The 288,358-nt window shown below is 35.8% G+C and overlaps 1 protein-coding gene across 1 annotated transcript; it reads right to left on the reverse strand.

Annotated features, from left to right (window-relative positions):
• Positions 1-33,121: 33,121 nt before the first annotated feature.
• Positions 33,122-185,886, reverse strand: LOC150104603 (BCL11 transcription factor A-like). The gene is made up of 3 exons (XM_090395218.1): positions 184,688-185,886; positions 53,773-54,234; positions 33,122-42,622 (listed from the first exon to the last, which is right to left on the reverse strand). Exons 1-3 carry the CDS (start codon positions 184,737-184,739, stop codon positions 40,560-40,562), a joined length of 2,577 nt encoding a protein of 858 aa, XP_090251344.1. The 5' UTR covers positions 184,740-185,886; the 3' UTR covers positions 33,122-40,559.
• Between the last annotated feature and the right edge of the window lie 102,472 nt (positions 185,887-288,358).

Consider the following 288,358-nt stretch of genomic DNA (forward strand, 5'->3'; position numbering starts at 1 on the left):
TGACAGTGATCCAAATTGTTCTTCCCAACTAAGACAAACATAGCATTACTCAATTCTATTGTATTGTTGCATAGCCAACGATCCTAACACGCATCAAAATATTTTAAATATTTTAACAATTGCCTTCTGCCAGAGATGGTGTAACAGCATAGCCGCTGTTTCCTTAACAGGAAGACTGCTTTGTGTAACTGAAACGGAAAACATAAAAATGAAACAATCTTATTAAAATAAACCGAAACACTTCTTGCACCACACTCCTGATTAAAGTTATCTGTGCTTATAAGATATCACTGCCGAGGAACAACTTTTTCTTAAGATCGCCAGTGAAGGAGAGGAATCTCCAGTACCATTCCATCCACATGTAAAACGAACGTCTATTTTAAGAATGTAGACGAATGCACAAACGACCGATGAGAAACAAATTTTGCTCCTGGAGGGTTCAAAGCACCTTGCATTGGCGTGCGCGCGTTTGCAGTGTCTGTTGAGATGCCATGAGGTTACAAGCAGTGCATCCACAAATTGTTTTGTTAGCCGCATTGTTCGGAGCATTTGTGTCTACAAGAGCGTTAATTTTTATGAGTGAAACTACCAGGAAGTCGTTATTTTATTTGGGTTTTTAAAAACTAATCCTGCAAGTAGTTAACAGAATCGGTTTTTCGGTTTAAATTGCCTATAATAAATTCTGACCCTATGAGCTAATTATTCCTGCTTAAGTTATTACCAGACACATTTATTGCTAAAACAAAATAATCCCCCTCTTGAATATTTTCCGAGTTAATCCCACCTCGTTTCCGCTCACATACGCGACGATGTTAGCTAGAGTGTATGCACCGGTGTTAATACCGAAAGGATAAATCCTCGGTTGGGCAGAAAATAAAAGCTTTCGTACAACTATCCTTTACTCTAAGATTAAAGTCAGGCTGAACTCCTTTCCGGCGGGGTTGCCACCCGGCTCGAGCAGCGTTCTAGGTTAATGAATTTTTCCGACTGCGATGTAACTTCATTTTCTTGAAACACTTGTAAACGGCTTTAAGCCTCCCTTCTCCTGACTATTTATTCATTACAGAAGAGAGTCCATGTTAATCTTCTTAATTTAATTACTTGGCAGTTCTTGTCTTTAATAGCAACCTAAGGGTTCATTTGGAAAGGCATCGCTGGCTTTGACAGAGGCTTCTGTTCCCGAACAAAAAGTGACAAAAGTTTTTCCACTTAATCAAAGAATCCATCTGAATGTGCTGTACTCAAAGGAGAACTCCATTTCCGCTGCCTGACAAGTCGGGCATTCAATACGCCCCGCTGGCTAACTGCTGCGCTCATCTTTCGTCTTCCTGTTTTCCCCTACGAGCTCTCATGTGTATTACTGCTGTAGCATCAGACTCTCTTTCTCTTAATAATAGTTACAGAAAATAATTGCGCCATTACTCTCCGCTGAAAAACATCAGCGTTGCTTTAAGGCGAAATTTAGCGGAAAACTGAATTTTGGGCGACAGATCTTCAGCTGATATAAGATCGTGGATGTGTCTAAGCTCTATCGCCTCTGGTTCACATCTTAATGCAGCTGTCCACTATAACAGAGCACAAATAAAAATAAAATCTTCTAGATATTCGAGTTGTTATTTAAGAGCTCGGAGTTAAAAGCGAAAATGAACCTGGGTAAGAAGTAATTACAGAATTCTTAATCTAAGAGAGAGAAAAGCCACACACACACACAAGCAAGCATATCTTGTAATACTTCGTGGAAGGGGGGGGGCTGATATCCATCTATCTCATTTCTTACTCTGCTGGTTAAAAGTGATCCTGCTTAAGATGATGCAGAGTTGGCCTTCCATAATTCTGTCAGGTGAGGTTTCAAGTTCATTTAATTCTTGCCAAAATCCCCTTCAACTTTTGATTTGCTGGCGGTTGAGCAATGGACTGATCACATTACAGTTATTACCATGTTCGTTAGAATTTCATTTCCTTAGATAAAGAACCTTCAGCAAGTGTTCGATATCATATATTTTTTTAAACATTTTTGGCAACCATTCCTTAATGAATCCTTAAAACCTCAGTAAGTCATATCATTTTCATTTTACTCACTGTTTTGTAGTATTTAAATCTCATAATCACAGGTAAAATAATAAGTGTAGCCCTGTTAGCATATGGAAGAAGGTGGTAATACTCCCCCCCCCTTCAGCTTCTTGTCATATGCAAAATGACGCCCTCAGAATGCATCCTTCAGAGGGTAGCAGATCTGTGGGACGGAATAAATTACCGAAATGTTAAAATTGCATTCTTTTGCGCAAACTCGTTTGAGGTCCGGAGATGTTATGGAGAAGGAGATCTCATTCATGTCTGGTGAGCCGAACTCTGCAGATGCGTTTTCTCAATTTTCGCATTGTCTCTATGTACCGCTCTGAATTAACTGTGGTACCACCCTCTGCAAAAAAAAAAAAAAAGTCCACAAGCAAGTCCCGTCTTTGTTCCAAAACGTAGTTACCACATGACGTTGCCCATGGAAGGCTGTCTTCTGAATTTCTTGAATAGTGAATTGAGATGATTCCATTCTGTCAACTGTCTCTTCGTTTCCGAGTCGTAATAGCGAACGTTTCACTAGTATGACTATGCGTGACAGGAGTATGCATCTCTCTCATATCGTCACCGTTGTAGAAGTTTAATACAGATGACTTTCCTGGCTTGTCTGTGTTCATGTCACATTGTCAGTAATTCTTGTTGTAGCTGAGGTCGTTAACGATGATCATCACTGCTGGTCTTCTGATACCGACTGCGTTGCATAATTCGTGAGTTGTAATGTGACGATCTTCTTTGATTAGTGCAACAAGGAATGGTAGTTGGCAAAACGTATTATACACCTGTATCTATATCCATATCTATATTAACTGTTCATATCTATAGCAATTGTATTTATATCCATAATAACTTATGGGTGTCTTTTGCACTTTTTGAAGGGAACACTTCTTAAAGTTACTTTACTTAAATTTCTAAATTAAAAATTGAGCGAAAAATGAATCAGTGCAAATATTTTCACTGAAGACACTACTTACTAAATGTACAAATTTAATCTATTGGTGGTAGTAATTGTTATGAAATGAAATGAAACAACATTTTTTATTAGTTCAATCAATAAACAATGTACAGAATTCTGGTATCGTGACGTCATTCACATCAGCAAATTAAATTAAGTGATATTATTATGCGGGTTTTGAACAATGCCTAAAAGCACATCAGTTCGTTTGGTGTATGAATTCATATCAGAAAGACTAATTAAACCAAACACATAGTATTATTAATCATTTTAATAGAGATATGAAATTATCCAGAGTTAGCTAATTATTCTTTAAATCAAATATTTAATCATACAATTAAACTTAATTGCGAGACGATGCAAGACCTCTCCTATCACCATTTATTGGAATATATTTCTTCGTGTTTGCCATTCCTTTCAAGGAGGCATTACTCCAAATAAACAGGAATCTGTCGCTCTGTTTTCCAATGATTACCCAATCATGTATGGAATTCAGGAGGAAATTGGCGTTAGATTAACTATCCACCAGACAAATAAGCATGCATAAAGTGGCGCCTAGATTCCTCATGAATATCTAATTAAGTACGAGGGAGATAAATGTCCACTTAATACTCTCCATCGCTATCCACATAGCACGTTCGGATCGACACCATACAACAAGCCTATTTTCCTGGATAATCTCAGCCCACGCCGTTCGCCTTAGGCAAATCTCACGCGGAAGAGGAGCGTCTGTGAGTTATTACGTTTAGTTCAATTTTAATCTGGTCTTTCGCTCGTAAAGGTCAAATATATTGTACGGAGACAACCAAGTTAACGGTTTGTTTTTTTATTATTATTATTCGGTTCAAGATATTTATTTAGCAAATTACAAGAACGCAAATAAGTTTTCACGAGGTTGACCTCTCGAAAGTTCCGTCATTTTACCGAACAATCTCAAAGAATCAAGTTAAACTGCAGACAGGCAACGGCCACACCTCCGTACGTAACGCGAACTGTAGGAAGTGGGATATCGAGCCAACCTGATGCCCTTTGCAAGTCGTCCCAAAATCTCATTAAGCCCGGGGAATTGCTTGTTATCCATCGTTAAAAGTAGGTTGCTGGCAGTCAGTCCACCCACCGTTCATCGAATATACCGACGCCAGCACTTGAGGCGATCACACCATTGCACGTGAAATATCCGTCACTATATATATTCAAGGATCAATGGATCACCGTTTTTTTTTATTTTTATTTCAAATGTTTTAAAACAATGTAATATTCAGAGCCTCGGTATGATAACATATAGATAAAGATGTAGCAGAATCATCAAGAGGGTCGGAATGAAATCTATAATTTTCTTTTTAAAGCAGAATCAATACTCGGATTGTTATCGGAACGTCTCTAAAATATAAAACAACTATACAAGCTTGAAAAGCTAAATGACACTACTAGATAGTGTAACAACTTAATTTGTCCATATGGAAAGCTACCTTGAAGAATTAGCCGATCTCTGCTCTTGACGAAAATCAATCAAGAGATCAGAATAGGTTATATCGTCTTTCCCCATTACGTGATAGGTCTGTCAGGAGAAATAAATTTGCGTTATAGAAACTTAATGCTTCCTTAAGTGGCTAATCCTACCTTCAAAGTCTATATGTCTGTTAACTGCTTATATTCTCTGGCTAGTTTTATTTTTTATTTTATTTATTTATTTGCCTGTTGCAAGATGAAACCAAATAACTGATAGGCAATACGACTGAAAATGAATATATACCACCAAGTCGTCAGTCATGGTATTTTAAATCATAGTATTTACAGGCGGAAAAGCTATCGTCTATGTAATGTTTACTTAACAATTCCATAAGTAACCCTTTTCGTTAACTAAGGTTAACTTAATTTGAACATTTTGTAATTCCTTTTTAGAAAAATTCTTCATTTCAAAAAATATAAATTCTTATACGGAAAATCTAAGTTAGTTCCGAAGACTACAAAGTTGCTGTGTGATCATCCTCTTTTGGTGATAATGGATTAAAAAAAAAAAGAAAAAAGGAAGGAAATGCTACAGAGGGGTTATTCAAACGCTGAAAAGACCGAAATTTAAGTAATGCACAAGCAGTACCGAATTAACAAAACAGAAGAGAAAAATTATGAAAGACCAGCTAAAAAAAAAATATATATATATATATATTCCACTCACTACGGAAATCACTAAAAGAAGTCTATGCTGATTGACATCATCAATGTCAATAAAAGACCGCAGGTAAAAAAAAAAATGATAGTCAGATGTTGGAAACAGACACGAATCCGATTTGGAAAAACAAAACAAAAAACATCGAACTGAAATCAGTGTAAACAAATTTTCTGCGCGGTTAATAAATCAATGATGTATATATAATCCGCTGTGCCTTAGATATTTAGTTCAAAGACAAAGCAGGTCACTTGCTGGATATTTAAGCCGACAATAGCGATTCATCCCTTGAAGGAAAGTATCACCTTATTTCTTTGATCCCCGAGTATTCCACAAAACGGGGACGTAAAACATAAAGATGGATGGACAGGAAGAGGACACATTATATCCCCACACAACCCCAGTGTGTAGGTCACAGAATCCACCTCCTTAACAGCTCTGTAGGTAAATTTTGATTGGTTAAGATATTGTGACTTATTCCCCCCCCCCCCAAAAAAAAAACATACACACACACACACTTCGCACATAATTCTGGATGTCGCTTGCTGAAATTTTTACAAAATAAAATCTGTTACCCATCATTTTAATTTGATAATCTTCACGTATCAGATTACTTCCGCAATACATCAAAACAACGAAGTGCAATCAACTTAACTATTACAGAAATCAGCAGATTCTTCATTATTGCAATAAGAAGTGTAGTCCACACTGGCGACATCATTTTCTCCCAATAAGCTCAAATCAAGCGGTGTGCTTCAACCTGATGAATGGTGTCGTATTACTGGGCAGTATTTCGATAGAAACCAGACGAGCGAAAGCGATCACCTTGCCACGCGGTAATTGAATGAGTACGTGCTCAATACGAAGATTATTAAAGTGCGAAGTGGGTAAAGAGATACCTTATGCCGAGGATTACTTTGATCATTGACTCTGTGGCCTCTGGTGAACTCAAGTTGAACGAGTTTCTCTTAGAGTGATTCTGGAAAAGAATCGCTGTTCTCATGTGGCCAAATGCCCGTTGTATTCTCAAGGGGGGGGGGGTCATAATTTGAATGAATATATGATACGAGGCCACAGTTCTTGAAACCCAAGCAAAGTATAAACATAATAAAAAGAGAATAAGCAGGTGGTGTGTATTTGGATATGAAATAAGATTTCCCTCTCTGTCTATTTTGTAAATAGACAGAGAGAGAGAGACAGCCAAGTTTTGACCTTAGATTCTGAATCGTATTAGCTAAATATAGAATTCATAGTTTGTCGACCTAGTTGGGAAAGTGGATAGCGTTTCTGCCCTCTGACCAATAACACCAGGGGTTGGTCGAAAATACCACTTTGGATATGAATGTTTGTCAGTGTCTTTAGGTGGTAGCAGAAGTTAATCATTTCACCACGTGGTCTGGGAATACAACCTACTTATTGGAGGCCCGACGTGGTTTAATCCTTTGCCCACTATTTACAGTTATTTATGGGTGTGATTCGCGTAAAATAAAATTTTAAAAAATTATGCGTTTCCGTCTTCTTTTTTTTTTTTTTATCTGAAAAACGAATTCCGTTTGAATACTTGCAGAGCACATAAGAATATATTGGTGGGCAAGTTTTTAGTTTGCTAATATGTTCTTATCCATTATTTTTAATATTTGAATGTTATTATAAGCGCAGTTTAGCAGCGAGGTCGGCAGCGCTGACGCCATGCATGATCCTAATAGTAGGATCATGCATGGCGACAGCCAAGGGACTCTTCTTGCTAACTGATAACATTGCAGACTGTTAATGTAGTCATCTTGGTGCTGTTCCTCTGATACCTGTGGAAGAACATCTTAATGCCATAGCTTTAAGTTACTGGAAATAACCTGAGAGCTCAGGTTATTACTGGGTTATTTCCTGCTCTCAGGTTATTTCCAGTAACTGTTACTTCCACCAGGATAATACTTCATTTTGCAGGGATAAAAATCGTTCAGAAAATATCCGCAAAGATGAGACTGATCAAAATATTCCAGAATGTGTTCCATCACAAGGTTGCTAGCCCATCCAGACTCGATTAGGTCTTGCAGGTCCATAAAATTGGACTGTGGCGGAATCCACTCGTAAGTATCTCGTTCAACTTCATCTTTCTGAAACCATTTCCGAAAAATTTGTACCCTGAAAAATGGGGAATTAATCCTGGTCGAATCAACATTTACTAGAAATAAGCTGAGAGCATGATGGGAAATGCACCAGGTCAGCAAAAATGTTCAAGTATGCTATGACTTTAGGAAGTCTCCTATACCAATAGCAAATTGCTGAAATTATTCGTATTCAACTAAATAAGTCTGGGGAGGGTTTAACACTTAGTCAAAATTATGTAATGAAACTGTTAAATCGGTTAAAAACATCTTTAACTCTGCATTTATAAAATACTAGTTCTTCCACGGTGGGCAAGTATTCCTTGTACCACGAACAAACCTCACTAAATTACAATTTAATTAATTTCCTGTTTAACACAGGAAAATCGAACAAGTACTTCTATTAGTTATTGTGTTATTATAGCGTAAAAATCACGTGCTGCTGCATAAACGTGGACTATTTGTAATACACACAGCGTGATATGCGAAAGCAAATCGCGTGCAAGAGGCTTTTAATTGTTTTAATAAATTAGTATTCGAATTGTTGCACAACAGTATTACGATTTGACCAAATATACAATAATTGGCAGGACATGCTATGATTAAGTTCATGTATTTGACATCTTGTATTATGTTTGCAGAGAATGATAATTAAATAGTTGCGCGACAATATTATGTATTCAATATTTGAAGAATTTGTGTAAATGCTGTTAGTTTGTCATTAAGTGCCTTATCGAGGTAAACGTAACTAATCCATTTATACATATTTGCATTATCATACAGTTAATTCTGATAAACTAACACAAAGGAATTCCGGCTATTAATTTGGTCTGTTTTGTACTAAATTACGCTGCTATTCCACAGTACAAATGGCACAGAAATGTCGAAGATAAACAAACATAATTAATTTAGAAAAATTAAACAAGAAAATGTCTATCGTAAATTGAATCCACTACAATGAATAGCTTATTTAATGCGTGAAACCTGCTGCAAAGAATAGGCCATTTTATAGGATAATTGCTGATCAGAAAGAGAGTAACCCGGCTGGCTGTCTCCCATCCGGTCAGTGGTTCTAAATTAAATGTATATATTTCGTACGATCCTTTGAAAGTTTGTACATGTGTTCCCAGAGATCCACCGGTCAGATTTTGTTAATTTTTGTGATAATTTGAAGCAGCAATAGATATGTTGAAAACCTTAAAGAGCCTCCGTAGCTTGGAAAGACCTGGTTTCGATTCCCGTTCATGACATGAGGAACCTTTATCTCCGTATGCGACCGGCTAACTCACCTTTAGTCAAAAGGTCTCTTTTGACTAAAGGTGAGTTAGCCGGTCGCATACGGAGGTAGAGGGAACTCGGGTTTTTCGTGCCTCAGAACAGGCAAACCGGTCCCATGAAAACACACACACACACACACACACACACACACACACACACACACACACACACACACACACACACACACACACACACACACACAGACTTACAGCCATGAATACTTACAGCAATGTAAAAAAGACAGGGTCCTCACCCCGTTATCCTTACCCCCGTAGTCAACCACGAGTTACATCATGGTACTAAACCTCCTGAATGGAGATGAAAACTGTAAAATTTCGCTTTTTTACCCCTATTTACAGGAAGTTCGTTCACACAACTCCGTATATAATCTTTCCCGTAAGATTACGAAAACTTACCCAAAGTTTGTGTTGTATGATATTGGAAAATGGGGGGAGGGGGAAGCATAGTAACAAGCCTAGTTTGCTTTCTTCCGTGCTGATCCATTCAATCAGGAGTCATCTGATTGAATGGAGTGACACCTGTCGATCTTATAAACGGATATCATTTCGAAAAAAATCTTAAAGATTTCCTTTACTCCTTACCTTACAAGGAATATTTTCTTAGAAGTTATCAGAGACTTTCTTAATTCACCAATAGTTGTACAGATTAATTACAAGTTCCCTTCTAATTATAACAACTTAAGAAAATCGCTTATTTATTTGAGAATTTATCGGAACACCAAGGGGTCATAAAGGCAGCATACCGTATCGCAGTCGGCAATCTCCCAGTGTAGCCGAAGAGGAGTAAATGAATTACGGGCGAGGGAACAACATCTTACACTTTTCTCTGTCACGTGGGAATGCTTAACCCAGTCATTAGAAGCATTAGCACTTGAAGTAACATATATCAGACGGGCATCTCCATAGAGTCCACCTAACGGAAGTGGTCGGGAGCGCGAAGCGCAGGAATTAACCTAATTATGTTAGCAAGTTGCAAATACATTGTTCTACCCCTTATCTGCAAATGACACCTCCCGCTAGGCGATGTCCATTTCCCTAAACAACTTATCAATCCTCCCGTGGTCCGCATGGCCGTGTCTTTATCATAAACTTTTGTGCTCAGGGACAGGATGGAGTCCCAGCTAGCCGCATTAAATGATCTGATAGGACGGCTCACCTTCTCTCCGAAACTAGTGGCTCCTCCTGCCTGCCCTCTGTAATCGACGCTGTAATCTCGTATGTTCTGATTATACCAAGGTCATTAACGGTAAACGGTGTCCTGGAAGACAAATCACTTGTGGGCTGTGCTTCTCTGGCTGTCGGAATTTGAAAGTGATTGATCCTACAGTGACATCTGTATATAATGGTCTTTATCCCTCAGTCTTTGATCGTTGCCCGTCACCTTCTGTGAACGATTAATTGCACCCGCAATGTCACATGACTCCGTATGTGCGAACTTAATGGGTTTATCTAGAAGCTGCAATCTCTTCTCTTGACGAGCCAAGTCAAGAAAATACAATACCCACGAACATCATCATTAATTGACATGGGTTTATACTCTTCGGAGATAGCGAGTTTGAAGGGCAAGAAGGCCGGTGGGGTTGATGTTGCCAGACAAAAAAAAAAAAAAAAAAAAAGGGAAAGAATGGAACTCACCCTTTCGGCAGCTGACTTTGGGTCGTACTCAAAATGCCTCTGGCTACAAAAATCGACTCCATCACTCCCAGCTATAAGATAAGTAGAAATGCAATGGACAATCGTAAAATGTCATATACGAAAAATTTGTAATCGATAAGGGTTAGAACGCATCTTGCAGATCCACAACTTAGTGAAGACTTGATCTTCAAAACAGTAAGGCTCCAGTCCAGCAGAATTAATTAAAACACATTTGCAAATACCTACAGATAACAAAGAAATACTGACGCTTTGAAAAAAAAAATTTTGTTTTTAAATAAATTCTGTCATAAGCTTGGTAATATCAATATTCTCAATTTTATATATCACAAATACAATGGTGGCTCTTTTTAACGTATTACTCAATAAAAAATAAATGCAACTTCTTCCACACCTAATTAAGGAAGTTCAGTGACAACCATTGAACCTATCACCACCTTATTTATACATCTGCAGTAAAACAATACAAACGAATTTTATCTCTTTATAAACACTTCCTCCCTGATAATGATCCAAATGTTATAATCATCCTGAAATGGAAACAACAATCATCACCTGTATAACTTTATTAGAACAGTGATATGGTGATGAGCATCACAGGAAACTCTCTGCAAATATCAAAATGCAACACAAAACAGATAATATATATACCGAAACAGGAATTCTAAGAACTCTCCGCTATGTAACTATTAATTAAAAAATAAAAATAAAAAACCCGACCATACTGTTTTCCAAAAGGTGGCACCAGTGTTATCAATGTCACGTTCTTGTTGGGTGTCTCAAGTCTCTCTTATTTTGTTGTATCCGATTGCCAGCAGCACCATAACTAATGGCTGTGTGAATTGCATCCGCAGGCCTTATCATTATCCATGACAATGACCCCTTTTAAATCAGGAGTTATAGAAACTGGATAATGTTCAGTTGCTTAGCTATTACAAAACATTGTGTTCTTTCAATATACGAGTACAATCTTCCAAATTGTACTCGTATATTGAAATTATCTACGAAGTACAATAATGTGTTACTATAAATTCTAAACTTAATAATACTACTTTTATTAATCCGAAGTTGTACAATAATGTTTTATCGATAAAAGATATTTGTGAAAAACTTATTTCGATCGTATTGTACAGTTAAGACCGAAATAACTTTCCACAATCGGGTGATATGTTTTTATTTAAACTGTAATATCACTTCTGACAAATGACACCGTCCACACGCCTAGAAATAAGCGTCGTGTTCTCTGCTAATACCAGTAAACTTCGTCAGCTATAGGATTGAGTTTGCCGCTATTTATCCACATCGAAGGCTACCTACGCACAGCGTAACACAGTTAATATTCTCTTTGTGGATGGCGTTGATTCTGATAACACACAGTTTGTTAAACAGGACAAGCTGATCGATTGTCCTTTACTTCTGGATTACGGGATCCCAACAGACGCATCCGTCTGCTCCTTCTATCCTTTCAATCACATGCATCATTCAAAAGTGAAGCGCTCTGGTGTCAGTTTCTTAGAAAACAGGCACGTGCACTTCACACTACCGTTCCATGCAGTGAGCTCATCCTTCCCCTCCATCCCATTTCCCCTGTTCGGTCCCTTCGGGTCTGAAGCAGCGTTATAAAGGGATGCGGTCTTTCTAAAGCCCCTTTACGGTCCTGCAGTCCCACCGACTCCCACGGGGCATCTGCAAACCTTATCATCGCAGTGCAGACCCCATAATTAGCATGCACGGCACGAGTCTGTCAGGTGTGTTATGGGGAGCGTAAACGGGGGAAGGGGAGGTAAAAGAAGTGCCGGAAGGGCTTACGGGGAAGCGGCAGAAGGGTCGTCTAAAATGATGGCATTCGTCAAAAGCGCAGAAAAAAAAAAAGAAATGCCAACATTCTTTCCGTGTTTATCGCAAGTTTTAAAGCCGACTACTGTCAAATAGTTTAGCAGACATGAATGACTGTGAGGTTGGCGCATTCCTGGTAGCAAGAGACCAGCGTTGTTTATGGAATATTTTAAATCGAATTATATTTTGAAATAGTTTATTTACATTTTTTTAGTCTCGTACGTTTGCTGAATGGGATGGTCACTAATAATAACTGACAGGTTATTATTACAGCTAAAGCAGGACGGCAAACAGGGTAGAATTAACTGTAATTTTCCAAGAAGCCCGGACAATGACTTTGTGTATGAAATAAGACTGTTTTATAGTGCAGTTTGAAATCTGATTGATACCTTGTACTCAACTGTACAGAGGAAGCCTTTTTTTTTCCCCTTTCGATGTATGAGTGTGTGTGTGGGGGGGGATAAATTTCGCAACCACAGATTTTGGGCCCTACAAACAAAAATATTATTTAAAGCATATATAAAAGGAAGGGAGGGGTGTTCCAATGGATCGCACGGCCTTAGCATTTCGGTCATAAAAGTGACACGTGTTACAAAATATTATTTGTCATTTGAATTTCTCATGTTAGTCATCTGTAAGCAATGTAATCTTATTTGATTTAATACAAATTCTTGCATGCGAATTAGCATTAAAAAAATTAACAAATGTAACTTTTAAAAATTCGTGATGAATTGCCGTAGACATTTACTGGATGATTTAGCTCACTTCATCGAAATGAATAATCTTAATAATTCTTTAATCTGCGTTATTAAATGAACAAGAAATGAAAATGAAAAGCTTAAAGAAATAAAATATACAGTAATTATGAGATAAGGTATAATAAAAATCGAAACAAAAATATACGTCACCGTTTATATATGTATTTCTCATCTGGCTGGCTGGATTCATTATACTTCAGTTTTGATGATCTAATTTTGGATTTTTTTTTATTTTTTTTTACGAGAAATTCTAAACATACCACGTAGCTTTAATACAAAAGCCATTTTTAAACACCTTTAATATACTATCATATAATTTCATATCTTAAGAAGGCAGTTTTGCTTTAAATCACGATCACAAATATAAAATTTGGAACTAAGCTTCACATGTTTCGTCGCTAGCAAGCAAATCCAAAGCTACATTGGCATGTGGATGACAAAGCCGTGTCGATGCACTCTTGGATAGCAAACTTACCAACAAAGAGAGGAAGGGGGAAGAAAGATAAAATGAGAGCAACGAATTAAAGATATTCGTATTTAGGTTCCATTTCTCTCGGTACTATAGAAATGTTTGCTTCATAGGAAAGTCAATATGTTGGCAAATTGTTTATTATTGTTAATTATGCAAATCTAAAATTGCACGCTAAAGTTGAACTTTATTTTCCAGTGCCTCAATGACGTTCCCAGTAAAGATTTAATTCTATGATTCACAGAAGGAGGAAGAGGGGGGATATGGGGGCAAAAGAAATACATGCTTTCTTTTGCATGTCTCTATTAAATTCAATATTGAAGTAACTCATACCACTTATTCCATCTTCAAAAATTAGCCTTTTCTACAATATTGTTTATAGGCCATCTGATATTTTACTATTATTATTATATATTTTAAAATAATTTTAAAAAATAAAAAATTCTTTAAGTTATTTTTATTTTTTTATTAACTTTTTATAATTTTTTGAAAAATATAACACACCAATTGCTAAAATGCTAGAGATATTATTTATAATCAGAATTAGATTCCTACCAAACAATCTTTTTAGATGCTGCAAAGGCTTTTGATAACCCTGTGGCATCAGGGTCTTCTCTACAAGCTTATTACATTCAATATGCCTACTAATCTAGTTAAAATAATCCACTCTTACCTTAGAGACAGATACATGCAAGTCAAAATAAATGAAATTGTATCAACCAAACGCAAGGTTCTGGCTGGAGTGCCGCAGGGCTCACTCTTGGCCCCCTTGCTGTTTTCTATCTATATAGCTGATATCCCTCAAAACCCAAGCTCAACAATCACTGCATCATATGCTGATGATACTGCATTATTAGCAAGATCTCTCAGCCCCAAACTAGCTATCAAAAACTCCAAAACAATATTCACACACTAGAGAAATGGTTGATGAACTGGAGAATCCAAGCCAACCCACAGAAGAGTTCAGTCATATTGCTCACTAGAAAAAAGCCTCAAATCAAGGAAGATATACATTTACTAGGTGTTAAAATCCCATGGCAGAATACAGTCAAATATCTCGGCGTAATTCTCGATAAAAAACTACAATTCACCAATCATATAGAACGCATAAGTTCAAAGACATCCAAAGTAATAGCGCAGCTCTTACTTTGGATGTCTCCCATGATCAACAGAAAAAGTAAATTCGATACTCAGAAGAAACTACTCATATACAAGATGGTAATACGCCCAGTCATCACTTACGCATCTCCTGCATGGAGTCATACTTCGAACACAAATATTCAAAAGCTGTAGAGAATATAGAACAAATGTCTGAGAATGAGTTTGGATGACCCGTGGTTTATCAGAAACTCCCAAATTCACAGAGAAGTCATTCCCTACATCACATCTCTCCTTCACGACCTAACTGAAAAGTTCTTCATCAAGACAATTAATCATCCGAACCCACTGATCAAGCAAGCTTCAGACTATAATGAAGCAGATTTCTGCAAATGCAAGAGACCTAAGTCAATTCTATGCTCAGCTGAACACGGTTAATCTCGCTGCCCTTTCAGGGCGAGCTTAAAGCTCAATAATTCTTCACCCAAAGAACTTTTCAGATGGAGGGGAATATGAAAAGCATTTATGCTTCACCCATCAAGTCAGTATCGTTCTGCGTTCTGCTATCAAACAAACACGAAAAGTGTTCTTTTAACTTTTTTGTTGTTGTCATAATTATGAAAATATGTACTTATTACGATGCTTTTAGCACTGAGCTAAAGATATGAAGATTAGTTGGGCTTTTTTTGTTTGTTTGTTTTTTCGATCTATGCCAAAATGGTATCCTAAACGATGGGTAGGCCACGGGTTAAATAAATGGAAATTCTACTCTAGATCAGATATGGAACATTTTGAAAACAATTTTAAGCCTCCAGTTGACTATATATATATATATTATATCCTACACGGATTTCGAAACCAGGTATTCCCAACCGAAAGGCAAGTTTTCAGGCTTGGGTTGAGAGAAGAGTACCCGTTCGTTAACCAAACAGGCTGTGGGTTCGAATTCCATCGTGAGCATGAATGTTTGTAATTGTCTTAAGTGAGAGATGACTTTAGTTAGATCTCTGCATATTGGACCTAACTTAACTTGAAAATTTCCGGATTATATAAAATATATTAAAAATAACATTAAAAATTCTTAGCCTGCCAAAGTATTAATGTACTACTATATAGATCTACAACCTTTTGTGGGTGAAAATCAAATAAAAAATGTTGTGACATCTCACTATCGTGCTAGCAAGATGCTTTTGTTTGAGAAGGAGTAAACTCCTACAGCAGTCGAGATCAACTGCCTGACATGTGAGGATCAAGCACCATAGAATTATTTTAGCAGGCGAAAGCAAGAGAAGGAATAAGCAAACAGCTGGGGATTAGCGAGCAGTGGGCGGAGCGCCAAGTTATTATAAGAGTTCTCGTGATACACGAACGACATTCGGGTCTACGAGCAGCGCCTCCTATTATGAATAAGGAAAACAGAGGTAGCAAAACTATTGAAGCCAAATAAGTATATTTAGATATTTATATGAATGAAAACTGTCACATTAGATAACAGGAAAAAGAAGATACGAGAGAGACTGTCTTGTGATACATTTCGTGACGCTTCAGGAAGTAAACGCCATAAAACACACGAAAATAAAATGCAGGGAAGGGGTTATAACACGACATGTGACAAAGGGATTTCAGTAATTCACAGTCGTGTCTGCATACTTATGGATCGGTATGTTCATATCACAACGCATTCCTCTGCGCCCCGAAATGAAATACAAAAAAATGCGGAACCGACAACGCTCTGAAATATAAACAATTCAAAAATTGGCGATTTGTAGTCAAGTCTACGCATGCGAGTATGTGGAAGTCAATTCCATCATCTAATGTTACCCAGCTACAAAATCTTGCATTCCTTTAAGCACGAAATGGAGTCACAACATCTGGATTATCTGATAGTGTGTTCGGAATACCCTGCGGTCAAGTAACTGACATAGCTGAGGACACCTTCTGACACATGAAGTTCCGTCAAGACTTCTCTTTTTTCCTGGGCCCCACTGGTCTTCTGTCCATAACCTTGGCTTCTTCTTCGTTTACATATAGAAACATCAATAGTGATAACTCGTGCAGTTCACTTCCCACGCAGAGATTCACTGAGCATGCGTGGAATCTACGACCTTCAAAAAAGGTCAACAAATATACACTAGTTTCAGTACTCGTGGGGTATTTTTTTCACCATTCAGGTAGACTGGTTTTTTATTGAGTTTTTTCTTTTCTTTTAATAAAAAAATAAAGTGACGAATAGAAGTAACAAGATTATAAAATCAGTGCTTAATAGTAGAATAAATTAATATTTCATTTTTTTTTCCCTTTCGCAATTCATATCTCCTAATTACGACCCAGATGTTTAATACATTTTCTGAAATAATTCGGATTTTACTGTTTGAAATATTTTAAAAATTTTTTTTAAATTATTGGAAATATTTTATTTTGGATGTGGATTAATTCCAATTAAAAATATTTCTTTCACTAGGTACTTCGACAAGAATTTGTGGATAGAATGTTTCACTAATTTATATCAAGTGCAATGGTATTAATTAGGGAATGCATTTTTTTCCCCTGAATAATAACACAGCGCCCTCTCACTATATCGTGTATAAAGAAATTCTGATAAAAATACTAACAAGTTACTTAGTTGTTAATAACATTATAATATTTTTAGAATTTTATATATAATTAGAGATTACGTTTTAATTAATGTAAGTATGATCATCATTTAGACTGTTTAATTAAGGGTAAATGAATTTTAAGATGAATAATATAAAGAACAGCATTTATTTTTAAGATTAAGTAAAAAATAAATAAAATAAGAAGTGAAAAATAATAAATTTGCCCTTGTGGTGGCCTGGATAAGAATAGCGTTACTGTAACCAATGCATGTCGTAAGAGGCGACTAAAATGGGACTCTGGGTTTCGCTCTCTTAGGTTTCTTCCGAAATTTTGCACCCAGTGAGGAGGACTTAGATTTCGGGAGGTTTGTCCTAAGAGAGCATTTTGAGTCTCTGGGGAGGGTGTTCTCCGGCGTGGCCCGTGGGGGGGGCCTTGTCGGTGAATGCTTTTCCTTGGAATATGAGCGGTTCTGCTCAGTAGTGGGGGTGCCGGTCACTGAGAAGAACCAACGCTGAGTTGGACGGTCTTTCGGCTACTCGTAGGGAGTGGTCCGGGATCGTCTTAATTTTTAGAGGTAGCTTTACTTAAAAATCGCAACTAGTCCATGTATGTCGTACGAGGCGACTAAAATGGGTGCCCAGTGAGGGTAATGGATGGCAATGCTGTATTCAATGAAGTTCTAACTGAGGCTCGGCTATAGCTGTTACCTTCCTGCCATGATCAGAGCTCATAGCTCAATAACACCCTATCCTTAAAACATAGTCCTCTACAGATAACGGGGAATATGAAAAGCATTTTTGCTTCGCCCATCTAGCCAAAAAAAAAAAAAAAAGAGAGAGAGAAAAAAAAGGGTGATAAGTCCTAAATTAATAAAAATAATAATTCCATTTTGGAGTGAAATTTAAAAAGTACTTTTAATTCAAGATTATTAATCTATTTAGATTACATCTTTGAGTATCGGAAACTAATTTCTAGCAATGAAATCAGGAGATAGCACACACACACACACACACACACCGTGTACACTTTCCAGTGCTGTCTGATTCTTCTGGTAGAAAGTTGCAAATATACAACTTGTGACACACAGATGACTCGTGATGATAAGCAGAAGTGTGAGACACCTGGAAAAAATCAGTACTAAGCAGAATGTTCATGACTTGGTGTATGGTTCAATAGCACAGAAGCTTCTGGTATTTCAACTGCGCAGACATGTTGATTAGACAAATACTATATCCTGGGGGAAATATGACCTTTATGGACATGATTTTGTGACATCAGCATGGAAGGTTACCCCACCAACTGAATCTTTATGCTCCAAAAAAAGACCGAAACAGAATGCTTTTCAAAGCAACAATTAAAAAATACCTACGGATAAGAGTATTTTCTGCTAAGCTTTTTATTGGCAGATGGTTCTTCAATGTTTACATAGGGAAACAGATTTCCAACTTTAGAGCGCCTAGCTCGCCGTCAGAAATGGACATGTAACCTTTGGTTAGAAAGACCTGGATTTGCTCACCGGCTGGAACATCTAGACTCATGCTAGCAGTATGTAACCATTGACCCAAGGAGCCACTTAAGGGACATGAGTAAGATTTTACATAATCATTCCCCCCCCCCCAATTGTATGTGCAGGATTTCCTAAAAATAAAGAAATAAAAGATTTTTATATATGCACGCGAGGATTCATTGTTTAAGTACCGGCTAACATAGTTCCGTAGTAATAATGAGATCAAATGTCATTGCACTTAGTATGCAGGCAAGCCCATTCCTTTATGACCACGTGATAAGGAATTACATTTTTGAAATGTTTCTGTGATACTCCTAAATGGCCTTGTTTTCTTTCATAGGGTGAGTTATTTGAATATTCATTCAGCTCTGGTGAAATGGAACATGTGTATGTGAGGGGTGGAACCTGATCCGATATACAAATGAAAAGAGGAGGTGACCTGACACTTTCTATATTTGCGGCATTGTCGCTTCGGGTTGAAAGTTTGGAAACGTCATTAAAATGGTTAGCATAACTATTTTTACAAACTATAAGTTAGAGGAATGGGAGGGAGTTGTTCTTAGTTTTTGTTGTTAAAATTGAACATTCCACCTTTAATTTAGATATTTTCTAATTCGATTTTAACTCTTATTCTCAAAAACAAACTTTTTCTGTAGAAGGACAGAGAAACTCAACTAGAAGCAGTTGGCAGACAACATCATACGTATTCAAGCATCTTTGTTGTTAATTTGTCCTACTATGGGCATCTCAGATCACAGTAGGATAAATTCCCTTATGCTTTCGAGAAAGGGATTTCTCAAAACAACCTGATAATTATATCCATCCCAACCCATCTCATCTTCCTTTTTACCTTCTTAAGACGAAGTAGCTTGGTTTCTTGTAAACTGAAGTATTTTCAATGATAGGATGGTTAATCTTGTTTCCACAGTATGCTCTTTGTTTTGATGAATATGTTCTTTGGCTGGTTTATCTGTTTGCGACGCTTAAAATTTTGAACTTGAGCTGACTTCTGAGAAGCAAATCCTGCCAACTAAACACGAAAAGAGCTAATTTGCCTTCATTTGAAAATATCTTATAAACGTTCCTCTAGATATCCTGGTCACAAATTTCAAGATGTCATTGTTTGAAAGCAGCGCGTGTCACACTACGATTACTTCGCATATTGCACCGACTACTTTGTCGGTTTAAACAAATCTGTTGTTGGCATGGTAACATGACGTCGCATCTGTCTCCAACACAACATATAAATCTATAATTCTGTTTTTTAGCTGTTACGACATCCTTTACGTAATACCATAAACAACAACAACAGAATCAGGACGTAGGACTACAATTTACGAATGCCTTAATAGTTTCTCGAGATATTTTCGGATGTCTTATATACTTAGGCTCTAATATTGTTAATGACGTCATACTGATTACCCCTTCACCTGATATCATTTATCATCTGATAGAAGTCACAAAGAGTTGCTGAAGTATGAACATATTCGGATATTGGGAATTAGCTCTAAACAGTTTTTTTTTTTTTAATAGGTGTGCCGTTACTCATTCTCTTTTAATTTCTTAACTGTGGAATGGGAAAAGAAACTAGTACTTATTTTCATTTTTATATTTTACATTTTACAGTTCAAGACAATTTTATATTACTTCGTAGATGAACAGAACATATGCGAAAGTCGGATAAAAACCAGTCGTCGTCGTCCGGTAGCATCCTCTAGCAAGAGGATTGCAGCAGATGAGCAGCTCTTCTCCATTTCTCTCTGTCTGTCGCCTCCGTCATTCTTAAACCAGTCCATTCCACGATGTCATTGAACCACTCTCTTGCACGTCTTCTCTTCCCCTCAACTTTCCCTTGTAATATAGTTCTTGTCATGTGTCCCGAAGAACCTCTCAGAAGATGTCCTGCAAATCTGGTCTTTCTTTGCATAATATTCTTTAACAATGTTCTTTCCATCCCAACTCGTCTTAAAACTTCTTGATTTGATATTCTTTCTGTATAGCTAATCTTTTCCATCTTTCTATAACACAACATTTCCAATGCATTAATTCTTTCCATATCTCTCTTTCTGAGTGTCCATGACTCGCTTCCATAACTTGCAATACTCCAAACTGTTCCAATTCTAACACCTATTTTAGTGTTCTTGTTTATTGAAATTCTCTTCATTTCCATAAATGCCGATTTAGCTTTGCCTATTCTATTTCTAATGTCAAACTCTGAAGTTCCTTTCTCTGAGATCCAGCTACCTAAATATTGAAATCTTTCCACTTCTTCTAAAATCTTTCCTCCACATCTTATTTTTACATTATCTCCTATTTTTCTACCCATTATCATTATCGTGGTCTTTTTTGCGTTAATTCAATAGTTTTCAATTCTTTGAACAATTTGTTGTAACCCATTTTCACTTTCTGCCATCACCACTACATCATCCGCATATCTTAAGTTATTAATGATTCTTCCGTTTATTTTTATTCCTTCTTCTTCTACATCCTCAAGTGCCTCTCTAAGCATTTGTTCACTATAAAGGTTCAACAAAAACTTGTATCCTTGTCTAACTCCTCTCTCTCCACCAGGAATTCTCCTATTTCCTCTCCATTTACACATACTGACGCTATTTGTGACCAATATAATGTCTTTAAAATTTCCAAGTCATAAGAGTCAATATCAATATTTTCTAGAATGTCAAAAAACCTTTCATGTTTCACTGTATCAAATGCCTTTTCAAAATCTAGAAATCCCAAAAACAACTTTCTACCATGGTTTGGAGTTTTCTCCCCAATAATTCTTAGACAAGTTATAGCCTCTCTAGTTCCTCTGTTGGTTCTGAATCCAAACTGTTCCTCATTCATTTCTTTTTCTATTTTATTCCTAATACTCTCTAAAATTATTTGCACTAGAATTTTTGCTATGTGAGTTATAAGACTTATCGTTCTAAAATTGTTACAGTCTAAAACTCCCGTCTTTTTTTGGAATGGGGATAAAAATTGATCTTCTAAACTCCTCTGGTAATTCTTGTCCTTCATAAATTCCGTTAATAATTTGCCATAACACTTCCATACATTTTTCACCTATATTCGTTATAAGTTCTATCTGTATACCATCTACTGTATTTCAGGCGATTTTCCTTCTTTCATCTTTTGAATTGCTAGATTCAATTCCTCCCTCATGATGCACAGTCTCTGCCCACTATATTCTTTCCTTTGATTTTCTCCTCTTTCCCTGTCTAGTAAAAACCAGTAAAAGGATTTATTTTAACATTCACGAGTCGCAGAAACAAATGTTTCGAGCTGTACTTATTTTATATATATATATATATAAAATAAGTACAGCTCGAAACATTTGTTTCTGCGACTCGTGAATGTTAAAATAAATCCTTATATATATATATATATATATATATATATATAAAATAAGGATTTATTTTAACATTCACGAGTCGCAGAAACAAATTGTTTCGAGCTGTACTTATGTATGGATATATATTAGAAAGAAGTGGAATGAAAATGACCATATATGATGAAAAAACATCATTTCCCAACAGACACCATAATGCATAGTCGCAAAGTTTTATTCTTGTTCTAAATATAGTCCCGAGGCGCACGCGCAAGATAAAGCCTGGCGTGAGCTTGTTAATATATATATTTTGATCAGTTCTGAGAGGCCGATGCCAGAAAACTATTTCATTCAGATTTCTGCTTAATTGGTTTTTTTTTTAATTAAGCCAATTTTCTATTACTTTCCTAATTCGTGAAATTCCACGTCGCTGGAGAAAACTCCTTGTAATTCACCGGTTTCAAAATAATTTATTTTTGTAGAGAGAAATAACTTTCTCTCGGATGACTAAAAACCATTTTTAGCAAGCAGCAAGCAGTTTTCAAATTAACCCAATTTATAATATTCTTATAAAAATAATAGAAGGTAGATTTTAATCACATGCAATAATTTATTAATATTTCTAACTATTTGAAATATTATCTCAAATTCTAGCGGAATATTAAGGTTTAAAATTAATACTTATAAATTAATTCGTATATACTCTAAGAAAAATTACAAGTATTTATTTAAGTTATTTTTTAATTTATGGGTGTCTTAAAAATGCTGTATAAATTACGACCAAAACAGCCGATCAGGGTTATAATAATGGTATATTAATAATTAATATCAAAATATGAAACGAATATAATAATTATTAGTCCAAATGAAAACAAACTACTGTATCATTATTAAGAGAGCGCATGCTAAACATGTTATTAAATCTAATTGTCAATTATTTTTGCAAACATATATTGTTATAAAAACTCCAAATCAACAAATCCACTGCAAAACCAAGCAGAATAAACCTGCAGTCTAAGAGACTGCAGGTTTATTCTGCAGTCTCTTAGACTGTCTCATAAACTTCATTAACCAACTAAGTATTGTTTTGGGAAAAATCCGAGGTTGAAACTTTTCTCAGAAAGTTCTTTGAAAGGGATCCTCAACTAAATGAATACCTTTAGGACCATCTTAATTCCGAGTAATAACCTTGGTCTACCTTGAAAGGTCAAATGTGTCCATCCACCAGGGAGCGCTCATATGCATTCATGACTTCATATTAAAAGCACGTACCTAATAACACGAATAGAAAAAAGACGCACCTTTCACAAGATTCACGTCACATCCGCCGGTGCTAGTCTGTGGAAGTGTGATAGGCATATGAAAGTAAGTTTGTTGCCTTGGACTTCCTTACACTTCATGTGAGAACTGCTTAATCTGTTCTTTAACCGCATTGCCCTCTCGAGACCTCTCCTTATTATAAGCACCCGTGGCTTCCCTCTTCCTTGTGGTATCGCTGTAAATTGGACTGGATGTTGATAGGAATAATATTCATAGCATGACATGATCACTACTTTCCTTTATCCTCAGGGTTGTTTATTCAGTTTCGCCATCTTCTGGACGTCTTTTAAAATATCTGATTTTTAACCTTTCAGAACTAGATTTCTTTTAATGGAATGAATAGATGACAAGGAAGATCACTTTCGTGCTATTTAATGGGTCATCTAGGAGTCAATGGGTTAACAAGTAAATAACATAAGGAGACTTTCAAATATCTTGACATATTACGGGAAAATGTTGTGTATTGGTATATCTAGGAAGTCAGAGAGAGAGAGAGAGAGAGAGAGAGAGTCCGGAGCATATATTCTTTATGCAAATGGTTACAAACGTCTTCAAACCAGTTGCGGTCAGCGACCTTAGAAATAAGTTGGCAGTAATATAAAACATAAAATGGAAACTATGATATGGATAATGCAATGTACGTGTATAGTATAATAATACAGAAACCGGAAATTCAATCATTTAAATAATTAGCTAATGATGAAAAGGATTTCAGAAATAGATTTTGCCATTTCCTTTACAATACATTAGATTTTTTTTTATCTTTCTGGTTTAATCAAAGGTTAAACTCAGGGACAGACAGACAGCCATTTTGACAGAATGATTCGCCATTTTGACAACATGTGCCTTTGGTGAGAACTACATTCAAGTCTTAACGCATGTTTAATATTAAATAGAAATTAGGTTTCCATCTGTAAATAAAAGCTGTAAAGTAATTTGCCCTTCAACCATAACGATTATCTAATTCATGAACCCTCTTTTTCTAAATATTTCCTATGACTCTGATGAGGTCACCATAAGAAAGTCTATGCTAATAATCCTATTAACTAACTTGGTGAATTCGGCCTTTTCTCCTTGTTTTAATTTTCATTGCTGTGTCTGCACAGTGGGAAAGATTCGATGCGGGTGTCTTCAATTAACCACGTGGAGACAAACCGATGTCCACTCCTTGCTGCTAGCAAGTGGCAAAAGGTGGAAGACGAAAGGATAAGAGGAACCTTTATAAGGAATTTTCAATCGAAATGAAGATGTCTCCAAGATTTTGTTACAAAACAAGCCAACTAGAGAATTCACGCATTTAACAGATATAATACGCTGACCTCGTAAGTCTTAGTTGCTTTGACTGTAATTCCGACCAATCCTGATGTGCTGTGCCTATAGATTGCTCGTTATTTCTGACTAATTTGCATGTTCTGCGGAATGAAAAACTCAATTTCCTGGGGGAAACTTCATTTCCTTATAAGTCCTAAGAAAATTCTTCACTCCATTGAGAGGATTCGAACCAGATCTTTCCAACTAAAATGGGTAAAAGGCATTTCCTCAACGCACAACTTAGTGAATCATCTCTGAATTTCTTCGGAGACTTACGAATCGAGACTTAGATGAAGGTGTCTTAAGGTCAAGCTTTTTTTTTTTTTGTTGTTGTTAAATTATGTAGTTTCTCACTCTTTATTAGTTGTCTTATAATCCTGAACTTGAATTATCTATCACACAAAATAATATCCAATTCTTTATATTCATTAATTTCTTCCAAAGTATATTTTTTAAATACCACAATCTTACCAAACTGCCACGAATTACGTTTCCCCTCATTACATTTTAATACTCTTCTTCTTATCCGTTCTTCAAATCTTTTATGATCATTCTACACAGAACTGAGCTCATCTGAACGATTAATTACTTCTAGCTTAACATCACCGCCCCCCCCCCCAAATCTTCCAATCTTCCTCTTTGAATGATATTATTCCTGTCTGGATAACCTTTGGAACCCTTAAAGTTTACAAACACAACGCACAAGAAACAGGTTTTAAATATATCCCAATATAGCCTTTGCGCATCTTAAGTTTGTTTTACTTTAAATCAGGGGTCGGAAACTGGCGACCCGCGGCCCAAACGTGCATTTTTGGCGACCCATAAACGGTTGACCATACTTACATGGCATGTGGCGCGTATGTTGAATTATGTAAATAATACATTTTATAATATGAATAATAAATTAAAAAAATTTATACCTATACTTCGTGATATCGCCTGTGGAACTTGGAAATACCAATAAAAGGAAACTTTTGTTAGTTTCATAAAATTTTAATTTTCATAAAAATAGCATCGAAATGCGATTCTGTTTGAACCCTTACGATTACATCAATGTCGACATTGATGTAATCGTACCAAACCCAACTAAAGATGGAAATTTTGGAATTACAACACAATGAAACATTAAAGAACGCATTTAAATTTGAAGTATTAATCAGTTTCGCAAAGAAGATGATCGTCGCATTTGGAAGCACATACATTTGCGAACAAGCATCTTCTACCATGAGTTTTAGAAAAAATAAATTTCTTCTCGACTGATTGATGAATATTTGCATGCTTCGATTCGAATTTGCACCCCGGGTTATAAAGTGGATGTATATAATTTGGCTAAGGGAAAACAATCACAAATGATACATTATGCAGGGAGACACACATATTGTCATGCATAAACTATATTATTTTGTTTTTATGTGATCATTTTCCATTGAGTTTCATTTTCATGCTTGTTTCATACTCGTACTATAAATATTTTGAGTTTTTTAAAATCGATATAATAAAAATTGATAACTTAGTATTTTTTTTTTCACTCACTATTTTCTCTTAATTAAACGCTTGAGGTCCGATTATTAAAAATAAAAGTTGAATGTGGCCCGCGAGTCTGAACAGGGTACCGATCCCTGCTTTAAATCACTGATCATTCAAGTCCGGTTTACACAAAAATCTCAGGTCAGCAGATTTCAAAAAGTTGAAATCTGAAATCTGTTATTACTATTACTGCAGTTATTGTTAATTGCCTGCAGCTATATTTTTTCTCCATTTTAATCATTGCTCCAATATCCTGTTTTCTGATCGTTCTTTATATTTCTTCCTTTTGCACTTTTTTTTTTTTTGTGCATTTTTGATAATTATTTCGCTAACATAGTTACCAACTAAACCAGCCGCAGTTCCGAGATCATGGCCAAGCCCTTGATAACACAACTGATCTTACTTACACATCTGCTTCCCCTCCTTACTTTCTTTCCCGGTAGACATTCCAAGGACTTACTTCTTTTCCTAGATCTGAAGATTCCCTTCCTCCATCCTCTTTCTCTCGCTGCCTTTGATACGAGGGTTGCGGTTTCCTTTCATTGTGCTATCAAAGCTACTTCCTGATAAAGTCTGTACACGAAGGAAGATTGCCAACTAGACACACTTGGGTTATTTTTGATCGCTATCAAACAAATAATATTTGATGACAAAAAAGAACTACAAAATCCTCTTTCTCATCTGCATTTTCGCGCACATTGCAGAAATAGCAAAGATGGCTTTTTAAATGCTGATATAATACGAATTCTGATTTGTTTATTTATTTTTAATCTTGAGTATTTGATATTAAAACTGAAAGAAAACTATTTGTAATATTTCTGCTAAGAAATATCATTGGCATGTTTCTCCTATGTACTAGACAATTACAAACATTAGACTCTGGCATTGTAATACTTTTAAACATTATACTGGACGCACAATAACAGACTTCAACTGAATGTATACGGTGTACCAGTCCAAAGTGGAAGATTTCTAGTCACTGAACATGATTGTAGTTTATTGTTTTCAACGATCTTCCAAAAGTTTCAACTGTTTCATTAATGCAGTTTTGCATCTGAGTGAGACAACGCTTTTGAGCCAAGGATTTGAATAAGACTCGCTGCACATCTAAAACAATGGGGATCCTTACAAAAGCCACTGGTCTCAACTTAAAGTGTTATGTTGGAACTCACTGCTTTGCTCTCCGAATTATTCCAGAACTTTGTCTTGGCTCAATAGAGACAGTTACATTGACAACTTAGTAGATTCGGTCACCGGTGGAATATTCAGATAACAATGTTAAGTATATACTTGCAAAGTGATGCCAAGAGAATAGCAAATGCATTATCTCTCCAAAAAAATCGCAACTAACTTGAACCCTTATGGGTCGGCGTAGATTAGCTGTTCACATATCTTTTTGCCATATGTCAGAACTTCGAAATCAGTGCTCCTGACACAATAATGCGCAACCTTTCCCGTTACTACAAACCTTGGAATTTCTGAACAGGCACACACTTTAAGAATAAATTTGCATAAGACAACAATAATCCTTTTTTTAAAAATTATTTCTTTGCTTTTAAAATCATTTTTGTTGCTGCAGGCGTTTTGCTGTTGTCCACAAATACCTTCACCGATGATGTGGCTGAGGATGCTGATCTGCGAGGGCTCCACGCTCATAGTCAATAAAATGCATCGCCTATTTCCTTCATGGTGTTCAAGGGACATTTAAATAGATCGTTTCTGATCAGAGGCTTTTAAATCCAGAGTAAACTATCCATATTGCCACTTTTTTTTTTCCTTTGTCGTAGGCTCTTCAGAAGACAGCCTCCTTTCGACAGGAAAGGAACGCAACACTACAGGACGTTGATGGCGATTCTTGACGGTAATATAGACTGTGGTCCCAACATTTCTTTCAATGACTCGCCACACCCCAGAAGAATTTACTGCAAACAGACAAATGGATGTTAGAACTTGTTCGGTTATTACTGCGGTTCCATTAGCTGATTTATTTATTTATTTATTTTATTTAAAATTTTCGATGAATTATTTTTTATATGAATTGCATTTTCGATGAATTGTCTAGTCGATAAATTTTCTTTCGATTAATTGCCTTTTCGATGAATTGTCTTTGGATTAACTGCTTTTCGATGAACTCTCCGGATACCTATTACTCCACATGCAATTCTTGGAAAACGTGGTGTCGAAGAACCAAAATGATATTCCTCCACTGTGTGCCGTCTTTTCCCAATACACTACATTACTGCACCCACAGAATGAAGTTTAAGAAGAGCGACGAGATGCAGAAGTGCATGAACATCGACTTTGAAGGTCTCTTTTTTAGGTAACACAAATGTTCACGGCCTGCCTTGATTTGCTCTGAGTTCGTCTTATTGCCATCTTGATTTCACAATCAGCGTGAATAAGCATTTAAAGGAACAGGGTCAGTGATTGTTGATAGTACTTTTCAGATTCCCAGGCTAAATTGCTCTTCGAAACATTGGCGGGCTTTTCCAGGATGAGTGTGTTCAACTACGCTCCAATAATTACACCTCGTTTATTATCAAACTTTCTCGCACGCCATATTTGCTTGGTCTACATACTTGACATATACTTCATAGGAATATTGTGCTGAGGAGTTTCTACTTTTAGTCAAGTACACGAATACGATATTTAAATTTAGTATCTGTGGACTTTTATACTCTATATACATATATTAATATCACATTATATCCTATTTGCTGATTTTTATTAACCAGGCCTTCCCGGATGAATAATCAGGATCCCCCTCCTCTATTTTTTTTCTGCAGCTTTAATGTTAAAATTAATACCCCGTCATTAAATTAGTACAATTTGTAAATTACGTGTGAAGTACACATGTTTGATATTTGAACTGTCGGTCGAACGTTTTGATCAAGAGCTTATTACATCACGCCCCCATTACAATGCACTTGTATTTTATTATTACTATTGTTGTTTTGCAGACAAAGTCGTATTTGGTTAAAAAAAGTTTTAAAATGTACAGTAAGTCACATTGCAATAAACTATTTTAAATTAATGGTTAAACCTAATACATATATCTTTGTCAAACAATACGACAGTATTGAATGTTTATGATGCTACACACGCGCTTCCAACAATTATATTTATGATATTATACTTATTATATTTACAGAACTTAATGCAAGTTACCAGTTTTATGATCTCATATCTATAAACATATTTAAGATACACTGCTTGGAAAGAAGCCAACGAACATCATAGTGTGAGGAACAAACAGCAATGGCGCTCACATTAATAAAATGTAGACCTCCTTTTCGCTGCGATTATTGCAGCAATATCCTAGGGAGCATACTTTACACAAGCGTATGATAGCGATCAGTGGGAATTTTGGATCATTGATCTCACGAGACGCTCCAGTTCATCCTTCAGATGTTCAATAACGTTGAGATCACGGCTCTTCAGAAGCCAGTCAAGTGTGCTAACGATCATGTCCATCCACAAACCACGCAGTTACAGTAGCAGCCTTATGACAAGGTGCATTGTCTTGAGAATGGTTGAAAGAGAGAGAGAACGGTGTCAGGTCCGTAGAAACCCCAAACAGTAGGAAATATGAATTGTCCAGAATGTTCAGATACCTCTCGGAGTTCAATGTTCGTGGCACCATAAACAGAAGCCAAAACAGGACCATATCATCACTCAGCCACCTCCGAATTTCATGTTTGGAATTATTCACTCTGATAACAGATGTTCCCTGGGCATCCGCCACACCCATCCAATGCTCGGTGGAGAGCGTAGCGCGATTCATCTCTCCATAAAACAGCTTTCCAAGCTTCCACGTCCTACTGTACACTCTCTTTGCACCCCTGAAGAGACGCTGCATCTTGGTTCAGGTAATCTGGAACTTGCATATTGCGGTCCTACCATGGAAACCCGTGTTATCAGCATTGGTTCTGAATGTTTTTGTGCAGATTCATGTTCCACTCGATGCCCAGAACTCTGCATTTAACGTGTCAGCCGACATACGGCGGTTTTCACAAAATTTCCTTTGTAGCATCCTACGGTCACGTTCGGCGAGTCGTCCACTGCGGGTAGCACTTGCAAGCTTCCATCTCAGTATAGTTCACTGATTGTTGTTGACCTGGGATGGCCGAATTTGTCAACAATTTGCCGAACAGATAGGCCTGCAACATGGTATCCTATCACAACGCTTCTTTTAAAGTCCATCAGTTCCCTTCTCGCAGCCATATATCCAGGACAAAGTTGCACTGACTTCATACATCATACTACTCCAATTTATACCGAGTACAAACACTTAATTCGTTACATGGCACGATGCACCTTGCCGTCAAAATGTGGAGTATTCTCTGTATTGAAGAAGTAAATTTGTTACTAGTTTATAACTCAGACCTTTTAGTACTGAAACTCTTAATTCTTACACAACCCCAACAACAATTTTTAGATAAATCATTCTTGATAATTATTTGGAATAAAAAATTTTTTCGTGGGAGAGGCAGAAAATACAGAAAACTGCAAACCAAAGTATTCTAAAGCGCTTCAGTAGCCAGCACTTTAGTTTATGTCAATGATTTCTACTTGTTTTAAGTTTTTTTTTTTTTTTTTAATCATTTTGAGAACTCACATTCCCCCTTTCTATCAAATAGATATAGATAACCGGATCGCTACTCCTCGCGTCAACTGTGGTTTGTAGGTGTGGGACAATTCACGATTAGATAGACGCATGATCTTGTAGGAAGGAATAGCAAGATTGAAAATGTCTTACTATTGTTGATTAGCATTGCTGTAAGTCATAAACAATGAAAACTGAAACGTGCGTAGTTAATCTTTGTCACTTAAATCGTTCAAAAAAAAAAAAAAAAAAAAAAAATCACTGTATTTCCTAAAAGGGATTAGTGGCACTCTTACACCATCTCAGCAGTTGAGAGTTTCCACCAAACATGCTAGACAGAAGCTAATGAGAACACGGCAGACAACTGACACAATCTTGTGTTTGTAGTCCTAAACAGTATTATTTATATATGTATTCCACGTCAAGTTTTCTAGAGTTATAAAATGTTTCTTTCAGAACACAGACACACACACAAAAAAAAAACTCTACATACCCTTGCGAAAGATTGGCTAACTCGGGAATCAGCTGTAAAAAGCCCCAGAAGAAACGACTTCAATATCACGAACAGAATTAGAGCATCGCTGGCAGCGATATGGAGAGCACATGCGCAGGTTATATGCTTTGATGAATTCCTACTGTTGCATAATCCTCTTAACTGAATTCTGAATGTGTTACAGAAAGTTTAGGTATATTATGACAAAATAAATACATTGCATACCTCTTATTGAGAATAACAATGTAACGTGCTGAGTTGAGTTATTTAAAATTATCGTCGAGGAAATAAAACGCGCGAGTCTGAATTTAATATCTCTGTCTTCTAGGAATTAACATGTTTATTACCTTCTCCAGTAAAAATTTTCCAGCAGCTGCTTATGAACTTTTTATTTTCTTATTTTGGTCCATTTAGTTTATTTCCTGTCCTGTGCAATATTTTCCATCAGCCTGTATTCTATGGTATCCTTTTCTATCACTCTTCACTTTTGAATATACATGTATGGCAAAGAAGCATGTAAGGATATATTTCCGCACCCCTGGACGTACTTCACACGATCCTTTTGATTTTTAAAATCAGAGAAATGTTCATTACAATACATTAGTTCCAAGTTTCCCTTTCATCTATCCTTTCACTTTCAATTAGACTTCCACGTGAATCTACAACCGATCTGAACTACTTTCTCATCACGACTATAACTTGTTCATAAAGGTCACTGGTCCTTATGATCCCGCGTTATTCTTTCTGAGTTGTAATATGACTTCAACTTCTGCCTACCAACCCTCCCCCCACACACAATGAGCCAGTATATTATTTTATAAAATAAAAAACAAGACTGGTATTGCCAACGTAATCAACAAAATGCAACGTGAAAAGGAAAGACAAATCCTTAATGAACCTAAATGACTATTTTAATATCTCGTGGATTAAAACCATAGGTCACCTATAGAAATGGCACATTCGCCAATTACTGACGCAGAGAACATATTCTGCTATTCTTCCTTAAAATCATTTATTCAACCACCACAAGAGATTTCTCACTCTTCTGAAACTTATCGTATGGCCGCTCAGAGAAAGATCAGTGGGAGGTCTGAGCTGGTCACTCCATCCTGACACTATCGCCTTTTAACTACGTGTAAATAGTACATCAGCTTCTTCCTACTGCAGTCATCTTGAACACTGCACGATATCCTCTGCAAATATAATTTTTGTACTCCTGGTTACGATATCCTAACGGTATTCATATTCTTCCACCGGTGGACTTCCTTAATTTGATCAAGCGATTATAGCAGATTATTACTATGAATACTTTAATGGGAGATGTTTCGTATCAGATGGTTTTGTCCTGGACTGACAATCTTTCTGCGTATGCAGAAACAAACATTACTATATTATTCTATGAAGTAGGGGTGGGGTGGAATTCAGTGGGTGTTCAATGTGTAAGCTCGAATTTCTGAAGTTTTTCATCCTCCCAATGAAAAACCCCCATAAATGATTGTTAGAAATGGTACTCGTGAGATATTTACTGTTTCTAACAGTAAATATCTCACGAGAAAGCAACACTTGGTTTTTGTCTGTATTAGAGTTCTAAAAGAAAGCAAATATGCTTGGATAAGGCTGATGTCATCTGACTTGGCAAGTGCTCATGAGCTTGGTGTTCTATATTCAAAATAGCTGAATTTATTTCTGATATAACACATTTTCATTTACAATGTGATGAACAACTGACTCTTAGAAACGTGACATACCTGGTAAAAGTTGATTTGTAGATCTAAATTCTGTTATTCGTTCTGATTAATGAATATGCTACAAATCTCTTTGATTCTATATGTGGTAATAAAAAAAAATATATTCAAATTAGATTTTGACATTAACAGAAACTTTTCAGTTTGTGTGAGAGAAAAAAAAAAGTGATTTGTACAGCAGTCGCGATATATCTGATAAATTATTTTAGTGTACTTATAATTGATATTTATGTAGATATGATCGGGAATTAAAACTGAATAAGAAACACAACAAATATTTTCTTTGATAAGCCTTTAATTTATAAATTTCCATCCATAAATAAAATCTTCTTCACAACTCTTGAATGTACAAGCTGACAGGATACACAGGGAGAACGGTAGCACAGAGGTTAACAGTCCTCAGTACGGGAGGGGAGCCCCAGTAGATTGGCAGTTACGGGAAATAAGATAAAGTAGTTCACAAAACAATAGTAATGATAATCATAATAATCATGGCTTTCTATACCTTGTCCCAACTGAGTCTCTCAGTGTTTGACGGGTCCAACTAATTGTACGGGGGAAGGAAGGAAGGGTGAACCCGTGTTAACTGCTCAGTATAAACCCAAAAACCTACAGGACAAGGTTATAATAATACAGAGAGCATTTTAATTAAAGAAAAGGTTAAGAAAACTAAATGATACAATCAATTTTTGTTAATTCACCCGATTATTTTTTTTCTGATTAATGATAACACTAAAGATAATCCAGTTTCTAATATCTGGACATATCCAGACTAACATATTCAACTATAAGCCAACTGAATAGCAAAGAAGTACAGCCTTCACCGGTATCTGCTACAATATTTTACACTGATTACTGAAAATTATATGAACAGCACAGACTAACAATAATTAAAAAAAATTAATGTGCTCAATGTTACTTATTCTAAGACATACACATAAAAAAAAAAGAAATAAATTACATATGAAAAGTAGAGATGACTGTGAAGAGACCTGAGTGGCTTTGAGCAAACCTCTGGCACTGATACTTAAAGAACTTTGGTAACTAGCATATCCCATACTTAGTGGTCAAGAACTTAGTTTTGATGTACAATTAGGAAAACGTAACGGTTATCACCTTTCCTTCTGATATTAATAACATATTTCTTACACCAGAAGTGGTTCTTTGTATTTTTTTTTTCCTCTTTTAATGTTCAGATTTGGTAAGTAAAAGTTAAGATGATGAAAGAACAGAGCTGGGTTTATAGTGTGGTTTTACGAGTTGCCGATAAGTTAACTGGTTCTTTCTAAACTCGTAAGTTATCGGCATTCATATGAACATGATACACACACACACAAAAAAAAAAAAAAAAAAAAAAAAAACTTACACATTGAAGAGAGATGTTAAAACATTCTAATCTGGCAACCATCTCCTAGATGCGCTCATTTTTACCTAACATTCACCGGATAAACTTCGATCCTTCTGGCAAATTTTACAATCCTACTCACTGAAAAGCTGATCTGTCGACACTCTTTATAGCAATAGCTACATATCACGCACACACTAAGGCTTTACATAATACACACAAACACATACGATGAAGGCTCACGCACTCTCTCTCTCTTACACGGTGATATTCTTTCAACCAGATTTACATAAAGAGGTCGCGTATGAGGCAAAGATTATCATGCATATGACTCTGAGCTTTGCAAAGAGTATAAGAATTCGTATACTGTAAGGAATGTCACATTCTGGTTTCCCAAACCGGAAGTGAAAACATTGTGATATGCTATGTGGTGCATTTGAAAGAAGTGTTAGTAAGGAGGGAAAAAAGTACTAGGGATCAGAATAAACTTCCAATCATCCTGTTCTACCCGTATACTAATGGTTGGCGAGGGGGAAAACACAACTATTGCGCATATAAAACGGATGCTAAAGTTGATGAGGGGGGAAGTTTTACACAACATAACAGCAATGTTCAAAAAACAAGCTAATCAGATAGGAAAGAGCCGCAGCAGCTACTGAATAAATTCAAGTGGTTTCCTTTACAGGTTTAAAATTGCTATGGGAGAAATTATTGCCAGGATTCTTTCTTTCTCCAAGTGTACCATTATAGGGTACACTTGGAGAAAGTGTACGGCTTCAAACTACAACGGCTTCAAAATAAACGTGAAGTAATGTCAACATGCATTGGTACTGAATGAAACCAGAGTTACAAACTCTATCATACGATAAATGAACTCATGATTTTCATAGTATGGGAGAAAACGCTTTTAATTTTTTTTTTTCTTTCCCATTAAAAGTTCACTAATAGTTCGTAGATTTACATGTAAACCTACAGACCATTTTCACTTTTAAAATCTTCCACAATGGGAAGCATAAAATTTTTTGTGTAGTAAAAAATAAAAGTTTTATATACCACGAGGACTTAGCGACCAGACTTTATGATTATTACATCAACAGTTTTTGTTGCTTGAATGGTATGCATACAGCTTTGCTACTAATAGATATCTAGAAAACATTTCAAGTTTCTTGATGCAACGAAATCACGTGCAATATATCCGTGCATTTAACAGCCACTCCTCCCTGGTGGTGGCATGAAATTTATGCTGCATTAAGAACATGATGAGCCTTAATTATTATTAAGTTCATTAAGTTTTTAATAATCATTTGTGCCCTTTCGGAAACTTTTAATTGGAAGAACAAAATTATACCTCGAAGAGGTATCGAAACGATTTCCAATCTTTTCAACCAGATGGCGTGCAATAATTTTACCGTCAGGAAAGACTCTTCTGGAAGATGACTAAATGGAAGTTTCTGTAGTATAATTCTTCGATCCAAATTCTCCTTTAGGAAAATAAGCAAGATTAGCAAAATAACCTTACCATTTTAGACCACAACAATAGTTACGGAAGACATCTTGGGAAAGGAATGAGTTCATTTCAGACATCTGCACATTATTTCAAGTTGACAATGGATGTATTACAATGCAAAACCTTTTTCTATTACGCAGTATAAAATTCACAGTGTTAAAATTTGTATCCGATTCAAGACAGTGTGGTCGTTTTCCTTTTATGTTTCTAACAGAAAAATCAACTTCGTGGGATGCCAACGATACATAATTAAAATCCACTTGATATGTGCAACTACATACAGACTCCATAACTTGAAGGTCTTGAGATTTGTATCACTTACGGTAAAAAGCTGGACACTTGACAGAAAATCAAGACTCACTTAAAAGATTTCTGAACAAGGGCAAACAGAAGTTCGGGAACAGAGCCTGAGTAGGAATGGATTAGTTGGAATTATGAAGGCCAAAACAAACAAACAAAAATAGACATAGTAACTAGTCTTTTTCTTGAAAACATTTAACAAATTTAAGGGAATTAAAAAACTTATTTTTTTTTTTAAACTTTCTAAATTGGGTCTTGAACCGATTTTTTTTTTTTAACAGAATTCAAGATCCAGTTGCAACACCTTTATTTCCCCGAGTTTAATCCTGATTGACTTATTGCTCTTATTTTATTCAACATATTCTTTATTAGCTAAAATGATCTTTTCCGATTTATCAGTCACTCTTCTGCCTGTTATAAACCGAATAATGAAAATCAATGACATTAGGAGCAGAATGTTTTGGAGTAATGCATATCCTTGATATTAACTGCAAAAGAAACTTTTCATTTATAATTAAAAAGAGACATTTGAAAGCTCACAAAAATTGAGATGAAATAACTGTAGTATGCCAAGAACAATTTTTAAGTCTAATAATTTCTCTAGACTTTAACAACGAAATAAAATCTTGAATGAGGAAAGAGTGACTGGGAACTTGATTGAAACTGAGCTGCCTCTAAAATTTCTTAACATATTTTAAAAACTGGAATCGGAGTTCTATATACACTTAGTTCCATAAATGATATTAGACAAGCAAGCTTTTAAAGAGATAGTTTACTACCAATAAAAAATAGCTTTATTAATATGCTGACAGTTTTCTGCAATCAATTCGTAACGTATAACACTTTTTGAATAGCATTAAGACTGAGGTAGATATCGAATGGAACAGATGGGGATGTACTAGTGAATATAGGTTCAATTGGAACAGAGTGTTAAAAGTCTTGGCGAAGTTAGAGTTTAAGAAAGGACCTCATAACGTGCCTCTTCATATTCTGAGGGGTAGGAGAGGAAGGAAGGAAGGGAAGGAGACAGAAACAAAACAAGGGATAGTTACTGGCATTTCCGGTGACCTTTACATGCTAATCTGTTTACTCCGTGGGTTTGTTGCAATGTAATGAAATTCAAGAAGACGCAACTGGAGAAATACAACACAGGAAGGAGTGCATTTGTGTGTGATGAGGGGGGGGCGACTTTTTTAATCACTTGAAAGAAAATACCCTATAAATCAAGTATCTGAGACAAGCTTTACATATTTTCTATTAAATTTTCGCATTTTAAGGCTAGAAAAGTTGCTCATTATGGATTGTATTGATATTTGAAATTAGGAGCATACGTTGCTTTAATTTTCTTTTTTTTTAACGTATAAAAAGTGCTAATATCAAAAAGACTTTCGGTTCCTAATTGCAAATATCAATAATATTTGGCAATAATATAAGAATCAGGTTTTCTATAATTTAAACTGAATTTTAAGGAAATTTAGTCGGGTATCACTGTAAAATTACAAATTTCTATTTCCTGAAATAGAATTTGTATTATTACAAATTCTATTTCAGGAAATGAGAAATAGTCGGCAACACAAACGTGAAAAATCTAGTTAATACATGGATGGAAGAAATCTAAATTTGATAAAAATACATCTGTTTCAGTTGAACCATTGTCTGTATAATTATTCCGGATATGAGTGGGGATTTCCAATAATACTTGCCACTTTCTTTTTAACCCTTATATATTTAGGAAACAGGGGAAAATTAAATTTACAAAAGATCTGGTTTTCTTTTATTAAAATTATGTCCTGGCATAAATTTTAACAGTATTATGTTATTAATAATAACAGCATGAGGTGATAGAGGATCACCTCATGCTTCTAATGTATTAACTAAACAACCAAAATTAACCTAAAGGAAAATTTTTTGTACGACTACAAAAAAGAATTGAATTATTTCCGATAAGCAAAAATAGGAATCTCTGACTCTCTCTTTTTTTTTTTTTAAGAAAGAAAAAATGGTAATAGTTTTATGAATTTATAATACTAATCCTTTTCCTAGAGGTTTTTATTTGTTCCACCAGTAAAAATAACTACAACAAATTCTAGTGTATTTGCCAATTTTGAGCTCAGACTATTACGTTGCGAGAATGTTATAAGTAGAGAAAATAACCAATTCCTGACAAAAAAAGAAAAAAAAAACGCCGCTTAAATATGGAAGTCTGATTAAAGAAAGAGGACGTTCTTCATACAATACCAGCAAAGTATAACACAGATTAAGAAAAAAATAATAATAATAAAAGTTCGCTGACAGCTTGTCGACAGCTTAAATTTCACGCCAGTTCGACTAGTATTAAGTTCCGTACATCACAATGAGACATTTACACAAACAATGCGAGAAGACCATTGTTACTTTGGAGAGAGAGAGATAGAGAGAGAGAGAGAGAAGGGGGTGGGGGGCGGAGAACTAGGAAACAAGAAGACATGGTTACAGTGATGGAGGTTTATAGTACTATAAAATTCTCACTCAGATTCATTCTTTTTTTTTTTTCGACTTCAGTATATTTTCATATCCACGTGCATCCCAATCTCCCTGCAGTGTATTGTGCAACATTAGTTTTGAAATAAAAGGGAAAAAAAAAGAAGCTAACTTTTAGTGTTGAAGTTGTCAAATTATTATATTGTACAAAACATCCCCCTCATCGCATCTTGCGACGAATAAGGAACATCAATAACAGGTAAGAACCTCAACAAACATACTGAAATCAAAAAATTACTCTTATCTTCTGAGAGAAAATACATGACGTGGAATAATATTAAGACTGATATATTAACTTGGCAGTTGCATAAAACTGAGCTTCTTTCAACTCTTTGTTGCAGTAATTTACTTCGATGTTTTGCAGTCTTCGATATAAGAGTATATCGACTTGTGCATTTATAATTTTTATAAACGTACGGGCAATTTTGTTAAATATTTTGCATACGAAAAAGTCAGACTTCATAATTGCCTTTTATAATTTACTTTTCGGTCATATTTCTTAATGTTAGTCGACATCATGTATTTCAAACTAAATCACTTGAATCCAAGTTTTATCCTACGAGAAATAGTTAATCTTCAACTATTTTTCGTACATATTTTAATCCTTACCGGTGCGTACAAGGTAAAGAAAAAAAAAAGTAAAACAGAACAAAAGTTTTGACCATATCTTAACTAACGTCACCAATATGGCGGACGAATAAATTAACTTGTACTGAATGTTTCTTCAGTTTAATATATATCTCTATATATATCTCCCGCGCAAGGTGCAAATATATTTAATTGGACTTAGTCACAGCAAAACCAACAGAGAACAATGATCATAACACAATAAAAATCTATAAACAACTCTAGACATACCTACAGAAGTGTTTTTCTCTCCGAATGTAGTCACTATTTAATACAATATTAATTCTAGGGATTCATTTCAACTCCCTTCTGCAAAATAATTTAACAAATATATATACTCTTATCTTTAGAGTTATGGAAACTACTTAACTAAAATAAAATAAAATAAAAAAGGCGCAGAAAAAGCCCAGACTACCGTAAGGTGTCTGTAGAAGTCACCCTCGACTCCTGCTAACATAAGTGGCCATCTTTGTAGAGATCAAACCCTAATATGGCCAAACTCAAGGCTACCTAGAGAAATTAAACACTGCGAACTTGAATAAGAACAATTCTTATGAATAATGACACGTACGCTACGGCGCAGCGGCAGGCACTTGGAGAATAACCGGAGCGGTTATAGTGTGTGTGTGTTTCTGATGTGTTGAATCTAAGCGATTGGTGTTTCAGTTTCAATGACTAAGAATACTGGACGACAAACAGGGTCGCTATTTTGGGTGACAGAAACGTCAGACACACTGGAAGCTGATTTTTAATACATCTACAAAGTTCGGAGACGTCTATACGGTGGAAGAAAATAAACAGAACAAAAAACTGTCCTCTGTTGTCAAGATGGTTACTGGCTTGGCCAAACCCGAGGACAATTTCCAACTAACACTCTCCAAATTGCTGATTTGTCAGCTGGAGTAAAAAAGGCAAGTAGCTGTATAGCCTTCGGTGAGAATGGGGAAGAATGCGTCGATTTGACGACGATTTCCACCCAGGCAATTATCTCATGCTTTAGCACGAAGATCTGTTTCTGTGGCCCAAAATATACTAGGAATTTTTGTTTCAACAAAAATTTCTCATCTGTCGCTCTACCTCTTTCTTTCTCTCTCGCGCTTTCTTTCTCTCTATTTATGGTTTGACCACATTAGTTTTACATCGTGCTGACGATGACCTCGGTAAAACAGTAACTAATGACCAATACGGCGCGTGCGTAGTTTACATCTCTCGTATTATCTCGATGCTGTTTGTTCTCTGACGAGAAGAAAGATTCACTTTGTGTTCGCCTAAACACACCTCGCAAAAAACAATTCAGTCTCCTACAGGTACAAGAAGAGAAAGGCATTGGAAAACTAAGCACTTATGTCTAAGTCTAACTACCAGCTATTCTCCTGGACCCAATGCATACGATGTCTCCTTTAGGAGTCATCACGTTTACACCGTTTCTTTTGAGTCTGAGTCTCTTTCCGACATCACAAAAGAAGCATTCTGGTTAACTACACATTTCCTCATGTGCTTTTCTAGTGTGCTGGGCACTGAAAACGGCATGTCGCAGAACCGACAGCGGTAGACGTCCTTGCCAATCCTTCCATGGGTCTTCATGTGACGTGTGAGCTTGGAACTCTGAGCGCATGCGTAACTGCATAGCTCACATTTGTAAGGTTTCTCTCCTGTGTGGGACCTTCGGTGAACTGTCAGATTGCTACAGTTTTTAAAAATCTTACCACAGTACTCACAGGTATCGTTTCGCTTCTGTTCTTTCGGTTTGGGAAGGATATTGGAAGCAGAATTGGGTCCACCCGAACTGCTGGTCCCTGGTCGTGGACTCGGAGAGTTTATCAGTCCACTTGGGGTTGCCAAACACAAGGCACTTTCTGTCGATGATTTTTGACGGGACGCCTCAGCGTCACTGCTTGGCAGCCCCATGTATAAATCGCGATATGTTGAAGATGGTAGCCAGAGCCCTGCATAAAGACTTTCCCTATCGCGCCACTGCTCGCCCAATTCCAATTTTATCCGTTTCGTGGCGTTCAGGGACTGATCGAAGGCACCTAGTAGACTTTGTCCAAAATTAACAAGAGACTGTTCGGAACCCTTATTATTACCGTCCGCGTTTGGACGCTCCTGTCCATCTTCAGCATTTCCGTCATTGGAAGCACTACCGTCCGTTCCGGATGATAACCGTTCTTGTTTTAGAGAAGCCTTCCCAGCAGTGCTTTCCTGCAGCGCCTGCTTGAAGGCTTCGTTGTATTGCTGAATGTGCGCTAGCCCTATTTTCTCCATCACTTCGCTGAGAAGCGAATGCCTCGTAGATGGCTTTTCGGAATCATCAGCTTTCTCCTTCTTTTCCACTACGTCCTCCGTGTTGGAAGTAGGCACGGGTGTTGAGCTATTGGGTCCTCGCGTAGTCAAGTCCTCGGCCACCATTTCATTAACGGTTTCTTCTGGTTCCTCTTCCTCCAACTCGTCTTCTTCCTCTTCTTCTTCCATTTCGTCTTCCTCCTCATCCTCCTCGTCCTCAGCAGCATGACCCCCGTCTGAATTGTCATCTCCATTTGTCCGCTTCACCTGTTTGCTGTCGGTTGAGTCCGGGGTTGAACGTGCAGACTCGATACTGTTGTTTTCCGACACTGCCGACCTTCCTCCGGGAGACTTGTTGCGATGGGTCTTCATGTGTCTCTTCAGTTTACTGGCCTGGGAGCAAGCATGGTTACACACATGGCACTTGTAAGGCTTCTCTCCCGTGTGAGAACGGCGGTGTACAATCAAATTGCTTTGAAATCTGAACGATTTCCCACAGAATTCACACGATTTCAATTTTGGCGACGTCGGTTGTTCACTGGTCTTGCTGCTGTTGGAGGAGGACGATGACTGTTGTTGCTGTTGCTGCTGTGCTTGAGGAGGCTGCGATGGTTGAGGAGTGGAAGAAGGAGTGTTAGGCTGAGATGGAGGTCGACTGAGAAGGGCTGCGAAAGAGGGGGTTAGCAACTTCCTCGGACAGGCAGCAGAGTTTGGGCTAGTTGCTCCAGCCAACTGTCTTAGTCGCTGGGAATAGAAATCCATTTGTGGCTCGAAACCGAGACTCAGTGATGAACCACGAGGCTTGTCGAGAGAAGTCCTTTCAAATGTTTGCGCAGTATCAAAAGAATTGAGGCTTAGACCAGAATGATTGTTTAGCCGTGGGATGTGCTCTCCAAGTGGATCCACACGAAGTTCTTGACTAGAAGGACGGGAAAAAAGACTGTGAGCGTTGAGCGAAGAACCGAATTGTTTCTCTATGAGCGGAACTCGAATAGCCTGAAGTACCGTGTGGTCCTCCAATCTCAGATGTGGGGATGAATTATGGTCCAGCCCTCCTACAGATGATGGAGATGTGTTGTTTGCGATGTTGTTCTCCACGTAGATCTTCAGACCGTGCATGCTTTGCACGTGCTGTACCAGCACCCAAGCAGTCATAAAGGTCTGCTTACATGTAGAACACACGTATGCCTTTGGCTCTGGAAAATAGAAAAAAAAATAAATAAATATATAAAATCATAAATATATAAAATAAATAAATATATAAAATAAAATGCGCTTCATTGTTTTTCAAAGTGATAGATACTTAGATTGTAAGAATGGAGCACTTCTCTTGGATCTCCATTTATTTGTAAGAATTGTTAGCAAATACTTTTTAATTCGCTCTCAACAATGCGTAGAAAAAGGCCTAACATAGTTCATATATCCGTAGTTGAAACAGCTGTAAAATTGAGATATACAACCAGTATACTGTTATTTAAAAAAAAAAAACAAGAAGAAGAAAGCCGACTTCTCCTACTGGCAAGCATTTGTGAAAACTGATACCAATTAAATCTTGCTCTCTGAAAAACCATATTCAACTTTATCTTAGATAACCTCATAGGATTGGCAAATATCGTCTAATAGAGTAGTTTCCTATTTCCAGTCAAAATTGAAATGAAGAAAATTAAACTAATGAAATGTTATCACTCGGAAATTCTAAGTTCCACTTAGAATTTCCGAGCGATAAGGAAAATCTAGAGTCTGTTTATGGAAGATTTACATTCAATAATCGAAAGAGAAAAAAAAAAAGAAAAAAACCTGAAGGACTGGTTTAAAATGTCCAACAACAAGATATCACCCATGTGACACGGTAGCTTCCATACTTCGGAGTCCCCCCCCCTTTCTGTAAGTAGTAGCATATGACTATGTTCATTGTAGAAACAAACCATATTTACCCAGTTCAGAGAATTAATTCTACAAATGTGGCATCGTTTTAGGATAATTGTTGGTATACGTGTAACATGATAAATGATCAGCAACAGAAAATTATGCTTAAGTGTGTGTTCTCTAGTATTGCGGTGGCGTGCTAAAAGGATTTTGATTATATACCTTCACTTAGGTGTATCCATTTATGATAGCATGTGTTAAGGATAATTTCAATGCTAAAATGATTAACTTCTACACTCAATGCAAAATAAGGTCGAAGGAATGTAGAACCAACTAATTCAACAAACAGCATTAAAAAAAATAATAATAATAAAAAAAGATGCTTAGTCGGGTTTTTTTTTTTTTTTTTGGTCAACAAAAAATCAGCTAGTAAGAATTTGCTCTTAATGACAAGAGGAAGTGGAAGGGGATATTTCTGTTATAAGTACAACTTGAGAATATCCTTGAATAATAAGTATGTCCGTGTACATTATAATGAACTTACAGACGGATTTTGAATGAGGGATATTAGCCGGTCTGGCTGGCCGGCTGGTAGTTAGTGTATCCGCTCTCCAGCCAAAAGGCTGCGGGTTCGAATTCTGCTGAGGGCATGGATGTTTGTGATTGTCTGTGGAAAAACTAGTGGTGGTGGGCGGAAGATGGCGTTGGTGTAGTTGTGCCCTCCCTCGATGAGTCTTTGGACTCCCTGGAGGTGTCAAATAATAATAATATTCTCTTTGATCAAGTAACGATCAAGATCAGCTATTTTGTCGAATTCAATGACGTCCCTTTACAAAAAATAATGCGTGCATTCTCACAGTTAAATTTTATTAAAAAATCGCAGAAGAAACGATTTTATTCAACCCGTAAGATAACTTTTACAAGCAGATTTACATAATAGCCAGAAGATGCGACGAGTTGCCCGTATGTCATTGATATTTAATCACTTCAAAGCAGCAGTTATTAAATTAAAAGAACGACGCATGGAGAGGGAGTGTTTGCGAAGTGTTTTCATAATTTTCCATAAAACAGCTACAGTAATGCTAAATACGTTAATTATGCGGTAACAGATACCCCCCCCCCTTCGTAAGGTTGTTCCCCCCCGCCGCTAGTCCCCTCCGTCTTATCGCTGACCCCGTCAAGTTTATTCAGATCAACATTTGGTAGCGAAATTGAACATTACTGGTCCTTCCAGTGGACGGGAAATGAAAGAATTTCTGGTTTGGTCATCAAGTTACCATCAATCAATGTCAGTGCCGCCTGGTGAGCCGTGCTAGAAACCCCGGCTCAGTTCTTCAAATCTGCAAACTGATCTTAATGAAGAAAAAACGATTTCTATTTTCATTTTGTGCCCGTCAGACGCCAGGAGGGAGGATCAGGCACGAGCGCAACTGTTAAATTACAACAGCACCTTCAGTCTTTGGGGCTAAGTCTTAGAACGATATTGAATTGTTGAATAGGAGGTAGCTCAGCTGGTGACACTGCGCAAATAATAGGTCATCAATCACAGTACGAGCCGCTTTCTCACTCTCTGTGGCATTCAGTATATTCAAGAGTAGCCTTCCGGAGAAGATAAATACAACTGACTCATAATCGTCATCTTTTCCAAGTCAGCATAAGATACTGATGGTCATCCCTGTCACAACATTTTGTCAGAATTTCGGATGGTACAGGATACAAAAAACAAACAAAAAAAAAAAATCACCAGTTCTATCACCTAGTTCAGATTTGAAGCGGGAGGCTCTTCCTAGCAGGGACGTGTAAGAGTGGTAAGAATTATTTATTAAGGGAGGGAGAGAAAACGCAAATCATTTCGCAGAGATTCATAAAACAGCAGCAAGAGAAACGAAGATAAATTATTTATAAAAAATAGAACGGCGCGAACAGAATATATAGGAGTAAGAAAAGTACATAAAAACGTGAAACAGGTAGTTAGATGCAACGGGTGCGATGAAAGAAGTGTTGGGAAGGCAACCAAACCGAGAATGGGAAAATTTAGTCAAAATACATGTGGACTGCAGCAGTCATTTTTGAATTTCCAACCAAAATTGCCTAGTTTCTGCAGCTATCTACAATTTTCAAGAGTTATTCTTGGATCAATCGCATCGCAATGCTTAATAAATTTCTTTCAATCTGTAAAAAACAAAAAAAAAAAAAAAAAGAAAAGTTTTACATGATAAGTGAGATATGTGAAATTGTGACATGAGATGGAAGTATGCACATCAATGCATACTATTTTTTATTTTGCAGATATCATTTAATTTATATATATTGAAAACAATAATGTAATATATTTATTTTACTTGTAATTTATTATTCAATATTTTAAATAATTTAAAATATTTCTGAAATATATGAAAACATAGTAAATACACCTTAAAATGTTTCATATCATTTACATATAAAAAAGTTACAATTAAGCAAACGAAGGATTTATATGTTATTAATCATTCTGCTAACTAATAATTTAGTGAAAACTGGTCGATTTTTTAGCAAATTTAGACGTAAAAGCTAAATCCCCCAGGGAGCGTTTTTTTTTTCTTATTTCTTATATGATTCTCAAAATCCCACCCCAAAGTTTATCATTTCATTCTGCGCTTCCTTGTTAGAATGGATGATAAGTTGATCTCAATTTCTTCAGTCGTTAAAGGCTATTCTACTAAATCGCTTCGGTGAATCTGTTTATGGTTGTTTATAAAATTTTTAATGTAAAATCGAATGCGAAATTCGAACGGTTGAGATAACACAAGGCGGTTTTTTTTTTGCGAAACAGTCAAAAATCCTGTAGTAAATGATGCTGGATAAGCATTGCAGCCTTAACACGTGACACTGTAATGATATTAAATAAAATGACATCAGAAAACTCAACTATTTACAATGTGATTGTTGAAAATGGTAATTATACTTTTGTATATGCCTTCAAAAGGGAAAGGATTGGAAGGAAGAATACAGAAAGCAGTAAATAATTTTATGAGTATCGAAGACAGGAACTTTTACGATTTATAACATCCTTCCATAGAATTAGGAGTTTTCTCAATGCATTTTTAGAAGTGCTGCAATATCTTTGAGTACATAATTATATAGAAATTAAATCTATCATTTATGTAACTTGTGAAGAGAAATTTTGGCTGCTGAACAAGAAGACTTTTCTTCTTCTTCGCTTCTAGGTTCGAGCTGCTCTTCATGGAAATATTTTGAGATCTTTCTGTAAATTATGCGAACATATAAGGCAAATTAAGGTTTCAATCTTTTTGACACCATGAAGAGAACCTGGCCATACATGGGGATGATTGGAACTCAGTTCCGATGAGACTATGAGAAAATAAAATAATAATAATAATAAAGATTTCTAATGCAGAAATAGATGAAAGTAGTTGAAATATGATACCACAGAAATTCAGTTGGATGGAACTATTCACAACAGACATCCAAAACGTAAAACTCGTGTATTTAATTCAGTAACAGCGCAGATTTTTTTTTTGGGGGGGGGGGGGGATTGAATTCTACATATTAAAAGAACTGACCTGTCCAAGCCTGGAAAATACTGCCCTTCTTCCTGTTCGTCCCTTTAGATGACCTTCAACCCTGATTAATTTTATTAATGATATAACATTCGTGACTAAAATAAAGCTGTCACATTACGTTGCTTTTCCTTGTGAAAGCATTTCCATAAAGTAATAAAATACTTTTTAAATAGTAACTGAAATTCATATATAACTAGCTATATGATATACCGAGTTAGTTTATATGAACACCAGTCGAAAGGTCAGCTTGATGCGATGATTATTTATGCTCAGAATTTTTCCTACGGCTGTAGTTGTTTTTGCAACCCAGTTAGGACAACTTAAGGCTACAAGGTCGACCGTTACTTAACTTTTGCCTATATTTAATTTTGTCGCCGTTTGAAATATTAGACAGGTGTCATTAGTTTTTGCATATTGTGACAATGCAAAGGAAGCTGGCGAAAAGGGGTATAAGTAGTTAAATATCAGGGATGTTCTTCGAAGCTATTGTAACATCGAGTGCACATAGGCACGAAATGGACGGGAGCAGAAACATGGTCGTCCCATCAGTAATATTCCGTATGAGAACCGGTACAAACACATATCCCCAAGATCAAAGGCGGACGGAACTATTTCCGAGGGGCAATTTTGTTTCCTAATCAAGAAAGGGTTGACCGTGATATAAGGAATAATTACTGCCCTGTGTCTAAATATTCTTAAAGCAGACACTAGGTCACATCTGTTGTCATTTATGCTGTATCGTTTGTTTGGGTCAAGAGATACAGAAAACAATGTTAGTTGCTTTTTTGCACCTCACCTGCTTAACAGAGCAGTCTAAGATCAACAGGCTGTCCTAGAAATATGTTACCATGTTTAGAAACACACTTATAAAAAAACGATTGGACTTGCATCTGAAAACTCGTGGATGATGCAAAGTTGTGAGGGATAGTCAATTAGCGAACAGACGGTGGTGGAACGGAAAATAATGTTTCATATATTTACATCAGCTCAAGTTGATGGAAACTTCCTGTCCTATAATCCTTTTTCTAAAAAACAAAAACTCATTCTTTATATTGGGAAATCGAAACGGAATGAATAAAGTTAAATCTTGCCCATAGAATACATTATGCCAAGCAGTATACTGTATATTATTTCAAAACAAGTAGGTGATATTTCGTGCATAAATTGTCAAATAATACTTTACAAATCTGCATGAAAGTTGATTTACAAAGTGAAATCTTTTTCATGCTTCATCTCTCTCTCCCGCTATCACTGCAGTTATCATTTAAATTTAGAATGCAATGTTGCCAAATGTATTTTAGACAGTTTAAGCCATTTGCAATAGCTGCTAACAAAAAATCATAAGTTTTTTTTTCCCTTTGTCTGTTAGCTGATTATTGATGTATATATTAATCCATTAGGATCAGTTAATTTATATGATCCTATCATTACTAATTTTTCTGATGAATGTGTAATGATGATATAAGGCGAACAAACACTGCACCATTCGTCTTTTTTTTTTTCCTTTTTTTTTTTTTAATTACATCCATGGTTCAAGTTAATTAAACCAGCTCAATTTTGGTTCAGTACAATCTGGACACCGGTTAACACTGCATTTATTTCTAGGGAAGGTAAATGCGGATCTTTTATTTTATTTTATTTTTTTTATTCCCTTCGGTTAGACTCCAAACTTTATGACCTTTCATCGAATGGATTCAGTTAAGTAAATAAATAGTTCAACGATTATATATGAATGGGCCAGAGCTGCTTAGCTCGGTACAGTCACCAGGGTGTAGATTCTTGTTTGCACTCCTCCCTTCATATGTATGTATATATATACGGGGTGTTAACCTACGTTAATGTACTGAATTCTATCTTAGGTATTGGCCGCGTTTCACCCATTGCACACTAGCACCAAACAGCACTGAGTGGAGCCTACTATTACGACCTAAAACCGCACAAATATTAATAAGAACAATTAAAGGAAGTTTAAACAGGAATTGTTTAGATAACGCAAGAAAAAAAATTTTGAATACAACCAACTAATAATGCAATTGTGGAACACGAGATAATTCATCATTAGGGATTCACCCTACGTACAAAAAAATAAAATAAAATAAAATAAAATGCTTTATTCTTTTAAAATATATTCACCCTTTTAAGATAGGAGAACAGCAAAGAAATTTCAGTTACTAGTATAGCATTAACAAGTCTTAGAAAATTCAATGCAAATCATAAGAGGAGGAATGACAAAAAAAAAAAAAAAAAAAAAAAAAAAAAAAAAAAAAAAAAAAAAAATGAGCACATCAAAGAAATCCAAAGCTGATAAAGCCAGATAAATCACTAGAGCATATCATTTGGCTTTACAGAACTCCAACCATTGTTCAAGTGTTTCGTGGGTCATGAGACAAAAGGTTAATATACCGTAACTCATGAAGAGCGTATCGACGACAGATGAGGTGTAAAACAAAGTTGCTATAAATGAGGCGGATAAAATTTGTTTACCAGCGAGACGCTTATTACGAAATGATAATAGATGCTTTCGAAGCATTCATGCATGTAGAAAAACGTGAAAAAAAAATGGTGGAGATTCGATATGTAATAAGTACACTCTCCAGATCAAGGTAGGAGAAAGTGGCCGACAAACATCGCGATGTTAGCCTGCCAAATAACTACATGCATATATTGGGGCGAGAGTCCAAACCCTCCCTCAATGAAGGTAATCAAATATTCACTTCCCGAATCCTCCGATTCAGAGAGGCAGTTGTGCCGTAGCCCACGTAATCCTCTTCCGTTTTAATTATTTGAATTCCCGTGGATTCAGGGTGGAAGGGCGGGAGAGAGTGATTCCAAGGATTTAATAAAGTTTGGTTCACGCCATCCCAGCAGGAGACTTCTCATATCGTTGGCCGTCTTCAGCCGATAATGTCCGAAAAGTCTGCGTTAATAAGAGCTAGCGACGGAATAGTGTCAGTGAGGAGGAAAATCCCGAAGAGGACCACCCCTACTTCCGGATGAAGAGGATGAAGCGAAATCGGAGAAATAGAAGCATGCTAATTCTATTTTCGTTGGCGTGCAGAAAATGCCTATTAAATAACTCCTTTAGAAAAAAACTTTTTTGTTGTTAATTTCGACGTATTCGATATTTTAGGAATTTGCTTTTACACAAGGAGGCAATTAATAGGATCGAAAATGGTTTAAATCGTGGATATAAAGGGCATATTTACAATGCATAATCCACACACATTGGGGCTTCATTTACAGGAGGATATGAATATGATTCCCCACCCATGATTTACAGAGAACTTTAACTGAAAAATGGAATGTGGCTTAGTGAAGAGGAAATACTATTAGTCACTTACTTATCACGGTTTAGCCACTGCGCCGTCGCCAAAAACACTGAAGATTTCCGGGTGTGACTAACCTCTAAGTTCCACTTCCGTGTTTAGTTAAGTAGAAAACTGTAAGATGGATTAGTTACCTTACAAACCTGTCCAACAATTAGAAATTAACAATTCCAACTGACATCCCAATTATAACATGTGAGCAGCTAAGTAATGCTCTGATGAGGCGCACTTGTTAATTTGGATATCGGTTCTAGAGCTGATCTGTCATTTTCTTCAAACACATACAAGAAGCAGTAGCTGTTCAACCACAGGATACTTAAACAAGAACCTAAACCAATTTCAGACAGACACAAGACAAGAGAGCAAGATGACGTTGCCTTCTCTTGTTACCTAAACAGCCTGTTGCCTGGGAGGATAACGACAAAATAACGATGTAGCTGTCACCACAGATAATGCACTAGATATGACTTTTTTTTTTTTCTTTTCCAATTTCATTTTGAAACCTCGGTAAAGAAAGATCATACGAACAGAGTTCTGTTTTTGGTGCTACTTAGTCGACTCCTCGGGAATTTCTAGTTGTGAACTGAAGCCATATAACACTATTGTATCGAAGAATTTTTCTTCAGGAGGAGGGTAGAGACTTCATATCTAACATGCGTGTGCATACAGACATTCAAACTGTTCGCATTTGGAGCGGATGTGAGGTAAATTGGAATCCAACTATCATTCAGTGCACCCATGCTTTGACGCCCTATCGCTAATAGTGTTTGGGAAAATGAGTAATTTTTCATGTGAAATTGACAAACCTCTTTCGCGCAATCATATCTTTATGCCGTGATCAAATCTCTCCATTGTATATAATACATAATAGCGGAAACATAGGCATATAACAGATTTAATCTGCGGATCATTCTGTATAATTAAATGGTGTATTATCCAATAGATTGTCGATATTCTTAGAAAATATGGTGAAGTGCTATAATAATAATAATACTAGTACAGTTAACCTTATTACAATTTGAACAAGATAAGCAGCTAGTTTATTCCTTACAACATTGTGGACACTTTCTGCCTGAGAGCTCGTTGTGCTCCGATTGGTAGATTAAGAATAGTGTTGACAGGTCAGAGTACTCCCGAAATATTTTATAGGGAAAGATTTGAATAAGCCTCTTATGAAGACAAAATATGTAAATGGATTAAAATAGCAACATGACCACCAACAGAGTAGATGATTAGCAGTAATTATATGGAAACAAAACAGCGCGACTTTTCTCTTTACTTTGCTGATAAATAAGATTTTGGTCCTATAAAGGTGTCAGTATTTCACTTGGATTCAATTTCAACGAATCCTGCATGCAATTTTAATTCCACCTATTGCAATTAATTTCGTGAATTCCAGCTACAGGAACACTATTCCAACAAACAATGAATTCCACTAAAAGCACAGAAGTAGGGAGTGCAAATGCTACTTAGCACCCAGCTTCCAGCTATTTGTTCCCCCGTCATTCATATTTTTGAAATATTTAAATATTTCCAAATATGCTTTACAACATTTTATTATTTTACGAACTAAATTATTTAAGTTAATATAATAATCCAGGAATGCTTGTTACCATCCAGGATTCGCAACTCGTTCGTTAAATTGTGCTAAAAAAATTTTTTTTTTTTAAAATAACTAATTTATAATTATATGATTACACTTAAGTAATCATAATTAAGAGAAAGTTCTCGGCTAGATTCTGACAAACGACAGTAATATAAGAAAAAAATCGGGTTTTCTTTCAATTAGTATGTCTAAGCCCCTACAACACATAGAGTTGAAGACAGAAGACTTTTTTTTTTATTTATATTTGGAAAATATAAATAAAACCCATTCAAAACACAAGCAGGGCTCAAAGCAATTTCATGTTTTTGAAATTTGAAAATATGGTCATTAAAATTAAATATTTTTTGCTGTCATGCATTATGTCATGCACGTGAAAGCCTTATGTCACATCCGTCTTAAAATGAATTATTTTAATACACAGAAAACATAACTTAACAACACATTACTTACCGCTAAACTGGTTATATAATTTTTTTTAGACAGTAGCAAAAAAAAAAAAAAAAGTGTCGATACTTTCAAAAGACATGTTTATAAAGTTTTTTTGGAGATTGATTCCAAATCTATCTATAAAAGAAATAGAGATGTACGGTGTAAGATCTGTCACACACACACACACACACACACATCAGAATCTGTATTTGTCGCAAAACCTTCACCTATTGATTTCTACTTAATATTTCCGAAGCATTGATCCAACATGACTTCTCTTCAATAGCGAGAAACTAGCACTATTGACGGTTCCATTTTCTCCCTGTTGAAGAACTATTACATCCATTGCTTGAATAATAGTAACAATCACTATTGATCAAATCTGTGTGGGAGCATATCAGCCCTGTTCACACAGGCTCGAATATTTAGCGTACACTTTATAGCTATTAATAGATTAAGACTAGATAAACCAGGTTCCAAAATGACATAGTGAGGTATCATATGAAATTATCTAATACTCTATTTGTATGTTTGTGTGTGAGATGTGATCGGTTATTCAGGAAAACAATTTGTATGGACGCAGCAATGTACTTCTAGAAAATAATAGATTTCTACATCGGATGTTAAAACACTGTTTTCATGCTTCGTGCGTAGTTATATATTATTAATTCAGAATTTGGAAAATTATCCTGATATAATGTATCCTGCTAAGTTATGATTCCTTGAGTGATTTTAAGCAAAAATGTTCTGATTTATAAAACCACACGCGAGAGATACAAAAGTCCGTCAGTGAAAGCAAGGACAAATGGTTAAGGAGAAGAAGAAGATACCTTTAGATATGTTTTTTTTTTTTTTAACGCCTTTAGGTTGTAGTTTAGTCCTGGGGGAAAGCAGTGTGTGAAAGGCTGTTCGATAAGATGTTAGTTTCGCTAAGTATGAAGCGGACTGTGTATGGATGTTGCCAAGATTTTGATAGGATTAAGGAAAAGTAGAGGAATGATGTTGGCCAGCTTGGAGAAAGTGTCCATGAAAATACTTATAGAAAATGCATACGGATGGAACAGAATAAATACTCTACGAGAGAGGTCATGTATTTACAGGCGCTAACCTCTTCGTGTCAAACGGTTCCAATTCCAAACCTGTATGGCGTTATGACAATTGTAAGAAACTCTAGAATACCATTTTAAATATTTATTTTGGACTTGGAAATAGCAAAATGTTTTAATATCATATTTGAACATACGCTTGAATGGTAAAAAGAATTAAAAAAATTGAACATCAATCAAGAGCTTATAATAGTTGCTTAAAATGTATACTTTTACTTGGATGTACATTTCTGAATGTCGTAATTATCCCCTGAAGTTTAGCATACTCATTGCGGGACATTCTGTTACACACACTGTGAAATCAGAATAAAGAAATGTTAAGATTCAAGCTTGAATCTTAACAATGCTTCATTCGTTTTCTTTTTCTGTTCATCTTTCTGATGAACAGAAAAAGAAAAAAAAGTTAATGAACAGCAATAAATATGAAACATGCAATAAACCATAGCTTACCCGAGTTATTTGTGTTAGTGTCCGCATCGACCACTTCTTTAGTCTTGGGAGATTTTATGTAAGTGCGTTCCTGAATTTCATCTTTTTCTCCATTATCTTCGGAGTTGGGCGGCGTCAGGTCACGTCGACTGTGACATCTACCATTTTCATCGTCCACGAAATTCGACTCCACCTCCATAGAGGACGCTGGCCGAGATATTGCAGTGTTGTTCTTCCTAATGTCCTTCCGCGACAAAATGGCCCTGGATATTGGGGCGGATATGCTAGGCCTTTTGGCTCCCACCACTTGTTTATTGTCCTCATTGTCCAAGTCACTATCGACGTCTCCATCGTCATACAAAAGACAGTTCTCCTTGTTGCATGTTTGCACTTTGTGCTCAATAAACTTCACAATGTCGGACAGGGCAAAGTCCTTCTGGCACGCGCCACAAGTTAACGTATCGTGAAGAATATCAGTTTCAGCTGTCGAAGAAAGAAAGAAGGAAAGAAAAAGAAAGAAAGGATATTACTATCGTGAAATGCAATATTTACAAACATTATAAAGAAATGCAATGACCTAGGACTAGTCTATAAATTACGTAATGCTGTTTTTTCTGGCTTTTATACCTCATCATATTCACTCTTCCACACGTAGTACTATATAAGTACAATGGAATCAGCCTAACTATTACAAAAGCGTTTATCCCATCCACAACAGCGTTACGTAATCTGGACAAATCTATACATTCAAAAACGCAAAAAATATTATTATTAATGTATTCCTCTTGTACATCCTTATTAATGATGATAGGTTACTCACGAATGCAGAAGTATATGTGGTAAGTATTTTTGGAGGAAGATAATTTATGAGAAAAATGCGAAAAAAAAAAAACAAACTCGCATTTTGCTCACAATGAAAAAATAAAAATAAATAAATAATAATAAGTGACAACAGAACTACAGTTAAAATCATTAGAGGAATGTGCACAGTAAATCAATATAATCCATACTTTTAAAAACTCGATAATTATTGGATTTAAAAGTATGAACGACAAGAAACTAATAGTCCAATATTCTGACTTCAGCAACATATATTATGATAGTTTCATGTTCTACTTGGTATTTTCCGAATCAATAAGGAAGATGTGTCAGGCTGTCCAATACCTCCTCCCAATTTCCTGTATGTGGTTTTCCTAACTTGATCTGTTATTGTGATTTCCCCCTTTTTTTTTTTTCTTTTTTGTTCCAGTCATCACACTATGCTTTGCTCATAAATCATTTCTGCTATTCTAATTCATATCTAACGTAGCACTGGTACTATTAAACCGCTAATTTAATTGTTTAAATTAACATGTCCTGGCTATTTGATTTGCTAATCTGCAAAGATGAAGATTCATTTTAAGTAATCCGGCTTTCAAAAAATGTATCTAACATCTTACTTCTTCAATTCTAACCTTGGTTAGTTATCTGAAAAATATGCCAGCAACCAACTGCTACTACCAAGTATTTCGTTTATTTCTCTTTTTTCTTTCATTTCTATCTTAAATTAGTATATGCGCAATTCTGGATGCAAGCGATTGTACTTTATATTATATATGATAAACAAAAACGTATATAGCTCCGGAAAACACAACGCCTTCTACGGATCAAGTTGCGAAGTAACCAGCAGCATTTTCTAATGCTGAATCGCCTAGGTAACCGCTATTCAACAATGACAAGTATTTGCTTCAATTTTTCTTTTAATTTGTGAGTTGTGAAACTGATAATTTATAAAACTTATGTAAATTATTTAAATTTGTTTTGAAAATTTTGAATTGCAAAAGACATTGACAAAAGTGTCCTTGGGCTAGGCATACCTCATATAGCGCGATCGAAAATGAAATATGCATAATAGAAGTGACCAAAAGAATTGGAAATTTTGCGTCTCAGAAAGGAATACTAATTCCACTGGGCAAATCTCGGATGCGTCTGCACTTGGAATAATACAGAAAGAACATTCAAATGCCACAGTATTCATTGGGGCTCATAAACAAGTTATGACCATGGGCCAAATGCTTGTAAGCTGTAATTATTAGCAAACACGTTTTTGGGGACTATGATACACATGTACACGTTTAAAAATGAATTAAATGTACTGAAACCGAAAAGATTCCTTCAAGAAGAATGTAAACATGTTTTTAAAAATCAAGAAGAGAATAACAGATCGGTGTTAAAAGAAATGCAATTAAGAGAGAAATGTAGATAAGGAACTACTTATCTTGTTACATGTTTCGTCATGAATTATTATAGATTAGTTATCAGCAAATAACATTGCAAAAATGTCACAAAATGGTGGGAGAAAACGGATATATCTCTAACTGGGAATAATAGGAGTACTTGGTGGATCTTCAGAAACGTATTCTGAGGTTGAGCATTTTTGTTTGTTCCATGATGTCGACAGGGCCAGTCCGATAGGCGAGAGACAGCCTCAGGGCGTGACTTGTAAAAGGCGTCGCTCTTTCTAAAGATCGGCGCCTCTTACTAGACATTTTGCTGCTTGAGGTGATATCCTGCCTCAGGCGGTTAAAATGTCCAGGTACGGTACTGGACGTAAGTATTACATAAACTCTGCTTCCTGCATAAATCTATGAAAACAGCAAATCGTCTTATCAATACGTTTACTTTATTACATTATAATTAATGATTTCATTATAAAGAATTTAAACAGCGAACATCTCTATTTTAAAGTGAATATTGGATCTACACAAAACACTTTCCTTTTCCTAGAAGCGATCTCCACCCTAAAAATCCTTGACCACGCTGATGTATACTCTTGCTCCATGATTCTAAGAATACTTCGAAAAGCCTACCCATTTTGCCCTTGGGTTTTCTGTTTGTCAATGCAACATACTACACGTATTGAAAGCGCATTTTAATTATTTTAAATATGACCTTGGGCAATATCAGAGATGTGAGCAATAATCTTAGCCTTAGGGCAAAGTCAAAAAATGACACTCCAGACTATAGCGCGAAAACGCGAGTAACATTTCATAGTGTTATACTTGGATTTAGTTAAACCACCCAAATCCCTCATTCAGTTCAGCACCCAAGGCAGTCTTTACCTCTGTCCCTATTCAATAGAAAAAAAGCCTAAGTTGGCACAACTTCAAATATGGCAGACAGCCATAAGAGTATAAGCGGCGTTTGGAGTATTTATAGATGATAACCATTCGAAATATTTATTGTTTTCATGATTAGAATTTTCGAAATTGAAGGCACTAACCAGAAATAAACGTAACGTTGATGTTAGACATTTCTAAAATCAACACATCTCAGCGTAAGCAAACTAAGTAGTAAGCAAATAAGTAATAAAAAAATATACTTAGTTTCCAGTCCTATGGAATCTTAATAAAATAATAAGATGAAGAATTTCACTAATTTATTAAAAAAAATTTGAACCGCTTTTATACTTGACATGTCGTATAGATAAGTGTCTCTCTCTCTCTCTCTCTCTCTCTCTCTCTCTCTCTCCCTCTCTCTCTCTCCTAGGAGAGAAAGTGAAACAGTATACTTTCGTTGTTACGATTATAGTTCTCATGCAACAACGTTATTAAGACTACAGAACTTTTCCCGGTCTCTCCTTGTGACACTGAAACCTCTTCTATACCATAAGCTCTTCAAAGGGGAGGGGAAAGGCTGAGACATGCGAAGAGCATCACTGCATATCCGCGTTCACTTAACATTCGATAAAGAAGAGAGAGCGAGACTACCATTCAGTGCTTTAGGATTACAGCATTAGACGGACCAAATGCAGTCTCCGGGAGACCGGTCATCTTCCAGTATAATTACAACGAAGACGAGGGAAAGGGGACTATGCAGAGTACCTCCTAATCAATAATGTTCTAGCAGAGGGTCGTTCCTTTCTCATTTGGCTGCAGATAAGGCATAAAAAATCCACTGATCAAGAAAGCACTGGCTGGGAAATGGCCTGCTCGTGCGAAACCCCTCGCGTTCATTAAAGTCGGTGAGAGAGAGAGAAGGGAGGAAGGGGAGAGAGGGAGAGAAAGAACCAGCTGCCTTGCAAATAATGAGGCCTGCAGTCATTTCGTAAGGCCTCCCAGAGCTCTGACCCTGCAGCTTGATTGACATTATACAAATGAGTAGTGAAGTCTTCCTTACGCTTATCGCAATGATGAGCTTAGTGCCAGCTAGAGAGGGATGAATTACATGCAAAATCTAACAGTGGTAATGTTGTCACGTAATCGATAACAAAACAGAAAGTCTAATCAAAAGACTACCTTTTAATAGGTCTAAGTGCAACGAAAATTCCTTTCTTTACTGCTCAGCATCTCCCAGTAAAGTTGAACTACCACAGTGAGAAACACCTTGGGGTGCCCATTTCATTAGAAATGGTAATAAAGAACAGGGGAAAATGTTAATTAAAAAAAGAAAACTCACACAGTCTCTCGAGCAAATGGCGTCGGCTTAAAAACTGCAATTGGATAAACGAGTTAGTTTTGAATATTTGCCACATCTGTTGAATTTTCGTTTGCGCTTCTTTTAATCCAATTTATTTATTTAAAATGTTATGCTGCATAAAAGAGCATAGTATTTACATTTGATAGGTTGGAGTAAAAATAACTATTTGCATATTATTCGATGAACTAAACAAACTTGGGTGTGGCAAAAAAAAAAAGCATTACTCTTTTGACATTGATTGATCAATACGTAAATTTGTCACAAACGGAAGGGTATTTCAAATTGTGGTAAATTACTTTCTTTAGTTGCTTTTAGATTTCATCCAATACGAAAACTCTTGCTTGAAACTTTTCTTTTAGAGGATGCACACATTTGGATTGTGAAGAATGCACCATTCAATTATTGAGAATAAACGACAGAATGTTTCCCTTGGACAAACAAGCATCCTAAAGCCACTCGTCCGTGTTGGAGATTAAAAAAGAAAAAAGAAGAGTACACAGAGAGACAATTTTCACGTGCAATTAGAAACTGCTCGCCTTTCTACACATTTCTCCTGAATGCGTGGTGACGCGTAGTTCAGGCACATTTCCTGGTTAATAAGTACGTCATCTGGGACAGAGGATCGCTTTCCCCTGAAGGCTCGGTGTATTCGATAGGTCCGCATACCACGTGGGTGGTGAAACAAGTGGCACAGCTGTCGCAGGGACTGCGGGGATTTTCAGAACGTGTAGTAGCCGTTTTGTTTGTCCTAAAAATCGAGTAGCTCTTAAGGGGATTAGCCTCTAACAAACAGTAGGGTTAACGAGAACGCGAATAGCTGAACAAGACTCGACCAAGCACCTAATGATAGAAGTGCCTTCACCACTGAGTGCACTTCTAAACCAATAAAGGTTTCACATCCCATAAAGCACTTGAATTTTCTTTAAGATATTTTAATTTGGAATTTGTTATTAAGAAACTACGTTCGAATCTTTCTTTCTTCTCTACCTTTAACTAATCCAGTTATACGATGACACTAACATTTCCAAACCAGCAACTCGAAGTTTACTGATAGCAGAGCATTAGACATGCCGCAGACAGAAGGCCATTATTTTTTTTTAAATTGTAATGATTTTGTTGATTTTATTAAGGGACAATGAGGGAAATTTGCAAAAATAAATAAATAAAAATTAAATTAACTAATTACTGTTTCCAAGGATTATTCTAGCTTTCACGTTTGTTTTTGAGGGGGGGGGATTCTTTCCTATAATATCTTACAGTAGTTGTTAAAACATAAAAACAAATCTGTTGTCATTTTTCCGACTAATTTGTTTGCATCTTGGAGAGGAAGAGATTACTCTAATTACGTCATGCAGTAGCCTAATAATTACAAACATATTGTGGTCAGATGAAGAACACTTCGATAAAACGGTAATAATTGTTACTTAGCACTAACGAGCACCAACCGTGGTCAACTACGGATTATTAGGCCCCGTGAAATGATACTGTGATGTGAAGCAACTTACGTGTTTATAGCAAGCGTGCATTTATCAATGTCTTTTTAAGACTGCTTACCTGTGCGGAAGTGAAAACATTGAATATATGTAACACGCTCGCAGAAATATGTTGCAAGATAAATACTATCACTGATATCTCCAGAATTATGATTTAGTAAATTATAACTTTCTTCCCATTCTTGTGCACAGGTATATATTTCTTATCACTGCAGTTGTAACGCTTTACTATATATACTATACACTACAGTCTTCGAATAATAAACGTATGAGTTGAGTAGCAGGAAGTCCGCATTTAAGATCAAATGGCTCGACACATAAGGCGAAATAATCGTAGAGTCAGAATTAATTGAAACTAGATTAAATCTCTCTTTAAATCTAAATATAAAAACGGAATGAGAATGCGTTATAATACCCTACCTCTCATGGCTGACTCCCATGGGGACGCTAACTGAACACCTCGCTGGAAAGACAGAACGCAGACCGCGGAGTTGTGCGGTTCTCCGTCTTCATCAGTCAGGACCTAACACTGAAATGCAGAAGACAACGAAGGGACTGTTGACCTTCTTGGACACCCAAACCGTGTCTTATTCGTCCCCTGATGGCCTCATGCGACCTCGCTGGCTTTGACCTCACCCCAAAGGTCAGTTTCTGCCGAAAGCAAGATAACACAACGCCTAGGGCCCGTGTGACCGGTTCCACTGTCTGCTGTAGATCGTCGCAAGTACCGACGGCTAGGCATAAACGCTCGGTCAGAAGGGAAAAAAAAAGTTGTATGGGGGGGGGGATTATTTACAGCTGGCAGCCGCCAATTGCTACAGGTAGCCGGCAGTGACGACACAGGCCAGCGGACGTTACGAAGACCGCAAACAATCTGGATTGGCGGTAATGCCGCCCAACTAGTTGGCGAACCGAGGGAGAACGCATCCAGGCGGCAACAATTAGTTGAGCCAGCAGATCTTGCTATAAGGTCTTGCTCGACGTGGATTCCCTTGGCCTTGCGGAAACCTGTTTCCTGTGTTCCGGCCTCTGACTGCGAAGAGGGCAGGTAGTCCATGTGCCACCTCGCGTGAAAGGTATTTGTCCCCAGTAATTGGACACGTGGGTCTAATACGGCGTGGGGGTCTTAGTGCCCAGTCCACGTTGTTTTCGCTGCTTGGCGCAAAGACGACAACAATTGGAGCAAGAAACGATATACATGACTTAGAGCACGAGCAGGAACACCTTCCTATATGGACGATCGAGGTGGTGGTCGTACAAATGCCTTCCGCCTGGCGAAAGTTGAAAGGAAAGGGGGAGATGGGGGGGGGTAAGACTGTACAGCTCTCTGCATATTTAAGATGGTGCATTTCTTTTGAAAGGCTGGAGGAATGTGTGCTTGTCTGAGAAACTTCGAGTTGCAATTAATAAATTACTTCAGACTAAATACACCCACCCACAAACATAGAATGACATTTTTCAAATGTAGTCGTTGAAATAACACTTTCTCTCTCTCAAGTGGACTAAACTACAACTAATTAGTGTGCCAATTGCTTACACGCGCAGTTCTGAAATACTGATACTCTCTACCAACAATTATTTGATTTCTGTTCTCTTTCTATTTGCATTTGTCCTTATCTAAGAAGCAAATACAACTGGTAGTCTGACACTATCATATGCAATACTGTATTCCGAAAGATTAAAATGGTACAGTAATTAAAAGAACAAGTGACTACGCAAAATTTTTTCCCCATTTTTTGTTTGATTATACAAATTAGAGATGCTTCGAAGTCTATATATTCGAAGTTAAAGCTTTCTTTATGTGAAAACATTTTTCCAAGCAATACGTAAAAAGTATATTCAACATGATGCAAAAACTGGTTTTTTAAACATTTCAGAAGTTCACCATTCAAATCCAGCGTTATTTTTTATTCTTTTGTAATGCTAACACAGGAATGTTGAGTCCATTATGCTGTAATTTCTGTCTACCTTTATTGTTCTATGGAAGCGAATGAAGATGTTGAAAGCTTCACGACTGAATACCTGCACTCATAACATGCTAGCATTTCTCAAGAAAATATTACTGGATTAATCAGCAGCATACGGTATGAGGCACATAAGAAAATAACATGGAAAAGTTCTTTATAATGATAGATGTAAGGCAGTGAATGTACAATAAAGTAGCAAACTAAATACGAATGTAGACGTTTTCAATTTGCTAATAGTTTGCAAGGTATTGCTGGTATAAGACGTTAACTCCCATGCAAAAACAATCAGCTGAAAAAAAGAAGCAAAGATGAATAAAAAGAAAACTGAATGTGGAACCATAACACACAGTGAGTGGGAAAAAAACCAATAACAATAAAATGACGAAATAAAATCAAACTCTAAGCCTGAAAATAAAAATAAATAAATAAAACTTTAGCCCACTTACAGTACTAATGGTTTACAACCTTTCGTAGATGGAATTCACATAAAGAAAAAAAAAATCCGCTCTTTAAGAGGTCATTCAACGGATGCCTTCTATTAAACTAATCACCTGACCACTCAAGACACCGCTGTGCTAGCGATTTCGCGAAGAAAGAAGAAACTGAAAACAATATACGAAAACCAAAAATTTAATAAAATATGAAAAAGTTTGTATTTTACCACGAACGTGGTGCTATGAGTCACTTGGATATATTTATTTATTTATCTAATGATTTTAGTTACAAAAACAGTAAAATACACATTAGTCAATACCCACATTCCTAATGCACACTAACCAATGGCATCAGTTAACTCATAATTCAATTAAACGATGGTCACAGCCACGAATGTTTGGGAACCTATAGTGACATTAATATTACGTGTGAGACAAGGTTTAGATCAGGGATGCACAATCTTGTTAAGGTCGAGGCCGCATAGTTCCACTGTTACTTATGGGAGGGCCGCCAAAAAAAAAAACTTGAAAGTTATCATATACCATATATTGTTTATTTTATTTATACCTATCATAGTTGTTACAAAAAAGTAATAAAAAGTAAGTGAATTTAATTTGATGCGTGACATCGCATTGATTTGACAATTGTTTTGATATTTGGTTCGAGTTTTGTAGTAGCCAACCGCAAAATTGATTCTAAATTTTCACCAGTCAAGCTATTTTTCGATTTGTTAATATTCATGACTAATAAAGTTTGTTCACAAATATATGTTGAGCCAAAGAGGCTTGCACATTTTAACGCATCATCTAGCAACCATTTATATTTGTTTTTATCGACACGACGATAGAAGTTTAATAAATTACCTTCGTTAAATTTATTTCGCAGGCTCTCATCGTTTTGAATGTCGATGAGTTCAAGCTGTGCTGATTCGGGCAAAATGGCAAAAGGATTGCTAAATAAAGCTAGCAACGGTTTCACTTTTTTAAAATCAGAAAACCGATCCTTGAAGGCTGATATCAAGTTATCAATCTTTCCAACATACACAGTTTTGAAGTTGACATTGAACTTTTCAGAAACTTTCTTATAATTAGGAAAATGGATGTAATTCCCTGACTTCAGTTGGATTTGAAATAGATTTAACTTGCACTGAAAAGACAAAATATGGCCGTAAAGTGAGTAACCAATTGATCTTTGCCCTGAAGTCGCGTATTTAACGTATTTAAATGATTAGTAATGTCAACCAGAAAGGCTAAGTCACATAACCAATTCGGATTTTTTATGTCAGCGACGTTTTTGTTTTTTTCAGTCATGAAGATTTCAATTTCATCAATTAAATTTAGGAACCGCTCCAATGTTTGTCCACGACTTAGCCACCTCACTTCTGTGTAAAAAATTAAGTCATCATATTCACTTTCAATGTGTCTTCAAGAAACTTTTAAATTGCCGGTGATTAAGGCCACGGGATTTTATAAAATTAATCGTTGAAACCACAACTTTCATGACATGTTCAAATCCCAGTTTCTTAGGGCACAAGCTCTCTTGGTGGATTATACAGTATACAGTGGAATTGTATCAACTCATCGTCGTGCCGTCCCAAATGCTGTTTCAATAATGTTACCAATCCAGAATTAGCTCCTATCATGGATGGAGCTCCGTCAGTCGTGATACCTGATAATTTTGTCAGATCTAAATCAATTTTGGAACACTATTCGAAAAGCCCAGTGAATATGTCATTACCTTTCGTTTGATCTGACAGTGAACTCATTCGAATCAGCTCCTCACTTACCTCAAACTCTTGCGTTATTCCACCTGCAAATATTAACAAGTGGGCTGTGGAAGTAATGTCAGTTGGTTCATCAATAGCTAATGAAAAATAGGCAAATTTCTTTGAATAAGATGTTAATCGTCCCTTTACATTTTCCGACATTGCAGTAATTCTTCTTTGCGCAGTCATCCTGTTTAACTGAATTTTCTCAACATTTTTTGGCTGATTCAGGTCAAATTTTTTTAGCAGCTATCTCAAGGCAATCTTTAACGAAATCTCCGTCAGTAAATGGTCGACACCTTTTTTGCTATAAGACGCGATATTTCAAAACTTATTTCTGTTGCGATTTCCGAATCTTGAATAGGTTTCGTAAACATCACTTGCTGACCTGTCAATTCTCGTTTCAAAAATGAAATCTTTTCTTTACGTAGTTCTTCGGGTAGATTTAAAAATGTAGAATGCAGACGTAGTGTCTCCTTATATTGTATTCTTTTGATATGGCTACAGCACTTTTGCAAATGAAGCACACGATATTATTAAACGACTGCACAAAACCATATTTTTCGGTCCAGCTATTCTGAAACTGCCGTTTTTCATCTTGTAGTTTGCGTTTCCTACTTGGTCCTGCTTTATCCATTGTAGAATTTATTTTTTACCGTTTCCTAGGGGTGATAATTAATTGTAGCAACCGCACCTACGAAAACAGAATACTCATATGACAAATAGACGAATTATAAAATTTGTTAACATTATTACTAACCGATTATCGTAAGTAGACAGGCAATCGTGACGTCACGGTTACTTTGCTTTGCGCATGTACCATTTTTAAAAATTACCTATCGTGTAACATGTTCAAGTTAAAATAATACACGGTGAGGCGGGCCGCATGCGGCCCACGGTCTGTGCATCGCCAGTTTAGATGATCCAGGGAATCCTGCTTCGAATTTCCCTCCAAAATTCGAAGGGAAATTCCCTTCGAATTTCCCTCCAAAACTGCTCAAGTAATATTTCGAAATTGAAAGATCCGATTCTGCATACAAAATAAAGCAACAAAGAGGGGCCAAACTAGAAATAAAACATTGCGTGAATGGGAAAATCGGTTTTAAGCAGTAAGCATAAATATAGTTGTAGGATGCATATTTACTTTTAATAAAAAATAATTAAATATTTAAAAAATAGAAATACTATTGATAATAACTGTTAATATCACCATTTAAAGTCATCGTTTGTTCTTCCCCTTTTTTTTTTCTTTTTTTCTTTCTTCTCGGTAAGGCAGGACTGCTATCTGCTTGTAGAGTAAGCAGCACTGTCTGGTAGGCGTGTAAGGGTAATTACATGGAAATGATTTCGGTTAAAAGGGTCCAACCCGTCCTTGACTGGTCAACGAGTAAGACGACCACCCTGATAGTCATCGACTATAATGCAGATGACAAACTGAGTGGGGGTAAAGGTAACGCCAACCCACCCATTTGATTCACCGCCCCCGCTAAAGCAGGTGTTCAACGGGGTACCGATTAGCACTCATACAAGCGTCCGTGGCTTCTTTTATTTCTCGACGGAAAACAAATGGGAAGTCCAAAGTAGCAATTTTGGAACGTGTTTTGGTAGCCATAAACTTTACGACAGGCTTTAAGTGGAGGTCCAATTTCCCTTCCGCTTACACCTTTGGTGTTTTGACAGCCAACTCTCTACTACAATACACGACAAAGGCTGATTCACTTGGGGTAAAGCACTAACAATCACCACTGTGCTACTGCTAGAACTCCATGAGCGAAACCTTTTACCAATAGCGACCTTCGAATACTTGCGACCTTTGACTGTTTACCTTAAACGATCATGAGACCACTTATGACCTCACTTGAGTACCAGGTTAACCGGACATAGCGCATAGGAAAGGTCAGCTATTCCATTTTCACAGAATATGTACAAATAATGAATGAAAATATGTACAAAGCGGCAAAATAATATTTATGACACCACAATAATTTCGTCCCATACTATGCGATATGTAAACTTTATACAAGACAAGACAGTGGAAAGCACATACCAAGAATACGCCGAATATATCCAACTAAGCACTAATCAGTGTTAAAAACGTTTTAGCATCTGTGATTACTTAGGCAAAGCAGGCGTCTACTGGTCAGCGTATATAAAGGTCTTCATTTTCTGTTGTGCGTGTTGTAGAAAGTTTTTTCCCTCTGGGATTCCGAAATAAATTATAGCAGACAAGAAATTATATTCTTATTTCAATCCTATACTGGAGTGCCAGCCAAGTTTGTGTGTGATGTAGCTTTACGATTCCATAACTTGTACATGGCGGCAGATGACGTCACACAACATAGTCGTAGTACTCCATAGCTATGCGACTTCTTTCTACAACTATATCTAACCCAGAATATTTTAATAATACGATGACCATTTTTCCTTGCATATGAAAAATATGGCTTCTGTATTGATTTAGCTTCAGTATCGCTACGGTTGTAGCTTCCATTGATGAGACTACAATAAAGGTCAAATCAAAACCGATCTGGATAGTTACCCTTATGGGATATTAGAGCAGTTAGATGTGAAGTCGTCTGCCTACATATACAAATAGCCGAGTTGTTAAGATATTTCAAACAAACACAAACTTTGCTCCTGTTAGGGTAAAAGATTAAAACAAAGATATAATTTTTTTAATTGTTTTAATCCTTGTTTTAGAAGATTAAAACAATGATTTCTTTGTGTTTCCATTGAAAATTACACCATTAAATTTTCAAATCGCATCAATACTTTATTTCAAAGCAAAGAAAAGTAGAATTAAAACGGAATTCATTTTTGTTCCATATTTAACAGATTACCTAAAAGATTTTGAGAGACTGAAAAGTAAACTACTTAGAAATTTTGGTGCAATATTTTGACATTATATTATAACATTGTTCTAAGATTTCAAGTGTACTTCTTGAGTCTTTAAAGGATTACAGGAAAGATGTGTAAAGTGATTCTTGTAAACTGTTACAAGAACCACTTGTAACAGTTTACATGTTTAAAAGGAAGAAAAGCCATTTTCAGGAAAAAGAAAGAAAAGAAAAAAAGCACATCCGCCTCCAATCTGTGATCAGCTAATTTAATTCACTATTGTTTGAAGCTGGCTTAGAAAAAGTCGACTTTGGCAATATCATGCTTTGGACATGTGGGATATCTACTACATCAACAAAACATCGGTAAAAGTATCACTGTTATAACACTTGAATACTTCGATGTTTTTGAATATGATGAAATTCCTCTCAGTAATGAATAATTTTATGTTTAAGTATATTTCAAATTAAACATGGCAATTCGCAAAAAAAACAGCACAAAGCACATTTTTTAGCAAACAAGTTCCCCTCTAAAATAATACAGGTATGTAACGTTGGTTAAACTAGCATTCTCTTACTGCATTTCTTTCCAGTGAGATATTTAATCTCATAGCTTGAAATCCCCGCTTCTGCACATCAATAGACCCATTAAAACTTTTACAATTCTCAGTTGTTTACGTACAACGAAAATGGAAAGAAGATAAATCAAAAGAGAATTTTTTTTCCTATCATATTAGAGAAGAAAGCATGCTACAAAATACATTATGGAAAATTATGGAGACAACTACCGTGTTAGAGCAAAACTTTAGTTTAATATAAACCAAAATGAACACTCGACGTTTCGACCTTCATATCAAGGTCATCATCTGGAGCATACATATATATACAGAGAAAATATATATATATATATAAATATATATATAAAGCTGCACTACTACATGATTTGCTAAAGTTATTGACCAACCGTTACAACAATTATTGGCCTGACCTCTGGTGGGAAAAAAAAAACCATTACTACATCAAAGCTAGAGAGTCCTATTATAATTATTATTGTCTATTAGGTTACAAAATTAAATTGGGCTGGAAAGCAACATGTTTATATATATATATATATATATATATATATATATATATATATATATATATATATATATATATATATATATATATATATATATATATATATATATAGAAAGTTTTTTAACTTGGGTATATTATGTATTCAAGATACCAAGTAATTTTATATAAATTTGGTTTTTAATCCTATTTCTCAAGTGAGCAAACAGACAAGTAAGTCAAGTTTGCGCCTGCACGTAGTGCAAGTCTGAGGCAACTCACGGTAGTGCCACTCTATTCAACTCGTGGTAAAGGTGGATTAAGATCTGATCACTTTCCTTAGTATTTTACAGTTAATGTAAGGCACATCCCCTTGCGGAGATGTATGACGCTATGCATTAAAGGCAATGGTCACTACCCATACTGGTTTAGAACTTTATTGAGGTCTCGTCAGTGGGAGCCAGACCTGAAAATGCCAAGGTTGAAGTAATGCAGAGTTTGAATTTTATCTAGAGTGGCACTACCATGAGTTGCTTCTGTTGAGAACACCCATTCCGCTGTTGTAAAGATGCATTACAGCTATGCCATTCTCAATGGAATTTATTTTTAAGAAAACACAAATAATATGTTTATTATTTGTGCAAGTATTGCAGATGGCACAATTGCACTACGTGCAGGCGCAAACTTGACTTGTCTGTTTGCTCACTTGGGAAATAGGATTAAATTTCAACCAATTGGTATGGAATATTTTCCAATAAAAGCTGAAAATTGCTTCAAGTCCTAACGTATGCTAGATACTAAGTAGGCTGAATATGTGCCATCCATATTCTTGGAATTTTATGCCACTATTATTGTTGAGATTAGGGTGGTTACATGCTATAAAATATTATGCTGCTTTTAATGCATAATTCATTAATTAACAGTATTGTGTGTTAATTATTTTAACTTTAATATTCTATGACTTATAACCGATAATAATAGAACAAAAAATCTAATTTAACGACTGAATTATGAGCATGCGCAGTGAAAGAGCAGATGAGCAGAACTATCTGTTCTGCATCATCATCATCCTCTCTCTCTCTTGTGTTGAATAACATAGCATAATTAGAGGAAGCATCAATGTTACTATCATTTTTGTACCCCTTTCGTTCTGTCCATCTTATGATGCATGTATAAATAAAGCCGTGCCACAACACATTAAAACCACTTTCGAAGTGAGTAAAACGATCTAGAACTGTGGTATCGACACTGGATGGTAGGCAGAGTATTCGCGGTCTACATATCCTAAAACTTTTATCCAAACCGATGATGGGATGGCTAATACATTAGCCTGAAACTGGGTGCCTGTGAAAAATGCTTTAACGAAGAGAAGGAAGGACACTATTCTTCTTCATTAATTTCGTCCAAACACGACATTCCCGCCACTATAAATCACCATTCACACCAGATTTATGACATCGAAAATGATCTCAGTGAGATTTTTAAGATACGGCTGACATAGGGCTTTATGTCATTAGAGACAGCTCCCCCATCTTTACGGCGTCAAAACCAGCTGACAAATGGGTTGCATCAATGTCCATTAGAGGGCGCTGCTCGACTAGCTAGTCTATCTCATTCATGCACACCTTCACTGAGTCGCTATAATAGTGAGTGAAGCTCACTATCACAGGTGTGGCCCAAACCGGTAGCAGAAACCTGGACCAGCCGTCGGCTGTTTCTCAGAGCTGATGGTAATCTAGTATATTTTTTTCTTCTTCTTCAACGTATAATTATGAACAACGTTCAATCTTACACACCCATTCCACTGTTGTAAAGATGCATTACAGCTATGCCATTCTCAATGGAATTTATTTTTAAGAAAACACAAATAATATGTTTAAATATCAAACTGAGTATTATTCAGTTTTATGTTTTTTAAACACTGAAATATGCATTGAGTTTAAATCGAACTCTATTCCAAATTTTGAACCTGCATTGCACACTTGTTTCATTATAAATCTTTTTTCTTTTCTTTTTTTGTCACTTTTGCTACGAATGACAAATTCTGAAGTCAGTATCAGAATGCAATATAGATTAAGCCGAGTAAAGTGAGCTTACAGGAAGAGTAGGATCACTGAGTTATTTAATGAGTCGGATATCTTTATAAACGAACTAATTTTTCCCAGTAGTAATCCTCCTTAAATCCTAATTAATACGTGGGCGAAGTACCAAAGTAAACAAGGGACAGAAAACAGTCCTGCATAACATGCTAATTAATGCATAGAATATAATAAATTTAATTAAAACCTCTATAGGCCTGTATGAAAATGGCGTTTTGGAACAATTTATCATTAACAAGTAGAGATTGCACCCCATTTCCTGTTACATTGATGTGACCTTCTCTCTAATTCGTTTACAGTGAAAACAGTCATTTACCTAACTAGGATGCATAAAGACCTCACAGTTCGGCTATAATCAACGAGGATATTAAAGAGGGAAGTATAACAAGTTATAAAAGTACATCGACAGAATTTCCTTAAGGAAAGCATGTGTTCTACTCCGGGGGAGAATGAGGAGGTGCAGAAGATGAATACGGCAAAATATTCCGATTCCTCCCCTCCCCAGTATTAAAGCGCGCGCGCGCGCGCGTGTGTGTGTGTGTGCGTGCGTGCGTGGTGGGAGAGAAAGAAATTTTTGGGATATTGATGCTTCACGTCTTGAATTTTCCAATATTAGAAAATATGCTGTCCCGGACAACCGAATTGCTAGTGTCTCCGCTTTCCAACCAATAGGTTGTAGAGAACACCCACCGTGGCAGGGATGTATATGGAAGTCTTTAGTCAGAAAATGATTTTCATCGCCTGTGTAAGCACTTTACTCTACTGGGAGCGTGAAGTGTCTTGAAAAAATATCTGCTGGATCTCTAGAACAGGGTTTCCGTATATCTCACCGATGGTATTAGTGTGCTTCCAACCTTAGTAGGTGGGATTATCATAAATAGAATCATAACTTACCCCCCCCCCTGTAGATAAGCGCAGTTCACAGTAGTTCTATTAACTCTGCAAGAACATATTCAACAGCTTTTTCACCCCATCAAATATCTTGATTTGAGATGAAATCTCAAACGGCATCACACGAGGTCGCAATATAATACTACACAAAATATAAACATCATAACATACCAAGATCGAAATATGTTTCTGTGATTAGAAGACCTGTTGATGAACACAAAAGCGCAGCTAAAACAATAGTGTGAAGAAGAGTGGATTGTGTAATACAGACGGTGAATCGTGTAGGACAGTTGTTCTCAAACTGTGGGGCGCTACCCCCATGGGGGGAATAGCTTGAAAAGGGGGCGCGGCATACTTTCCCTCGGATAAAAATTAAAACTGCCATAAATCAGTTTTTAAAATAACAACAAATAAAAATACAGAAAGAAAAACTTTTGATGACGCCACGTTTTGATAAATTTTGTTCTCAAAAGCAGGCCCATCCATCACATTAGACTTTGACATTTAAATATGTGATTATTTTTACAGAGAAAAATTAAATACTTGTTAGTTAAATATTGTTTCATTTCAATACATATTTTGGTTAATTGCAAGTGTTAAAACTAATTTTTATTATAGGCCTAATATTGTGATACTTTAATTATTTTGTGTCAAAACTGTTAAATAGTATGTAGAAAACACAAAATAAACTGAATAAAACGTCAAACTTAGTATGACTTCTATTTTGATAAATAAAACCGGCAGGGGGGGAGGGGGCTGACAGTGTTTTTCTCTTGTCAGGTGGGGCTCAGAGGTAAAAAGTTTGAGAACCACTGGTGTAGGATGATCTCCTGCTATGTGTCCTAGGACTCCACGTTATTTAATAATAATACACGCAGACAAGAAACAAAATAATGGAATTTTCCCAAAAAATATTTACCATTTTAATCACAATATATAACTTTGAAATTAAAAGGAAAACTAGAATTATAAATATAATTCAAATACAGATGCGGAATGTTTAATCAGTGAAAGTTATTTTAACGAAATAGGGAAATAGAAGAAAGAAAAAAAAAAACGAAACAGATAACGAAATGAAGCTAGTTCTGATTTTTAATTCAAAACGAGATCCTTATAGTTTTATATATATATATATATTGTTTCCAATTAAAAAAAAACAACATCCCGCGTTAAAATACGGGAATTGCGTACTAGGGTATAAGAACTTATGATATCGCGCTTAAATTAGCTTGTAATTACACAACTCAGTTTGTAATATCACTAATTCTTACGTAAAAGCTTAATTTCATTAAAATCAGCTTTATAATTAGGTACGTTATCAAATCTGGAACTGTCGAAAGGCAACATTTAAGTAACAAATGTAAATAAATTTACTATTAACACCAATACTAAATTTATTGGTTTACAAAATATTACACAGAACAGCAGATATTATAAAACGTATCATTATGAGTACGAATTGACATTAAACTTCGTAAATCAAAACTTTTGATTTGATTTTGATATTTGAAATTAAAATTTTAAATGTTAAATACAATTCTGAAAGTAGCATATTATTAAGATTAATTATTACTGGATTCTGGTAATTACCCATATATTTATATTTATGCGTAACTTGCTATTGATAATGCTTTGATCTAAACAAGCAGTTTAATATGTGCTGCAATCTATCATACAGCAGCGCCACCATACAGAATATCTAATAATGTTGATATTAAGTAATATTTATTCATAAAAAAAAACATATTTGGAATATTAGCATTGTATTTCTAATATGGCGTTTTAAATTCTGTACTGCTGTTTGCTTTACATTCCAAGTATATAATTTCAGTGAGGGGAGAGGAAAAAACTGTTTAAAATAGCAATTCTTTTTCATTAGAATTTATTTCGCTTTTTAAATCCAAAGTTAAATTTAGTAATGTGTTTTGTTTAGTAAAAACCGATCCTTTTAAATTCGGAAATATATTATAAATTTTGTTAATTGAAAATTTTGTAACATAATTACAAAATTTACAATTTTGTAATTATGTTACGAAATTTACAATTAATTAATATTTATAAAATATTAAGTAACATAATTACAAGATTGTAAATTATGTAATTATGTTACTTTACATTTTCTAATTTTCAATTATTCATATTTTTGTTTTAATAGAACAAATTTAGTTATTTTGAATGATTTACCAAAATGTTCAAGGAAATTTACACAACTGATATCATTCATTGCATGTAGCTCTGTCGGTAGAGACGAAGCCCTCTTTGGTCGGAAAGACCTGGGTGCGAGTGCTAATTGAAACAGAAATAATAATAAAATAAAAATAAAAAATGAAAAATTTAGCGATCTGATCGCTTACACTTTGGACAGTTCATTAATACACTGATTTTCGACTACTTCGTAACTCATATGCCTCAGTCGTCTGGCACAATTGAGCACCACACAGTGTTCAACAAGAGAACATTTCAACTGTTGCCAATCGATAGGAGAAGCAGAATTAAAACAGGAATATAAAACGTACCTGAACAATCTAATGATAGAGTAACGATGTAAGATTAGGAAATGTATAATTTAAAAGGCCATTACAAACACGAACACATGAGTTAAAATAAATATTTACGAGTTACTCTCCGATTGCCTGAGTGTTCTCTAATGTAACGTACCCTCGTTTTTCTCTCTGTAATCTGCTGAGCACTACCGGATAGGATTACAGAGAAAATGGAGTTTTTATACCCAACTTTTACACTTTTTCTTATTCGAAAATTATTCTTAGCGATGACTTTAGAGCGTGCAGGAGGAAGAGTTGTTTAAATTTCTTTAAAAAAATTATTTTTTCCTAATTAAAACACTTCAACACGCTCATTCTCCCACCTTCCTTTCCAGTATTAATACCACACTTTTCTAATTTGAAATCTTGCAACAACACTTCCTCTCCCAGACATTCCAATTCGAGAAAATTTTATTCCCCTGTTAAACATCGTTGTTTTAAGGGTAATCATATTCTAATGAAGTTCACTGGATTAATTTAATGTTAAAGCAAATAAAAGGTCAGAAATGTTTTTTTTTTAAACTGTAAAATGTCGTTATCCTGGGAAATAATAATAATAAAAAAAAAACAACCTAAGACTAATGAGAAAAAAATTGATTGAAAAATAAATGCAATCGTACTTAAAAAACAAAATATTAAAGCTAATTAATATTACAGGCCACGGGTTCAAATCTCGCCGTGGGCAGGGATGTTTGTGATTGTCTTTAGGTGGAAGGTGAATTTCATCTTCTGGTGTGAGACAACTGCCCCGCTTATTGGAGGTGTCAAGTGGTTTGAGAGGGTTCTCTAGAGCAGCGCTTCCCAAACTGTGGGCCGCGGCCCCCTTGGGGACCGTCGGTTTTGTTGAGGGGGGGGGGGGGCGTGAAATAATGAAAACAAATTTAAAATGTTTTAAGACTAAGTAGATTTTTCTTATCTTAAAAGAAACGTATTTAACTTTTATTATTATTTTTTTGTTATTTTTTATATTTTAATGGAAAAATTCGCACATTGGTGTTGGTTCACAAACTTTGCTTCCTGCGTATTTCGGCGCTTAATGAATATTAGTAAATATTGCTTATTCATATGTTTCATTTCAAAGCAGTGGTTAATTGTATTTACTTCGAATGCTCTCCAGGGAAGCTCCAAATCTTCCTATCCCTTTCATCATGCATTCGTAATCAGGGACTGTTGATATTGACTTTATATACATATCAAAACTCGTTTTATATTATCACTGTCATCCGAGCTAGTTTTCTGTTACCAATAAAAGTTGGTAACAGAAAACTATATACTTCGATTTCCCATATACTTCACACATGAAAAAAAGCTTAAACAAGTTCATGTGGGGAGATAGTAACTCGCTTGCAGTGGTAAACAACACACCCTCCCTAACAGCCACTATACTGCAGAGGCAATAAAAACAAGTACTTTTATTATGCCAGTGAATAAGGTATGAGGAGTCTGTGTAATATATTTCTCAACAAATAGTGCAATTAGAGACAACTGGGATAAAAACACACTAATTAATGAATCACATGTCCCCTCATACAGAAACTATGCTGTATAGACTGAAACAAAACCATATGTTGCATGGGCAAACACAGTATCTAACTAAAAACTATTGTTATTAATTAGATGTGTGTGAGTTCGATTTCCCAAGGCAGCAATAAAATTCAACCGAACGTGTTAAAATTCGTAAAAGTGTTAAAACTAAGTAATATATATATATATATATATATATATATATATATATATATATATATATATATATATATATATATATATATATATATAATGAATGTTATGGCAGTTTCACATATGAAATTCGGTTGAAGAGAGTTAGCATTTCAACTCAATTGTCAGCTATGCTTTTATCTTTCGGTTGCGCGATCTTTTGTTAATACCGCACCAATCATATGCACGTTTTAATAACCTGCCTTTGCTGTCTGTTTCGCGTTAGGCTTAATTACCTTAAAGGGAGAAAAGTCACAAAAAAGAAAAATGTTCCTGGTCCAGGGATTCCCTTATTCAGGTAATATTCACTAATTTCATGTTATCAGTCTGTGGTGTGCCAGTATCTGTAAGTGGTGATATTATTTGATCTATTCTACGTTAAAAAATATAACCCTGAGATGGATAAGTGGCTGATAAAAAATAAAAAAAAATTCCCGCGAACAATCAGACGAAGCAGAAACAGACTCAAAAAAAAAGAAAAAAAAAAAAAGGACAGTATTTCATATTTAACTAGAACAGCCCGCATCGTCTTCAGAATCAAACGGTAAGAGGCAAAAAATGTAATATTTGCATTTGATTTTTGCAATATTCGCTGTGTATGTTTTGTATTGAATATAAATACAATAAATATTGTTATAATATTTTATATTGTTATAATATATCTCTCTATTACGAATTTTTTCGAGGGGGCCGTGAAATATTTTCATTTTTGCAAAGGGGGCCCCTGACATCCAGACGTTTGGGAAGCACTGCTCTAGAGCAGTGTGCTTCTGGATTATGTAAAATATATAAAAAGCGTAGTAATGTTCTATTCATGTTCACATATAATCTTTCTTGTGTGAGATTAATGTCACACACGAAAAATTGAATAGCAAATAATTCTTATAATTATAGCAAATATTTTTTCGGTGACAAGTCAATGGATAAAAAGGTTCAATTTTTAAAACTGAATTATATGCAGATAAATGAGTTAACTGTTTATAAATTATGTTTAACAGGGTAAAAATAGAATTTAAAAAATATCCGTAAATCTAGGGAATCAAACTGTCACGCAGATAAATTATAGCATTAAAAAATAGTCTTGAGATTTTAGATAACTTGAGCGAACTTAAAGCTGGAGTGACCTTTTAACTTGATTGTGCAAGTAACTGTCACGAAATAAATCTCCTGCATAAGGGAAAGAGAAAATTACTGTAAAGGAGAAAATTTATATCATTTGAGGTATAAGCAAAATAAAAAAAAAAGTTTAGCTGCTGTAGCAAATTCTTGGATTGACTGACTTTTGTAAAATCAAGAAATCATTGATTAAAAAACAAGATATTTCAATTGTTTACAGAATCTATGAAAGGTATTTATTAATTTATAGAACGATACTATACATTCTTCAACGTTGATTTTCTTAAACTTAAACCCCTTTGATAAGACTTCCATTCGGTTCTATCCTTGGTCAACACAGGACAGCTCAACGCAGATTCCTGCGAATCTCATCCCTTCCTCTTCTTCGGGAAGTTTGTTTTATCTTGCACAATCTTCATCTCTACGTTATCCTCATTTTCGGATTATATAAACATGTTTTAATATTTGTTTTCTTTGTATATTAGATAGTTTTAATATTAATAATAAAAACTGAAATTATTTACGTAGAAAATCAGTTTTAAAAAATTTTCGGTGCAATTTCAATACAAAAGTAGCAAAGAGAATATATAGTAACATTTACAAATTACAGTAATTTGTAATTGTAATTACCCGAATGTTAATTTGTAAATATTATGTTTACAGTTCTAGGAGAATGCGATCTGCAGTGACATTAGGGTTAAGGCACAAAGGCAATTAAACTAGAAAATAAATAAATAAAAACAAAAACAAAAGTCTTATAAATTAGCCTGTTGTCAGACTTGATTCCATTTGTCGTTTTCTCTGTCCAGGAAATTCAGCCTTTTTTCTTCAAAACAACATCTCGAACGTTGAGATTTTCATCTTCTTTACTTATTGTCTAGGAGAGAATTCAGATTCTTAGAAAAAGATGGAATAAACTAAAATTACAATTTGTTTTCCTCATAGCATTATCTTTCCAAATTTTCTATAGTCAACTCATGCATATTATGACTATTTTACGTTACACCTCGAAGGAGTCCAAGGAGTTATCTTGGGAGGGTACTCTGCTCATTTATCAAGGGATTTTATGAAATTTAGTTTTTTTTATTCAATTTTTGAATAGAAATTTATTTTAATTAATTAATTTTCGGTTCTCGATTTACACATAACGCTCTCTAATTTTAAAAAAAAAATATCATTTTAAGCTGAAGAACTGGAAATAATGTCAACAGTTAATGATAAGCAGTATTTCATTCTAAAAGAGGTCACACTATGCATTTGTAATGGCGTATCAAACAGGATTAAAAGTCATGAAAGTAAATTATGGCTATTGCCATTTCAATTCAGTTTTTCACTCATTTCACTTGGGTTGCCTATGATGTTATTTTCAAATGTTGCATGACGTTTAACCAAATCGAAACATAAAACTATAAACCAAAACATTTTATGTAAACTTAAATTCCAAAGTAAAAGCAACGCTTGATTACAAAAAGAAAGAAATACTTAATATCGAATTCAAAAATTTCTCGTGAGATGAACGAAATAAAAATTGAACGATTTTAAGGACTGCAACAACACTTGTAAAAAGGGATCACCCAGTGGTGCGTCGCCTATTTATAATCTGCTACTACAGTATTTACCAAAGCGAGGATTAACGCTGTATGACAACATTAATCAGATTTGTTGCACAATAACCTAATTTGTTATGTTGCAAGTCTAGCTGACCCTAAACGTAATGCAAGTCCAAGGCAACTCGTGGTAAAGGTAGAATAAGATCTGATCACTATTCTTAATATTTACCCTTAATGCAAAGCACATCTCCTCCAGGAGATGTATGATGCTATGTATTAATGGCAAGGGGCCTTATGAATAAGTAAAGCCGTCTCTAAAAATTCGGACGATCCCTAGGACCGTCCATCTCAGCGTTGGCTCCACTGAGTGATGGCCTTCCGCCCACCACCACCACAGAGCAGAACAGCTCATATTCCGAAGAAAAGCATTCACCGACAAAGCCCCTCACCGGGCCGTGCCGGAAAACACTTCCCCGGAGACTCAAATTGCCCCCTTAAGGCAAAAACCTTAAGAGAGCGAACTCATAATAGCCCCACCAGTTTCGACCTTTATTGAGGTGTATTTAAGTAAAGATCTCTCTAAAAATTATGACGATCCCTAGACCGCTCCCTAGTGGCCGAAAGACCGTCCAACTCAACGTTGTTCCACTCAGTGACAGGCTCACCCCGTCACCGAGAAGAACTTCTCAGTGTTGGCTATACCCAGTGGCAGGCTCACCCCACCACCAGCCAGAGCCATAATCTCAGCGGTGGCCCTACTCAGAGACAGGCAAAAACCTATCCCCAAGGAGAGCCTCTCAAAGCCATCCCCCACCAGTTCCGACCCCTATTGAGGTGTATTTAAGTAAAGACCTCTCTCTAAAAATTAGGACGATCCCTAGACCACTCCATAGTGGCCGAAAGACCGCCCAACTCAGCGTTGTTCCACTCAGTGACAGGCTCACCCCGTCACCGAGAAGAACTTCTCAGCGTTGGCTATACCCAGTGGCAGGCTCACCCCACCACCAACCAGAGCCATAATCTCAGCGGTGGCCCTACTCAGAGACAGGCAAAAACCTATCCCCAAGCAGAGCTTCTCAAAGCCAGCCCCCACCAGTTCCGACCCCTATTGAGGTCTCATCAGTGGGAGCCAGGCTAAGAAATGCTAAGTTTAAGCAATACAGAGCTTATAAATATTTTACCAACACAAATTACCATAAGGTGCTTTAACCTTATTAAATAAAAATCTCAGGATGAGAGATAGATGTAGAAAGTTTTTTACCTTGGGTATAATATATGTTAATGATACCAAGTTATTTTAAATATAAACCTGGTTTTCTTTTTACCAAGTAAGCAAACAGACAAATCAGTCAAGTTAGCGCCTCTCATCCTGAGATTTTTATTTAATAAGGTTAAAGCACCTTATGGTAACTTGTGTTGGTAAAATATTTATAAGCTCTGTATTACTTAAACTTAGCATTTCTTAGCCTGGCTCCCACTGATGAGACCTCAATAAAGGTCGAAACCGGTCTGGGTAGTGGCCCCTTGCCTTTAATACATAGCATCATACATCTCCTCCAGGAGATGTGCTTTGCATTAAGGGTAAATATTAAGAATAGTGATCAGAGCTTATTCTACCTTTACCACGAGTTGCCTTGGACTTGCACTACGTGCAGGGTCAGCTAGACTTGCAACACTTGCAGGCGCAAACTTGACTGACTTGTCTGTTTGCTTACTTGAGAAATGGAGTAAAAAAAAACAGGTTTATATTTAAAATAGCTTGGTATCTTTAACATATATTATATCAAAGGTAAAAAACTTTCTATATATATATATATATATTAAAGCTACCAAGCAATTTTAAATAAAACTTGGTCTATAAAGGTCGAAACCGGTATGGGTAGTGGACCCTGCCTTTATTGTATAGCATCATACATCTCCGCTAGGGAATGTGCTTTGCATTAAGAGTAAATACCAAGGATAGTGATCAAAGCTTAATCCATCTTTACCACGAGTTGCCTGGACTTGCACTACGTGCGGAGTCGTCCGACCTTGAACTACGTGCAGGCGCAAACTTGACTTACTTGTCTGTTTGATTACTTGGGAAATAGGATTAAAACCAAGTTTTATTTAAAATTGCTTGGTATCTTTAATATATAACATACCTAAGGTAAAAAAAAAACAACTTTCTCTCTCTCTCTCTCTCTCTCTATATATATATATATATAGAAAGGTTGCATTTTTATGCAATAGAAGTCCAATTTATATGTAGAAAGGTTGCATTTTTATGCAATAGAAGTCCAATTTAAACCAAAATAAAACTGTATCGATAAATTTTAGTGAACATTCATAATACCAAATTCCATCAAACTACGTTCTACAGATGGAGGGGGAAGATGTGTATATATATATATATATATATATATATATATATATATATATTAAATGCTGCGACATTTTTCGAATTTCAGACTTTCTTTTTTGTTCTTTTGTATTTTACATACTTTCTCCTTTCTTTAATAGACATGAAAGAAAAAAAAAAAAAATTCGTGGCCAAACAAAACGAAGCCATCTACGAAAGAAGATATCGCAGAGTTGTGTTATATTAATCTTCGAGTGGAGAATGTTACTCTGAAACAAAAAAAAGTTGATTCACGGTGTTCAAAATAGTAGACTGTCTTCTTGCGTATTGCAGGAGAGACGAATCTTGTGTCACTAACATTGCCGAAACACATACACGAAAAAAAAAAAAAAGGGGGGGTAAGGGGGGAAAGTGTTCCTGGTTTGTGGCCCAGCCCACGTGCACTCCGAGGGTCCGGACATATTTAGGCCTTCCGACAGCTAGGCTACTGCAGAAGTACCCCTTCAGCTATAATTAGGGCAAGCCGGGCAACCCCTGGCCCGCGACCAGCTAGTATGACCTTAACAGGCAAGTAGCCAGGACAGTAAGGGATAGCTTTTGGTTATTTTTAACTTCTGACAGGAGTTAGTTTTCTTGTGACCCTTCTCAGGCAAGGACGGACACAACAGCGACATCTGCCAGCCACAAATTTGGTCCACTTCAGCACTTAGTGATATTTAACACCCACAATCTCAGAAATATCTGAGAAATAATAAAACATCACGGCAATCCCTTTAGATTCCTGAGCTTCTGAAGTTAACAAGCACATACATTACGGCATACCAAATGTATGTCTTTCGCTCCAACAAAATATTTAAGCATGTTTCGCTTTTGCCGTTTATATTTAGCGAAGTTAAGTATTTTATATATTCATAGTACTTCAGCCTAGAAGTTAATCAGTTTAATGATTTTTTTAATGATGTATTTTCAAGAAAATTATATAATTTTATTATCAGTAACATAATTTTCATATAAAACCAATTTGTAAGTTTTAGTATATAAAGTTTTAATATATTAATCGTTAAAGTATTTTTTAAGTAAAACTGTGTATTTAACAAAATAGCGAAATCGTATATCAAGTACTTTAACAAATGACATAACTTTTGGAAATAGGAGCAAATATACTCTACTTGGCAGCTATGAAGCAAATTTTTGTTCCATTTATTTAATAAAAATATAATGTTTAATTAAAAATTAATGTAAAGTTCAGTTTAAATGATAAAACTCGCAATGATTTAATCATATTCTACATTTAAAACCTATTCCGTCTTTTATACACCCTAATTAATTCTAGATATTATTCATTGATGTTTGATGATCAACAATTTCATTTTATTAATGTTATTAATACATTATTTTATTAATAGATTAATATTAATAGAATATATTTCAGGGAATGTAAATAGATGGTAATGCTGTTCAAACCGAGGCTTGGCTAATATATTATAGTAATTATAATATAGTATTATATATTATATTATATTATATTATAGTAATTATATATTAATATTATATTATATTACATTATATTGCTATTATGAGTTTCGCTCTCTCTTAGGTTTCTTCCGAAATTTTGCACCCGCTGAGGGGGGGCTTGTTTCGGGGGATTTGCCCTGAGAGAGCATTTTGAGTCTCCGGGGAGGGTGTTCTCCAGCATGGCCGGCTGAGGGGCTGTGTCGGTGGATGTCTTTCCCTGGAATACCAGGGGTGGTGGGGGAGCCTGTCACTGAGTGGAGCCAACGCTGAGTTGGACGATCTTTCGGCCACTATGGAGTGGTCTAGGGATCGTCCGAATTTTTAGAGTTGCCTTTACTTAAACATCGGCAATGCTATAGCCAATGAAGTTCTAACTGAGGGACGGATGTTTCTGTTACCCTTCCCCTGGGACGCTGGGTTTCGCTCTCTTAGGTTTGCTCCCGGTGAAAGGGATGGGTTTACCTGAGAGAGCATTTTGAGTCTCCGGGGAGGGTGTTCTCCGGCATGGCCCGGTAAGGGGCTGTGTCGGTGGATGCTTTTCCCTGGAATATGAGCGGTTCTGGTCGGTGGTGGGGAAGCCCGTCACTAAGTGGAGCCAATGCTGAGTTGGACAGTCTTTCGGCCAATATGATGTGGTCTAGGGATCGTCCTAATTTTTAGAGATGGCTTTACTTATATAGTAGCCAATGAAGTTTTAACTGAGGCTCGGCTATTGCTGTTCCCCCCCCTGCCATGATCAGAGCTTTATAGCTCAATAACACCCTATCCTCACATTGTCCTTTACAGATAACGAGGAATATGTAAAGCATTCTTGCTTCGCCCATCTAGCCAGTCCTTTTAAGGACCTCATTTTAATAATGTGAGCGTATCATGTTCATAGTATTAGCTGGTATTAACAATGGAATTGCTGATTTAGAATAAACCAGTTAAGGTTAGAGGTATCCAGGTGGGTGAGATTATTTGCAATTGCTAACGTTTTCAGGTTGATATAGTGTTTTGGGGAAAGAAAGACTAGAGTTTTTCTCATGAAGAGAAAATTTCTCTTAACTGTTTGGGAATGGGTAACTTTAGCCTGAGTTTAAAAGACCTAACAGTTTGGTTTGGTTTATCTGGAATTACAGACGAAGCAACTAAAGCTGGGAAGCCAGTATAATATGTCTGCTGATTGATTGCATTCTTCTGGATGGTTTTGCTGCTTCTGGTTAAAACTTCCCACTCTCTGAGATCGGCTATCTATATTCAGAAACGATCAGAGAATTCTGCTGCAGTTAAGATATATTCATTTCTTCAACAGGTAGTTATAAATTAGTTCTTAATGATGGCAACTGAATTTCGCCTTAAGCTATTACATTAAAAGCAATGTTAGAAAGAGAGTGGCGATCGTAATGCATGTTTGGAAAACTTCCAACAAAAACAACACAACCTAAAACTATAATAAAAATACTTATTTTTTGCTTCGCAATCACAATTATCAATGAACAATCCTAACAAAGTTACTAGAAAAACTTTGATTTTATTTATTTATTTTTGCCAAACAAACGGAATGAAATTATAACTGTAAAGGAAGGAACCATCTATACATCTCTTCTCCATTAAATTTAAAATAAAATCTTGCTATCTGTTACATAAAATGATTCAGTGGTGCACTAACAATCCAGGGATGTTTTTTTTTATATCGGTACAACCACCAAACTGATGGATTAATTACAAGAATCGGGATAAGTGGGTCCAGTGCATAATCCAGGGAATTCAAATTCCAAGAGGGTAAGAGAATGAGTTCGTTAAACCCTACAGGTAAAATGTTAAAGTCCAGGTCACGAAGTTTACATGGTGGCCATTGACCTGGAATCAAATCACAGTCGGATAGCTACTTTTGTACCTCATGTGACAGAGTGCTAGTCAATGTTTCTAAGACTCATTTCTTAAACAACAACCGTTTCCACTGTCTGGAAAACTTGAAAATGAACCCTGACCAAGCGAGATAAATTTAGAAAATATAAGTCATCTGGTTTGGCGTATTGAAGTTTTCAGAACATTAAGAAATTCAAACAGAAAGGGATAATCTTTTCGTATGTGATGATAGAATAAAGTCGCTGCAAGAAGAACAGAAGAATTTTTTTATTAGCAATAATTTTCCAAGAAGAAAATATATCTTTATGGAGTCATATGAAAAGTTGGGAAATTTTAAGACCAGTTGTGAAACATTGTTCATAATTAACCAACCTACTGGGAAATTTAAGATAGTCGAGTCAGTGGTATTCAACTTCAACAGTCAGTGGGATTCCTTTATAATAATGAAGCAAACAAATCCATGACCTATATATATGTGTGTGAAATTTCTCAAGCAGGCGAGAAATATAGTACTGCATAATACAAGTATTACATAAACAGCTGAAACTATTCCCACAAAGTATATTTACGATTCAGATAAGACTTATCGTGAACTATTTATGTGTTCAAAACCTCCCTTTCTCCCCCCCCCTCAACATACATAAGGTCGTCGAGAATCGATGATATTATACATACAGCGTTGTGACAAGGCCCTAGAATTATTAAAAACAATCAATATGCTAGAGGGTACAAAGGAGAGTGAAAAGAGTAGTAATTGGAACTCAAAATGATTTATGAAGGCCAAAGGGTATGTGGACTACAATTATTAGAAACTAAAGATTTCTTTGGTAATATAATACAGATGAATAATGCACTGAATGATACGGAAGCTGGTAAATTTATTCTGCAAGTGGACGTTCAAACACACAAAAGGTCTTGATTTTAAAATCAGACAATGTAATAAGAAGTGGATGTTAGGAAATATAATTTCAATCAAATGGATTTGAGCAGCTGGAATAAAATAAACGGCAAAGTAGTTAATACAAGTAATCAAAACAGGGAAAAGGAAGCTTTGAGGATTATTGAAGAATAAGAAGAAGAAGAATTTGTGGAAAGGACAAGGGGAGAAGAATAATATAAAGATAGGTCAGTATAGGGTGTCTGATACAACATTCATGTAAATTCTTTAATTTTTCTCTTTAATTTTTATATATTAGTTATTGATAAGTCATTATTTATTTTTTGTTAAATTTATTTATTTTGTCTTTACAGATGGAGACATTCCATGAATTTCTTGATTTTCAGTTTCCTTTTAGCGAAGTGAGTTCCATAAAACGCCTGGAATGTGATACAGTCCATGCATTTTATGGTTCGTGCTAGTATTAAATAAGCATACCGAAATGAAAGATTTTTTCATTTGACGCTGTTGCAATACTAGAAACTAAAGGGTTATACAAAGGCACAGAAAAATGACAGTGTTATTCATTTTTGGGATGTGTCATTTTTTTAAGCATTGACATTAGGAAATTCCCCTATAAATTTTCAAAAACAAATTTCACTATTACTCTATCCGTCCAGGTACGAATGAGCCCATTCAACATCCCTTGAGTTTCTTGCTAAGCGAAGAAAATTTATAGCCAAACTGCACGGAAGCCGACAAGGACGAGTGTGTTTGAGGTTAATAAACGGTACTCTTACTTTGATGCCGTATCCGATAAGAGGAGGAAAGCATTGGAGAATCGTTTATTTAGGAAATGTAGTATTTATTTCTTTTTCCCACCCCATTGGCAACTTTTATTTATCAATAAAAATGGAAAAAAGAAAAATGCAACGGGATCTGTCTTACAGAAGTGAAACAGGAGAGAAACAGCTAAATATTAATATGGCCAATATTATCATTTATAAGAGAATTTCTTCAAGTGAATGAATCTAAAATTATACTTGATAATAATACCAATTTGAATTTTCTGAGACCATGGGAAACGTTTTAAATTCTTAACGTCTGAATCTAAACGAGGCAAGTTATTTATTCGAGTTAAAAAAAAAAAGGAGGGTTTAGATGAAAGTGAGTTAGCCAGTTTCATACGAAGGGAAAGAAAACAGGGTTTTTACTCCAGGAAATTAGTCAGAGATTAACAGACATGATACTGCAGAAACAACTAAGTCCATGTGACCAGTGTAATTGAAAACAATCCCTATCCGTTAAAAAAAAATAATAATAATAAAAATTATAACACATGCACAGACGATTCATACATGACTGATAAGAATATCAGTGCAGGAGCTAAAAAGTTTGAAGCTGTTGTTTGGTATTGGTTGAAATTACGGACTAATGCTAAGAAGTTAGTCTTATGTTTGTGAAATGCGTTTTTTTCAGTTGTTTTGTCCCAAATCTTACATGATTGAATACTTGCTAACTCACCTTCGGCTGAAAATCCCTTATAAAGTTCCTCGCATACTAAACCGCATTCCAATCCGGTTCTTTCCAAAATAACAGTAAATGTCACGCTGGTTTCGTAACTGAGGTACGCACAGCAGATGCTGCGAAAAAGAAATGTTGATTTATTTTATTTTATTATTCTTTTAATTACAGAACGTGCTTTACATTCTGATTTTCTTTACATCAGACTTTTCGAAGGAAACTTAAAACAAATATTGCCAGTTACCAGAAAAAAAGAAACACAGAGGATTCTTATGGTTGTTTAGTTAATCGGGGAATTAATAATTTACGACGAACATACAGTAATGGCATTAAATAAGTTTTCAAGTCCAAAGGAAATGCTTAAAAGGAGACTTCCATGAACGAATTTGTGACCCTTTTCCTCATCAGGACAGGATCCTCGGAGATGCCTCCTTTACCACGAGTTGATAAGTAATGCAAAACTTGAAAGAAAACTATCTTAATACAACAGCTATATTCTTCCTTCATTTTTTTTTTCAAGTTGCTTTATTGCCATGAGAGTCTGTTATTGCAATATTGCAAGAACATATGCTAGTTTCTTAATGTAAATCGCATCCAGGAAAATAATTAACGTGGACTTAAGGACTAAATAATCTGGAAAATTCTGCTACAGTTACCAAACATGGATTTTTTTTCAAGCCACTTCAGACTTCCAATAAACATAGTAGTGGTCTCACACCGGACAACGAAATTCATCTCCCACCAAAAGCCATTCGCAAACACTCACCGTAGGATTCGAGCTTATCTGTGAGTGGGAAGGAGAGAGAGAGAGAGATGCCTAATCGTAATTAACAGCATCAACCTTTTTTGGGGGGCTACTAATGTGAACTCAAAAATTACCAGGCCAAGAACATTCATATATTCTTCATCACCACTTATAAAAATAATTTTACTCCTCATGTAAGGAGTCATTTAAAGATGGCTCCTTACTGATGTTTAAAGATGGACCAGTGCCATGAATCTACACACATAATTAACACTCCTTAGGAGATGAATCACACGAATAGCGAGCCGGCTCTATTAGATCTCAACCCATCCTAGAATGAAAATTGGATAAGAATAATAAATTAAATCTTAAAAAAATTAAATCAAGCACGTTTGGTCAAAAATATACTTAGAAACGTGTTATTAGATTTTAAGGGCCTCAATTATTTGAAAACCACTTGTTTTCAATGAACAGAAATTTGTTCCACTTAAATTTACTTTCCATTCATAAAATTATGAATAAGTTGTTTTTCTTCTTCTAAGCTATTTAAATAATCTTATTTCTCCAAATATTTCTCATAGGAACGTAAAGAAACCACCAGGAATGGCCAGAAGTAAACAGGGACATGCGTAGGCGATTAGCAACGTGACGTAACTTTCAGTTTAAAATATTATGGAAGGATACCGTATTACAGCGGGTCATATTACATGACATCCATTACTCCGGAGTGTTTGCTTTTTCTTCATGAATGAACTCGGATTTTGTTTTATAAGTGCATATATATTTATTTTAATACTTGTTTTCAAATGCAGAGTAAGCGGTAATATATTTAACCTGATCATAAACTGTCGAATCTTAATTCATACGAAACATGAAGTAGTTGCGGGGGGGGGGGGGATTTTCTGTTGAATATTCTTATTGATTTGGCTGGGTACGGTTCATCTCTGGAGCTGTTATCTGAGAGGGAAGTACCTGAAACAGTCCGAACATCTGCAGATGAAAACTTACAACGGACAAACATTAGCCGTAGAGTAAGCTACTGATCATCAGCAGCTGATTCCGGAAGCCATTTTCAAGCGGCTCGCTCGTGGTGTCAAATGGTAACCGTCACTAAATATCTTGGCTCTCAGCCAAGGCTGCTTCAATGAGAGACGAGTATGTTCTAGAAGCACGAGACAACGGCTGGTCTAGAAAAATAGAGAGATGCGTGTACTGCCTGCATCTGTTGTCGAGTTCCACTCCTGACGTGTCGGCATGACTTTAGAAATTCAATGAACAGTTGGACATCGTGTAATGTGGATTTCAAATTGATCTGAAATGCGAAACTTACCGAAGCCGCGAAATCTCTTCGTCTGTGAACAACGCCAGAGGTCAAAATTTTATGGGAGGCTTTGAGAGCCTTGTATAAAGATCCAATTAGTATTCGGGATATCCAATAGGGGATTTCTAACAGAGAAGCATTCTGACCACGGAGGCACATGTAAAGACAGTTTACAGCTGCCTCAACAAACGACCACAGTCCATTTTATAAAAGAACTAGAAAAAAAATGATAAAGCTCAAATCTCTCTGTATTTCTCAGTTTTTTCAAATAAAACTTTCTTTGTGCAATGCAGTTTAAACTTGTAATAATTCTTTGGACAATTTTTATGAAGAATCCAATATACCGAAGTTTGTTGTCAATTTCTCAGATTTGTATCGTATTAGTAAACCGGAAATAACGTCATATCCAGTCACTGTTACTTGGGCATGATGTATAAATGGTGCAGAAGATTGCTTTAGTACGGAGATCCGAATGCTACTGGACAATAAACGGCAATCACACCACTACAGTCTATTTTTAAATATTATTTCCGTTGTTGTTCCATAAAAAAATGCAAGTATTTTGCCGTGCAAGTGATAAGTCAGGCAAAAATAACATAAAAAAATACATAATAAGATCGCTTTCAAAATTTGAAATTTCAAAAATAATAATATTTGAAATTAAAACTGGTAAGAAGCTCAGAATAAAAAATAACACACTGGGCATATTTATCTTTTGTTTTCTTGGGCGTTCAATTCTTATAACAAAAGAAACGCTCAGCTAATTTAAATATACGTCAGACTCGAGTATTTCTGTTGTAATAAGATATTTCACAAATACTACTTCATCACAAGAAAGACAATCGAAGTAGCATGCTGTTAATGAACATCCTTAGAACTATAACCAAAGAGTATATTTCGAATCCACGATCCTACTTTCTAAAATATGTCAAGGTCATGTGTGCTTTCTTTTGCCCTCTTCAGTCAGAGTGATTTGTTCATATAAGCCAAGAACGCACGATACGGTAACATTCTATAGTTCTACGTGTTCCAATTCCATTTTTTTAAGCAGATTTTTAATGAACAATTTTTTTTTTCAACAATTAACCACGCGCCAGTCTTCACCTTCACTCGCACGTTAACACACAAACCAAACATCAAGCCCAGAAATCATTAACCAGCAGTCCATAAGTCCGCATTGTGGACATTACCTTCACCTTTTTTTTTTTTTTAATAAAGTATTTTCTTTACCCTTCTTACAAAACTAAGTTCTTAAAACAATGCAGCCTTAAGGCCATTTCCACCTGAGGGTCACTAAGGCTAACCTAAATAAACAGCTACGGGCAAGTACGCTCTTGTGACCGTCTTCTCAAGTGTCCCATATAGACGTCGTCGCCACTGCTGTTTGCCATGTTCGGCGCTAGCGTTCTTGTGACCCAGGTCACTGTTAGGGCGGAGGCTTGCTGGGCAACCGAGACAAAGAACACTGTAATTTTCGTTGTTCAGGTGACACCCTGCGTAGCATCTTTTGCACGTGGACAACACCCTCCCCTCATGTGTGTTGTTCGAGAAAGAGGAGATCTACCTTTATTCATCCAATCGGTGGGAAGGGGGGGGGAAACAAAAACGAGATTTTTGTGGTTTGGAATAGCAGATGGACACAGAAAGGAAGAATGTCTTTAGAATATCGTAAAACAATTAGAACCTTGAGTTACAAGTGCGCGCGCGTACACACACACACACACACACACACACACACACACACACACACACAGAGAAAGTGAGGGTGGGAAGTAAGGATAAAAATCTGTGTAATGAAAAGGAAAGTATTTAGGACATTTTTTATCCTGTTAGGAATGTGCTCGTAGGTGAAGATATGGAGAGGTCAGAAATTCAACGAATTATTCTTTCTTTTTCTTTCTGGCCAACTATTGTTTCCAGAGATAATAATGAGGTTAAGAAATGTAGCAGTTCACAGGCATACAAAACAAACTTTCCGATACATTAAAAGAAAGGAAGAAGGAATGGGGAGAGAAGATAAGGGGAGCCAGCAACCAGAAGTGCTTTCTGAGAGCAATACGATCTTTTATCAGTATCAAGGATTGAAGGATGAGCTGTTAATGCCCTTTTCTTCCATTATGCCCACAGTATAACATTATCTGCATTTAATTATGTTCCTACTTGTTTTTCATGAATTTATTTAAAAGCAGAAAACTTCAAACCTAAAACGATAAAGAAAAGTGGACGGGCGGAGGTAAATATTCTGGCACTATATTTAAAATTCTTATGCTTGGTAATAACATTTTGTTTTAAAAAAAAAGATGTCTGAAGGGGAAAAAAAAGCCAGGGCTTCTTTAATAATCGAGTTTGGTAACGTTAATAACAAAGTATATTTTTTTATCTCTGGATTTTTGTATTTAAGCAAATACTGTTGTTTTAAGTGCAATCAAAGTACAGTACATATTAAATGGAAGCATTCACACATGCTAAGCACCCTTTAACAGCGCCCTCTCTCTCTCTCTCTCTCTCTCTTATCTCACACTGATAACGCAGTTCCATCCCCCCCTCCAACTACCCATCGCATACAAGGAAACTAATTTATCTAAACTTCTTAAGGCTTTTAACAAAACTTTCGGTTGGTTCCAAACAAATAGGGGAATTTCCATTTTAATAGACTTTTGCTGCCAGCATGCAATAGCTATATTTGAACAGGAAACGGTAGAAATGTATGGAGATTTATCTTGGAAAACAAGACACACCCACGATAATTATGGATGCAATTTATCTAATATTTGGTGGTCAAATCAGTTTGCTTGAGTTCAAAGCATACATCAAATTTGACACATGGGCTAGTACTTGAAAGGCAGTTGAAGGAACTTCGGTTCCTTTTCAGCAGTTTACACACACACACACAAAAAAAAAAGAAAGAAAAAAAAAAGAAACTTCGCAAACATTCCAGTCTTTTAAGACACAGTACAAGCAGTGGTTTGTGTACAACTTGTTCTTCGAAAAGGTTAGTCAATAATAAAGTTTTCAGCTAAAGAGTGCTCCGTAGATGTTTCCTAAATCATATTTCACTTTTCTTTAGACAGTATTTATGATTTTTGATAAGTGAAGAAAACAATACACTCGAATGTTGACAGCGCTGACAAAATTTCATTTAATATATCATAAGTAAGTGTAGTACAAAGCACAAAAACAGGCCCTTTACTTGCCATGCATATTTTGTTTTTAATATAAATTATTCACATTTACAGAGGTTTATTTAGGAGTTCCTCATATCATCAAACCTATTGCAGGAACAGAGTAAACTATTAACAAACACTACAAGGAAAGAGATTCGTTATAGGTACCTATTTACTGTACGGAGTTACTTTTGCAGTGCTGTTTCCAAATACAGATACGGGCACTTTTAAGATTAATGATAGTCGAGTAGTAATGAGTATTTTTAAACATTCCTGCAACTGCTTGCAGGACAGTTTAAACGTCACTACCAGCGACACAAGATCGCAAAGAATGCTCTTACAATTTTTCAAGTACCGATACGTTTTTTTCTTTTTTCTAATCTGAATTTCTGCCAGAAAAATATTAAAATGAATTTAAAAAGTGGAAAGTTGCAATCGGTTCATTGTTGTACGCAGAATACTTTAGATATAAGAAAAGGATAAAACTAAGAAATCTGAGCTGAAAGGATTTATGTATTATGTCTATCGGTGATCCAATAACGTGTACTAAATTAAACTGAGAGGCTATGGAGCAGGGATGATATACACACTCCCACGCATCCCACAACCTCTTCCTTCTTGGTTCTCGCTCCCCCCCCCCCCCCACTTCCCAGGGCTGTCAATGCAGTGCAGCTGGCCAACCGGCTAACATGACGTTGCCTGGGAGCTGAGCTATTCGTCACTCATAGTAGACGCCCTCTGAGGCCACGTAGCCTGAGGCTCAGCACTTCATTTAGCAGGCACTGCTTACTCAGCTATCCGATCGAATTGAGAACACCATCCTTTAGGCTGTTCCTCCTGTCTGATAGAGTTTTTAAATGTACTCCCTTGAGATGGTCAATTGCCGACAGGTTCTACAACTGCCATCCAGTGTTGAATGCTCAATTACTTTTTGGCTCTGTTATTCCAATAGGGAACACTACTCCCTCCTTTTCTCCCTAAGGTGTTTAACCTCTTCGTTTTACATCCCTTTTATCCAAAAATTCTAGTATATTGGTTAGGTTAGAGTTGTTTTCGTGGCTTATAAAGTTAGTGAAAACCAGAAAATTAAAGCTAGAGTTTTTACTCGTTAATAAAATGTAGTTAACCATTTTCCATTATAAATTTATTTTCATCTTACATTTAATGAAACCAGACAGATGAATTATTACTTTTAATTCCTAAAATTCGAAAATCCAAACAGCATGAGTAAGTGAAGAAAACTATTTTATGATTCGAAGGGTGCTGTATTATCTGCTTTTTATGAACATGAAAACATAACCCCAAGCTTTTTTTTTTTTTTTTTTTTTTTTTTTTTGTAGAGGGTACTACTTATCTGAATAAATTCAACACATAGTAGATTCATAAGTAGCTAACTTTGAAGTAACGAATATAACAGAAGAAAATCCTTATCGCCTGCCTACACCTGTGAATCTCGAGAACAAAATTGAGTTGAAGTACATGAAAGTATTCATCTAAAGAATCAAAAATTACGCTTAGAAATATTTTTATCAATATCCCAAAACGGTTAACTATGTAAATACCAAGACGCGCTCTAGAAACGTGAATTAGGGGTTAACGTAATATCGAAAGAGGTAATGATAGAGAAGGTAAACATTTATATAGGGAGATTTTTCTTTATGCCAATAGAAATGCATTAATGTGAATCAATCAAAAAATTCAAATATATTTTCGGTAAAAATAAATAAAATAATCACCATAAAATTTTCATTTCACATGTCATTTGTGCTTCTTTGTTTATAAATATCATTCTATGCAAAATCTAATAAAGATGAGTGCCTTGTTCCTCTGATGATTCTCTTAGTCAAGTCAATCGTTGACGGCAAATGAATATAACAAATGAGAACTGCTTTACGGTGATGGGATGGGGGAGGACATCATTATGTAAAAACCAATTTCATTCAAAAAATATTAAAGAATACAATGCGAAGCTCTAAAAAATACATTCGGATTGCAGAATAACTATGCAAAATTACTAAACGGACTGCGTAAGTGATTAAAGGGAATTCAATTCTTGTCAGTCGCTCTATAGTGAAGCTAATATAAAAAAAAATGTAATAATGAAATGTTTTAACTTGTAAAACACATTGTTGTGAAGGTCTTGTGAAGCTAAAGGAAATGACATTCCAAACAAGCAGTTGCCTGTAGTAGTAATAATGAATAAGGATGCAACAAAATCAATTTCATTAAATCCTATTTTATGCGTTTAACAAGAATCATAACCGTCTATTTGTCAATGCTTTTACAGGCAACTGTGATGAATTGGCCAATAAAATAAGCAGCGTGAGGATTATTCATTCACAGATCACAGACTGTTCCGCTACTATTTTGTAAGGATCTCCTTTTTCTTCGTGGTTCATGTTTTATTAGCACTTCGTGAACTATTTTCAACCAACACCTTCCATAACTATTTGTCTTTAAAAAGGTGTCCGAAAAGTAGGGTAGTGTACCACGAACTTTAAAAAGACGACACAGCACGGTGATGAAATAAATTACTTCAACAGTCCTACGTGTGTACCCCACCAGAAGAGGTGATGTACGCTACTAAGAATACCTTTTTCTATGGCACAACTTGAGGCGCTGTTTTCACAAGATTTATTGGTTGTTCTTCGTTCTGATTTTTTGTCATAAATGTACCGGAGGTCCTAATGTGTGTTTGTCAGTCAATTCTCGATCCCTCTCAACATCCCCTCCCCCATACGTCCATTTTTCTTTCGCCTCTTCTTTTATTCGCTTCCAGAAGATACTGACAATGTGCATTAGCTGTAGTTTTAATATAATGGACATCTATTAATAATAGTTAAAGATCGGATTATCTTAAAAATACACTTAATTTACCAATCAGAGGCTGCACACTGATGGGTATCAACGAAGATGAAGAAAGGTTTATATAAATTATTACAAGAAATATTAACAATACCATAACTCGTTTTTACTGTGTGAATGCCATGATTATGTTTGCTGATAATTTAATTCCCGTTAATAATATAAGTATTTAAAATGACTTATTGTCAATTTATAACTTCTCTGGCTTGGCTCTATGAAGCGTGCATACTTCTGACTTTTAATGGGATTATATTGATCAAGTGCATATAATAAACAACTATGTTACACCCACTAGTTTCACCAACTAAGAGGCCACAACAGTTGCCCGCTGTATACAAAACCTTAACAGGAACCAAGGACTAATCTTACCCGTGATCTGGAAGACCCTTATTAGATCTCTCAAATCGCCAGAACTGAATTACAGTGCCAACTATAGAACGTTCCTAAATAACAACAAGTGAGATCATGCATGTATTGTACGCGCTCTGTTCTTTGTTTAATATCACTAGAATCGGTTGATTATAGTTTGTAACAGTTTTTTACTTTTTAGTGCTTTACATCAGTTATGTACCCTGAAGATGCCAACAGCCTTAGTTGGCATCTTCAATGAAACTAGTTGGTATAACATAGTTGTTTATTATATGCACTTGGTCAATATAATCCCATTAAAAGTCTTTCCAGAGCTTTTTGGTCCAGAAAATTAAACGTTTTTTAACATAAATAGAATCCATGGGAAAACCAAAAGAAAGGTACGCCGTTTTGAACTCCTTAAATGTAAAAAGGCCAAACTATTTAATCATCTCACTTTTTTGAAAAGATGTCGAGACCACAAGATTATTCCAAAGTTTCTATTTTTAAAAGAACAATTCCATTCAAGACGAGCGAAACATGTTTATTTTATAACATCTTTGGCACTTCTACGTGAACGGATACAGCATACCAGATTTCTTTTAAGCCAAATAGATTTAGAATGTTATCAGATTTATGACGATATCTCTAGTACTTTAGACCAAGATATATGGTCGCATTTGGACAGAATGGTCACTATTAGACAAAACGTTTTAAGTCAAAACCTTCTCTACCAGACAGCAAAGTTATTTTTAATTTTTCGGATCACGTATTAACGAAACCAGAGATCAATATATTTAAAAAAGGTTTCAATTTTGCGATAATACCTGATCATGTCACTAAAGTGGATATCATTTGTAATATAGAAAAGGCAGTCTCGTCGTTACCGGAACCCATAGCTAATGATATTAGATTAAAAAGTAGTATCATCCTCTCATCTTCCAGAACTCCTAACAAAAACACCACTACTCTGGAAAAAAGAACATTGTATAGTTTGAAGAAAAAGAAAGACATTATCATATTGAAGGCAGATAAGGGCAATTCAACAGTGATTTTAAACACCAGTGATTACGAAGATAAGATTAACAGCTTACTGTCGGATATATCAACCTACCGTGTCCTAGTCACAGATCCAACACTAAAGAATCACAATCACACCAACGATTTAATACGTCACATGGTGAACTGGTCTATAGACTTAAAACGAAGATTGAAATCCATGCATCCAGTAACACCAAGAGTATATGGTGCTCCTAAAGTACACAAAAATGGAATACCACCACGCCCGATTGTAGATGGAATCAATTCGCCAACTTATCTGTTATCTAAAGACCTGGCAGGCCTCCTCAAACCACACATCCATAATTCGGATACTTATATACGAAATTCGCAACATTTCGTTGAAAAACTGAACAACATCTCTATCTCCAATACGGATCTACTCGCCAGCCCGAATGTTACATCTCTATTCACTAACATCCCTGTAAAGGAAGTCATCAACATTTTAGGAAGTTTGCTCCCACAAGACATTACTTCTCTGTTCCGTCATTGTTTAACATCAAACTTTTTCTTATGGAATAAAACCATATATCAGCAATTGACTGACTTTGCTATGGGTAGTCCCCTCTCTCCATCTTGTGCTGATCTCTTCTATGGAGGATTTTGAAAGTAAAATCTTATCTCAAACAGACCCTAAACCCACAGTATGGGAGATACGTGGACGATATCTTTATTGTTTGGAACCACACAAAAAAGGAGCTGTTCGACTTTCTTAACAAAATCAACTCTCTACACACAATCAAATTCACTCTAGAACTTGAAAAAAAAAAAAAAAGATAACCAATTATCATTTCTGGACACTTTAAGAAGCTTCCGAATGGTGGTATCAACCGCTCAGTTTACCGCAAACCTACCAATACAGGACGTTATTTACATTTCACTTCCTGCCACCACATTTCTCAGAAACTTAGTATTGTACACATGCTGAAGAACCGTGCCTCTCTCCTTACAACAGATCAACAAGACCTCCAGGAAGAACTATCCCTGATATCTACCAACCTTACCATGAATGGATTTCCTCGAAGACTCGTCCACAAGATACTTTTCTCTGAACCCCGACAAAGACAACGAGATGATATACGTTATATTTCTACCATCGTCATTCCATACTTAGGGACAGTTTCCAATAAGATTGCAAGACTCCTTAGACCACATAAAATAAGAATAGCCTTTAAACCTACAGAAATTATTAGACAATTCTTAAGATCTCAAAAAGATAGCCATCCTTTCTCCAAATATGCTGGAGTTTATAACATACCATGCTCGTGCGGCTTGAATTACATCGGCCAAACTTCAAGGAGTCTTGAAATTAGGCAAAAAGAACACATAGGTGACGTCAATAATAACAGAGAAGAAAAATCGGGGTTAGCTTTTCATTTCTCAAGAACGAACCATACCATAGAGTGGGATAGAAGCACAATTCCTTACATAGAGGAGGACTTCCGCTCCCGAATTTTCAAAGAGGCCACAACAGTTGCCCGCTGTATACAAAACCTTAACAGGAACCAAGGACTAATCTTACCCGTGATCTGGAAGACCCTTATTAGATCTCTCAACTCGCCAGAACTGAATTACAGTGCAACTATAGAACGTTCCTAAATAACAAGAAGTGAGATCATGCACGCTCTATGCATGTATTGTACGCGTTCTGTTCTTTGTTTAATATAATTGGAATCGGTTGATTATAGTTTGTAACAGTTTTTTCCTTTTTAGAGCCTTACATCAGTTATGTACCCTGAAGATGCCAACAGCCTTAGTTGGTGAAACTAGTTGGTATAACATAGTTGTTTATTATATGCACTTGATCAATATAATCCCATTAAAAATCATTCCAGAGCTTTTTGGTCAAGAAAATTAAACGTTTTTTAACAAGTACATACTTCTGGAAATATTTTAGCTACTTGGAAAAGTATAGCAGATACTTTTCGAAAATCTTGCAACAATCAAATAAAAATACAGCATGTCTTTTATAACCTTGCAAAAATAAAATAAAATATCACTAAAAACTTGCGAAAATCGTATAGAACTATCACTTTCGATACAAAGCAAAATATTTAGGAGTAGAACGATCATGACCCTTGTAGGATTTGTCTAGCACACACGCACTAGATAAATATTCCCGGAAAAAAAAGAAAAAAAAATTATAATCTGTTCGAGGAACCCAACATATTTCTTCGGTATTTCTATAAAACTGCAGATATTTTTCGAAGAAATTAGCGATTACAATAATGTAAAGCCGATATTTATTGGAAACCAATCTCGAGTCATTTATTATGATAAGAAGGATTCCTTCGAAGTGAGTAATATTTTCTATAATTTCAGGAGAATGCATAGTTGTTTTTTTTAAACGAACCACGTGACTTCATTTTATTATGTTTTGTATATTAATGCTGCTGATATTTTGTTTCATTTCACACTCAAGTAATATTAAAACTAGACGTTAATTTTGTTCATGGAAATCGCTAGTTTAGAATTTAGCATAATTAAAACCGCCATCGCAAAAACTAATTTCGTTTGTTTTAAAACATGTGCTTTTTAACAGCAATCTCAAGCAGAAGAGTTGATGCATTTATATTACTCAAGTGTTGATGAGTTGAAGGTTGGAAAGAATGACGTGAATGTCGAATTTGAATAGCCAACAACTCGAGGGTGGAATGTGAAACAATTGGCGGCTGGTTGTTATATGCTTTTTTTAAACGATTTTAAAAGGAAAATGGAGTTACACATAGGGTTAGAACGTGCAAAATATCAGTGGAAAACATGTCGCTGTTAGTGTATGATGATACAACTTTGAAGAAAGAGACGGGATTTAAACCGAGGTTCGAATCCTGTGTAGATCTTTCCAACCAAAGAACATCGTCGAAACCGACTGAGCTACAAAGGTTCGTAATGTTGCCGTAGAGCCACCGTAGCTCAGTCAGTATAGACGAAGCCCTTTGATCGGAAAGACCTAGAAGTGAGTTACATTCGAGACTAGGTTCGATTCCAGGGTCAATAACGTGAGGAACCTTTATCTGGTTTCTCTCGACGAAAGGTGAGTTAGCCGGTCGCATACGGAGGTAGGGGGTTTTTTCTTATCCGGAAACTCGAGTTTTTCGTCCCTCAGAACAGACACACCGGCCCTGTGAACACACGCGTCTACAGACATAGGACACTCATGGAATAAGGATTGACCGACCTGGAAACCGTGGGATTTTCGGTTTCGAATGTCTGCAAGGTGAAGTGTGGATCTACGCGTGAGTATAAATCAGGATAAATAATGTCGCCGTAATAGATGATGATCCATTCTGTTCTGATCATACTAATCTATTCTGCTGTGTTCTGAACAGAATCAAAGAATTTTAAGATGATTTTTGGGACGCTACTGATGATTATTTACAAAAGCATCGGATTTGGAGCTTCTCAGGATGTAATTCAATTCAAAGGCACTGAAAGTTACATAACAAATATTAATATATTTTTAAAACATAAAGTGACTATTGTATTCTTTTAATACTGGTACATCTCTCTCCCTATCTTACATCCAAGAATGGGCTGAATCTCGTGGTTAGGGATTTACAGGAGTTTTTAATGCGTGGCCGATTTGTCTGCTTCCAGGAGGGGAAAAAAAAAAAGAAAAAGTGGAAGATAAACCCTTCCATCTCTGTATGAGACCGATAGATTCGCCATTCAGTCGAAAAGGGCATTGCTGTTACCGAAACTACAGAGACTCGAGAAGATATCTTACGCTTGTGAACAAATACTACCTCGATGAAGAACAAAATTCCAAAAGGCCTAGATTCACTGCTGGGACACCATCCATGGGAGATACAATTACATTCTGTACTGTGACAAATATGGAAATTAATAATGACTTTGGAAGTAAAAGAATTATTTTGGGATTAAATACGAAAATATTTATTTACTACAAGCAGAGAAAGCTTATTCTTGCTGTTAATCTAGGAATCAGAATTATCAATAGTAGGCATAGCTAAATGTACAGTATTTTATTTTTAACCACACGAAAGGACAGAGTTAAAAGATTAAATTTATCAACTTTTCGCTAGCAACAGGTTGAATCTTTGGAACAGAAGAAATTTTCAAGCCAGTAAAGAATGGCAGCAAAATAAAAAATAAAAAAAAAGTGTAAAACGCATGGAACAGTTTTTATCGGTATTGCTCCAGTTCTTTAGAACGAATATGGAAATGTCAATACTCATTGCGATTTTTTGGATTTATTAAAAAATCGTCTGCAGATTATTTTGAGCTCAAGGAAGTTGGAAAATATTTTAAATTTCCAGTGTTTTGATGTAAGCAAGGGATAGGCTTTACTTTTTATAATAAATATTAAAACAATTATTTTATTGCATTAACTGTTTACTAAAGTTTCGATTGAACACTCGAGTTATATAAAAGGAGGTTGTCGAGTTTAACTTTTATTATTATTATTATTCAAAGAGGTTCCAGTTCTTCAAAAACCCTTTAAGGTGTACGATATCAAAGATTAGAAGAGTGGCTAGGTTTATCTATCTTTATTACCAATAGAGATTAATCAAATAGTTAGAGACAGTAAAGATAAAGGAAGTTAAAAGACATGATTTTAGAGATGAAGGAGAAACAGCAAAAGTCTAGATATATAAGTAAACGTTTCTTGTATTAACAAAAATAAGAAAATTAATGAATTACCTTGAAGCAAAAAGTAAACAATCACATGTAAATAAGCGAAGATAACTACCAAAGGTCTTCTCTTTCAAATCATAAAATTAGATCTTTAAGAAATAACATTGCTAAAACGCGTGGAAATAAGAGGCAATAAGTAAGAAAAGCCGTTTCTTACTTGGCTGTCTAAGAACTACAAATCGGCTCATCGGATATCAAATTCCTTTATATTAGATTACGAAGGCGGCTGAAAAAAAAAAAAAAACTGAGTTATAAAATTAACTGGAGTGCCTATTTTTATGGACAGTCGGTTGACTGCCAGCTGAGAGAGAGAAAAAACAGCCCATTTCCCTCTCCCACCCTCGTAATACACAAGAGAGTCCATCAACCAACATATCGAAAGGTGAAACGCCACCTTAGTTTCCGCAGAGTTTAAATTTACTTAAACGAACACCACCTATTTGACAATTACGTCCCCACCCGCCACACTCCTGTTTGCTCCATCGCAGCGCTTTAGTGCTTAAAGATCAAGTGTGTTTCGATCAACTTTAGAGGGAGGAAGGGGGGGGGGAGTTGGATAATCCGATTTTAGCAATCGCCAGCGTGGGTAGATCTACTTACAGCCATCAAATCTCTGTCTCTTTCTTTCCCTCGCGCGCGCGCACACACACACACACACACACACACACACACAACACTTAGTTTTGGTAACAGCGTCGAACATTTTAGATGAACATCAAAGCCAGAGGAGAAGAAGCATTTTTTTGTTAATAGTAAGTGGAGTGTAAATAGAAGAGCTGCACTTGTTACTTGAAATTCAATTCTTTTTTTTGTTCTTGCACTCTTCGTGTTAAATCTCGCATTTATTCACTCGTCTTACATTCCAATCGAGTTAGAAGCAATCCGAGTGCTAAAACGAGGAGAATAAAGTTCGAAAAATATAACAATGCATTCACCCATTGTTAAATTAGCGGTTTTTTCTTTCATCTCAAAAACAGGAAATAATCACAAAATCAATCGAGTGATTTATAAAATGGTTAACGGGTACTGGAAAAGAGTGACTTATTAGAAAATCATTTCTAACACTTTCCCAACGGTTTTTAACGTGAGCACCGCAATATAAAGACAAACTTAAAGCACCTTCATCTGAATTAATGATTAATCGCATCTGGAACTGATTACTAAAAAAACTGACAATGCCAATAAATATTCGCCTTAACGACAAGTATTGGGATCCTTTATTTAGATATTAAAGATCATTATGGTTATGACACATTCTCTGAAATTAACGAAGGGGAATGCTCGTATGATTTAGAAGAAGAGTGTCGGTGGGATGGCTCAATGACGTCATGACAAACATCTTGAAGAGACTATAGTAAATTTATGTTGGGCGCTTAGTTATGATTGTTTATGTAGGAAGTGTACCTTATGCTGTTCAAGGTACCAAACGACCTGGGGTCATATACCCTGAAGTTCATGTTTCGCCGTTCTTAAATTGGTACAACAGACAGCCGTTACACATAAGGTTACGGAAAGATGTTTAACACCGCAATAGTTTCAGAGGAATCAAACTAATGGAACACACACACACACACACACACACACACACACACACACACACACACACACACACACACACACACACACACACACACAGGCAGTGATGTGTAAATCGTCGTCTTGTTGTGCTGCCATAAATCACTACAAACTCTAATAACCCCACTTCCACGTGCAACACCGTAAAGGAAGGTCATTACACCTGTACAGCGGTGATTTTTCACTGGCCTGGATATATCAGACGGTATTAATTAGAATGGAGGAAGAACTCCACCTTGGCCACTCGGATAAGACAGCCTCGGGGAAAAGGGCGGGCGGACCAGACGTGACGGGCCACTTACACCCCGATGCGAAACCAGCTGCGGCAACTGAACTCCTCAGACGCTCTGATCTGATGAACCTGGACGACCGATAGGTATTAACAGCAGATTAACATGCAGGTCGTAATGAATATGGCAGCCTCGCTTCCTCGAGCTCTGAGCGCACACCACACACATTTATCTACACGGATTTAAATCAGCTCAGAACTTCGTGTCTTCCTCGTTAGGCAGTAGTAAGTGAGATGCACGAGACAGTCTCCGACTTCCTCGAGCATCGTTCTCCCACGAGATGAACATGACCTGATGATAATTGGACAAAGATTTCTTCTGGATTCTCTAGAAATTAGTGTCGCTAATCACCTGAACCTGTTTGTGCCGTGAGAGAGCGACGTTTAAAGAAAAAGAAAAAGCGAAGACTTAAAAAGATACAAAATACATTTTCGGACTGTCAGATGTCCGACCCTTATCGCAAAGTGGACAAAGGTCCAGTCTGAAGACAGGAAAAGGTCTGTGGCTTTTTGAGTTGAGTGACCTTACACTTCATGAACTGCCCGCACACCACACACATTCGTATTCCAAGAGCTGTAAGCACAGCAATGTTAATAATCTTCATATGGGGGTCTTGAAAGCACCGCTAATCTCTGAATAGTAGTTCAGAAGAACCCGTTTACACTTTCTGATTATTTTATTAAAAGCCAGTATCACAGTAAATTTAAGATTGTTCTTGATTAAATGTAATTTTATGATCTTAAACAAGTATTAGACAAAATAAAAAAGAATTGAAATATTTAATAAAACAGCATATGAATTACTCGGAACAAAACAAAACCCCACATTATAAGCGTTACTCACACTGTACTGCTCATGCATTCCCAACATTACATATCAGTACAACTAATAATAATACAGACATTTTCTGAAATGCGTTTTCATGTTGCTCCTATAGTAATGACAATAATGGAAAATAGCAAAGCTTATTAGAAGATGAAGCCACTTCGCTTTTCAGCCAAAGACAAAATTGCAGTTAATATAAAATTTAATATAATTAATAAAATTAATAAATTATACATTAAAAGTAATTTTTTCTTTGGTTGAAAAGCGAAGTACCTCCATCTCCCAATATACATCTAATAATATTTATAATAACCTTGGTTCGATAGTCAAATGCTAAAACAAGAGAATATCACATCTTGTCCATTTTGTGATTAGCAACCATATAAATATACTTCTAAGTATACTGGGTGTAAGGTCTATAGCATTAGATCCAGTATGATTTTTGTTTAGGCTTAAGTTGAGACAATTAAGGCTATGAGGAAGCGAGTGTGTATTAAGTAAATAATTTGCCTTTAGTTGGAATTTAGGGCTTTCCAAAAAATTCATATATAAAGCAGTGGACTTCTGAGCAATAGTGCTGTTCACACGGATCTATTCTAAACTTTAAATGCATCGGAATCAATAAGCTATTAGGAAACCATTTATATGCCTATTCACGTCCAGTGCTATGTTGTCACAATAATAACACCTCTAGAAATATAAGATTAATTGGAATAATAAATAAATTAACTAAATGGACAATTTATTAAACGACTATAGCTCTGAGATAGTGTACGCCATATTAAATAAACGAATGCTTAGCAAAATATCCGTTCCTATGCTAATTATTATGGCAACTAATAATACAGCGATCCGCAAATACTACGAATCTGATATAATTAGTGTGATGCGGATATAATTAGTGTGTTGTACCAAAACATTATCCAAGCATGAGAAACGGAGACTAATCTAACATCTTGATCTACCCCGCGATTTTACAAGCGCCAAATTAAAACGACTTATTGAAGATCTTAAACTCGCAACTTAGAATATCAACACACCAACACGTTTTCTATTTAACTTGGAGCTACAGAGGACCAGTTGTTACCACGTGCAGCAACTAGTCATGAAGCATTTTCTCGACAGACAACTTCTTTAATTTTAAACAGTGCGTGAGTTGATTGAATAACATTATCACTTTAATACAGTATAATCATCGCCGACTACCAATCGTACACGTTGATACTATATTTGTTATCAAGACATGATGGCAATCCTCCTCCCTTCGCACCCCCTTTCCATTTCACTTTAATATAAACTCCCTCTCTCTCTCTCTCTCTCTTCACCTGTCAAACCAACCTGGTATGGAGATATCCACCAGCTGGCATTCTCCTTGACAATTATGCTTCACGAAGGAGTTAATAATCATCATTATTAGAGAGTATTACTTATCGCCGAGCCTTATTTCCACATAGATAACATGGTTTCTTCATGTGAACATCAGTCCTGCTTCATATTAAACTAATAATTTAAATTTAAGGGTGCAAATAAATTATATATTCATTGTTGTGATTAAACCACTAGCTTAAACTACGATTAGGTTTGAAAAAGCGTTCTACGACAATAAAAATTTTATGAAATCATTTAAATAATACGCATCGCAATTGTTGCGTTGCCTTAGTAACGTAATATAATTTTCCCTGAAGCGTGACTTGATATCTTGCTTCTTTTTTTTTTTTTAGTACAATTGATAGCGAAACTCCAGACGAGTCACTTCAGTTGCTATGGTTACACAAAATGTTTTTGATGCTGGCACGATTAAGTTCAGCCATGTCTCTGGACTCGTAGTTTAATTAATTCCTCATATGGTTTAATAATATCATCTGAGTAGTGTTGAATGGTTCCCCATTTCAACATCCTGTTGAAAAGTGAAGTTGTCATCGCAACTAATTTCGCATTTTAGGAAAGCATTACTTGACCTTCAAATATAGTTGGCACAATTCATCAATGAATGGGAAATTGATTTTTTCTGGTAAGGACTGAGAGTTATTAATTCTTCTTGCATTTTTGTGAGATAGCAAGGGGCGGGAGGGGAGAGATGGAAGTAGAATCAGTTCTTAGCTCTATATAGGCTACTGTTATTAAAAGTTCTAACTTTAACAGCATTTGCGGAAACTAGAACATATAAATTATAAAACAGACAAGGGAAATCTATTATCATTCCTTTAATATCTGATTTGTGAAACATAAACAACTAACTCCATATAACAGTTCTGGCTGTGCCTACTAGTGCCAATCACAGTTTTAATTAGAGAGCGAGCGAAAAAAAAAGAGCGAAATTAGCTGTAAATATAAGGCTACAGATTACATGCAATACCAGTTTTACTGTGAAACGAACAAACAAATAAAAAATGTAATACAAAAGCCCGGATAAACACACGTCGAAATTATACGTATGCATGAGTGGTCAGTGATAGTGTGATTAGACATCGAATTATTCTCATGTCTCCGGTTTGTTGAAGTTAAGGATCATATCTGTCCCATCATCTGGATTATCCAGCGTTGCCTTGAGTGTTAAATTTAACTGACGGAAAACTCGACATGAATGATAAAATACTATTTTTTTTTTAAGTTCATTATGTCGTTGTTTAAAGGGACATCTGATTAGAAGGATGTCATTTCTTTTTCTTTCTTCCTTTCTTTTTTTTTCTTAAATTAGGAAGACAGAAGGAGTTTAGATACAGATGTCATGATTTTTATTCTTTCAACTGGCTCATTAATTCATGTTAAACAGGTTTAAGTGTGGAGTGACGCGTATAATATGTTCAAGTGAGTCCATTCTTAACAGATGGTAAATCTTTACTTGTGTTAACTGGTTTGATTTTATACTTCTTAGAAAGCGACAGGAGGGAGGGAAGATGCAAAGGGGAGAAAGAGAAATTAAATCAATCTGTCCCAACTTTTTTTAAGGAGTGATTGTAAACAACATTATTTAGTTTTATTTCACATCTCACTCAAGGATTTTGAAATGCTAATAAATATACAGTAATTGATTTATTGTAAACACCCTTCGCAATTGCAGACAGGAATGCCTTGTAGTTAAAGCACAAACAAATAGGTTAGTTATTTATATCGAGAACTAAATAATGAGTAGTTAACATCTCCTTCCGTTTAAGGAAAGTCAGATAAAATACTCCATGTTGATCTATTTATCGAATATAATTTTTGTTTTTATGAGACATTATTTTAATAAGGACAATTAGTTGTCCTTATTAAAATTACTATTAGGTGGCTTTAGAATTCAAAAATTAACCGACACATTATCTTAATATATATATATATATATATATATATATATATATATATATATATAATATTTGATAAGTCACCCCAGACTATTAAAAAAAATCAAATTGTGTGAATAGTACAATTAAAAAAACACACACTAACACTGTTAGCATAAAGTGATTGTTTAGGATATTAAGCCTATTGCGCATGTGCAGTATTCACTTGTTTTCTATAGTAACAAATTTTGATATTAAGTCCTGTTTATACGTATATCCTGTTAATCGCGCTAGGAAATATTAGTAATAAAAGTGTCATTTACCGAACGCCTAATTTTCTTTTCTTTTCATTTTTTTTTTTCCCCACTTTGATTTCTGAGGCAGATTTGCGTGTTTTGTTATATATCACTCGGTCACTTTTATCGTGCTGCCGTTTCCAGTGAAGCGGTAGTTTCTTTCAAATGAAAACTTAAACCAGAAATCGATAGCATAAAAAGGAAAACACTGAGTCATACAAGTGATATCATACATTAAGAAACAGTAACGTGATGTCGAAGTAAAAGGCGCAGTGATGGAAGAACTATATGAAAGCAACGAAACAAACAAAAAAAGAATTGCATAATTTTTTTATTTTCAATTACGCTAGGAATTAGATTTATTTAATGTCATGTTGTAAATAATAATATATAAATAGAGAAGACTGATAAGTCGTTTATTAAAACGTAAAATCTTACCACTTAGGACTTGATTGCTGGAAAAGAAAGAAAAAAAAAACTACAAGAAAAGCCATTTGATCAATTTAAAAAACAAATTGAAAAATAGGGAAAATCATCTTCATAATTGAAATACTCTGCATATAACTTTTATATACGTAAAAAAACAAAACAAAAAACTGACAACTTTAATCAGCTTAGGAGAACTCTCGGGTGGACGAGAGGGTTGCAGTTTCAATCCCGTCATTGTGCTCTCACGAAACCGCCGGTGCACGAAATATTTCATTAATAAACCAATGACGAACTAACAAAAACACCCATACCATACGGTTACGTCAATCCTCGGCCCTTTCCTAGTTAGCTGAGGGGACCCAAGCATGGGACAAAAAGCTCCACTTCCTGTTCGAACAAAAACGACCGGACAAAGGGGAGAAGGGATGGGGGAAAGGCAAGAGAAAGAGAAATCTCTGACTCGCCCGGACAGCCGTCTGGCTCGGTCATCTCAAAAGTAACGGGCCAAATAATGGGTAGCGGGAACCGCCATCGGAGATGGTGACGGCAAAGCGACTCTCCGTCACAGGATGTCGGGATCATTTTGGGATCATCGAAGACCATCGTCGACAGGAAGTAGGACAGCGAGGCCGTGGATCACGGGCAGGAGAACAGCCCTGAGATCTATTTTACATCGAGCCACGCAGATGGCAGCAAAACAATCAGCAAAACTTCCTTGGCTTAACTGTCGTCGTTTGTGAAAATGAGATGACCGCAGACGGGATTAGCGCTCTCTCTCTCTCTCTCTCTCCCTGTTGAACTCTTCTTATTCTTCGTATACTTCTTAACATTCTTTCGTACACTTCCTTTAACATTCTTCAATAATATAATACATTTTAAAAAATCCACACGTCGAAACTGTAATATAAACACTGTTATATTAGCAATATTAACAAAAGTGCTAATTTTTCTACAACCGTTACATTGAAGGCTGTTGGCCTTCTCTATTAACGATCATAAACCCACCCACAAATATAATTTTCATGCTCCTTCCAGCTTCTTACTGTTTAAATTAGTTTTCAAAGAGCAAATAAACTAACTTGATTTTTAACTGACTGGTGTGTATGGAGGAAGGAGAACAGGTTTCTGTTATAATTCTATAATTATTGGTAAGAGATTCTTTCAAATATAGATGACGTAATTTGTCGTCATATTTTCTTTCGCTATTACACACTGCAAGTGTGTAATAGCGAAAGAAAATATGACGCTATTACACACTCTATCTGCTCTTTCGCTATTATACACTGCAAAAAGAATGATTTTTGCCCTACAAGGAAACAGATATAGTTGCACAAGGGATTTATAGACCTTGAGCAGTAGGGGAGGGATCTATATTACGAAAGCAATAATAAATAGGAAGAGATTTATTATTCACTATTGAATGGGAAAAATAAAACACTCATAAAACTGCAGGTAAAAACTTATAGAATTCACTATTAATAGAAGTGGAAAATCAAACCAATAATTCAATGAAAAAAAAACATTAAAAAGATGTAAAAATGAACGAACGGTGACTAATTAAAAAAAAACATGTTGCATGATGTTGAAATTTTATAGGATTCTTAGCTTAACAGTGTGATTTCTTGTCATCGTGAAATGTGTTCATACACACATTAACGAAAATTCTGGTGTTTCCATACTCCATACCACCTCGCTGACTTCAATCTGAAAAACACGTGGGTGTTTGGTGTGGAGATTGAAGTGATACGCAGGAACTCTGATTTTAAGTAGAACACCTGAAACTAAGATAAATAAAAGAAATGGGGTACGAGGTAGATTAGATATCGAAATGGTCTAAGATGAAAAGGCGCGGGTATGACAACGAATGGAGTGTAACACAAACTACACAGCGAGAAGTGATACATTTTCGTGTACGAACTGTCGAATAAATCGCTCCTTCAACTGTCACACTCGAAATATCAAATGTCACTCACGAAAATTCAGCTAATTGCTAATCGTATGTCTTGACAGTCACACGTGTTAAATCAGAAACAGGAAATATAAATGGTGATTAAACAATTATAAAAGAACAGAAGTGTATTTAGAAATTACAGTCGCTAAAAAGCAGCTTACACTTTTCTCTTTTGATGCCAAACTGTACAGCCTAAGTTGGCAGCAGCTTGAGATCAACATTACGAGTTGAAGAACGACCTTTAGGTACTGGGTTTAAATCCCCCCCCCCCCCCAAAAAAAAAGTCTGATATGCTAGAGACTGTGGGGTATAGAAAACTTATGTTATTTACACTTGTAATAGTAATAAACAACAAAAATTATATTTATGAAGTGTTACTTTAAAAAAACATATTCCTGTAAAACAAAACTGCGAAAATTCACTTCACAGAAACGAAACAGACGGACACCTTTATATAAGGCGCTCATCGTACTTGATTCTGTGAAGAATGTCTAAAAAAAAACCTACTTGAAACGAAATTGATTCCCCCCCTTCTCCATCCCCGCACACTCGTAAGTACAGTTTGAGTTTTCATTACTTCAGTCTGGAATATTTTTTCGACCAGACTTCGTCTATCTATAAAGAATCTTATATTTTACTTATTGAAACTTAAAGATACACTTCGTCAAAAATCTCGCTTACAAATCAAGAATAGCATTTGCGAATCACGATTTTGCCGTTTGTGAAAGATCTCTTCTGATTAGATATGATAGAGGGCGCCACTACGAAAGCTTTCACAATGGCTGTCACTATTTATCCAAAGTAGGGAAGTCGATAAATTATAATGATTATTTATGCCTTCGGGGATATTACAGTAAGAAGAGCTCCTCCAACACGATTCAATATCTGCGTAAAGCAATTGGCCTTTTAATTTTATCAAGAAATAGTCGAAAACTTCCTGAAGTTCAACAAATCCAAACTTTTCGGAGTTTGTGTGTTAAAGAAGTGCAATTTCTACCTATTGGGAATAAAAAAAAAAAGTTCTGTCAGAAGAATTGGTGTTAGTATGAGAAGGGGTCCTCTCGCGCGGAAAAAAGTGTAATGATGCGCAATTTCTCTATATTAACTTGTCAAGTGGAATTCATTCGTTTAACAACCCAACATCATCTCCAAAGATCGACAGCAAATTCATCCATAGGTATGAATTTGCTGTCGTTTAAGACGATAAGAAAAGTCACATGTATATTCGGACAAGTGGATAAAGGCTGGAATATTAAATTAACATCTTGATTCCCAAGGAATTTGAAAGACAAAAAAAAAAAAAAAGTTCGATAAACAGAACCTTTAGCATGCAATCTAAATAAATGTTACATATAGAATTTTAAAGTATGTTATAGGTATATAAAGTTTTCTGCTTTGAAATTTAAATTTAATTAAAAATTACAATATGTAATGAAATTTATTAATACACCTTTTATTGCTTCGTATAATGCTTATAAATACCATTTAGGTGGTGTCGGTACATTGTTATATCCCCTGTAGTGGACGGGCCAAGAATAGTCTCACTGCAACCCATGCATGTAGTAAAAGGACTGAAATGGACTCAGAGCTTTGCTCTCTGAGGTTTCTTCCGGAATTTTGCTCCCGGTGAGGGGGGGGGGGCTTAGATTTAGGGGAGTTTGCCCTGAGAGAGCATTTTGGGTCTCTTGGGTGGGTGTTCTCCTGCGTGGCCCGTGAGGGTCCTTGTCGGTGGATGCCTTTCCCTGGAATATGAGCGGTTCTGCTCAGGGGGGGGGAGGCGTCACGGAGTGGAACCAACGCTGAGTTGGACGATCTTTCTGCAACTCATGAGGAGTGGTCCGGGGATCATCTTAATTTTTAGAGAGGGCTTTACTTAAAAATCGTACTGTAGACCATGCATGTCGTAAGAGGCGACTAAAATGGGATGCAGAGTTTCGCTTTCTTAGGTTTCTTCCGGAATTTTGCTCCTGGTGAGGGAGGAGGGCATAGATTTCGGGGGATTTGCCCTGAGAGAGTATTTTGAGTCTCTGGGGAGAGTGTTCTCCGGCGTTGCCCGTGAGGAGACTTGTTGGTGGATACTTTCTCTGGAATATGAGTGGTTCTGCTCAGTGGTGTGTGTGGGGGGGGGAGGCGTCACCGAGTGGAACCAACGCTGAGTTGGACGATCTTTTGGCCGGAGTGGTCCGGGGGATCGTCTTAATTTTTAGAAAGGGCTTTACTTACATAACAGCGCTACTGTAGCCCATGCATGTCGTAAGAGGCGACTAAAATGGGACGCAGAGTTTCGCTCTCTTAGGTTTCTTCCGGAATTTTGCTCCCGGTGAGGGGACTTAGATTTCTGGGGGGGGGAGGTTGCCCTGAGAGAGCATTTTGAGTCTCTGTGGAAGGGCCTAATCGGTGGATGCTCTTCCCTGGAATATGAGTGGTTCTGCTCAGTGGTGGGGGAGGCCCGTCACTGAGTGGAACCAACGCTGAGTTGGACGATCTTTCGGTCACTCGTTAGGAGTGGTCCAGGGAGCGTGTTAATTTTTAGAAAGGGCTTTACCAGCCTCACTGTAGCCCATGCATGTCGTACGAAGCGACTAAAATGGGTACACAGGGAGGGAAATGGATGGCATTGAAGTTTTAACTGAGGCTCGGTTATTGTTGTTACCCTTCTGCCACGATCAGAGCCTATAACACTATATTACCTTATCCATACATTTTCTTTACAGATAACGGGGAATATGAAAAGCATTTTTGCTTCACCGATCTAGCAAAAAAAAAAAAAAAGTACATTGTTATATTACGCCTATTTCAATTATATTATTTCGTTAAATGTGCAAAATTTTCTTTTTATTTTCGATATGATACGTTGAACGAATCTGTTTAAGAGTTTTTCGTTTATTAATGCGAGTTTTTGTAGTATTATTAAATAAAAAATGCTTATAGCATTCAGGGATGAACTAACTGCATTATTAAGACCAAATTAATACTCACAAGACGTTGAACTTCAGTTGCCACGAGAAAAAAAAAAAGAATTAGGTCAGTAAAGTTTTTTGACTCGGTTTTGTTATGTATTAACATGTAGCAACGGTTAATCACGTTTTCTGCTTAAGTGACCGCTGTTTACACATGACGTCATAATCCAAATATCCTCAGCAACCTTATGCATCGTTGAAAATGCTACAAATGCACGTCACCAAGCAAATATTTGTGACTCGTAAACCAGCAAGACCTAATCCTGTGATTTATGACTACCGAACATCGATAAGCACTTTTCAGTTCACTCGCTCTAGATGACCACAGTATCATTTATGCTTCATTTAAATACCCTAAATTTAGATAAACCAAGTTCGTGAATTATTGCAAAAACAGATGACATTTGACGAGGTAAAACGCCATTATAAACAATTAATGTTTTCCACTTCAACTGTTCGATGACAACAGAACTGAAATAGGACATTTTCAGAGCACTTTTCCGGTTAAATTATTGACATCATAGTTTGACATTATATCATGAGATCTAATCAATAATACTTAAAAATAATAGTAAAGAAGGAAGCTTTCTTTATATGTTATTCATCAGGTGTAATTTGTCGTGTGCTGTACACCAAAATAAGGACCAATTTTGCAATAAAAAATCTGAGCAACCATAAGATGAAGGTTAATATATATATATATATAGAATGTGTGCGCATGCGCGCAGCAACCAATATAATAAGCTCTCATTTATTTTTGAAAGCTGAAACTATATTCAATAACCTTATCATTTAATAAGGTTATTAAATAACCTTTAATAACCTTCGCAATACAAGATATTGGATAATAGTTTGCAAATAAAAAGAAAAGAATAAAATGAAAACAAAATAACTGAAACAACAGCAACATTTCTAATAATAATAGTAAATAATCAGATCATTCGGTGCGCATGCTCCAATAACTGAAGCTCTACGATAATATAATTGTAATATTATGATGACATGATGCGATAATGACACTGTTTATAATGCGATTATGAACATGTTCATCACTAGAAATAAAGAACTATATTCGTTTACGAAGAGTTCAATTCGTCACAATACAAACTTACATATCTTGAAAACATGTATAAATTTAAAAATGCAACGGAACAAGTACATGCCATTTATGTAACTGGATGTAGCTAAATGTTTCATTTAAACTTCGCAAAATTTTCGCGACATATTTTAAGTATTAAACATGTCGTAATATGCACATTACGAAGCTCTTAAGAGGTTACATCTATTATCGTACTAAAATTATGTCACAAGAAGGGAGGCCGGAAAATGCGACATTTTATGAACGAGAAGAGAATTTAGAATGTCATGCCATAACGAAGTCTATGCTTTTTTTTTTTCAAATAAAAAAAAAACAGCACATTCAGTTTGAAACATCTTAAAAATGGTTAAATAGGAACGATTTGGTTAGGTAATTTATTTTAAGATTTCAAATTCTAATCCTATGGATATTATTATTTGTATTAGTGAAGTCATAAAAAATATATAAATATATATTAATGTTGACATTTTTAATAGTAAAACCTCATGCATTTTTGTTAATTTTTTTTTTTCTTTTTAAAACACGCGACGTGGGGAAAGTGGAATTGAAGTTGTGGCAGAGGAAGAGGGCAAATGTTTTCCAAAAAAAAAAAAAAAAAAAAGAAAAAAAAAAGATATAATGTGAAAATCCCATAATCCTAATCTTGACATGTCTTTGTTTCCCATAGATCCTTCTTGTATATCTTAGCTGTACAAGACAACTAACAAACACGGAATACATATTATTATTATTATTATTATTATGCCATCCAAATTCCGCTTACTGAAGGCCTGAAGCGGCTGGAGGTTAATCAGGGTTTGTGGATTAGGAAAAAATAACAAAATATATAATAAAGTAAATAAAAAAAAATCTTTAAATTAACTTTTCGTGGGTAGGAGTCACATAAAAAAAAAAAAAAAAAAACTTACCGTGCATATGACAATAAGATTCTATTATTTAAGCAAAAAACATTATTTTATTCAAATCTCATTATTAATTACTGCATTTATATTAACCTTTATTTAATATTTTTTCTGTCAAGAAAGGCTAAAACTATCGTGAGCTACTACAAAACCTTTCATTAACTTAAAAAATAATAATAATAAATGAAAGCAATATTTCAAATTTTCCTACTTCCTTAAGTCGGACAACCACGAACCATATTAATTAATTAATTATAAGCAATGTGTTACCCTTTTTTGTTTTAGAATAATATTTAATACATCTAATATAAAACAAAGCGCGAGCATATTTGCAAAGTATATTTAGAAGCTCGTATATGCTGATGCTTCTAAATTGTGACTATGTTAGATTTTTAAAATGGTCCTTCTAATTTTGAACATTCGTTGTTAAAATGAATATTATATATGGTACAGTGAAAAATTAGATCCATTAATAAGAATAACTTATTTTCTGTTTACACAAGTCAGTTAATGAGGAGGGCGCAGCAATCTGTAACAATAAAAGTATGGATTTGTCGTGTGGCTCCCACGACTACTGCGATCTGACTCGTCTCTTTTCCTTCAGTTCGATGTATTTACGTAAAATATGGTTTACATATTTCAGCAACAGTCTCAATAGCAACCATCACCACAGCAATCTTTAAAAATGAATGAAAAGCGAATATCGTTTGGAGATGTACACAAAGCATCGCACTGTGGAATGCAAAATATTCACTAAATAAATACTTAAAATTCGCAAGAATTCAATGCGAAACACTCAATGATTTTATAAATAAAAACGACGGGAAGGGAAAAGAAAAAATGTAAAAATGCAAAACTAAGGAGTGGTGATAAATAATTGCACATATCTGATATTTAAACTTCGTAATTAAGGTGATATCCAAAGATATGCAAAGAAACAAGAAACACTGTTATGAAAAAACATTAAAGAAAAATTCCCGCGTGTCCAGATTTCAAGCAACGGGGAAATGAACTGTACATTCAATGGAAATCAAACTAATAGGCAAAGATAGCGAAAAACTCTTACACAATTTACTTTAAACACGAAACAACTGTAAATACTGTGAAGATAAGAGGCAAATATAATGGTTCCTAAAAATTAACACGAAAGGTCGAACTTAATCACGTGCCTCATCCAAATGGTTGCAAAATTATCGTGCCGATTTCCATTACTACAGGGGGATTTGTTTTGCGCAAACGAAAGTAGAAAGCGGTTCATGATCAGGAGGAAACAATGGATTTTCAGCTAGCAAAAGCATTTCCAAAATTACAGCTGATTAAACATAAGAATAGGTTCGTAAGCAAGTATGACAGGGAAAAAAAATTTTAGCGTATGATGGAAAGATGTACCAAGAAGATGAAGGACGTAACAAGTTGTCTTAAAGAGGACAGATTTCTTAGGTAAAAAATTTTGAACACTTGGACAATAAAACTTAGAGGGGTAGTTAATTTGAGAATTTGTAGCAGCTTCCTGCTGAAGAGGTTCGTCAAACTTGGAGTATGTGAGTGAGACGCCTGCATGCACTCACGCACGCACACACACAGAGGCCTGGTATATGCAAACCTGGTACATAAACAGGACTATTTTATTATATAAAGAAGGCCACGTTTCAATGTTTCCAATTGTTAAAACCACTAGAATTATTGTTGCGAATACCGAAGGTATCACTCAGCACTAATTTCAGGTTTGTTCAACGCTTTCTCCCTTCCCGCAATCATGAACTGCTGTCACATATGAAAAGCATATACTGAAGAAAGTACGTAACAAAATAAGAATCCCGTCATTCTCAAGTTTCATTAAAAGTGAGAATTATGTTAATATATCTAACTTTAATCATGTAAATTTGAATATTAAATTCAAGTGATTAGTAATTATTAAAATAAAGTAAGTATATTTTAACGTATGTTTATTATACTTATCTGCTCCGAACAAAGGCAGAATTTTTGGAAGAGTTTTTTTTTTTTTAATCAATAGAGCGCTACCCTGCTTCGCATTTTACTGATTACCCTGCTTTGCGATTTACGAGTCTCTGAGCTGCTCGCAACCAGCATTACAGTCAGTCATTTGAACAGATTGTCTAAGGTCGTTCCAGTGGGTTTGCAATGAATTATTAAGAAGAAAGAGCTGGCGTCAAAATAGAAATACTGAGAAACTTCTGAAATGTGAGGTCAAACGTATTGTAACGAAACCGTGAAAAAAAAAAAATAATAATAAGTGGCACAAAACATTTGATTCGGATGCAGATTCTGGTTGTTGATCAACAGCGCGAACACCCACAATATTCCTGCCGCCAGGATCCAGGAACCGCATTTTATCGGACAGAATGACAGTCCTTGGTCTGGTTGATCGAACAAACATTTTCTAAGGCTCCTGCCAAGGGATCCTGACAGAATTCTGGTTTGAAAATGTGGCACATCCGCCTTGGAGTGCAATAATTTCTTGTGAAATGAATTCGGTGTAGAATGGCTTGCAATCACGCGTTGCGGTGGAAAGAAGAGTGAAAAAAAGAGCGGTCGCAATCAACAGCTGTTCATTTTCTACGGTATTCGACAAACTAATCAGAATGTGCTACACTCCTTATTTTAATATTTTTAAATAAAAATTTTAGGAAACAAGGCTTATGCTTTTCATCAGATTAACTCAGTCAGGAAGTCTTACGACGGTGGGGAAGAAAGTCTCACGAAACGTACCGAAAGGGGAAGTCGAAGTGTCCTTGGAAGACGCAAATATCCATTCTATCTCTTTATGCGCGTGTGGGTTCTTTAAGTCCCCTCCCCTGTGCTTAGAGTCTTAGATTGTTCGTTTAAGAAACACACTGAGCATAAAAGGTGAACTACTTAACATCCCTCCCCCAAGAACTGCTCCGCCTCCGTAAAGTTGTTCTTAACAGAATTGCCAGAAATCCTATTCTGTTGACAAAGACGTACACACAAAGGCAGTTACAGTTTAGTGAAAAATTCTCGACATTTCCTTCAAACTCCCTGCTGTGAAACATCAACCAAAACTACAGGAAGTGCTCGGAAACTTTACACACTTCGGTCGTAAACGATCAGAGTCTCGAACGGGGGAGGAGTTACGATTAGGGAGACATCGAGGGCCATTGACGATCTGTATAGCTTCATTCATCCAGTGCATGCGGTGTAACCAGCATTTTACTGGGTTAGGTGAAGACTAATCTTAGTTGCAAGCTAACCGATCTGCGATTTATGGAACGATTTACACCCTCCTAAAATGTGTTTAACAACACACAACTGTCTTTGTTAAAGATAAAGTAAGAAAAACTATAAGGCCAAACTGTGGATGAAATATTTCAATTTATCAAGCACCTACTGTAAATGAGCAAAACTTATGACTTCTGAGCAGGTGTGATCAAAAATTGTTCTATGATTGTTTGTCAACCTTTAAAATAATTAATTTTTAAAATAATAGTTGTTAACTTTAATTAATTATTTAAACACTTATTAAATTTAACAGAAAAAGCACTATCTACTGATAAGAGTAAAATATTTTCTAGCACCATTTATGAATAAGAATATATTCATATTATCATGATTGGGCCTAAAATTAAATCGCTAATAAGGCAAATGTCCCTGTGTGGTGGCCGGGATAAGAATAGCGGTACTGTAGCCATGCATGTCGTACGAGGCGACTAAAATGGGAAGCAGAGTTTCGAGGGTTTCGCTCTCTTAGGTTTCTTCCGGACTTTTGCTCCCTATGAGGGGGCTTAGATTTCAGGAGGTTTGCCCTGAGAGAGCATTTTGAGTTTCTGGGGAGGGTGTTCTCCGGCGTGGCCCGTGAGGGACCTTGCCAGTGGATGCTTTTCCCTGGAATATGAGCGGTTCTGCTCAGTGGTGGTGGTGGGAGAGGCGTCACTGAGTGGAACCAACGCTGAGTTGGACGATCTTTCGGCCACTCGTGAGGAGTGGTCCGGGAATCGTCTTAATTTTTAGAGAGGGCTTTACTTAAAAATCGCAACTAGTCCATGTATGTCGTACGAGGCGACTAAAATGGGTACCCAGGGAGGGTAATGGATGGCAATGCTGTAGTCAATGAAGTTTTAACTGAGGCTCGGCTGTTGCTGTTACCCTCCTGCCATGATCAGAGCTTATAGCTCTATATTACCCCATCCATACATTGTCCTCTACAGATAACGAGGAATATAAAAAGCATTCTTGCTTCACCCATCTGGCCAAAAATAAAAAAATAAATCGCTAATAACAGGTAATTGTTAAGTAATTTATAAAGTAATCCAGATGCACGTTATCACGCCTCCAATGGTGTTAATGGAATTGCCATGATGAATGTAGTTTTGTACAATCAAATAGATCCCTCCGGAAACAGCTGCCAATGTGCATGACTTGTAAAAGTGAAGTCTCCGCATGATCGCACCATACACAAGGGAACACGTTGTGGGAAAAACTCCCAAATATAGACGAAGAGACTGTTCCCATATATTTTATACCAATCATTTGTCTTTCTAAAAAGATACTGCGCGAACAGCTTCAAACTATAAATCACACCAACTATGAGAGAATACAAGGGAATAATTCCAATTCCTAAAAGGCTCTTCCTGTTAGGCATTTTATTATTATTATTATTATTGATTTTTTTTTTTTTCAAGAGAGACATGGTTTGAATTCTTAAACAGGTTTTAAGCACCAGGAAAACACGTAAAATTCCAAGATTAAAAGAAAAGTTTATGGTCGTTTTTTGACGTTTTGCCTGTGAGGTAATGTACTCTTTATTCTCATGATTTGTTTGCGTAATCTTCAATTTCGCATTTCTACGATGATACAAAAATCACTTGGGTGTTTTTAAATCCTTCGTTTTTTCCTGTTCTTATTCATCTAAGCATTATCTCTAACTGGTAGATACATTCGATCATTTTAGACAGTAAATATCTTTTGAGTATTTCCTTACGCATGCGAGTGGGTGTTCGCTGATAAATTGTAGTCGTAAAGAGTGCAGGTAAGTGATATCTCTAAAGGCGACCCTATAAAAGGTCGGGCCCAGTGCAAATCGGTTGGTCCCTGTTAAACTTTAATAGAATAAAAAAAGTTGATTTTCTGCAATAATGTTGAAGAGGGACAGTCACCCCGATCCCCTAAGACAGCGCTTCCCAAACTGTGGGCCGCGACCCCCCTTGGGGCCGTTAGTATTGTTGAGGGGGGCCGTAAAATAATGAAAAATTTAAAATGTTTTAAGACTAAGTGTGCCATGTCAAATGTGTATGTAAGATACTAAAAATGTAATATTTGCATTTGATTTCTGCAATATTCGCTGTGTATGTTTTGTATTGAATATAAATACAATAACTATTATAATAATATGTGTCTGTATTACGATTTTTTTTTTCGATGGGGCCATGAAATATTTTAATTTTTCCAAAGGGGCCTTTACATCCATAAGTTTGGGAAGCACTGCCCTAAGACACGGATGGGCAATTATTTTGGCTGACAGCCACAGAGTTAGTTTAGAAGACTTCGCAGAACACATACACATTTTTAGCCTATGCAGAGCTGTCTACGTATGTTTAGCAATGGCTAAAATCCACGTCTTCCTTTTTAAGATGAGAGAAATTAAGAATACGAGTTGGCATTTATTAATTAGGAAATGAATATATACATATACAGGGTGGCCCAAAATACTCGGTAGGTACATTTTGGCCTTTACTAATTCCTCTAATAAATATAATCAGAAACCTGGTGATCACGACTGATATATAATCGTTTAATCTGTAAATTTTCGGTGTGATTTATTTTAGAGTAAATTTATATTATTTTCACTGAATATATTATATTTAGATTTAGATTTTATCAATAATTTAATAATACATGTTTATTTCATATCGCTTATACAAAATAAGTAGATAACAAAACGATGTATTAGCATCATCAAACTAAACTAGATTTTTTTAATTATAAGTAATTTTTATCAATTCATAATTTCATTTCTTGGTATTTATAGTTTCATAAATGAATAACAATTTATAATTACAGTTGTCACTAATAGTCAGTAGTCATACATGATATACCTCAATTGCAAAATATCTCATTGTTTATTTTTTTTGGGGGGTAGGGGGCTTTTTTTTTTTTTTTTTTAATTTATACATTTCAAGCAAAATAAGTCTACTCGTAAGTTAAAAAAGAGAGGAAAAAATTCTGTTCCATTTCCGTCATCTGATATTTCTTTAATAAAGATAATTTTTATTAGCCTCCCTCCCAATATTTTAAACTCTTCTTTTGGTGTTTATCCTTCTCACCTTCTAATAAATTAACTTTAAAAAGAAATCTAGTTTAGAAAGCAGGGAAGAATAGAGAAGTCACAGTCCATTAAACAGCTATTTCCTCTTAGGCTAGTTAAAATGCAACACCAATCTTTCGATTTATCGCTTTTGATCTAATAGGAATTCAGAAAACAGCAAATAGTAAAAAAAAGTTTTTCGAACGGTAACATAGAGAAGTATGAGAAATGAATACAGTCATCTTTTTCCTGTTCCTTTGTACGGTAGAGCTGATTCATACCTAAAGTTGAATGTAGCTAGCAACCATGACACGACTACACAGATGATTAATCATTGATCTGTCTGTCGGGTGGTGGCCTTTAGATGGAGCAAATTGAAAGAAGAAAAAAAAACTTAAACCTCCTCAGGGCTTTACGATAGCGTCAAAAAATCTAACTCCTGTCTCTGATTCTATTATGGATATCGAGATCTATAAAAGAGCATAGAAAGTAAACTAGCTGACGAAGTTGCCAGAAATTTCAACATTTAATTTGTTTTCGACAGGGGCGGCTCGTGCATAGGCACTGCGGAACTGCAGCACCCCCAATTTCTCTCGATATATAAATATATTTATTAATTTATTTATATTTGCTTGTAATATTTAATTTTATCATCAACAATCCTATACAATTCTCTTATTTTGTATAAAAAATAATAAAAATCCATCTTGTAGCACTTAGGAGGGCGAAGAACGCTAGCAGCACTGTGTTTACCACAGTGTCATATTGCTACGCGTGCAAGCATATGCACGTCATAGTGAGATGCGAGCTATTAGCGCAATGCGGCACTGTCCGTCACGCAGTTCCATTGTTGTTTATATGCAGTTTACGCCAGTAGTAGAGTACGTAGTGCTTATCGTGTCCGTCTCTTTAAATATTTCGACATTACAATTAAAGGATTTAACTGTAATGTCCAAAAATTGTAAATCCATTCCTTTAATGGATTTTAGGATTTTATTAAACTAAAATTTTGAATTATACTAAACTGTATAATTTTATCGATAAATAAACAATATTTTTTATGTTTAATTTTTTTTTTTTAATTTTCACCATAATTTTGATATTTTATCCAAACACGTATACACTGTACTTACAGTGTGTATGTATATTTCGAAAGTTGCAGCACTCCCACGATTTCAAGCCATGAGCCGCCACTGGTTTTCGATTGTATTGTTGTGGAAAACAATTCGCTGATATTGCGTTTCAGAAACTGTTTGAATACAAATATGTTAAACAATGACAATTGCGTTTTGTTGTTATGTATTTAAAATTATTACACATTTATTTCTTTTGAGATTATTTTATCGAGCCTTCTGCTTAATATAACTAATTATAGCAACGGATAGAATATAAAAAGTACTATTCAAGAGAAGTTATAGCAAACAAATATAGATCAACAGATTTGCTGACTAGTCAACAATAAAGTCCTTATAAGAACTGGCTTAAAGGGGCGAAGCACGAATGCTTTTCATCTTCCCCGTTATTTCTAGAGGACAGTGTAGGGATAAGGTGTTATTGAGCTATTAAAGCTCTGATCATGGCCGGAGGGTAACAGCAATAGCCAAGCCTCAGTTAGAACTTCATTGGCTACAGCATTGCCATCCATTACCCTCCAAGGGTATTAATCACCGCATCTCACGGTCGATTTCGCTCTCCCCCTCAACAATAAAGTTCTTAAAAGAACTGGGAGATGGACTGAGTCCTTGACTCTTTATCCAGTCATCTGAATGAAGAAAATCTGTGTGGATGGGATGTTATTGAGCTAAAAGCTCTAGTCATGGCTAGGTAATGGCAATAGCCGAGCCTCAGTTAAAACTTCATTGCCATTCGTTACCCTGGAAGTCCTAAAAAGAACTCTCGGAATCCTCACTACCCATCCTCATTTACTCAAACAAAAAAATATCAATAAGAAACAATTTATACATTTGGCTTAAAAAAAAAAGGTGTTTAATATTCTCTCTTTCTAAATAGCATTACTTGGCAAAATGAAGTCCTTTAGATAATTTTTTAATGTTTACAATAAGAATAAAAACTTCTTTTAGTGCTTTTCTTTTAACTTTTAATGCTATTTCTCATCTGATTATCACTTTTCGTTGCTCGTGATAGTAACAATCGTGACAGGTGTCTTATAATAAACGTCCTAATTAAAAAAGGATCGAATGATCCACTACCTTGTTTCTTCAATATGCTAGCACGTCAGCTGTTTCTTTGATGCTTTGAAAGAGCAGAGTTGTGACGTTTTCTCTAATGAGAATGGTATAAGTGAGATTGCTTTCTTTTACACCCTATTGCTACATGCACACAACGATAACGATGCTAATTTGTCATATCATGAGCTGGTGAATCACGTGACTAAAAGTGCGCTCTATTGGTAATCCTCGAAACTTTTACCACTACTTAATTTGCCAAAACGGCACTAAGAAGAAGACGTAGTTAGCAGTGCCAAAGACGTGACATACGCCTTTGATGTAAGTTTTTTTTTCCCCCTATCCGTTAACTCCTGGCTCAGCTTTTCAATGCGATCTTTATTAGTAAGGATTTTAACAACACTAAATATAGTCAGCCTCTCCCTTTATAAGCCGAAGAAAATATTTGGACGTGTTTTTTTTTTTACACACACTGTCTACGCAGAGCTAAGGCTAGATTTTAGCTCACTTTTTATATTAAATAAAAAAAAAAAGGATTTTTTTCCCCCAATTTATCCTGACTACCGTCTGCATTTTCCACGCTGGAATCCTCCCATTCTAAACTGCTGAACAACTAGTACAATTTTTACTTTTTGCTCTTATATGGCCAGATGATCTGACAGCTCTTGTCAATTATCCTTGACCGGACACAGCTTCTGCTCTTAGTCGATGCGATTTCTCTGACGAACTACAGTAATAACAAAAACAGCTGTCAAGAAGTTGCATTGTCGGATCGCAGAATAGGCAGCCTACGGACTCCAAAAAGAAAAGGGAAAAAATAAAAATAATGACATTTTACATTAGAACACGTTTTTTTTTCCCCTAGTGTATTATTATTAGCAGTAAAACACTCAGCAGTTCAACATTTTAATGGCTGTCTTGTGCATTTGAAAACAAAATGTTGTCATTAACTGTTTTCATTATTTTACCTTCGACTATGTGTTTTTATGATGTAACCGAGGCATTTTACCACTAGAGTTCGCTAAAATCGCTCGGTCAAATTAAATTACAGCAGCTGTTTGATGTGGGACACACAATTTAAATATTATGATATATTATATTGTTTGATCTCGATGAATCAGTATAGGATAAAGAAAGTGGAGCATTTAACAAAGGAATAAAAAATGTTAATAATACCAAAGATATTGTAATAATTCTAAATAACTCTCTAGTTTTTTTGTGCAGCGTAACAACAATAAATATCGACAAGTGCAAGATTTGTCGACTTTTTTTACCTCCTCGATATTCAGAATTGGAGTAATATTTTGTTTAAAATGCCCCAAACGCTTCTCAATCAAAAAGAATAACAGACAACTGGGGGGGGGGGGGGTATAGAACTGGTGGGCTTGTTTCTCCAATTTGAGGAATGAAGAAAAAAAATCTGATGTGGAATCTGCACACGTAGTATATATACACTGTATTAGTGCCCCACCTTCCCCTACTTGGCCAAGAAAAATTCCTGGCTGCATCCCACACGAGTACTCAGGAATGGTCAGCAAGAGCAGATATAAGAGCTTTGAAATGACAAATAATATCCAAGCAACACTGTATGAAAAAAATCAAATAGCGTGAGCACAGTCAGAAAAAAATTTGACAAAGCGTTTTGAAGATCTCTTATGAAGTAATAATTGTAACCAAGAAATTATTAAAATACGAACATTTTGTAATTTTTTCTTATTTTTAAGGGAACAGTTGCAATATATTAAGAATAAAAATATACAATTTAAACAGTATTTTTATTTGAAAATTAGTTGCAAGTATTAAATTATATTCAAATCAAAGTTCATAATCACAAAAAAATAAGAGATTACAATCTCTAGTTCTATGTTACAGTTACACCAGTTGCAATATACTATAAAAATGTGTTTTCATTCCTAACCCATTTTTCACTGGTTTCTAAACATTGAAATGAATGTCGTAATAGTAACAGAAGGAATTCAAGTCGGATCTTATCTTCCTACCCCGGTGACATTTTGAAATGTCATAATATTACAGCAACGAGTATCAATGCAGTTAAAATGTAAAAGTTCGACCCGGTTACTTCAAGGACTTTGTCGATCAGAAAGTCGAACTCATCGAAGGAAATCGAGGTTAAAGGGACATCTTACGAATCCACACTTTTCACTAAGGGGATGCTAGTAGGCAGTGAAGCCTAACAGAAGTTTGCAAAAAAAAAAAAAAAGCGGACCACTTTTATAGCAATAGGAAAGATACAAATCTGTGAAGTATGAAAGTTTCGTGTTTATTAATCACAATCTTAATACTTGGGTTACTTAATTCCTTGTCAGGACAATGCATTGGAAATTTTTTAAAATTAAATTATTGACTTAAGTTTCCCAAATTTTAAAAATAAGCAAGTAACCATTTAAACCACGTGGTTTTCCTCCCATTTCTAGAAATAATATAACGAAAAAAAATTAAATACACTGGATTAAGAACATAAGATAGGATAAAGACATAATGAATAGATGAAATAAATATTCGTTTTTTTTTTTTTTTTTGTGGCTAGTGGGCGAAGCAAAAATGCTTTTCATATTCCCCGTTATCTGTAGAAGAAAATATATGGATAGGATATTATTGAGCTATAAGCTCTGGTCATGTGGAGTAACGGCAATAGCCGAGATTCAGTTAAAACTTCATTGCCATCTGTTACCTTCTGGAATTTGCAGGAGATATTGGCCTTTTCGAGAAAAGAATGGCTGAGATTTTTTGGGGTTGACTTCCAATCTCCATTTGGAGAACCAATCCTCCAACTTAAGAAAGTTTTCTTGAAGCTTTCTGGTAATGAAATGTGGTTGGAGAGATCTGTATCGTCCGCATACAGGGCCATGATGGAAGACATCGGATTGGGCGAGATGTCCGACATCTAACACAATCCGATGAACAGAAAACAGCAATGGAGCTAGTAGGGATCCCCTGCGGCACTCCAGCGAAGATATGGCGCTGGGATGAGGTAGAACCATTGATTTTGACTTGTATTGATCTATTCTGAAGATATGAACGGATTAGATGAACCATTTTTAGTGAGATACCGGCTGAGATAAGTTTGTGTAGGAGACCGAAATGCCAAATTTTGTCAAATGCTTTGCATAGGTCTAGAAAAACAGCTCCTGTGCACTGGCGCTAGTTATAGCTGGTGGTGATGTATTATTCCACAATTCTATGGATTTGATGGGTAGTACTTTCGTTTTGCCGAAAACCGAACTGTTCTTTAGGGAGGATGTTTAGATCATTTACTGAGGTTTGGAGTCGTGAGAGAATGACCTTCTCCGCAACCTTACCCAGTTTGGAGATAAGACTGCTTGGATGATAATTTTGCGGTAGGTCTGGGTCCTTGCCTGGCTTATGTATAGGGATTACATCAGCCAGTTTCCAGATGGAAGGAAAATAGTGAAATCTTAAGATTGCATTTATTATAAAGGTCAGGTGCACTACAGCTTTTCGAGGCAACAGCTTGATCACCCTGTATGAAATGTCGTCTGGTCCAGGAGCTTTTCTGTTCTTTAAGTTTTTAATAATATTATATATTTCACCAGGTGATGTGGGTGCAATGTGGTCAGTACTGGTATCAGGAAGTTTGAGTGAGTGTCTGACCTGTCTGTGAATTTTATATATGTGATAGAAGTCTAGATTTCCATATGCAGGTTTGGACTGCTCTTCCAAATTTCTTGATATTGCCTCCACCTTGTCCGCATCAGTGTGTAAGGCCCTGGTCAGAGAGTATTCGGGGGGGGGATATTTGCCATCGATATTTCTTAGTAATCCCCAGACAGAGTGATCAGTAGGTGAGATGGAGGCTAACTTTTCTTCCCATGGATGGTCTCTGTGAGCCTTGAGTGCATCTCTCACAGCTCCAGTAAGTCTGTTTAGATTTGTTTTATCTTGTGGCGCACGATGTTACGAAATCTTTTCTTGGCTCTGTTTTTTTCCCCTGACCAAGTTCATAATGTCTTCAGGCAAACGACCAGGCTTGTGGACAGATTTGTAGAAGGTGGCTACCGTTATGGCGGAGTTAATTAGTTGGGAGAGGCTTGTAACTGCAGATTCTATGTCTTCTTTTGTATGTATGTGAGGAACAGGGCCAATACTATCCCTGAGCACTTCCGACAATCTTTCCCACGATATATAGGAGTGAGGGGGAGGAGACAGGTATTCTTGTCTTCCCATCTAAAGTAGTATTAGGTTGTGATCAGATGACAACTCATTTAATGATCTTAGGCTGTATTGAAGATTAATATCCCGCAGGATAGCTATATCCGGGATGTCCGCAGTTCCAAACGTACTAAGATGAGTTGGTTCGGTGGGGCCTGCCACAACAGCATTGTGTGATCCTATGAAGTTGGAAAGGATGCAACCGTTCTTGTTGGCGGATCTGCAATTCCATGCAGGGTTCTTGGAGTTCAGATCCCCGGCTATAATGGTGGGTTCTCTGACGCATAAGATGGCATTTAGGTCAGAGTGTAGTAGAGTTTTTAGATGTGGGTTGTAAGCAGAGTAGATTTTCAGTCTGCCAGCCGAGCTGCTGAACACCTCCACGCTCGTGATCTCTACCTCTGCAAAGAGGCTGGAATAAGTTTGTTTCTACTCATCAATTAGCGCTGTGAGGATGGCCTGTGTTTCACGGAGAAACCTTTTGGTGGAGGTTGCTGAAGGGTTTGACAAGCTGAAGTCTTGTAGCATGTTGGCTAGAGAGGCTGTAATAACAGGTGTTAGATTTGTAGGTGCTGATTTCTTTGTACAGGCCACGTCAGCATAACTTCTTTTTTGCTTTTGGTTCACTCTATCTTTGAAGGTCTCTGACTGTGGACGCTGAGCCTCTGGCTGTAGTGCAGGGGCCTCTGGTGTTCTTGTACTAGAGGAAGAGGACTGTTTGGCTGATTCCATCCGTCTATTTTTTGGGTGCCGAATGCATCCCTTGTAGTTGGCAGGATGAGGGCCATCGCAGTTGGCACATTTAGCCTGAGTTGTTTTCGGCTTTGTGCAGATATTGGTTGGGTGGCTGTCTCCGCATTTCAAACATTTAAATTCAGCTTTGCATAATTTCTGGGCATGGCCAAACTTTTGACACCTATGGCACTGCCCAGAAGATGCCCTTTTTCGGAGTGGCTCTGGTGTATCAATGAGCCCGCAGATTGTTTTCAAGTTGTAGATATTTTTATATATGTTATGGATCTCTACGAGGACTAACGGCATGGGAGACTTGTTGTATCTGTACATTCTGCTGACCTTAACTGGAGGTAGATCCTGTAAATTAAGATCAGCAACTATATCTTTTGTATCAATGTCTTCACAGACGCCACGGAGAACCACTTTTAAATTTTTCTCCTAGCTGAGCGAAAAGGTATGATATTATATACCTCTATTGTCCATTTTTTTTGATAGTCGCCTATAGTCTATCAACGTTGTAGGATATATCTTTATTCCTTCATCCACATTTTTGGCCTTTACATAGCAATGTGTAGGTTGGACATTGTTGATCTTAAAGTTGTCCATCTCTGCTTCTCTCTTAACATTCTCTCATTGTCAATCACGCGATGCGAGTTCTCACCAAACGGCCGATCACGCGTTATCGCGTGGACGTCGCTATATAAAAAATAAATAAATAAAAAAAATTTGGCAACCACACGAAATTCCATTTTCAGCTTGGCAATGAACGTGTTAAAATAATCGGAGGCACCTTTTCTTTGGGAGAAGCAGTGGAGTTCAAAATTTGACCATCTTGTTCCATTGTGAAGTCTTTGAGTGGTTCATCTGTTGTTCTCTGCTTTTTACGTACGCGGACTTCTTGAAAATCTGTAGCAGTGGGGTTAGCCGATTCTGATTGATCTTCCATAATCTCGGCGTCAGCGTCTGTGGCACTTGCCGGGGGAAGCATCATAAAGTTTCACCTTTTCCTGGCCAATTTTTGTTGAGTAGTTCGCCCAGTCTGATAAATTCCCGATATACTTCTTCAAACGTTGTCTGATTTGGCTGCTGTTCCATATCTGTCAATGTGGACCTATAATAATAATAATAAATTTTAAAAAAATTAAAAAAAAAACACGCTTACCGTGCAGTTGTACCCTTACCGGCACTTGGTAAGAGCACTGATTCAAAATTGCATGATCTTCAAGTCACATAATAAACGCCCAAAACTCAATTCAAAACTCGCAAAAATTCTCTCCAATATTCGTTCCTTATAAGGACTGGCTTAAAGGGGCGAAGTAAGAATGCTTTTCATCTTCCCCGTTATCTATCTGTAGAGGACAGTGTAGGGATAAGGTGTTATTGAGCTATTAAAGCTCTGATCATGGCCGGAGGGTAACAGCAATAGCCGAGTCTCAGTTAGAGCTTCATTGGCTACAGCATTGCTATACATTATCCTCCAAGGGTATTTTGGCCTTCATTCGTTCTTAAGTTCTTAAAAGAACTGGGCGATGGACTGAGTCCTTGACTCTTTATCCCGTCATCTGAATGAAGAAAATCTGTGTGGATGGGGTGTTATTGAGCTAAAAAGCTCTAGTCATGGCTGGGTAACGGCAATAGCCGAGCCTCAGTTAAAACTTCATTGGCTACAGCATTACCATTTGTTACCCGGGAAGTCCTAAAAAGGACTTTTTAACCACATAGCATTAATTATTTCTAATTTATCAAATTTAAGAAAAGGTGTATAAGTAAAAACAGCAATGAATAAGAAAATAATAATTCTTAATCAATCTCTTTTTCCTAACATTAAGAATAAATAATGAACATAATAGTCAAAGTGCTCTAATTTAAGTTTTGAACTATAAATACATAATCTGGCAACAATATTAACCAACTGAACAACTGTTTTGTTTCGGCCAAATAAGAGAAAAAGATCTACCATTCTAAAAACGAAATACTTAAAAAATGGAGACGGGGGTGGGAAAGCTATCTTGGCAAGCATGAATAAATCTAGTTTCTTGCACTTGATCAATTAGGTTTTAAGAAGAAAAAAAAAAAAACTGCGGAAATAGTAACTGAACAAAAACCTAGGAAGATAAATGTTTGATGAAGAAGGATGCAAGATTTTTTCTATAAACAGAAAAAAGAGGATTGTTCGATATGCTTGGGCAAACATCTTACATTATCAAGTATATACCTCGTGATGTGTGAAGGTGGATCTCATTAAGCAATGAACGATGCGTTGTGTTGGCGAATGAAAGCGAAAGGTAGAGACAGAAACCGTGAGAAACAGATTCCGGCCTGTGTGACTACAGAACGAGGGGGAAATATAGGTACCCTATTAAAAATGTATAGATCCGTAAGTAACGGGTATGAGAGCGTGAGGGAAAAGGGAATTAGCCGTCAGGAGATATTTGTAAAGATCTGCAGAGAATATCAACCCAGAATAACAACCTTCGAAGTTTTAAATATTGGAGGAGACCCTGTTGAAGTTAGCATCATTTTAATGCAGTCATTGCTGATAAGCAGCAGAATTATTAACTGACAAACTGACGTTTAACACGCAGATAAGCAAGTTAGATATGCTGCTGTCTGTAAACAAGGTTATGATTCTCTGCATATTTCATCTCAAGGAATTTGCAACCAGTTTAAGTTGAAGATTCCATTTTTTTTCTTCTTTACTGTTAGTGGCGAATATCTCAGGATGAAGTCAAGACTAAGAAGGTCATAAAGTTTTTATAGGCTTCAATGATTTATAAATATATTTTAGCCTAATTAACTGATAAGCGAATTAAATAGTCGCTGACTGAAATGCAATTTTGTTCACGACTTCCAGCGGACAAAACTGTAACAACAAAATTGTTTTCGTTGCTTAGTCTTTGATTGGCGGGGATAAATATCAAAGTAATGGAGACTTTTATTACGTCATGGAAGAACCTGTTTAAAAGATCACCGAGAGCTCTAGCCTTGGCTAATTGAGATTCGCAGATGTTAGATTTTATGTTGAATATAAATTTTTATGTCCACACCGCACGAAACTCGGCTATATTTCAAACTAATGTGTTTCTTGCATGGACGCTAGATTGATATCATTCATTCACGTTTGCATACAAGCATTTTATGGATGGAAAGAGAAAATTAAATCTTCGCTCAGAACATTTACTTTACGTCCGTTTTCTTGTTGTACTTATTCTAGAAATTTCGATACGTTCCTTTAAATATTTAATTTTCTCCAATAGAGGGCAGCCGTGTCGCTTAATTCATAATACAAAAAAAAAGGTTTTCTACTACTCATATCTAAGGGGGGGTTGTAAATATTGGCAACTAAATATCAACTGAGCTGAGCATGTAAATAAACAAGGTTATAATCAAGTAAACAACACTCATGAAAAAATAATTTTTTCCTCTTCACTTCAGAAGTATATCTTTACGATGAACTTAACTTCATCAAAAATAAGTGTTTATGACAAACTGATGTCATGTGATTTCCTCTCTCTGCAGTGCGACTGTCTCACTCATACACACACACACACACAGTTTGGTTTTACGGGTTGTATTATATTCGAAGTTTATGAAGCCCGCAATAAACTATTCGAGCCCTTGTCTCCCTTCAGCACAATCCGTCGGCATGTGGGAAGAAAAGAGCGGTGTCAAACCTCGACCCCTGTTGTCGTATTTAACAGGACACCGCGTAAATCCCACATGCCGACGGACCAGCGACAGGACAATGTCCCGACACAGGCTGGTTACTGGCGCATGCTGATGACCTTAATGGGGCCCTCAGTCCGTTGACCCCGCTGGTCATCCCACATAACGCCAGGAGGTCAGACTGCGGAATGTTTGCCTGTACATCTTTGCTCCCCACGATCGAGAAGGAGGTCTGTACACCTGCTGTGTGGATGTACGTGGAGGGAATGGGGAGGGGAGGGGAAGGGAATGAGGAAGGGTCATGTCTGCAGAAGAGGGTAAAGTGCAAGTAGGGACCATTGTTCAGTACGTGCCTCTTGACTAATGCACGCGGATGTTAGAGCATAGACCACTGGCCGGCCTTTTGGAGTTTCTTTCCCCTTCCTACCCCCTTTTCGCCCGTCTGTCTTCTAGTGACGGCATTCGCAGGGCTTCGGGCTATGATGTGACCTCTGGCAGAAGACGGGTGCATTCCTGTTAGGACTGGACTAACTGGCCGGCCTGCCCGCTCACCCCGGGGCCGTAGTACCCCCAACCTCTTATCAGATGGCTACCCTTGGCTGCTCGTGGCAGAAAGGACAAAGTACGACCACATCGAGCAGCCCTTCGAGTGCCTCCATAGTTGACAATGAAGCCCCACAAGTGGTTACTTTGACCCCCCCCCCCTTCTCGTCCTCTCTCTCCCTGGAAAAGGGGCAATAATTACAGTCTTTTGATAGGCAACAGCAGAGGCTAATGATTGGGTACTTCTTAGCGAACCTTCAAGGCACGAATTCGAATCGCTTTTACGAGTATTTCGTAATAGAAGGATTGGAATTCATCGGATATGTTGCTTGGCAACCAAGAAAATTATGCAAATAGACTTTGGTGACCGTCTAAAAGGAAAATTTTCAGCATGGGATCTCTCGCTGATTAGTTCAAAGTTATTCATTAGTTCAGTCCACCACACGCCTCTACAGCATTGAATCAGCAAAGAATTTTTTTTTTAGGATCCAATGGCAAAAGGCCAAGCTACTACATATAAACATGAACGTTTATATAAAGAAAGTGCTGAAGCCTTGCTTCTTAGACCTAATCGTAATCAAAATGACTGTCTTACTATTTCAAAAGGTTGGAAAATTGTTTTCCTCAATTGTATTTAATAATTTATCTGCTATATTTTAATTTCAGCCCAGTAGTTTTTAAACTATGAACACGCGGTTGTATAGGTAGAGGGATAGAGGGATTCCAATTTAAGCATGCGCACTACTATTCTTTGAATTCAATTCCTTTTGTTGTTCGGTAGTTATACTTTATTTATTTATTCGTATGGAGTTCTCTCCCTTTTTCTCCCCAGTCCCTATTGGGGAGAGTTGAGCTCCCTCATGGGGGGGGGGGGGTTAAGTATTTATGGCTGTAGATCCGTGTGTGTGTTCAAGGGGCTGGTTTGCCTGCTTGCGGGATGAAAAACCCCAGATAAACTGGGGGGGGGGAACCCTGCTGTCCGCACCCAAGACCGGCTAACTTGGCTATGGCTGAGGAAGATCCTTAAGCTCCTCGCGTCGGCGACGGGAATCGAACCCAGGATACTCCTTTCCCAGACATATGGTTGCGAAGCGCAAAGTCACTAGGCTAACCGCGCAGACGGTAGTTGTACTGATGATGTTTTATGATACATAAGACGAAATATTTACATAATAAAAAAGTAATTTACTGTATCATACGTGTTATTCTACAGTTAAGTGTTTTTTTTTAATTTTTTTCATATAGAATATGGAATACTTCATACTGATTTCTGTCAGAAACAGTATGGAGTATCTGAATCCAACTTTTAAAAGCTGTTCTCACAAATGGATAGTAAGAACTGTGAACATTCCCATTTGCTTCATCCCTACAGAAGGAAGTCCCCATTCGGGTTTGGAGCGTATGTTTTTAACTTCGTTCTGCTTATAAGTACTGTAAGGACATTTACGCTGTCATCAATTTTATATGAACGATTGAACGTTGCATTTTGGGTATCCTTAAAATAGGACATTACTGGTTAAGCAGAGTTCTATACTACGTTGCAAACTGCCTGTTTGCAAAGTCGTCCGAGTAACTCGGTGAATGAGATGTCCTGTAACCATGGATAAGCCATGAAGATACATAAGAATCTGTCATTCACTGACTAGGATAAGTCGAACAATAGCGATATGAAAAATGAACCCCCAAGTATGGACCTCAACTGTCACACACCACTGCATCCAAATCTGTTTGGTAACGATTTAATAGATAACTATTCACGCAAGTAATTTTTCCTTCAAGATATTCTCGAAGGAAAAATACTTCAAGGAAGTATTAAAAATTATACTTCCTTTAAGTATTTTTTTAAATGCTCTCTTAAGAAACTGACTTCGAATGAGCTTATGGTTTAATTTATTACCGAAAGGAAAGAAGAATGATCCAGAAAATAAAAGCCTTTCAAAGGATGATAGATCATGACAAGGACGATATTTCTGTCCAACAGATAATATCTTACTCCATTAACCGCAGAACAAATACGTCCCGTATAGTTAAAAGTATCTGTGGAGGTCATATTCGCAAACCTCAACGAAAAATACAGCTATGAAAACAATATACTAGGTAGATGTAAAATATTTAACTTCCGGTATCATTCTTATAGCAGCGGAAGTTAGGAAATGCAGATGACACATGCGCATCATATAAGATTTTTACTGTTTCAAAACATTGGATGTACAGCGATTTCAGTGATTTCACATCGATTCTCCTGGGAAAATGTTATCGTCACCTGAAAGATTAATTTTTCTCTTACTTTCCTATAATTTTAATGACTTAAGGAATGGAAGACTTACGTAGCCAAGCTGTTAACATTCAAGAAATTGATGGCAGTCATCAGGAGCTACCGGGAGTGTATTAGATAGGGAGAAAGGGGAAAGCGAGCTAAGGTTACGCTACAAGGTAATTAGGTAGTAGTGGAAATCCAGATATTGAGTCAGATCATTAAGTCCAACCATTAATTAGCAGAAGGCAAGATACGCTCTTCAATTTAAACTAACGTGCCAGAGATGATGGATTTTTGGACAGTAGTACAGACAGATAGCTTTCATTTATTACGTCATCCAACACGAAAGAATAGCACAACTCGAAATGTGCCCTCAATGTCTTTTTTTATTATTTTTTATCTAATAAGAACAGCACCAAATTACACGCAAGCGCACTGAAAGGTCACCAGTAAATCATATAGAGATTAAGTGAAAAAATACGTAGGGTGTAGGAAATTAAAATCTCTTTCTTAATCGTAGAGCGCGTTTTAAAGAATAAACTGTACACGCTTTGTTATCGATCGACTATTACGAGCGTAAATTTAAAGGGAATTATGGGCTTTCTAAAAGGCAATGGTACGTACCTATCGATAAAAGCTGACAATAATAATAATAAAAAAAGGTAGACGATTATTTTTTACTGGAAACTATTACGATCTAGTAAGACTAATCATTCGGAATCCTACTACTTGTTATCAATTTGCTAAATGGCTTGATAATACATTATTATGGGGAAAAAATTATCAGAATGGATAATGTTATTCATTTGACAATTCTTTCCCATAACAGTTATTCATATGACCGATTTTTTTTTTTTTTTAAATTTCACTCCCTCCATGATAATATTACGCGTAAAGACTACTTTCCCTTTTTTAAAACGTTTGCAAGCACCTGCGGTTGCAAACATTTTAAAACAGAAATCCGTGACGATTTAAGTAGTTAAATAAATATGACGACATGCTTATTTAATTGCTAATCTTTCTGAAAGTTTATATGCTGGCATGCAATTCATTTGTTTTATACGTGAGAGGGAACCTGGAACCATTGCAAGGTTATATTCTTTGTCCCGTTAACCAATAACTTAGAAGAACACAGTAAATTCTAAGTTGGGGAAAAACGTCTCCCTTCATTGTTTTTTGATTTAATCTTTTCATGAGAGAGGTGTTCAAGAGATTTCTGTTGACATTATTTTATCACCACAGTGGATCCCTTTTTATGGATTATATAACTCAAACTCATTTGTTGGGATGACCTTGTTGGGGGGGGGGGCAGGAAAGTGGTGCTTCTCTGCATGAAAGCAACGGTTCAAATTATCGCTTCCCCACCCCTCTCTTTTATCGATATCGTTTCATAAACGCTACCCCAATTACTCAAGTTGTACGTTTCACATCTTCGTATTTCACGAAAGAAATAATAATATTGAATAATAATGAATCCATTTTGAAATAAAACTGGTTCAGAGTTAAAACGTGTTTCATTCAAGTTTTTCGTCCTGACTGGCCAAGTAGTTAGCGTATCCGCAATCTAAACAAGAGGCTGTACGTTTGTATCCCATGAAGGCCATGAATGTTTTGCGAATATTTTTTTATGTGAGATTGGAATTTCATCTCCTAGTTTGAGACCACCATCGTTAAGGCCGAAAAGGTTCCATGTATTTTGTGGGATAGTTTGCATAACCCAAAATTTGCGAATTGAATTATAATTAGAACACGTTATAAGCTTTAAGCAATTTATTGCTCAGATAAAATAAATAGATGCGTTTACTATTTTGGATAACGTCATAAGTTACTTCTTTAGCGCTGTGAATTTAATGACAAATTTGCACATCAAAACTGCCAGCAAAGGTTGGTCGATTGGTAGAATCTCTACTCACGCAAAAAGTTAAGCAAGCAAGTTTGAGCGCGGTTAGTAGTTGGAAGGGACAATCGTTGGATGCTGTTGGCACACCATCCTCGATGAGTCTTTGGACTTCCTGGTGTTACATAATAATAATAAAAATTCATTCTTGTGGTGTAGTACGTTGCAAACTGGCATTTATTGTTCGTTGAATGATGTACGTGTGTATACGCTTTATCAAAATAATTTAAATGACTTCGTTAAACTGTTGTTATCATCATAAGAATAATGCAACTCATATATGCTTTTAAAACGTTATCTTAAATCCTAAGGAATTTTAAATATTTTCTAAAATTCTAAAAATACAGTGAGCAAATTTTAATTTCATATTATATTATTACAGTAGTATTCTGACACCATTTAATAACATCAGATAAAAACTATAAAGTGTCTAACTCGAGTAACAAACGCGACTAAAGAAATGACCGATAAAAACTAATCAAAAAAGCCTGCTAATTATGTAATGTTATTTTTCTGATTTTTAGATCGTTTCCTCCCGCTCATATAATATGCTCCTCGATGTGCTATATATAGTATAAGGACTCCTGATCTACTGTTACAAATGTTGGACTCAATGCCCGGAAGACACGAAGTTATTTATGTACGAGCCCTTATAAGTATCTCTGCATGCAACTTTACAATCGACATTATCAAAAATGGATTTACCTTAGCAGATTACGATCAATTCGGCCAAATCAATACAACTGTGTTGCTTAACTCAGTATAATATTTACTAAAATAGTTGTTAGTTCCTATGTTAGAACTGTGAGAACAATTACTTTTTGTGCTGGAAGAAATTTATATTTTTCATAGTTTCAAATATCAGATTAAATTAATAAAATATCACCAAACATATTAACTTTTATATTAATAAAGCAATCGTTATTCTTCTCTGCTTAATAGATCTCTATAGAACTGCCATTTTTACCTCTTTCGCTATTCTTTCTTTTCATACACCTAAATCCCCATTGAGTTTTCAGTATAAGATATTTAATAATTACAACCGACCTCAGAAAAAAACTGGTAAAAAAAAAAAAAAAAAAATACATGCGCCTAGGACAATGGCTTCTCAAAGAACACGAAGAAAAATCCCCTGCTAAGAGTTAAATCCTAGCCGTATTTATCACACAGGGTCTGGAACAGTGTGCACACTTTGCAGGATGAAAAGAAGAAGAAAAAAAACTTTACACGGCAATTCTCTAATAATGACCTTCAACATGACGTCTGACTCTTCAAAAGACAGGTCAGTCTGACCTTGACAACAGCACACATCACTGCCCCCACTTATCCCTCCCACACACTGACTGGCCTCTTCCTGTCTCGAGCCTCTCTAGAACGCTAAGTCGTGAGATATGACATCTTGAAGAGACATCTCTTCCATGGCTGCTTTCTTAACTAAAGATATGTTTCAGGTGACGTGGAATTCAACATTAACCGTAACGTCTCTGATAGATATTCGAGACGATATCTATCCCTGCTAGAGACGTTAACTGCGTGCGATATCCATGAATCGTGAATTCTACAGTAATAAATATTCTACCACGCATAATGATTGAAATCACGCATTCTAAAATTCCGAGAGGATTAACATCTGCTTTCCAAGTGTGAAACAGAATAGGAAGGATTGATGGGATGGGAAAATTCTTTAAGCATAACATCAGTTTTTAGACGTATCGCAGTTCTGACGATAAATGGAGTATAAGATGAATGCATTAAACAAGTAGAGGACAATATAAGAAAGTTACTGTTTTTCTGGAAATAAATCGTAATCTTCAGCTTTTCCGTGAATAGTTTAAGAGATCGCTAAGGAAGAAAGGATAAAAAAAAAATGTTGAAAGTCATTGTTTGACATCGCTTGGAGTAGGTCCAACTTTTTTTTTTTTTTTTTTTAAATGGCTAGAAGAATATTGACGCAACGAGCAGGGTTGAGAACAGCAGCAAATGATATCCTTAAGGGTGTTTATTTTTAGATATGCCGCTTAAGAACGAATTGTGTGTCTTCAAGATGATACGTCAACTAATGTCTAAACTGTGAACTTGGAGGTTTTCGGTCTAATCACGTCTTTAAAAAATAAGACTTGGACGACCTTTCTGACGTTTTATGTTGCTCCTTACAGATAAATATAATACTGTTCATCAATAAATTCTGGCGTTATAAAAATTCTAACCATATTTACCACTAATTTTCTTAAGTGATATTAAATCTTAAGTCGTTTCTTAAGTGTGGTGGTAGAGAACATGAAATTCTTAAAAAAAAAAAATTAAAAATCTATCGAGTTAAAACGAACAATCTTTAGTATTAACTCCCAAATTTTTCATTCATTTGAAAATCTTCCGCTACCCTTTTCCTCTCAATTATATTTTCTTCAGCTTCCAGTTAAACAGGACTGTATGGTCTTTCTACCCACGTGCTTCAAGGATACCTGGTGATTTCAGCCAGGAAGAACTTGGGACACTATATTTAGCTTGGACCGGAGAGGTTAGGTATAGAGTTTTCTGAACAGAGAAGCGATTTTATTGGTCTTGCTGCTCCCTAGAACAGATGCCCGCCTGTGAACAGTACCAGGCGCGTGCTGGAGAGGGGAGGATACTGTACATAGCCTGGGCAGCTAGTCTTGAGAAACCTGGCGAGAAACCAAGATCTCTAAAAGACACAGGGCATGATAACTTCGATGACATTTGGGGGGAACACCTACGCTCTGAAGCACCCGTACTTACATCCTTATATGCACAAAGAAGAAATATTCTTCATTGTGATTTTCCACATTGAAATTTCATCTTAGACGTGCTCATTTGGCAAGTGATTTTGATTGGAAGTAATTATATTTTATATATTTCGTTCCATTGAAATTCTTAGCAGTAATTAGCAATGCAGTTTCTACTAAAGGTGTTTATAAATACCTTCTGTGGAAAGTACACCTAGCGGAAAACATACAAATTAGATATCCGGACTTTTATATTGTTAAATTTTTTTTTTCTGTTGTTTTTGCCAATTATTTGTTACTTATGAATTTTTAGTAAGTTTGATTTTTATTCTCAATTTCACTGCAATAATTTCAGGAACTGTCGCTCTGTTTTGAAGTGATGGAAACCGCTACAGAAATAGTTTCTTACACAGAATGTCGCAATAAAAGACGTAGTAGCTGCTGTTGCTTAGACAAATGGAGATAATTTTTCTTAACATCCGGACTATTCTTGGAGAAGAAAGAGGGGGAACAGTAACAGAAGTCAGTCAGGCGAGTTTTCGTTACCTGACTGGAACGGTCTACGAATAATAGTATGTTGTGTGTGTGTTTAAAGCCACGCCAAATATCAACAGCAATCGGAGAAGCGCTATTCTTCTCTCCGGAATTCCTCCCTCTGTTAATTTAATCTCACGGTTCTAAGAACATAAACCAGTTACTAAAGGAAGGACCTGCAATGGTTGATTCTTGAAGAGAAAGTAAGATGCTTGGACATAATCATTCGCATGGACAAACAAACAACAACAACAAAAAAAAAAAAAAAAAAAAAAAAAAAAACTTCCACGCACAGAAACATTATGAAAACTGGGAAGTTCAAAAATGAAAAAATAAAAATAAATGTCGGATAAAACTGCCCCTAGTGACGATTCGCATGACTTACCAACAAATTACTGTTGGACAACAAGAAAAGATTTTCAGTTGCCGAAAATATTTTGGAAAAAAAAAAAAAAAAACGTTTGTTAACGAACAAATCTTGTCTTTTCCAGTGATAAGTTGGTAGTAAGAAATCTTCATTTGCAGACTACCCATAATAAACATTTTCTACTGACCAGAGAATTTCTTACTCGGCAGACATCCATAAATAATAACCGCAACAGCAAAAATAAAGACGTGATAATAATCTGCTATAACTTACTACCACTACAGGTAAAGAAATTCTTTCTCGTATTCCCGAATGTAACCTTTACACACATAAACATCATCTTGGCTGGGTTTCAAATGGCAGATTTCTTATATCCCATAAAACTCTGAAGAAAAATAGAATAACAGTTCATAAAAAGTTCCCTTAACAGCATAACACAGTCCAATAGCTGGTAAGATGTGCCGAACAGTTGAATGTTATTGATTACTGGAGCAACTCACGTGGAACCTGCTTAAGGCACGCACTCAAAAACCATACTGATATGTAGTTCTGGCAAATGTTACAAACGTGACTTATGGAGATTTGTTGGCTAAAACAATTCAGGTTTGGTGATCAACTGCATTAAAAAAACTGTATACTAAACTAGAATATATGTTTAGTTAGCTTACTGACGTTTAATTATAAACAAATTTAGTAATTACGGAAACAGTAAAACTAATAAATCAAGATTTATAATCCAAAAACAAATGAGTAATTCCAAAACAAACCTAGCCATTATGCTAATTAAATATTACTAATTAAAAGCGTTAATTAGATTTATTAAATTAGCATAACACAAACATGAAAAACAGCCTATGTTTAATATGTGTAATATTAAACGTAGTGTGATACAATTATGCAATACACAATTTTCCCACCAATGGAATGATATTTCACACTTCGAGGCAAAACATGAGATTAATCTGAACATAAATGAAGGATGGAATGGCATTCAAATTTCAAACCGCAAGTTCAGCTATTCGGTAATCTTACTATCTGTTCATGAGCCGAATTGTATTGTTATAGAATTTCTTGTTTTGAGGGCAACTTGTTAAAAGATATCCTAAGTTCTTTCCCCCCCCCCCGAGACTCCTAGCTTTTAAGCAAATTAAGCTAAAATTCATCTGTCTCGCCTTCCTACAGTAGTGTACGATCGTTCTTAATAAGGGAACAGTACAATACTTTGTGTTCTATTCAACTATACGTATATTCTGTAGATTAATATTTAATGTATTTTGATACAATTATTTAGGTGAATGCCACGTACTGCTCAAAACGCAGAATGAATGTGTGCAGTCCGAAGTAGTAAATATCCTATCGTGTTTCCCAATCATTCTTCTCTTATTAAGAAAACCTGGCTGAGTACCCTCGTCGCTTTCTTTATTGGTGTTATTTCCATCACGTGATTTTTAAACTGAATGAACTAGACTACAGTGGGCCTTTTATACTATCTTATCACTAATGTAGCGAACAGTTCCCTAGTTGATGGCTACGTCACTGCATTGTAATAATAAACAAACAAAGAAACACGAGGTCTGCAAAATGGGTTATCTTAAGTGGGGAAGTGAACCAGTCGAGAATCTCTTTTGCCGTCACAGACAACGACAGTCGTGCAACTTCATCAGAGGAGGCCTTCCCCTAGGGGTCGCCATGTCCGGGCTACGGGAAACGTGACAGTGTGGTTTCCCAACTAGCCATCTCACGGACTGGACTGAAATGCAACACCATTTTTTCGCCTGTGCCAAAGATTGATGACTGGGGGCTGTTAGTCAACGCTCTGTGCTCCGGCCGCCAGCCTTGGACGGCTGCCACGGAAACACAGTGGGCAGACAGCTAAGATCAGGCAGTAATATTTTTAACGGTGGCTGTCTGCCTGTGTGTATGTGTGTGTGGACAAACATTTCTCAATATACCTCCTCGGATACAGGGTTCCGACTGGGAGAAAAGGTCGTGATGGGGGGGGGGGGGGGAGAGGAAAGGAAGGGGAAGAATTCTCAAACTGAACAATGTAATTCTAACTTGGTCTACAAAACACTGCAAAAATAGACGCGAAAATAGCGTTTCGATTGTATTAGAGTCATTCGTAAATATTTTCTAGTGGGAAATCTGATGTCAGCTCTTTATTGTGAAGAAAGCCAACTCTGTTCGACTCTCTCTGGCATGTTATCTTGACGCGTATTTTGTTAACAGTTTGTAGAATTTCTCAGTAACTCAATTACTGAATATATCTGATTTGGAGTTGTGCACTAATCGCATAAAAAAAAAAAAAAAAAAAAAAATGAAATGTCAAATATAGTCGGCAACAAATCGGATCATTGTAGCTCGGAACAGGTCATCCAGGCATCTATTAGAAAAATTCTCTAATTTAATGCAATAGAGGCAATTTTTGTAAGCTACTGAAAAAAAAAATAATAACGAACACTGATTTATTTGCTTATCGTGGTTAAAATTATCAAACTACTGAACTGTAATTGTTGTTCTCAATTAAATATTAATTATGATAATTAAAGCATAACAACCAGGTGGCACTGATGGGAAGAAATTTTGCAAAACCTTTTAATGTGGATAGGTAGGGAGGGTTTGTGTCGAAAGAGATTTCCAAAAATAAAAAGAGCAAATTTTAATTATGCAATGCTATAGAGCAGTGTGAAAATAAAATGCATTAAAAAAACAGAACTATGAAAGGAATTATCAAAAATTATGATTAAAATAAAAAAGTAATTGTTAAAAAGAATTCTTCAAAAATATCAGTTTCAAGAAGATAATTACGTATATTTGGTGATCAGGACTTATGTAAAAAAAAAAAACCATGCATTTTTTTATATCTTTTTCTTCATGCATTAGATGTAGTATCGGTTGCGACCAAGATTTCATCTTCTTTAATAGTATCTTTTAGTCTTTTTCTAGGTCTTCCTGTTCTTGTCTTATTCTTTGGTTTCCAACTATAGACTTGTTTTATTATTCTATCTTCACTTCTTCTTTCCAAGTGTTCAATCCATTTTATTCTTCGGGTTGCTACCCAATTATTTATTGCTTCTATTTCACTGATTTCTTATATCTGTATTTTTTATTTTATCTAATCTAGTTTTATTTACTATTTTTCTTAATATATTCATTTCACCTGTGTTTATCATTTGTCTTGTTTTCCTAGTGTGTGTCTGGTCTTGTTTCTGCATTATATGTCATAATAGGCCTGATTACTGCTTTATAAATTCTGGGTTTTGTCTCTACTCTAAGATGTTTATTTTTCCATATTTTTTTAAATATAATAATCCTATTTTTAACTAAAATCTGAATAGCGGATTGGTATTATGCTGTTTTTTTTTTCCTGTGTAAATTTTTTTAACATTCCTCATAAAGTTTTAGATACCGATTTTTGCGAAAAAAATCCATTAATTCATATTTATTTTTAATTAAGTGTATGATTTTATTTTTGTTATTTGAATTTTAACATAAATATCAGTTGGAAACATTTTTAAATAGGATTTTTTCTGAACACCTTTTAAAATAAAGTATATTAAGAATACTTATAAATTCTTCTTAGTATTTTTTATTTATTATTATTTAAATTTATATTAAACATCAATAGCAAAGCAATGATAACAATGTTCTTAATCGGTTTATTGTAATAACATTAATTATGTTTTATTTCTAACGAAGACTCTTGGATACTGTTAGTTCAGATATGACTAGTTTCTCTCTTATTCCTCTTGCTGTATTCAATTGGCTCTCCACTATATCAGCTTTGCTGATTCTATTAACTATTTACAAAGTTAATTTTTATCTTCTGTATAAATTTTTCTTAAATATTTTCTATGTTCTGTAGGTTCTCCATTGAGAATGCAGTTGACGTTTATCATGCTCTTGTCTATTTTCATTTTTTTACTACTAATTTTCCACACTAAATTTATCAAAGCATTATTCAGTTTAGTTTGTCTTAAATGAATTGGTTTATTTTGGAATACAGCATATTTTTGTTGTTTTGAATTACGATCCAGCAACCAGTATATCATGTCCGTGATTGCGTATCTTCTTCTGACCGTCTTGAGCGTTGAAAATATAATCAGGTTTAATGATTTTCCTTCATAAAGTGATCCACACAGATGATGAATAACAGTTTTGATAATGTTCACTCTTTTCTTAAACTTCAAGCAAAGGCTATTTATTGCTTTATATAAAGGCTTCCATATAAGTGGAGGGTTTTGAAGAGCTTTTCTCTTGTTGCCTCATCTTATACCCTTTTACACATCTACAAAATTTAAACACAGATATTTATTACTCCAATGATTTCTCAACTCTTTGTCTTCTTAAAAGTTAAAACTATGGTCCTAACAACACCTATTTTGTTCTTTTCCAAATTTCTCCTCCACAGTTTTTCTTGGCCTCAAGTACACTTTCATAAATCTTATCTGTAATACTCAGAAGGGAAATTCCCTCTGTATATTTTTATTCCCTTTTTTGCAGATGTAGTAGAGCTCTTATAGTACCCAATCATCTGGAATATGATTAGCTACTTTAAACTTTTTTGTCTTCATATTTGAGCATTTCTGATCGAATGCCATCTACCCAGTAACTTTTTTGGGTGTACATTAATCAAATTTAAATGGAACGTACTTTGCAATTCCTCCTTGATATATACTCTTCGCCTTAAGAAGGAGGTCACACAATTCAGGAAACCAATTTAACTGATACAATGAAAGCACAAAATTATATTAATCATAAGATTATTATTAAATAGGTGGGGATTTTTGAATTAGAGAGATTTCTATTTATCCCATTCATTCAGTTGTGATTCTAGTGACAATAAAAACTCCATAGAATTTATAAACAGCGGGCCATTCTAACCACGTACTGGCTATAAATATTTGATGCAAAACTGCTCATGGTAATTGAGAAGGCTACTACAGTTAATAACTCTTGCTACCGAGTGTAATTGCTGAATAGAAGGCCAGTAGTAAGGGCGGTAATGCTACCAGTGCCAAGGACCATATACAGAGGAAATAATTGGCTTCATGAATGCAAAAGCTATGTGTGACCTATTCCGATATTAATATTTTGCATAATTATAAAACGTGCTCAAACTGTACTGGAAATCGGTTTTTTAAGTGTCTTGTGGGACTAAAAATTTCGAGCACTACACATTACAGTTCGGCAAGGCAGTTTTCTCTACCACACAGTGTTCTTAATTCTCTCATTATGAATGCATAGTAACAAGGCTGATAACAAAAAAGTAAAATTGAAAACTAACAAAAGCATTTTAACTGGGTTATGGAAATATAGGTCTCCAAATACTCTGAATTTAAAGAAGAAAAAATGCTGTTTATGCATCGATCAACCGCACTTTCATGGACTACATTATTAAGTTCATGGAAAGTTCAGATATCTTCCATGAAAGTGAAGACAATCAATGCATCTCAATTTCTGCTAATATCTTATTGTTTATGCTTCTGAAAACAAGTCAGCATCTCTACAATGCATCGTGACTAGCAGGTTGAGACACCTATGGGTCGCGACCCATTAGTAGTTCACACGACCGAGTATTAATAAACTAGTTTAAAAGCACAATACTTCGCAGTCTCGATAACCTGGCCTAGCTTAGCTACGATGCATAAATTCTAATTTCGGTATTTGAATTCGCTTTAAGGAAGTTAAGAGATAACAAAAAGGAAGATCGAAAAAAAAATCCTTAAGTCGGATGTTAGAAGGTGATTTTTCATTATTTTTAACATGAAGTTTTTACCGTTTTCTGTATTTTTGTTTCCCTTTAGAATTACAACTACGTTAAAAATGTGCTTCAGTTTAAAAGAATTATAAACATCCTTCCCCCGGCTTGGAAAATTTTACAATCCTACATATACGTATTCCACAGTACTTTATTTTCGAGGGCTGTATATTACGCAAAGATTGTGGCAATATTTTCAACAGTACGTAAATATTGAAATAATAATAAGAATAATAATAAAATTTCATTATGTGTCGTTTCAGAGCAGATCTAAGTGCTGAACGCTACAATACAGTGTTGAATACCAATTAAATTCCCAAAATTGGTAGCATTTCGTTCCGTTTTACTGGCTTATACAAAATACATCAAAAGTTACTTGACACACTTAATGGACCCCATCTCCTGAGCTTCCGCTCGGAATGCCGACACACATTCTGGTGATGGGATTTGTAGTCATGGAAACAGCGACTTTTTCAAAAGAAAACCAAGAAAGAATTCAGACAAAGGATTAGGGTGATAGCAATAAAACATTCAAGCTATTGTATTGAACTGGCTTCTTTGATCCTACAAGTCTATAGAAAAGCGAGGAGCTGTTGATCAACATCCTTCATTCACAGCTCAAATTCGAACCTACCGAACCCCACCCTCGTTTGCTTCTGTCTTCCTAAACAGCCTTCTTCGTGTAATTTTTCTAAGGACCAGCTACCATCTGTTTCAAAAAAAAAAAAAAAAAAAAAAAAAAAAAAAAAAAAAATCATTGTCTCTTCTCGTGCGTGGGATGTGATTAATACATATAAAACAAAAACGCAACAGCGAACTATTTTTATGCTACGTAACAACAAATCGACAGTGATACTTGCCACTGTGATATCTTTAGCGATTTTCGTTTGGGTTAAGTTTTGCAGCTGGGACAAATTCATCCAGAACTGAAATTCACTTAAACCAATATAACATATTATGCATTTCTAATTCTATTGAAACTAAGAGTGATTCATTACGCTTAGTAGGTGAGTACTATCAGAACTTCATGCGCAGGAACTTTGTTAAATAGGAAGCTTGCTTTATGACAAGAATGATTATATAAGGAATCAAGAATAAGCAAACCACAATTATCTGGGAACATCCTTCCCCAAGTATTTTACAACTGCATTATCAGGAACAACTTGACTATGAGTTGTAAAAGTTATCTGAAGTCGCAGATGGACCCCCAAAAAAGGCTCTATTTTTTTTGGGGGGGGGAGGAAGTATTCTCGTATATTGGAATGAATTAATCCGTGGATATTTTGAATGACGTGATTACTAAAATAAAATAAAATACATTTGCTGTATAGAATTAATCATTCAAGTGGATCTGAGTGGTTTTTCTTTTCGTGCAATAAATTATTGGTTGTTAGAAATATACCAGTTTAAAAAAATAATACTGTACAGCTGTATTTTATTATTTGCAATCCGCAATTATTTGCAGCTCAAATTCAGTACACAAAATGCGTAAATGAAAACTTCATCCATTGTAACTAACTGAACATTTGGCACAAGCTCAAAGCTCGTAATACAAATATCTGGCTCTTGTAGAAAGAGTTAATTATCTGTATTAAGTGCCATCCCATATGATGCTGTATGAATAATAATTAATTTGCAATCAAAACTTAATTATATCTATTCTTCATATGTCAATAAGCATTATAAATGACGGATAAAAGCCACGTGGAAAACCAATAACTTCTCTGTGTATAGTCCTGCCTCAGAACAAGATAACTTTACTCTTGAGAAAGAGAAAATCGTGCAAACTAATTACTAAAACTCCAGCGCGCATCCACCTGGCTTGAATAGAGAATATTCTGAAGTGCTAAGGAGCACTTTCCACTGAGCTTAGGACGGTTGCATATTACATTTTGATGACTGAGTGCTATGTGGAATACAATACCAGAATCTACTGTTACCACGGAAACATAAACATAATATAGTCGCCTTAAACTAGTAAACAAACGAAATTTTATTAACTAATGGAGAAGCGATTTTTAATGTAACGTTGTGGGTGAAATGATAGGAGGGGGAGATTATAGCCTTCAGAAAGTCATTAAAAGGTAGCATCAACATCCCGTAGCTGATGTATTAAGTTCAGTGAGGTATTTTATAATTAGAAAGAATACGCTAACGCTTGTGCAGAATAGACATTAACAATATTTTCAAAGAGATGATCCTAAATTGAAAACTTTAGGCACATTCTCTATCAATGTTGACGGTTCTGACAAAGAAAACCCTGACGTTTGATTATTAACTATTCAGCACGATGCGAAATTGCATTACTAACAGCAACTCGGAAAAAGTATACGCAATTTTAACAATAATATGCAATTAAATTCACTTCGTCTTAAACTACAAAATGTAAATTATTAAATCCAGTATGCTCCAATATTAAATTTGTGCATATTTTAAAGTTAACCACTATAAATCACTTTGAATATATCGATAATCTATAACACCATAGTATCTGGGTTTTAATTGCAGGGAGGGATGCATTCTTGAGAGTATCTACAACCATCATCACTTTCCTGATACCTCAAGGAGTGTACAGACTAAGTTTACATTATTATTAATCGTCTATTAACAAATTTCCTCCATTATTAAATCTATTACTTGTCAGTACATCAATAGTGTTCTTGGTCTTCCTCTGGATCTTTTTCCCTGCCATCCTGCAAAGAATAAACACTTGTTTCGATAACCTATTCTCATCCATTCTATTTAAGTGACCATACCATCTTACATTATCCCCGCTTACACATTCTTGAATGCTAACAACGTAAGTTATTTCCTAATATATCATTTCAATACGATACTACCATTGATGTCATCTGTTCAGTCCCCTAATCTTTCTCAGAACCCTCATATCTGAGATCTCCAGTTTTTGATCAAGCGCTTTATTTCTAACCTAACTCTCAGATCTTAACATTGGTTTGAATACTGTCTTGTATACTGTATTGGCAAATTTCCCTCTTATTCCATATAAATTTATTCAATTGGCTACCACTTTGCTTATTCTGTTATCTATTTCTATATTCACTTTGGCATCTTCACTAAAAATTGTGCCTAAATAGTTGAAATGTTTTCTTGTTCTATAGATTCTCCATTGAGAATGCAGCTGAAGTTATATATTAAGAACTAATAGGCAAGAACATCAAAAATCGTATTTTTGATGTTCTTTTTTAGGTGTCATCCCATATGATACTGTATGAATAATAATTACTTTGCAATCATCAGGGGGCCTGAAATGGGGTATCAAAAAATAATCAACATTTTTTTTCATTTTCAAATTTTAAATTTTGCCGCCGTGAGGGCCGATTCCTTAACATTTTTGGTTAAAGTTAAAAATTAACCGATCTATTTCTATTGTATTTGTTTCTTTATGTTTTTTTTTTTTTCAAAAAATGAGGGGTGGGCAAAAATAAAATCTTGCACAGGCCCATGAAAAGAGCTAGTTACGGTACTGCATATCACCCCTGATTTTGCACAAAAATGATACTTAAGAGTATCATTTGTGTTAAATGTAATTATATGCTGTTGTAATAGTTACAAAGTCCTCAAAATATTTTCAGTTAACGGTGGAAACTTTTTATTTTATTTTTTATTTATCTATTTATTGTGATATAAGAGATATAATTTAGAAGACTAACCAGATTTGCCATTCCTTAAACATATCTTAATGTTTGGTCTTGTTTTCAGCTCAAAACTTGGTAACAGATCGTTAACTGATAACATTACGTTTAAAATTGCGAATGCATATAACGCATAAGGCTACTGTAATTTAAGATGGGTGAAGCAAAAATGCTTTTCATATTCCCCTTTGTCTGTAAAGGGAGTTTTGTGAGTTTTACGCTCGCCCTCTGGGGGCAGTTGTATTAATTTTAACCAGCTGGGAGTAGAATAGCCTTCGGTCTTTTCTATATTTGTAGTACTCTGTTTCGTTGTAATTGACAGCTTGTACGATCAGCGGGTTTGAATGCGAACTTGACTTGACGAAGAATTTTTTTGCGAGATCACGAAGAAGGGAGGAGATGTATGGAATGCCGGTTTCTCGATGAATCTGTAAATTTCTGATAAACCATGGGACATCTAGAATCATCCTTAGGCACTTATTTTAGATTCTTTGTAGTTTTGAAATGTTTGATGTGACTCCATGCGTGAGGCATGGGTAATAACTGGACGTATAACCATCTGGTAAAGTAGTAATTTGTTATGCATCCTTTATTTCATTAATTTATGAAACTTTAAATATTACTAATTTGGGTGTGAAGTAGTTAAACGTTTTAAAACAACTCTAAACATCAATACATGACTGCCTTTCATCAGAAATAATGGAAGTGGTCTTGCATTATTTTTTCCGTACAAATATGTTTGTAAACCATAAAATATCCCCTTATTACACCTGCATAACAAGACCACCTGAACAAGTAACGGCTCCGGCACGAGAAACGACAATAATAGTGCATTTTCATATCCTAAACACGTGCATCTTCCGTATATAACACCTGTGCGCTATCGGCGTCAAACTGTAATTGCCGGGCGACGTGGAAGTGTGCCAGCCATCCGTGATCACGTGGGAAAAGTTGCAGAACCAGTGTCGTCGTGACTTACTGGAGCTACACTCCCGGGGAGGTCTGCATCTTCACAACATACAGGTGGGCACACTGATGAGTGGAGAGTATTAAAATAAAATAAAAAAATGCACATCTTTATTGCTTCAGCTGAATGTTGCCACGATGGTACAGTAGGCTGCGTGAAAAGGGTTGCAGCCACACCCTACCACTCTTATTATATGATGGCGAAACGCTACACTGCCCTACGATTTGCCCCTACACCTACACGGTCACGGGTTGGAGGACGACTTTCAGTTCCAATATTGAACACTGCGATTTGATGACGTCATTAGGCAGTACGGCATGTCACACCGTCAGGTCGCCGAGAAGTATTATCGCAAGATGTGTAGCCTATTGGAAACCCTTTAACATTACAAAAACTACTTAAGGCACCTTTCTAAATTACATAACGCCATTTTTTCTTGGGAGGAAGAGTCATTTTCTTTTCTTGTCGCGAACTGCCCCTTGATAAAAATGAACCTAATGCCTACTTTAAAAACAGTTTTATATTTAAAAAAAAATGGCAATTCAGTGAATAAGCCGAAAGTAAAAAGTATCAGAGGAGTCAAAGCCCATTCTACATCCTCATTTTCCTCAATGGCAATAATTATTTGTAGCGTTTATTTGAAGGAAACTCACAGCGTTGAAGTAGTCGAAATAAGTCATGCTTCTTTTAGTAAAGTGCAAGCACATCTCTCTCTCTGCATATACTTACAAGGGTGTGCTGAAAAATTGTGATAATCACCATGAAGGAATTGAGGTAGAACCTCAATTGAGGTGTTTATCAGAAAACTTCTCCTCCCCCCCTCCTCGTATATTCCTTTATTGTAAATATGCCTTATTTCTTCATTGAAAAAATAAGACATTGTTTTTAGACGCTTAGAATATCAGCTTGCTAAGCTTGGTTGGAATTCCGATCGAAGCAACTAAGACAATGAAACGAGTATTATGTCTGTTAATTGTATATACACTCTTCTGATTGGTTTGAGTGTACACAAAAGAAAACTCTTCACTTCCATAGAAGACCAACCAACTCACCTTCGGTCGAAAAAGTCCTTAAGGTTCTTTGCGTTCTACACAGGATTCGAACTCGGGTTTCCCCTATCCGAAGGTCAAATGTCACGTCATCGTAGCAACTGCGCTAAGGAGGTACTCGACCTGAAAGCCTAGATTTGGAAATTCATAACCAATTCAAGGATCTAATAATGTAAAAGATGTATGGATGACTGGTTTATTGTATACTTAAGTACACATTCCTGTGTTTATAGACTACATATTTGGAACCTCAAAATCTTAAATAAGAGAAATTCTGTCACGTAACACAATTTAGACCCACTCCCCGCCTGTCCTCGTAACAAGTATCGTTTTCGTAACTAGAATAGACATTCTACCCCAGAGAAACTAAGGAGGGAGTACTCAACTCTAGAGGGAACGTATAATTAAAACTAGGAATAAATTACCTAGTTTCGGTACGACTATACTCTTAAATTATTGTGTAATTTATGGACGAACCTACCATTCATTGCAACACACATCATAAAACATATTTAAGGATAGGTGCTTAAAAGCAGGTGCGAAAGAACCATTTAATTTCCATTTGGCAAATATGAGTCTATTGAGAAAATACAAACAGGCCATTAGATAAGTAGATAGAACGAGTATGTATGAAAATAATAATAATAAGGATATATCTATAGTATTCTTAATATCATCAATATATTTTGAGCATTATCCAACAGTATCCTGTCTGCCTTGTGGACACTGAATCAAAGGCTATTTTATTTATTTATAATAGTTTTGCTCGCCGACAAATCGTATTTGTCGGCGAGTTCAACAGTATTTCAGTGAAAATTATTCTTTTCGAAAAAAAAAAAAAAAAGTCTATTAAGGATTTTCAGAATTTTGTTCACTTTAAAGCTAGAGGATAATTTATCTGCAGGAACACAAAATATCTAATTAAATGATAAAGGTTTTTTTTCTCTTTTTGCATCTTTTATCTAAAATTTACCTCATCAGTTTAATTTTATCAAGCACTCATCTCTTACAGCGTTTAATGGCCACGAGAGAGAGAGAGAGGTGTATTTATACACGTTATTTTTAAAGATAAGTAGGTCACACATGTTGAAAAATGTCAGCGGATACAGAATACCGGCATCTGTGTGATTTTGCAACGATTATCTTCGCAAACGAAAGAATTAGGAAATTCTATGTGAAGCACATATACAAAACAACAAACAACATTCTAGCAAGAATATTGGTTAGAGAAATAATATATATTATTTTCAATTGAGATGTTTATCATCTTCCTAATTGCTTAAATTCAAAACAAAACAAAACGCCATCTAGTGAGCAACGAAAATGATTTTTCCCATCTCGGAGTTCAGTCGCCTAGGTTTCGCTTTTGGTGAATAAGATTATTTCGTAGCATGTAATATAATCAGCATTATATCATGACTTATTATATAAGTCGTCTCTACTAATTATGCAATTTCTGCAGAGCAGGGTTGAATTTCTGTAATTCACAAAAAAAGTCACATGCAGAGAAGCTACGTGTCCACTTGGTTGGACACTTTTTTCTCCCACTAACTGAAACTTAACAAATTCCCGTTAAGAATATTGTGAAATTTATTTGAAATATGTTGCGACTTTTTTTTTATATACCGCATGAAATTGCAGCTATCTTTCACTCATTGCGTATTTTAACTTATAAAATGGTTTTACATGTAGATCACGAATACATAAAATCAAAACTCAAAATTAACCGCTAGATAATTTTGAGTTTTGAGAAATTTATTTTCTGGTTATTTCAGCCCCCACATACCACCACCGTGTTTTCAACAGTAAGTAAGACATGCATTTTTGGAATTGGCGATACGTGTTTTCGAAACAGCAATCAAGATTATGAGGATGCTTCCCAAATGTCTATTGAAAGCTGAACAATACAGAAACTACTATTAAAACATTTCAAATGTTATTTTTGTGGATACTTTATGCACCATTAAAGATTATTTTAACACATTCTAAAAGAGTCGTTGGTGTGTTTGTATTATAAAAATGGAGATATCTTTACATATCCAGGAAGATTTTTAAGACTTAAAATTTCACCTTACTCATCAACACAAAAACTGTGCGTCAAGTGAACTCTTAGAAAATTCTGCACCCAAAGATCTTATCCGGAAATTAAGTACCTTACAGTTCGAGACGACAGAGCCAGTTAGGAAATGAAGACAAAACGGGTCCATTTGAAAAAATGTTACTTCTGTTTGTCTCCTACTGAAATAACAGAGGCAGAAATGGAAAGTGAATCAATCGGGGTTGGCTGTATGGCAAGTATCGGACTTCGAACAGAAAAAAAAAATGTAGACGATTATTTGGCGATAGGACGCAGTTTCTCCATTCACTTACTCAATAACTAATCTTGGCGAATAATTCTCTGCGAAATTAAGTCTTCATATGTATTTGTTCTGTTTAAGTTGACATGCCCCCCCCCCCCTTTAAAAATGAGAAACTGTTATGAAATAAAATACGATGCACTGAAGTGCAGACGTCAAAAGATGTTTCACCTTTTATTTTGTACACAAACAGAAAAATGTCAGACAATTTCAATTTTTACTGTTTATAATATTACTACTTATATGAAAGTAATGTTTCATGAAAAGCCAAAAGTAATGTTTTCATATTTACGAATTTAGGGACACAAAACACACGTGTTGGAATGATTATTTTACTTATTATTAATAAAATAACACTTGACGTTTCGACCCCTGTATTGAGGTCATCATCAGAAAGATACATGTGTATAGGAAACCAAGCTACATGCTCTTGCACTCTATAAAGGTAAATTAAATCAACGCTGTTAATTAATTTTTTTCTTAACCTGACCTCTAGTGATAAAAAAATAAAAATAAATAATAAATAATTAATACATAAAATAAATAAAAAAAACTACAATAAACTCTGCTAAAGTTCCTTCTGTACTACAGTTCAAGTTGCTATTGAATGTTAAGGGGGAAAAAAAAGGGAAAAAAAGTAATGTTTGTCAGTGTTAGAATATAGATGTACATTGTGATTACAGTTCATTTTTTTTTTTTTCGGATATGTCAGTGGGCAAAATTGTACCGCTAACTGGGTTCTTTAACTAGTACTGCATTATTTAATTACCTCCATGTGTTTTTAAAAAGAATGTGAAATTTTAGTGCTCAGATCTTAATTTAATACAGTGAAAGTATATTAGAAAGAAAAGAAAGCTGGTGACAACAACCTCTCACAGTTGAAGGACACCATATAAGGTAAGAAATCAGAAATTGAAGATCATAAAGGTGATCTAAAAACTGAAGATAAGGATATTCTGGACGTCTTGAGACAGGAAAGGCACTAGAAATCAGAAATGGAGCTGGAATAAACGATTTCTACCTGCAAGTTTTGCAATAGCTAAACTGCATAATCCTGAAGGCTTAGTTACAAGGTCGAATCCCAGATTCTACAGCAATCCTATCACGCCTACTTATAACAAAACGGGAAAATAAAACTGAATGCAAGAATTACGCAGAAATTTCCTTACTGAGTCTTTGGGGAAAGAAAGTGTGCTAGCATATTTAGAAAAAAAGCTAAACAGTTGAAGGTAAAACTGGTGAAGAACAAGCTGGACTTTGGCCAAATAGGTGTCAAGACCAGATTTTTATCCTAAGAAAATAGGCAGGAAATCGTGGGAATATGTAAAGTTGTTGCTCATAAATGAAGCATATGACAAGGGACCATAACGAAAGAAGACTAAATCTGTATGATGTAAATTGGAACCTGAAAAAAATTAATAAGGTATATGCAAATTGGCAATTTAGGACTGAAGATCGTAAAGTATCGAAAAAAGAAGATTTGATCATGAATCATATTTGAAACACGACTGCACATAGTTCCCAGTTATTTAAAATCTATATCGATTAGATTAAGGGGGGGGAAGCGTATTAAACATAATACTCACATAGAATAATAAATTCAGTTTTATTCTATGCATTAAAATTATTATCTTAATTAAATCCGTTTACAATTTCTTATAAGTCTTAAACAATTATTATAAGAGGTGTGATAAATTTGCTGATAAAATTCATAGGCAGAAAGCGTTACTTGCATTCATAACAAATAATACACTTTTAGTTATTTAAGCACAGTTTTCAGTGCAGATTGCAAACTAAATGAAGCGAAAGTCAGTTGAATAAATTTTATATGGAATAAGATAGAAGGTAGACTAAATGACGAACTAGCAGTATACAAGATATTATTTAAACCTATTTTATGGATGTGAGAGTGGGATTAGAAATAAAAACAGCTGATTAAAAACCAAACGCATGAGGAGAGTTCTGAGAAGAATTAAGAGCGAACAGGGAAAAAAAAAATGACAAAATCATTGAAAAATTATGATACTGGAAAACAATTTCCCATCACTGATACTCAGGAATGTGTGAGCAGAGCTAATCTAAGGAATGGAAGTGAAACATTATCTTAAACGTTCTAGACTATCATGATATAAGAAACGCTCTAAGGATATACCAGTAAAGTGATCATGAAGATAATACTGTATAGATAAATACTCCCAATTTAAAAGAATTTCTTGTTAAAGACGTACATTTATTAGCATCATTCATTCCATCTGACTTTAAAAGAAGTGCATGCATATCACCATTAGGATCCCCTACCCCTTTTCAGATATCCACAGACCATAGCATGTTGGAACCTGGCGACTGTGCTCTGGAAAATAGTCAAGTGAAATAGACGGGAATAAAAAATAAAATAAAATCTGGGAAGAAATTCGCTGGGGAGGTTCCCTCTGCCATGAAAAGCTACTTCACATAGAGAGAGAGAGAGAGAGAGAGAGAGAGAGGATGATTACCGAGAAGTTTCTGGATTACTGTTACATCGAAACCGATGAGAGATGGGGGGGGGGGGAAATAGCGCCGATTATAGAACAATATGCTCTATGAGAATGAAGACTTTTTGTATATTAAGTGAAGTGAAATAGGTGTAGACTCTAGACTAAAAAAACGCACTGAAATTTGTGCTTGGAATAAAGATAGACAAGATCAGACTAAACTGCGATTTATAGATACTCTCACTAAACATAATAAAGAGACATTTCCACAAAAAGGTACAGAATAAACTCTTAATAATATGCTTAAATTTTCTAAAAGGGTTCGGGAACAGTAAAAAGAACAAGTGGTTATTTCATTTTTCAAATGTCGAGGGGTGGGCGGGGAAAAGAGACGGAAAACAGAGATCCGTTGTATTGTTACAAGTCAGACAGCAGATTCCTGTTACACTTACATAAGTGCAAGTCATGACAGGAATCGGAAGTTGCAACTCTGCATGTGCGCACACGCCACTCTTTTACTGAGGGGGGGGGGGGGATTCTGCAGTACAGTTTTCATAGGGAATGAAAACGTGATCTCTCTACTTGTTCCTTCCTACCTACCCCTAACTTGGTTGGATAAATGAATCATGTTTTGTATAAAGAGGCGATATATTTGGGGTTTTATTTCTGAAATGTAAATTCGGTTATAATGAAATTTTATCTTATATTTTGGCTATAAGATGTCCTCCGTGAATTTAGGAGGATTTACAGGTATAAATTCGGAAGATTAACATGTAATAATAAATTAAACCTCTGGAAATAGATCATTATATACACTTTAATAACTAGAAACGATACATCAATATTAGATTAATTCCCCCCCCCACACACACACACGAGAAGTTGAAAACCTATAGCATATTGACAGTGGTTATGGAGTTCGCGTTAAAGAAAAGAAGGAACCTGTTGTGCACTTCTTTAAATAGCCAGAAGAAAGCGGTATCTTTGAGGAAAACAGTCAGGAACGCTGTTCCAGAGGATAAAAGCGGATGGAATAACAGAACGAAAAGCCGATTCAATAGACTGGTAGTAAATGGATGTTGACCAGCAACTCCTGGTGTTTTTAGAAAAGGCATAAGGCAAAACAGAACATCTCTCACTGATTTCATAATGAGCGAATTTGGGATTTATACAATATCAGAAGTTGCACGGATGAGAAGTAGTCTTGAGAATGAAAAGGATGTCAAGTTTTTTTTTTTTTTTTGGGGGGGGGGTCGAGGCTACGAATGTGATGTATTCGTGCCCAGGTTAAAGGTGTAAGTTCGACACAAGATGAGAAATCTTTCTGGGTATTATCAAAAAACCTACTGGAAAGTGAAGTAAGAGCTTTCTTGCAAGAAAGAAGGGAGGAATATGGTTTAGTAGCATTAAGTTAACAAGATGATCTCTTGCCAATGGAGAATGACAAGAAGATCTGTTGGAGATACAAGTTAAGAAACATTTAGAAGCTTAGAACATTGGATCAGTACACAGTTTGTCAAATTATGAATAGTAATAGAGCAAGTTGCTATCAGCAACAATGAGTGGAAATTAGTGAGATGAAGCGATTAAGAAAAGAGCGTGGTGGTTTGATAAGCAGGTCTATTTTCCAGAGCTAATCGGATGCCCTGGTTTTCGAAGAGTTGATGACTTAAGTGAGTTTCAGACCTTTCCATAGCTTGTATCCAAAGGTGTGTTCGTAAGTTTGCTGTAGATCGAAGGTGAAGGAATCCATATTAGCAGTAATTAGCCGGAGGGATTCCAAGTGGTTTAGAAGTTGGCTACTGAAGTCTTCCTTCAGTATTTAAGAGAGAACTGAGGAGAGATAAAAACAACGATAGCTTGATAACTTTTTTTTTTTTTTTTTTTTTTTTTGAGGAGAGGCTGAAACAGGCTAGCTCTATGTTGTAGGATAGATGTCAGATGAGTAAAAAAGATAGTATACATGACAAAGATAATACACTTTTAGTAGACACTCGCCAACTAATAATAAGAAATTACTTTTAATTTTTCTTATTATTAAGAAAATTGATTCGCCTAATTAGTTTAATTTATTTCTAAGGGTTTTTAATAGAAATCTTGCCAACAAAAGGATAACGAAAAGAATAAATAAAATAAATAAATAAATAAATAAATAAAAAGTATAAAATGCGAAAATCAAAAACAGTTCGGAAGCACAGATTCTATTTAATCCCATGGAGATAAATTCATGCAGTTTATATTAAATGAGAATTCACTGTTGAATAATTGGTTTATAGAATTTGTTCTAAGATTCCTCTCAGTCAGGCAGAACTTTTTTTTAGTGAGGGGAGGGGAGGTAATATGATACGGATAGGTGGTGGTATTTTTTCTAGAGTACAGTAATTTTAATAAAACTCGATTAAAAAAAACTGAATTAGAAAAAAAAAGGAATTTTAATTAGATATGATATTATTGAGCCCATCAGATTCAATAATAAAACAAATTGCAGAAACCTTAGTAATGATCTCAAATATTATGCAATTTGCAGTGGCAAACATATCAAGTTAGCATCACCATTCCATTAAATATAAAGAACTTTTCATGATAATTAACCATCAAGATTCATTCCGATTCTCGGCGAAAAAAACTATTAAAATTCCAGGAAGGACTTTCTTATCTGAATATCTGCAAATATCACAATCTAAGAAAACGATAAATGATTTGGAATATTTCCTCCGCGATTCATGACTGGAATGTGAAGTAACTGCCATCGACGTATGGAATTATTAGGCTCAATTATTTTGTGTGTTGGTCCAACTCCAAGGACGCTATATGACATCCGGAACAAAAAAAAAAAAAAAAAAAAAAAGGAAAAAAAAACGAAAATGACAATATACGCTTTACATATATCGAGCTTCATGATAACTATACATAATTAGCTTCGAATCATTAGTATGTGAAACATCCTACTTCTCTCGCTCTCTGATAGCATAAATAAAGTGAAAAGTATTTTATATGCTATACTATAAAAATAAAAAAAATCTTGCTTGCTCTGTTGCAAAACACATTGCTTTTCTGTGTTGTCTACCGAGCAGCATGGAAAACTGTTCTCACTAACTGATTCATTTCCATTTCGAAGGGATGAAATGAAGGGAAGATAGAATTTTAGCCTTCAAATGATTTTTTTTTTTTTTTTTGTTCTTTATGTCTTCCATTGCTAAATGCTTAGATAATTTAAGAATAGATACTTTTTCCTCACTTGCACAATAAAGAGGAAATATTCGCTTTTAAACATTTATATTAATAATTATATTTGGTAGACGGCAGTTTCTTTAAACATATTCTTGAGAGTTAACCTGATCTTTTTATATATGGGCCTGAAATGCCTTGAAGTTCTATGATCTAGAGAAGACGATTTCCGGAATATCTAACCCTCAGTCCATTCCTGATACTAACACCAGCGTAATATAATATAAGCTAACAATCTTTCATAAATGGGATTAAAAATATACCTAAACATATGTAAAATACATAAATATATATGTAAAATAAATAAAAAAAAACATTGAAAACCCTAAACAGGTTTATTGTAAAAACTTAATATTGATAACTAAAAGGTGTACTTGAAATTGTCATTAGGTAATTGAAAATATCTGTTATTTCTCTAAAATTTCAAAATATTTATATATATAATTAAAATTACTACAATATTTTATGAGAATTTTTCCTATCTGTCAGAACAAATAAGGAAATTAACAAGATGCATTTCTTTTCTCAGGAATTGCCATGACCCACTAAGACAGATACTGACAACGTGCTCAAAGTTCCTGCTGAAAGCATTTGCTTTCCTAAATGTACCGCTAAATGTAATTTCTAAATCCAGTATTTATTTATTTTTTCTACACATTAACCTGCTATGCAAATAACTTTATTTATTTGATGCGATTTACATTTTTCACTACGTCTGTTAAAAGATATTTGTTGCATAACATTTTTGTTAAGTATTATTGTATATATTTGAGCCTCCGTAGCTCAGTCAGTATAGACGAAGTCCTTTGGTCGGAAAGACCTGGGTTCGATTCCCCTCAAAGACGTGAGGAACCTTTATCTGGACTCTTTCGACTAAAAGTGAGTTAGCCGGTCTCATACGGAGGTAGAGGGTTTTCCTCCTGGAAACTCGGGTTTTTCGTCCCTCAGAACAGCAAACCGACCCCTGCACACACGCTGCTACAGTCAAAAATGCATTCCCCTTCCCCAGCGGCAGGCTGGTTGGGGGTTGTACTAGAAGAGGGATAAACGAACAGAGGAAGAAGAAGATGATTATTGTATATATTTCGTTATTTTAATATTCTTATACATAAATTAATACTTAATAAACTGTTTGTTATCTATTTATAATTTGCTGTTTTTATTACAAAAACATTATTATACCATGAAGTAAAAAACACCAGTAATAAATATATACATTTTTAGTATTTGTTCATATTCTAAGTTTCAATTTTTATACGAGCAAAGTATGAATATCAGAACCTATTGTTTTACAAAAAAAACATTATATATATTTCTTTTAATAAATATTTTATAAATTAGAAATGAAACTTTGATGTTAATTATTAAATAATAATTAAATCATAAATATTTGGAAAACCGTTTAAAAACTTTGAAAGCCGTAAAAATATCTTTTAAATTTTAGTATAATATGCATTTATAAACATTACATGACAAAACCGTTACTTAATTGGGGTGGTGGAATCGACCGTGAGATGCGGTGATTAATACCCTTGGAAGGTAATGGATGGCAGTGCCGTAGCCAATGAAGTTCTAAATGAGGCTCGGCTATTGCTGTTACCCTCCTACCATGATCAGAGCTTTAATAGCTCAATAACACCTTATTCCTACACTGTCCTCTACAGATAACGGGAAAGATGAAAAGCATTCTTGCTTCGCCCCTTTAAGCCAGTCCTTATGACTATAAGGACCGTTACTTAATAAAGAAAGAGCCATAGGTTTCATTAGCTTTTCACAATTAATTGATTTTAGTTGACTGGGTTATTAATATTACATTGGCTTAAGAATATTAAATTGACTAAAAATTTAAAAAAAAGAAAATTTAGCTCATCTACAGTGTCATTATATAATATAGATATTATAATACAATAAGGTGAGTTAAATTTTCTGTTACTTTTTCTGTTACAAATAATTTATAAATCTGCATGATGCAAATATAAATACTGCAATAAAATCTCTCTTTTTCTGTAGGGTTGCTGGAGACAACGTGATTGACACGTCATCAGTTGATCTGCATCGAATATGAAAGTATGCGACAATGCTTAAAAGTTTGCGATTCATGGTTTTAGAAGTCCAGAGTACATTAAACTGGTAAATGCGAAAAATGAATTCGAAACCCCTCAGTTACAAAGGTGTCGCACAGTCAAAGTGAACGATTATAAGCCACGAAGCAAAATGTCAAGAAGAAAGGCGTAACAGTGCACCACCCCACGTTACAATCACTGCACCGGAACGTAGGCAGTCGGGTGTCAGATATGACACTAAGCATGTCGGGATTTTGACAATTTTCTTCATTTCCGTTGATGAATACTTCAGAATTACAAGCAAAATCGATACGATTATGTATGTGTGTGTGTCTTGTGACCGTCTGTCTGTCTATTCCACTTCACTAGTTCTCAACGGTGTTTGCGCCGTGCACAGACCGAAGTTGGTGGCTAAGTACGGTACAATACCTCTCGTTCGAGCTCACGTTCTGGTCGTGTGCGCAATGGTGTTAGGTCTTTTGGAAGTACTTCAAGTTTTCCGTTGCAGGAGCTCTTTAACGTTATGGAAGATGAACCGAACACCTCCGCCATGTTTAATATACATCTAAACACACTTATTCCACACCTTCGTCGTTTGTTTGACTTCCCTGACAACTAAATTGATATAATTGCAGGCAAAGCGGCGACCTTTAATCTTCCGGGCTGGGAGATCAATATCTTGAAGTACATTAATGCAACATCGCCAAATGGAGAATAGGCAAAAGGCCAATGTGAATTATCACAAGGTTGCACATGTCCTTAGTTTAAGAATGGCGATTCCTCACTGCTTCCTCATGATCATCCACGTGGCATTCAGGTTTCGTTACAGAGTCAGCAGCTGAGTAATGTACCGAAGTTATTGGTTCCTTCGATGCTATTACCAGGGTATAAGTGCACCACATCACAATTCTCTCACTCCTACAATTATTTAAATATTCAGTTAAATATTTATGGCCCACATGTAATATTCTTACATATGAAACTAGTTTAATTTCCATGAGGACGAGTTTGCTCGAGATTTACTGACTGGCGGATTTTTTATTTATTTTTTTTTTTCAAGATATAATTCAGCCTAAAGAGGGAGGGAGAGAGAGAATTCTCATTTTTTGGTTTCGATAACTAGGTCAATAAAACAAGGGGAATTCATTCAAGGGTTATGAAGGCTTCAGTCATCCATGGAGTATAAATTCATCTTTTGTTGAAAACAGACTTTTATGCGACAGATAATACATTTCATCCTGGTCTCAATACAAGAACATATTCTTTATTTCCATGGGAAAATAAAATTATAAAAGAAGCATAGATTTTAATTTGTTCATTAACTCTTTCGTTTGTCGCTAATAATTATGATTTGGATTTAAAATTTAATACTAAATAAGTTATAAAAATTTCTTGACACAACGTCATTTGACATTTCCCTAAAAAAATATGACAGTAACATTTCTGTTTGTTAGACCTTATGCTGTCAGCTGCTAAACAGAAACAATCCTAAATTTTGAATATTCTTCAAAAAAAAAATATTCGCCACATTTTATTTACCTGTCTGTTTCATTACTCAATACAGGCAACTCTAAGGCTTTTTTTTTTTTTTTTTAACTGCATTTGTCCATTACTGCTATTCCTAATTAAAACAACAACAAATAATAATGGAAATACGCACATTATTCTTTAGGGCTGCACAACTTTTTTTTTTTCCCATGTGAACAATACAAAAGAAAGTCATGCGGAAAGTAGGCAATATATATCACAGGCAGTTATTCTCAATTTCCAGCAGTCTTACTTCAGTACATAGAAAATGGAATACAAGTTAAAACAATTGTATCACCAGAATTTATAAATTTCCAGTTCTATTTCAATACCACCTTAAGATTTTCGTCCTTAAGACTATAAATATAAAAGATTTAACTAAACAATCCTTTATTGGAGCGCCTTCTGGCTCAAAGTCGCGAAACAGAAAAATATAGTCCCCCCCCCCCATTCTCATTCTGTTCTTTTCTGAAGTGTTTGAACTGTATTTCAGCAAAACTGATTTTGTTGCTCCTTTAGTGAAGATGTTATTAAGAAATTTGAAAAACGAACTTTATTAGTAGGTTCTCAGTTACCCTAGAAATCGTGAGGTAACTACCTGGGCGTGAATAACCTCGACGTGGTGCAACTTCCTAACGAACTCAATTTCCTTCTCGTTGTTGAAATTTGCTACAATGATGACCACGTTTCCTACCACTCTTCGAATGACACACTTTCACAGCTAACCTAAATATAGCAGCATTCTTTGGTGAAAGCAGTATTATTTCGGATACAGCAGACTACAATTCTGAGTTCTCGGAGACTGTGGAAATGTTTTCAGGTCAACATAAATCCACTTTATTTAAACAAAAAATAAAATAAAATAAAGTTATTAGATAAGAAAGCCTTTTTTTAAAGCTTTTTTTCCCCATCTGTCTCTGCTGGAAGCAGATAACCATGACAGCATTCTTAAAATGATTATCTGCAGGTAAGCAATTCAGCCATCATCTTAACAAAGATACGCTTCAAAGACCTCTCATACCAGCAAAACCAGACGTAGTTAAGCACAATCCGAAACATTTGTAATGCGTTGCTGCCAATAAAAATCTTCAGGAATTTTTAGAATCTGGTTTAAACCCGTCCAGACTGCCACGTGGAGATGTCTCATAGCTTCCGGAAAGTAGACAATTACTACTTTCAAATCACGAACCTTTTTAATATTCTTAATATCTATATTTCCTACTTGTCATTAACATGGTTGGTTAGATGTGTCAATTACGGCATAAGAATAAACCAAAATATATTATTTTCTAATTTAGCTGGTTCTCAGAATAAGTAACGAAATATCAGGATTTTCTTTTATACCTACAACTTAATTACTTATGTGGAAAAAGTTATGTGAACTCACAATCACATAAACAAAAACACAATTTGGATTTATTATATGAAAGGCAGAGCACTAATGAGAGAGATAACTGGAATATTTGTTAAAAGCGTGGCATTAAAAAAATGCCGCCCCACGCAAATATAATTAATAAAAAGAATAACTTATTATTCAAATGTCAGCGCTCTCCAAACAAAGCACAATACTACATATAAACACATTATTAACAATATATTTCTATGTTACTGCTTAACATGTAAATATTTCATTGTTAATGTTAGTAATCGTTGCATTGACACCAAGATGCGTTGCTCAATTGTTATGGATTGTCCTTTCATTGCTTGTAGATTTTTTATTATAATGTGATGTTGCTTTCTATATTTTGTTGTGACTGAATGATAAAATTATATATTTTATTACATTGTTTTCTTTGTTGTAAGTTTAGCAAGATATTTTGTATTTAAGGTACGCTCAACCAGCGTTTTATTGCTTTCTTCAATCCACTTGTATACGCCTACAAGGGGGAACTTTATTGTACAAATAATGTCACTAAATTACTGTTAAATTATTTCTTTCCATTACCGAAATAAATGTAGATAACTGTTTTATACAGCGAACTATTTTTTCCCTTCTTTTTTCTGTAGTAAAACTGTTATTTAACTGTAAGCTAACAAGAAGATAAAGCTTCTCGTTCTTCCACGAATCGCAACGCTTATCAGTACGCACCCTAATCTTCATCCCCTACCGCAAACATATACCTGTACCCACGGTAAACACACGTACCTGAGCCCTAAGCTGGGCCTCTCACAGAGGAAGAGACTCAAGGTTCGAAGAGGAAGAGAGGTCAGGATGTTCTGTAATGCTCTTTCCGTCCTTTTTTACAGACCACTTACTGGCCCCCAGAGGTCATAGGCCTGTAGATGACAAGTATAGGATATAGAATCAGCAGACTTCTGCTATACTAGTTAGATGACGTCAACAAACAAATCCTGAAACTATTACTCTTTCAACATGTAACTCAGGAAATGTGTGTGCCTGTGTGTTGTAGGAGAAATTCAAATCTTTACTACTTCCAAAATTTAGAAAAACGAACTCTTTTACTATATGTTTCCTATTTTTAGCAAAATTTATACATATGAAATAAATGCTCTTCATAAAAGCAAATTGCGATGGTTCCATTCCTCAGATGGCTAAATATCCGCTATGTTGTAACATATGAACGATGACGTGATTGTTCAATTAATAAAAAGTTTGTTCGAAAACTCTAATCACTAAAATATTGTTGCTGACATATCTGTTCGCTAGAGTTTTTTTGTTGCAAATTACTGTGAAGTTCATTATTTAAACCAACTATTCTCCATTGTTAAAAGTTATGTGATATAAAGCCGAGTAGTTTGAATTAAACTGATTTGATTGTATGCGTAACAAAAAGGCACAACTTATTATTCCAGATTTTTCGTTCCCTACATCAGTTTGCAATATAATAACATTTTATTCCAACCCTGAGTGTTCTTAACCAATATCGTTTAATGCGGGATTAGTCATGCGCTCCGAAGTCAGACTCCATCGCATGTTCTCAGGTCAGTTTGTGTTATGAAACTGCAGTTAGCTCGGTGAAAATCCTGCTACGGCCAAATCACGTTCAATTGAAAATGCCGTTTTATTTTGGGCAGATATTTCTTACACGCGCACTGAGAATCGAGTCCATATATTTTCCAACCGAAGAGCGCATGTTGTGTTAACTTTCCAAATGCTAAGGAGGAACAATGCTTTCTTGTGAATTGAAAAAAGAAAAAACATTACAAAAACAAGCAAGCAAACAAATAAAAAGCCTAATTCATCTTTTAGATGAAATAAAGTCCCCCCTCCCACTTTTCCTTTAGGTAATGCATGAAAGTGGTATGCTTCACATTCAATCGCTTAAATATCAGTTTAAAAAAAACAAAAAAAAAACTGACTTTTGGCATCTTTAAATTACTGTCAAGTCAATTGCTGACTGATTTATTTGAACCTCAAAAAAATTATCTTAACAACTTATATATGGAAAATACTTATATATTTTCCATATATAAGTATAAAAAAGGTGCATTACCATACTTTGGATGAGAGAAACTATTGGAAAGTTATTCATTGCTTATAATGATATTATACTTGTCCAAAAAGTATAACTCTTTCATCCTTTATTTATTTCACAATCATTTCATTAATTATATAATATTTTCATTTAATTATATATGGAAAATATATTATTTCTGCATTGATTTGGTATCATTTTGGGTTTGGCCTCTATTGTGACTACTGGGTCTGGCTCATACAAGACCACTTTTGACTTCAATGTCGAAACTGGTCTTGGTAGTAACCTTTTCAATAATGTTTTAGCATTATGGGATACTGAAGCAATTGATGTGAAATAAACAGCCTCTATATACAAATAGCCTAGTCGTGCAGATACTTCACACTTACACTTGGATACTGGATTAATATAGAATATAATTTATTGTCAAGTATAATAAAATTTAATAAAACACAGTTACGTCATCTACGTGCGTTCTATATTGCGGTCACTTAGATGGTTCACTGTGTGTGGGGGGGGGGGGGGATGAGATAAATCTCTTGTTATGTATGGCGAGTCTATTGTTAATTAATTTTAATCTTAATACTTAAAGGGAAAATTATTAAACCGCGACTTGAAAACTGTTTCTATAAGGAAAAGTAGCAATTTTTAATGTCCATCAGGGTTAGTTTCTCAAAACGCAATAACTGATTCAAGAAGTTAGCATAGAATCGCAGGTGGAGATAGACAGGTGCACAAAAACCATCTTTCATGCATGCAGTGATTTTTGGGGCGTTTACAGGCTTTTGTCATCGGGAACAAGAAGCTGGAAAGCACATCTATACGTTGACAATTTGCATGCACTTGGATGCGAACTAACTGTACGTGTATAAAGACTGTTTTGCATATGAGCATATCGGTCTCTCGAGTATTTAAAACATCGCTTTTTCTCTCAAGGATAGTTAAAAACAAAAATATTCTTTTCCCCCTTTTTATTATTTTTTTATGTGCTGTAGTCGATGCCATTTCAATAATCATCATCATAATAATAAACATCCACAACACATGTACTACTGAAAGTTCTTACACTATAAATAAATAAAACTTCACAAACAAGATGAATTACTTTCTAAACTCAAGTGTTTCTGAACGACATTCCATAGAATATGCTCTACAACAAGCCCATGAATGTGTTCCCATAAGCTTTATGAAAACTGATACAAAAATCCAACCCAGTAGTTCCTAAAGGCAATTTTCTATATTTTTCCTAACAAAAAATATCTTTGGTAAGTGAAATTATAAAAATAATTAAAACTTTTTTTGTTAATGCCTTTTACCAAAAGTTATGACTTTTATAACATTAAATGAAAGACTACTGGGTGGCACGTTAAAAGTTCATTTACAGTCTGGTACAAGCACTATGGTAAAAGGCCATCTTTCTCTCCATTTGTTATTCTTTATAACGACGATTTTGTGCTACTTATCATTGTAACAATGATAACAGGACAGTATAATGATAACGGTAATCCTTCACTATTATCATTGCAACAATGGAATGCAGTATACTGTTTAGTTGGAAAACATCACGTCAAATACAAACAAGTAGAGTTTTTAATTGTTATTCTGAATTATGATTATTATGATTTTATAATGTTAGTGGAATTATGTACTTAGTACGTTAAGATTTTTTTAAAGAAATCTGTTGCCATCAGATCATTCATAATTAATGAACAATTATATATTGTTTGTATACAAATGAAGCAAATCCAAAACCCAGCAGTGAACACGTTCCCATGAGACAGCCATTACAAACTTTGCACACTACATTATTCACATTCCCTGTTCATAGCAGAGGAAGACTCATTTGGAACTGCGACTCTCAGAACACTTCCATCTTTCTAATGAAATCACCCTCATGAGGGAATTTGCAAACGTAAATCATAAATTCTTGCCGTATGGATATCTCCATTCTCTCTGGCTTCTTCTAAAGGATTTCAGTCCTCTAAACTTTGATGTTTCCGCTCACTCAATAGCTTTAAAGAAGGCAGTCCCACATGTACGGAGCCATTTGTCTAATGGCACATGGCTGTCCCCAACCTATAATCACGGATATCTCTGGCTGCGATACTACCTCACCCCGAGGGCACATACAGAGATTGCTTAAGTCTCCGACTTGTTTCCTAAACGAAGCCGGTAACAAGAGGTGATTTATATTATACTTAATGAAGAAATTAACAATTTCTTTATTATTTTACGTTATTTCTAATCGATCAATAATTATCGCGAGGTAAGAAGGCCTTTCCTCCCACTCTAGATATTTTTAACACCTACGATTTTTAGTGCTCTATTCCGGAACATTATTAAATCACTCAGTACAACCCACTTCCCTAAGGGCAAGTATCAGACCCTCACGAACAAGGCCTTAAGGAGAAAGAGTGCGAGAGAACACCATTAGAATGATTTCGCAGTCGCTTCCTTTCCTTACACGAATACGGCAGTTTGAGGTGCCATTCATCTGGGGAATCGTCTACAAATGACTCTGCATGTAAATGGACATCTAGCTAAAAGTCGAGAGACAAATAATAATTAGCGACGACGGACATTTGTGGCAGCTGTCATCGACAGATCGTATTGCCTCGTAAAAGCTGAAATCATTGAACGACGGGGAACCGACTCTACAGAGGGATAAGATGATGGATGTTGAAATTATTTCCCACTTAGGAAAGACGCCAGTAACGTGCACTGAATATTGTTAGAAAGGTTTATTACTTCATATTCTATGTTTCTTAAGATACTGGCATTATCTGCTCACTTATAACATTTCTAGGCTGCATTACTTATTGTAGTCAGTTGAAGAGTGACGTAATATGCATTGTAATCATATACAGGTATTTAATTATGGCCTAATTATTTTTATTTCAAACAATGTAACGACAGAACTGATTTTAAGCATAACAACATCAAGGGACGAATACCATGCCACGGGACATTTTGCAACAATTAATAAACTAATAATTACAGACTACTGTTGCGGGTTTAACTCAAATAATTAGCACAATTGTAGGTGAGGAATATTAGTTAATATGCTGTTAAATCGTTTCTTTATGAAGTTTTACTCCCCCCGCTTTATTTTCCACTTTATACATTTTTCTAATATAGAAATCAGAATGGCATTCTTTACAGTGATTTTTTACATTTCAGCATAAACTGTCGAAGCTTTTCATTATTTTTTAAAATTCTTTTTAAAGTACGTATTTTTTTTTTTTAATCAAGTTTTCTTCTTCATTTTAAGCATAAAATCCGGGACGAAACGAGAATAAATGGATACAAATATCAGAAAAATCCATAGTCATGTGTTGAAATTAAGAAGGCGTTTTTCCGCTACATTTCTTTGCCACTTTCTTTAAGAGTGGGAGTTACCATGGCTACGGCGATTAAGCAAAACCAAGTTGAACAGCGTGCAAACGTGAGACCAAAGTCAACAGTTCTGGCACGGACGAACGTTATCCAACATAGAGACGGGCGGGGAAAAATAGGGGAGGAGAGAGAGAGAGAAATGACCCAGGCCAATACAGTACTTGTATTGACACTGGTCAAAAGGCAGTCTCAGCACCGTGGTGTTTGTGTGTGCTCATAACACAATGCACCCTGATCTGTGATAACAGCCGAGAGGGCTAGGCCTTTGACAAGGTACCGGCTACGGGAAGTGGACTTTGGACAGGTAGTGAACAGAACGCCTTCTAAACCAACACTTGACAGCGAGTACAAGAAAGGTCAAATATGACCTCTTTGAGAGGAGGGGGTAAAGAGAGGAGGGGGAGGGAATAAACGAATAGAAAATCTAACGACAGTATTAAAAAAAAACTACAAAATGGTTTCCTTCAAAATACATCTGAATTATTTAAATACCTCGTGAAATACCAGTTTATCTTGTTATCAGTAAATATGGAGAAATTTTACAGCAGTTGTGTTTGCCTCGGACAAAATGGTTGACTGATATCTTGTAGTTATAAGAAGAAGCGACCGCTGCGGTCGCTCCTGTTTATAAAAAGTTTGACACAGTTTCAATTCATTATCGTTCATAATCAAGAGCAGACTTTATTTATTTTGCAAGGCATTAAATTTCACGGCAAATTAATGTTCGGAATACGAAACCTCCTTTATCCCCTCTCAATCCCCCCCCCCCGGAGAACTTGTGTAATCTTCGGGGAATTACTTTGGCATCACGATCTCCACAAAGCCCGTATTCTAGCTTTGTGGAGATCGTTATCCAATATGCTTTAAGTCATTCCATTGATCTTATATGGTTTCGAACTAGTTAGGTCTTATAAGAGACTCAAGTAAAAAATCCATTTTATCAACAGAAGTTCGTGTCTAAAATTTATTTGACCCCCATATTAAAAATCATTGACTCTCAGGTATAATATCGTGATATTATACAACAATTTCAGTCAAGTCTGTGGTAGCGCAGAAAACAACTAACGTCACAACAAGGAGAGCGTGTCATCATCTCCATCATACGTTAATAGTTTCAAGATTTTTTTGGTTCTTGTAAGAGCCTTAATTTTTATCGATTTGATTTTAAATGGACTTTATTTTAAAAGTAACTCGACCAAAAATGCATTTTCTTTTAAGGTGCTAGTAAGTGTGGGATGTGCACTCTTGTGAAATAATAGGACGTCAAGTCTAGTGCTCAATTGATTTGTGCAATGGGTTTCCCATTGAACGATTTCGTTCTTTATCTGCGATTGCTTCCACCCCTCCCTGCACTTAAAGTGGCGGTGGTGAGGGGGGGGGGGAGAGGAAGTTAGACAGTTTCAGAAGAGTAACCAGCGTCCAGTGGACTTTAAAAGAATTTGCTTTGAACACTTCGTTGAAATGTCGACCGTCCAATCTAAGTGAAGTGTTGTGAGAACCTCACACCTGACCTTTCAGGCGTAAAAATGGTACACAGATGTACATTTTCTTTAAAAAAAAAATGATAAATACAATTGAATTAAAGTTTTCTTTAATAATAAAGTAAGTCTGACACAACATTAATTTTATGCAAACATATTTAAAATTGATGATAAACTGAAAAATCTTATGAGTATGCATGTACCTTGCACGTAAGTAACAGAAAATTTGGAAATGAAATTGCTTCGAGTAATAATGCTAGACTGTTATGGCAAATTAATTGGTGCACTTTTAAAGCTTCTATCAAATTATCCTTCTACACTGAAATAATAAGAATAAAAAAAAACCTTTAGTTTTCTTTAACTATAAAACGCCCCATCTTTGTCTAAATTCAAACTCCATTGAAACAGCAAAAGCGATTGTCGAAATGTGATAATCAGTCGGTTACCACAGCAACCATACTTCACTGTTGGTTTTACTCTCATGTAGACTACCGTATTGTATTGCGCGTGCGTCCTGCACGATCTCTATTAGTGATACGACTAGCAAAGAAAGGTTTCTTCTGATTCTTTATCGCACAGACGTGCAAGGTGATAAGTAAAGCTTTAATGGGAGAGAAGAAAGAGACTTGTTCTGAATTTCGAAACCAATACAAGTCGCACATTTTTAAAGACTATGACACTTTAAAATCGGAGTACTTTCATATATATAATATATAAATAAAAGCTTTGACTACTTTCAAGCAATTTATGACTTGAATAAATGATCATCCTTATGAGGACTGGCTTAATGGGGCAAGCAAGAATGTTTTTCATCTTCCTCGTTATCTGTAGAGGACAGTATAGGGATAAGGTGTTATTGAACTATTAAAGCTCTGATCATGGCAGGAGGGTAACAGCAATAGCCGAGCCTCAGTTAAAACTTCATTGGCTACAGCACTGCCATCCATTACCCTCCAAGGGTATCAATCACCGCATCTCACGGTCGATCAATCCTCCGCAACCACCACTCTTTTGAATAAATGATCAATAGTGTGTGGCTTAATTATCAGAGAATATTAAATATTTAAAAAGGTATATCAACTCTTTTCTATAATTTTCTAAATTATTTAATAGCTATTTATTATTTCAATTAAAATTTTTCAACAACACTGGTATTACATTATTATTTTTAATTAAATTGAATTATTAAGGTAATATTATATTTTAATTATTATAGTAAATATTTCGAAAATTTTAGAAATAATTGCGCAATCAACACCATAGCGATAGTCCTTATAGTCCTTATAAGGACTGGCTTAAAGGGGCGAAGCAAGAATGCTTTTCATCTTCCCCGTTATCTGTAGAGGACAATGTAGGGATAAGGTGTTATTGAGCTATTAAAGCTCTGATCATGGCAGGAGGGTAACAGCAATAGCCGAGCCTCAGTTAGAACTTCATTAGCTACAGCATTGCCATCCATTACCCTCCAAGGGTATTGGATTGAATGAATCAATCACCGCATCTCACGGTCGATTGATTCCATCCAATCATATATCTCCCATAGCGATAACAACGATGCAGGCTATTGTATGGATGTCTTATATGCAAAACCTCAAGGTGTAGACTTGAAATGCTCTTTGGCGAACGCTTTTAGTGTACTGAATGAATCACAATCAAAGCTGACATCAAAAGATTATTCGAAGTAAAATTTTACGCCTTTTTTTTTACATCAAGTCATTTCCGAGTTAATATTGTAACTTATCTTGTAATGTAAGATAGCTGTGGAGATAATTTGCAAATGCCCCTTATTTCTTTATACAACTTCACATTCGCAATTCCGCCTCTTTCTAACAGTTTTGTACTGTGAAAATCTGCTAACTCCCAACAGAATTCCTGAACAGCTTATACGACGTTCTCTCCGAATGTTATCTTTTGGGGGAAGAATGAAGGGGTGGGAAAGAGGAAAGGTGTACATCGGGAATATGAATTCGAATTTACATTCAGTGTTTCTAGCGCACGCACACAGACATCGTAATATCATCGAAAAGAGGTGTGCAGGAGTGTGCTAAATCGATTTCTACGAAATATGCAAGTTTTAATGATTATAATTCGCCATAAAATTGTTAACTGCACTCAGCAACATCCACTCCAAGTATCCATGGGAACGGCTGGTTTACGACATCGGAAACACGAAGAGTTCATTAGTTTTTAAGAGAAATCTTATCAGTCTCTTACTAGCCGAAAAATCGCATTTAGTAAATGGCGGTAATCCGTCGTCTTCAAACGCACATCGAGGCCGATTGGGTTTGTATACGAGCGGATAAGGAATAGCGATTAGCAATTCAAAATTAAAGGATTTTAATAAACGGTTTCGTGCGAAGTTCACTGTCCGGAAGGGCGAAACAACCCTTTTGTAGAATGAACGTCGAAGTTAGAACTAAGGCAGAAGAGTCCTGTTGATCTTTGTCACCTTTCAATAACGTCTTAGTGCGTTCTTTAAAAAAAAAAAAAAAACGTTTTCTGCATAAGAAAAAGAGCCTCTTTACCTGCACACTTTTTTAAAGCAAGGCCCTACCCACAAGATTCAAGAAAGGAGAGAGAAAAAAAAGAAGCTAACCCTACTCTATAGAAAGATCATTTGCATGTCCTCCACTGTCTGCCTTTTAGCTGTCACTGTGGATGTCTTTAGTACAACGCAGACACCGAACTCTTATTGTAACCTTTACCACCGAGTGGCAGGGTGAGAAACCTTAGAAGAAAAAGAGCCCGTAGATTCAACCCCAGAGTGGTAACACTATCACAGTTCTTTTTAACTTCCCCGGATAACTGTATAAAAGGCAATTTTTACGCAAACAAATCTTTAAGAAACGAGAGATGGGTTACTCTTCCTTTTCATCAGACCTTCCGTGCTCAATCTCATGGCCGTTTATTCTCTTTGGAAAAATTTCCCCATAATAAAGAGGAGAAAATTTCAGACATTTATTTGCGTTAGCTGCAAGAGACAATGAAAGTGTCGCAAATATTATATTAGATGAGGAACATCCAAATGGTGACACAATGTCCAACAGATTTTTATCTTTGATACAGCTATTGTTACTCGACCTTGGAGGCAGTCATCCAGAAACTGGGTAGCCTACACTACACTACAGGTGTTTTGCCGACAATATTCCAATAATGTACAAGCTGTGCAGGAAAGGAGCTTTATTCAGGTACATCTTTTATTTTTAACCTTGCTGACCCGCTTGCAAAACTCATGTGGCCTCATCTAATGACGCAGAAGTGTTGCATATTGCACCTAAATCTACCAACACACCGAACAACAAGGCGTGCTGTTTGATTTCTATAATTTATTTATAATTCTGTAATTGCAGAAAGTCTTTCGTCATAATGAGAGAGACAAGCAGGGGAAGGAAAGTGGAATGAAATATATTCGGCCCGAAACATGACTAATCCTTAAGATTAATTTATATATCATTCAGATAAATGGTTAATTATTATTCGTCTGCGAATTTATAATTCTTTGTAATCTATAAAATCAAACCAAATATATACAATTCAAGACTATATAATTCAAACTGTAATTATTAATTAACAAATCAAAAATACAGTTATAAATAATATTTATAATAGTCATTTATATTAAATAATCGCCTATACAGCCATATTCCCAGTGAATTTAATCCACCGTGAGATGCGGTGATTAATAATATCCTTGGCGGGTAATGGATGGCAATGCGTTAGCCAATGAAGTTCCAACTGAGGCTCGGCTATTGCTGTTACCCTCCTGCCATGATCAGAGCTTTAATAGCTCAATAACACCTTATCCCTACACTGTCCTCTACAGATAACGGGGAATATGAAAAGCATCATTGCTTCCTATCAAGCAAAAAAAAAAAAAAAAAAACCAGCCATATTCAATTATTATTATCATGTGCCAATGAATACAAATCGCCTCAACAGTCTGGAATAATATTTATTAAACATCCCTTATCTCACAAAATAACAAATTATATTTATAAAATGACTTAAATCTATGATTTAAACTGATGTATTTTAGAAAAACTTGAGCATCTGTTTCACAATCTATGTAGTTATCATTTATTCAGAACAAAAATTATTTAATAATATAATTATTAAATATAATTTGTTTTAAATTATTATATTTAAATAGAAATTTAATAATATTATTAAACAGATGTTTTTAAATAAGATTTATTTAAGATAAATATTTAATTAGATATTTACTCAATAAGATAAATATTTTCACGAAAGTATTATTTAAAAAAAAAAAAGATATTTATTGTAATGTCCTTATTCGATTGTTTTCTATGAAAGAAATAAGCAATTGCATTAATCTATGTGGTTACCTAACAATTATTCAGTAGTTAATAATTATATTAAATAAATTAACTTTTTAAATAAACAGTTTTTTAAAAAATAAATAAAACTTTTTTAATGAAAATATTATTAAACGAAAAAGGAGTTAACTGTAATGCGTTTGGATGGTTATCGTCCATGAAACAAGTAAACAACTGAAAATATTTTTGAGCATTTCGTATTCGAATAACACAGAAACCAATGGATTATCTTTAACCGAAGCTAAACAGTTTATTCGATTTGCGCCCTCCAGTCTGGGATATCTACAAAAGAATTCGTGTTCAAAGAGCGTGTCTGGACAATAGATATATGTGAAAGTTAATCCTGTAACAAATTGCTTTACAAACAAGCTAACTGCAGGGGTGTTCCAGAAACACTGAGTAGCATCAGACCGAAAGTAATAGCGGTATAGCTAGCAATGGCATTTTACCTGGGTCAAGGCTAGCGGCCTGTTTTATATGTGTCAAACACTGATAGTCACGCAGATGATGTATGAGAATAAGAAGACGAGGAGGGAAAATATAAGAAAACACTAAACAAGATAAATTATTGCGAGTTAGCTGATTGTTTGAATATATTAGCATGGTTGGGAAATTGGAATATGTTTATATTTCTTAAATAAAGACTTAAAGAACGTGTTTTTAAAGACATATATGAAGATTTAAAAACCAAAATATTTTAATTTAAAAGCTTTTATTAACATTCTGTATTTAATTCATATTTCTGCATCTTTCCCTCTCTGCTTTTATGTTCATATTTATTTTCGAAATATTGAAGTCCACATGAAATGAACACTGATTAATTATTTATATTTAATCCCATTAAAATCATCTCACTGCGGTATAAAAAGTTTGTGAATGTCTTTAGGTTGTAGATGATTTTTGATGCCTGTTATGAGACCACATCCTGCTCCTTGGAGACCAGAGAATCGGTTCGAAAGTTTTGGTCTCTTACACCAGCATTTCATGGACTGTAACTCTCAACTCACAAGTGGTACTACTGAGATAATACAGGTTTACACAGTTTCATAGATGAGATGTCATAAAAAAATTAAGCATATTAAATTCTGTTTCTTTATGATGCTTCAATAGACTGTCAGGTCAGGCAGATCATCAAAGCTCTCTGTTTCTTTATATTTGCCCAAATTCTTCCTTCGTGAACACTATTCTAGTTCGGGTTTCTTATTTCTAGATTTTCTCATATTTGGTCTCTCCACCCTTTCCGTGGTTCTTTCTAAATTCATTCTAATTACATATCCAAACCACTTCAATCACTTCATCATATGATATTAATGAACCAATTCTTAGCTTTATGCAGAGTAGGCCGCCAGGTATTTGAATTTCAAGAAGAGACAGTAAGGGATATTTCCTCCGCGATAAATTAGATACTGTTGACAAAAAACTTCACCGCCGGGATTACCAGTACTGAGTTTTAGAGAGCTAAAAGGAAGCATCTGTTTTATGGGACTCATGCTTATGAAAGAATTTTGTTAACCTATATTACATTCGTCCAAGAGTGGGATAAGGATTTCTTCTTCTTTTTTTTTTTTTTTTTTTATTAAGTTTACATATTTGTTGTATTTTTATTTATTTTTTATATAGTCGGGAAACCCTGCTATAAAGAAAAACTGATCAAGCAATGAAATTCATCTTCCATGTAATTTAGCTGTTGGGAGGGTGTTATATAGCATCTCTCTCACTCTCTCTCTCTCTCTCTCTCTCTCTCTCTCTCCCCTCATCACAGACTAAAAACATGAACAAGTTCCAAAATAAATTCGCAAAGTTACATAAGAGTAACAGTGATGTTGAGTTTCGCGAATTTTTAAATTAATTACTTAATTATATTTGAATAGTCAGAATTTCTATTTATTTTTGAATGGCTGTCAATCACAAATCTTGTATCCTCAAACTTCACAAGTTTAATAACCTTAAACTAAAATATTACTGAGTCTAATAGTTATTTTATTTTACGATATAATAATGGTACGTCATAATTAGAATTTTCTTGCCGTTAATATCAGCGTTACATTTAGTACCTTTAAAACATGCGTTAAATATTTTATCCCGAACGAAGTGGAGATATTGTGAATACATCAAAAACATTTAACTGTTTATCCTTGTGAATTTCATACTAGATCTTGTTGACACACAAAGATAATTGTCGAATATAATACGACAATCATATTTTACTCAATTTAATAAAAGAAGTACATTTTAATAAATCTCATTGAATGGGAAACTTTAAAATACCAATCCTGCATGCAGTCTTATTTCATTTCATAAAATCATGGGGAACTATAATGGGACAAACCACTAGGATTTTGTTCCAGTTTATTATAATTATTTCTTTCCATTTTAACGAAATCGTTAAATGACTTTACTTATTTTTGCTTTCAAGTATCCCGCAATGCATCTTTAATTCCATTCCACATAGTGAAAAACATCCCTCATTTCTGATATCAACTGAACACCAAAGTGCTTCAGTAGTTCTGCTGAGAATAAGTCATTTTTACTTCGGTTGAAGACGAAATATCACTGTATCCACAATCCATGCTTTAGTTTTTAATGATATTCTCTGAAAATCAACGCTACTTTATTTAAAGTGAAAGCAAAAGTAGCTCATTGTAGTGAATCTCGCACTGTTATAGCATTTGATCTTTTACAGCATTATCTGTTTTTTGTTGCATTGTCCAGATGTTTTCAACTTTTATTCTCCACCCACGTCTTCCTGAGCATCGTAGCAATTGTGTTTAGTGTAAGGAAACGTAATCAAAAATGGAGAGAGTGAAGTGACTAAGGGAACAGTTTCAGTCTAACACCTTCGATGTTTCTTAAAAATTCACAGTCACTAAAAAATCCAGTCCTTTTATCTACGACTCTTTCTCAGAAGGATCTTTTAAAATTTTAGCACTAAGAGAATAATAGATATTTGCTTAAGTAGGAGAGTTAACAGAATTCTGCTTTAGAGTGATTTACATTTAAAAAAAAAGTTATTTTATTTATTTATTTTAACAAGAGCTATCCGTTTCCTTTCATCATTTGCCGAAAATATTGTAATTTTCCAAGTTCTCATTATTTTTCTGAATCCATATCCATGGATCCATTCATTATTTCAGCTTAATATTCCATCATATTAATTTTCTTTGTAGCAATGTTAAAAAATATTTATAAAATTATGTGATAATTAAAATTCTTTGATCGAAAACAAGCAAAATTCCAGGGCGTTATCGAAATTTTTTAACAAAACAATGTACTTTAGAATAATGCTAGACATTCAGATATTTCAAATGTAACTTTGTTATATACGCACTCTATCGTAAAAAATTGATATCCATAACAAAGTGATGAAAAGAACATGTTTTCTACAGAGATTTTCAGTCATGAAATGATTTGCTAATATTAATTCTAACAGATGAAGTCAGCAAGCAGATTAAACCCTCTTTTCTTCAGAATTTTATATTTAATATAATTGTATAATTAAAATGTATTAAGATTAATTAATTCTAATTTTTTTATTAGTAAATAAAACTTTCAAGCGAAATTAATACACCATTTTATCTTTTTAATCGAACATATGTCAAACATATGATATAATAATGCATATCGAATTATTAAATTAATTTAATTTAAATCGCATACATTTAATTCGTAACCAATTTGAGGATATTCTATAAAAATCGTATTTGAAAAAAGGCTTTATGATCAAAAATTCTTCCCTTCAGAAGGGAAAAACCAGGTTTTTACTTCTAACAAAAAAACAACACTAAGTTTTTCAAATAAGTTATTATTTGTTTTATTCTTTTAATGCAAAGTCATTCTGGCAACTGATTTCCAGATTTTCTTCAAGTTTGTCAACGATGAAACATTATTTATCACACTTTTCGAGAATGAATCATTTCTCCACGTTAACTTTCCTGCAAAGAGAGAGAAATTGTTACGTAACAGGATAAAGAAGAAACAGCCCATTTTATTTCTCAACTATCCACTTAACATTACTGACCTAGGAATTTTTTCTGAACTTTTTTTTTATATTATTTATCGCCATAACCTCAAAACTAGAATATCGCTCTATTTTCTTCTCTATTCTGCCAAGTTACAATCGTGTTCTCCCCTACTGATTATAAGAAAACACTTCTTAAATCTCCTTTCAAAGAAGACGGGCACTACTGGTAGCAGACTTGGAGGGAGAGAAAAAAAAGATGGAAAAAAAAAAAAGACGCCATTTTACGAGGCCAGTTGTGACCTAGAAAAAAAACAAACTCGGACGACGTTGGCTGGAGTGGTGCTACTAGAGGCCAAAGACAGCAGAGGTCTGGGTAGGGGCAGGACAGCTGTCGCAGTTCCAAGACGAAAGATCAAGAGAGAGAGAGAGAGAGAGAGAGAGAGAGAGAGAGAGAGAGAGAGAGGACGACCATAGGCACGTGAATTCCGCCGGGCTTGTTACGTGGCCAGGGACCTCTTTCAAGTGGCAGATGGCCGGCAAACCCTCCTCCCAAGGAGGGAGGAAAAACACAAACTACCCCAAAGGAAGAGGAAGAAGAAAAAATTATGAAAAGAACAGGATGTGAAGAAGCCAGATGAAGGTTCTGTTGCATTAAAAACCAGAAAAGAGGGTTTGCGGGGGGGGGTCGTGTTGGACATATTACATTTGATATTACAAATGTTGCATGGTACTTAAAGCTAGTGCCTATATGCACTTTATAACTTACGTCTTTATATCCGACTATGCAATACGATGCATTTAGAAGTGACCGCCAGTTGAAGAGGTCGCTTCGAAATATTCTCTGCAACAGAATCACAATTCAGTTCAATTAAGTGAAATCTTCTACAATGACAGATATAAGTTCAAAATGTTTAGTTAAACACTCCTTGGTACAGATATAAAAGCAGGTGAAATCGATTAAAAAAAAATCAGTTTTGCACCTGCTCTTCTCAATGAGGAAAGACAACTCTCAATTATTCATTAATTACAATGCTATACACGTGACGGACAATTTTTTTTAACCTCAGTTCTTCCTTATGTTTTATACTTCCAGTATATTAAAATATATTCGGCATTGTTGTTTAAGAGATGATATTAAATATTCAAAGACTCTAGACATTAGAAAAAAAGTTTTTAATGCTACAATTCATGTTGTACATTGTTTATAATCATATGTATGTGTCTGTGTGTGTTTTAATGTACCAGCTACTGTCTAGCAGAATTGGCCAACGGAACAACAGAATTTTTTGTTGTTGTTTTTATTTTTCAGACCAGTATTAGTCTGAAACTGCATACATCAGTTTAGTTATTCACGTTTTTTTTTTGTTTTTTCATATGAAGCTGATTAAACATATCAGACATGGTCGAGTGTTTGAAACTCGGAAAGATTACCTAAGTATTGTTGAAATCAATGGCTTCCATATAATTCTACTTTTTATCTCTCTTAGGAAAGAAGAGATATAATATGGGATGGATATTTCTTATTAAGAATATAACAGTTCATTATATTTAGAACTTTCAACTCGTTACACTAGACTTGTGACCTACGAAGCAAAACTAGATACAATACACCAGTGATGGCGAACCTTTTTACCCAGGTGTGTCAAACATCCTTTTTTTTTTTTTTTTTAAATATTGATGTTGTTGATGTGCCACTTGCATACATGCATTATAAATTTAACTACTTAATCATAGATGGTGACTTATACATATCATATTAGGCTATTTATTTAATAGGACATTGATATACAATCTATGAATTCATATTATACAATTAATTTAATAAACTGAAATTACTGAAATTGGTTTTTTCATCAGAATACCAATATTTTTCAACATCCACGGTGTGTCACCTGAAACCCTCAAGTGTGTCAGTGCTGACACGCGTGTCATAGGTTCACCATCACTGCAATACACTAATAACGATATGGTTTTAATATTCGTGTTTTGGACAGAAAAAAAATATCTTAATTATTCTCCTAGTTAACTGCTGTTGGGTACCAAATATCTGATGCTCTTCGAATGTATTCTCTCTCTCAAAATGTCCAAGGTATAACGCATTTGTTTTTATTCTTTAATTGGCATAATGTAACATGTAGTCAATGATATTTACATTAAATAATGCGCCTTAACTTTGAGCCCCTTTCATTTTTTTCTCACTTTAACGAGGTTTAATTTTTTATCCTTTTCAGAATTTCCAGTTTCAATTCGTAACTCCTTAATCTATTGAATTTCTGTTTAGGATTCTAGCTACTACTGTTAAGATTTAACAAGAAATATTAATTACCAATTAGGCAATTAAAATGGTTTTGATTCATGTACAGAATAGTAGTGTGCTATAGAAAACTTCACTAGTCAACTTCTGATTTACTATTTCATCTGTTAACGCCACACTAAAATTATGTAAAAATAAATACGAAACCCACGAATTCACTATATCACACATGTCGTACCTAATTAAGGGTATAAATGATACATTTATTTACATGAACTTCAGAATGTTACGTAGATCTAAAAATTAATCAACAATAGTGCTCTGCTATGAAATATTAAGTACATAAAGCGGAGTTAAATGATTCATACGTTAATATTTTTGAGAACACCTAAAAAGGTAATCGAAAATACAACTGCCAAAGATTATAATTAGTATAACTTGAACACAGCTAGTGTTTATACTATTTACATTTCCTCTAAAGGTGTTTATTTTCTATCTACTCACAGAATTATTTGAAATATAAGTTTGAGTATGATGTGTAGTATGAAATTCTCTGGCTAGTGTGTCTTTGGTTTTAAGTATAATCCGTGTATGCTCGCATGCTGCATGAATAGATTATTCCTGCATGACTTGTAGGAAGCACATATTTTCGTAATACACTTATGACGTCATTTTGTTTAGTAATTTAAACTGACCATTAGGGTACTAAAACTGCCTAAACACGATTTTATTTGCAGACATCTATAGGGTGAGTATATGAAAATTTATTTCTAACCTATACATGCAATAGGGGATCCTTTAATGATTATTTTAATAAGTTCAGTAGTACCTTTTATTGAAAAAGGAAGCAAAAAAGTTGTGTGAACTTTGAGAGTATCTCAAAAAATATAACTCATAATTCACTGTTAAAGTAAACTTTTAGCTGCTTCTGGAATGAGAGTCACTCATATATATATATATATATATATACACACACATACACTTTTCATATGCTATTATACGTTAATCAATTCGTGATTAACTTAAAAAAGCATGATCATTTATTCTTAAATCACACTGTAAACCCATTAAGGTGTGACATGGTTCAATTGTAGCCCTTGAGCTAATTATGAATACTTGAGAAAACTAAAGATGAATAATTAACTTAAATATAGCTGTGGGTGATGTGACTGCACAAAACTGATGAGATTTAAACAAGAAAATGAAAGTAAACTTTTTTATTTCGCATAAACGACTCTATGCAGCTTAAGTTTTATTCAAAAATGACAGACTTGTTCTGGAAATTAAAATAATCACGTATGTGCCAGATTAGATGCACTTCTAAGGAACACATGTAGAATAAATACATGTAGTAAGAAATATGATTTGCAAGCATGAAAAATAGATACAAAGGCTTCATGAGAAATTTTCCTATTTGTATATTCACATAATACATTCCTATTATTATAGGAATTGAACTTTTGTCAGATAAGTAGTAAAAATTTTATTTACTATTTGTCAGAATGAACTATCTGAATATTAACAGTGATAATCCTTATATGAATTTATGGGCTTCACTTTTCCTTTGCATATTATAATCACAAAAGGAATTAACATTAAGCTTCCTAGATGGTTGTCGCTATATACTGTATGATTAGTATAGCATATTCTAATAACCTTAGAGATATACTGTATGATTAGTATAAAATATTCTTAGAGATTTTGAGAATTTAACTGGATACTTAAGTAGAAAAGAAACGATTACTTCTCTGAAGCCATCGAATCAATAACACAATACAAGGTATTTTTCCATCACCCATAGAAAATAACAATCCAGGTAAAATAGAATAGAAATATCAAACCTCTTCCACCAGTTAAATATATTTATGAACTGAATACAACAAGAAAAGGTGTAATTACTTTAACTGCAAACACAGGAAAATTAAACGAAACTAAATTGGAAATAAAATATAGTAATAGAGATTTATTTGGCATATCCTTTTTTTTAAAAAAAAATTGTCGTATTTTAACAGAATACGATGTTAGCTAATTCCTGTATGCATTGCCATCTATAACAAGTAATTTCTAAAAAAAAAAGTATAATGTTTGAATGCAGAGTACAGCTTTTATGATGTCTGAGATACAAAATCAGAAGCAACATTAAAATGTAGTAGAAGCAAAATAATGTTCTTGAATATAATAATAAATATTATATTTAAAGGATATTATTAAAACAAATTAAAATTGTTTAAAGTTTTACTTTTATCACTAAACATTATTTTTTAATACACCCTTTATTTAATTACATAATGTATACTGAAAAGGTTGATTCCAAGGAAAAGCGAACCAACTAACCGAAGTAAGGTGAATTTGTGGTTGATTTTTATGCAGCGATAAATTGAAATGAGTTTTCAAGAAAATAAGAATAAAAATTATCAGTATTATTAAAGCAACTATTATTATTATTATTTGACACCTCCAAGGAGTCAAATTATTATTATCAGTATTAAAGCAACTACTACTCATATTATTTTGCATTTTCAAAAAGTTATTCGTTTAAAGTTGGGATGCGAGGTCGTGTTTATCAGATTCTTTCCGCTTATATTAATTAATTTTAAATGCTGAGGAAGTTTGGTCATTTCAACAGAATGTCCTCATATTCTCACCACATAAAGAAGACACATTTTACCAAGCGATAAGCGCGGACACTACAGAATTTTCTGTCTTTCTGCGCACATACATGCATTCTCACCTTTTTTTAAATGACGAATACAAACAGTTTCGGGGAGGGGGGTTGCTAACACCTGCGTTTGCCATCTACAAACATTTCAAAAAGAAGGAATAAGACGCACAAAAAATGAATATATATAAATAAATAACAGTTCAGTATTAAAGAAATTCGCAAACTTTCGATGAGACTGGATATACCTGCCTATCACTTACAAAAATAAATAAACAAAATAATAAGAAGAACTACTCGATAAACCAAACACTGAGCTAAGTCAGCCAGGAAACTGGAGTTGGTTATTAATCAGTCTATTTTTAAGCGAACTTCCTTGACGGTTCACAAACAACTTCTGTTGAAATAAACAACTCCCTAAACAACTTGACCGTCCCTCTAACTAAGTCCCCCCACTTTCACTCCCGTCTTGACTAGCACTCCCTGCCTTACCCTGTACTAATCTCTAAACCACATGGACGTCTCGTCGACGATTCACAGCATGGGTTAGCGGGGGCTTCCCAGCTGTTACGCTACTGCCGACACGCCGCCAACGAAAGTGCCGTCATCGCTACGTTAACGTTACGCGTTACAAAAAAAGGAAGCATTTTTCACGTAATATAGAAATCTTTCAAAAACAAATATAGGTAAGAGAACGCCGTAAGAACTGTAAGGGGGGGAAAGAGAATCGTCGACAAACAGCACAACACACGGGGTGAAATAGATGCACGAGGCTGGGACATGCACACGACTCCACGTTGTCGGCTGACTCACGCACTTTTTAGTATTTAAATCGAACGGGGGAAAAACATCACGTGCTCGCCGAGCATCGTTATTGTCGTCATTAGTAGGGCTGAAACTAAGCGAGTGGGTAGACGATCTAAAATCTCTTTTAAAAGGATAAGAGCGAGGACGGCTTCTCCCTTGGAGAGGCCTCGATGAAGCCGAGCACGCTGCCGAACTCATAAAAAACACAGACGACCGCCATTACTGTGGATCGTGGTCATGGCCCTTGACCAGAGCCAAGCCCTGTCCGGCTGCAAACTGAACGCGAGCGAAGCGCTCCCGTAATAGTACACAAGGCTAAAAAACAAGGACGATATCTTACCTGTGACTAGGTTCTTTCTTGGCTGAGGATTCTCCTGTTTTCTCCGTGACATTTCATCGGATTTTTAAAGCGGTAACCAAACCTTGACAGGTCTGTGTGGACACAAAGAACAACAAATATGGCGGCCACTAGGGCATGCTGGGTAAGTCCGAGCACCTGCGCTTCTGTGTCACTCAAGAGTCAGAACATAACTGACCTTATTTGCATATTATAACGAGTGTCACGCGTTGAGGCGGTAGACGTAGGGTTAGGCCATATGCAGCAACGTGATGAGCCAGGAACACTGTCTGTGGCGTGTTTTTTTTCCTCTCTTCGTTTGTGTTCGTCGGAGCACGCCGGAGACCTTTTGCGGCCAAGCGGTCAGTAATTTTTAATTTCTAATGCGAACATGTGCGACGTTTTTTCTTTCTTTCTTGTTTTTTTTCTTTCTGTTCACGTGGGTTTTTCACTTCGGTTGTTTTCACAGCCGATTAAAAATGGTGGCGGACGCACTTTGGTCCAGTTACAACACGGAACGGTGGATATTTAAATTACGTTGACGAGGACACTGGAACTTCACAGAAATAATAATAATAAAATAAAAAAAAAACAGATTTGAGTCTTCCGATATCGTCTTCAATACTCGTAGACAGTCCACCAAGGCGGGAAAGAGGGAGAGACGGAAAACAGAAGGATTTTTACAGTGACCTTCTCTTGTAACGGCACAAAATGACTGGCATATCAGGTGTTGAGGGGTAGGTAGGGGTCATCACTGCCGGTGTTGTGCATAATAGTGCCGGAAGGCTTCGATCCTTGCGATGGGGGAGTAAAAGGGGGATATGCTAGCTGTCCGACGGGGAAGTGGACTTCGGCCAACGCAGCTCCACCCAACAACTGTTACGTACACGTCTGTTATCTTGTGAACCGTCGCAGCGCCGTTTCTCCTGACAAGCCACGGTCTGAAATTGTGATCGTAGGTTGGAAGTGTTCTCGGCCAAGCGCCACAACTACTCCTCGCGCAGCAGCAGCAGCAGATGCTAAGCGCAGTCGTGCCGCGGGAAACACCCATAAACGATGCGGCAGTTGGGAATTCAGGCCTTATGGAGCGTCTGCCCGCTCGCGTCATGACCGCAGAGGAGTGGTCACGGGAACCGCGACCGCCAGGGGTCAGCCCACTGCAAGGTGATTGGCACGCTGTGGCTATCAGGAATGACTTGACATTAGAAACCCAAAACGGTCCCCCCCCCCCTCCTCCAAAGCCACCGTAGGACTCCGTTCGTCTCCTTCTCTTCTAATACACAGGGATCTTAAAGTGAACTGTCTAATACGACCAGTTACCATCTGCGCCGCCGTGATCACTCTGATGAGCATCATGGGATATGCAAAATGATCTTTAAGCCCGACTAATAAGCATTACATGTATCGGCACTAATACAGAGAAGGAATATTTTTGGCGCGTGCCTACGCACCACCAAGTTTCAAGGTTGGCACTTTATTTTTTTTATCCCCACCCCTCTTATCATTTATTATTTCTCTTTGAGAACTCACGCGCAACTTTTTTTTTTTGAAATATCAGAATAATAAATCATAATTTAAATATTAGTAACTCAAAATAAACAGATCTAATCGTCTCCCGCAGTTTGTTTATTTATTTCGTTGGATGATAGTACCGTCGTAGGATGTTTGCTGTAATGAATCTTTTCGGATTAGTCACGCAAGCCATCCAACAGAAGTTTGTTTTCTTCGTGAACAAAAGGAAGAAAAGAAAGAGTGTTCTTAAGATCAGCACAGTTTGAAGCAGCGAAAATTGGTGCAGTGGATGTTGTACATTTAATTTTTTACTACAACATAATCCAACACAAAAAAATAGCCACTCGCGTACAAAAGAAAGCCATTCAAACTTAAATTATCATTGGTTACTATATTTTATGTGCAAAATTTTAATGAAACAGGGCAAAAAAAGAATATTAAAATCAAACAATAAAATTATTATTTATTTATTTATTTTTGTGGAAGGGAGGTTTCTTCTACTGAACAAAAATAATTAATTTACTCATTTATTTTATTTTATTTTTTGTTATTTTATTTCTTATTCCATTTTATAATACTTTTTTTTCTATTATATAGAAAAATTTCAATCACTTTTTATTTTATTTTATTCTTTAATATTTATATTTTAAATATTTTTTAAAATTATTTCTACAAATCAAAAATCACTTCCCATACCATAATAGCAAAAAAAAAAAAAAAAAAATTATTTTTAAAATTTTTTCTCGAAACAAATAAATATGCCAAATGCCAGACGAGCAAACTCAACAATATGCATAAAGAAGCAAGACATTTTTGTGTACTGAAAATTAAACATTTTTTTTTTATTAAGAAATAAAAGTATCATACAGAAACATACAAGCATATATATATATATATATATATAATAAAATTTTTATTTTTCAGTTTTATTTTTATATTTTTTAACAAGCATAAAACGATTCTCAGATTTTAAGGAAATGTAATTAATGATTTTGTGTACCATATATTGTAATACAAGATCACATTGAAATAAAATGCATTATGGAGAATTTTTCGTATTTTTTGAACTTTCAGGTACGAGAGTTTTGCTACCTCCGGGAATCCTTGAGATTAGCCATATTAAGTCCACTTTGCTTGGCATTCAGTGTATATATGTTGGTTGTTGTGCCCTTAACAAACACAACTAGGTATTTGAATGGTCAAATAAAAAAAAACAAATAAAAAGCTTATCACTGTTATTGTTACGTTTGCACGTGTGGCATACCATACTCGGTAGGACAGTTCACCGAAGCGAGTAAATGGTTTGCCTTTCGGGATAACCTGGCTTGTAATAGGCTACAAGCTCAACGGCATAAATGCGTAGACAGTTTGAAATTGTTTGATAATTCAGTATGAGCTTGCTTGTTCAGAGTAATTCTGATAAAATAATCATTATCAGAATTATTATGAGGAAGTTAGCTGATTGTTCTAGATAGTTTTTTTTTTTTGAAAATGGAAAACTTCCTGTTTATTTTTCGTAAACAATAGTTAAATTAATTTAAATTGATAGTTAAGCGAATTAATTAAAATTAAATTAATAGTTAAAATAGTTAAATTAATTCAATATAACGCACTCCGAATTTTTATTTAAAAAGGGAAAGGGACACTAGTTGTAATTAAGATAGCAAAAGTAAATAAATAAAAATAAATAAAAATATATATATAATTATATATAATTAATATATACTATAAATAATGAATAATGACTAGAATCTCCTCTCTCTCTCTCTCTCTCTCTCTCTCTCTCTCTCTATATATATATATATATATATATATATAAATAAATTTTCATTTTCAAATTTTAATTTTGTCGCTGTGGGGGCCGATCCATAAACATATATTATATTTCTAAACAAAATTTTCTATTGTTATCGTACTTTTTTTTTCCCCGAAAAAAAAAAAACGGAAGGGGGGGGGGGTAAAAATAAAATCTTACACAGGGCCCGTAAAAAACTAGTTACTGCTAGTTTCATTATTTTCTCTCTCTCTCTCTCTCTCTCTCTCTATATATATATATATAGAGAGAGAGAGAGAGAGAGAGAGAGAGAGAGAGAGAGAAAGAGAGAGAGAGAGAGAGATCTTGCGTTTTGCAGCAAAGAAGCTAACACTGCATTAGCTAGATTGGTAAATTTGGCTCGCTGGGTGGTTTGCTTATGTGGGATGAAAAACCCGGGATTCTGAGGAAATCCGATTATTAATTCATTATTAGTTGCTAACTCACCTTAGAAATTAATGTCCCTCTCGTACTTTCATTTGTAATTAATTCTAAAAAGCATTGGAGTACCTAAAGGGGGAGGGATGAGAGCCTGAATCTCTCCTGTAAGCGCAGAAGCTCTTTCCTAAGAAACTACAGTAAAATAAGGGTTTGCAGCTTTATTATTATACAGCTAGTGCCGTTCTCTCTGTTGGTAGTGACGACGCCGTTCGGATGGAAGGAGCAGAGTTTGATTTCGGAGGCAGTATTTCATTTATAGTTTTTCTACGTTAAAGGGAGTTTGTTATTCAGCCTTATACGGCGGTTGCATATTTTTTTCATACATAACATGCAAACCGGCCAGTGAACACACAGCTGGTAGACATCGCATTCTCGTGATTTTAGTTAATTGGCATAACGTGAACAACCAACACTCTTTCCACATTCCAAGAAAAATTATTGAGGGGTCGTTTATGAGGAATCATTGTCTTGAAAACACGTTAATAACTGCTGAAGTGTAATCTTAAGAATGGCTTCAAATATATGAATAAATCATAAGTGGCGTGAAAAAAGTTCTTGTTGGGTCTATGGAACATAGTTTTTGAATTATGTAATTTTATAACTAATAATAGTTAATTTACAAACCTTTTAGCCCACCGTGGTACTAATATACTACAGGTTTGCAATTACTGAAATAAAGTGCACGAAAGTATCTCTGAAATAAATTATATTCCTCGCTTACAGTTGTGCAATCAATGCATGCATGCATGCTGTTGAACAAATTATAATAAATTGTATCACGAATTCATAAAAATGCGAATTAATGAATACTACAAATGATTCGAGTCATTTAAGAAACTTCAGTTTTCTTAAATTCTTCTTGTATTGTTATAAATCATAATAACGAATGAGACCCTCAGCTTCTTATTTGTCTGTTAATTGATTTATAACTTAACTACCTGCTACAACGTGAAAAATAAAATAAAATAAAAATTAAAAAAAAAAAAGGAATCTTACGTCCTTTATGACTGGAAATTATACACATTAAAACATTAAATCTCATGCGTTACTTGCTAATGAGAGGTCTGAAGTGCTCCACAGCAATAAAGCGAAACATTCCATGGCGATATGAGAAATTCCAGGAAGAGATAATGAAACAGGATAGACAAGAATGGAATACCAGTCTTTCAAAATTTCTTAAATATTATTTAGTTCGGTTTTATTTTTTAATAAAAGGAAAGAAATTTACTTCATAATAACAAACCATTGAAATTGAAACATTAAAAGATTGTTATCTAACAACAGTCATTGAAACAATGAAATAGAATCAGGTCGAAGACAATTTAGCAGTCGAGATTTAAATTTAAAATCTTCATAAATTCTAAACCATTTTATTCTGGAATTGCATCATAATAATACGATAATATGTGACACTACAAGCATTCACTTCTTGGCTGCCAGATACCATGAATTATTGACTGTATGAGTAGCAGGTGGTCAAATATCAGTTGTTGCGGTGCTGTATTTATGTTCTAAAGTTAAACACCAAGTATGTCACGATATTGCTGTTTCCATGGTAAAACTACGGAAGCTTTGTTTTTAGCAGCATCAATTAGCAATGCTAGTTGAATGTTATCAGATTTGAAATGCTATCGTTTTCTGATAAAAGTGACATATTTAAGTTTGATGGCTTATAAAGTGAGAATGCTGCCCAATGAACATTAATATTTCAATGGAACTAGGTTTATCAAGTGCACAGGTTAGTATATAGCAGAGGCGTAGCTAGGGAGGAGCGGAGGAGGCGGTCCGCCCCAGGTTTTAACCTTTGTTAGGTTAACACTTTTAACCTTTTTGAACTTTTGCAGTTAATTTTAAAATACAGTCTCTAGAACTCAGTTCCAAATATTGTAATACTACTGCGAATTTTCTTCACAATTGCTGTAAGTGTTGCTAGTTGTGAGAGGAATTTTTCTTAATAAAATATATTAAGAATTACCTACATTATTATGAAATAGACTTCGCCAATGTAATCGACGATTTTGCTAACAGAAAAGCAAGAAAAATAACATTTTAGAATGTTGAAATTAAAGTTTTACTTGAAAATTAAACAGAGTGTTTTAATTTATTTCCCTATACGTCGTTTTGACTTTTTGTAGTATTTTTGGTGTGTATTGATAGGGGCGGCAAAAGCTCTAGCTACACCACTGGTATATAGGATAAAATGCATACTTATATTAAATATATTGGCACTTTTAATCTTTGTTTTGAGTTCGGATATGAATGTTATTTGGATCTTCGAACATTGGCCGATAATGCTAATTTGAACTGTCGACGCAAGTAAACCAAAAGGTTCACCCCCACCCCCTACACACACACTTTTTTTTTTAAGTTTAGCACCAGAAATAGGATTCCCAGAATACATTAAAAGATTAAATTAGTTTATTTCACAAAAGGAAATTATTTCTCTCACCTCAAATTCTCTAGAAATAATGGCGAAAGTTTCCAACAGTCACTTTTTTCACCACCTGAAAACCCACCGGTGATAACTGATATACGCAGGTAAATTCTAACACTCCTGATCCGCAGTGGATCTTCTAACCAACATACTCACCATATGGAAAGTTTTGGCGAAACTCGTGTTGTCTCGCTGTGCTTGATATTTTCAGGACATTTGATTGGGTTACACATTGAGATCTAGTTACCAAATTACCATCTTATGGACTGCTTTTCTTAAGATTTCCTGACCAATGGAGTAAGCCAAGGTGCTGTAATTTCATCCATTCTTTTTCACTACAATGATCCAGTGGCACATCCAGAAAGGGGGGGGGGGGGGCAGGGCCCCTTGGATCCCCAAAAGATAAAAGCACTAGAAAATTTTCCAAAAATCTTTTCCTAATTAAAATTCATATTTTTCTTTATGTTGTGTAGTGTCTGCTATTTCTGTACTACTTGTGAATTAGCGATTATTGCAGATGCTCAGTCATAGGTTGTATGCCATGCGTAGCGTGTATTCTCAAATCGTCTACCTCATCAATGAAGCCTGTCCTTATTTTACTTTTCCTTTGATAATATACATATCCTCAGATACCAACATATTTTTCTTCGTGGGCCATCTTACACCTCTACCCTCTTCTTTCACAAACATACATGACATCTAAAACTTCAGTCTCCAAAATATCGTGTCCTTTCATTTCTTTTCTAATTCTAGATATACTTTTCTGTATATCTTCTAATGATATGCAGCTCCCATATCAGTCCAACTGTAGAATACTGTTCTTACATTCCAGATAGGGCACCAATACTACATTAATGTCGTGAGTCGGCTAAAGAGTTACTTTATTTTATTTTAAAATAGTTTTGTCTATATTTTACCTAGTCCGGAATCCCTGATATAGAAAGAGAGAGAAAGAAAAAAAAATCCATGCCATTTCAAGCGTCCTGTAAGCATCACACCAGAGAATGAAATTCATCTCCAACATAAGGACTGTTATAGAATATCTATGCTCACGGAAGGATTCGAACCCGTACGAGCCTACTCAGTGGAAAATAGGTAACAAACTATACGTGCAAGCAGTCCGGTCACTTATTTATTTACTTTGACATTTTCATGGAAGCTTCTCTACCAAACTGGATATTGTCATCCTTCCGCTCGCGAATAAAAAACGAGCAAAATTCTGGTCACTATTCATTCATAGTCCAGATTCAAAACTACAGAATGAACTCTGTTTCACTTTTTCATAATGCCTGTCTTTTGGAAAATAGCTCTCGATGCTTTTTTTCCAGAGGACTACAGCCTATGATTGTTCAATCCCTTTCCTCCCCACACACACGGCAAGGATGTCGCAAAGGTTTTTGCACCGTCTCGTGTGCGTGCGTCTGTATAGCACCATTTCTAACTTTAGCACCGTTTTCTAACTCTGTGCGTTTTTTCTTCTTTTGTTTTTCTGCGCATGCTTCAGCTATCAGCTAAAGCATGAGCTCAGAAGCCTGTTGCATTCTGATCTGAGCTGATGTTAACTGTATTTTCTCGTTTATGCTCCCATTTCTTACCTTTATTTTCTGTAACTCTTCCGTCATGCACAACTCGTTAATACTTACTTGATAGCCACTCTCATTCAATCCACTAATCGATTTAATATTCCTATCTTAGGTGTTCCCAGTAACTTGTAATAATATCGCTCTTTACGAATGCAGAAAAGATATCAAGCAACAAAAATAATTTATCTACATAACTTCAGAGCCTTCCTGGCTGACCAAGGAAGACCATCTGTGGAAAGTGACTGAACTTGTTGACAATTGACAATCGACATTTATGACTTAAGGGGTGAAGAGAAAAGCTTTTCATATTCCCCGTTGTCTGTTACGGTCACAGTGAGGGAAAATATTATGAGCAGTTTGCTCGCCCAGAATGGGCATGGAGATTATATATCCCTGAAGGAAGTTAAAATGGTTTTTGGTCTTTTGTGTTTGAATGTATCCGTAGGCTCATAGGCTACAGCTTGCTGAACTAGATCATTGGGATGAGTGGACGTCTTTAGGAAGAACTTTGCAGCTAAAGTTTGTAGGCAGGAGAAGATATAGGGAATATTTGTATCTCGGTGAAGTTGATGATTTCTGACGAACCATGTGGCGTTTAGGATCGTTCTCAAGCATTTGTTGAACCCGTTGTAATTTGATAATATTTGTAGTGGAGGTGTGGCTCCAGGCTGGAGAAGCATAAGTAACTATAGGACGAATCGTCAACTGGTATAAAAGCAATTTGATTCTGATGTTTAGGTTGCTGTTTCTGTTTATTAGGGGGTAGATCTGAGCGATGGCTTTAGATGCCTTTGTACATGTTGCCTTGATGTGTTGGTTAAAAGTTAAATTTTTGTCGAGGACGACACCTAAGTATTTTGTTTTCATCTGCCAGGGAATTTTGGTGTTGAATAATAAGATGTTTCCTACAGGAGATATCGACCTTTTTGTGAAGAGAATAGCTGAACTTTTTAGGGGATTTACTTGCAGTCTCCATTTGGAGAACCATCTTTCTAATTTTAGAAGGTTTTCTTGAAGTTTTCTAGTAACGAAATGTGGTCGGAGAGATCTGTCTAATAATGCTGTGTCATCTGCATACAGGGCCATGATGGATGACATTGGGTTGTGCGGGATATCAGACATGTATACAGAGAACAGCAATGGAGCCAGTACTGATCCCGGTAGCACTTCGGCCAAGATGGGTCGCTGAGATGAGGTGGAGCCGTTAATCGTGACTTGCATGGTCCTTTTTTGCAGATATGAACTAACTAAATGTGTCAATTTCATTGAGATACCAGCTGAGATAAATTTATGTAGTAATCCAAAATGCCATATTTTGTCAAATGCTTTGGATAGGCCAAGGAAAACAGCTCCCGTGTATTGACGCCAGTTGTAGCTGGTAATAATGTATTCCACTATTCTGTGGATTTGGTGAGTAGTACTGTGGTATTGCCGAAAACCGAACTGCTCTTTAGGAAGGATGGCTAGTTCATTTATTGAGGCTTGAAGACGTACGAGGATGATCTTCTCCGCAATCTTGACTAGGTTGGAGATGAGACTGATTGGACGATAATTTTGAGGCAGGTGAGGATCCTTGCCTGGCTTATGTATAAGAATTACATCGGCCAGTTTCCAGGTGGAAGGAAAATAGTGAAGACTTAGGATTGCATTCAAATTATGATCAGGTGCACTACTGCTTTTCGGGGCAGAAGTTTGATCACCCGATTAGTAATGCTGTCTGGCCCAGGAGCTTTTTTTTTTGTTCTTTAATTTTTTTAATAATGTCATATAACTCAGCAGGTGATGTTGGTGCAATGTGGTCAGTGCTGGTGTCAGGAAGTTTGAGTGAGTGTCAGACCTTGCTGTGAATCTTATATATGTGGTCAAAGTCAAGGTTTTCATACGAAGGCCTGCATTGCTCCTCCAAATTGTTTGCTATAACTTCTGCTTTGTCTACATCTGTGTGAGCAAGGTCCTGGTCAGAGAATATTGGGGGGGAAGGGATCTGTCTTTGTTTCTGATATTTTTCAGTAGTCCCCACCTACTGAAAAATATTTCAGTAGGTGGGGACTATTTCACCTACTATTAGCCTCTATTTCACCTACTGATCACTCCCAGACGGAGTGATCAGTAGCTGAAATAGAGACTAACTTTTCTTCCCATACTTGGTCTCTATGAGCTTTGAGTGGATCTCTTACTGCCCCATTTAGTCTCTTTTGGGGCTGTTTTATCTTGTGGTGCACACGTGTTATGGAATCTTTTCCTAGCTCTGTTTTTGTATCTGATCAAGTTCATGATGTCTTCAGGCAAACGATCTGGCTTGCGGGCAGATCTGTAGGAGTTAGCTACCGTTATAGCAGGATTAATTTGTTCTGTGAGATTTGTAACTGCAGTTTCTACTTCTTTTGTGCGTATGTGAGGAACAGGTCCAATATAATCCTTGAGTGCTGCTGACAGTCTTTTCCATGCTATGTAGGCGTGAGACGGAGGAGACAGGTATTCTTGTTTACTCAGCTGTAGTAGAATTAGGTTTGTGATCGGATGATAGTTCATCCATAGATATGATGATGTACTGAAGTTTGATATTCTGCAGGATAGCTATATCCAGGATGTCAGCAGTGCCAAACGTACTGAGATGAGTTGGTTCGGTGGGGCCTGCCACAACAGCGTTGCTTGATCCTAAGTAATTGGAAATGGATGCAACCATTCTTGTTGGTGGTTGTGCAATTCCACGCAGGGTGCTTGGAGTTCAGATCCCCGGCTATAATGGTGGGCTCTCTGACGCATAAGATGGCATTTAGGTCAGAGTGTAGTAGAGATTTTTGGGGAGGTTTATAAGCTGAGTAGATTTTCAGTCTGTCAGCGGAGCTGGTGACTACTTCCACGCCTGTGATCTCAAGGCTAGTGGTTGCTCATAGTGGTGCTTAATGTAATTTTTAATGAAGACGGCAGTGCCACCGCCTCTGTAGAGCAATCTATCATTTCTGTATAGGCGATAACCCCTTATTTTAGGATTGTCTGAGGGTCTTATATGAGTTTCACTGATTAATATAACAGCTGGTTGATACCTATATGTGAAATCTCGGAGTTCCAGAATTTTGTTTTTGAGGCCATTTGCATTCCATGCAACGATCTGAAGAGATGCTGGAATGAGTTAGTTACTATTCATTTATGAGAGCTGTGAGGATGACCTGTGTTTCACGAAGAAATCTTTTAGTGGAGGTTGCAATAGGGTTTGACAGGCTGAAATATTGTAGCATGTTTGCTAGTGAGGCCGTAATAACAACTGTTAGATTTTTATGTGCTATTGATTGATTTTGTTCTGGTATTGGTCTATTTGTACATGTCACATCGGCATAACTTCTTGTTTGCTTTTTAGTGTTTCTATTTTTGGAGGTCTCCGATTGTGGCCGCTGAGTCTCCGCTTTTGATGCCTGGGCCTCTGGTGTTCTTATACTGTAGGAGGAAGGCTGATTGACTGCCTCCATCCATATGTTTTTTGGGTGCTGAGTACATCCTTTGTAGTTCGCAGGATGAGGGCCACCGCAGTTGGCACATTTGGCCGAGGTGGTCCTCGGCTTTGTGCAGGTATTGGTTGGGTGGCTGTCCCCACATTTCAAACATCTATATTCCGCTCTACATAGATTCTGGGCATGGCCAAACTTCTGGCACCTGTGGCACTGCCCAGAAGATGATATTTTCCGGAGTGGTTCTGGTGTGACGATGAGTCCACAGACTGTTTTTAAGTTGTAGATATTTTTGTACATTTTATGAATCTCTACTAGGACTCTACTAATGGCATGGGAGTCTTGTCTGCTGTGTACATTCTGCTGACCTTGACTGGAGGCAGATCCTGAGAATTAAGGTCAGCAGCTATTTCTGCAGTGTCAATTTCTTCACAGACACCACGAAGGACCACTTTTAAGTTTTTTTCCGAGCTGAGCTCAAAGGGATGATACTGGATGCCTCTGTCGTCCAGTTCTTTGGTCAACCTTCTATAGGCTGTCACTGTTGCTGGCTGGATCTTTATGCCTTCATCCATGTTTCTGGCCTTAATGAAGCCAATGTGCAGATTGGACATTGTGGATCTTAAAGCTGCCCATTTCTGCTTTTCTCTAAGGATGATTGGAGGCACCTTTTCTTTCGGAGAAATGGCGGCGTTCGACCCCTGAGCATCCTGTTCCATTTCGTTGTCTTTGTGTCGTTCTTCTGTTGTTCTTCGCTTTTTGCGTTCGCTCGCTTCTGCGAAGTCTGAAGGAGTAGAAGGCACCGATTCTAACTGATCTGCTGCGACAACGTCTGTGACACTTTCCGGGGGAAACGTGTCGTAAAGTTTCACTTTTCCCGGCCAATTGTTGTTAAGTAGTTCACCTAGTCTTATAAATTCTCTATATACTTCCTCGAATATTGTCTCATTTAGCTGTTTTTCCATGACTATCAATGTGAAGTATCTAAAGTTGAAGAGAGAAAAAAAAAACGCTTACCGTGCAGTTGAAGTCTTACCGGCACTTATGCAGGACTCTGACTTTTTTGGGTAAGAGCACTGATATATAATGGCGTGGTATTCAGGACACATTTACAACAAATATCACTTGCCGGTCACTCGGTCCATAATCCTCTCAATCTATCCGCGATTCACCATCAATAATACACGAAACTAATACGTGAGCCGCCATCTTCTGAAATCCTCCTGAACTTGTTTTGAAGAGACACCTGAATTTATTGTGCTGAGAACACAAGCGCATTTTATTTCCAACTTAACGGTCAAATGTGAGAATCTACTACAGAAGCAATTCTCACGCCTGTTTCTGATGACTTAATGATTCTTGGTTCTTTAGTATAATATATATTATAATATTTTGGAATATATCTCAGAAAAATATTGTGATCTTCTGCGAGATAATTCTCCAAAAATTTGTAAAATATTACCAGTTGAGTGGTCTGTTTTTCCTTAAATCAAGTCCTTAAAACGGTTATTTTTCATCACTCAGGTTCGAAAACTAGCACTAATCATTCAGGACCTCTCGATTTATTTCCTGCAAAATTTCATACGAAATTATCATTTCCTTCGCATTCATTTTTGGCCAGCCAAACTGGGGCATTTTCCTGGAATTGAGTCCTTCCTTGTTTCACAGATCCAACACAATTTTTGGAAATATCCGCAACATTAGAGAATTTGCTTTCTTTCCGCTGGTCTCATATCGGTTCCCACTAAAGGACGAAAAAATATTTTGAAAGAGTGCTTCATTTTTGTATGGAGAAAAATCGGAAAATAATAAAACATAAATTCATTGAAAAAAGATTATTTTTTCCCAATTCATCTTGGCGCAAACATGGTTAATAGAATATACAAGCCCCCCCCCCCCCCCTTGTATATTCTATTAACCTTGTATATTCTATTAAAGAAATGTTTACCTTGTATAATTTCATTCCTAGAGTGGACTCTTCCACTAGTGGGTAAACAAAAAAAATATTATCACGTGACGCAAAGCGCTGTGAGAGCCAGTTGTTTCCCAGAATGAGTTTCTTTTGATGTTTGGCGCTTTCCGACACAGCGATTTTTATTTTATTTTATTTCTGGCTAATAAGTTTCAAAATGAGTGTTTACAAGGTTTTATTCTACAGACAGTATAGGACCGGAATGGACGGCCATACCCAATTCAAAGCAATGCGTTTTGTGTTATTTTTTAATTTTTATTTTTATTTTTATTTATTGATTTAATATAAGATGCAGGCATTTATTTAATATATCATAAGGCATCATAACATCCTACATGTATTGACATAATTCAACATGACGTTGAATTCTATTGACGTGTGACTGGTTTCATAAGAGCTTATATCGATGACTTCCTGATTTCCTTGAAAACAACTTAAAACATACTGGAGCGTTTCTTTAATACAGCAGATAGACTGTCTTTCCATCTAGTTCGACCAAGCTGTACCCGGCTTTGTCCTTCTAAATACCAGCATTCCACATATCACTATGATGAATCTTCGCCTCAGTTCAATCCACAAGTCAGACGCAGTGAATTGTGCATTGCCGTAATTGCAAACGGCGTTTCGCAGGATATGAAATGAGTCGCATGCAGAAGAAGAAATTGGGTCTCCATTTCGGTGCTTATAAAAAGAACGTGGAGGAGCTTTCCTCGACTGTTCCCATAATTCCTTTCGCCGTCTCTTTTTGGATGTCTGGCGAAATAAATAGTTAACAGGTGATGGCGTAAACGTCCGACCCTCCCTTCTTCGATAACAGTCAGTAGGTCGAACAGGAAGTAACCTATTTTTACTTGAGGGGACCATCAAGCCTTTTTTCTTTTCTTAGAATCCAAAATCTACTTTTCCCCCTCCTGTTTCACGCTTTCTTGTCTTTCTATACTTGGGAACAGCTGACTAGCAATTTTTAGTATGACCAGTCTTTATGTGTGTGTGGGGGGGGGGGGGGGGCATCATATTCTTCTTACTTAAAACTACCAAGAAAAATTGCTTATATAAATCATGCTGTTCAGCCGACGATCGTTAATTAATACACACATGTTATGATACATTTAACTGCAGGACTTTTAGTATAATTTTCCGATTTTATATTCGGTAAGCTGTAATATTCTCCTTCCCCATGCTATGAAGCATCATTCACCTCAAGTCATTTTTTTAACGTGTCTTTCACCCATGAAAAGTTATAAATCTATAGTGCATCAGTACTATCGGTGGGATAAGAGGGTTTTAATCATATTTATTTATTTATTTTATGTTTATATAGTCCGGAAACCCAGCTTAAGAGACATGGAACCTTTTCAAGCCACTTCAGGCTTTCAATAAGTGGAATAAGATAGTGATCTCACACGGGAGGATGAAATTCATCTCCCATCTAAAGATAACCACAAACATCCATGCTTACTGTGGGATTCGAACCCGTAGTATTGTGGTTGTCTATCTATTCCCTTCTGCTATACGGCCGGGGGGGCCGTATAGCAGAAGGGAATAGATCTCCCTAGTATGGTAGCTATATGCTACCATACTAGGGAGATGATTATGAGCAAGGTGGTTTACCGTTGCCTTCCTTGCCGTACTATATCCTATGGCTGTATCCTGTGTGTTCACGGGGGCCGGTTTGCCTGCTTGTGGCATGAAAAACCCCAGATAAACTAGCGGAAAAAACCCTGCTGTCCACGCCCAAGACCGGCTAACTTGGCTATGGCCAAGGAAGATCCTTAAGCTCCTCACGTCACCGACGAGAATCGAACCTGGGACACTCCTTCCCCAGGCATATAGTTGCGAAGCGCGCGAATAGTATTTTGGTTGGAGAGTAAATATGTTAAGAAATTGCTAAGCTAAACTGGAGTGGAGAATTCCAAGTAGAATTATGTGTGTGTACAATAATTCTACATGGAATGTAGAATTACATCGTACTCTGTAAATGTACTAATGAATCTGGAAGTGAATGCAATCTATTAATGCCACCATTTTACGGAGGAGAATGAATAGTGTGGTTGTGATTGTTCGTTTGATGAGCATACCCATGACGACACACACACACACACACACACACACACACACACACACACACACACACACACACACACACACACACACACACACACACACACACCATTTAAAAGCTGTAAATATAAAGAATTATACAAGAATCTTCTAAACGTATTTTTGTTTCCCGAATACAATAGATGGCACATATTTTACCTCAAACATTTTAGATGGTCCTTTTGTCTATGGCCGTTACTGATATATCGTGGCAAGTCGAAGTCATTATCGTTATTACCATCACAAAGTAACATTTTGTAAATTATCATATTTTCAAAAATATTGTTTGGGTAATACGTATACACAAATGACTCTGTCTGCACAAAGGTTACTAATACTAGATGTTTTCGTTTAAGCAGCTAAATTAGGTGTTTGGTTTTTTTTTTCAGATATTTGATTCTAATTCGTGTTAATGTACATTAATAACAGGTTGCTTCCTTCACATTGATGCTTACCTAATGGAAAAGATCCATTAGGTAAGCATCAATGTGAAGGAACGGAACGGCGTTCTGGCATCTATTTTTTTTTTACAGTTTTTTTCAATTTTTCAAAAGTAATTTTTTAAATAATGTTCGCGCGAACATTTAACACGTGCGCATGGGTGTTACCAGGCGTCGCCTGGTAACACGCATGCGCACGCCATTAGCATCTACGTTTGTGGCTGTATATGGACTTGTGATTGACAACATGCCAAAGAGTTTCGGTAAAACACTTATTTATCTTAAAAATATCTTTATTGAATTGACGTAAATTTAACGTTATTATTTTCATATCTATCCTTTTAGCATTTTTTTTACTTTTTAGTGTAAAAGTCTGACCCCAAGTTTGAAAATGAAAAAGATTTCCAATTACTTCTCAACCACCGGTCCCATTAATAAAAAGCTCAGAATAATAACAGACACGACGTCAAAAAATATGAAAATGATGGTGCCAGTTGATGTTTTCGAATCATCTCAAGCTAATCTTGAGGAACAAGGCCAAACTAAAAATGACTGGCTGAATTGCTGGAGATTAGATCAAAAAAATGATTTTTGCTCGAAAAATGAATGGATGTATATTTGCAAAAAGAAACTTGGCTTACGCCTTGCAGAAAAGTTAGAATTCTTGGAATTGAAACAAAGATGGGAATGAAAATTTCCAAAGAATGGGCCAACAATGAGATTACATATTCTGGCACAGATCAGCTCACTTCGAAAAAAAAATGTTCGATCACAGAGAATCTGCTGTACACAAAGCAGCGTTAAAAATTGTTTCTGAAGCCGAAAAAAAAAGACCCTTGAAAATGTTTTTTTAAAATCATTATCTCATGAAAAATAAATAACCGCAAAAATTTTTCGAACTGCATATAAAGTAGCAAAGGAAAATCATTCCGTAATTTTGAAAGTGAAATTGATCTGCAAGAACTGAACGGAATTGAAATGGGTCGCATTCTTCATTCAACAAATGCATGTATTAATATTGTGAATCACGTAAGTGAAGAAATGAGAAAAATGTGTTTAAAGAAATCGTTCAATCCAAAAATATAATTCCATTGATAATTGATGAATCAACAACAATAAGCAATAAACCACTCTCATAGTGTATATTCGATGCTGTATCGAAGGTGTTGGAATTAATTCACCGATAAATTTATTTTTGGACTTGATCGAACATGAAAAAGTAACGGCAAAAAGTGTATATTTGATTCCTTACTCCAATGTCTTAACTATTATGAGATGACAGAAAATTATTTTAAAAAATATTTAGTTTCTCTAGAATGCGACGGCGTTGCTGTAATGTTAGGTTGTAAAAGTGGAGTGAAAAAATTGCTGTCAGAAAAATTTCCTTCTATTATAGTTTGATATTGTGCTAATCACAGACTAGAATTATCAGTAAGTGATGCTGTAAGGAAATTTCAGGAATCAATAGATTCAAATCATTTATTGATAAACTTTATGTCCTATACTATGCTTCGCCGAAAAACAGTAGAGAGTTGCATTTATATGCAGAATCACTAGAGGTTGAGCTGCTGAAAATTGGAAGAATTTTAATCACTCGATGGGAGTCATCTAGTTTCCGTTCAGGTTTGGCTGTGTGGAATAATTTTGAATCTCTAGTGCATCATTTTGGAGATGCGATGCATGATCCTAGGAGAGATAAAAATGATAAATTTATTTATGATAGCTTAAGAAGAAAAATAACATCTACAGACTTTTCATTGGATCTAGGATTGATGTGTGACGCTCTCCAAGAATTGTCTGAATCAAGTTTGGACCTGCAAGAGGAACCTTTACATGAACCTTTACAAGCACTTGTGCAATTTTGAAGAAAGAAAGAAGACAGGATTTTGGACCCTATTATAGATGTGCTGCAGCTGCTGTACGCGATCTACGCTTTCGTGGAGTTTTACTTCACGAAAAAGCTGCAAAAACTAATCCTCCTATTGACCCAAAAACATTTTACCAAATTGAAAGAGTCAATTGAAAAAAGGTTGCTTGATAGCAAAGATGTTGAGCTAGCACTTTGGGCTCGCGTGCTTGATCAAAAACATTGGCCTGAAGATATTGATGCTCAGCTAACATTCGGAGAGGCGGAAATTAGAAATTTGCCTATCAGACTGCAACTAAATGAAAGAGAAATGATTCGTGGATTCCGTGAATACATTCTCGATAAGACATACCCAGAAAAACTATTGCGTTTGGTACATGCTCTGAATACCATTCCCATTTCATCAAGTGAATGTGAACACGGATTTTCGCAGATGAATTTAATTATCACCCCAACAAGAGCTTCGTTGAAGACTAAAACAGTTTCGGCACTTTATTCATCAAACTCGTTGGACCACCTTTAAGACTTTTCGATCTTTCAAAGTATGTTGATCTGTGGTTACTTAGAGGACGACATTCGACCTTAGAAACTAAGAGCAAAGAAAGGAGTCGAGACGATTTGTTCGACGAGAATTGGACAAAACTTTGGAAAAACACTATGAACTTCTCTTAAATTATATAATGTTTTTACAAATTTACTTTTGCTTTTATATTTGGTCATTGGCTGTATATTTTAATTTGTTTAATTTTACATTTGATCATATCTAAAATAAAAAAATACTGAAGATAAATTATATTTAATTCATTTATGCTACTCCATGACAGCAACAGCTGCTTTATATTTCATTTAAATTACGATTTGAATATCATTTTCTTTAATAAAAAGCTTAACAAGATGTGAGTTCCGGCACCTTTTTTTTTTCTAGAAAAAAAGCACTGCGTGTTTGGATAAAATATCAAAATTATGGTAAAAATTAAAAAAAAATATATAAACATGAAAAAATATTGTTTATTATCGATAAAATTATACAGTTTGGTATAATTCAAAATTACTTAAAAGTAAAATCGATTATCATAATGTTCTAAAATAATGTTCTAAAATAAAAACTATAACAAATGTTATGTCTTTAATTGTAATGTCCAAATATTTAAAGAGACGGAGTAAACACGATAAGCACAACGAACACTGGCGCAAACTGCATATAAACAACAGTGGAACTGCGCGACGGACAGTGCCGCATTACGCTATTAACTCGCATCTCATTATGACGTGCATATGCTTGCACGCGTAGCAATATGACACTGTGGTAAGCACAGTGCTGCTAGCGTCCTTCGCCCTCCTAAGTGCTACAAGATGGATTTTTATTATTTTTTATACAAAATAAGAGAATTGTATAGGATTGTTGATGATAAAATTAAATATTACAAGCAAATATAAATAAATTAATAAATATATTTATATATTGAGAAAAATTGGGGGTGCTGCAGTTCCTCAGTGCCTATGCAAGTCGCCCCTGGGTTTTCGTGTGTATGTGTGATAGGAGAACCGCCACTTTTAAATCTTAAGAAAACAACGAATCTTTAGAAGCACTCCAGCAGCAGATTAGAAGATTATTTTTTTATTACATTTTTAACATTCCACGTAGTTTTTTGTTATAATGAAACATTCTCGTAAAACCATTCTAATTTGATCATATTTATTTATGATATTAAGTATGATATGGTATTTTTAAGTTACCTTAATTTATTATTTTGAATATGTTTCATGATTTTGAAAACTTATAAAAATATAAAAATCAATAATACCTCTTATTTAACTTATGCCGTTCACTCATTTCTAAAATTAAAATTAAGGCAGATATCTTTGAAGTGCAGTTCGCAGACGCCTATTCCGAGCAAGTTAGCATTCGAATTATAATAATAATACGCTTTAATTTTACACGAGAAGACAAACGCTGATATAGTAATTAAAGTCATAAACAATTTCGTTAAAATTTCAGTCACTAATTCTCTCTCTCTCACACACACACACACACACACACACAAACGGTCAAAGGGTCACGCAAATAACCCAACGATTCACTTAATGTGTCCAGATGTTTATTTCTCTTGAACATGTTTTTTGTACTATCGTATGAATCCATCTGCCATTTTATGCAGGTGTGCTGCATAGAATGCCACTAAACACAGAAGGCTAACATGAATACACTTGTAAACAGAATGGCAAACAGACAACATTTATTTCAACTCCCCCTCCCCACACACATCTGGAGAGTTGTGAAAGTAGGCAAAGTGGAAAGAGCTTTGTTTGTTGATAATGCTAAACTACTAAAAAAAAAAATATATATATATATATTTTGACCATAATGACCACCACTTACTGAGTGTGTGTGTGTACAATTTATTTACATCTCTGTTTAGACATTCAATATTTAATGCGTTTTGATTGAACGAGTAAAATAAAATCGACATTTAATCATTGCTTAGACATATCCTAGAGGTCTGGTTTCTTTGAAACATAAAGAAATCTATTTCTTTTCTCGTCCTGAAGTTATTTGAGTACAAGAAAACCAAGGAAGCAGAAGATGAAGGAGGAGGGGGGGGTAAGCTATTACTTCCCCCAGTTGGTTTTAATCAACTTATTTAAAGCTTGAACCATTTTCATGTTTGCATGACATGGAAATGGTTATGCAAACCATTATGCAAACAATGGTCACACACTATCGGAATTTAGAGAGGCCTCTTCTCAAAGTAAAATGTAATAATTATAAGTAAATTAAAAAATAACTAATAAATAAGATTTTAAAACATTAGCTCGTGGCTAAGAGGTCAGAGACGGTACTGACCAATTTTAGAAGCAGTATTGACAAATATATTGCACCACTAAGAGATAAAATAAAAACACAATATAATATTTGATTATGCATTGTTTTGAGGTGCGATTTTGACGAACATTTTACTAAAATTTCTCGAGCCACTTTAATTTTGGTCAAACAAATATTAATACTACATAAACGTGATAAGATCACGCATGAAGGTGTGTGATAATCAATGAAGTTGCGTACTTTATTCATTATCCGAGAAACTAAGCTGAGGACGTGCGGCACCTGAGTGAGGAAACTTTGAAAATAGATTTTTTAATATCATCAAATATCTCATGTCTTGTAATAACAGGCAGTAAGTAATTCTCCCATGCGAAAGCCATAAGCTGTGAATGTTCTTTTTTAATGGTTTTTTCACATCACTTCCATACTGTACAAGTTTCGCCTTTCAGGTTTTTAGTGGTTTAAATCAACAGTGCAACCTATAAGATTTTTTTTCTCTTTTGTATGGGAGTCAGTGACTCTACTCTACTAAAATAATATAAAAATACTATTCATAATAAATCATATAATTTCAGGCTGTTTGAAACTGTGAACGTCAGTTTTGTAAGAGCATTGTGAGAAGATGGTCCGGCAGGGTGTATCCTATCCTAAAAGTAACGGAAGACGAAATGTTTCCATTGGAATTGTACATCAGAAATAGTCTTCGCGCGACAAACATTTTAAATATTTGATCACATTAGACTGCAATCTTAATTATTTCATATAATTTTATTTTTATATCATCTATACTTAATTTTAAATTGAAACCACATATGCAAGTCTGTACTTTTTTGCACCATTCTATTGCTTAAGCAATAACTATTTGTAAAAAAAATAAATAAATAAAATAACAGAGTCCTTAAAAGGACTGGCTTAAAGGGGCGAAACAAGAATGCTTTTCATATTCCCCGTTATCTGTAGAGGACAGCGTAGGGATAAGGTGTTATTGAGTAACAGCAATAGCAGAGCCTCAGTTAAAACTTCAGTGGCTACAGCATTGCTATCCATTACCCTCCCAGGGTGAGTTTGTTTTTTTCCCTTCAGAGTTGCTATTAGCATCAAATATATCACAGTCATATTAATTTAAAAAAATTAATAAAAAAATAGAAACTTGTCTTAGGTTATAATGTGTTTCTATTATTACAACGTACGTCGTAAAATGCTTCATTAAAGTTCTGCCTTTTGAGTAATCCAACTGATCTTGCAAGTATTAAAACAAAAACTGAAAGGAAATTCAATATCTGTTGAGTAGTTAGTTCTTTTGAATTGGGGTGGGGAGGAGCAACTTTTGTACTGTAAATACCGTTTTAAGCTCTTTTTTCATCTTCATGATGTCTTATCTTTAGAACAAACTTCCTTTACATGTATTTCCAGAAAATTATAACTAATGGATATTCAAATCTAGTATAAATAAATTTTAAAAAAATTCTTGCTTCCCAACTTTCGACTCATCTACAGAATTATCCAACAGCTTTTCGTTGAAATTACTGTGGTGACGCACGCTTATAATAGAAATATAAACAATAAGATTAGTGGATTATCATTATTATTACGTTGTAGAACTGTTGAATATTGTAAGGCCACGCATCGACAATTTACTCATTTAAATCTTTTCTTTGAAGGAAAAGAAATCTGAAGGTCACGATTTTATATGGTAATTGCTAGAAGATATTGAGGAAAATTTGGAAAATTCCAAGCGATGTGCTAGAGAATAAGTAGATAGTTAAGAAAAGAAAGAAAATTTTTCCTTGGAACAGAACAGCTTGTTGGAGGAGCATTAATTACAATGAATATTAAAGTTCTACTATTTAAATTAAGGGGATATTAAATCCCACATTGTTTTAAAACCGAATAAGGAACTCAAAGATTGGAATCAGAGAGTTTCATGCCGAATATAGTAAACTATAAAAGTATCGGCGGTTACTAGCGTGAGCTAATACAAGTAGTCCTAGTAAGTAGTACAATCTCAGGCAACTCGTTGCAAAGGTGGTAAAGTTCTGATCGCTATTCTTGGTATTTTCCATAATGTAAAAACACATTTCCTAGGAAATGTATGCTGTTATTACAATATGGTGGGAGGTCACTACCCAGACCGGTTTCACCCTTTATTGAGACTTCATTAGTGAAACTCTCTGATTCCAATCTTTGAGTTTCCTATTCGGTTTTAAAACAATGTGGGATTTAATATCCCCTTAATGTAAATAATGTTTATATCGCCGAAATGAAGCCTATTGGCACTTTATATTTAAGTAACTTAATGGGCACCTTTTTGACAACTCGTATAGCAGAGTATATAAGTCCTTTTCGCTATACCCTTTGGTATTGATTATGAATAAGAGTTTCGGATCGAGTAGCTACGGATTTAGACATTTCGGTCAGGAAGGTTGATTTGTGATGATATAGATTGAGATTTTTGCTATGTGGTGAGTGTGATCGCGGAATAGCTACCGTGGGAACATGTAAAGACTTCGTTTCTCATGAAAATTCGCCGTAAAGTCTATATAAAGTCTATATTTCCAAGTCGCGCTCTTCATTGTTATTCCAGTGTGTTTTGAGTGTTGATTGCGGTCTCGCGATAGGCCTTTAGTGTTTATATTTTGTGTTTATACGCTATACGGAGGTCCTTGAGATCCAGCTCAGGTAAGCATATATTTGAATATTTTAAACATGAACAGTTTAAGTCCCGATGACTTTATCCAATCGTTGGATAAGAAGCTGGCGCTCGACCTCCTCAAAAAACTGTTGAAGAAATTTGAGGTAGAGTGGCCAGGGTTTCTAAACCTATATTCAGCGACAGACGACTCAAAAGGGGACAACTCAACACCAGGGGAAGAAGGGAGGACGAACCTGATAATCTCTGCTCCCACTCCAAAACATGATACCAAAACCCATGTTCGGAAAAAAAATCCCCTCGTTTATCTGAGCGGAGACTCAGATAAACGAGGGGATGGAAGAAGATGCCCCCAACACTGACCTCCCCACACACTCAACAACGAAAAGGTTCCTCCAATTGTTCTACGGGAAAAAGAACGTTGGACGGCCCTTAGGCCTATTATGCAAAATCATCAAATTGCCTATTCATGGGCAAAAACCGTAGACGACGGAGTTAAAATCCAGCCTGCCACAGTAGGCGACTACAGACTCCTCATAAAAACCATGGATGAGTTAGATATTAAATATCATACTTACTCACTGAAGTCGGAGAAAAACCTAAAAGTTTTACTCATGGGAGTAACAGAAAACATATGCACAGATAAAATTACTGAAGACCTCTGCCTCCACGATCTCCCACCTGTCAAGGTTAGCAGAATGCTACGGGCTGACAAGAGTCCAATGCCCCTAGTACTCGTTGAGATACCCAACACATACAAGAACATATACAACTTAACAACGATCTATGGTCTGAAAATCACAACAGAACCACTAAAGAAAAGAGCCTCGTTGGGCCAGTGCTACAGATGCCAGAAGTACGGACAAGCACAGAAACTCTGCAGAGCAGACTACAAATGCCTCAAATGTCGGAAAAACTACCCCACAGCAACCTGCTCAAAACCCAGGACCTCACCAGCCAAATGCACGAAATGCGGGGGCCCCCACCCGGAAAACTACAGAGGCTGCAGTCACTACCCTAAGAATAAAACAGACAACAAAAGGAAACAGATCTCTCAACCCTGCCCACAGGCTCCAGAGTTGACGGCTCCCCCAGTTGTCTGACACCCAACAAAAGACAACAAAATACCAGCTCTCACAAATGGAAAATACCAACAGTCTGGAAAGCCACCATCGAAGCAGGGCATACGCCGAAGTATCCCGCTCATCCAAAGATATCCAGCAGGACCAAATTTTTCCAAACATGACAACAGTCATCACAGCCTCATTGGCAAACATGCTTCAAGACTTCAGTAAGTCAAACCCTTCACCTAACTCCACAAAAAGATTTCTAAAAGAAACTCAAACCATCTTATCAATGCTTGTTAATGAATAAAACTAGATTACTCCCAGACTCACTACAGATCGCCGCTTGGAACGCCAGTGGCCTAAAAAACAAGACACTGGAGATTCAAGAATTCTCTCACAGATACAACCCTGACATCATCCTAATTAATGAAACTCATCTAAGACCTGCAGACAATCCAAAACTGAGAGGCTACACACTATATAGAAATGACCGACTGGACTACAAAGACGGTGGTACAGCCATATTTATCAGGAACTGCATCAGGCACAATGGAATACTCACCCCCCCAACCTCCAACCTAGAACTTACCGGTGTCGAAGTCCACACAAACTCAACTGGAAGACTTAAAATCTACGCCGCCTACAACTCCCCCGCTAAGACCCTGCTATTTTCTGACTTGGATAAATGAATTTATGCTGTACTAGGCATAAATGAATCCATCATCGTCGCTGGGGACTTAAACTCCAAACATCCCTCCTGGAATAGCAGAACCACAAATAAAAATGGTCGTATCCTCGTCAGTTACACAGGATTAAACAACGCTGTCGTAACAGGACCCACTGAACCAACCCACCACAGCCCAACTGGCACAGCCGACATGCTAGACATCGCCATCCTACACAACATCAAATACCAGCACAGCATTCAAGCATTGAACGAATTATCATCAGACCACAACCCAATCTTACTTCACTTAGGGAACAAAGACAAGTCACCCCCCCCCAAAAAAAAAAACCCCCATTGTCTGGGAGAAACTTAGGAAAGTGCTACTAGAACACATTGGTCCGGTTCCCCATATAAAAGCCAAGGAAGAGATAGACACGGCAATAAAGACCCTCACCAATCAAATCAATAAAGCCATAACAGCAGCCACATTATCCACGATTATCCACAAACAAAATCGTCTCCCGGAAGAAATCATGTACTTAATAAGGGAAAAAAAAACAGACAAAGAAAAAGATATCACAACACTCGTGCTCCTCAGAACAAAACAGCCCTCAACAGATTAAACAAATTTGTCTGAGAAGCTCTCCAGAACCACAGGAACCAACAATGGGACAACAAGGTCACCTCCGTCTCCACAGCAGATCATTCCATATGAAAATTCCTAAACAACCTCAGGAACAAGCGCAAATACTCCCCCCCCCCTCTGCAAGCAGAACAGCACCTTGCATACACAGATGCTGCCAAAGCCGAAGCCATAGCAAGAAACCTAGAGAAACAATGCAGTCCTGCATATGAGAACCTAAACATCAGCCATGTATACAAGATCCATCGTAAAATCAGGTTCACAGTAAATCGTCCCGATGTCAATCCAAGCCCTATAATACCTACCTCACCTGCCGAAATAATCGGCATCATCAACCATCTCAAGATCAAAAAAGCCCCAGTTCCTGACGGCATCACTAACCAAGTCATCAAGGCACTACCACGCAAAGCCATAGCACATCTGGCAAACATCATAAACCCCATCCTCAAATGGCAGCACTTCCCCCAGTCATGGAAAATAGCTGACATCATCCCAATTCACAAACCAGGCAAAGACCCACACCTACCTGAAAATTACCGTCCCATCAGCCTGCTATCCAACTTAGGGAAAATAGCTGAGAAAATCATCCTCATCAGACTCCAAGATCATGTCGACCAACTAAATATCATTCCACAAGAACAATTTGGCTTCCGTCAAAATCACAGCTCCACCCAACAGATCCATAGACTGGTAGAATACATCACCACAGAATTTAATTGGAATCAACACACTGGAGCCGTCTTCCTAGACATCTCAAAGGCCTTCGATAAGATCTGGCACCAAGGCCTCCTCTACAAATTTATCATCGCTAACCTTCCACTAAACATGATACACCTGATCAAATCATCCTCTCCAATAGGAGGATGCAAGTCAAAATCAATGAAAGTCACAACCCAACGGAAAATCCTCGCTGGAGTTCCTCAAGGATCACTACTACCCCGATCCTGTTCAACATCTATATGGCAGACATCCCTCAAAATCCCCTCACATCCACCATCGCCCTTTATGCAGATGACAGGCTATTCTAGCCAGATTTCGCCAACCACATCTCGTTACCAAAAAAACTACAAGACACCATCATGAATCTAGAAAAATGGTTTAAAGACTGGAGACTACAATTAAACCCCCAGAAAAGCAAAACGAATATCCTCACAAGAAGACGAGCATCCCCCAAAGGAGACATCACCCTGTTCAACTCTAAAATTCCCTGGAAAACTGAAGCAAAATACCTCGGAATAATTCTTGATAAGCGATTATGCTTCAACAGCCACATCAAGAGCACATGCACCAAAGTTTCAAAAGTTATCGCCCAGCTAACCCCCTTGATCAACAGTCACAGCAAACTAAGCTCAAGAAACAAAATTCTACTGTACAAGACAGAGATCCGTCCCACAGTTATATATGCCTCCTCAGCCTGGAGCCATACCTCCAAGACATACATCCTCAAGCTACAAAGACTACAGAACAAGTGCCTGCATATGATACTGGACGCCCCGTGGTTCATCAGGAACGCCCAGATCCACCGGGACATAAATATCCCCTACATCTTTCCACTACTACGTTCCCTAGCAGAAAAATTCTTTATGAAGACATCTACGCATCCAAACCAACTAATACAGCAAGCCGGAAACTATGACGGTAATGACCACTGGAAACATAAAAGACCGAAAGCCATCCTAACACTCAACGACGAAGAACCACTTTTGCCCACTCAGGGGGAGCTAAAATAGCTCACAAATCTCTCCAATCACTGCTCCCGAAATAGACAACAGGGAATATGAAAAGCGTCAAGCTTCACCCTCTGCGCCATATATGTCCGGCGTCCCTTTGGTATTCATTTGGTCTAACTACTCACTGATGAAGCCTCAAAAAAGGCTGAAACCGGTGGGGGGGCTATTATGAGTTAGCTCTCTTAAGGTTTTTGCCTTAAGGGAGCAATTTGAGTCTTAAGGGAACAATTTGAGTCTCCGGGGAAAGTGTTTTCCGGTACAGTCCGGTGAGGGGCTTTGTCGGTGAATGCTTTTCTTCGAAGTATGAGCAGTTCTGCTCGGTGGTGGTAGTGGGTGGAAGGCCATCACTGAGTGAAGCCAACGCTGAGATGGACGGTCTTTCGCCCACGATTGAGTGGCCTAGGGATCGTCCGAATTTTTAGAGACGGCTTTACTTATTCATAAGGCTGAAACCGGTCTGGGTAGTGACCTCCCACCATAATGTAATAACAGCATACATTTCCTAGGAAATGTGTTTTTACATTATGGAAAATACCAAGAATAGCGATCAGAACTTTACAACCTTTGCTGCGAGTTGCCCAAGATTGTACTACTTACTAGGACTACTTGCATTAGCTCACGCTAGTAATCGCCGATACTTTTATAGTTTACTATATTCGGCATGAAACTCTCTGATTCCAATCTTTGAGTTTCTTATTCGGTTTTAAAACAATGTGGGATTTAATATCCTCTTAATTTAAATAATGTTTATATCGCCGAAATGACTAGCCTATTGGCTCTTTATATTTAAGTAACTTAAAGTTATACATTTTGTTTCACAGTCAGACTCGTTGAGATTTTAAATGACCATGTTTGAAGACGTTGATGTAAAGCATCGAGTCTTATGTGCATTTCCTGTTCTCTGATGAGTGACAGTTTCATTAATTATTTTTTTAAGATGCCAACCACACGAATTAATGCAAAATTTCAACTTGAGGAATTTAATTGCATTGATTGTAATAAACCAAATTAATTTCACCGCATGTAGATTAATGTTCACGTGTGAACAAGCTCAGACTACTTTACCGAGCAGAGTTCGTGTACTATTTTTGGGGGAGGTAGCAAGAGAACTTATCCCTATTTTTTTTTTTTTTTTTAATGGGTTAATCATGAAATTTTATCATACTAGTGATAAAATTTCTTTTTTTTTGTTGACTAGAACTACAATAAATATTTTATGCATAGACGAGCTCTTTGATTGGAAAGACCCGGGATCGAATTCTGTCTATGAGAGGAGCAACCTTATCAGGTTATTTCAATCAAAAGGTGAGTTACCAGTCTCATACGGGGGTGGAGGATTTTTTCGCCCAGAAAGTAGGATTTTTCGTCCCTCAAAACAGTCAAACTGGCCAAGAGAACGCAAGTTAACCGACAAAAACAGATTATTAACCGATAGATTCATATTAGTTTCATAAGTGGTGCCTTACGGGACTCCCAGCCGTTGTATCATCATACGCTAATTAATTTATTTATATTTTTCAAATAGAAAATAAAGTTTCGCTATTAAATTAGACAATAATATCCTTACAACCGAGTGTTTTTATTTGGAGCTTCACCAACATACTTCTTGTGTGGTGGCTCACGATTTTGTTGACGTGCAACTGTTATTATCTCCTCCATTCATTCTAAAGCACTAGCTTATTTAACAGGCTGCAATCTTCCCGTTCAGTGGTTTCAAATTAAGGACGGCAAAGCTTAAATGTTGCTAACGTTTGACCATTGTACTGATCAGAGGCCTTTTAAGTATAATGAAAAAAAAATAAGAATGAAAAATCCTCTTGTGGGAGTGGTGAGCACTTTATGAGAATTTCATTTGAGAGGGGGGGGGGGAATTGAATCCCACCCTTGAAAGGTTGAGATTTACATAAAGCAAAAAATAGTATGCGTTTAGTAAGGTTAGCGGATTAAGGCCTACATAATCCACCAGAAATCCTACTGTAGAGACCAACCTGGCACATTTTCAAGCCAGTTCACTATCTCCAATAAGCAGGCCTCACACCTAACTAGGGTGGAGGTGGCATGGTTTTTTCCTCCCAGAAACTCTGGTTTTTCATCCTGAGAAATAAGCAGACTAGTCAGAAGAACACACGCAAATTATTAGATCATCAGATCACAATTCCAGAACAATCAACTGTGGTAAGGAAAGTTAGAACTTCATAAGCATCCACGCCCGCGATGGGATTGATATTCACAGTTTGTTGGTCAGTCGGAGTGCGGAGGTGCTATCCACTGGATTAACCTGACCGGATTCTGAAGACTAAACAGTAAAAATGGACAAGAATCATAGAAAGTAATTATTAAGACGACATGGCTATATATACAGAATTAATATTCTATCCTGTAGCGTTTTTATCAATCGCAGGCAATTTTTCATTAAAAATAGCTTTAATAATTCCGTCCTATCAAAAATGAAGTATTAGTGCAAGCGTTGAGAGCATTTTTCTACAGTAAATATATATTATATAAAGATATATAAAAGTTTTATTGTTATGATAAGCGCGCTCGCTCACGTGCACGCACAAGCTAAGAAAACAACCACAGTTTCGCTACTTCAATAGCTTCGTCAGGATTTATACACTGGTTTGAAAAAATGCAGAGATTTTTCATTACGACGTTTTAAAGAATCTGTTACAGTTATTCGGTCACGTGGAGGCCTTAATAGGAACTAGAGATTGGTTTTGCTTAACGTATGGAAGTTGTTGATCCTGTCCTCTATACTGCAGACTTTAGTTATTCCAACAATCAGCAGAAATCAACTCGAGAAAGTTGCTGACAAACATAATGTATGCAATTCGGCTTACATTTTCTACAGTTATATTATTAAGTGTCCTTGTATGCATATCTTCTTTAAGCGCCTAGGGATATACTTATTCTTAGGCATAATGGACCAGATTTGTAACAACAATTACCTTAACTATCCTCTTCGCTCCCTGAGGAGCAGAGGGTCTCATGTAACAACAATAATGGAAGTAAAAATATTATTATAGCGAAAATTTTAGGTTAATCTCGGACTGTAAGACAAATTCAAAATTTAGATGAAAAAGAATGACACCGTAAAATAATAATAATAAACTGTCTACATTTAAATAATGTTGATTTATTTCGATCAATATAGATATAAATTTCATAAGTAAAATTCACACCCAAGTGCGTAAAATAACTCAAAATGCCTCACTCCAATCCAATAACAAATCCGTGTCACCAACAGAAATATATGAGATTTTAAGAAAACTAAATAACAAAAAGGCTCCGGGTCCAGATGGAATAACAAACAAGGTGCTCAAGCTACTTCCCCGTAAAGGGGTTATGCATCTGGTAGCCATCATTAATGCCGTCCTCCGGCTAAATTATTTCCCAGAGCGATGGAAAATTGCCGACGTTTTCCTAATTCCCAAACCTGAAAAAAATACACAGTTTCCTGAAAATTACAGACCAATCAGCTTATTGGAGTAATTGCATTTGATGATATTGTTCATCTTCATAAAAACCCTTCTATAATTTTTCTCTCATTATGAATATGATCAATATTCGTAATGGGAGAAATTAACAGGTACTGTAATTAAGGTCTTCTTTCTAGTTGTACCTGTCATTGCATATAATAAAATTAATGTATTATTCTATGCCTTTTGTAATTTTGCATATATTGTATATACTGCAGATAAGCTAATTAACTTGCAATTTTTTTAAAATTCTTTTTGAATTCTCTTTTTTTAAAAAATCTCTCACGAAGTTTGGTGAATCTTAGTTGCGGACTTTTCTTGCAGCATGAATAACTTGATGACGGCCTACACCTCTGTGTCTTCGAATTTCTTCAAAACCTCTGACATATCTTCTTATATATCCTAAAAGAAAAAGAACAATTTGATGAATTTGATGAATTATTACAATTTGATGAAACATGAAGGGGTGGGGTTAAAGGGTTTCAAGATATGTTCTTACTTGTGGTTACTTCAATTGCTTCAATATCATTTTTGCTCTTGGTGTTTATCAGAACTTTTCATCCCCCCCCCCCTCTTCACTCTCTGATTCTGTTATTTGAAGACTGTCTCAAAGCAGCTTTATTTCTTCTCCATTTTCTGTTTTATATTCTTTATATTTGTTTGCATTGAATTTTTGTGTTATTAATTTCTTTCCTATTAATTATTTTAGATCTCACCATTATGCGATCACTTCTTTTCTATACCGTCTGTTAAAATTCATTTGCAATATGTTTCCTCTTAGTTATTACAAAATCTAATTCATAAAAGAGCTGATGCGCTTAGGACTTTTCCATATCCATTTACGATGTTTCTTTTTATTAATCAAATTGCTTTATGTTAACGATATATATATATATATATATATATATATATATATATATATATATATATTCAACAGCATGAAAGGTGCGCTTCCTAAGCTGACTTTCTATACCCTCTAATCACATGAGCTTAACAAGCTTTGATATTGGGTACGTGTTAACATAGAGAGAGAGAGAGTTTATAAACTCATCAATTCATTTTCTTTATAAAGGCACAGATTTTGATTAAAAATGTTTAAAAAATCCACATATATAAAATATAAAATAAAAGAATTTCAAGACGAGGCTAGCTAATACCCGCTTTATAATAATAACAGCATTTTCTTTTTTATTTTTTTTGAGGGGGGGGAGATGGACTAAGTCCTTGACTCTTCATCCCATTGAAGAAAATCTGTGTGGATGGGATGTCATTGAGCTAAAGGCTCTAGTCAAGGCTGGGTAACGGCAATAGCCGAGCCTCAGTTAAAACTTCATTGGCTACTGAATAAGTAAAGCCCTCTCTAAAAATTAGGACGATCCCTAGACCACTCCATAGTGGCCGAAAGACCGTCCAACTCAGCGTTGACTCCACTCAGTGACAGGCTCCCCCACCACCGAGCAGAACCGCTCATATTCCAGGGAAAAGCATTCACCGACACAGCCCCTCACCGGGCCATGCCGGAGAACACCCTCCCCGGAGACTCAAAATGCTCTCTCAGGGTAAATCCCCCTGAAATCTAAGCCCCCCCCTCACTGGGAGCAAAATATTTCGGAAGAAACCTAAGAGAGCGAAACTCAACGTCCCAGGGTAACGGCAATGCCGAGCCTCACTTAAAACTTCATTGGCTACAGCACTGCCATCCGTTACCCTGGATCTCCTATCTGCCACCCCAGCATTTTCATTTTACCATTACCATTAACGTTACTGATAGGATGGATGAAGCACTAGTGCTTTTCATATTCCTCTTTATCTGTAATGAGAGTTGTTTGGGAATGGGAGATTTGTGAGCAATTAAGCTCGCCCTCTGGGGGCAGTTGAGATCAGTTGAGAGAAGAATAGCCTTCGGTCGTTTGTGTGTGTAGTAATCTGTCTCATTGTAATTGACAGCTTGTACGATCAGTGGGTTTGAATGTGAACTTGACTTCATGAAAAATTTTTCTGCAAGATCACGAAGAAGGGAGGAGATGTATGGAATGCTAGTTTCTCGGTGAATCTGTGAATTTCTGATCAACTACGGTGCATCCAGGATCATCTTAAGGCATTTGTTTTGGATTCTCTGCAATTTCGAAATGCTTGATCTTGAAGTGCGACTCCATGCTGGTGAGGCGTAGGTAATGACTGGACGTATTACCACCCGGTAAAGAAGCAATTTATTATGTAGGTTCAATTTGCTCATGCGGTTGATCAATGGGTAGAGCTGTGCTATTACTTTTGAAGATTTGGAGCCAATGAGATTGATGTGCTTGTTAAAAAGGAATTTCTTATCCATTAATACCCCAAGCTATTTGGTCTCTGATTGCCATTGGATCTTATGACCAGAGAGCAAGATGCCTTCTTTATTGCAGACCGTTCTTCTTGAAAACAGCATGACTGAGCTTTTGAGGGGGTTCACTTGAATCCTCCAGTTGGTGAACCAGTTTGCTAGCTCATTGATACTTCCTTGGAGTCTGGTGATTGCTAGGTGAGGGCTGAGCGATCTTGCTAGAATAGCGGTGTCGTCGGCATAAAGGGCCGTAGTAGTTGTTCTTGAATTGAGAGGAATATCTGCTATGTAAGTTGTAAAAAGTAGTGGTCCAGAAGAGAACCCTGAGGTACTCCCGCCAGAATTTGCGCCTTGATGACACAATTCCGTTGAGTTTTACTTGCATGTATCTTTCACTAATATATGAATTTCACTAGTTTAATTGGGATATTGTTTTCAATTAGTTTGAAGATAAGGCCTTGATGCCAAGACCTTATCAAAGACCTTGGCAACATCTAAAAATACAGCAGCATTGTGAAGGTGCCAGTTAAAACAATGGGTGATATGTTCTGTGATTCGGTGAATTTGTTGTACTGTGTTATGAAACCCAAATTGCTCATTTCGGATTATTTTCTGTTTGTCCACTGCTGATTGTAGTCTTGATAGGATGATCTTTTCTGTTGCTTTGCCAAGACAGAAAAGAAGACTGATCGGCCTGTAGTTTTGGGGAAGTTGTGGGTTATTACCAGGCTTTTTCAGAGGTATAATATCAGCGATTTTCCAATCTGTGGGAAAGTACTGGAATCTTAAAATGGAATTGGTAATATTAACTAGATGAATTATGGCTTTCCGTGAGAGTAGCTTTATTATTCTATTGGTAATGCCGTCAGGTCCGGGAGCCTTTTTGTTCTTCAGATGGGAAATAATATTTATTATTTCTGTTGGAGATGTGGGGGGTGGGGGGTGATGGTTTCTAAATCATCCTTAGGCTGTCTTAATGCATTTCTAACTTTACGATGAACTTTATAAACAAGACTGATATTTAAGTTTATGTAAGATGGACTGTAATGATTTTCCAGATTGTCAATTAGGGCTTCTACTTTTTCTTCATCTCAGTGTGCAATTCCAAGATTAGTCTTCAAAGGGGGAAGGGGGTTGTCTTTTGGTATGGAGAGATTTTTTTTTACAAATTTTCACATGGAGTTATCTTCTGGGTTGATTTCCATGAGTTTGGATTCCCATTTGGAAATCCTGTGCATCTGGAGGGCTCCTCGATGACACAATTCCGGTTGTTTAAGGTTGTTTTGTCCTGTGGGACTCTAGTGTTGTGATATCGCTTTCTGGCTTTATTTTTGGCCCTAATCAGGTCCATTATCTCTTCTGGGATCCAGTTGAGAGCGTGGAAGACAGTGGTTTGAGTAACTTATGCTATTGCTGTGTTGATTTATCTAGTTAAATTGCTTACAGCTTGGTCTATTTCTTCTTTTTTACGAATGACAGGGGGGTGGACAGATGTGGACTGGGAGAACCTTAGAGAGCTTGTCCCATGGTAAGAAAGAATGATGGGGAGAGAGCTGATCTTGAAGACCTAGCCTGAGCAGGATGGGATTATGATCTGAGTTAAACTCTTCTACTGTCTCCCGCTGGTATTGATATTTGATGTTTCTGAGGATAACTATGTCTAATACATCAGAACTTCCTGATGGGCTGTAGTGGGTGGGCTCAGTGGGTCCAGCTACTATTGATGAGTTGAGTGACGTGTAGTTGAATAAGGTACGGCCTTTGGAGTTGATTGACGAACTGAACCAGGCCGTATGTTTGGAGTTTAGGTCTCCTGCTATAATTATGGAATCCGTGGAGCCGAGGATGGAGTCTAAGTCTGCTGTCAATAGTGGAATGCTGGGAGGATTGTACGCTGCGTAGATTTTGAGTTTGCCTGCGTTATTAGTGTGCACCTCCACACCTATCACCTCAAGGTTTAGAGTTTGGGGGATGGTCAACATGTTGTGCTCAAATAATTTTTAATAAAAATAGCCGTGCCGCCTCCGCTAGAGTTAAGTCTGTCTGTCCTATATAAAATATAACGTCTTAGTTTTGGATTGTTTGATGGTCTGAGGTGGGATTCACTGATCAAGATTATGTCTGGATTGTATCTTTTTGCGAATTCTAGCAGCTCGAGAATTTCATTTGTTAATCCATTGGCATTCCATGCTGTTATCATGAGGGAATTCTGTTTAAATGTTTTAAACATTATAGAGAGCTGCTAATATGGATCGAGTTTCTAGATAGAATCTCTTTCTGGAAGATGATGAGGTGCTTGCTTTGCTGAATTCATGCAGCATTGTTGCAAGTGACGAGGTTAAAGCTGATGCGAGTTTAGAGCTTGTTTGCTCTTGCGATCAAGGAGTCTGGGTTCTTACCGCTTTCGCATATGGTTTGGACATGGATGAAGGTCGAGTGCCTTCCTGTGCTGCCGAATATGAGGTATTTTGACCTGGAGGGCGACCTGCTTGGTTGTTTGTGTCATTGCTTGGAGGAGCGTGATTCGCTCTTGTTGATCCACGGTTTTTTGGATGGAAAAGGCATCCCTTGTAATTAGCGGGATGTGGTCCTCTACAATTGGCACAGAAGGCAGGTGTGGATCTGGCCTTGGTGCAGGAATTAGTTTGGTGACCCTCACCGCATTTTAGGCAGCTCTGCACAGTTCTGGGGCATGCCCGAACCTCTGGCATCTGTGGCACTGCCCTGCCGATTCCTTCTTCCTTAGAGCTTCAGTTGTAATTTTAAGCTTACAAATGTCAGTAACTTCATAGATTCTTTTTTGTGTATTGGAGATTTCGACCAACACCAGTGGCATTGGCGTTTTATCTGAACTCAGCATCCTACTGACTTTGATTGGGGTCAATCCTTGACTGATGAGGTCAGCTGTGATCTTATCATTTGTGATGTCCTCAGCCACTCTTAGAACCACTTTTAGGTTCTTCTCGCTTGCTAGCGCAAAGGTGTGGAAGGGCAATTTAGAGTTGTCCAGCATGTTCGTCATCATGCGATAATCTGTGACAGTGGTAGGATGAATCTTTACACCCTCTTCGGTATTTCTTGCCCAGGAGAAATTGATATTTTGTTCCCCTAGGGATCTTGAGACTGAGGTCCATTTATCTTTATCTCGAAGGATAACTGGCGTGACCTTTTCTTTTCTATCTTGGGTGACCTGATTTTCGTGAGTTATTACATCATCTTCCATTCCATCTTCCGATGTTCTGCGTCTTTTATTAGATTGTTCCTCCTGTGAACAATCGAACTGTCGGGGAGTCTTTGTAGGTGGAACAGGTGTAATGTCCTCTTCGATGTCCAAATCATCGTCTTCGGGGTCATTTACTTGAGTGAAGAGATTCAAGCAACCAGGTTGATCCGTTTCAAATTTCTTTAGAATGAATTTGAGAATGTCAAGTGATATATCTTTGTTTAAATGTTGAATGGCGTCCTTGATATCTTTTACATTCTCCATCCTTGTGTACAATGAAGGAATATTCCGATGTCTTATTCCTGACGATCTAGGATCTAGGAGGGTCTATTGACAAATAGACCCTCCGAGGTGATTCCCTTAGACTCACGCAAGAATCTACCAGCTAAGCAATGTGTAATCACAAAAATAGTCAAAAGGAAGAAAGCTTACCTCTAAATATATCATTCGGTAGTCCCAACAATATCACACTAATCAAAAACGCGAGACCACTCAATCAATTCATCTTTGGTAATCTTTTCGATCACTCTTACGATAAGGAAAAGCCGAATCCCGCATTTTCATCCTTTCTTTAGTATTATATAAATTAATTTATTTAGAACAATAGATGGTGGCTAAAAACTTTTTTCATTTATTAATAAAATTAAATTAAAAACTCATTTATTTAATATACAAATTAATATATATTAAAATATCACTTTTATAATTAATATTTTTCAATAATTTTTGTTTCTCTATCTACATTATGATTTAAACCTAAATTGCTATAAAAAAATCCGACGTGATATAGATATATCAGTGAATGCTATATATAATGGCAAGTTCATCATATGATTTTATAGTTTTACAATATATGTATCAATATATTTCTAGAATAACGACTATTTTTATCCAATCAAACGGAAATGAAAAATAAATCAAATTTTGAATGTATTTACGTGTCAGCTGATGTTCTGGAGACCGATTGCAATTATTTCTGTTTTTCATAGCGATTGGTCGCGTTTAAGTTCAGAACATGACTGGCTGTAAAGGAGTAAATAGCGGAACTAACATTAGGTTAAATTCCACAGCGTGGAAGGACTCTAAAAACTGGATTTATGAATGTGCTCAGAGATTTACACAAATTGTAAAAGGTACCGTCGCAAACACTCAATTGGTTACCTGCTGAAAACTCTTTGCGGAGCGGCTAAAACTCGCAGGTAGATCACTGAAAGCTTGATCACTGGAAAACAATTACTCGTTTGCGTGACGAAGATTATTATTGTGGTCGTAAAACTGTCTCAAAGATCAGCAGAATTTCCACAAGGCCTATTAAATAAATCTTAAGAATGTAGAAGTGCGGAAGACCACAACCTTACCGGATCATGTTGTTCGTCTTTTTGCCTAACATCTCCCCAGTTATCCTCTTATTTGAACCTTGAGTTTTCTATTGCGTTTTGCTGTTCTGACTAATGTTGTGAGATCCAGCTCTTAGTGAGTCCGAGTACTGCTGCTCTTTAATGATGACGTATTTCTCTTTCTTTTTTTTTCTTTTCTTTTTTTTCTTTTCTTTTTTTTTTTTTGTTGCACGTAGACAATATTTGAAATAATAATCTCTCTTCAACCTTTGTCACCGAAACACTCGCAAATGAAAACGCATTCAAACGACTTCTTGTTCAAACAGAACTCTTCAGACGTTCTCATACCTCAACCCAAACGTAACGCAACTTGCTTATATTTATGCAGCAACACGGTTGCTAGAAAAAAATCTGTTTCTCGCTCCAGGCATTTTATGGTCAAGACTGGACAGATTTTTTAATTTTTTTCCCCGTTTTTTCTAAATAACACTCAATACTTTCAAAATAATTTTGATAATGTGCGCTTTTTTGTACTCTAATATAAACGAACAGAGTTTACTTTGTAAATATAAAAAGAATGATTCGTGTATAAGGCATGCTTCTCGTCCTATCGGGAAAAATACTTTAAGATTATGAATTCCTGTTTTCTCTTCCACATGAGTAAACTCAAGAACTCTCTATAAGGTATGCGATCCTCATTTCATGTATATTTCACTGTACGCAATTTACTGCAGTCATTCAACTTTTGAGTTGTAAAATAATTGTTGAACGATACATAAAAAATGTTTTAGATTTAATGTTCTCCGATTTTTTTTTCTCTTTTAGTCTGTATTTTGCTACATTTTTTTCTTTTAGGAACTCTTTGGCTTTTTTTTTTAAATTTTTTATTTATTTATTTTTTTTAACGATCGTAAGATTCAGCAATCTTCCTCTTTCGTTCAGTCGTTCCGTAAAATTTTTGAATCTCACTTCTACAGATCTACGTGTAAAATTAATCCAGATAAATAAGTATTCTAGAGCAGTGGTGGGCCGCGGCCCCCTTGGGGGCCGTAGGTTTTGTTGAGGAGGGCCGTGAAATAATGAAAACAAATTTAAAATGTTTTAAGACTAAGTAGATTTTTTTTATTTTAAAACAAACGTATTTAACTTTTATTATTTCTTTTTTGTTATTTTTTATATTTTAATGGAAAAATTCACACATTGGTGTTGGTTCACAAACTTTGCTTCTTGCATATTTCGGCGCTTAACGAATATTAGTAAATATTGCTTATTCATATGTTTCATTTCAAAGCAGTGGTTAATTGTATTTACTTCGAATGCTCTCCAGGGAAGCTCCAAATCTTCCTGTCCCTTTCATCACCCATTCTTAATCAGGGACTGTTGATATTGACTTTATATACATATCAAAACTCGTTTTATATTATCACTGTCATCCGAGCTAGTTTTTTGTTGCGAATAAAAGTTTCGCATATACTTCACACATGAAAAAAAGCTTAAACAAGTTCACGTGGGGTAACTCGCTTGCAGTGGTAAGCAACACACCCTCCCCAACAGCCACTATACTGCAGAGGCAATAAAAACAAGTACTTTTATTATGCCAGTGAATAAGGTATGAGGAGTCTGTGTAATATATTTCTCAACAAATAGTGCAATTAGAGACAACTGGGATAAAAACACACTAATTAATGAATCACATGTCCCCTCATACAGAAACTATGCTGTATAGACTGAAACAAAACCATATGTTGCATGGGCAAACACAGTATCTAACTAAAAACTATTGTTATTAATTAGATGTATGTGATTTCGATTTCCCAAGGCAGCAATAAAATTCAACCGAACGTGTTAAAATTTGTAAAAGTGTTAAAACTAAGTAATATATATATATATATAACGAATGTTATGGCAGTTTCACATATGGAATTCGGTTGAAGGAGTTAGCATTTCAACTCAATTGTCAGCTATGTTTTTATCTTTCGGTTGCGCGATCTTTTGTTAATACCGCACCAATCATATGCACGTTTTAATAACCTGCCTTTGCTGTCTGTTTCGAGTTAGGCTTAATTACCGTAAAGGGAGAAAAGTCACAAAAGAGAAAAATGTTCCTGGTCTGGGAATTCCCTTATTCAGGTAATATTCACTAATTTCATGTTATCAGTCTGTGGTGTGCCAGTATCGGTAAGTGGTGATATTATTTGATCTATTCTACGTTAAAAAATTTAACCCTGAGATGGATAAGTGGTTGATAAAAAATAAAAAAAAAATCCCGCGAACAATCAGAAGAAGCAGAAACAGACTAAAAAAAAAAAAAAAAAGGACAGTATTTCATATTTTACCAGAACAGACCGCATCGTCTTCAGAACCAAACGGTAAGAGGCAAAAAATGTAATATATGCATTTGATTTTTGCAATATTCGCTGTGTATGTTTTGTATTGAATATAAATACAATAAATATTATAATATATCTCTGTTACGATTTTTTTTCGAGGGGGGCCGTGAAATATTTTAATTTTTGCAAAGGGGGCCCTGACATCCAGAAGTTTGGGAAGCACTGTTCTAGAGCAGTGTTTTTTAAACTTGTTGAGTCTGAGAACCTTAAATTAAAATAAAATTAAAATATTTCTTTTTAGCTCGATTCCTATGAAATTTTCAAAGAACTTATGAGAGTAAACGGTTATTGTCCAAAATAGTTCACTAGAAAAACGTGATGCGCAATATTTTAAATAACAAAGAAACCTAACTATTTTAGAAATAAGTCAATTTAATAAAAGTTTTCTCTCACTAAAGGTACAAATCTTAATGAAAACTATAAGCTTGCCTTAAACGACATAATTTATCAATGTTTGACTTAATGTTTTTATTAAAGAGAAGCTTAAAATAGGCATCAAATTCAACCTATTTCGATGTTTCGTTAGGATCGCAGTGACTGTTGAGATTCCACTTTTAACTTAAATGAAAGTGGATTCTCAACATCATTGCAACGGGATACAATTCTAAATGCTGTTTCACTTCAAGTCATATTCGCTATGAAATGTTATCTAAAATTTATCAAGTAATAATTGCTTTTAAATATTTCAACGTATGGCTATGGAAAGCCCTTCCGACACATCCTCTGTTTTCGTAGATTTCTTTCACCGCAAAAATGCATATATTCATACCCATTTCTTCGATCTTTTTGTTGGAATTTCTATTATTTTGAGAGAAATATAACTTACGCTGTTTACGTACATCAATAAATCAATTTAATAAATAATTACAGCAATATTGACACACCTTCTGCACTGTAATAGCTGGCGAATCAAGCCCTGATAGTAGTGATAGTGGCCGTTCTCCCTCCCCCCGACAGCTTCGTGTTTTAACTACATCTACATCAAATACAAAGTCTGTATGCTCTGGAAAAGAGCTTAACAAACACTGGTCCAGAGAATATCGTGAGAATCAGTTTGCATAGTTTCTATTTTGCTATTTAAAATTACAGCACAAAAATCTACCTGAAGAAATAAATAATTCAGTGGCAACTATCCTATTATTTAAAAGCATATCCCCTTTCCCACCCCAGTCGTAAGATGAGATCAGTCTGTATTTGGCGGACAACACATATTCTGTTATTAATGGACGCATATTGAGTTACCCAAACCAATAAAAAATCAGAAATAAAAATCATAAAATTCTGGAATTGTTTTGTTAATAAAAAGAATACATCCGATATCGCGCTGTTGCAAACTAATACACAGTTATTAAGTGCTGTGTTTGCGATTACCTCGCCAGAAAAAGAGTTATGATGAAGAGTTATGTGCAAACATTAAGATATAGGTAGGAATAGGATTTAAGATATACGATTTTGTATTTTTTTACGCATTTTTAAATCCTATGGACCGTTCTCACTAACTAACATTAATACCATTAAGAAGACAAACAGAAATGGGCACAAAATTCGTTTCAACCTAAATTTCCTAAGACGGGATGCTTTCTTAAGAAAATATCCCGTCTTGAAACACAAACATTTTTTAATATCAAAAATGTTCGCTGTTACAACAGGGGATAGGAATATTATTGCGAAGTGCAATTATGATGAGGCAGTCGTACGCCTCAATTTGTAAGCTGTCGTGTTTTATGGGTCATATCCATAATTTACCGAGTCGATGTTTAAAATGACAAGAAACACGTTTTAAGAACAAAATAAGAGTAATATAAAATGCTGTACTGGAATGAAATTACACTTATACTAGTAGATTAATGATGTTTCTAAATAAAATTATTTTAAATATTTGTCACTGGGATATTAATTTTTCTCTGATAATCTGGCTGTAATCGGTGTAAGGAATAAGCAGTAATAGCACCCTTAAGAGACAAGTTGACTTAGCCGTAGTGTTTGCAGCCTCGCCCTCTTGATTCCAAAGCGGCTTGAGTTCCAACACAGGAGAATCTAAGCGAAGACTCGAGATTGGATAGAAGCAGTATAAGTTGATAGATTCTAGCCGGAGCTGATTAAATATAGTCTTGGAAGAAAGCAGCAGATCTCCCCCCCCCCCCCCCAAGATACTTTTTCTGACTCTTCTGAGATTGCTAGAAAATCAGAGCATTCTGCTCTGTGAGTTTGAAAATTATAATAATAATAAAATACTGCTGGTAGAGACGGAAGAGGGTGGGCGGAAGATTTTCATAAACGGCACAAAGACAAGCTGCACGAAGGAAAGCAGTAAAGCCAAAGTTTGTTGGTAGCGTTTCAGTAGCATTGTTTAGAACAGCGTGTCCCAAATTTTTCCTACGACGGAACAATTCACAAACCCTGAAATTTTAGCGAAACTCCTTAGTTAGAGTCGCAGCATTTAAAACCATTCCAGGCTCGTATTAATATTAATTTCGATAATTTTTCACGGAACACTTATTCACTTTCCGAGGAACTCTATTTGGGAAACCCTGGTTTAGAGTAATGTGTAGAGCTCGCAGTAATCATTTTATACGCAGTCCAAATGATGTGTGGAAGTATAATGAGTGTTATATAAACGTTTACAACTCGAATAAAAAATACTTCAAAAGAAAGATTTCGGTATTGCGACCACATGTTTATTAAGATAAATAAAGATAAACAAACCCGACAAGTTTCGTATGTCGTTTGACTTACATCTTCAGGGGTTAAAGGTAACAAAGTTTAAACACAAGAAATGAGAAATTACTCAAAATAGTCCATTGGATGGCAGTCTAACTGTTCATCTAATTAAAAAATCCGAATGCAGACTCGATACATACGTAAATGCATGCTATTGTTGAACAATGAATAGTGTTAGACTGCCGTAACAACATCTGATGGACTATTTTGAGTAATTTCTCATTTCTTGTGTTTAAACTTTTAGTTACCTTTAACTACTGAAGATGTAAGTCAAACGACATACGAAACTTGTCGGGTTTGTTTATCTTTATTTATCTTAATAAACATGTGGTCGCAATATCGAAATCTTTCTTTTGAACTGCTAAACCACAGAAACCTACGCCTAAAAAAATACCTGTCCGGGTGGGATGAATAGTCCGAAAAGAACTTCATTTTATATTGCAATGGCAACTGATGTCGTCTAAAGGAGAATGTTAGTTCATTCCCTTTGACTAAAGACTAGGAGTAGATGTTCGAAGTACACCACTTGCCATTCTAATAGTTTCATGGTAGTTTGGATCCGACATTAAAGTCTGCTGTCTTTTTGCAGACGCGTAAACTTGTGAACCATCATCCCATCGGATGAGTGCTTGATTAGAGGTATATTCAATACACAACTCGCATCAGCTTAATCCTAAATTAGATGCGTGAATTCTGTCTGTTTGTCAGTTGCATATATTCTTCAGGGATTTTCTGATTTTTGGTAGAACCCTGTTGGTTTCCAATGAACTTCTGTATTTATCGTACAATCACTAAATCGATTTGTAAAACACGGAAGAATGTTTTATTCTTGAAATATTTATAAGAAATATTTTATATATATATATTTGTCAGAAAATGAAATTTTCGACAAATATACTAAGTGTAAATTGTAACATCAAGAGGATCAAGGAGTTAGATAAAGTTACTGGCATAAAAGAGGGATTGTTAGATTCCATTTCCCAATTCCTGATGGAAGGATGAAATAATAATTAGCTACAGTTTTGTGCCTCTCTTCTTCTTCATCGAAAATATTCATAATTTTAACTCATAATTACTCATAATGAGAAATTACTCATAATTTTTATGGGAAAAGAAAGAAAGACCGCAGTTTAAATCTTGGGTTGCATCAAAGACCATTCGCCACTCAACACTTTCTAAACGAGAAAATGATCTCAGAGATGAAGCGAGAAATCAGTGATTTCTTCCATCTGAAAGATATTACCTGCAAAGTTAATACTTATTGTGCAATACTTTATTTTAAAATAAGAGCACAATATTATGGACACTCATAAAATATCACTGATTTCCCTGATCGGTTAAAAGATTCTATTAGAATCTTTTAACCAATTTAACCTTTTAACTCATTCAGGAGGATAAATCTTCTCAGTTGATATCCAGTTCAGAATTCCCAGTTTACTTTAATTCCGTTACAGTTGGTTACTTATTTTTGTCACTTTTTTGCGTATAGGTTGCTGCATGTGAGTGTTTATTTTCAGAAAACTTAACTATCACAAGAAAGAAGCCAACGAAGCCTTGCGCGCATTGAGTATCTTCAGTACACAAACAAATGAGATCATAGTTGCCATATCGGACTTTTCAATCATATGAGCTATTTTAACACTTTCTTTCACTCTAAGAGACTGGACTACAGATGAGTTTACTTAGCTACTAGGAAACAGCTTAAAAATTGAAGCAAAAGGCATGCGGGAATCTGAGCAAGTCGTCAATTTAAGAATGCCATCAATGAAGAAAATACCACAATTTAATTGCAAATATGAGATTAATTAAAATACGTATACGAATGGGCATAAATGCGATTCTCTCCAAGCAAATCTCTGTTTGATTTATAAAAATTCTGGTATGAAAGTTGTCCATAGTAATCGTAGGCCAATGACCTGTTACAGATGTTACAAATGAATGGTGACGTAGCAAACCAACAGAGATTGCCACATGCGGATTACTAATACACAGCAGATCAGAGTCTTTAGCTACGTATTGCAACTGCTGTAAATTTATAATGCTTGGGAGATCCCATTACAGGTGCAGGAATTGTCCGGAAATTACTACCATGGACTAATTCTGCATCGATTGTTTCTTTTAAACATGTACGGTCGCATCACTTTTTCTATGATGTTTGTTAAAAAAGAATTTGAAAGAGAAAAAGAAAAAAGAACTTTTGCATAATTTCTTGACTGAGTTATGAAAGGCATGGAAACTTCTTTAACTGGTTGAACAAGTTTTATGTAACAATGTTACATACAGATTTCATGAAGGCACCATGAAATTTTACTTTACTGACTTTTTTGAAAAAAACGTTCTCTCTCTTTCTGTAAAGCACACGAATAGATCAAACGTAAGTGGATGACATAATGATAAAGTTATAGAGTAACGGAATAACACTTACGTTAGTAGAAATATTTATTATTTGTAGAATTTTTCGGTTCGATTTCCTAGCCATTGTCAATGCAACTGAAAAGAGATAAACACAATAAGAACAATTAAATTGCTAGCACGTGATACCCGCCTGCAGTCCAGCTTACAGTAACTCCATCTACAACTATTAGAAACGAAATAAATCATATAAATAAATTTAAATAATTACAATATTAAGAAACGACACAGGAATGAGGAGTTACTTAGAATGTCTTCGACTTCCCAAAATTAGGAAAGCTTAAGACAATCGTTTTTATTGAAGTTCAGATTGTGAATATGAGCTTCATAACTTTCTTTATTTAATCTTTCAAGAAGAAAATGACTTTTGTGTAGAAGTTTAGTTTTGTTCCGATGAATTCTCCCCTAGTGGATAAGGCATGGCTAGCTAAACCACACTTATCAGATCTTGAAGTAAAACATATTGTGGATGTTCTTCTAGATGAATCTGAGGAAGGGATTTAGTTTACGACTGGACGGAAAAAAACTTGTAATTTTCTCTGATAGTCCTTTAACATATGGAATTGAAATTCTAGAAACTTCTTCTCAAGAAGGATTAGGATGAATGCCATAATTATTAATTTTAACTACTATAGATGGAGTAGTTATTTTTTGCAGTTGATAGCATCACTCTCTTGCAATTTCTAGTGTTGTTCTTATTGTGTTGATATCTTTTCAACTGCATTGACAACGGATAGGAAACCTATCCGAAAATTCTACACGTAATAAACATTTTTCCTAACGTAAGCGTTATTCCGTTACTGTATAATATTTTATCTTTAGTGACTTGTTTGCGAAATTTAAATGACCATCCAATTAATATGCTATACTGGAAAGATATTATCACCAGGTCTCGCCATTCCACATATCTTGTGTATTTCTTCTTGTACTGTATAGATTAATATGGTCATTATTTTAATGACGGTCTCACTCAAGAAATGTCAGAAACCTGTAGAACATTAGCACCATGGACGGGCCAAAGATTAAGGCTGTTAGCCTTCAGCAAGAAGGGTCTCGCATCAGGCGATAAAAATCGTTTATCAGGTAAACACATTCACAAGCATCTCTACTACATCAGTATTCACAACCACTCCTGTAAGTTGGGAAGTAGACGCGGTCCTTGGACAAAGCCTGAGATATGATACTTTACCATAATATAATACACTGCATTACGTCAATAATATGTATATTAACTCCGCTACTATATGACAGATAATAAGAAATCAGAAAACACTTTGTCATTGTGCGCGTGCTATTCAAAAACAATACATACTGGATGCGTATTATTGAGTTTGTGTTTTAATCAGTTATCCCTCCCCCAACGATTTCTTCGCAACAACAACATGGCTGTGTTATGGTGTAGTCGTGTCTTCGCAATCACCTTACATTTTGTAAGAGCGTCAACTGTTAGATAAGGAAGTGAATATACAGTATTGCTGGACTTGCAATGGCAAAATAATGCCAAAGGCTTTATTCTACAAAATTTCTCCGTCCTAATTTATTTATTAATTACATTAGGGCAGATGCGAGTGGGTAATAAACTGGTGACATGGATTTGAACAGGATTCTGTCCTTGGCCCACTGCTGCTTTATTTGTATATTAATGATACTGTCGAACGGTTTGAAGGTGGGAAATATACGATATTTTGATAATTCAAAAGGTTCAAACAAAAATAAGTCAAACAAAAATATTTGGTATAATTGATGATCAAATTAGAGCCATCAAAGCAGTTTGTATCTTTTACTTGTATTTGTTATATCTTTAATAAGGTATGGCTTACGTTAACTGAATTAATTTGAGCATTTATTGCAGCCATTATACAACTTTAAGCGTTTATGTTATTCTATCGAACATCAGCAATCGTATTATAAAGCATCCTATTTCTTTATACGTAAGTTAACAACTTTTGATGCTTCAGCAACATTGATGAGACTTCATTGATGCACGTCTCCATTTCAAATAAAGTGATTCGAGAAAGGAAAGGTTTTCTACTTCAATCTTTATATAAATAAGTTGCAAAATATTGTAAAATTGGTTCCATCATCAAAACTAAGCACGGCTGAATGTTTACAGTTTAAACTGCAAAAACAAGGTGAGATATAATGACATGTAGTTTGTGCACATTGCGCAACACCTCTCAAAAGGTTTGTTTACATGAGTTCTCTTTTCTAGGTGCTCTAGTAAAGTGTTACTAGGGGTAATCAGCCTCAGGTTAACATATGGTGTGACCTAATGCGCCGTTTTTTTTTTAGCCTATTTTTTCCCCCCTTGAATTCCACTTCTAGAAAACAAAATGTCACATCATTAGCTGTTATTTATTAATACATCAACAGCAAACAATATAACATAATAATCAACATTACCACTTAATTGGTTCATAAATCGTTACAAGCATAAACATATATTACTTTTAAATAATAATAAACATGGTGTGCGAATATTTTGAGTATTTTGGAAATTTTGAGTATTTATTAAGTAAATACTTTCTTAAATCTTAAAAGTTATACATTTTTATTTGTAACTTTACTTTGTAAACTGTATTATTATAAACTTTTATTATGAAACCTCTGTGATACCTCGAAAATCAGCTACCGTTCTGATTCATGAGACTTTAATTTCAGATTTACCTATGTTTCTACAAGCTATTTAATGATAGCAATTAAGTTTGGAAAAACTGGTAATCATTAACGTTGTTTCTAATAGATTAGTCTATTTGCTTCAAGAGCAGTTAAGCGAAGAAATAAATACAGTAATTTCAGAGGATTAGATCGCTAATAAAAAGTAATCAGTACTCACTAAGAGGACAGCTTAAACCTTCTGTACGGGCAGTGTTATAAACCAAACTTTACATTAACTGGTTCTGATCGAAAAGAGTGTTAAAAGGGGGGGGGGGGAAGCCTTTTCTATGTCAAAGATACTCGGCTTTGACCAAAGCTACATTTTATTTGTTTTTGCTTGTCTCGTTTCATGCATATATTAATAATTAAATTCATATTTAAGAACCGGATTGAAGGTTGCATTAAATGAAACGTCTATTTTTAATATACATCTATGCTCTTTGAAGACTTCTTTATTTGCAGCAGGCAGGCAAACGATATATCCAGTACATGAATGAGTAACAACAATGCGAATGCAGCTATAAGTTACAAATGATCAGAATTTTTAGAGTTTGAGCTGACGATTAAACGAATGAATGCAGCTCATTTTAAAAATGTCCCACATTTTGGAATATATTCAATCATAAAGGAATTAATTCTAAAGAATTCTATATTTTTTAAAATTGCATTAATAAAAAATAAAATATTGTATATAAAATACAAGATTTTAACATACAAATCTTATATAAACCTTTTTTTTAATATGTATTTAATTTTTTTTATTTGTTTCATTCATTTCCCCTTTATTTACACTAATTTATTATCCTACGCCTAATTTTTAATAGTAAATGTTAAATTATAAAAGAATTATTAAACTTTTTAATATATTAAATTTTAATTATCAAATTTTATGCATATTAAATCTGGCATGCGAACTAAAAAGCTCTTTTTTTTTTCCACATAGTAACTAAAAAAAAAGTTCGCCTGGGAGGATCAGAAGTTATTATACGGTAGATATCGCAGTCATCGAAATTACTGGGAACGATACTATGTATATATTTTTGTGTTTTTTAGCCAGTTAATGTAACAGTCTATTTTTCAGGGTGGGGGGGGGATTTGAAAAAAATGTCACATTTTATATTATAGAATATTATATTAGGTATTTTTTAAAATATATTTAGACTAAATTTTTTGTATTTTTTTAATGCAGCGGGAGGATCCCAAAATATCAGAAGAACACCTCTGACACTCATTCAGGAGCGTTCCTCCAAGTAATTATCAGCCAACTTGCTACAAGTATGTAGTTTTGATTGTAATTACTGCCAAAGAAACTCACGTTATGAGCTCAAGTTAATGTTGTGGGGGGGGGGGGTGTTCTCCAGCCGATTTAGCTGTTGTATTATTTTAAAATTATTTCTTCCTAGTATGAGACTGGGTAACTCACCTTCACTTGAAAGCCCTCATGAAGGACCCCTTGCCATAATTGGGATTCAGCCCAGGCGAAGCTAATAGGCAAATACTGCGTCCTATTATCGCCATGGAGTAAGGAAAGTAAGGAAATAATAAGTAAGGAAAAGGTTAAAAATGAATTCTTGGTTTCCAAGTTTATAGTAGTTTTTTTATATATTTTTTAATAAGTATATGATAACAATTAAGTATTTAAGAAATATATCTTGCAGTATATCAATATAAACTAAAACAAACAACATATCAGTTACATTTTAATAAGTTAAATTTTTTTAAAAATTCTTTTACATTTCTCGACTTTTATTAATAAAAATCGGACTGCTTAAACCGAGTTTCTTCAGTATATACCTGTATGAACTATGAGCTTCTTCTGAACGAATGCACCAAAATGTATTATACATAGCTCAAATTAAATAATATGTGAAGTCACGAAATGAAATATGCTTCGCGTGCCTAGTAAGTTTCGCTAATCCAGTTTCCTTCAGGTTTTCACTCTTGAATTTTATTAACCAAAAATTGTTTTGCCTTAACCCGACTTCCGAAGCACATAATATTCGTAAACCACTTCTGAATCGACACACCAAAATATATTTATATTTTGTTTATTATCTGAATTAATACACCAAAATATATTTATATATTTATGTTTTGTTTGTTATATGAATATTCTGTTTGTAACAAACCAGCAAAAGAAATCCTTTTCTTTTTGTATAGGCATCTGTGATTGATGGACATCCCCCCCCGTACTTTACAAGAAATTTAGCATTTCGCAATGAGTCTCCTTGAAAGCTGAAACAAGACCAAACCAGCTTCTTAATGTTCCTTTACTGACGAAGTTCATTTGAAACAGCTGTTTATCCGCTGTTGCCAATAACCCCGGTGAACAATATCCTGATTAGACTCCAACATTCTTTAACGACAGCTAATTTAGACGGTGGTTAACTACCGACGCTATTTGGAGCGTAAGCTGACATATTAGGTAAATATCAGCCATGTAGCATCTGTATTTGCTAAGGAAGCAGGAAGAAGCAAGCAGAAAGAATGAAAGACAGAAAGAAAAAAAAATCGGCTTCTTTGGCACTAAGGTGTTTGAATAGCGAGAAACTGCTACGAAAAAAAAAAGTCAAGAACCATTCACCATTAGCAAAAACAATTTCTCTTACTTTTCTTGTCCGAAAACGGGAATTAATCTCAGAGAGAGAGAGAGAGAGAGAAAGGAGTTGTTAATTACGGCTCGGCTCGCTGCTTGCGGAAACTGCGAAAGTCAGTCAAATTTGAACGGAGGCTTGCCACGGAGTTGCGGATACCATAATTTAACGGAGCTCCGACACCAATGGAACTGCTGTCGTGTCAACACTCCCGTCAGTCTTCGTCGCGGGAGGGGGGGGGGACTAGTTGGGGTGATGGTGTCACTGACCGGAGGGGGGGGGGACTGAGGCAAACACGTAAAGGTCCATTAAATTAGTAACCGTCTAACGGCATTTTCGGGTGACCTCCTAGTCGTGGGCCGTTTCCACAGAATACCAAACCTGTCCTGCCTTGCGAAACAAATACCATTTCCCTTTAAAGGAATGGACGCAGATCGTCTAACACCGAAACGCTTCCATATACGTGGAATGAAGCTGAAGACAATTCGTTTTCGAACAGTTGATTTTAGAGGCAAATACGCAGAAAGTGGAATTTCTTGTGAAGTTGTTTTCTTTCGTATTTTCAGACAAACAGGAAAAGCACTTGCGGATGTCTACACGTAAGCATATGCAAGGCAGGACATGCAGATTTATTTAAAAATAACACGAGGATCTCTAGCAAAACGCTATAATTTCCGACGAAAAGCACACTTCATATTAACGTTAAAAGATAGTTGTGCGCTGTCAGGCCTAATTATAATAAAATTATAAAAAACATTTAGAAGCAGCATAGAGATCTTATATTTTTATATTCCCCACTAATTTCTCTCTCCCAGATACAATTATTTTCTTTCTATTTTCTCTAAGATCTCACAACCTGTCTCTCTCTCTTTAGAAAGAGATCATAGAGAATTATTAAGGATCTGTAATCCTTACCGTACCCAAGAGCACATTATGATCACGCTTTCTTTTTTAAGAAGAGAGCAAACAGCTGAAAAAACTAACAACTCTATCGACAAGATACAAATCTTTTTATTTTCTTTTGCGAATAAATCCACACTTAAAAGTTAGGGAAAGCTCTTCGCCGTTTATTTATGAACAACAACACTAAATTTTAAATACCATTTACATCAAGACTACTTTCCATTACTTGCATGCACCGAAGGACAAACTCGAAATAAACTATGCAGGGGTTGTTTGGTATTCAGCTTACAGTAAGTAACCGTTGGAAACTCGACATTAAAGATTTAAGAATAAGAAATGCAAGTGATCCAAGAATGGATATACTGACTGTATATCACTTATTTTATTGTAGAGTGTTTAAAGCTCTGAGGAGAGTTTTTTTCATTTTAAGGATGTTCAGTACTCAAGATGTTATTTAAAATTGCTGAAACGCTTAAGAATGATAGCGAAAAAAGTCAAATTGTCAAAGAAAGTCACATGAGAAACACACACACATGGGGAAAAATGAATGGTTAGCAGAACCCTTTTTTTTTTTTTTTTTTCCCCGGATACATTTTGCCGCGGTGCGTAAACACTTGTGTCTGTTTGTCGGCGTATATAAGAACTTCGGGATGGACAGATTTTAAGGAAGTTTGGTATGTAAGATAATATTTCGATTTTGGCTTAATGTTTGGTTCCAAACTTAGGCAAAGCGATTTGTAATAATGCATGAAGTGTCAATGTTATGCCCAATATACGTACGCACTTAAGCTACACTCATGCTCGAAATGCATTATTTTTTAAATAATTTCAATTTTTTTTCTTTTAAAAAAACGTCTTATAAATATTTTGGTATAGATCTGAGTTAATTTGGTCTTATATCTGAGTTTAAGTTATTTAAGTCCCGAAATTAATTGAGCATTTCATATTTGCATACTGTAATACTTGAATCCGGAATGAATCGGTGGTGATTTGGATGAAGAAAGGAGAATATTCAAAACCGAATGTCCTTCAAGCTCCTTTTCATACATAGGAACTTTAACCACCCCTTCGCACGAGCTACCTCTGTACATTGTGCTACATAAAGACAGTTCCAAAAGATCTATATTTGCATTTTCCTAGTAGTTTTGCTAGGTTTTACATTAACCTTGCAGTAGTGAGAACCTTACTGAAGGTCTCTTCAGTTCTATTCAGAGAGAGCAAATACAAACCTCAGTACTTACAGTAGCCCGCGGCTTGTGGATGAATTTTTATTTTCTTGCTCACATTCAGGATGCCAATAAATCCCCAATGTATTTAAGCACATTAAACAATACTGTCTTTTTTTTTTTTTTTGTTAGTACGAGTAATGCATCAAATGACAGCACATATAATCAAGTACTTCTTCCTCTTATTATACTCTGAACAAAACAGGAGAGATAGTATGAAATTTCATTAGAATCCATAAGATGGATACTAATGAAAACTAGTATAATCCACGATAAATCCCGGATTATAACAGTTTTCATGAATATATTTTTACTGTTCAAAATATTTGAACTTCTTTTATGAGGTACTAGAGTTCGTTTTGCTTATGGAGGGGGGGAAGCGATTTGGCTCGTCGAACACTTCATTTCTCTTAATTGGACCCGATGAAAAGATGATTAACTACTCCCAGTTAACGAAACATATATGCCTGGCGAAAGAAATCCTCCTTATCACGAACATCTTAAAGTTCTTTATGCCATCATGATATGTTTCGCCGATTTCCATTTAAAATATAATCTGGCTGTCATCAGCGAATCTACAATAAGCGAACCTTACTCCGTTTTTCAGCTTATTTTCAAAATTGAAGAAGTTTCTAGCCTCCTTCTCTTTCTTTGATTTCTATCTCGACTTTTAATAGGATAGTTTCACTATCTGTCAGAGAAGAAACATATTTACCGGACTCAAATCTCGACCTAAAGGGAAGGAATTTATGTACCTTTTTAGGGAAGGCCAGTTGGCTAGTCTTAAACAGATGGAACTTTTATTATTATTATTATTATTATTATTATTATTATTATTATTTTAAAGGTTATCTGAAAAAAAAAATTCTTTGTAGCATCAAAAATGTCCATAATGTTCATTAGCATATTTAGATGATACGTCATTGCCAGCATAATACACTGAAGGCTCATGGTCTTAGCTACGTATAACTCAACGTAGTATTTTTTGGAATTATTAAAATACAGCCGTTCAGAGATATCACAAAAACTCCTTTGTATTTCAAAAGATGTCTGTGGCTGGTATACATCTTAGGATAGTTTTGATACCCCTCTCCCTCTGGGAAAAAGTTCACACGTTTCGGCCTGATAATTGACATAACAATTATCAGGTATATTTTGCAAAATGTATAAACACTGTTGCACCCGTGTTGATCCGTGAAATACCGTACATCTATAAGAACTACTTTATGACTGGGCTGATTTAAATAAAATTGTGTATTTTAGATCTTTATTAAAACTTGTTGAATTATCTTAATCTTAAGTAGTATGCTAGTAGTAAAATTAAACAAATTATATCAAATGACAAACTTTGTGTAGTACATAAGCTAACAAATAAGAATATTCAGAAACAATCATAAAAAGTTATTTATTTATTATTTAAATATCATTCTTGTGTGACATCTTCATTAACACCGCCGTTATTGGCTTGTTTGCACTGTATACATAATATATTACTTGCCTAATTTTGCCACTATAAATGGTCAGAATGAAAATAAAATTGAGATGACAAAACTTTGTAGGTATTCAAATTTTGATAAAATCCATCTGTCGTGAAGGTAGCATTAATATGTGTGCAATACAATACGGACAAAATGAACAGACGCAATTTAAAATGGCTGACGTCGTTTACCAATGCTACAATTACAAAACAATTTTTTGGGTGTGTGAGGTCGTCGCACTGGGAACAATATAATATAATACACAGCTGAGCACACAAGTAGTTTTTTTATTCCAACAAACTACGTCATTTTTTTTTTTTTTTTTTTGGCTAGATGTGTGAAGCAAGAATGCTTTTCATATTCTCCGTTATCTGTATAAGAAAATGTATGGATGGGGTAATATAGTACTATAAGCTCTGATCATGGCAGGAGGGTAAAAGCAATAGCCGAGCCTCAGCAGTTAAAACTTCATTGGCTACATCATTGCCATCCATTACCCTTCCTGGGTACCCATTTTAGTCGCCTCGTATGACATGCATGGGCTACAGTGGGACGATTTTTAAGTAAAGCCCTCTCTAAAAATTAAGAGGATCCCCCCCCCCCCGGATCACTCCCTACGAGTGGCCGAAAGATCGTCCAACTCAGCGTTGGTTCCACTCAGTGACGCCCCCCCACCACCACTACCACTGAGCAGAACCGCTCATATTCCAGAGAAAAGCATCCACCGACAAGGCCACTGACGAGCCACGCCGGAAACCCCCCCCCCCCCCAGAGACTCAAAATGCTCTCTCAGGGCAAATTCCGAAAATCTACGCCCCCCCCCCTTCCCTCACCGGGAGCAAAATTCCGGAAGGAACCTGAGAGAGCGAAACTCTACGTCCTATTTGAGTCACCTCTTACGACATGCATGGGCTACTGTAGCGCTATTCTTATCCCGGCCACCACACGGGGTAAACTACGTAATCCATTAGCTGGTGGAATATATGTAAGTAGTTTTTTTTTAATGTTATATAAAATTGTACTTTTTTTTTGAAAAATGTATAGTATATTTAGTATATTATTTAAAAATTTAATTAAATATAATATATCCAATAATATTATATAAGATTATTTTTATTGAGTGTTTTGTATATTGAGTATCTTTTCTCCATTTTGGTATTTTCATATTTATATATCGTATTCTTCATGCTTTTCTTGTAGTTTGATGTGATTTCAACGGAAGCAGTATCGGAATGAAAAACATCTGAAATGGAGTTTATTTCAAAAGATGGAGTAAAGCTTCAGTCATAATTAAAAAAAGAAGAAGAAGGAGAAAGACGGCTTTCATTGTAAAACAAACAATTCTTTCTTCATATTAATGGAATTTCATTCATTTTTTTATATTCCTGAAAGGAATAAAAACCAAGCTTATTATCCATAAAACCACAAGGTTCATGTTTAAAATGTTTTAGAACATAAAAAAAAAAAACCCTCAGAGAGAGAGAGAGAGAATTGTTGCCAGTTTTTCGAGCGCCCGAGTCCTTTTGTGATCTCAACCCACTGGAATAATTTCTTTTCTGCGTAGTCGCATTTTATTATGGTGTAGCAAATTATGCAGCCTTTAAGCCTTCATTTCGTTTCATCTGCCGTTATTAATGGAACACCCTTTGGAACAGAGCTGCTAAAATTGCTACCTTACACGGCGAGAATACCCGGTGCTCTTCACAGGGCTCGCTTCGGAGCTCCGAAAATTTCTTTCCTGTAATGAAAATTGTATGGCTACCACATTAAAGGAGAAAATAAGTGGAAAATTAAAAATGATGAACCTTGAAGTCATCCCGTAAAGTGAGCAGCAATCGTGTAAATCTCGAGGAAGATGGCCCCGCATTTCACTATCACGAGCAATTAGGACTAGAAACTGGCTCGCTCCACTCTTTATTTAGGCATCCTTTATTGCAGCGTTAATCAAATAAAACACGATACCGCAGAACCGAGAGGTTGCGTGCCTCATAAGAAACTCAGAGGGACACTCTGGGTGTAGCTACCCAGCCTAATTACGGAGTCAAATCTCTTTCTCTCTCAACCTCCCCCCCCCCCCTGGTGGTAGGCTGCGGATTCATCGGCCACATTCAACGCATTATCATAATAAGGGTGAAAACATTTCAGGGCATTTTCCTTCTTAATTTCTTCAAAGTTGATCTTCGAAAAGCGCGAGGTAGCAGGCGCTGTCTCTGTGTGCAACTGTCGATTCATCTTGTCATGTGACTTTGTGTTAGTCAGCCAGTTGTTTTAGACGAGGCAGTACCACGTAATTAAGGAACCTAACCTAACTTTACCCCCCCCCCCCCTTACCAACCAGGCTACCTGCTTAGTCTTACGAGCGGCACGGAGCTACTCCTCCTCTAATAACCCCAGAGAGGTGGCTTTAATGCGAGAGGTAATTAGAGAGCAATGTGATTTTTGTAAGAAGGGACACGCATAAAGGATTTTGACGGCTTCAGTATAATCCCAGATTCCGTTCTGTTCTAATAAGCAACACTTATGAGGCGGAAAGTAGTTAATTTCTGAATTAAGCTGAAGGTGATAAGAGATTTTTTTTCTTTTTTAAATGTAAATTTAGCCACTTTCCAGAATTTGTTCTAGCGAGATGGAAACCGACTACCGTATAAAGTGGCTACCACTCTCTTGGGTGCTGCTCGAAATATGAGTTTAACACTTTAACTGGGACAGTGTTTATCCTCCTTCCTTTGCAAGTGATTAAAAATTCATTCATTAATCGAAAGTATGTAACAGGGAATATTCGAATCTCTCTAGAAAATTCTTCCCAGTGTAGGAAATTTACTTGTTACCTTCGCCAGATTTTGGAAGAGAGCAAGGATAATGGCTCAGCAGTCTGATTCGAAAACTATTCTAAATTGAAAAGAAAGTAAATTTACGGATGATAATATTGCAGGATTCGTTGGGCAAGTTGATAGTACACGGGCTCTCCAGCCAACAATAACTGTAGGGCTCGAATCCTACCGTGAGCATGGATGTTTTGTCTTTAGGTTGGAGATAATCGCCAACTCACTTTCCCTATTCGTGGTCTGAAGTGACTTAAAAACGTTCGACGTTTTAGCTCTAGAGTAGTGCAGGATTTCCCCATTATCTAATCCCCTGTTAACCGACGGCACTAAATGAGCAGGTTCACCTTTTGTGGGTGGGATTCACATAAAGATTTTTCACCTTTTTAGCAGGATTAGTCAATTCTTCAGGAACGGTCATTAGCTTAGTTTTAAGGATTATAAATATGCTCGAAGAGGTAGCAAAGCACGAGTTTATTTTTTAAATTATGAATTAGACTGCCTGGTTGGTTGAATGGTTAAGAATCAGCTATTCAACCGACAGGCCGTGGACATGAATGTTTGTGATTGTCTTTAGGTGGTATAGAAATTTCATCGGCTGGTCTAGGATTGTTTTTCCCGCTTACTGGAAGCCTGATGTGGCTTGAAAAAGTTCCATGTCTGGCCACTAGGGAGGATTTCCGGATTATATATAAAAATACAAAATAAATAAATAAATAAAGTAAAATAATAATAGTTTTTCTAAAAAGAACTATATAAAATTTTTCTTATCCATTCTACGGCATTTCATGAACTGTCAATACAGAATTGTTCCAACAGCGCACCACACTCTGAATATCGCTCATTCTGATTTATCCCCCCCACCTCTTTTTTTTTACTTGAATCTTCAAAAAAGGTTCGATGTGATGATTAAAAATTCCTCAAGCCGAAACTTTCAGCGGTATCAAAGGTGGTTTGAAATGCTATTTTCGAATTACCACCTAAGGAATTAAGATTGTGAGGATAGCGTACTATTGTCTGGCAGCTGCGCGTGCTTTTCTCTCCCATTTATCAGCTTTGATGATGAAAACCATTCTACCTCCGTATGAGACAGGCTAACTGACCTTCAATTGAAACAATCCTATAAAACAACCCTATAGATTAGAATCTAGTTCTTTCCAACTGCAATACTGAGTTAATTAAGGAAGTTCTGGTTCTAGCACTGATAATTAGCACTGATCGTTCGTTCTTTGAAGGCAGTCAGTTCTCCAAATTTAATTACACCGTTTTGATTTTCAATGTTTTTAGTCTCACTCCGTTGCGATTATTCTTCCTATATTTACTGAATATAGGATAAATATTCCTCCTATTTTTTATTTTATTTTATTTTATTTTTTTATTTTTTGACGCTCAAATTGTTGTCATCAACACTCCTCGTTTCAGGTTAATTTCTCTTAACTTTTCCGGAAAAAAAATTAATAATAAAACATACCAGAACTGACTGAATAGAAGAGCCTCAACTTCCTTTCTTTCCTGTGATGTGACTCGTAATAGCTGCAAACGAACATCATAAAAATCCAAGTCAATCTTCGAAGATGAATTTCTAATGTCACTGTTCTAAAGTCCTTTTGTTTATATTACTAATCTCTTTGGATATGTGCCATGAAAAGGCTCAATCCACTTCCCAGGCCTCTGTCATCACAAAGGCTTTCTGAGTAACTTTGTCTTCCTTCTGCAATGAAGTAGGCTTCTAATCGGTCGATGCATTTTAATGTGTGCAGCTTTCTGTTTTACTTCTCTAACAATTCTGGAGTTTTCTTTTATCCATAATACTATCGTCTTACTGCCTCTCAGTCTTCTCAAAAATGATGGCGAATGTCGTCTACAGCCACTTTTCACTACCTCGTGACCCATTTCCGCTTCACAGCAAACCATCTCGTTAACATCTCCCCCCCCACCTTTGGACATAAGCCATAAAAAAATTTGGAGAATCTTCTATGATCGTTCTTTCTTAATATTTCCTAAGCATTTGATCGAGTCTGGCATAGCGCCCTTCTTTCCATTCACCATCTTATGGTCTCCATCCTGCTCTTTGTGAGCAAATTGCCAGTTCACAAAGAAATAATATATATATATATATATATATATATATATATATATATATATATTATGTTTACATTATTTCAACATTACATTAAGTTTAAATAATCCAGAAACCCTACTGTAGAGTGAGGCTGAAACATTTTAAACCCGCTTCAGACCTCCAGTAAGCGGGGATTTCATCTCATACCAGGCGATCAAATTCAGCTCCCACCAAATATCCATGCTCACACCGGGATTCGAACTCGCAGCTCTTGTTAGTTGTAGAGGAAATACACTAACCATTCAGTCAACCAGACTGGCGATTTTCTCTCAGTGATCTCTCAGTGAGAGATCACTGAGAGAAAATCACCATTCGAAAGACACCATTCGTCATTCTCTCCCTCAATTTGAGTGTATTCACCAACGATCAGTTTCTCTTCTTGGGCCGACTTTCACATGCAATCTATCCTAGCATAAGTACATCACGTCCATATCCTCTTCAGTCTCCAAAGAGCTTGGTGATAATTTTCATTCTAAAGAGTACTTCTATTCTGTTCAACTGTTAACACTTTATAGATCCAAAATCTTCCCTGCCTTAGAATATTGTTGAAATCGCTTAATACATGACCCCTCTCTTAAGTCTACCTCAGTCGCGTTCTCGTATACGCTCTATCTCTGCATTGTCTCGTCTACAGGTATTCCCATGGACGCTGTTCCACCGAAATGGCCACCACCATCACTCTACTTCCCTCTATTCATGTACGAACATGGGCAGCTGCTAGCTAACATACATTTACCGTTCCCAAATATCTTCGAACCAACTTCTTCTGTCATTCCTTACATTCCTCTCCTTTGGAACGATCTTCCCCATACCGTTTTCGCCAACGAATACTACCACCAACTCTAGTCAATTGCCCAACACGGCACTGTCGTGTTATAGAGCTTGGGACGTCTAGTGGGGGGGGGGGGGGTTTGCTTTTGTTTGGAGTTGATTATATGTAACATCCACAGACATTAGCATCTGTTTGGTAAAACCTTAGTTACAATCCCGTCTAGGATGCTAGGAGCCTTCATAAAACTATTCATAGGAAGGCGACGAGTTGTTTTCATATTTGGTTAGATTTTTATTGGCGCATTAGAAGACATGCAATTAACCGATATAAAACCACATAATGACCTTAGTTACCTCGTTATTATGACCACCCTCAACCAGTTAACTTCAATAGCTTCATAATGAATTCCATGCTTAATGTGCTTCGCTCAAAATGGCTTTCTATTTTATGTCGGAAAAATTTCCTTCCTAGAAAGTAATCTTAATTACTCGTATCACAAGCTGTTTTAGCAATGGTGAGGATTTTTTTTTATTTTTTTTTATTCTTCTCCACTATACACGAACAACAACAAAAAAAAATATGACACGAAACATTCTGAAATATGAATGTTGCATGCTGTGAGTTTAAATTTGCTTGAATTGCGTACGAAGCAAGCAGGGCAAGAAAGATCAGTATTATGTGTACTAACTGCATGTGTTCTTTGACCAGTTTGTGGGATAAAAAACAAGAGTTTCTGGGAGGAAAAAACTTTCAGACTAACTCACCTTCAGCTGAAGAAGAAGAAAAGAGCTCTTATGTTCCTCACATCCTAGATGGGGATATTCGAATCCAGGTCTCTCTCTTTCTAACTGAAGGACACATTTCGCGTCGTTTACGCGACTGCACTACTAAGTCTGTTGTACATGCAGTGACAAGAATAATCTTATTATTGAACGAACAAATTAGTCCCGTGTGAATTAGTGTAATACCATTGTCTGACTGGTTGAGAAGCCCCGAATCTGAGTCTAATTAGAGATGTGAAGAATATTTTTTAGAAATGCCGAGTTATCAGATCTTTAAAGCATGAACGATTCCCCCCTCCCGAAGCTCTGATTTTCCTTTCCGCTAAACAGACAAACAGGCCTGAGCACACACAAAACGAGCATACATAATAACCTCAGGTGCCTTGTTATTAAATTTTAAACATAAATCCATCCTTTGTCTGAATCAGAGAATTTCTATTCTTGAATTAGCAAATTTAGTTCAGAGACCGGAATTTTTCCTTTTTATCTAGATTTCTGGATGGGCGATCAGTTTCTTTCTTTCTTTCAGCAGCGACTGTCTTTGCTGAGAATATTTTCTGACGTTTTCCTATGATGAGAAGTCCAATGAGTTTCGGGGTATGCAAGAAGAGCTTCACTGCATTGAATAAATATTTAGCAGACAATGCTTCAACCAACCTGATGCTTATTAATTGAAGCTCACAGTTAGAAAGTTGTAAGGGCATCAAAGTTTATTGAGCAAAGAGGAAATGAGTGGAAGCTTGCTACGTAAATTAGGCCGTAGGCCATATTTGTCTATGGAGCGATTTGTCCTCACATCGCTGCATCTCGCAATTGAGGAAATTTATATTCAAAATTGAATATATTCGTTTAAAATTTCTTATTTAACTATTTATTTAACGTACATGTACACAGTTTTCATTTTTTCCATACATAAATCATGTAATAAATATGTATACGCTCACTTATTAAGCTCATTTCACACTGATATCGGATTCAAAATCAAGTTTTCAGTTTAAGATATTTATCTAGATGTATGCAACTTTATTTTTATCAAAATAAGAATATGATTTCTTATAAGCTGCAAATATTATAGAAGTATCCTTCTACAACTTAAAAATCCAGAGTTTATTTAGAATATATCAATACACCACTTTATTTTATTGCATTAAATAATTTCTAGTAGTTGAATGCTTTGAAGCTTTTCTTCTGCAGAATTGCCCTAGTAAATCTTAGTACGCATCGATGTAAATATGCTAAATTTTTTTGCTTACATGATAATATATATATATATATAGAAGGTATTTTACCTTGGGTATAATAAATGTTAAAAATACCAAGCAATTTTAAATATTTTTACTCCATTTCCCAAGTAAGCAAACAGACAAACAAGTCAAGTTTGCGCCTGCAAGTGATGCAAGTCTAGCTGATCCTACAGGTAGTGCAAGACCAAGGCAATTCGTGGTAAAGGTGGCATAAGCTCTGATCACTAATCTTAATATTTACCCTTAATGCCAAAACACATCTCCAAGAAGGGGATGCATGATATTTTGTATTAAAGGCAAGGGGCCACTACCCAGACCGGTTTATATATATATATATATATATATATATATATATATATATATATATATATATATATATATATATATATATATATATATTAGCATAATTAATTATTTATTTTTTATTTAGTATATTTTTATTTATTATAGTTTATTTATTAGTCTATTAATTATTTACGGCATCTATGATACGCATCTTTTAAATTTGCGGAGATATGAAAAAGCAAAACGTATTTTATGTTTTAAAGCTATTTTTCCAGAATTTTAGTTCTGTTATTTAAAGTGTTGTTCAGTATCTGTTTTCAAACAAAAATTTTTCTTATAGAGTTTTTAGTTTCGTATTACTTTAGTAATAAGAATAAACTTCTTCCCAGAAATAGAAATAAAAGCTTCAGAAAATTCTTGTTACCAACTGATGGTGAAAACTCTGGGTATAACTAAAATTAAAGCAAAGTTTAATGATTATCTGTTTCATATGAAATTAAACTGCGCTAAATATTGAATTAAACAACTCATTTTGCATGGTGTCCAAAAAACTTTTTACTTTATTCAATCTCTTTAAAATCTTAATTTAATATTCTTTAACTTAGTGTTAAAATCTTAATTTAATATTAAAAGTAATTTATGCATATAAGTATAGAACTGCAAGATCTAGACACCCGATAATGTTTTTGTTATTTTCTTTATTTATTCAAAGACAAGTTTTGTTTAGTTAGTTGAAGTAATAATTTATGAGCTCATTTTTACTTTTTTGATTAGTTTTTATCAAAAAATAAAAATTTATCAAAAAATAAAAATGTACAATTATATTATATTGTATTATAAGCATCCATTGTTAATTTTTGTTAATTATACGCTATGAGAATGACAATTGCTGGATGTCTTAGCCATGAAATAGCAGAAATCCAGTGGAAATGTTTTCCATCTCATACATACGAAACTAACTCAAAACTTTCGACACTCGCTTTTGAAAGACGTAGAAGATAAGTAACATTTGACATGCAACTGCACTGGGTTGGCGCATCCATCTACTCATGAAGTGTGACAATTTTTACAACGTTTTTTTTTTTTTTTTTTTTTTTTCCCCAGACTTAATATGTAGACTTTCTATATGACTTGGCATAGCAGCAATAAAATGTAGTAATAAATAATAAAATTTTTCACTACCCGTTGCGTCATATGACTGACTGGTCGATTATTCAGCCACCAGGGGATAAAAATCAAAGAGAGAAAGAGAGAGAGTTTTCATCTCTGGGTAGTACTGCTCACTTATCCATGATCCTCAAGGCCAGTAGCTCTCCACATCGAACTATCCGTGACGGTTTCGCAGACTGGAATCATTATTCACCCTGTTGCCACTCCCTGTCACTATAAAATGACGGATCGACTTTTGGGGAGGGGAATATTTTATCGTACCATCATGTACGGTAGAGAGGTTTACACACAACGTCCGATCATCATTTATACTTCCTAATATTTCTTGGTGAAATGCAGTTTTCCCATTTAAGTTCTTAAAGAGTCCGATCATGCGCAGACAATCAATGCGAAGGCTTGTTATGGATAAATAATGCATGCATATAAAGACCCGCGCATCATGTGACAAATAACAAGACTTGTAGGCTGTCAAGACATCTGTTTATTGATGTCTTGACAGCAATGAGGGTGTATTGATAACCTCACAAGAGGTCGCTCAACAAAAGGTGCGCGCGCGTAAACCAGTTTGGTTGCACGTCCCGCTTACCACTTGATTTAAAAGATAAGACTATTCCGAATAGGAGCCAGTTCTCAATACCTTGCTTGAATATTCGTTTTTAGATGAAAACAACTTCTTTTGAGAGTTTATCCACGTAATTTGTTCAACTTTGACCGTCGCATCTGTGCGTTGTAGGTGGCGAAGGTTTTTCCCATTCATCCGATCACTTTAGATGATAAGCAGTTAAGCCTTACCTTGTCATTATCGTTGACAAGATGCAACAAAAAAGTTTACCGATGGCTTGTAAAAATCTTAATCACGTCCCATCCTCGTTCTTTGGCGCTTCATATGCAACTCATCTGTTTGTCACCCCTTCGTATTCATTCCCCCCCCCCCCCCCTTTCAATGTTGACAACGCAGACTGTTTGAAGCCTCGAAGCTATACGCTTACGCTATTTTAAAAGGTTCCTGCTTCAATGAGTTGTCTCATTGGCATTCACTGCCTCTTGTATGCTTTTGACATTTACAGTCCTTCCCTTCTGTAAACATCCTTATCCGTTGCTTCGTCGCGTCCGACTACGCTTTGCCTGTGAGTGTGTGTGTGCGCGCGCGTTTGCAGTGAATAGAACGATATTGTTGTGCCCTTCAGGCTTCACTTTCTGGAAGATTGTGCGTGTCGGGGACGAGTCGCCTCGGGAGATTGTCCTCGGATAGCACAAGATAGTTTCCATCAGTAGCTCTACCCCTATCCGAACGGCGTGTATATCATACGACTATCGCCTCACTCCTGACGGCAACTGAAAGCGATGAAGTTGTGATTGATTTAATGACAGTCAGTTTAATGTCTCGTCTTTAATGAAGGGAAGGCGCTTGTTTCCATCTATTGAATTGCACTTACATAAAGCGAAGTCCTGAAATTCGGATAAAACGCCATACAAAGTGCGTTTGAAAGGTATTTACAAACAAAGTCTGACATTTTAATGTCTCCAGGTGTTATATTAGTCAGCGCCTGTATAGTTAATAGTAATTGTGATTACCATTACTTGCGCAGGCTGACAAATTAATTGATTGGAAATCGATAAAACAAATCGGATTTTGAAAACACTTTTGGATATCACACGAAGATGGAAATAAGAATGGAAAATGGGAATCTTTTATTTACGTTTCAACTGTCTTCAGTACAAACACATTACATAGCATAAAAGTGCATGTAAATAGAGACCCGCGCATCTTCTGGTTTTTCTCTCGCAAAATTTATTCACCTTAACTTAATGCACGTAGAAATTTGCATCGATAATTATTTCATCATTGTTTCCCCCCCTCATAAATACAAATCAATATTTTCATTCGAGTACTTTCTTCTGATGCATTGCATAGTGGACTAAAGGAAAGTTCCAGTTTGATTGACAATCAGGTTCAAACTTCGTTCTTTGTAAGGTTCATGTGGGTTGCTGAAAACGGTCCGTTACAATACTTCGTATAGACAACAATTACTATCAGAAATATATATATATTACTTTTAAATTGCCAGGCTCCGAACTCAGTACATCGTACGCTTAATTGTTGATGCGCGAAAAAAAAAAAGAAAAACGCTGTCATACTTTTGATTTAGCCTCGTGAAATTAAATCGATTGCAGCATAATGTTGCCAAGCAATATTAGTAATAGCATTTAGGTAGGGATCTAAAATGCGTAGAGCCAGCTTGAACTCATTATTGAATGCATTTTTAGTTGTTTTAGACAGTTGTTGGTATACGAATGAGGAACAAATGCCCCGAGCTGCATTAATAGAAAGAGCATGGCGAGGTGGAAGATTTGATGTGCCCCATTGTTACCCAAACTTGTAAGAAGTTGCAGTTGTTCTTTTATCTACATGCCAGGGTGATGAACAGAAATTTCGATTGCGCTGTATACATTTCTTGAAATAGGCAAAATATACCCCCAGAGGGTTATCTGATGAGATATTTTAAGGCATTTTCTAGTGATGGATGCTGCCGTTGAAATGGGAGTGAAGATTCATTTGCTTCAACATAAATAAACAGGAATAAGAGAAGGTTCTGACCAAGGCATGAAGCCAATAAACTGCACAATACAGACAGACTTAAGAATGTAATTACCTATGTGATGAGAAGCAGTAGAATAGGTATGAGCATGCCAAGATGAACGATTATTGCGGCAAAGACTTCTCTTGCGGTAAACATAGCAGATTGGAGTATGAATGACACATCATAGCCAGTCCATCCTCTCATCTTATATATGGATGTGCTCGACACGTTCTCAGCATACGTTGTACCATTGATGACAAACCAGCCACTGATGACAAAGGACAACCTTTGTCATCAATGGCTTGATTCTCTACCCCACCCGTTTTTCCTGCAGAAATTTACATCCATGTTTTCATCTCAAAATTATTCAAGACACTGGAATTCATCTTCGTCCAGATAAGTGGAAATATCTGTTATCTTCAATTCGAACAATGAATGTAAATACTTTTTTTTTTTTTTTTTGTTCTGGGTAAATCTAGGGAGAGAGAGTTTTTTATACAGTGCTGTTGCTAATAGTTTTTCATTTAATGGAGATATGTTTGGAAACATGTGGAGAGTCATAACGGTTGTTTGCTTTTAATATGGTCCATATTAAGAGAGGAGGGGCCGATGGATTAAGCCAACCTATGAATTAGTAGAAAATTAAGCAGTAATTTTCTACTAATTCAATTTTTTTTTTTTTTTTCATAACTCGCAACTTTTGTAGTCATGTTTTTAGCATTCTAAGGTTTTAAGTACAACTTTGACGTCATACTTCCGGTCTACATCTACGTTTAGTATCTCCTATCACCGTATTGTATACTAGCTATCATTAGCTTAAGTTCTGCCCAATTACCATGCAATAACTGATCGCTAAAATCTTTAAACGTAATTATTTATTTATATTTCCGTTACCTGTTTCGCTTACTCTATTTGGGAATCAATGATGCAGTTTTTCAGTGAAATAAAGTATTGGAATTACGCACAAGCACACACAAAAATTATTCATAAATCTATTGAATATCATGTGCCGTATGAAATGTTTCGTATGCCCCTGGGACCAATGAGCCTTCATACGCAGAAGCTACAAATGCAGGACGATGATATATTGCAATATACACCACGTTGTCAAAAGTACTGGAACCCCTCCTTTTGCATAAGCAAAAATAGAGGTTGTGATGTAAACATTCGAGAGAGAGAGGTCATCAAGTACCACGTTCAGTTTAAATTAAACTGGCACACGCGAAGCAGAATTTGACGACGTCGAACGCGATAACAAAGGTTCATGATCCGAGAATGTTGAAGTGGTTCTTACTTGGTGGTAAAAAATCTCATAGCTGGAGACGTAGCTAAAGGAAGACAAAAAAAAAAAAAAAGAAACTTTTCCAATTTGCTTTATTTTAAACTTATCAGCATTACATTATCGAAACCTGTGGGTGTTGCATTTTCTAGAAATTAAAGTTTCCATATTTACATCGCAACTGAAAGCTTTCTATACAGACTTCCGATGTTAAACATAACCTTCTTGGTTTAGATAAAAAAAAAAAAAATTCTGTGGTGTTTAAGGCAGATATTCGTCATATTCGGAAAGTCCATTTTAGATCTGAAGAGATCACATTGTATACAATACAATCAAATTAAGAAATTTTGTATTTTCTCAGCGGTTCCCTCTATTTGCTATTCCATCAGACCGAATTTATTCAGCCATAAAATTTCTTTTACGGGAGAAGAGGAAGCAGTCATTGCGAAGAGCATCGAACGATATATGCCCGGATGTTCGTCAATATGTGGGTGATCAAGTCAGGATAATGACTGACTGTTCTAATCACTCATTTTATTGGTACATCTTATTGATAAGCTACCCTTGAATGAGACCTAACATTCAAATACACGTTCGCCAGCCACGGAGGCTCTCGCCGACCTTCTTAAGACATTTGTATCAGAAATCTGTCCCATACACCACTCTCATAATCATTTATTAAAAGTTCCAACACACGCTTAAGCTAGGGAGAGATAACAGGTGCACCGTTCATGTGACCTACCCTCGTTTTCTACCTGTACTTGGCGATCCGAAGGTTTCATAAGCATCAGATAATCTGAAGGCTATGGCACGGAAATAATGGCTCGTGTCGAAACTCCAAGCGCTGAATAACGTTACAGCAGCGCCCCGTACGACCTTCGACAGAGACGCCTATTCATCCCGTGACCTCTTTCGCCATTTGTTTGTCCGCTTGACGCGGGTAGGACACGGCGTTAGGTAAATGTCACATGATGGTAGCGTGTCCACGAGGCAGTTCCACAATGACTAAACAGTTATTCCTTACTTCGTAAATATGACCACACACACACACATATATGGAAAGGCTAGTGTACACATAGCTGTTGCGAGATAAATGTCAGCTAGTGTCTGGTTTTCAAGGACGTCACACGTTACAGAGCGTCAGCCTTCTCCTCCTCTTGTCATAGTTGGAGACACCCATCTGTCCAGGTAATCGTCTTTATGAACAACTACAAAGCTGTCACTAAATTATTATTATTTTGGAAATCTGTTTTGTGGCCAATAAGCACATACCTACCTGCTGCTCTACCACAGTCCAGTTTGACCAATAATGAATTGCCTTCATCCAATATGGAAACAGTATTGTCAACAATGGACAACGCGAGTTTGAATTTTATGAACTAAAATAATGACAAGCATGCGGACTGACTGACATTATTATTATTATTATTATTATTATTATCGTTTTCTCTCCTACCGGAACAATTTTTCGAGATCATAGTTATAAATGCTGTTGTTTAGGATTACATCAAGGCAGCTAAAACCGGAAGGCCAGAGTATTATATCTACTGTTTGTGTTATTCATCCCGTTTTTCTGCTAAGTGTCAAAAAAGAGTAATATGAAACGGCAGTTATCAAAAGAGTAAACTATAATTGCTAATATTTAGCAATTATAGACCTACTAATAAATATACACGGAGTTCTGATCGGTATTCGAGTCCAGATCATTACAACTAATGGGCACTTGTCTTTCTTTTAGACTATGTTACGGGGGCGTATAGCAACTGCAGTAAGCACTGCAACAGCGTGCCTACGACAGGGTTCGCCCATAAGTGACGTAATGCTATTTTCTACATTTAAAACCCACCACCTCTTCACAAAACCGTCACACAAAATAGAACCCCTCAAATATTACGTAATAAAAATCACCCCACCCCTCCCGTGAATCAGAAGTCCCAAAACAAAAGAATATTTTTTAATATAATTGTCATCATGAATAAAATAGCGTATAATTTTATTTAATAATGAAAATATTAAAATTATTAATGAAATATTTATTATATATTATAATATATGCCAATATGGCGGTAATTTATTATCTTTAATAATGCAGGCTTGCTAAACAAGATTTAGCGGAACAGGATGGTTAATCCTTATTCCCGTAGTATCCCATGCCTGTAAATAGCGTACGTTCTTTTGGCCCGTTTGTCTGTTTGAAACAAACTTAAGTTTCCTGAGGAAAACCCTCCACTTCTGTATGAGACCGACTTACTCACCAACTCATAAAGATCCTTCACGTCCAAGACTGGATTCGAACCCAAGTCTTTCCAACGAAAGGGCATCGTCGAAAACGACTGAGCTAGGCGGCTCAAAAACTTATTTAGTAATTAATAATAAGTCTTTTAATATCTTTACTTATTGAGCTGATCTTCGAGCATTCAGATTGTCATCAAGTGAACATGCGTTTACTGAAACCGTAAAACCAGAGATGGATTTCAAACGCTGCAAGTTCTTTCTGTTGAACGCATCTTGGTATTTCTTCGCGACATCACTTCTTTCTTATAGCAATATTAGCCTTAATTTTTTAGGTTCGTTTATAAAAAATGCACGTGGTCTGTCATTAAGCAGTACAACTGAAATGAAAGATGTTCTTTTTTTTTTAATTCAATAATCACAGACGGTGTTAATTCAATAACTAAGGCTTGTGAACAAAAGCTAACTAGTGACTAAGTAACAAGTAATTAAGGCTAACTAATGAGTGTATTATGTCCTGTAATTCGTGTGTGCGCGCCTTCTTCTGGCCTGCTTTGCAAGAAGAGAAATCACGATATCCTCGGCATGAGACTGGCTAACTCAACTTTAGTTGAAAAGTCCTGAGATAGGTTCTTCTCCATGTAAACGGGATTCGAACTTAGATCTTTCCACGAAAATGGTATGATCGCCACCAACTATGCTACGGAAGTTACACTGAGAGTGAAAACCGTTATCTAATGAAGGATGTTTTAATTTTTTTTTTTTTAGAAAAATTAAGGTCCGTTTAGATACATAAATCTGGTCATAAACTGCATTGGGGAAAAAAAAAAAAAAAGAACAAAAATATTTCTTTTATGCAGACTATTCTTATCCCTCTCAAAAGCATTACGTAATTCGTGAATGTACCCCGAAGCAACAACAACCAAAAAAAATCAGATTAAAAAAATGTAAAAAAAATTAAAAAATTAAATTTTTAATTAAAATTTAAAAAATTAAATTAAAAAATTAATTAAAAACTAAAGACTTTACTTTGCGCAAAATTTAGTTCTTACAGAAATTAAATCAAGCTTAGGGATACAAACACCGATAGATAACTGCCATTTTGCATATAATCATAAAATAAACAATGAATATTCTTTTCATTGTTTAAAATGATCAACATTCCCTCTGTTGCTTATGCGGTATTCAATATCTACAACTAAAGGAGGCATCAAAAACATCAAAGTGACTGCCAAACTGAGTAAAATAAATGTTTCGTCACAATTGCTTTCCTTATCAGGGAGGCACTTCAAAAATGAAGCTCACATGCTCTTAGCGGGCTAATACTCACAGATTTTCACAAGTCACTTCCCTGAGAAGAGTTTTAACAATTAACATCGCTAACAACTTCACATTAACTCACTGCATGAAATTTCCAGTGCTGTTATCCTGAGCAATTATTACTCGGAGAATGAAGGCTTTGGTGAATTCTGGGAGACAAATCATTAGCAGTTAATGTAAATATTTGAGACAAAATTGCATATTGTTAATGTCTTATTCAGTCTCGTAATAATGTGGCATAATATCCATACAGTGGCAAATATGTATTCACGTGCTGTATTTGTCAAGTTAATTTATTCCTGTTATGAAGAACAGACCAGAATACGAATAGAAAAGATGACGCGTTAGTAGCTTTGATACATTTTACATCAAATGGATGAGTGTACAAATAAGAGGAGGAGGGGAGTGGATGTGGAAAGAGAGAATGAATTCAACGAAGCAAAACTATCTATTCCGACATTATGTGGTTTATGTAAGATAAACCACAAAATTATTAATTACTCATTGACGTCGCTGTCTTTCTTTTGTGTATATTCTGGGCGTAGAATAAATGAATATTGGCGTATAGACTAATAAATTTTCAGTCGCTCAAAGTATACTTGCGACTATTAGAATAGCCGAATATTTTGAGTAAGCTCGCTTCTTGAATGTGTCGCTTCAAACTATGCCGTAATTCAAAGATTCTTTTGTGGTCAACGTTTTTTTTTTTTTTTTTTCTTTGTGTGTGTCTTAGATGAACTGTTTTCCATAGCTGCAGTGTCGTATTCAGTTTTACATCCGCAACATCTTGTAATCTTTGCCTTTCAAGTTGTTTTTCAGTTTGGGGGAAGAGGAAAAAGTCACAGCGAAACAAATTTGGTGAAGCTGGGGGGGGGGGGATAGGAACCACTACAATGATGTGCTGAACTAAGAATTAGCGGACATTCAGGGCGCACGTGATATGACGTATCGTCGCGATGAAGAATTCTTTCTTGTGCACTGTCTGAAAGGTGTTGTAGAAAGTTTATAATCTGGTGTAATCTTGGCACAGAAAATCCAGATGAACACGACACCTACATTGAAAGTAATTGGCATTCAGTTTTTGCACCATTTCATAAATTTTGATGGACGTTTTTTACTAATTGGCAAAGTAGAACTTTATGTGCATACCGCATGTTGCTCCTTCATTATATCCATTTCACAATGCGATGGGAGGAAAAAATACAGTTGCACTTTAGCTTACTCATGACCTAGTCAACTGTCACCTTTTTTTCTGATAGGAGGCATCGAGATATTGCCAAATATCCTACATGTGTCATTTCGATACTGTTAGTAAGTTTTCCCTTAAAAAAAAATAAATAAAATGATCTCCGACTGTTTTTGATTAGAGGTTGCACACTTGCAAATAAATGATTTTTTAAAAGAAAATAATCTATAAAAGTCAGATTATGTTTAATACAAGTGTTATATCACTTGTTGATAATAATGGACAGTGTAGTATTCTTATTATTAGGGTATAATATACAATATCATTGGCTGTGGAGTTTGCTTTGTCGAAGTATTTGCTTTATATTGTTCAGCATATTACAGCACTATCATTTTCTTTGCTAGTTAAGTGAAACATTCACAGTAACGTACTCGAAGCGCGTATACATTGGTTTGTAGGTGCATTGATAAGGCATATTATGATCTACTATATAGTTATCTACGCCTTCTACCACGTTAGCCATAAACCTTGTAACCTATTCCTGTTAACAGATTGAAAGTTGTTAATAAGAATAGGTTACAAGGTTTCGGCGGATTCCTCTGTGAATAATACATTCTGCTCTGATTTTCAACGACTGTCGCTGAACCCTACAGACGCGAAGATGGACAGTCTGTGTATGTACTAACGATGCGTTTTGGTTCCCCCCCCCCCCAACTGAAATGAAAATCGATAGCTTATTCCCATCTCTACCCCCCCGTCTCTTTTTTATTCCGTTATCGGATACACTTTAAAGACCCCCCCCCTCCCCTTCTACCATCCGTAGCTGTAAGGAAAATTGTCATAATGTGTCAGCTGCTACAGGAGGTCGGGATAGCTGGACCAAAAATGGAGTAGTAGGGAGACAGATGGGGTTGTATTTGAAAAGCAGCGGCTATCACTTACGAAACACTTTTTTTAAAACCCATTTTAGCATGTTGTTAATGGGCAGTTCATTCTGTTTATTTTCTGCATCTGCGAAGGTTTCGCGAATGTTAATTTGTTATTTTTGTCTCTAAATCTTGTTGAGAGAAATGTATACAATAACTACTATATTGTTGCGTCATCAACTGAGCTTATGGCTAATTGCAGTAAACTGGACTATTGTATTGTTACTTTTCCACAAATCAACAGTCGCATGCCTTGTTAATAAGACCTTCACGCTATAAATTAGACTGAACAAGAAGCATAAAAGCTTGCGCTATTTTCATGACATTAGGATTTATTTTATCGCTATTAACAAGTAACTAAAAATAGTCTTCCGAGAGCAATTTCTACAAAAAAATATGTTGGACTTCACTTATTTTCCTGGATTCTGACAAGAATCTTGCGTGTGCTGAGTTATAGAGACCAGCATAAATATTAGCACATATCAATTCATTGCTAATTATATTGCTCTGACACGTTCCGGTTTTAGGACCTATTCGGCTCCCATCGTAAATTGCTTGCGGCATATTTGCTCTCTCTTTCTCTATACTGTCCAAAAATATGCGCACCGCAGCACATGTTCGCTAAACATTATTCAAGGCCAATACTCTAAGGGAAAAAAGGAATTAATAATAAGATATAGGCACTTATTACTTACGAAATATTATTTGCCCATTACAGGGGCTTGTAGCCATGTGGCGTGATAATTAAATGAATAAAAGCAACCATCCAACGTGTAATTTATTACCTAGGGATTAAGGAATTGCGACAAGCAGATATATTATTTAATTTAATATTTTGAATGATACAGAGAGAAGATAAAAAGGATTATCAAGAACAAAATATTGAATGGATAGTCTGAGTAGCACAGAAAAGCAAAATAATCAGATTTAATCGAAGTGAACGCTTACAAAAATATACGCAACATTCTGGTAGAGAAGACACAAGCAAAAGACAGTGAAAAAATATTATGAGTTCATAATACATTTAAAATGATGATAAATCAGCCTTTTGCATCCTACTGCTAGGCACAGGCCTCTTCCAAATTTCCCTACTCTTCATTCTCACCGGCCATTCTCATTCAGCTGTTCCTGTGATCTCATTTCTCCACCTCATCCCCCGTCTTCGCTTGTTCTTTCTGGAAATCCAAATTAAGGATTAAACTAAGGATTGTCCATCCCTCATATTTCACTCTGCTACACGGTCCAATTCTATTTAAACTATTTAATTTTTTCTTTTCTTTTCTTTTTTTTTTTTTTTTTGAATAACACGAATAATTTTTGTGAGCTTCCTAATGTCGGCATTTTTCGTTTTTTTTTTTTTTATTATTCCCAAAATATTTCTTTCAATGCTCCTTGCCATGCTCTAAATTTTATTTTATTTATTTATTTAGTAAACAGCGACCAACTTTGGTCGCCTTCCTATCCTAATCCTATTCCCTCAGCCATACTGCTGGTAGGGGGTGGCTATATTCTACCATACTAGGGAGATGATTATGAGCAAGGTGGTTTCCCGTTGCCTTCCTTGCTGTAAGTATTTATGACTGTAGCCGTGTGTTCACGGGACTGGTTTGCTTGTTTTGAGGGATGGAAAACCCGAGTTACCGGGAGAAAAAACCTCTATCTCCGTAGGTGACCGGAAAGCCCATCTATAGTCGAAATAGACCAGATAAAGGTTCCACACGTCATAGATGGGAATCGAACCCAGGGCTTCGACCCAAAGGGCTTCATCTATACTAACTGAATACGGAGGCTCCGTGGTCTCCTTATGTTAATGGAATTCAAAACTGTCTTTTAAGAGAGATGAACAAATCTCCCTTTATTCAGTGGTTCCTTGCTTTGGTCACTCTGGATCCTATGTTTGCTCTTGTTTGGTGAAGGATGCAATAATGATGATATGTGACGTATGCAATAATGATGCTATTTATCAAGATAGACATTTTTGAGCTATTTAGGCTTTTTTTGTAAAATTCCAGTTCCACTAATTTGTTTGTGTTGTTCATTTTGTTTATACTGTCAATCAGTTCAGTGGTCCTCTTAGAACATGACAATCTTCAGGAATTCAACGATTGCTTAGTAACTCTCCTAAGCTGCTGATAGCCTTGTTGGTTCAGTCCAATTTTCAGAACACGTGTTCAAGTGTAGTTGTAAAAAAATTCTGAAAGCTATTGGGTTACCACCTTCTTTAACACCTCTGTTGATTGAATTCTGTGCAAATAACTGCTTGTAAATAGGTCTGACTCGTTTGATATATTTACTATTCATATCTTGTCCACATGGCTGGTTCTTCTAATTGTCGAGGGATTCTGTTTTGAACAACTCTGATGAAAGGTTTATAGTTAAGGGAAGTAAGATTGAAGTAAGATTTCTTGTGTAAGTGGATTATCTTTGACTTTTAACCACTGGTCTGGGATGGATACACTTGTAGTTGCTGTAGAGTGTCACCAAAATAGGTAACAATTCCTGTGGTTTAAATCTTAAGAGTTCGACATTTATCTCATCTATACTAGTCTTTTTTTTTTTTTTTTTAATCATATATCATCATCATATCAAGGATTTAGGCCTGACATGGCCTGTTCCGGCATTAGAAGTCATCGTTGAATCGTTTAAGAGGACGTCCTGGTTTTCTTTTTCCTAATGGCTTGTACTTTAAGGCTTGTTTTGGTAATCTTTCTGTTTTCATTCTTTGAACGTGTTCCATCCATTTATGTTTATATTTTTTAATTTTTTCTATTACTGGTTCAATTCTTTCATAATTACTTCGTTTCTTTTGTGATCAAATAGAGTATACTTTGCAGTTTTTCTCATAAACTTCATTTCTGCTGTTGTTAATCTTTGTCTTTTTGTTTTATTGTCCAGATTTCGCTTCCATACATTAAGACTGGTAAGGCTAATGTATTGTATACTTTTAGTCTGGTTTGTTTTTGCTAGGTTTGGTTTAAATATAGCGTTAATTACACCTGTTAGTTTTAAATATTTTGCAATTTTTACGTTTATATCTTTTTCATATGGGATCATACATCCTAGGTAGTTAAATGAATTCACCCGTTCTAAGATCTTGTTATCAATGTTTTAGTTCCTGCTGGATCTTGTCTTTTACAGGCCATAGTTTTTGATTTTTATGTTGATATTATCATACCATAATCTTTGGCTATCTCATTTAGATCTAAAATAGTTTTCTGTAAGTTATCTTCAGAATTTGTAATTATTATTTGGTCGTCGGCAAAAAAGGAGAGTGTTTAAGTTCACTGTAGGAGAAAGTTATACCTTGATGTAAATTTTTATTCCATTTTATTATTATTTCATTTAAGTAAATATTAAAAAGAGTTGCTGAGAGGGGAACATCCCTGTTGGACCTCTTGGTTTATCTTGGTTAATCATATGTGGCATTCTCAATTTCTTTTGCGCTGCTGATCTCCAGGATAGCCTCTGTATTATCCAGTATCAGTTTATGGTAGCACAAAGAAGTTGGACGGTGTTAGGATACAGTGTTCATAGAAATTACTTGCTGTTTTTAATATTTACCCATTCTTTGTGGATTATTTTTCTTTCTTTTTAATACATTGATTCGTCTTTACCAATAAGCATTCCCTCATTTGCTATTTGTTATTATTTTTCCGAGGCATCCCTTTTTAATGCAATGTTAGCATTTCTCGTATCCTTTCTGAGCTCGCTTTTAACAAGTCTGTTCATTTCAGCGTATTGGATGTTTAATTTTTAGCGAGTCATTCCAGCTCTTGAAAATGACAATTCTGATTTTCTTCAGTATTATTGGTGAGAACCTTATTTTTATTTTTAAATTAGGCTTAGGGTGGATATTGGCTGCTTTCTCAGTCTTCGAAAGTTAGTTAGGTCTAAACGACCTCGCCTACTCCCTTTGGAGAATAAAAGGCGTTAGTGGATTTTATTTTTTAATTATTAATTTTTTGCTTCATGTAAATTACATAAACTATTTTTCATGAGTGTGTGAAGTACTGTTTAAGACTTATTTCACACTGATCCGAATATTGAATACATGGCCCGTGCTTCATCATGCTACAAACCAGCCTTAGAACGCACTCAGCGTATACACTTCGCTAGAATTTGCTTTAAATCGTGCATTTTTGAATGATGTATGTTCTACTGCCCTCCAGTTTCTATTCTCGAAGCAAGTAAAGAAAACGGGTAGCTATCAATTCATCGTGCAGAAACTTGGACGAGTTAACTGTACTGTATAAACCTAAGTAAGACCACTGATATATAACATTACAAGGGATTGAAGAAATGTGTCTTATCACCAGATAAGCCCCTCAGCGGCTACATATTAAAACAATAATAAAACCCATAAATTTCCCTATACCCGTTATTTTACAATACCAGGCACATCATTAACCAGATGATTAATGTGGGCCTGTCAGGACAGATTACATCTCAATATTTTAGTCCTCAGATTAATATGGACGGCAAAGCGTGACGTAGAATACTTAATGACAGATATCCCTCTTCCGGTGTCCTTGCTCGGGTTATTAGTCTCTTTCGTAGTCACGTGAATTGGCGGCTTGGTGCGCTATTTTTCTTCTCATACATAGGTCTTCCTCATCTCATTCTAGGATCGTCTTTTGTTCAGCCAGACCTCAGATGGCATTCCAAGATAGAAGTGGAATATCACATACTTGCAGTCAATAAATATAATGTGTAATCAATACTCCAATTTATAAAAAACTAAACAAGTTTTTTTAACTTTCTTTATGTATATTTAGTACTTTCAATACATAAGAAATCCACAAGTTGTTGTTCAAATTATATGCAAATATAATATAATATAATAGAAAACACTACAATCTGGACAGACTCTAAACTAAATATTATTAAGAAAAGAAAAGGGTGTTATATATAAATATAATATTTCTCAGAATTTTATTTATTTTTCTTAATTTCAAAGGAAAGTATGATTAAAATATTTTAGCGCACCAAAATTTGTCATTAATGACAAATTTTTCCTAGGCTTAAATGTCTTTATGTGATGTCATTGTTGATTTTTAATAATGGCTGAGTTTCTCCAGTTATGAGCTTGTCAGAAAAAAGAAAAAAAAAACCACTAACAGATACCTTATATATGAGTGAATAGGTTAAATGTTTTATATCTGTTGTATAAAAGAATTAAAATTAGTATACTTTTAAAATGATATACTGTATATCTCTATAAAAACTGATTTCTGGTAAAAATTTAAAAACATTTATGTATCTATATGATGCATCGAATAAAATCTACTTTAGAATATATGCTCAGCTAGATTACTAAACTCAGTAAAATTATGGCTGTACTCAATAAGGAGGTAATCGATTAAAATTATGAAAGGTTATAGCAGATGAACAGAAGTGGGTACACACAGCAGGCACATCATCATCTTTCAATAGGGGAAAGAGTATGTGTGAGATCAGTATGGCCTATGCAGAGCCGAACAAGAAAACTTCCTTCCTACGAATCCCTAGCAGTTGAACTACCAAAGTTTAATTTCAGTTTAATCTGGTATAGCTCGTCTGTATAGACAGATACAAAATCAAATTATTCTACTTTGTGTGCTTAAATGAGCTGCTGGTAAACATAGGAAAGGGGGGGGTTAGAATGTTTCACTATCTTCACAAGGAGAAGCTGCATGAGGGAATTCAGTTGTGCTATGGTGTAGTCATTTAGTTGCTTCCGTGCAGTATTAGATACCCTCATGTCATAAGAGCTTCAAATAAATATTTTATTCATAAACCCAAAGAGACGTTATGGCAGCATGGTAGGTATTGTATAAATTTTCATATGGTAAACAAAAATAAATAAACAACTGGCCACGAGGAATGGTCTGGAAGGAATTTTATTATGGTCGTATATGAAAAACATCTACCGCAGTTGACGTGACAAAGGTAGTTCATTCGACCTAAAGACCAGGAATAGGTGACATTCGAAATGTTCCAGTTGAAATTCTGACGGATGATAGTGTATTAGATCAGCCACTGCAATGTACTGTCTCTTGCAGAAGCAAAGAATTGAGACTCATAATCGAGCCTTGATATGATAATTGTTCGATATAAGCGAAGCAATGAACAGCTGCTTTTCACTGCAAGAAGTGGAAAGTACAGTGCGAAGAAGGATGTTCATCTTTCGTTAACACTGCTGTCTAAATTCTGGTTACGGGTCAGTATGAAGATTACATTTGCAGAAAAATCCACATCCATTTGAAGGCACAAAGTTCGAAGGTAGTAGCTTGACGGAACTGTCTCCCTATGATTATCATGTTGCAAGAACGATACAAGATGGTAAGTCATCTCCACATGAACGGCATCAACCCTCTCGACTCTTTCTCCTCTCCATAGGAGAAAGAATAGAGAGAGGGTTGATCACGTCACGCGCGGATTTGGAAGACCTGGTTAGAGAAAACGTTTTAAATAAAGAGAGGAAGTTTCCCTCTGAGCTCACAGTTGTAGCTGTATTTTGGAAATCTGAAGCAGCGCAAAGGAATCGCGATATTCAGCCTAAAAAGTCATTTGACATACCTAGCTTTCACGAAAGTTGTGATTTAGGAGTGAAAAATATAAGGATGATATTCCTATTAGGCACTGGGATTGTCATACAACTATGAGAGTTCTTATGGCTATCACTCCTTTTAATTCAGAAAATATTAAGGAGGGTCGACTCTGCTGTAACTGTAACTCCGCTAGAAAAGTTCAGAGTTTTGTGGAATGTTGCCGTGATTAGTATTCCTTCAAGTGATGTCGCATGGAGTCGCTCCGAATGTTTCTATGAAGATGTTTCTCCGAGATTGTCTTCTGAAGGGAATTTTCCACTGATTTTCAAACTCTCTCAAACCCTTCTTTAATAAAGAAGAGTAACAGTTACGTGATGGGATGTTACCCGTTTGCATGAGTAATTAGAAAAAATTTGATATATGTGGGTGTCTCTGATTTTTTTGCCTTTTTTATTTTTGTAGTCGGTTGAGGAGAAATTGGTTTGTGTACTGGGATGGAACTTGTTGAATGCATCTGATAAACTTCAGGATGAAGAGCTTATTCTGAAATAAAGACAGAACTGAATGCCAGAGCGCCCACTGACCCTGAAATCACACATAAACACCCATTAAGTGGCAAGCAATGTTGTGTAATGCCAGGGCTAATCAGAAATAAATGCCCACACGCATTTATTTCCGATGAGCTTTGTGGGCTCTCGTGTGTGGGTGTGAAAAAAAATATAAAATATGCATTTGAAAATTGTATAACTATATTTATATATAGTTATACAACTATATGGATTGTAAAAAATAACAGTAAACGAAGAAAGGATGTCTCTCTTAATACAGAGAACATACTGGAATTATCGGTGATTTGCCAGCTATATAAGGGAGTTTGTTATCTTCTCCACACCAGGAGGGTATCATTTGGATTCCACTCTGCGTCTAATTGTGTTAATGCGGTTTGCTCTCCGTAGTGATGATGATCGTGCACCAATTGGCTATGCAGAGTCCTATACGTTTCGAATGATGTGCTGCCCGAACTCTGATAGATAAGTGCTGCTTTTTTATGGGTTTTTTTAGGTGAAAGTTATGTATCATCTCAGACAGCAATAAGAGGAAGCTGCATATATTTTTGTGTGTTTTATGATATCTATGTAGAGTAGATACCAGTAATCTTCATAGTTGTGCGTCCGGTTACAAGTATATGTGATGTTCACTTGGCTTGCAAGAGAGGTAAGATATGTGTACTCCAAGGTAGTAGGGTGTTTACAGGAGACACAAAAGATCCGATTCCAGACAAAAAACAAATCGCCTCTGGCATTTAATTGTACTGTTAAATAGCATGAGATGACCTGTGCAAGTTAATATCGTATAATCCAGTTTATTCATTAATTTCTAAAATCTGTCATGCTTTCCAACAGCTTTGTATTCTCTAATCTATGTATGTATTTGTTTGTTGTGCGGGGGGGGGGGAAGAATATCGAGAAGGAAACTAAACTCCTACCGCCGCCGATGGTTAAGTGTTGAAATCCTTTTAACTGTTAGTGGTTTCCTAAACGAGACGAGACGTGAACCCCCTCTCATCCTTGCTACCCAAAGAGCATCTTCCATTCTGACTGAACATGCGGTAGAAAACGGAGCTTTCTTTCTAAGAGATGACAAATATTCTTAATACAATCTTTGTAATGACGAGAAAGATTAGAGCACGTAAAAGTGATTCCTCATGTATCTCGCACCATTTCTTTGACGTACATCATTCGACTTGATGATAGGAATTGAAATAAAGCTGAGCCAATAAATCTTAGCAGGAGAGTACCGCGACTTAACTAACAGATCCTGCAGATGAAAAAGGTTCTTGAGAAGACAAACTAATATAGTTTATCGCAACGTGACGACTACAGAGTACAAAAAAAAAGTAGCAATACGATAGAGCAATGCGAGTTTCAGTGCACAGACGTATGCACCTGCACTTAACAGATATTTTCATCTACTGAAGACGCAAGAAAATTCAGCATATCTCCACTTTTATGACGCAATCGGTTCCTGGAAACGGCCATTAGGCGAGCCAACGTAAATCGAAACCTAATTTCCCATACGCTCCGTGTCATGAATTAGGGTTCCGTTCTTGGAAATAAACGTTTTGCTTATTCTTTAAGTCGGTTATTCTCGTGGAATGAGACAAACTGCAACTTGCAAATAAATGCCATCGCCTTCATTCCTGAAGGCTTCAAACTTCGTGTTGTAATCTTGTAATGTGATCTAGCTTTCCGTATCATATAATATATAATCATAGCAAACAGTGAAATGCCAGGTTCAAGAGCACATGGACATAATATGTGCTGTCTTATATATTCGTAAAATAACAATCAGGGAAAAGAAGGAGTAGTATTGAACATTAAATACGAGGAGAATCGTCTTGATGGCAGGAAATATCGACTAGAGTGATGTGAGTGGGTAAATATCGAAATGGGGAATTAGACTTTGGGATTTCTTTGTGCTTATTGTCCCACAAAAGGATCTAAAGAAGAAGAAAAGGAATTATAAAGCAGATGGCATAAGAAAACGAAAAAGAGATCTAAACAACATAGTAGGAAATGAATACTACACATATGGAAATGTTTTGCTAATATTTGGAGAATATTTTGAGCTTCCGCACGGTTAGCCGAGTGGCTTTGCGCTTTGCAACCATATGTCTGGGAAAGGCCTGTCTTGGGTTCGATTCCCGTCGCCGACGTGAGGAGCTTAAGGATCTTCCTCAGCCCTAGCCAAGTTAGCCGGTCTTGGGCGTGGACAGCAGGGTCTCTTCCGCTAGTTTATCTGAGTTTTTCATCCCGCAAAGCAGGCAAACAAATGCAAATAATGCATTTGTTTGCCCGTGAACACACGCATCTACAGCCCTAGAATATACAGGGAGGCATAGGGCTGGTCATCTTATCCTCGGGACGGGTATAGTTTAGAAGGGCTTAAGTTAGCCTTGTAACAGGTCAGTAGGCCTAACATGGAGAAGGCAGAAGAATATTCTTCAGGCTGAATAAATTCGCAAGTGGATTTAAAACAAGAATTGATCATTTAGTTTTGAGCAGAATAAGACAATATCATACCGAAAAGAAAAGCGTTGAAGAAAGTTTTGAAAAGAATCAGAGTCTAGCAGTTATCAAAGATGAACTGAAAACTCAGACACACAAATATTATTGAACAAAAGATGAAAAAGTATGAACAAGAAATAAACTCTGGAGATTTATTGGCATACTTGGAATGAAACAAAAAAGGCGATTGATTTAGCCAGAGAGGTGTGTGGCAAGGATAGAAAGATAAAAGGACTCCATGGTGAACTTAGGAAGTTAAAGAGACAGTCATGGAAAGGATGAAACGTATCGAAAATTCCAAGCAAGTAAGTCAGCGTATGCTCTGAGAAAATACAGAAATAAATGTAAGAAAGCGAAGAATTGCTTAAAACTAGCTAAACAAAAATCATGGGAAGATTGTGGTAAGAATATAGAAAATAGATATCAGGAGCTGAAATATATTCTGAAGGCTATTATGGAAGGAGAAATGGAGGAGATAGTACTGTAAAAAGGAATCAGAGGTGACATAAAAACCTACGATAAAGATATTCTAGATGGTAGATTGCTAAATAAAACCAGAAGTAACAGAGAGTGGCAGAAAATATTCCAGAGGAATGCAATGAGGAGTGCATATAAATACTTCCGATAGAAAATGCCACCAAAAACTTGAATTGCAACTGGAGTGGACCAGAAATGCCATATATGGATGGATGGAAATTTTGCAGTGGCTTCACGGCATAATTCCGAGGGCCTGATCAGAATGTGAGAATTACAGAGAAATTTCCTTAGAGTATTTCAGGTAAGATTTATGCAGAGATACTTGAAAAGAGGCTAAGAACAATTGTGGAAGGGAAACGGGAGAAGAATAAGTTGTGTTCAGGTCAAACAAACAGAGTTTTTCAAGATCACATTTTCGCTTTAAGACAAAAAAAAATCGAGAAATCATGAGAATATAAAAAGGATCTGTACTTAAGTTTTGTAGATTTGGAAAAAACATATGATAAGGTGCCAAGAGAAAAGTCCAAAGCGGTACAGTTTTTGCGGAAACGAGACATTATTGCGGCAATGCATTTGAGTTATATTAGAATTGCAGAAGAAAGATGATTTGATGCGATATCAGGTAGGAGACACAGGTGTACATTATCTATGCTGTTATTCGCCATTTATATGAATCACATTATGAAAGAAAGGAGAATTAAACCGCTGTCAAAATCGGAGATATTAATATCAGTTCTTTACTTAATACGGATGATATTTTACTCTTAAATAAATCCAGTATAAGCGTGCAGGATTCTTTAACTAAATAGAATAACTGCTGTAACAAATTTTGTATGAATATCATCAATGAAAAAAAGGCAAAGCTGTAAAATTGGTAGGAAAACATCGGTACAGTCTGAAATTCGGGGGAGGGGGTCCTACAGAATCCGCCTAAATGCTGAAATAGTTTTTGCATAGTTTTAAGTGAAGATGACAAATTAAATATGGAAATACAGAATTGAGTAATAAAACTGGTATGATAGGGAGGCAGTTAAATAAATTTATATGAAATAAGAGAAAAATTAATCAAAACACAAAATACAGGAATATTCAAACCAATTTTAACCGAAAATATTAAAACTAGTTCGGAGTCTTCTAAAGCAGCGCTTCCCAAACTGGGCCGTAGGTTTTGTTGAGGGAGGCCGTGAAATAATGAAAACAAATTTAAAATGTTTTAAGACTGAGTAGATTTTTTTTTTTTTTAAAAGAAACGTATTTCACTTTTATTATTTATTATTTCTTTTTTTTTGTTATTTTTTATATTTTAATGGAAAAATTCACACATTGGTGTTGGTTCACAAACTTTGCTTCCTGCGTATTTCGGCGCTTAATGAATATTAGTAAATATTGCTTATTCATGTTTCATTTCAAAGCAGTGGTTAATTGTATTTACTTCGAATGCTCTCCAGGGAAGCTCCAAATCTTCCTGTCCCTTTCATCACCCATTCTTAATCAGGGACTGTTGATATTGACTTTATATACATATCAAAACTCGTTTTATATTATCTGTCATCCGAGCTAGTTTTCTGTTACCAATGAAAGTTTCGCATATACTTCACACATGAAAAAAAGCTTAAACAAGTTCATGTGGGGAGATTGTAATTCGCTTGCCCTCCCTAACAACACGCCCTCCCTAAGAGCCACTATACTGCAGAGGCAATAAAAACAAGTACTTTTATTATGCCAGTGAATAAGGTATGAGGAGTTTGTGTAATATATTTCTCAACAAATAGTGCAATTAGAGAAAACTGGGATAAAAACACACTAATTAATGAATCGCATGTCCCCTCATACAGAAACAAAACCGTATGTTGCATGGGCAAACACAGTATCTAACTAAAAACTATTGTTATTAATTAGATGTGTGTGAGCTCGATTTCCCAAGGCAGCAATAAAATTCAACCGAACGTGTTAAAATTAGTAAAAGTGTTAAAACTGCACGTTTTAATAACCTGCCTTTGCTGTCTGCTTCGCGTTAGGCTTAATTACCTTAAAGGGAGAAAAGTCACAAAAGAGAAAAATGTTCCTGGTCCGGGGATTCCCTTATTCAGGTAATATTCACTAATTTCATGTTATCAGTCTGTGGTGTGCCAGTATCGGCAAGTGGTGATATTATTTGATCTATTCTACGTTAAAAAATTTAATCCTGTGTTTATTTTTTTTTTATCAGCCATTAAGTGGCTGATAAAAAATAAAAAAAAAATCCCGCGAACAATCAGAAGAAGCAGAAACAGACTCAAAAAAAAAAAAAAAAAACAGTATTTCATATTTAACCAGAACAGCCCGCATCGTCTTCAGAACCAAACGGTAAGAGGCAAAAAAATGTAATATTTGCATTTGATTTTTGCAATATTCGCTGTGTATGTTTTTGTATTGAATATAAATACAATAACTATAATAATAAATCTCTCTATTACGATTTTTTTTCGAGGGGGGGGGTGCCGTGAAATATTTTAATTTTTGAAAAGGGAACCCTGACATCCAGAAGTTTGGGAAGCACTGTTCTAAAGCACTGAGATTGAAAAAAAAAAAAAAAAAACGCTTGATCAAAGACAAATTGGAGTGAACCGATGCATCAATGGCAGAATCATATTTTGTACACCACTGTATGATGTATGATATGTATAGTGTAATTGGTGTACATATCATGTACACCAATTACACGATACATATCAGGAGTTTGATGATGAGCTTCTTTATCTCTGTCGATAATGACGAAAAACGAACTTTTATAAGGTGTTTCACTAATGGCGAGGTAATCTGTTTCATACTGCGATTGTGGGGGTTTTCCTTGTGCAAGGGGTTTAAGAATACGCAGCAATTGACATACATAGCCGATTACGGAGACAGGATTACCCCTTGTCTAGCGTTAATTAGGTTTCTATAAAGTCTGTGTACTTCTCCCTGACATGCTGTTAACTTATCCCGCCAAAGAGACGATGAAGATATCGACTGATATCGTGGGTGTCGTGTCTTGCTATCTAATAGACCTACCTGGATGAAGTGTATCTTGTTTTCAAACGTAATTTTTTTGTCAACCTATGAAAGTTTTGACAGCAGTAGGATATTATCCTTCAAATGTTCAGTTTTTCAACCCACACATATCTTATGATGCTTTAAATCTACTGTATATCAAAATCGTTGACTCCCCCCCCCACACAAACACACAGAGATTATAAATCATCTCATTGATTTTATTAGATCAACTTTGATTGAGCTGTTCTTCAACAAAGACTAATTTAAATTTATATTCATCATATAAAGTTTTAAATAATTATTCTGATTATAAAACAATTATTTTTAAAATATAATGATTAAATAATCAATATTTTAATGCATTTTTCTAGTTTAAATCTGATTGCTTAAACAAAATACAATGACACCAACAAAATATTCTAATACATTTGATATATAAAATATTGTTACGACACCTTTGGCTTTTTATGCTGTTCTGAAGAGAAATGAGCTCAAGTAGCGTGTATGTCTAATGTGACGTAATATTTTCTAATGATATCACAAACGCGATCATTAAACAAATTCATGTGTACCTGAGGATGGCAAGATCAACGAAACAACTTGTGCCCTAAGCAACAATCGTGGCGGTTCTCGTCTGTCTAGTTTGATGGAATGAAAAATTTATAACCTCGTTAACAACAAGCATCCGTATAGTTAAAAACATGTGATATCATTAAGCGACTTGAAGAGAAAAACTACTAAAGATTAAATTATTTTCAGTGTTGGATGTCCTGATAAGACTGCATGTCAGCATCTAAGCTGCAATTCATGTTTACCGACAGATCCCCCCCCCCCCGCCGTCTCATTGACAGACGTTCCCTGTAACTAGAAGGCCAACATAATTTTTATGTTCTACTGAGCAATTAACATTGAAAGACGATTAGAGATGCATACTTAAACACGACATAAATGTGCCAAAATTACAAGCACATCGAAAAATATAACACATACGATATCATTAACATTATTAAGATTAAAATAAAAGCATTTTAACAACACCTTTGCTACATTTTGTTTTATTTATTTTTATTTTTTGGCTAGATGGGTGAAGCAAAAGTGCTTTTCATATTCCCCGTTATTTGTAAAGAAAAAGGTATGGATAGGGTAATATAAGCTCTATAATATAGGGTAATATAATAGTGCTATAAGCTCTGATCATGGCAGGAGGGAAAATAATAGCTGAGCCTCAGTTAAAACTTCATTGGCTAAACATTGCCATCCATTACCCTCCGAGGGTACCCATTTTAGTCACCTCGTATAACACGCAGGGTACAGTGGGGCGATTTTAAGTAAAGCCCTCTCTAAAAATTAATACGATCCCCCGGACCACCCCCTACGAGTGGCCGAAAGATCGTTCAGCTCAACGTTGATTCCACTCAGTGACGCACCCCCCACCACTGAGCAGAACCGGTCATATTCCAGTGAAAAGCAGCCACCGACAAGGCCCCTCACGGGTCACGCCGGAGAAGACCCTCACCACAGACTCAAAATGCTCTCTCAGGGCAAACTCCCCGAAATCTAAGCACCCCTCACCGGGAGCAAAATTCTGGAAGAAACCTAAGAGAGCGAAAATCTCGAAACTCTGCGTCCCAGTTTAGTGGTCTCTTACGACATGCATGGGCTGATACGTAAGTAAAGCCCTGTATAAAAATTAGAACGATCCCTAGACCAATAGTGGCCGACAGATCGTCCCACTCAGTGATCAGTGACTGGCCCTCCCCACCACCGAGCAGAACCGCTCATACTCCGGGGAGAAGCATCCACCGACAAAGCCCCCCACGGGCCACGCCGGAGAACACCCTCCACAGAGACTCAAAATGCTCTCTCAGGGAAAACCCCCAGAAATCTAAGCCTCCCCCCTCGCCGGGAGCAAAATTTCGGAAGAAACCTGAGAGAGAGCGAAACTCTGCGTCCCAGTTTAATCGCCTCTTACGACATGCATGGGCTACAGTGGGGGTTCAACTCAGCGTTGGTTCCACTCAGTGACGCTCCCCACCGAGCAGAACCGCTCATATTCCAGGGAAAAGCATCTACCGACACAAAGCCCCTCACCGGAGAACACCCTCCCCAGAGACTCAAAATGCTCTCCCAGGATATCCCCCCCCCCCTCCCTCACCGGGAGCAAAATTTCGGAAGAAACCTGAGAGAGCAAAATTCTCGAAACTCTGCGTTCATTTTAGTCGCCTCTTACGACTCGCATGAGTTGCGATGGCGCTATTCTTATACCGGCCACCACATGGGGTACCTTTGTTACAAATTCTAATGTAATACTTAAATATACTTAAATATAAATTATATAGAAAAATATTTATGGTGTATTAAACTAATAATTAAAAAATAATATTTTTTATTAAAATACTTCCATAAAAAAGGGCTAAAAACGGCCTCGCCTACTCCCTATATATACAGGAATAAAATGGCGTCAGGTAATTTTTTTATATTTTTAAAATACTTCCATATTTTAAATCTATATTAAATCTACACACTTATTTCAACTTAGACATGAAAAGCGTCTTTAATCTGCACATTTAGAACAACTGCAAAGAACCATTGAATCAAATAGGCGGTGACAAACTGAAAGAAATAAGCAAGCTTCAACAAAAAAACAAGATAATAAATGTTTTTTTTTTTTAGCAGCATTAATAAAACATGCAATTAAGCATATTGTAAACGATAAATAAAATGCCTTATGGTTACAAGTGAACTTTATGTAATTGTGGCATTCCTCAGCTGTGAGAGCATTATGAATTTTGATTAAATATGACCTAGAGATCGTTATTAAAATATCTATATTTAATATATCTATCAATTTGGTCTGGTAATTTATTTTATCTTTTACTCTTTCGTGCTCTGAACAAAGAGTACTAACTTTATTGCTTCATGACCCCAAATTAGTGAATGTACCGAAAATTAAAAATAAAATTTACTCACTTGTACACAAATCTGATTAGAATTTCATAAGCGGACTTCATATAAAAGCCTCAACATTGTCGCATCTTAAAAATTGGTCACAAATATCAAATTTAAATCAGATTTTTGCAAAATATTATCAAAAATAAGTGACGTTTCTCATTTTATTTACGACTGTGAATTTAAGCATCAAATTTTAGTTTTTAAAAAGAAATAAAAATGTGTTTTGAAATACAACATCGATCCGATGTTTTATTTTTCGGCTCCTGTGGATCTGGGTCTGAGGATTTTCTTTTCTTCGTGTGGACTGCCGAGAAAACTAATTGGTGATATTTGCTGCGGTGTGTGTGTGGGGGGGGGGGGGGAGAGAACGAGGATACAGAGGGAGACTAACTCAACTCAAAACTGTTAAACGAGTACTAATTATTAGATGTGCCCTTGTTTTTCAACCCCTCAGAATCACGCGATCTCCATTGGCCTTTCTAAAATTAGTGAAGAAAACAGCGAACTCGATGGGTTCGCAGGGGGAGGTGGAAATTATTTTTAGCGTAAGGATGGGGGATCGGCTGAAAAAAGATTGCGAATCTGTTTCAAACAGAGTAATAAGAACAGGCAATGAGTTATTGACGCGCATGCTTCACAAGTCCAAAGAGTCATAACATCGCCTGAAACTGCTTCCACGTTGCTACGATGGGATCTACGATGCAGTCCATTCCAACGAGGTTAAGCGGGGCTGGAATTGCCCGTGGTACTGGAGGTGGAGTTGTCGAAATGTTGCCTTTGCCAGTATTATATTATATTACTTTCTATTATTTTCAATCATTTTATTTCTCAATATAGACACACTTAGTGGCCACTTCAAGAATATGCTGAATACAAACATCGAAAAATAGTATACAAGTGATTTTCAAATAATAATAATAATAATAATAAAATAATAATAATAATTGCGATTTAGCCGATTTTGAATGTTACGATTGCTGATGGCAGATACCACTCATATAAAAATAGCGACTCTGGTTGGGTTCACGAGCAGCGACAAAGATTATTAGCCTATCAAAATAAGTGAATAAAATGGACATCTACTCCAGAATATGGACCTGGAATCAAAATCATCCAGGAATAGCTCCAGAAAAATCATATGCATTTAATCACTTTTAACTTGCTTAAGCTCCTAATCTGAACTGTTATTTCTCAGTGTCACACTGGTGACACCGGGAAAAGCTTATTTATATATTCATTCATTCATGGAAAGAAAGAAACACGAAGTTGTTTAATATTGACATTTCCATGCCAAATAAATACATATTAAATTTTGAAATTTATAATCAGACCTGCCATTCAGAACTTTGTAAACTTTCATTAAATGTTTGCCATCAAAATATCAATTGTGGAAAACCACATACAACAAAAGGTGTACAAAAAACTTATTAGAAGATGGATCATCTTGAGATAGACGTAAGTGGGACAGGAACAGGATGACACAGAAGGTAGGTGGTTAAATGTTCAGAAATACCCCAACGCAACGAAGAGTATGAGGCAATTGCATTGTGAGTACGTGCTTAGTCTATCTGATTTGCGGGGAGGGTTATAGGGAATATAAGTTTCAGGGAATAAAACCTTTCTGCTTCCAAATGAGATTCACCAGGTCGCCTACCTTTAAGCATCCCTCTAATATTTCTCGCATTCTAGACGGGATTCGAATCCTGATCTTTCTCAAACTGAAAGGAAAGCGTTCTTCGAACTGTCTAATTCATACCGGCTGTAATTTAACAGGTAATCTATCGAGCCAGCTTTGTCTGTTACTGATTTAAGGTAGACGCAATTCCTTAGCAGATCTCGCCCATCTCAAGCCAAAATTAAGAATCTGTGTGTGTGGGGGGGGGGGGGATTAGAAACAGGTGTATATGTATATACGAGCTCAACATTCACAGACCTTTATCCCGCCGTAGGTTACCACTACGTAGCTAAGGTCACGAAGTACAAATGTTCTCAGGGTAATTTGTTTGCTTGCGAGAAGGACAAACCGAAACTTAAAGGGAAATTGCTCTCTATTGACGAAAACTACTACTTCGGTTGCAAAGCAAAGGAAAATGCCAAAAAAAAAAAAAAGTTCGGGTGTCCTTGATGGGATTTAAACATGGATCTTTCCATCAAAACCACACATACTATGTAATGACCTTAACACCAACTTTGATGTTATTTTCGACGTACGTAAAACTCAGATGCTTTATTGATGTATTGATAAGAACAAAACAGTTCTTATCATGGTGTATTATCGCGAGGAGAATACTATATCTTTTAACTAAAAATTGCCTTTCCTATTCCATGACACGCGAACCACAAGTCCTTTTAGGATCCAATAGGAAGCGACTGAAAAAAAAAAAAAATCGTGGAGCAATAGGAAGGGAACAGCGACAACTTAGCTACACCGGTTCTCTTCCCATTGCTCCACATTCCCAATATCAACATGCCAGTCAGTGTAATTGCTGTTTCGCTTGATTCTCGGTAGATGGAGCTTATGCAGGTGTTTGATTAGAAAATTTAGTTTCATGTTTAAGAATTATGAATTGTCAGATATATTTACAGCTCAACTTGGAGGAATATTTGTTGCCGAACATTTTCAACTGAGTTTTACTCCACTGATGGCTTGGTACTAAACTCGCATTTAGCAGCTCATTCTAAGGTTTCGAGAGTACAAAACTTCGCAACAGTTAATAATCTCCACCTGTGCACGTCAGATGCCAAATTCTGTCATCTCTCAACATCACTCTCTTGTTTGATCTTGCGCTGCTCGGCAAACTTTATGTGACGCGAGAGGCTATCAGTAAGCCTATCTCCGAGGGGATGCTACACACCGGGGAATCACAGCTACCTGCTCCGGAGGAGCTAGTTAATGAAATATCCTTGCTCGGCGACTCGTAATGGCCGGTCATTAGAGGAGAACCATTACGATTCTCGAGTAGCCACATTCCATTCACTGGACCGTATTAACTCGTGTCACGACCGAGACGTCACAGCTCCAAACCAGATGTCACTGTTGCGATGGGATGAAGAGAGAGTTGTGGATCCCTTTCTCTACTTTAAAAGTTTTCCGTTCTGATACAGGCGTAGTTGATTTTTACGTCTTTAGTTAAGCAAGTTTCGATAGAGCGATGATCCTGGCCGGGGAGGGTTATAGGGATATATCTTTAATATATCCCTATAACTTTTATAGGATATATATTTTAATATATCCCTGACCTGCTGGGAGAATGATCACCGGGAAATTTCTTGTATGAAATAATTCGGTATTTAATAGCAGAGACTCTCAGCTATGAAGGGAGAATATTTTGCTCTGGGAACTCCGATTTTTTAGCAACAAAAATGTTGCAATTTTTCTTCATTTTTAATTGACTGTCTAAACTGAATACGTAAATTATATAGAAGAAGGTTATTTTTAATAAACATATTCCACTACTGCACACAAAAATCAGACTTATGGATTCAATTTAAAGCCTACAGGATAAAGTACAAAATATGGTAAAAGAGCAGGCGGCCGCCATCTTGAAAAAATTGTTTATTTGAAAATGCAAATAAGAATAAAAAAAAAAAAACACATCGCATCAAAATGATAGTAATAAATCAGAAACTGGACGATCTAAAAATAAGCTGTAATTATTTTTAAGACTCTCCGAAATTGCGAAAGCTCTGTTGATCCTCTGAATAAAATGGCTGTCATAGCAGGATTGCAGTGAAAAAAAAAATCCACCTAAAGGATAGAGTGACAAAATAACTCGATTTTATCTCCAAATCAAAAATTATGCAGTTTCAGTCCCCCTGATGATTTCACTGGGAATGATCTGCTGAGAGGATGGGTCGAATATCTGTCTTTTATTTTCTGAATTTTTTTTTCTAAACTTCGTTGTTGTTTGTTGTGATGTATGAGTGATAGAAAATGCATTTGAATCTGGTGGAAATAAATGCAGCTTTTTGTAATAAGAGATCCTACTGAAGACCAAAGGCTCTGTGTCAATATTAAGTGAAACTAGTTGGAAAGCGCTTTGGTTGCCATGGCGGTGATTCCGAGAAGGATAAGCAGGTAAATGATATTCTTTTTTCGAGAGGATAGAGGTGTAAGACGTACGATACTCCCCACGTTTCAAATACTTCTCTTGCAGAAATAAATACACTAGCTTATGTCAGAAATATCAAAGGCGTCCTAAAATTCTATCCTGTCCAGGATTCTAGGTTTGTTTGATGTTTGTCATGTGGGGGGGGGGCAGAATAAAAGACATGCCTCCAGACCTATAGGGATTTCTGACCCTGTAGGCATGTCCTTTATTCCTTGATACAAAATTAATAACGGAAAACTCACGTACAAAGTACGTGAAAATTCGTATAGTCATTAGAATGGTTATAAGAATTGCTTTATTAAAAGAGCTTTGAGTAGTTTTAATATGTCTTCCTCTTCAAATACAGAAGAAATAACGCGCATTCCTATCCCTTACATACAAGGCATTAGTGAACGTATAGCAAAAGTTTTAAAACCACTGAATATTTTTGTTGCCTTTCGACCGTTTAAAAAAATCTACACCTTTCTCACTTCTCTTAAGTACAAGCTTCCACATCTTAATCATCCAGGTGTCTACCAGATTTCGTGCTCTTGTGGATTATCTTATTTCGGACAAATAGGAAGATCTGCCTCTATTCGGCTAGAAGAACACCAATCTTATATTGAATTCTTTAAACCTGAAAAGTCTGGACTTGCAGAACATGCCATCTTCACTAGACGGAGTTCATTGGAGAAAGACAAGAGTCCTTCACAAAAGTCGGTTCCTCATGGAACCTTTATAAAGAAACATGTGAAACTTTACTTCTTTCTCCTAACTTAAACAGATCCGACGGCTTACGTCTATCCCCTTTATGGGAGATAGGAAAGATGAGCTGATTTGTAAAGTACTAACTTTTTATTGTATACATTTTTTTTTGTTAGGAAATTTATTGACCTTTTTAGTTATCTTACTCCAGCTACTTAGGTGGCGCTTTTTGGAATTGTCAGTTATTGTTTAATTTGAGCTTAAAATGTACTGAAGATGCCTGACAGGCAAAAATTATACTATTAAATAATCTTTGTACGTGAGTTTTCCGTTATTAATTTTGTATCGATATGTCTACCTCTTTTAAAACTTTATTCCTTGAGGTGCACTGTCCCTTATTTTTAACCAGCGGTTTTTTGGTGTAGTGGAACCCTTTTTGGTGTATCAAGCAAGTTCATACTCACTCTCACCCTCCGATTTTCTCTATTGAGATTCCGAGTAAAATCACGCTGCTCAGGGGATTATGAAATAGTGGGAGCGTGGGACAAATATACGAGTTAATATCCCTTTTCGATTGTGTTTTCAGCGTATTTCCACTCGATGGTGTTGTTCCTATGGTATACTTCATCTCATGATATGGTTTATTCTGTTCTGTCTCTCTTCAGTCTCCTTTTCATGCTTCTACCTTTGGTATGCACGGAAGTAAACTGCATCTTTTCCCTCATAGTTAGGATATTTGCGAGTTTCGCACTTTCATTCCTTATTTTCATGCTTTTTTACAGCCACAACGAGTGCAAAGGAGCTACGTAGGCAGTCTGAGTTTGGCAGTATTTCTGACACTTGAAACCACACAAAAGGTTCGGATATAGAGCTAAACAGACCAGTTGGGATGGTCTGTTTAGCTCTATATCCGATATTGAGATATAGAGCTGATATTGAGAGCTTATTGGTGTAAAATGAAAGAAAGAAAGAATGAATTCCTGGTCGGTATTGGGATGCCATCCTCATACTGTATATTACAATTCATCTTAGAATATCCCTTCCTGCTCTTTTAATTCACACCATATCTTTTCTTTAGGACCATCGGACCTACTTCGAAATCTCCTTGGATTTTTTTTTAAAAAAATAACAGATTTTGAAGATCCTTACAATCCTTCCCGGCTTATTCATAATGAGAGTGACATATTCACGTGTTGAACGTGTAACGAGGAAAGGTGTATTATGTGTGGCTGAAGGAGGGAGAAATCATCGCTGAGCTACACCAAGGATGTCCAATATCTGGAAGCAATTACTACACTCAGAAGTTAAACATCAGGACTATCCCTGACGCCATATCGGCACCACACGTCTGGACCCTTACTGCAACACCATTATTGTTGCAAGCCAATTAGCTGACTAATTATGAACGGACCATCAAGGACCACTCGTTCGCCCAAACAGTCAAAGAAGTACTAGGATCTCTCTTTCCGTACGTCCATGGGTCACACCGCATGACTGCAGGGTATGGGATCCCAGTAATGGTGGCTTGGAATACACCAAAACAAAAATATGTCAGTTGAAATAGAATGAAGAATAACAAATGGAAAATAAAAAGAGCCATTACCATCAATGGGAGGTCCCCCCCCCCCAGGAACAGGTGCCTCATAGGGAAGGCTTCAGCTATAATAAGCATTCCCCCCACATTGAAATGTTGCTCTGCAGTTTCTTAGTCGATAATTTATATTCTAGAATTTCTTATATGTAAACATAGATGGCAGCACTGAACCTTCTTTATATTTTCGTTTGAATAAATAACATAATATAGCAGAAAATTTACACCTGCTTTTCTGCGAATGTTTGTTTTCAGCAATTGAGGAATTATTATTGTCTTAAACGTAATAAATATTGTTAGCACTAAACCTGATATGGATGGCGAAATAAATGCAACTGAAGTAGTCGGATGATATGCAATAGTACATCCCGCAACACGTGCAAGGACGGAAGCAAGGACACAGGTATGTCGTTTACTTGGGGGGAGGGTATCTTCCGGCTGATTGATGACACTATCCGGTTTATTTGCAGTGACAGTCTCAGCAGGAAATATAAACCGAGTTTCTTTAAGTACAAACCTCTCGATGACAAGGATGGTAAGCAGACTTACTTAACGGCGTTATCGAAGTTAGAGTATGTGAATTGTTTAAGACAAGGAGAGGACAAAAGGTAGAGAAATATTTGCGATTTCTTGCAATTTAAGACATCTGTAAAATATAAAAGTCTAATACTATTATACTTGACAGATTCAGCCAATTTTGCATTGGCTTCAACAACAAAGTAACTCCGGGAGCGCATGCGCACATAATTCTGATGGAAAGGTCACGTGGAAATTAAATCGGAAGGAGAAACCTAAGGATTATATTTCTTATAATTAAAAGTGACTTATGTGGGTTCATTTACCTAATCAATATTCGATATTCATCAAGCTCTTTCTATGTAATGTAAATAATTTGCATGTTTTTCTAAATTTTCAAAAATGAGTGGTCCGAATTTGTGATATCATTCCTATTCCCCCCCCCCCCCGCCAAAAAAAAATATTTTGTGTATAAAACTTCTAATAGCTGCTGCTTCTTAAAAAAACTCCACAAAAATGTTATTTGATATTTTTATTTAAAATTGAAGATTTTATTCAAAAAAAGTGGTTTAATAATTTAAAAAATTTAAGAAAATAAAATTTAAAAATAAATCTTAAAGTTTTTATTTTTAAATTTGCTCTTATAATTAACATTCAAAAATAGACATCAAAGTCAATAGTTCGGTTTTATTTCATGCTTATTGCTTCACACGCCTACTTCTTAGAGACTTAGATAATGATAGAGAGTATTTTAAATAAATGAGTCACTAAAATAACTTATTCAATTACTTGTGTTTTTAATTGCGACATTAATTTGATTATAAAAAATTTATGCTAAAATACATTAAAACATTTTTTTTATAAATTCTAGTAAGAATCATTTCCTATTAAAGATAAAATGAAATGAATATTTAATTCTTATAGACAAGTACGCATGGAAATATTGAGTAAAAGCACACACTGTTAACATTGCTTGTGGTTCCATCTGTTGAGAAAAATATGAAATAATTCGATTCCACAAAATCCAAATATCAAAAGAACACATTACGATTCTGAAGTTTTTTTATATATTTTTATGTTTATTAATTTATTTTTGATATTCACGATTGGAAGTAGACCTGTTCATTACTGAAACGAATAATAAATTACTGTCCAACAGATGTTCAAACATTCAAAGCGAATTAGGACTGTTTCATAATTGATACGCGTCCCTCCCCAGAAATCTCACTAAAGTTTTTATATTTAAACATCTAATGTGGATATTTTCTCTCTCTCTCGAAACTATCACTTTGGGCTAGAAATAAATTGTGAAGCAATTATTTCGTTTAGGGGAAGCTTAAAAATACTATCTGATACAATATGTGAATTCGTACATGAAAAATATATTTGTGAATTTATTTATTTATTATTTATTATTATTATTATTTTTTTGCCTTATAACATCAGTTTCCATTCTGAAGTCGGAATAAAATCGATGTTACAACAAATCATTGCATAGTTGAAATTTTGTTTTTTTTTCTAGTTAAGGTTTCTAGCTTTTTCTAGTTGATCTATCCATAATATATGTATGGAATACGAATATAAGAGGGTTTCCGAAAAGTAAGGCAGTACATTTTTCCCTCCTTAATAATGGTGAAAGGGAATGAGATAAAATATGGACAAATGACGCGTTAATAACGTTCAAAAAACACCGCTATTGGAGTGTAAAGCGACTGTCGCCTCACAGCTAATTGCGGTTGCAAGATGGCGGCTACTGTGTCAGTGTGGTCCAAAACAGGTGTCCGTGAAGTTATTTGTTTTTTGCGAGCAAAAAGGGGCTTCACGAAGTAACACTCACCCTGAACTGATTGCTGTGTATGGCGAAAAGGTAATGTCAAAAAAGCAAGTTTTTTTTTTTGTGTGTGTGTGTGCGCGCGCGCGCAATGAATTTAAAGCGGGCCATGATGACATTGAAGATCGACATCGGGTAGGCAGGCCTTTATCGAGCAAGACAAAAAACAAGATTCGCGCATTAAGGGCATCGTTGTTGAAGACCGGCAAGTGAAACTGCGTGAAATTGCACAAGTGGTGAATTTGAGCAAGTCCACCGTTTACGAGATTGTTCACGATGCCCTTGGCTTTCGAAAGGTGTGCTCCCGCTGGGTGCCCCGACAACTGTCAGAGAAGCACAAGGCAACATGCATAGGGATGCGTCTGCAGAATCTGCTGCGATACGACAAAGACAGGGATTTTCTCTTTCGCCAGGTCACAGGAAGACGAAACGTGGCTCATCACTTAAGTTAAGGGGATAATAAATCCCTCATTATCTTAAAGCTGGATCCGAAACTCGGAGATCGAAATCTAAGAGTTTCATGCCGAAGAGCTATCGGCGAGTTCAAGCGTAAGTCAACACCTGGGTAGTACAACACTAGAGCAACTCGGAGCAAAGGTGGAGCAAGCCCCATTCACTGTCCTTGATATTTTCTCATAATGTAAAACGCAGCTACTAGGAGATGTATTACTGTTTTACATTATGAGGAGAGGTCACTACCCAGACCGGTTTCGACCTTTATTGAGGACTCATCAGTGAGTAGGTAGACCTGGATAATACCAAGGTTTAAGTGAAACGAACTTAGATACCCCTACTATACGAATTGCCAGAACGGTGTACCCATATATATTATTACTACGATAAAGACCTCTTGGCTGTTTATCGTGGTTCAACACTTTTCCCCGGAGAACAAACAAAACTCTGACCTGGAAACATCCACAATCTTCTGTGCCCAAAATATTCAAAACTGTTTCCACTGTCCGAAAACTCATTGCCACAGTGTTCTGGAATCGCCAAGGCATTCTGTTGTTGGACGGACTTCTTGTCGGAGAGAGGAACGATCAATGCAGAGCTTTACTGGACAACGTTGGACAAACTGAAAGCCAGCAATCGACTTCTGTCAAGCAGCGTGAATTTGGTGCACGACAATGATACTCCACACACTGAGTACACCACTTGTGAGTGCCTTCAGACTTCCATTTGTTCGTCCCCCCCCCCCCCCTCAAGAAACACCTTCCGGAAGGCATTTCATTAGGAAGTTCATCAGGAAATGCGATGTTGGTTGCTGGGAATGGACACGGATTTCTTCAGTACTGGTATTGATAAACTGATCCTCCGTTAGGACAAGTGCATGAATAAATGTGAATACTTTGAGAAGTAGTGCATGTTCACTTATTTCTTGGTATATAATTTCAACTTCCTATTATTAACATCCTCGAAACAAAATGTGTCACTTTACTTTTCGGAAAACCCCCAAGTTCTTATAAGGACTGGTTTAAAGGGGCGAAGCACAAATGCTTTTCATCTTCCCCGTTATCTGTAGAGGACAGTGTAGGGATAAGGTGTTATTGAGCTATTAAGGCTCTGATCATGGCAGGAGGGTAACAGCAATAGCCGAGCCTCAGTTAGAACTTCATTGGCTATTGAAGCATTGCCATCCATTACCCCCAAGGGTATTTTCCTTCCATTCTACCAACTTATGTTATATGTTATTTATATTTATACACGCAAGTTCTCGAATATGTACTGAACAATACTTTAAAGATTATGGTGTATTAATGAGGAATTCAAATTATTTTTTTAATAACGAATTTTAAGTTTAATTAGAATTTCAAATCTTGTCATATTATTCAATATTTAATAAATATTAAAAATTACTGAAAATAATAAAATTGATTTGAAAAATCGCAATCCGATTATTTACTTTTAATATAACTTCTAAACAATGATCATGATATTATCTTAAATAATTAAGACAGTTTAATTTAATTTAAGGTTACTTTACTGGATTCTTTAGAAATGTGGTGGGTTAAAGAATTCTGATAAAGTGATTTATAATTCTTCTTTTCACTAATTTATATTCCAAATATCGATGAAGAGCAACCCGTGTCCTTTTTTGTTACCTTAACTGTTTTAGTCCTCGCCTTTCATTTTTAAATACCTTCTTTTATGATAATACATTACTTGCTACTGTTACTGATACAGTACATCGAAACTGTCTTGTAGTGCCATCTACTGGTAGTAAAACAAAATCTTTCATTTCTTGAATTGCTTGACTGAAGCGATGAATACATTGAAAAATCAGTGGTATGGTGCTGCCATCTATTGCCACATACCGAAACGTCAGGTTGCATTTATTTATATTTTTTAAGAACAAATAACCCCTGTGGGGATATCTGTAACTCGATTTTTTAAATTCATTTAAAAAATCGAGATTGGCTATGCTAGCAGTCACAGAAACAACAAAGAAAGGTCAAGTTTGCCAGAAAATGAAAGATGGATATATACTTTTCTATTCAGGGGTAAACCCAAGAGAATGGTGAAAACAAGTGATAGCATCAATAATTGAACCAGATCTCAAAGAATATATTACTAAATGGCAACTAATAAATGAAAGGTTGTTGACAATCACTATAGATATAAATCAGAAGAAATTAAAGATGAATTATTCGAACTCTTACAAAAAACAATTGAAGTTGAAAGGCATACATATCATACTACTAGAAGACCTTAATGGCAGGGTAGGGAATCAAGTAGATGAGGAAACGAAACAAGTGTTGGGATCACAAGGAAAAATAACCCGGAATAATAATGGAGAAAGAATAATAAATCTTTGCCTTACAAATAATTTAGTGATAGCGAATACTATGTTCAAGCATAAAGAAATCCATAAGTTTACCAGGGAAGAGCCCAATAGAAACGAAAAATCAATAATCGACTACGCCATCATAATCAGATCGTACTGGAAGTATACAAAAAATACAAGAGTCTACAGAGGTCCTGAAATAGGCGGTGACCGCTACTTATTAGTATTGGAAACACTCCGTAAATAAAAGTTGAAAAATGTAGAAAAAGTAGCAAGGAAATAATGGTTAAGATAAAGAACTACAAACTAAAGAAAGAAGAAACAGCCATTGAGTATAAAAGTAAAATAGAAGAGAAGATGAAAGAAGTAGAAAAAGAGATATATGAAGACCAAGATGTAGAAAACCTATGGTACAGGTTCAAAACACTTCTTCTAGAAACAAGCAAAGAAATTTGTGTGTATCATTAAATAATAAACAGAAGAAACATAAAACACCCTGGTGGACTGAAGAACTAAAAGAAGAAATTAAAATGAAAAAGCAATTATGGAAGAGATATATAACATCAAAGCTGCAGGTTGATAGAGAACTATACAACAACCAAAGAAATAAAGTTAAAACCTTAGTGAAAGCAGAGAAAAGAAAATGCTGGGAAGACTTCGGACATATTTTAGAACAAAATTTTAAAGGAAACCAAAAACTCTTCTATAATGTTTTAAGAAGAATGAGGTCAGAGAAAAAATGTCCCATAAATTTTATCAAAAATAAGGATAGAAATTCACTCACAAATTCCAAAGACATCATGGAAAGATTGGAACAGTACCTCCAAGAATTATTGGAATATGCAGGACATGGAAAAAATAGAACCTAAGAGCAAGACATGCACGCAAAATAGAAGATCAAAGTGAGGAAATTCATGCAAACGAACTGTTAGCAGCAATAAATAAAATAAAACTGGGCAAATCAGCAGGCCATGACCAAATAACACCAGCTATGCCAAAGATTTCAGGAACGAAAGCCATAAAATTTCTTTTAGACCTATTCAATGTCGTATGGAAAAAGAAAATTATTCCAAAAGACTGGGAAGTAGCAACAATAATCCCTATGTTTAAGAAAGGAGACAACCGTTAATGTGAAAACTATAGAGAAATTTCGCTTTTAAGCCTTCTAGGAAAATTGTATGCCCGTATTTTAGAAGAGAGGCTCAGGAAACAAATAGAGGATACACTGGACGAAATGCAATACGGCTTTCGAAAAAAAAAAAAAATAAATAAAAGCACGCAGGATCTTATCTTCAGTCTTGGACAAATATCAGAGAAAACGTTGGAATATGGAAAAGGACTACATGCCTGTTTTATAGATTTCGAAAAGGCCTTTGACCGAGTTCCCAGACACTTAATATGGCAAACATTAAAGAAAAACAAGGTATACAAGATAACTTAATAGCAGCCATACAAAGCAACAGAAATTATCTATTATGTAAGAACCTTTACAGGTTCTTATCTTACATAATAGATCAAAAGAATTTGAAACAAATGTAGGAGTGAGGCAAGGCTGTATCCTCAGCCCTCTTCTATTCATTATAATAACGGATGAAATTTTAAAGGCATGCCAAACAAAATCAAAAAAGTTCCACCTAGGATACAGGAAACTGAACGAAACCAGGATTTCACACATGGCTTTTGCAGACGATGTAGTGATTCTAGCAAATACAGCTGAAGATTTGCAGTACAACATCAACATTTGGTGTGAAGAAACAAAGAAAAGGAATATGACCATAAATATAAATAAAACTAAAACAATGATCATATCTAGAAACCAACCAAAACACCTTATAAAAATAGAGAACCATTAACTGGAACAAGTCCACTCCTTTAAATACTTGGGATATATACAAGAAGATGGTAGACTAGACACAGAAATTAACAACAGGATAACCGAGGGAACAAAGCTATTCTATGCAATGAAATTTTAAAGACATGCCAAACAAAATGGCAGTGTATGTTCAGTGTTTGTACTAACATTAACATAGAGTTGCGAGTCTTGGTTTAACAACAGGAAAGAAACACAAATAAACTGCAAACAATTGAAATGAAATATCTTAGGAAAGTGGCACAAAAAACAATAATACTAGACCGAATAAGAAACCAACTATAAGAGACAGCCTTCAAGTTGCACCTCTGAACCAATTCATAACACAAGCCCAAATGTGGTGGTTTGGACATCCTAATCGAGTGGAAGAAGGAAGAACAGCAAAAACTGTATAGGAAAGCCAGAAAATAGGAAAAAGAATCATAGGCAGACCCAGGAAAGGTTGGCAAAAGGAAATTAAAGAAAAATTGGAAAATAAGGGAATTAATTGGAAAGAAGCAAAAGAACAAGCCTTGGAACAGGACAGCATGGACATCTCTTTGGCAAAATCTCGACGCTTAAAAGCACAAGAGATTATAGACGAAGAAGAAGATCCGAAGAAGAAGATCCGAAGAAAATCAGATAATTAAAATAACATATTATCTAGGGTGGTGCAAAGACCGATGTATCCAACTATCGACCAATTAATATCTCAGGAATGGTGGTGAAGATTTTAGAAAATTGGCCTGGGCTTGCATTCAGAAATGGGTTGACAGTGACTCTCTACTTTGCAATGAACAACATGGATTTACTAAAAGGAAGGTCATGTTTTAGCAACTTGCGCACATTCTATAACAATGTGACCATTGAACTAGACGAGGGGAATGGATACACCATGACACTTTTGGAATTTGCTAAGGCTTTTGACAGAATACAGCATGGCAGACTGTTGCATAAATTGGAGAATATGGGTTTGGATTATAGAATATTAGCATGGATAAGAGGATGGCTGACTGACTGACCGATTCAAAAAGTGGTATACGGGGGATGTGAGTCTGCAAGATTTAAGATAATTAGTAGTGTACACACAAGGATCAGTGCACTGTTATTCAGTCTGTACATTAATGATATTGGAAAGGATTTGACAAGCGACATACAGCTATTTGCTGATCATGTAAAGATTGGTAAGATAAGCAGGAATCCAGCTGATACGGCCACAGATACGAGACCCTTCGACACTTCTGTGTATGTCAACAGAAGGAGAATCCATTCCCATAATAGGGTAATTAATCCGTATTGTAGGATGAGTGTTTATTATTACACGTCGGAAAATTAGCTTCTTTTTTATGATTTAGTTTCTACAGTGGTAATGATTTTGTTTGTATAACAGTTGGGAAATTTTATCTATAAAGCACGTGATTTCGCATGTTGACCAATTCGTTCATCCCCTTCTTTCTTTCTCCCCTTCAAAATGGATTGAGTCTTCAGTCTTCCAACGAGGGCTCTCCCTTCTGTGGTCGGACTATACTTGCAGAATGATTTGAATAGGCTGGTATTGTGGGCACGGGAAAATAGATATCAGTTCAATGTCAGTAAATGTCGTATTATA

Source organism: Typopeltis vanoorti, chromosome 7 (genome assembly GCF_054136105.1).
Source record: "Typopeltis vanoorti isolate ZY-2024b chromosome 7, IOZ_Tvanoo_1.0, whole genome shotgun sequence".
Classification (NCBI taxonomy): domain Eukaryota; kingdom Metazoa; phylum Arthropoda; class Arachnida; order Uropygi; family Thelyphonidae; genus Typopeltis; species Typopeltis vanoorti.

Excerpts from the sequence above, each read along its gene's own strand:
- LOC150104603 (XM_090395218.1), bottom strand. The coding sequence starts at position 184,739 with ATGTCACGGAGAAAACAGGAGAATCCTCAGCCAAGAAAGAACCTAGTC. Across the intron at positions 54,235-184,687 it reads AAGAAAGAACCTAGTCACAG|CTGAAACTGATATTCTTCAC; the intron begins GTAAGATATCGT and ends TTTCTTCGACAG. Across the intron at positions 42,623-53,772 it reads CACTAACACAAATAACTCGG|AGCCAAAGGCATACGTGTGT; the intron begins GTAAGCTATGGT and ends TCTATTTTCCAG.